A 247,168-nucleotide genomic window follows, 5' to 3' on the forward strand; every position below is an offset into this window, starting at 1 on the left:
CCACCCAGTACCCTTCCACCGACACCCTCCTTCGACTGACCGAACTGGTCCTCACCCTGAACAACTTTTCTTTCCAATCCTCCCACTTTCTCCAAACAAAAGGAGTAGCCATGGGCACCCGCATGGGCCCCAGCTATGCCTGCCTCTTCGTAGGGTATGTGGAACAATCCATCTTCCGCAACTACACTGGCCCCACCCCCCATCTTTTCCTTCGCTACATTGATGACTGTATCAGCGCTACCTCGTGCTCCCACGAGGAGGTTGAACAGTTCATCCACTACACTAACACCTTCCACCCCGACCTCAAATTCACCTGGACAGTCTCGGACTCCTCCCTCCCCTTCCTAGACCTTTCTGTTTCTATCTCAGGCGACCGAATCAACACGGACATCTACTACAAACCAACCGACTCCCACAGCTACCTGGACTACACCTCCTCCCATCCTGCCCCCTGTAAAAACGCCATCCCATTCTCCCAATTCCTTCGTCTCCGCCGCATCTGCTCCCAGGAGGACCAGTTCAAAATACGTACAACACAGATGGCCTCCTTCTTCAAGGACCGCAATTTCCCCCCCGACGTGGTCGACGGTGCCCTCCACCGCATCTCCTCCACTTCCCGCTCCTCCGCCCTTGAGCCCTGCCCCTCCAACCGCCACCAGGACAGAACCCCACTGGTCCTCACCCACCACCCCACCAATCTCCATGTACAGCGCATCATCCGCCGTCACTTCCGCCACCTCCAAACAGACCCCAGCACCAAGGATATATTTCCCTCCCCTCCCCTATCAGCTTTCCGTAGAGACCACTCCCTCCGCGATTCCCTTGTCAGATCCACACCCCCCACCGACCCAACCTCCACTCCCGGCACCTTCCCTTGCAATCGCAGGAGGTGCAACACTTGCGCCCACACCTCCCCCCTCACTTCTCTCCAAGGCCCCAAAGGAAACTTCCATATCCGCCACAGATTCACCTGCACCTCCACCCACATCATCTACTGCATCCGCTGCAGCCGGTGTGGCCTCCTCTATATTGGGGAGACAGGCCGCCTACTTGCGGAGCGATTCAGAGAGCACCTCTGGGCCACCCGGACGAACCAACCCAACCACCCTGTAGCACAGCATTTCAACTCCCCCTCCCACTCCACCGAGGATATGCAGGTCATTGGACTCATCCACCGCCAAACCACAACAACGCGACGGTCGGAGGAGGAGCGTCTTATCTTCCGACTGGGAACCCTCCAACCACAGGGGATGAACTTGGACTTCACCAGTTTCTTCATCCCCCCTCCCCCCACCTTGTCTCAGCCGAATCCCTCCAGCCCGGCACCGCCTTCCTGACCTGCAGTCTTCTTCTTGACCTCTCCGCCTCCATCCTACTCCGACCTATCACCCTCACCTTGACCTCTTTCCACCTATCACATTTCCAACGCCCCTCCTCCAAGTCCCTCCTCCCTACCTTTTATCTTCTCCTGCTGAACACTCTCTGCTCATTCCTGAAGAAGGGCCTGTGCCCGAAACGTCGAATCTCCTGTTCCCTGGATGCTGCCTGACCTGCTGTGCTGTTCCAGCAATAAAGTTTCAACTTTGATCTCCAGCATCTGCAGACCTCACTTTCTCCACTCAGGTTTACAACAGCCACAGGTTTGGGACAGCACGAGAGGCACGTGCACCCAAATTTAAGGAATATTAAAAGAAATAAAGATAAAAAAGATAGCTTGGAAAAGGTAGAAAAAGGTAGAAGAGGAGTCTGGTCCAACTCCGAAATAGAAATGTTAAAACTGTTAGAAAAGGAACTTATAGGCTGTAAAAATATTAATAAACTTATCACAGAAAAATGAAAAACTAAAACACCAAAGCAAATCTCTGATAAAAGAAGATTATTCATAAAACAAAACAGGACCAGCAATAAAGAAGTGGGCATTAGTCAAGAAGTAGTCCCCATTAATGATAATAGAAATGAGAAGATTAGTGACATTGATTTAGATACTCCAACGGAAGGTGTAGTAATAGAAGGGAATAGTCAGCAAGAAAATATTAATATTAATGGGAGTTCAGAATCGATAAATAGGCCACTAATAGAATTACTAGACATGATGGAGGACAAAATAAGTAAAAGCAACGTAAAACAATAAATGACTATGATAGCATTATGAACTTGGTCATTGGTAAGTTAGGAAGTAATAATGATAGCAATAAATTGGATAAAAAGAAATGTAAAAAGGATCTCACTCCTAAGCATAAGGATATTAGACAAAGATATAATACGAGATTTAAAAATGCTAAGAGAAGATATAATAAGAAAAAGGGAAAATTTAAAGAGATACAGGTTTTATATAAAAATGAAAGACGGTACCTAGCAAGATCTATGATGGGAGCTCCATCCAAGTTATGTGTCCACTCAGCAAGGAGGAGTTGGAAGAATATTTTAGAAACAGGTTGTCTACTCCTAATGATAAAAGTAATTTAAGAGGCTTTGCCAAATATAAAGGTCAAATTGAGGGGTCCCTATGTGACATGCTGACCGGCCCCATCGCGGTGGAAGATGTCAATCAGGCCTTAAAGGCGATGGATGTTAAAACCACGGCGGGACTGGATCAGATGACACTTAGAGACATAATTAGAATATTTAATAAAGATAATACAGTAATCCCTAGAGTTTATAGTATTTGGCTTAAGATAGGCAGTATCCCAGATGTGTTAAAGATAAGCAGAACAGTATTAATCTCTAAAGTCAATGATGAGGTCAGTTTAAAAGATATTAATAATTGGAGACCCATCTCAACAGGCGCAATTTTAAAGAGACTTTTCACAAAAATTATTGCAAATAGGTTAAGTAAGGTAATAAATCTAAATAAACGGCAAAAAGGTTTTTTGGCAGGAGTGGCTGGTTCTGAAGAGAACATCAAAATACTTGAGAACATTATTAATAGAGCTAAGAAAAAGAAAATTGACTTAGCTGTGGAATTTGTCGACCTGGCTAAAGCCTTTGATACCGTGGGGCACAAATTGATAATTAATGCCCTCAAAAGAATTCAACTTCTCCCAGTTTTTATTAAATTAATTATAAGTTTATACAACAATCATTTTACAAGGATTGAAGGTTTTAATTGTAAAACGAGTTTGATCAAAATTTTAAAAGGCTTTAAACAGGGTGACTCTTTGTCACCAATTCTTTTTAATATAGTTATGGACCCCCTCATAAACACAATTGAAGAGGGTAAAAAAGGAATACTTTTAGGTCAGGATAAGCACAGTCACCATGGTGCAACCCTAGCTTTTGTCGATGACATAGCATTGATCAGCCAATCCTATGAAGGAATGGCATACAATTTAAAACTCATAGAAAGATTTCGCAATAATACTGGTATGGAGGTTAACGTGAGAAAAACAAAAGGATTTTACTTTGCTAATAAAAATAAAACATTTATTTATAATAATAGGGCCAATTGGAAATTTAATGAGGGAGACATACAGTTTATAGATCCAGGAAGCACCGATAAATATCTAGGTGCAAAAATTGATCCATGGATTGGGGTAAGTCAATCGCATTGGGAGGACCAGCAAGGAAACTGGATAGATAATCTTTAAAAAATCTCTTTTAAAACCCGTACAAAAATTGGAACTCTTAAAAGTATATTTTATCCCTAAGCTTTATTATTATTTAGTTTTATCAGAGGCATCACAAAATTATCTAAATAGTCTTGATAATATAATTAAAAGTGTGGTCAAATAATTATTACATCTCCCACAATCTATCGCAGATGGGTTTTTATATACTAGGACTGGCGATGGTGGCCTTGCGCTGAATAAATTATCAACATTTATTCCAATTGCCATTTTAAGAAAATATGAAATGTTATACAGATCCGCGGATCAAATTTTACATGCTTCATTTTCATTCGAGGGTACTAGTATAACGACAAAAATGCAAAAATGTAGTAAATTGAATGCGTTAAAGAAAATCTGGAATCCAAATATAAACGGGCAATTGGAAGAAATGCTTAATACTGATGAGGAGAACAATGGTATTGAAGAATTTAGTAACAAAAATTATACCAACTGGAGGAATATAGAACTACAGAAATGGATGGCCTTGCCCTGTCAAGGAGCAGGCATTCATTACTTCAAGAACGATAGTATCTCCAATAATTGGTTGACAAAGATTCAACATATGAAGACGTCCAAAGTAATAAATTCGATTTTATTACAAACAAATTTATATTCAACAAGGGCGTCGCTAACCTATGGAAGGCCATTTAACATCAAAAATTGTCGGCGACGTAATGAGACTTCAGAAACGATCGTGCATATTTCGGGATGGTGTCCCTATGTAAAAAATATGAGGATCAAGAGACACAATAAAATAGCAGAAGAATTAACCAAGTTTATTAAGATAAAAGGACGGATAACCTACGTGGAACCACGCATTAAAGATAAAACCGGGAAATTATGGAACCCAGATCTAATCTTTAAAAAGGAAAATTGCATATTAGTGGTAGATGTGACAATCAGAATGGACACTCAAACCTAACTCACTTGATCAGGCTTGGGAGGAAAAGAAAGACAAATATAAACATCTAGAGAGCGAAATTATGGCTCTCACAAAAGCAACAATAGTATCCTTTTATGGATTCGTGATGGGATTCCGACGAAAATGCTTTGAGAAGAACAATGAGTTAATGAAAGACCTCGGGATCGAGAAATATAAGACCTTTGTCCAAAACATCACGAATCTTGCTTTATCTTTGACTCTTGAGCTTTTAAGGATTTTTATGGACTCTTAGGAATCTCTATTTGACATAATTTAATAACTTTTTAGAATTTTTAAATGTTTAATTTTAGATTAATTTTAACTAGGATTATATGTTAAATTTTACTTAGTATTTTAATATTTTAATGTTTTAGTAATAAAAGTAAATTATTTTAATTCACTAATTAAGGGTGGCGGGTAATATGGGTGTATTATAATTAAAGTGCACTAAATACACAACAAATGATGAGCGGGAATATAACCTAACGGTCGAAAAACCCAGCTCATTCCTTGCTTTATTGGTAATTCTGACTTACAATATTTTATCCCGTTCCCTTTAAGATCATCTGGCTGTGGTTAGCTAGATAGGAGTACACTTACGTCGACAAGCGACGATAAAACTTGAAAAGGACACGATCCATTCGTATGGTGAGTGCATGAAATATGTAAACTTTGGCTGTAACCTAGACACTTCAATTGTTTTCATAGCAGCTCGAATTTAAATAATCGGCTTAAATTATGCCCCAAGACATTAAAACCCAATAGAATTTGAATTTTACTGTTTTGACAAATTGAATCAATGAGATGATCTGACGTTTGAGGTATACTAAGCAGGCATTTTGGACAGTTAGCCAGAAAGTGCACCAGCTGCCATTGTCAGACAGGCTACCCTTTTCATATGAAAAATCTGTACAGCTAAAGACCAAAGATGACCCAGGGAGATCTAGAGGAAGGTCGGCATTGGAGACGATAGCCGCTGTCTGGTTTTGAAAATTGAGCTGCTGTAAATTTAACAGGGGCTTTATTGGATCAGTATATTGTTAAGTTTGGGAGGTAGATAACAAAGCTTCAAGAGAAAGGAGGCTTAATGTTGTAAACAGTTGTTGTTTAACATTTACTTTAGTGTTAAACAATAAAATTGATATTTTAGATTACTTACTTACAGTGTGGAAACAGGCCCTTCGGCCCAACGAGTCCACATCGACCCGCCGAAGTGTAACCCACCCAGATCTATTCTCCTACATTTATCCCTTTACCTAACACTATGGGGCAATTTAGCATGGCCAATTCACCTAACCTGCACATTTTTGGATTGTGTGAGGAAACCAGAGCACCCAGAGGAAACCCATGCAGACACGGGGAGAATGTGCAAACTCCACACAGAGAGTTGCCTGAGGTGGGACCTGGATCTCTGGTACTGTGAGGCAGCAGTGCTAATCACTGTGCCACTGTGCCGCCGTGCCGCCCATTATTCCTTGTTATTTCTTGTTAAATAGTGAAATTTGGGTAGTTCTCTGTCACTCATACTTTAACAGATTACGAGGCGAATTGAGCTTTTCTGTCTGTTTGGTTTAATTAGCAGAAGGGTTTACAGCTGTGTTGTAACAATGCAGGAAGAAGGTTCAATGACTTTCTCTACTCCATCTGCATCTTCGTGGGTGGGTTACTCTTCGGAGGGACCGAAGGGCCTGTTTCCACACTGTAAGTAATCTAATCTAATCTAATCTCTCTGATACCTCACACTAACCCTATTTTTGGCTATTGTACCCACCTCACACCAAGGCATATGCTTTACCACTCTCAATAGTGCCTGCAGCATGTTGCCTTGTTTGCTTTCACCAATCCAAATCCCCGACAGCAAAACGTAGCATGCCCTCTACACTGTTTATTCACTCACTGATACAGTCATAGAGTTTTTACAGCATGCTACTGGCCATTCAGCCCAGTGTCTGTGCCATTCACCAAGCATCTACCTATATTAATCTAATTTTCCAGCACTTGGCTGGAAGCCTTGTTTCAAATGCTGATCTAAATACTTTTCAAATATCTTGAGGGTGACTACTTCTACTAGCTCTTTAGGCAGTGAGTACTAGATCTCCACAACCGCTAGATGAAAGAAAATGCTTCCTCTTTAAACCTCCTGATCCTTTTCATAAAACTATGCATCTTCGCAATGATTGCTCTCCTAAGGTGAAATGTTTCTCCGTCGATACCTAGCTATGCCCTCATAACTTTATATACCTCAAACATGTGCCCTCTACTCTAAAGAAAACAACCCTAGCCTATCTAGTCTCTCTTCAGAACATAATTGCTCCTGCCCAGGCAACATCCTTGTGAGTCTCCTCTACACTCTAGTGCAATCCTTACGGCATGATTAACACCTTATAGAGCTCCATCATAACTTCCTTGCTCTTGTATTCAATGCCTTGACAACTAAAGACAAGAATCCCTCATGCCTTCTTAACCTACCATTCAACTCCCCTGCCTTGTTAGTCCTCCCAAAATGCATCAACACATATCTTTTCCAATAAAATTCCATTCATCACTGTTCAGTCCAACTGACCAACCATCTACGTCGTTCTGCTTGGAATACCTTCCCATTTGCATCAGCATTAACAACTATGTTACCCACTTTCATCTCCCTTAATACCTGCCTTACTCTCATTCCAAGAGAAAAACTACAATAAACAGAAATAGTCAAAACGGGTGATGGGTTGCCTGACATTTGGCTCATTGCCTCTTATAAAGAGAGGATCCAGACTTCTGACCACCCTAAATGGCTGACTGACCATATCCAACTCCCAGACTGGTATCAGAGGCTATCAGAGGCTCGTGCTGGGAACCCAGACCGAAAGCTACCTCCTTACATAAAATCCCTACACTGTGGAAGCAAGTCATTGAGCCCATCAATTCCACATTGACACCCCAAAGACCATCCCACCCAGATCCAGATATTTATTAAGTTCCAATTCCAATACCTACTGTGGCACGATCATTGCCTGGGTCTCTGGATTAACAATCTAGTGATAATACTACTAGGTAATTAACTTGCCTGTACATGTTGAATGCCTATACCTGTGGAAGTCAGGTGCGTGCAGCTGGTGGCCATAGGGCATGCCCTGAGGTGTTTGTGCCCGGTGTTGAGCATGAAGGTCCTTTCGAGAATGTGGCAAGGTGAAGCTGTCAGTTGTCTACTCTGATTTCCATATCGAGAATTCTTGGCATCTAGTTTGCTTGTGGCAGGTAGTAGGGTAGAAAGCTGCATATTAATGAGGTGAGATGAGCAGTTAATACAGTCAGTGCCTACTAATAATCCCCCTTAATAGGCAACTCCCTACTAAGAATCTCACCTCAATGTCTGGAACTTGGCAGAAGATGCAATAATTTAATCCCATCGTTGAGACAGGCTTCACTGGACTGACTCAATTCTGCTATACTTTTCAGAATGGTGCCCATCATTCAGGTTCCTATAAGATTCTGCTCGAAAACAGAAAATGCTGGGAATATCTAGCAGGACAAATATAATCTGGAGACAGGAATGTAAGTTTTTGTTTCAGGTGTACAACTTTTGTAAAGCCCACACCTTTTTAATTTTCTTAATTTTGGATATGGACCAAAATTGTAGGAAAATAGAAAAAAACAAGGACTGTGGAGAGAGTTATTGCACTTTTAAAGGCATATTGTGAATTGTGTTTCCACTGTTGCTTTGATCAAGCAATTGGGAAGATGTCTAACACACCATAGTTGACTATGTGTGGAGAGCAGGCTTGTCCAGAGACAGACTGCTGACAGGTTTGAGTAATCAGGACCAGTTGTGGAGGCTGAGAATTAATGACAGGATGACAATTGTTATGACACGGAGGTCAACCCCTCTGTTAATTAAACCAAACATCCAGAAAAGCTCACCTTCTCTTGTAATCAGTGAAAATATGAGTGACAGAGAACTCCCTAATTCCACTATTTAAAGAAAATAACATCAATTTATATTTTAACTTTAAAAGTAAACATTACACAACAATTATTCAGAATTCTCAGCCCCCCCCCCTTTCTCTTGTTAATAAGACACTTATTAACATTACATCAATTTAATTTCAAAACTGCAAAGCCACTGTCTTCTTCTTATCTTTCTTCTTCTGGCTGAGGAGCTCCCTGGGTCATCTTTTTTCTTTTTACTGACAGTATGTTTCATATGAAAATGTATCTTTGCTAGACAGTGTTTCCTAATTTCTTGAGAGCAAGATATTAGCTCTCCATGTGTTTCTGTCTCGATGGCAATTGCTCTCTCTGACCAATTTTTAAAATGTCCACACTCTATACACCTCCAACATTGGATAATCCCATTGGTTACATGTTGACAAAACAATAAATTCAAACTCAATTGGGTTTTAGTATCCTGGGGCATAATTTAAATTGATTGGTTAAATTCGAACTATTGTCAAAATAGCAACCCAAACTCAGGTATCCATTTCACAGCCAAATGTTACATATTTTCAATTTTCCAATAGATTCTGGGACTGCCATCTAGTCATATACAGAGGTGCTTGTAATTTCTCATCTCAGAACAGCATTCACTCTCTCTTAAAGGTATAGTACATGCCTGAAACTTGAAAACACAACTCTGTGATTATCTTCTAGGCAAGTGAACAGATGGAAAACATACAGATGCAGAAGCTTAGAGACTGCAACAGACAAAGGGCCAGTCTCTCTCTTCTTGCAATGAAATAATCAAAACCTAGAAGATAGCTAGTTATTCTGTCCCACCATTTTGCTATAAGCTGTTGCCTCTAATCAGACTGAAAGACTGAACAATTACTGTGCCAGTTGTGTCTTGTCTGTAGTAAAGCACTGAAAGATTTGGAAAGGAAAAGGGATGTCTCATTGAATGATGTGGACTGGTGGTATTGAACTGCATTTGCCCAGTACTTTTCCTCCACCTATTACATCCATGTTGGTTTATTTCCAATGTTTGCCTGCATGTGTGTGTAGGGGTTTAAGAAAGGAGTTAGAGATTTAACTAACAGGGCTTTATATTGATAAATTAAGTTTGTGTTTGCCTGCGGTTAAAATTGATTTGTTTGTAATAAATAAATGTGAAGTATTGCATTTTGGTACAGTATACAGGGCCTTGGGTAGTGTTGTAGAACAGACGGACCCAAGGATTCAGGTACATAATTCTTTGAAGTTTGCAATACAGGTAAACAGGGTAGTAAGGAGGTGGTTCACTCGCTTGTTTTCATTGCTGAGTTCTTTGAATATTGGAGTTGGGAAGTTATGTTGAGGTTGTACAGGACATTGGTGAGGTCTCCTTTGGAGTACTGTCCAGTTCTGGTCACCAGTTGTAAGGTGGATATTATTAAACTGGAGAGTGGTCAGAAGAGATTTACTAGGATGTTGGCAAGTATGGAAGGTTGGAGTTGGATAGACTAGGACCTTTTTCACTGGAGGGCACGACGTTGAGAGGTGACTTTATAGAGGTTTATATAATCGCGATGAGTTTATAGATAGGGCTAACAATAGGTGGGCATTTTAAGATTAGGGAGCATATTTTTAAGGTGAGAAAAGAGAGATTTAAAAAAAGGTATGAGGGACGTTATTTTACACAGTGGGTGTTTCGTGTAGGGAATGAGCTTCCAGAGGAAGTGGTGGATGTGGGCACAGGGAGTACTGGCACTCAGGTATCAACCCGTTTTCCCAAGTGGACAACAGATCGGGGCTCTTGTGGGATAATCTTTCAATGGAGGAAATGAATTTTTGACTGTGATATTATCAAATGGTAGAAGACTAAAGGAAATGCCAAGTTCCATACCACAAATAATAAAGGGTCCTGAAAACAGCAAAGGACTTCCTGCAGGCAGCAGAGTTGTTTCCAGTGAACTTAAAAGAAAGTAAGAGACCTTGGAGTGCAGGTTCACAGTTTCTTGAAAGTGGAGTCACAGGTAGACAGGGTGGAGAAGACCATGTTTGGTCAGTGTATTGAGTATAGGAGTTGGGAAGTCATGTAGCGGCGGTGCAGGACATTGAACATAGAACATAGAACGTTACAGCACAGTACAGACCCTTTGGCCCTCGATATTGCACCAACCTGTGAAATAAAGTGATTCCCATGTAACCTATTGCATTGCATTATTGTACATATGTATGTCCAATGCCCATTTAAATGCCCTTAACGTCGGCGAGTCTACTACTGTTGCAGACCTTGGTTAGGCCACTTTTGGAATACTGCATTCAATTCTGGTGTCCCTGTTACAGCAAAGATGTTGTGAAATTCAAAAGGGTTCAAAAAAGACTTACAAGGAAATTGACAGGGTTGAAGGGTTTAGCTATAGGGAGAGGCTGAAGAGGCTGAGGCCATTTTCCCTGGAGTGTCAGAGGCTGAGGAATGACCTTATAGAAACATCACAATGTTTTGGCAGTGCAAGGAGCGCAATGTTCCTCCTGCATGATGTCTGAAGTGAGGGACGCCATTAGTGTCCCATCCAAGTACATCTGCAGGGAGTGCACCCAACTCTCTCTCCTCCAAGACCGTGTTAGGGAACTGGAACGGGAGCTAGATGAACTTCGGATCATTCAGGAGGCAGAGGCTGTGATAGACAAGAGTTATAGGGAAGTAGTTACTCCGAGGCACGAAGAAAGCTGGGTGACTGTTCGAAGGGGAAAAACACAGTCAGTGGGATCACCTGTGGTCGTTCCCCTGAAAAATATGTATACTGTTTTGGATACTGTTGAGGGGGACGACTTACGAAGGGTATGCAATGGAGCCCAGGTCTCTGGCGCAGAGCCTGTCCCTGTTGCACAGAAGGGAAGGAGGGAAAGGAGGAGAGTGTTAGTCATTGGGGACTCAATAGTTAGAGGCTCAGATAGAAAGTTTGTTGGGATTGAATGAACTCGCAGTTGGTGTGTTGCTTCCCAGGTGTCAAAGTCCGTGCTGTTTCGGACCATATCTTTGGGGTCATGAAGGGGTCATGTAGCAACGACATAGGTAGAAAGAGGGATAGGGATGTAAGGCAGGATTTCAGGGAGCTAGGGTGGAAGCTGAGAGCTAGAACAAACAGAGTTGTTATCTCTGGTTTGTTACCCATTCCACGTGATAGCGAGGCAAGGAATAGGGAGAGATATTAGCTGAACACATGGCTGCAAGGATAGTGCAGGAGGGAGGGGTTCAGGTCCTCGGATAATTGGGGCTCATTTTGGGAAGGTGGGACTTGTACAAACAGGACAGTCTTCACTTGAACCAGAAGGTGGGAAATTTGCTGGTGCTATTCGGGTGGGTTTAAACTAGCTCAGCAGTGGGATGGGAACCAGAGGTGTAGTTGCAGTGCACAGGAAGATGAGAGTAGGAAGGACAGGGACAGGACTTCAGGGTCACAGGAACGTGCTGGCAGACAGCAAACTGGTTTGAAGTGTGTTGACTTCAATGCCAGAAGTATCCGAAATAAGGTAGGTGAGCTTGCAGCATGGATAGCTACCTGGGACTGCGATGTTGTGGCCATTTCAGAGACATGGATAGAGCAAGGTGAGGAATGGCTGTTGCAGGTTCCAGGGTTTAGATCTTGCATTAAGAACAGGCAAGGTGGTAAAAGAGGGGGAGGTGTGGCCTTGTTAGTCAAGGATAGTGTAACGGTGGCTGAAAGAACTTTTGATGAGGACTCGTCTACTGAGGTAGTGTGGGCTGAAGTTAGAAACAGGAGAGGAGAGGTCACACTGCTTGGAGTTTTTTATAGGCCTCCGCAGAGTTCCAGGGAGGTGGAAGAGAGGATTAGCAAAATTATTCTGGGTAGGAGTGAAAGGAACAGGGTGGTCATTATGAGGGACTTTAACTTCCCCAACATTGACTGGAAATGCTATAACTCTAGTACATCGGATGGATCAGTTTTTGTCCAATGTCTAAGGAGGGATTACTGACACAGTATGTCAAAGGGCCGACAAGTGGGGAATGCTTGGTAATGAACCAGGCTAGGTGTTTGACTTAGTGGTAGGTGAGCACTTTGGAGAGAGTGACCATAATTCAGTTACATTTAGTTTACCGATGGAAAGGGATAGGTCAAGATGCCACAGGTCAAGAGTTATAGATGGGGCAAGGGAAATTATAATGCGATTAGGCAAGAATTAGGATGCATAGAATGAGTAGCAAAATGCAGGGGATGCAGACAATGGAAATGTGGGGCTGGCATAAGGAACAGATATTACGTGTCCTTGATAGGTATGTCCCTGTCAGGCAGGGAGTAAGTGATAAAGTAAGGGAACCATGGATTACTACAGAAATTGCATCTCTTGTTAAGCAGAAGAAAGAGGCTTATGTGTTGATGAGGCAAGATGGTTCAGATGAGGCGATGGAGAGTTACAGATCAGCTCCGAAGGATTTAAAGAGAGAGTTAAGAAGAGAAAAGAGAGGATACGAGCAGTCTTTAGCAAATAGAATAAAGGAGATCCCTAAAGCTTTCTGTGGTATGTGAGGAATAAAAAGATGATTAGGGTAGAAATAGGGCCAGTCAAAGACAGAAGTGGGAAGTTTAGTGTGGACCCTGTGGAGATCGGAGAGGTGTTAAACGAACATTTCTCATCGGTTTTCACTCAGGAAAAGGAGAATATTGTAGAGGAGAAGAATGAGGTATGAGAAATTAGACTAGAAAGGATCGAGGTTAGTTATGAACAGGTGTTATCAATTCTAGAAGGAGTGAAAATAGACAAGTCCCCTGGGCCGGATGGGAAATTTCTCAAGGATTTGCTGGGAAGCTCGGGAGGAGATAGCAGAGCCTTTGACTTTGATATTTGAGTCATCATTGTCTACAGGTTTAGTACCAGAGGACTGGAGGATTGCAAATGTTGTGCCCTTGTTCAAGAAGGGCAGGAGAGATGACCCAGCTAATTATAGGCCACTGAGCCTTACTTCTGTTGTCGGAAAGGTTTTGGAAAGGATTATAAGAGATAAGATTTATAATCATCTAGCAAGCAACAATTTGACTTCAGATAGTCAACAAATTTTCGTCAAGGGCAGGTCGTGTCTCACAAACCTCATTGAGTTTTTTGAGAAGGTGATCAAGCATGTAGACGAGAGTAGGGCAGTTGATGTGGTATACGTGGACTTCAGTAAAGCCTTTGATAAGGTTCCACATGTTAGGCTGTTGAAGAAAATGCGAGAGGTATCGAATTGAGGGTGATTTAGCAGTTTGGATTAGAAACTGGCTTTCTGAAAGAAGGCAGCGAGTGGTAGTTGATGGAAAATATTTAGCCTGGAGTCCGGTTACTAGTGGTATGCCACAAGGATCTGTTTTGGGATCACTGCTGTTGTCAATTTTATAAATTACTTAGACACAGGCATAGGTGGATGGATTAGCAAATTTGCAGATGACACTAAAGTCGGTGGAGTAGTGGACAGTTTGGAAGAATGTTACAGGTTGCAGGGGGACTTGGATAAACTGCAGAATTGGGCTGAGAGGTGGCAAATGGAGTTCAATGCAGATAACTGTGAGGTGATTCACTTTGGGAAGAATAACAGGAAGGCAGAGTACTGGGTCAGTGGAAAGATTCTCGGTAGTGTGGATGTGCAGAGGGATCTTGGAGTCCATGTACATAGATCCCTGAAAGTTGCCACCAAGGTGGATAGTGCTGTTAAGAAGGCATACTGTGTGTTAGGTTTCATTCATAGAGGGATTGAGTTCCGGAGCCGCAATATCATGCTGCAACTATACAAAACGCTGAAGCGGCCACACTTGGAATATTGTGTACAGTTCTGGTCCCCATATTTCGGGAAGGATGTGGAAGCATTGGAAAAAGTACAGAGGAGATACACCAGAATATTGCCTGGTCTAGAGGGAAGGTCTTATAAGGAAAGGCTGAGAGACTTGGGTCTGTTCTCATTGGAAAGAAGAAGGCTAAGAGGGGATTTGATAGAGACATACAAATGATCAGAGAATTAGAGAGGGGAGACATGAAAGTCTTTTTCCTAGGATGATGACGTCAGCTTGTACGATGGATAATTTTGGGATAGTGCAGGGGACAAGCTGAGAATAGTTCACAGGTCGGCGCAAAATCGAGGGCTGAAGGGCCTGTTCTGCGCTGTATTGTTCTAGGTTCTATCTCAAGGGATATGGATAGAATGAATAATCAAGGATTTTCCCTCGGGGTAGAGGAGTCCAAAACTAGAGTTTAATGTGAGAAGGGAAAGACTTAAAAGGGACCTAATGGGCAACCTTTTCATGCAGAAGGTGGTGTGTGTATGGAATGAACTGCCAAAGGAAGAGGTGGAGGTTGGTACAATGACAACATTTAAAAGGCATGTGGATGGGTACGTGAATAGCAAGGATTTAGAGATGTTTGGGGCAAATGCTAGCAAATGGGATTAGATTAATTTAGGATATCTGGTAGGCATGGACAAGTTGTACCAAAGGGCCTGTTTCCATTCTGTACACCTCTAGGACTCTACCAAAAGCCAGGTACGTGAACTAACAAATAAGTCGTGAGTGGAATTTCCTGCTGAAATGAAGAAGGCAGACACAATCAGATGGCTAGCACAGAACTTGAAATTAGAAAATTCAGGAGAATTTATAAAGCCAGTGAGTGGCACGGTGGCACAGTGGTTAACACTGCTGCCTCACAGCGCCAGAGACCCGGGTTCATTTCCCGCCTCAGGCGACTGACTGTGTGGAGTTTGCACGTTCTCCCTGTGTCTGCGTGGGTTTCCTCCGCGTGCTCCGGTTTCCTCCCACAGTCCAAAGATGTGCAGGTCTGGTGAATTGGCCATGCTAAATTGTCCGTAGTGTTAGGTAAGGGGTAAATGTAGGGGTATAGGTGGGTTGCGCTTTGGCGGGGCAGTGTGGACTTGTTGGGCCGAAGGGCCTATTCCCACACTGTAAATAATCTAATCTAAGAGATATCAGGTACTCTTGGTAATGAAACATCAGATGCCACTTGAAGCAGCTTCAGCATTATGAAATATTAAAGGAACTTTTCACTCTGAAAACATTTTTCCTCAAATGTCTACTAAACCTCTGGCACCTTACCTGAAAGCTCTACCCGTAGTTACTGACCACTTTAAGAAGGAAACTGCTTCTTCCTTTCTACCCTATTCCTTCAAAACTTTAAACACCTCCCTCAGTGTTGTGTGCTCTCAAGACAATCCTGAAAAAGGGTCCTGAAGAAAGGTGACACCTGAAACGTCAACTTCTACACCTGATTCTGCCTGGCTTTCTGTGTTCTTCCAGCCTCCTGCCTGTCTACTTTGGATTCCAGCATCTGCAGTTATTTTTGTCTCAAAAGATAATAATTCCAGCCTATCTAGTCTCTCAGCAACCAAGTCTGTCTTCAGAGCTGAATCATTCCAGTCCAAACAACATCCTGTTCAATCCTTTCTTTTAGCAGTCTTTTTAGTTAAATCACATCGTCCCTGTCGTGTAACATCCCAGGATTTGATTTGGAGATGTCTGTATTGAACAGGGGTGTACAAAGTTAAAAATCACACAACACCAAGTTATAGTCCAACAGGTTTACTTGGAATCACTAGCTTTCGGAGCACTGCTCCTTCATCAGGTGGTTGTCGAGTATAAGATCTTAAGACAGAATTTATAGTAAACGTTTACAGTGTAATGCAAGTGAAATTATACATTGAAAAAGACCTGGATTGTTTGTTAAGTCTCTCATCTTTGAGAATGAACATGTTGGTTTCAGTTCTTTCATATGTAAGTCACAAGACTTTTTTAAAGTTACATTCTCAAGTGAACTTTAACAATAGGTGTCATGTTGGCCCATTGAAGGTGTGAGCTGCCCTGTGTGAGATTGTCTGTGCCCAAATGGTCAGACTGATTCTAATCTAAAAAACAGATTTACAGAATCTTACAAAGATTCATGCAGTTTTTGAGCAAAATAAAATGTAATTCTGCAAGTACAAGTTCATCCCACAAACTTCTATGTGTGTGTGTGTGTGTGTGGCCGGGGTGGGGGGAAGACGATTATGAGTGTCTGTGAGAGTGTGTGTGTGTGTGTGTGTAAAGGGATATAAGTCTGCGAGAGGGTGCGTGTATGTGTGAAAGTGTGGGAGCGTATGTGTGAGTAAATGAGAGAGACTTGTGTATGAGACGGGGTCTGTGTGAGTATATGGGTCTGTAGGAGTGTGTGTCTGTAGGAATGTGTGCGTGTATAGGAATGTCTGTGTGTATTTGTGTGTCTGTCTGTGAGTGTGCGTCTGTCTGTGAGTGTGTGTCTGTATCTGTGTGTAGTGCAGTGGGGTCACCTGTAGTGTGACATGAACCCAAGGTCCCAGTTGAGGGCATTCACATGGGTAATGAACTTGGCTATCAGTCTCTGCTCGGCCACTTTGCGTTGTTGCCTGTCCTGATGTCTGCCTCGGAGGACGGTCACCCGAAGGTCCAAGGTCAAATGTCCCGGACTGCTGAAGTGTTCTCCAACTGGGAGGGAACACCCCTGTCTGGCGATTGTTGTGTGGTGCCCATCCATCTGTTGCTGTAGCCTCTGCTCGGTCTCACCAATGTACCCTGCCTCAGGGTATCCTTACCTGCAGCTTATGAGATAGACAACGTTGGCTGAGTCACAAGAGTACCTGCCACGTACACAGTGGGAGGTGCCCACACTCATATTGGTGGTATCCATGTCCACACTCTGACACGTCTTGCAGTGTCTGCCGTGACAGGGTTGTATGGTGCTGTCCTGAAAGCCGGACAGTTTGCTATGAACAATGATCTGTTTGAGGTTTGGCGGTTGTTTAAAGATGAGAAGTGGAGGTGTGGGGAAGGTCTTGGCGAGGTTTTCATTCTCAATGATAATGCGTTGCAGGTCACGAAGAATATGGCGTAGTTTTCCAGCTCCTGGGAAGTACTGAACAATGAAGGGTATGCTGTTGGTTGCAGCACGTGTCTGTCTCCTGAGGAGGTCATTATGGTTTCTCGCTGTGGCACGTCAGAACTGGCGGTCGATGAGTTGTGCATCGTACCCCGTTTGGAAGTGTGCCCACACCTCCCCCCTTACTTCCCTCCCAAGGCCCCAAGGGATCCTTCCATATCCGCCACAAATTCACCTGCACCTCCACACACATCATTTATTGCATCCACTGCACTCGATGTGGCCTCCTCTATATTGGGGAGACAGGCCGCCTACTTGCGGAATGTTTCAGAGAACACCTCTGGGACACCCGGACCAACCAACCCAACCACCCCGTGGCTCAACACTCCACTCCCCCTCCCACTCCACCAAGGACATGCAGGTCCTTGGACTCCTCCATCGCCAGACCATAGCAACATGACGGTTGGAGGAAGAGCGCCTCATCTTCCGCCTAGGAACTCTCCAACCACAAGGGATGAACTCAGATTTCTCCAGTTTCCTCATTTCCCCTCCCCCCCCACCTTGTCTCAGTCAAATCCCTTGAACTCAGCACCGCCTTCCTAACCTGCAATCTTCTTCCTGACCTCTCCGCCCCCACCCCCACTCCAGCCTATCACCCTCACCTTGACCTCCTTCCACCTATCGCATTTCCAATGCCCCTCCCCCCAAGTCCCTCCTCCCCACCTTTTATCTTAGCCTGCTGGACACACTTTCCTCATTCCTGAAGAAGGGCTCATGCCCGAAACGTCAATTCTCCTGTTCCTTGGATGCTGCCTGACCTGCTGCGCTTTTCCAGCAACACATTTTCAGTTTGAGCATACATGTCAAGCTCAGGGCAGTGTGAGTGTAAAGGGGTATAAGTCTGTGGGAGGGCACATATGCACCGTCTCACAGATTTATACCCCTTTACACTCACACACATACACATACTCTCTCACAGACACTCATACACCCTGCCTCCCCCTGCAACACACATACTCCCACATGCACACACACGTAAGTTTGTGGGGTGAATTTGTACTTGCCGAATAACATTTTATTTTGCTCAAAAACTGCATGAAGTCATGTAAAATTCTGTAAATCCGTTTTTTTTAAGAGTAAAATCAGTCTGAACAGGGCACCTCACACGTTCAAAGCATTATTTCAGCCAACATGACACCAATTGCTAAAGTTCACTTGAGAATGCAACTTTAAAAATGTTTTGCAATTTACATATGAAAGGACTGAAACCAACATGTTCATTCTAAAAAAATGAAAGAGTTAACAATCTGGATCTTTTGCAATATATAATTTCAGTTACATCACACTGTAAATTTTTGCTATAAATTCTGTGTCTTATGATCTTATACTCGACGACGACCTGATGAAGGAGCAGTGCTCTGAAAGCTAGTGCTTCCAAAGAAACCTGTTGGACTATAACCTGGTGTTGTGAGATTTTAACTTCGTACATCCCAGGATTTGCTCTTCAAATCTTGGGCCCACTTGCCTCAGGGCTTTCCCAGCCTTGGAGTTTATCTCAAAATACAAATCAAAGGTCCACACCAGCAGAACCACCCTTTCTCAAAGGCTAGGCAAAAGTGAGGACTGCAGATGCTGGAAATCAGAGTCTAGATTAGAGTGGTGCTGGGAAAGCACAGCAGGTCAGGCAGCATCCGAGGAGCAGGAAAATCTGCCAGATCCAAAGGACTGATTTATGTAATACCACTCTTCTGAAAATACCCTTTGAATTACAGTGAGCAATGACATTAGAGATCCACTCGAGTTTTGTAAAAGAAGAATCTTTCATAGTGCCTCCAGGGAATGAAGAAAGGCAAATGTCCAGGATCTTAATGTTTCCAACCCAAAATCAGCAGGGTAACAGGCTGCACAATACATTTATTTAACTAATGGCATTTTGGGTTTGTTATCAAAATTGACTGGTGCGATGCAGAGTGACACCAGCAGCATTGGTTGCAATTCCTGCACTCTGAGGTTACCATGAGGATCTCATCTTCTCAACCTCTACCCTTCACCTGGGATGACTCTGGGGTTAAACCACTACCAGTCATGTCTCGCTAATGAGAGAATGGCCCTTGGTGACTTGGTGCTCAATCTTGCAGTGACTGATTTCTGTTGAACAGCACATCATTTCCGACTTGAACCTCTTTGGTCAAAAAGATTGAAAATTTTGTTACCATTTGCTAAACGGACAGAAGACCCATGGCAAATGCAAAAATGAGGTCATTAGAAAGTGTTCAAACCCGTGCAAAATGCAGACATGCTGCCAATGAGCGAAGAAACTTGTGCGTCAGGGAACCATCTTTCCACTGGGAATAGTTGAGGCAACCTTCCTCGTTTTGTAAATAAGAATGACAACTTTTGCATTCAATCAAGTTTTGTCTTCACTTAATTCCCACATAAAACCTAGGTTTACTGCATCTTTGCCCAAGGAAACATCTCAGGGCAGTTTACTCTTGTTCCATTCTGTCAGCTCAAGAACATTATGTTCAGTATCAAACGGTGAACCTTTGTTTCTATTCCTCACCTTCTTGTCCACTCCATTCCCTCATACAGCAGCCATCCACACGCTGCTTTCCCAGCTCCCCGTTCCCTCCCTCAGCAGTTTCCAGGCACCCCATTCCCGCTCTTACTCTTAAGTGCAGCTCGAGCACTTAACAGTTTCCGGGCGCCCCGCTCGCATTCAGGCTCCGTGTCGCTCGAGCCGTCAGCAGTTTCCAGGCGGCCCGTGGCCGCTAACACTCCGTGTAGCTCGAGCCCACAGCAGTTTCTAGGTGCTCCGCGTTGCCGAGGGGCCTCGCTCTTGAGCGCGAGCCGGTTTAAACGTGAACGTAACCGTCATTCCAGGAGGGCAGCGTGAGATTGTCAATTTCCATCTAATTACATGTAGATATTCAAGACAATTTTATAGGAGGAAACGTTAGAAGTCACACTTGTCAACTGTACAGAGAATAATTAGGAATAAAGATAATGTGTATTGACTGGGTTGTACAAAGTTAAAAATCACACAACACCCAGGTTATAGTCCAACAAGTTTATTTGGAAGCACTAGATTTCGGAGCGCTGCTCCTTCATCAGATTTATTTGCTGTAATCTTTTGCCCTAAGTTCTGTCTTGTGGTCCTGCACCATAGCTACCTAATGAAGGAGCAGCGCTCCAAAAGCTAGTGCTTCCAAATACACCTGCAGGGCTATAACCTGGCGTTGTGTGATTTTTAACTAGAAATAATGAAACTAACAAAGGAAGGAGTTGTTGCTGCCATTATCACTGGCCTGTTAATCCAGAGAAAGACAAGCACTAGGCTGGGAGAACACAACAAGTCAGGCAGCATCAGGAGGTGGAGAAGTCAACCTTTCTTCAGAATCCAAGTTTATGTTCTGGGGATATGGGTTCAAATCCCCTCAAGGTAGATAATGGAAATTGAATTCAATTTTTAAAAACGTGGAGTCTGATGATGATTGCGAATCCATTGTTGATTGGCAGGAAAAACCTATCTAGTTAACTGATGTTCTTTAAGGAAGGAAATTGCCATCCTTATCTGGTCTGGCCTGCTTGTGACTCCAAACCCACAGCAATGTGGTTGTGTCTGAACTGTCCTCTGGGCAATTAAGGGATGAGCCAACGACACTCTCATCCCATGAATGAATAATAAAAAAATCTATTTTGGAAACAATTGTGTAGGCCGTTCAGCTTGAGCCTGTACCACCATTCAATAAGATCATGGTTCATGTGTAGTTTAACTCCGTTGGGCTATAAAACATTTACTTAATTTTTTAAAAACTCATTTAAAATTAACACCTGATCCAGCATCCATTGCCATTTGTGGAAGAGAGTTCCAAACATCTACCATCCTTTCTGTGTAGAAGTGCTTCCTAACATCTCTCCTGAATGGTCTGGCTCTAAGTATCAGACCATACCTCCTAGTTCTAGAATCCCCAACCATTGGAAATAACTTATCTTTATCTACCCTGTCTTTTATTAAATAGAGTCATAGAGTAACACAGCACGGAAACAGGCCCTTTGGTCCAACTGTCCATGCCAACCAGACATCCCAATCTGACCTAGTCCCATTTCCCAGCATTTGGCTTGTATACCTCTAAACCCTTCCTGTTCATATACCCTTCCAGATGCCATTTAAACATAATAGTTATATCCACCTCCACCACTTTCTCTATCAGTCCATTCCATATGTGCAGCACCCTCTGTGTGAAAATGTTACCCTTCAGGTCCTTTTTAAATCTTTTCCTTCTCACCTTCAACCTATACCCTCTAAGTCAGAAGTCATGCGACACCAGATTATAATCCAACAGGTGTATTTGACAACTTGCTACGTATAACTAGTAAGTAATCCAAAACTGTACAAACTAATTAAGGTAGAGAGATAACAATTTATCAAGGTGATGGTGTCAAAACAGGACAGTAAGGAAGATTTTACAGATACAGAACAATGTGGCAGGGTCACATGTAGTATGACATGAACCCAAGGTCACGGTTGAGGTTGTCTTCATGAGTATGGAACTTGGCTATCAGTTTCTGCTCAGCAATTGTGCATTGTTGGTATCTCAAAGGCTGTCTTGGTGGATGCTTACCTGAAGTTCAGAAGCTGAATGTCCTTGACCGCAGAAGTGTTCCCCGACTGGAAGGGAACATTTCTGTCTGGTGATTGTTACACAATGTGAATTCAGTCATTGTAGTAGCTTCTGCATGGTCTCGACAATATACATGCTTCGTGCATCCTTGCCTGCAGCATATGACATAGACAACAAGATAAAAAGGGGATTTCTGAACAGTCCTTCTTGACAAATGACGTCATTGTCTGAAATTTCTTTGTGTGGCAAAAAAAGTCCTCTCCTCCAGGAACTTTGTCAGCACACATTTGATGGTAAACAGACTTTTTTTTGGGAATCTAATCTTCAGCCAACACCATGAGGCAGAACTCTTCTGTAAGGGAATATCCTTCTTGATTATATTCTGGAAAGGTTCTCCAGCAGAGGAAGGCTGTTGGTTTAACAACTTCTCTGGAAGTTGGAGGAAGGGAGTTACAAAGTTGCTGTTTCTTTAAATCTCAACTATTGTGTTTTGATCTGACCATAGCTATGCCCTGTGTACAAAAAGCAAGACAAATCCAACTTGGCCAATTACTACCTTACCAATCTCTTGATCATCAGAAAAATTAAAGAAGTTGTCATCAACTGTACTATCAAGCAGCATCTGCTCAGCAATAATGTTTTCACCAGTTTGGGTTCTGCAAGGACCATTCAGCTCCTGATCTTATAAGTCCTAATATGGACAAAAGAGCTGAATTCCTAATCCTTGATATCAAGGCCGCATTCGACTGAGTGTGCCATCAATAAGTAGGAGCAAACCTGGAGTCAATGGATATCGGGGGCAAACTCTCTGCTGGTTAGTCATGCCTGGCACATAGGAAGATGGTTGCAGTTGTTGCAGATCAATCATCTCAACTCCAGGACCTCTCTGCAGCAACTCCTCAGGGCTGTCTCCTGTGCCCAATCATCCTCAGCTGCTTCATCAAGACCTTCCTTCCAAAATAAGGTAAGAAGTGGGGATATTCACTGATGATTGTTCAATGTTCAGCACCATTCACAACTCCTCAGTTACTGAAGCAGTCCATGTTCAAGTGCAGCAAGACTTTAAAAATATCTAGGCTTCGCCTGACAAGTGGTAAATATCATTTGCATTATTCAAGTGTCAGGCAATAACCATCTACAAAATGACTACATTCCAGCCCTGAACACTGCAGAAATTCACTAATGCTCCTTAAACAACACCTTCAAACCTCAGATCACTATCATCTAGATGGACAAGGACAACAGATAATGGGAATACCACCACTTGCAAGTTCCTCTCCATGCCACTCACCATTTTGATTTGGAAGTATATCACCATTCCTTTATTGTTGCTGGGTCAAAATCCTGAAAAGAATAGCAATACATTTCCTCGTCAGGATGGTGTCCCACTTGGGGAGGAACATTCAGGTGGTGGTATTCCCATGCATCTGCTGCACTCATCTTTCTATCCAATAAAAGCCTTTGTTCACTGGTCAATAGACACGTTATGATTCTTACTTTCCCATTTGCCACAAAATCAAACTTAGAAGCAACATCATGAATAGGGCCATAACATCTGCCCACCACAATGCTGAAATGCAGCATATCAAAACTATCTTATGTAATAATTAATACCCTGATTAAATCATCACTTGTTATTTAGTGCAAAAACCCATGAAAAGGCGTAATCCCTACTCCCAATTCCTTAACCTCTGCCATATCTGCAACAAGGAGGAGCAATTCCAATCCAGGACATCCCAGATGACCTCCTATTTCAAGGACTGCAATTTCCCCTCCAACCTAATCAACAATGCCCTCCAGTGCATCTTCTCCACATTCCGCACCTCCGCCCTTGAATACCTCCCCTCCAACTGCACCAAGGATAGAGCCTCCTGGTCTTCACTTTCCACCCCACTAATCTCCCGATACAGTGCATTATCTTCCACCATTTCTGCCACCTACAATCAGAACTCACCACCAGAGATATATTTCCGTCCCCAATCCTATCTGCCTTCCACAGACACCATTCCCTCCATGACTCCCTCATTAGGTCCACGCCCCCACCAAACCACCCTCCACTCCCAGCACCTTCCCTTGCCACCACAAGACGTGTAAAACCTGCACCCACACCTCCCCCCTCACCTCCATCCAAGGCCCCAAAGAATCTTTTCACATCTGGTGGAGATTTTCCTGCACATCCAAATACTTCATCTATTGTATCCGTTGCTCTAGATGTGGTCTCCTCTACATTGTGGAGACAGGATGCCAACTCATGAAACATTTCAGGGAACATCTCTGGGACACATCCACCAAAAAACTTCACTGCCTGTGGCCGACCACTTCAACTCTCCCTCCCACTCTGCCAAAGACATGCAAATCCTGAGCCTCCTCCACCACCAAATCCAAGTCCCTGACAACTGGAGGAAGAATGCCTCATTCTCCACCTTGGGATCTTTCAGCCATGCGGCATCAAAGACAATTTACTAGTCTCCTTATCTCCCCTCTCTCCACCTCATCCCAGAGCCGTACCCTCCTCTCAGCACTGCCCTCCTGAAATGTCCTACCTATCCATCTTCCTTCCCACTTATCCGCTCTAACATCCCTTCGATCTATCACTATCAATCCCCACCTGCATCTGCCATTTATCACCTTCCCAGCTATCTTCACCCTACCACCTTTCCCACCTTCCTATTTATCTCTCAACCCAACCCCCACATTCCTGATGAAGGGCTTATGCCCCAAACGTCAGATCTCCTGCTCCTCGGATTCTGCCTGACCTGCTGTGCTTTTCCAGGACCACACTTTTAGACTCTATCTCCAGCAGCTGCAGTCCTCACTTTCTCCTCGTCACTTCCTCTGCAGGGGCTATTTAGCTGATGGAACAGAACATAACCGGGTATGGCGATGGTGGTATCTAGGACATTGATTGTAAAGTTCAATGGTATATTAGTATGATTGTCAGGCTGCTGCTTGACCAGTCTGTGAGACAATTCTCCCAATTTTCACATTGGCCCTCAGTGGATGGGACCAGTGCAACAGAAGCATTAGATTAGATTAGATTACTTACAGTGTGGAAACAGGCCCTTCGGCCCAACAAATCCACACCGCCCCGCCGAAGCGCAACCCACCCATACCCCTACATTTACCCCTTACCTAACACTACAGGCAATTTAGCATGGCCAATTCACCTGACCTGCACATCTTTGGACTGTGGGAGGAAACCGGAGCACCTGGAGGAAACCCACGCAGACACGGGGAGAACGTGCAAACTCCACACAGTCAGTCGCCTGAGGTGGGAATTGAATCCGGGCCTCTGGCACTGTGAGGCAGCAGTACTAACCACTGTGCCGCCCACTTACACAGTAAGTCATTCAGAATATCACATTTGTGTAAATTGTGTGGTTTGACAAACAGTTATGAAACAGAACAGTGATGATGCAATAACTTATGCAAGCCTGCTTTGTAACTCAGATCTTGATTTCTAGTACCATTGTCAGTTATTAAGCAATTTTTACCAAGTTACAAGGTATCAAATGAGCTAAGACTTCTAAAACAGAATAGATGGGTGGGACTTGCCATTCCTATGAGTTTTTACTGCACTCCAAGCAATAATGTATTAGAAAAATACTGTGGATGCTGGAAATCTGAAACCCAGACAGAAAGTGCTGGAGGACTGGCAAGAGTCTGACAATATCTGTGGAGAGAGAAACAGTTACTGTTTTGAGTCTAACATGACTCAACAATCATTGTATGGTCACCAGTGGGTGAGGTTTTAATTCAAGACTTATTAATTGAAGTTAAATGTCATCAATAGTCACAGTGGGATTTGAGACCATGTCTCTTGAGACCTGTGCTTTTGAACAACCTATGTATTGACACTACCAATATGCCACCATCTCCCATTATATGTGGAAGTGCATACTGCATGCCGATCATGACAGTGGTCAACTTCTAATACTGATTGGTACCAGAGTTTCTTTTTTTGACCCAGTACTTCTATTGCTGCCAATCTTTTCTGTGAGTCTCTATCTCAAGACAACACATTTCACTTGCAGATGGGATGCATTTAAACCATTGATTTGCTTTTGTCAGCATAGGTGACAAAAATAACTGTTTGCAAAGAGAAGAGCAAGAGGCTTTACCTATCTAGAGTGTTCTCTGCTACCTCCAGCCAGATCATCAGTATCTGGCACCTGTGTTTTGTCAGGGTAGTGGACAAAGAATTGTAGCTGAAAATGTGTTGCTGGAACAGCGCAGCAGGTCAGGCAGCATCCAGGGAACAGGAGAATCGACGTTTCGGGCATAAGCCGAATTGTATCACTCTCTCTAACTGAATAATTTATAATTATTCTTTTATGAGGTGTGCAAGGTCAGCACTTGTTGTTGAACTCTCTTTGCCCTTGAACTGAGTGATTTGAAGAGGAATTTGCAGAAGACAGTTGGAGGTAAAAACAATGACTGCAGATGCTGGAAACCAGATTCTGGATCCAGAAGACAGTTGGAGTCAACCACATTGCTGTGGGTCTGAACCCATAGGACGTTATTGGGACTTTGCTACAAGTAATTATGTTGTTATGGTCAACATTACTAAGACTAGTTTTGAATTCCAGAATTATTAATTGCCACTGTGCTAGTAACCCAGAAACCCAAGGTAATGTTCTGGGCCATGATTTCAAATCCTACATATGGCAGACGGTGAAATTTGAATTCAATAATGTCTGGAATTAAAAGCTAGTCTAAAGGTAACCCTGTAACTACTCAAATGCTATTAAAAATCCACGTAGTTTACTAATAGCCTTTAGGGAAGAAATCTACCATTGTAACTTGTCTGGCTTATATAGAACTCCAAACCCCAACAATAAGTTGATTTATAACTGCCCTTTGAGATGATCCAGCGAGCAGCTCAGTTGCAAGTCCGTTAAGGATGGGAATAATGCTGGGCACACCTGTAAAATCCACATTTAATTCACAAATGAAAAGAAAGGATTTAACTTTCACCATCCACCATGGTGGGATTTTAACCCATGTTCCTGGACCATTAGTCTGGGGTATGGATTACGAATAGAAAGTGAGGACTGCAGATGCTGGATATCAGAGTCAAAACATTTAACACTGGAAAAGCACAGCTGGTCAGGCAGCATCCGAGGAGCAGGAGGGTTGACGTTTTGCGCATAAGCCCTTCATCAGGAATGATGGATCACTCACAAGTAATATTAGCATTGGCCACCATCACAGCTGCAGCCATCAAGTATACCATGAGCCTCAATTTACACAGAATAACAGAAATATTCAGTACAGAAGGAGGCCATTTGACCCATCATGCTTTTACTGCCATCATTACGTTGTGTTAATCTGCTTTTTTCCCAGTACTCTTGCATACTATTTAAACAGCCATTCAATGCCTCAATTGAATCTGCCTCTACTGCACTTCCAGATAATGAATTCCATAATCTAACTACTTACTGCATGAAAATATATGTTTTGGCACACCCTTGCTTCCTGTGCAGATCACGGTGGCACGGTGGCACAGTGGTTAGCACTGCTGTCTCACAGCGCCAGAGACCCAGGTTCAATTCCCTCCTCAGGCAACTAACTGTGTGGAGTTTGCATGTTCTCCCCGTGTCTGCGTGGGTTTCCTCCGGGTGCTCCGGTTTCCTCCCACAGTCCAAAGATGTGCAGGTCAGGTGAATTGGCCATGCTAAATTGCCCGTAGTGTTAGGTAAGTAAGGGGTAAATGTAGGGGTATGGGTGGGTTGCGCTTCGGCGGGTCGGTGTGGACTTGTTGGGCTGAAGGGCCTGTCTCCACACTGTAATGTAATCTAATCTAAATCACTCTAAATCTATGTCCTCTTGTCAAGGTTGTACAAGACATTAATGAGACCTCTTTAGAATTAGAATCCCTACAGTGTAGAAACAGGGCCTTTGGCCCAACAAGTCCACACTGGCTCTCCAAAGAGTAACCCACAGACCCATTCCCCTACCATATATTTACCCTTGACTAATGCACCTAACACTATGGGCAATTTAACATGGCCAATTCACCTGACCTGCACATCTTTGGATTGTGAGACAAAGCCAGAGTACCCGGAGGAAACCCACGCAGACACGGGGAGAACATGCAACATCCACACAGACAGTCACCCGAAGAAGGAATTGAACCCGGGTCCCTGGCGCAGTGAGCCACCATGCTGTCCTGATAGTAATGAGTTGGAGAAATGAAGTGAATGTACTGTAGCCAGATTTACAGATGACACAAAAATAGATGGAAAGTCAGATGGTGAAAGGGATACAAACTAATTTACAGAGAGATATTTACAGATTAAGTAAATGGGCATCAAGTTGGCAAAAAGGAATATAAAGGGGGAAAATATGAAGTTGTTAATTTTGAAAGGATGAATAAAAGAACAGGGTATTATTTAAATGGAGAAAAACTGCATAAAGCTACAACACAAAGGCTGTCAGGAGGCTTGTGCACAAAACACAGAAAGCTAGCGCACAGGGGCAGCAGGTAAAAAGGAAGGCTAATGGAATGTTGGAGTAAAAAGGTTGGGAAATCTTACTGCAACTGTACCAGGTGCTGGTGAGACCACAGCAGGAGTACTGAGTATAGTTTTGGAAAGATATTATTTCAATAGTGGAAGTGCAGAGAAGGTTCACAAAGATAATCCCTGGTATGAAAGGATTATCATGTGAGCAAAGGTTAAACAGTTTGGGACTCTCTGCATAGGAGTTTGGAATGATGAGAAGTGGTCTCATTGAAATATAATGGATTCTTAAGGGTAAATGCTGAGAGAATGTTTCCCCTTCATGGGAGAATCTAGGACCACAGTGCGTAGTCTCAGAATAAATGGGTATCAATTTAAGACTGAGAGAAGGAAGAATTTGTATTCATAGAGATTTAGATTTAAATTGTATTTAGATTTAGATTTTATTGTCATGTGTACTCAAGTACAGAAGTACAGGAGTACAGTGAAAACTCCTTGCCACAGAGAGCTGTGGGCGCAGGGTCCACATGTATACTTAAGGCTGAGGTAAATAGATTCTTGAACCATTGAGGAATTGGGTTATGACGAAATGGCAGAAAAGTGGACGTGAAGACTGTTGGATCTGTAATGATCCTATTGAATGGTGGAGCAGCCTCGAGGGGCGAAATGGCCTACTCCAGTCCCTACTTCTTAATTGTATTATGATCTTAAAATGCATTTGTTTCACACTTGCCTGCACTGAATCCTGTCTGCCACCTTTTTACCACTCAATTAACTTGCCAATGTCCTGTTGGAGTTCTACATCAGCTTCACAGTTTACAATTCATTAAAGTTTTGTTTCCTCAGCATACTTGATTGATTTATTATCATGTGTACCTCAGTACAGTGAAATGCTTTGTTTGCGAGCAGTTCAGGCAGATCATAGTAAGCAAGGACATACAGATGATAGGATGAAAAAAGGCTTGGACAGAGTGAGGCATACAATTACTTAAACATGATTTCCCCTTTAGAAATCCAGGCTGATTTCATTCCAACAACCCTTCCAGGTCAGAACAATTGACATTGGCAATATTATATAGTTCACTATCTACAGATGTGTCCATGAAGTCACATATGCCTTGAAGAGGGGGGAGAGGATTTTACTGCCATCTCTCTACCTTTGCTAGGAAAGTGTAGAGTAAAATCTTAACTGTAAAATGGGTTAGAAGACAAGAGCAATGAGGTACTGCTGAGACTGTTTAAGCATCTGGTCAGACAGCATTTGGAATATTGAGAGCAGTTTTGGGCCCTGTGTCTAAGGAAGGTTGTGGTGGCCTTGGAGGGGGTCAGAAAAGGTTTACAAGAATGATCCTGGAATGAAGGACTTGCCAGATCAGGAGCGATTGAGGACTCTGGGTCTGTACTCAATGCAGTTTAAAAAGATGCAGGAGGATTTAATTGAAACTTACAGATTACAGGAATGTCTGGATACAGTAGACATGGAGAAGATATTTGCACTGGTAGAAAAGACTAGGAACCAAGAGCACAGCCTCTGAGCCCCTTTAGAACTGAGATGAGGAGGCATTTCTTCAGCCAGAAGGTGGTGACTCTGTGAAACTCATTGTCGCAGGAGGCTGTGAAGGCCAAATCCTTGCGTGTCTTCAAGACAGAAATAGATATATTCTTGATTAGTAAGGGGATCAAGGTTTATGTGGAGAAGGCAGGAGAATGAAGTTGTGAATCAGCCATTATCAAATGATGGAGTAGACTCAATAGTCCAAATGGTCTTATCGTCTAAGTTGGTGTCTAACTATCCCTTGACAGAGAGTTGATGAATGCCCTTTATCCTGGCAGCAGTCATGATACGTTCACCTTACGCCAATCCATAGTTCCAACAGCAAAGACTGATAACTCCTCTCCACAACCCAATCCACACATGTCCAGCAGCCATTCAATGAGAGCCATATTGCATCACATAGCAGATTATCAGCTTCCTGAAACAACAGTTTTGCTTGCTGGACTGGTCAGAGAGAATCCTCCTGTGACTAGGCAATACAGACCTCATCTCCTCAATCTCTCCTGGTCAGGCTCAATCCCTTTGTGATAAATTGCTTGCTAATTGCTTTCTGTATCTGCATATTAACTTTCAGTGATTCATGGACAAGGGCACCCTGGTCCCTTTGAACAATTGCACTTCCCAACTCTCACTTCGATAAGATATTCTGTCTTTTCTTTTTTGTCTATCAAAAGTAATTACTTCATACTTATTACGTTCTATTTCCTTGTTCTAACCCATTCACACAGCTTGTTCAAATCTACTTGAAGCTTCCTTGCACACTCATCACAACCTGTATTACCATGCAGTTTGATAGAATCATAGAATCTCCAAAGTGTGGAAGCAGGCTATTTGGCTCATCGAGTCCGCACTGACCCTCCGAAGAGCATCCCACCCAGACCTGTAACCCTTTGTTTCCTGTGGCTAATCCACCTAACCTGCACATCGTTGGACTGGGAGGAAACCAGAGCACCGGGACGATATCCACACAGACACAGGGAGAATATGCAAACTCCACAGTTGCCTGAGGCTGGAATCAAACCCAGGTCCCTAGCACCATGAGGAAGCAGTGCTAATCACTGAGCCACCGTGCCGCCCCAGTCTTGGAAATATTACAATAGGGGCCCACATGCAAATTAGTCATAAATTGTGAACAATTGTGAATCGAGCATTGATCTTTACTGTACCCCACTAGTATCAACCTGCCATCATGAGAAAATATACTATTTATTTCTACTCTCTGTACTCTATCCATAAATCAATTCTCAATGTACCCTGACAAATTCCACCCCATCCCATGCACCATTTACCACTGTCCTCTGAGAGACCTTTTCAAAAGCCTTCTGAAAACACAAATACATTACATCCACTGATACTCCTTCATGCTACAATTAACATCCACAGAAACTCCAACTTTGTCAATCATAATTTCCCTTCCGTAAATCCATGCATCCAATTTTACTATTCTTTTCTAAATGTTGTTAGAGACAATCTTTCAGGAATTGCTAAAATCAGAGAGGGTCCCAGAGGACTAGAAAATCACTAATGTAACTGCCCTGTCTAGAAAGGGAACAAGGCAAAAGATGGAAAATTACAAATCGATTAGCCTAACCTTGGTCGTGGGTAAGATCCTGGAATCCGTTGTGAAGGGTGAGATTTCTGAATACTTGGAAGTGTATGGCAAAGTCAGCATTATTTCATCAAGGGAAGGTCATGCCTGACAAATCTGCTTGAATTCTTTGAGGAAGTAATGAGCAGGTCAAAGAATGTTATCTACCCTGCACTTCAGGAAGGCCTTTGAAAAGGTGAAGCACAGGAAGCTACTGAGTAAGATAAGGGTCCATGGTGCCAGAGGCAAGGTACTAGCATGGATAAAAGCCTTGGCTGTCTGGCAGAAAGCAAAAAATGGGGATAAAAGGGTCCTTCTCAGGATGTCAGCCGGTGACAAGTGGTGTTCCACAAAGTCCAGTGTTGGGAACCACAATTTTTTACTTTATATACATTAACAATCTAGATGAAGGAACTGGGGGCATTCTGGCTAGGTTTGCAGATGATACAAAGATAGGTGGAGGGGCAGGTAGTATTGAGGAGAGGGGGAGGCTGCAGAAGGATTTGGACAGGTTAGGTCAGAGTGGTGCTGGAAAAGCATAGCAGGCCAGGCAGCATCTGAGGAGCAGGAAAATCGATGTTTTGGGCAAAAGCCCTTCATCAGGAACTGAAATTCCTGATGAAGGGCTTTTGCCCAAAAAATTGATTTTCCTGCTCCTTGGATGCTGCTTGACCTGCTGTGCTTTTCCAGCACCACTCTGATCTAAACTCTGGTTTCCAGCATCTGCAGTCCTCACTTTTGCCTTTGGACAGGTTAGTAGCGTGGACAAAGAAGTGGCAGATGGAGTACAATGTGGGGAAGTGTGAGGTCATGCATCTTAGTAGGAAGAATAGAGACATGGACTATTTTCTAAATGGAGAGAAAATTCAGAAACCTGAAGAGACTTGGGAGTTCTAGTCCAGGATTCTCTCAAGGTAAATGCAGGTTGAATCAGTAGTGAGGAAGGCAAATGCAATGATGGCATTTATTTTGAGAGGACTTGAATATAAAAGCAGGGATGTACTTCTGAGACTCCATAAGGCTCTGGTCAGACCACATTTGGAGTATTGTGCGCAGCTTTGGGCCCCATATCTCAGGAAGGATGTACTGGCCCTGGAGCATGTTCAGAGGAGGTTCATGAGAATGGTCCCAGGAATGGAAAGCTTAACATATCAGGAATGTTTGAGGAGTCTGGGTTTATACTTGATGGAGTTTGGAAGGATGAGGGGGGATCTGACTGAAACTTGCAGAATACTGATTGGCCTGGACAGAGTAGACATTGGGAAGATGTTTTCATTGGTAGGAGAGACAAGGATCCGAGGGCACAGCCTTAGAGTAAAGAATGGAGATAAGGAGAAAGTTCTTCAGCCAGAGAGTGGTGAATCCATGGAATTCTTTGCCACAGAAGGCTGTGGAGGCCAGGACATTGAGTCTATTTAAAATGGAGATAGATAGGTTCTTGAATATCAAGCGGATCAAGGGTTGTGGGGAGAAAGCAGGAGAAGGGGTTTGAGAAACTGATCAGCCATGATAGAATGGCAGTGTAGACTCGATGGGCCGAATGGCTTAATTTCTGCCATGTCTTATGTCTTCTTATCACATGCTTTTTAATAGATTGTAACATAACCATGACTACTGACATCAAACTAACATGTCTGTATTTGTCTTTTCTCCCTTTTCCTCCTTCCGAAATTGTAGGATTGCATTCACTATTTTCCAGCCTTCAGGAACCTTTCCAGAATCTGTAGAATTTTAAAAGACAATCACCAATGTATCCATTTCAGTTGTCTACAGCAGAGACCTCAAGGCACTGGAGCAGTATCACCAATGCTGCCTGCACAAGATCCTGCAAATTCACTGGGAAGACAGGTGCACCAACACTAGTATTCTCGACCAGGCCAACATCCTGAACATTGAGGCACTGACCACCCTTGAGCGGCTATAATGAACTGGGCATGTCGTCAACATAACCGAGATGAGACTCCCCAAGCAGGAAGTCTGCTCCCAGCATTGAAATGGCAGGTGAACCACAGGGTTAACAGATGAAACACTTCAGGGATACTCTCAAGGCCTCATTGGCAAAGTGCGACATTCCCAAAGACATCTGGGAATCACTGGCCCAAGACCATCCGAAGTGGAAGAGGAGCATTTGGGAAGGCATTGAGTATATTGAGACTTGCCTTTGGAAAAAAGTGGAAGCCAACAGCAAACAGAGAAAGGAGCATGCTGCTACACCAATGCCCCACCCACCCCTTCCCATGACCACCTTCTGCACCACATGTAACAGAGCCTGTGGTGGCTGCATTAGACTGTACAGCCACATATGGACTCACCCTGAGATTGAAAGAGAGTCATCCTTGTCTGCAATGGACCGCTGATGATGATGATGATGAATGTACTGCCAATAAGATCCTCTAATTGTTATGGCTCACTGGGGCAGCATGTGAACTATGAAATAAAGATGCTATTCCCTGAGTTGTCACAAGATTTAAAAATTTTAAAAATAGAATTTCTATCAGTCTTTCAGACCCAGGTTGATGGAAAGTACAGACCACATTTTTGGTTCTTGACAAGAATCACTATTTATTACAAATAAATAGACTCCCTACAAGTAAACAATTATGAAGCATCAGTACATAACTCCATTAGTTACAACTCTATTCCCCTTATAAACTCCCCCTTACACACACAAACACACAGACAGGGAAAGAAATAAAGGATTTTTGAGCAGAGAGAAAGCAACTCAGTGGTTTTCTGTTTGCAGGATCTGCTGAGATGTTTCTTGTGCTGATAAAAGCATTGTTTCATTGTCCTCCTTCTCCAGATGCTTCTACTGGTTTGCAGGAGACTCAGGGTGGCTGGTTCACTCATATCAATGGTCTCTGACTTATTTATTAAAAGGCATAACTTGCATGACTGTTGAAGGGAAAATAAACAGGTTTTCTTCTTATCCTGCGGAAAACAAGGGAGAGCTCCTGACCTGGTGGAGGTTTGAAGGGTTCTCCCGATCTAAATCAGAGGTTATTTCGATTAGATTACTTACAGTATGGAAACAGGCCCTTTGGCCCAACAAGTCCACACCGACCCTCCGAAGCGCAACCTACCTAGACCCATTCCCCTAACACTACGGGCACTTTAGTGTGGCCAATTCACCTAACCTGCACATTTTCCATCTGTGGGAGGAAACCAGAGCACCCGGAGGAAACCCACGCAGACACGGGGAGAATGTGCAAACTCCACACAGTCAGTCGCCTGAGGCGGGAATTGAACCTGAGTCTCTGGTGCTGAGAGACAGCAGTGCTAACCACTGTGCCACCGTGCCAGAGGTCCTTATCTACCCTGGTCATTGATTGCCAGAGGCCTTTGTCATGATAATTAGTAGTTACATGCTGCTGGCTGTATTTCCATATGTACCCACATTTTGTTCCAACTCCTTCGTATCTTTTCCTACTACTGCTTGAACCAGCTGTTGTGTAAACAATAATAAAAACAGAAGTTGCTGGAAAAGCTCAGCAGGTCTGGCAGCATCTATGAAGAGAAATCAGAGTTAATGTTTTGGGTCGAGTGACCATTCCTTAGCAATTTATGTTTTTGTTTCTATTTACAGCATCCATAATTCTTTTGGTTTTTATTATGCTTTATAAACGGTGTTTACAATGAATGACAGTTACTTGCTTTCAAAAGAAACAGTAATCCTTTTGTAACCCCTGTTTTTTAAGGGAGTTATTTTCCTATTTCAATACACAATTTAAAAACATTTAAAAGGTTAAAAAAAAAGTCAGTGGATAATTGGATGATCTCAGTGCACCACTGGAAACTCTGTGTCCAAGATGTACCTTCTGACCAGCATTACTAATAAATAGGTCATGTGATTATATCACTTGGCAATTCCTGGGATCTTACTGTGCACAAATTAACTGCCACATTTTATACATCACAAAAATACTTGGAAAAGAAATAATGAAAATGTATGAAATGTATTAACCCTGAGATGTCAGATCATGTTTCTTTCTTATGTTAAGATTATAGAACTAAAGGTACAAACCGTTTGAAGCAGTGCAGAATGGCTCACCATAACTTTGGGATGCACGGGCTATTTTATTGCATTCATTCCTGAGAGTCCTAGTACCTTGACTGGTGTAATGACTAGAGATGGACAGCTGAAATATCATTACCATTGTGAAACCAGTGTAATTCCAACAAAGAAAAATGTAAGGAAAAGCACAATGGACTAAACCCCCAGTCTTAAGAAGAATTAAATGACTGAAATGTGGAAATATTCCACAAAGCTATCAGCATCTGTGGAGAGAGGGACAGATTTAATGTTTCAACTCTATTATGACTCTACAGAAGAAAGAGCCAGTACCTAGGGAGTGCAGCACTGTCAGAGGGTCAGTACTGAGGGAGTGCCACACTGTCGGAGGGTCAGTACTGAGGGAGTGCCGCACTGTCAGAGGGTCAGTACTGAGGGAGTGCTGCACTGTCGGAGGGTCAGTACTGAGGGAGTGCAGCACTGTCAGAGAGTCAGTACTGAGGGAGAGCTGCACTGTCGAAGGGTCAGTACTGAGGGAGTGCCACACTGTCGGAGGGTCAGTACTGAGGGAGTGCCACACTGTCGGAGGGTCAGTACTGAGGGAGTGCCGCACTGTTGGAGGGTCAGTACTGAGGGAGAGCTGCACTGTCGAAGGGTCAGTACTGAGGGAGTGACGCACTGTTGGAAGGTCAGTACTGAGGGAGTGCTGCACTGTCAGGGGGTCAGTACTGAGGGAATGCTATATTGTCAGAGGGTCAATACTGAGGGAGTGCCACACTGTCAGGGGGTCAGTACTGAGAGAGTGCCATATTTTCAGAGGGTCAATACTGAGGGAATGCCGCACTGTCAGAGGGTCAATGCTGAGGGAGTGCTGCACTGTCGGAGAGTCAGTACTGAGGGAGAGCTGCACTGTCAGAGGGTCAGTACTGAGGGAGTGACGCACTGTTGGAAGGTCAGTACTGAGGGAGTGCTGCACTGTCAGGGGGTCTATACTGAGGGAGTGCCATATTTTCAGAGGGTCAATACTGAGGGAGTGCCGCACTGTCGGAGAGTCAGTACTGAGGGAGTGCTGTACTGTCGGAGAGTCAGTACTGAGGGAGTACTTCACTGTCGGAGGGTCAGTGCTGAGGAAGTGCTGCACTGTTGGATGTTAAGTACTGAGGGAGGGCTGCACTATTGGAAGGTCAGTACTCAGGGAATGCTGCACTGTCGGAGTGTCAGTGCTGAGGGAATGTGCACTGTCAGAGGGTAAGTGCTGAAAGAGTACCACATTGTCAGAGGATCAATCCTCATGGAGTGTTGGTGGTATGTCTGCCTCTCTTTATAAGTCTTGGTTTCTTAAGGTAGGTGATACCATTTCCTGTTCTTTCTTTTTCAAGGGAAGGTAGATAGTTTTGTATTATCTTTCAGGTATTCAGATCCTCTTGGCATGACTGTAAAAAGAGGAAAGCAGCATTGTAAAAGAGTGCATGGGTCTGGTAAGGTTTAACAATGGGGCATGCTATCACCCACTCTGATTGTGTGATTGGAATTGGTGGGAGAACAACTCAAGAGTTCAAAGGAGTGAGATTGTATGCTCAGGTCCTCCTTGTAACTCTCTGTAAAAATGTGTACTACCTGAGTGTAAAAATGTGTACTGCCTATTCTACATTTAGCTACGTCCTGTTTATTACAAGAGCCTCTTCATGTTAGGCTTCCAAGTGATTATCCCTTTAGCACAATAGATCCTGTTGGTTCCTATAAGGAAATACTGTACCTCAGAGGTAACAAATATACCTTTTGGTGAGCAATTGTGCAGATCATCTTGTACAACACAATGGTCAGCAGTGAGGACTGCTCATACAGCCAGCAGCACTGCTCAACATCCTGCTGCCTATTTATCCTTCAGCCAGTATCTACAGACAGACATTCTGGGTCATCCTGTTCTTGGAGAACCTGCTGCAGGAGCAGTCAGTCTACTTTGAAGCTCTCACTTGTGCTGTGGAGTGTTTTGGGTCTTCCTAAGGTTCTGACGGATGCAAAAGGAATCCAAGTTCTTCTTAAAAGAAGGCAAGGCAGAAAAGGCAGTACAGTTTCAGCAGGCAGTTGTTAGGATGGTGTTCACTGACTGGAAACAGCAGAATCCAAAGATAATTTATCAAAATAAATTGAACAAACATTTGAAAAAAACAATGTATAAATGCTATGTGGAAAACGAACCCCTGCACTATGATGAGTTTGTTTTATCAAACTTTTCATGAGTCCACTGACAGCCATTACAGACTGTGGGAATTGCAACTGAGAAAGGAGATCCAAATAAATGTGATCCAGATGCTCTGGTACTGTTCCAGAGTATTAACATATGCTCATTACAAATCCTCCCCTTCAGCTTTTAAAACAGAAAGTGCTCACCATCTACCAGTACCCCACTTATCGAAAAGGATCAGAATTTCACCCACTCCAGGCACTAACAGAAGACAGAACCCATTGAAGCTCTCAAGTTTCCAGCTACTGATTAAATTCATTTCTTGCTTCCAAATTGATCTTTTCTTGACAAATGTTTCTGATCCAATTGTCGCTGGCTAAACTCCAAATTATTCGATTTCTGCCACAGGATATCCTTCTCCCTGGGAGAGACACAGAGTCAATATTAATTACACATCCTGTCGCTCATCTCGTCATACTCACTACACACACTGTATACCCATTGTGTCACACTTACTACAAAACCCTGTCACAATCATTGCATACACTGTCACACTCATCGCACACCTTATCAGCTCACTATCCATACATTCTGTCTCACACTCTTCAGATCCTATTAAAGTCCATATCTGCACATAATCACCACATATCCTGTTACTCTCAATGGTCATCCTGTCACACTCACTACAACTTATGTCAAACTGATTACACACAATCACACTCACTGTACATCACGTCACTCACACTGCACACAATCACATTCACTGTACATGCCACACACACTGTCACCCTCCATGCACTACCACATTCCATACCTTATCACACTTAGTTGAAATAATAAATTTGCCTCTTCTGATGGTCCCTTTCAGCTTTCATTCAGTGAGGTTTTTTTGTGTTACTCAGTGCCTCACCTCAGCAGTTCCACTGTTCGGTCCTTCAGGGATCTGACTGTTTCCCTGAGAACCTGAATTTCACGGTGGGATTCCTCCTCCCTGCTTTTTGCATCTTCTTGTGTCTTTTTCAAAGTTGCCTTCAAATCTTCTTCAGCTCTCCTCATTCTCAAAATGAATTTGAAGAGTGAATTTCACTGATACAGAAATTAAATACTGTACAACTGTATATACCCTTTTAACTTCAAACAGATTTTTTGATGTGAAGCTCTCATAGATCATTCCAAATCAGCCCTTTCAATCAAACTGTGTGATTGACTCACAGGTCTATCAATGCCTGGATTTTACAATTCTCAGCCTTGTTTTCAATTCTTGCTACATCTTATGCCTTCCTATCTCCATTATCTCCTTCAGCCCAATAACATTCCAAGATCTCCGTGTTCATAGAGTCATAGAGTCCTACAGCATTGAGACAGGCCCTTTGGCCCAAACTGGTCCATGCTGACCAAAAGGTCCATCCACACTAACCCCATTTCCCTGCACTTGGCCCACTTAGTATTCCAAACCTTTTCCATCCATGTATTTGTCCAAATGTTGTTAAAGTATCCACTTCAACCACTTCCCCTGGCAGCTCATTCCAAGTGCTTACCACCCTCTGTGTAAAAATGTTGCCCCTCAGATTCCCTTTTATTCCTTCTCCTCTAACCTTAAACTGATGCCCACCAGTCCTAGATTCCCAAATCTTTGAAAAAGGACTGAGTGCATTCACCCTATCCATGCCTTTCATGATCTTCTACACTTCTATAAAAGTCCTCATTCAGTCTCCTCCGCTTTAAAAAAAAGGTCCTAGCTTGTCCAACCTCTCCCTATAACCCAGACCCTTGAGTTCTGGCAACATCCTTGTAAATTTCTTCTGCACTCTTTCCAGTTTAATAACATCCTTCCCATGGCAAGGTGACCAAAACTGAACACAATACTCCAAATGCAGCCTCACCAATGTCCTGTAGAACTCCAACATAACTTCCCAACTTCTATACTCAATGCCATGACTGAAGGCCAGTGTGCCAAAAGCCTTCTTCACTGCCCTGTCTACCTGGGACTCCACTTTCAGAGAACCATGCACCTTAACTCCAAGATCCCTCTTTTCCACTACACTCCTTAAGGCCTTATCATTTACAATGAAACTCCTACCTTGATTTGACATTCCAAATTATCTGTATTAAACTTCATTTGCCATTTCTTGGCCCACTTCCCCAGCTGATCAAGGTCCTGCTGCAATTTCTGACAACCTTCCTCACTGTCCATGATACTACCTATTTTAGTGTCATCAGCAAACTTACTAATCATGCCTTGGACATTCTCATCCAAATCATTAATGTAGATAATCAAGAGTAATGGGCCCAACACTGACCCCTGAGGCACTCTACTAGACACAGGTCTCCAGTTTGACAAGCATCCTTTCATTATTACCCTCTGCTTCCTATCATCAAGCCAATTGTGTATCCAATTAGTCAGCTCCCTCTGGATTCCACATGATCTAACCTTCCAGAGCAGCCTATCCTGTGGAACCTTATCAAAGGCCTTACTGAAATCCATATGTATTACAGCGGGTCAGGCAGCATCCCAACAGCAAGAGAGTCAACATTTTGGGCATAAGCCTGATGAAGGGCAGATGCCCGGTATGTCGACTCTCCTTCTCCTCAAATGTCGCCTGACCTGATGTGCTTTTCCAACACCACACATTTTGACTCTGATCTCCAGCATCTGCAGTCCTCATTTTCTCCATGTAGATTACCTCTACAACCCTGCCCTCGTCAACCTTCCTGGTCACTCCATCAAAGAACTCTAACAAATTTGTTCCTCCAATTCTATCCTCCCGATTTTAATTGTTCTGCCAACTGCAGATAAGACATCAGGTAAGGCCGTGAGCTCTGGAATTCTCTCCCTAGACTACCCCATCTGTCTTTAAAATCTATCTTTTTAACATTCAATTAGCCATTGTGCACTAGTGGCTTGGTGTCATCTTGGTGACGTACTTGTATTTTGGAGATGCTTCATAAATAAAAGTTGCTATTGTGAATCTGATCACATTCTTAATGTACAATAAACCAACAATGACTGTGTTGGCACAGGCTGGATTGTTGGTTGGTTCATGTTAATGGGAAAATCTGGACAGTCAGGATAATTAAGCGTCACATATGAACAGAATATCATAGATGTGTCTTGTATCATTCACTGTGTGTATGACTATTGTAACCTTGCATTACTCAGTGTGTATGACCCTTATAACCCAGCAGTAATCAGGAGAATGGATAACAGATTCTGATGAAGACAATATCATTTCTATGACACACTGCAATTCACTGATCTGAAGCAGAATGAAGCCTAATCTAGTGGCTAAAAAAACCTGGGAACCAACACCATGACTTACACCTACAGTATGTACTGTGTATAGGGAATGATTTGCTACTGTCTAATACTGGATGGAGTGTGTGCTTAGGTGTGTGTTTAATGGTGCCTGTGAGTCCATGTCTGTGAATGTATGTGTGTATGAATCTGTATGAATCTGTATCAAAAAATGTGACGTTGGAAAAGCACAACCAGTCAGGCAGTATCCAAGGAGCAGGAGAGTCGATGTTTCAAGCATAACCTCTTCATCAGGAATATAGAGGGTCCCAAGGGGGCTGAGAGTTAAATGGGAGGGGAGTGGAGCTAGGGGGAAGGTAGCTGGGAATGTGATAGGTAGATGAAGGTCAGGGGAAACAGTGATAGGTTGGAGTGAAGGGTGGAGCAGATAAGTGGGAAGGAAGCTAGATAGCTCTATTGCTCTTGATGTGGTCTCTTTTACACTGGGGAGAGAGAACACCAACTTGTGTCAGAGAACATCCCTGGGACACACGCACTAAACAACCCCACTGTCCTATGGCCGAAGACTTCAACTCCTCCTCCCACTCCACCAAGGACATGCAAGTCCTGGACCACCTCCCCTGTCAAATCCTATCCACCAGACACTTGGAGAAATATTGCCTCATCTTCCGCCTTGGGATCCTCCAACCACACGGGACCAATGTTGATTTCACCAGTTTCCTCATCTCCCCTCCCTTGACCTTACAATCCTCCAACTCGGCACTGCCCTCTTGATCAGTCCTACCTGTTACGAAGTTGAAGACGTGTACTGTACCTTTAAGAGAGAGTGAAGGCTGTTTTGGCAGTGAGAGTTTGCAGGCAACTGTCATGTGTCTGACTAGTAGTCTCAGAGTATACTGAAAAATTGAACATATGTAACATATGGCTGTAAAATAGATACATGTCGTTTTGACCACCATTTGAATTTAACCAATCAGGTTAAATTATGCCCCAGGATATAAAACCCAATTGAGTTTGAATTTTACTGTTTTGACGACATTGAATCAATAAGATGATCTGATGTTTAGGGTATGAGTAAGCTGGCATTTTGAGAGTTAGCCAGAGAGAGAGTGACAACCTGCCATCTAAAGGTAGAAACTGTCATCCAAAACACTCTCTATCAAAGGTACCTTTTTCACCTAAAACATCTCTGCAGCAAAAGAGTAAAGATGACCCAGGAAGACCTACAGCCAGAGGAAGACAGATGCCAATGACAACAGTCGCTGGGTGGTTTTGAAAATTAAGTTGATGTAATTTTAATAGGGACTTTTATTGGATCAGTATATTGTTATAGAGTTGGAGGTAGATAACAGACCTTTAAGAGAAAGGAGGCTTGGAGTTGTAAATAGTTGTTGTTTCATGTTCACTTTTAGAGTTAAAGAAAAAAAATTGATATTTTTCTTTAAATAGTGGAATTTGGGAGTTCTCTGTCACCCATACTTTAACAGATTATGATACGAGGTGAGTTTTTCTGGATGTTTGGTTTAATTAGCAGAGGGATCCACTGCCATGTCGTAACAGTTTGGGGGCTTGTCCAGGATTCAGAATAATACCGACTTGATTTAAAGTGCTGTATACCTAAGCTATCCATGACTTCCTTAAACAGCCTAGCTCTCTGGGTAGGCCATATCAGGTGAAGAAAGCTATTTATTCCTCTACCACGCTTTTACCTTGATACTTCATAACAGAATTACCTCCAGACATTTGGCAGACGCATCAATTATAGTTAAGAAGTACTGATTCCCACTTATAGTTTTCGGGAGGGGACCTACACAATCAATTATAACCCATGTGAAAGGTCCTTCGAATGCGGGAATTGGCAACAAGGGTGCTGGTTTTATTACTGTCTGTGGCTTACCTACCATTTGGCATGTATAACATATACAGCACAAGTTTACCACATCCTTGTGCATTCCAGGCCAATAAAAATGTTTTTGTACCTTAGCCTGAGTCTTCCACACACATAGGTGACCTCCTACAAGTAGTTCATGTGTTACCCATAACACTCACTGTCTGTATGCTACCGGCAACACAATCTGGTGCAATTCTGCCCATTTCTCCTCTGCACTAACCTGCTGTGGTCTCCATTTCCGTCTTAGGATTCTATCTTTAAGATAATAACCCTTAGGAATATTCTCTGACATCTTTTCTGAATATCCATCAACATATATATCTTTTATTGTCTCGTCTTTCGGTTGTAAATCCATTGGCCTTTCAGGACTAAACACTTCCCTCTGTTCAGGTTTTTCCTGCACCATTACATCAAACAAGTGTCTGCTAACCGAACCTCAACTCCTTCATCTTTCTCTTTAGGTTTTGCTTCGTGGTGTGATTTATGATAATGGGATCTTGTTTCTACACAGTCTTGGAAAATACCAGGTATTCTTCTTGTAACTACTCCATTCCCTGGGCTTCTCCACAACAAGGGTGTCACTCCCACCTTGGATCCTGCTAAATCATTCCCAAGAACAAACTGAATTCCTGGAACTGACACCTTGTCAATATTCCCCACTGTAACCTCCCCAGTCTTAAGTTAGCACTCCAACCTGATCTTATAAAGGGGAATGCTAAATTTCTATCCATTTATCCCACAAATTACCACACTTTCGGGTAACAGATCAGAAAGAGTGCATAGTCACTCATCTCTTACTATCAGCAACTGGTTAGATCCTGTATCTCTCAAAATTATAACTTCTTTCCCTTCTCCCCCTGTTCTTTAAGTAAATTTTACCCACAGAAACGAATTCCTTACAGAGACCAGGCACTAACTCCATACCTAGCCCCTGCCTAGGCTGCAGCTCCTCAGCTCTTTTTGGGGTCTCCTTAACTACCTTCACTAATGTCACTGCCTTAGTTTCTTTTATCACATCATTTCCCACAATGCCTTTCTTTAACAACCAGCACTGTGTCTTTATATGTCCCAGGTAAAAACAATGACTGCAGATGCTGGAAACCAGAGTCTAGATTAGAGTGGTGCTGGAAAAGCACAGCAGGTCAGGCAGCATCCGAGGAGCAGGAAAAAAATCAATGTTTTGGGCAAAAGCCATTTATATGTCCCACTTTACCACAGTGGAAACACCTGAGGCCTTTCACCTTGTTTCCACCCTATTGGGCTTCTTTTTTAACATGTGGTAAACTATTGCCAGTGTTCTCTACTCTTTTACCCACAAGTCCTCTGACCACTCCATTTACCTAGCCAATTTTTCAAATGAAATAAATAAGGCTTTGACATCTTTCTCATCAAAATGTGGCAGTGTTTTAACATATTTGTATATATCATTATCTTCTCTCTTCATTTCCATCTCCATCATGTTAACTTGACTTTCCTGACTCAGTTGCAACTTTTTTTTTTCTCTCTCCTTTACCTTCTAACTCCACTTTCCTCAATTGTAATTTAAGTTTTTCTAACTCGACTGCATTTGTCTCTTTCTCTGAACACTTAAGTGTTTGACTAACTCCCTTACAATTTCAGCTTTACATTTGTCCTTAGTTAAACCCAAATCTAACCTCTTTGCTAATTCTAAAAGTATGGCCATTTTATGTCCTTCTAAACTTTCTTGGCAAATTTGGGAATCATCTTCAAACTGCAGAATCTCTTCAGCAATCTTAAGAGCCATTTCTCTCACTTTTAATTTAACCAACCACAAGTGACTGAAATTAAACAAATTGTTTCACCTGTGTTTTATTTAAAGATCTCAGACACTAATTGGCAAATGTTAAAATCTGTTGGGATCTTTTGTATCCCAAATCTGTCCAAATCTCAGTCTGGATCTGTCTAAACCTGTCCCTGTCCATCTTCCTTCCCACCTATTAGCTCCACCCTCCTCTCTGACCTATCAACTTCACCCCCATCTGCATCCACCTATCGCATTCCCAGCTACCTTCTTCCTAGCCTCACCCCTCCCATTTATCTCACAGCCCCCTTGCCACACCCCCCTTTCCCCCCCCCCACACATTCCTGATGAAGGGCTTATGCTTGAAACATTAACTATCCTGCTCCTTGGATGCTGCTTGACTGGCTGTGCTTTTCGATGTCACACATTTTGACTTTGATTTCAGCATCTGCAGTTTTCACTTTCTCCATGTAAATATGTGTGCATGTCTGTGTGTACATGAGCTTGTATGTGCATGTCCTATATGTGCATGATTGTGTATGTAAGAGTCTGTATGTGAATATCAAAGTTTGTATGTGTTTATGTATGTAAGTGCATACTTGTATGTATGTATTCAAAGTTTGGGTGAAGGTTTGTAGCTCGGGTGCTCATTGTTGTGGTTCTGTTCGCCGAGCTGGAAATTTTTGTTGCCAACGTTTCATCCCCTGTCTAGGTGACATCTTCAGTGCTTGGGACCTCCTGTGAAGCGCTTCTGTGGTGTTTCCTCCGGCATTTATAGTGGCCTGTCCCTGCCGCTTCCGGTTGTCAGTTTCAGCTGTCCGCTGTAGTGGACGGTATATTGGGTCCAGGTCGATGTGTTTGTTGATGGAGTTTGTGGATGAGTGCCATGCTTCTAGGAATTCCCTGGCTGTTCTTTGTTTGGCTTGCCCTATAATGGTAGTGTTGTCCCAGTCGAATTCATGTTGGTTGTCGTCTGCGTGTGTGGCTACTAAGGATAGCTGGTCGTGGCGTTTCGTGGCTAGCTGATGTTCATGGATGCGGATCGTTAGCTGTCTTCCTGTTTGTCTTATATAGTGTTTTGTGCAGTCCTTGCATGGGATTTTGTACACTACATTAGTTTTGCTCATGCTGGGTATCGGGTCCTTCGTTCTGGTGAGTTGTTGTCTGAGGGTGGCTGTTGGTTTGTGTGCCGTTATGAGTCCTAGTGGTCACAGTAGTCTGGCTGTTATTTCAGAGATGTTCTTGATGTATGGTAGTGTGGCTAGTCCTTTGGGTTACGGCATGTCCTCGTTCCGTTTTATTTCTCTTAGGCATCTGTTGATGAAATTGCGCAGGTATCCGTTTTTGGCGAATATCTTGTATAGGTGTTCCTCTTCCTCTTTTTTTTGCAGTTCTGTGTGCTGCAGTGTGTTGTGGCCCTTTTGAATACTGTCTTGATGCAACTTCGTTTGTGTGTGTTGGGGTGGTTGTTTTCATAGTTCAGGACTTGGTCTGTGTGTGTGGCTTTCCTGTCTGTATGTATGTATGTATGTGTATGAATTTGTATGTATGTTTGTGTTTATTGTCTATATGTTTACTCCAGTCTGGGTCTGTACTGCCTCAGTGTCAGCTCTTGAATGTATTCTGCATGCAGTAAGTACATATTTTACAATGCTCCATTTTACATTCAATGATTTAGTGAGGTCTGTGTTCTCATTTAGTTTTGCAAGTTTTGATTTAAAGGTGTTTAGTATTGTTCTGAGGTGAGGTATTGGACCGATGGTCACAATTTTGGAATGGTGCCTGACTCCCCTGATCCTCAATCTCACTCTCCCCATAACGTCCTACTCCCAAACATCCCTGCTCACTGCTTCCCACTCCCTAATCTTTGGTATGATGTGGAGGAACTGAAGAGGACAAAGTTAAAATCACACAATCTTTGATATGGGCAGCTTGAGGCAGCTTCAACTTCAAGCTTGTCTTCCTGTCTCTGGTCACTCATCTGCAGAACCCTCGGTTCACAAGTGGCTTAAGAAAAATTAAACTAATTCACCTAGCCTGTTCATCATAGGCAATTTAGCATAGCTATTTCACCAAACCTGCTTATCTTTGACTGTGGGAGGACACCAGAGCACCTGGAGGAAACCCACAGACACAGGAGAATGTACAAACTCCATGCAGTCACTAAAAGCTGGCATTGAACCTGGCTTCCTGGCACTGTGAGACAGCTGCACTAACCACTGAGCTACTGTGCCACACCTGATAAATTCTGCCCTGCTCCATTTGAGACATCCTCTTCCTCCAGCACTGATAGATGGTCTTTAACTAAGAATGCCATTCTCCTCCCTTTCTTCTTTCCCTGCCTGTTATTCATGAGAAGTTAAAATGCTTTTAGACAAAATCCAGGCATGCACTTTCTAATTAGTATTTTACGTGAACTTCCATACAGCATAAAATCCACCAACCTGACTCTTCTTTCGATAGATTTGAATAAATACTTTTCTAACCAACTCATTCAGAGAGGTTGTTACAGATGGGAAAGCAGCAGCCTAGTGGTATTATCACTAGATTTATTAATCTAGAGACCAAGATAATGTTCTGGGGACCTGGATTCAAATCCCACCATGGTGGAATTCAAAATCAGTAAAAATCTGGAATTAAGAGTCTAATGGTGACTGTGAATTGATTGTTGGGGGAAAACCCCATCTGGTTCACTAATGTCCATCCTGGTCTATACGTGACTCCAGACCTACAGCAATGTGGTTGGCCCTTCACTCCCCTCTAGTGCTGGCACTAATCAGTCCTGTGAATGAATTAAAAAAAAAACACCTGTGGCTCAGGTGGGACTTGAATCCAGATAGCCTGGTTCAGAGTTAGAGGCACTACCACTATGTGACAAGAGCCCTTACCTGTGTAGATATTTAGCAATGTGTAGCAAAATGTTAATGTTGTGCATGAATCACAGAAGGTTGGTCTGCAGGTACAACAGGTAATTAGAAAGGCAAATGGAATTTTGTCCTCCATCGCTGAAGAGATTGAGTTTAAAAGCAGGGAGATTATGTTGCAGCTGTACAGGGTGCTGGTGAGGCCACACCTGGAGAACTGCGTGCAGTTTTGGTCTCCTTACTTGAGAAAGGATGTACTGAATTGGGAGTTGAGAGGGTCGGTTTATGAGGAGAGACTGAGTAGATTAGGGGCATTTTAATTGGAATTCAGAAGATTGAGGAGAAATCGTATAGAAACATATAAAATTATGAAGGGAATCAATAAGATAGAAGTAGAGAGGATGTTTTCATTGGTGGGTGAAACTAGGATAAGAGGGCATAGCCTCAAGATTAGGGGGAGCAGATTTCAGACTGAATTGAGAAGGAACTTCTTCACCCAGAGGGTTGTTAATCTATGGAATTCCTTGCCCAGGGAAATAGTTGATGCTATTTCAGTAAACATTTTAAAAACTAGGTGGCTACTTTTTTGAACAATAAATGAATTAAGAGATATGGTGAGAGGGTGAGCAAGTGGATCTGAGTCCATGAAAAGATCAACCATGATCTTCTTGGGTGGCGGAGCAGGTCGAAGGGCCCGATGGCCTACTCCTGCTCCTAGTTCTTATGTTATTTTTCTATGAGTAAGGTGCTACCAAAGCTACCTACACTGTTTCATGGGTTGAATTTTTAAAAACCAATTTGCTTAAAGTTATTTCACTTAGATAGTTGAATTGTTCTGGAATGCAAGTACAGTTTTAAGTGAGGACAGACTACATTCACTGTGCAGTAGCTTATACTTAACATCGGAAAGCCGTATGGGAGAGATGGTATCGCTCTCTGATCACAAGTAGGGCCATCAACGACTGACTTTAAACATAGTTAACTTTGCAGCTGTACTGCTGGCATATTATACATTTATACATTGCAGGGTAGAGCATTTAAAGTGTGTGTGTGTATGTGCATGCCTGTGTAAGTGTGTGTGTGTGTGCTGGCTACTTATTTTTGTCTTTTGCGAGAGCAGAGCTTGGTTAAGGGCAAACTGACGAGAACACTGCTTCCAATGACCAGAACCCCCTCTATCAGTCATTGGGATGGTTAGTCAGGTGCAGGAAGGGCTTTTTGGGAGTTAGGAGACAGGGTATCAGTGGATGTGCATCAGACACAAGATTTCATTTGGCAAGTCGCAGAATTCAGGGCCTGAGCTCATACTCCACCTCGATAGACTGAGTAGAGTGGGACCTGAATCTTCTGACTCAGAACGTATCCACCACTGGAGATCAATTAAATAGAAGTAAAATATCCAAGGTGGAAACAGACACTTACAAAGGTAAATAGACAATGCTTAGAAAGGTATTTGGATTGGAACCGAGGGAGTCTTACTCTGCAAGAGATTCAGCCAGTGATAGAAGCTCATCATCCTTGCACTTTAGTTTTTCCACTTTGCATTCGATGTCCTTTCTCACGGTCAGCAAATCTTCATTGAGAGTCTGAGGATAAGAGGAAAATAGAGGGATTCATCTCAAAGGCTAGCTCCCAACCCACTGTCGATTCATTTTAATACATAACAGGAACCCCTTCCTGTGAAGGTGCTGACCTTTGCTGCAATGTAGACTCCATGGGACCTGGTGATCCACCATGATGTCAATCAAATACTCATTCCTCATCGGTGAGGTGAGGCAGCAAGGATCATCCAGATATTCAACTGAAAAGGCACGAGTGTCTTTTCTCTGTTTATGGGATGTGGGTGTAACCAATAGGCTAACAATTGCTGTCTTTCCCTACTTGCCCCCGGAGAAGGCATTTTTGACCTGTTTCCCTCAACTGCATTTGTCCTTGGGTGTAAGGACATCCAAAATGCTGTTAGGAAGAAATTGCAGAATTTTGACTCGGGGAAAATGAAGTTCCATATCAGGATAATGAATGGATTGAAGAGGAGCACAAATGTGTGGTATTCCCTTGTACCTGTTGCTCTATCCTTCTAGATGGAAGTGGTCATGGCTTTGGTTGGTTTGATCAAAGGGGCCTTAGTGAGCTAGACCATAAGGCATAGCCACAGAAGTAGGCCATTCAGCTGATCAAATCTTCTGCACCACTAAATGTGATCATGGCTGATCTCATAATTCTCAAAATTAAACAAAGAACTGTGAATACTGGAGATGTGAACAAAAATCGAAACTGTTTCTCCAGCAATCATCTTCGATTCCATTTTCCTGCCTTTTCCCTGTAAGCATTACTTGTTGAAATTCTGTCTCTCTCAACCTTGAGGATACCTCACAACACAGCCTTGACAGTCCTCTGCAGTAAAGAATTCCATAGATTTACACAAAAACAGAAATTGCAGGTGGAATTCAGCAGATCTAGCAGCATGTAGGATAGCAAACCAACAGTCACCCAGTCTGAAACCCTGTAATTGTAAATATAAATATTGAACTTGTAGCACTTCACAAGTATCCAGTATCATAATTTATCTTGCTATAGTATGACTGCTACTAGCTAGAAAGTATGACTATAACAAAATCGAACTGAAATTACTACTGACTCCATATTCTCCTGGTGTTGCTAGCAAGGGCAATACCCGTTGCCAATCCCTAATTACCCGTAAAGGTTGGAGGGAGCTGTCTTCCTGAGTTCAGTTCATCTTGTGTAGATATGTTATATCTACAGCCATGTTTGAAAGGATGTTCCAGGATTTTGACTCAGTTACAGCAAAATAGTTCTGTGTCATGAGGTTAAGTGGCTTGAAAAGGAACTTAAAGGTAATGGTGTTCCCATGCACCTGCTGATAGTGTTGGATGGTATTGAGCTTTGAGTGCTGTTGGGAGCTGAACTCCTCTACATGAGTGGAATGTATACCATCACACAACCGACTTCTGCCTGGTGGACAGGCCTTGAGGAGTTGGGTGGTGGGTTATTTGCAGCCTCGGAACTGCTCTTGTAGTTTTTAATTTATGTGGCTGATCCAGTTAAGTCCCTCATCAACAATAATCCAAAGTTGTTGATACTAGGTGATGAAACACCAGAAATGCTATTAACACCTGAAAATGATTAGATTCTCTGGAGATGGTTATTGTGGTACTTGCAGTCTGAATTTGTTTGCTGCTTATCAGCTCACAGCCAAATGTTGTCCATATTGCACAACATATTAAAATGGATTGCTTTTGTCTGAGTTTTGAATGTTACTCAATGCTAACTGTCAATGAATATGCCACTTCTAAACTTATGATGGGTCAGGCAGGTTAGGACAGTGGGTAAAGAAGTGGCAGATAGAATACAGTGTGGGAAAGTGAGAGGTTATGCACTTTGGTAGGAATAATAGAGGCATAGACCCGTTTCTAAATTGGGAGAAAATTCATAAATCTAAAGTACGAAGGGACTTGGGAGTTCTCGTCCATGATTCTGTTAAGGTAAACTTGTAGATTGTGTTTGCCTTCCTAACTACTGATTCAATGTTAAGGAGAAACTTCTTCAGCCAGAGAGTGGTGAATCTATGGAATTCCTTGCCACAGAAGGCTGTAGAGGCCAGGTCATTGAGTATATTTAAAACAGATACGTAGGTTCTTGATTGTCAAGAGGATCGAAGTTTATGGGGAGAAAGTTGGAGAATGGGGTTGAAAAACTTATGAGCCTAATTTCTGCTCCTATGTCTTATGGTCTAAGAAAGCAGAGTCAATGTTTCAAGTCCAGTGACTCGTCACCAGAACTGGAATTTAAACCTGAACTCTCCTTTCTTCACACTGATGCTGCTGGAGTTTCTCCAGCGTCCACAGATTTTTTAACTATCCACAGATTCACCTTCCTCTGAGAGAAGAAATTCATCTTCATTTCTGTCATAAATGGATGACTCTCTACTCTGACACTGTGCCCTCTGATCCTAGAATCTCAAATAATGGGAAACAATCTCTCTGTACCAGTCAGACCACAATTGGAATACTGTGAACAGTTCAGTCTATGGTTAGGATTCGACGCTTTCACTGCAGCGGCCCGGGTTCAATTCCAGGTCAGCGAGCGGGTCCTTTCTTAACTGGGTGGCACGGTGGCTCAGTGGTTAGCACTGCTGCCTCACAGCACCAGGGACCCGGGTTCAATTCCTGCCTTGGGCAACTGTGTGTGTGGAGTTTGCACATTCTCCCCGAGTCTGCGTGGGTTTCCTCCGGGTGCTCCGGTTTCCTCCCACATTCCAAAGATGTGCAGGTTAGGTGAATTGACCATGCTTAAATTGCCCATAGTGTTAGGTGCATTAGTCAGAGGTAAATGTAGGGGAATGGGTCTGGTGGGTTGCTCTTCGGAGGGTCGGTGTGGACTTGTTGGGCCGAAGGGACTGTTTCCACACTATAGGGAATCTAATCAACTGTGTCAAAACCCCTAAGAAGCTTAATTAGTTCAATAAGGTCTCTCATTCTTCTAAACTCTAATGCATACACACCCTAACCTATTCAACCTCTTTTCATATGTGCTATTAGCCTAGCAAACTATCTCTAGACTACCTCCTGGCAATACATCTTTTCTTAGATAAGGTGCTCTGAACTGTTCACAGTACTCCAGTTGTGGTCTGACTAGCGTCTTGGACAGTTTTAGGAAGATCGCCTTATTTTTATACTCCATTCCCTATGAAATAAGGAATTCATTCCATTTCCCTCCCCTTTTACCCATTGAACCTGAATGCTAGCTATTTGTGATTCATGCCCGAGGACTCCCAAACCCCTCTGTGCTGCAGCTTTCTGCAGCCTTTCCCTGTTTAAATAATATTCATCTCTTTCCCATTCTTCACATAATCTGCCAGTCAGGTAACCTGTCAATATCCTTCTGCAGACTCTTTGAGTCATCCTCATCACTTGTCTACCCATCTATTCATGTGTCATCTGCAAACTTGTGATAGTACATTTACGTCTGCCATCCAAATCATTAATATATATTGTAAATAGTTGTGGTCCTGAGCATTGATCTCTGTGGCACTCGACTAGTTAAAGGTTGCCCCTTTTATCCCAACTCGCCGTCTTTTATTAGTCAGCCAATTCTCTATCAATGCTATTACTTCTAATACCATGGGCTCTTATCCTATTAAGAAGCCTACTATGCAGTCCCTTTGGAAATTCAAATACATCAATCACTGGTTCCCCTTTATCTATCCTACTTGTTATCACCTCAAAGAATTGTAATAAGTTTGTCGGGCATGATTTCCCCTTCATGAAGCCATGCTGACTCTGCTTGATCATGTTATAAAGTTAAAAATCACAACACCGGGTTATAGTCCAACAGGTTTATTTGGAAGCACTAGCTTTTGGAGCGCTGCTCCATTGGGTGGTTGTGCACAATCACCTGATGAAGGAGCAGCACTCCGAAAGCTAACCACTTGTCGTTTTCCAGTCCTCTAGGACTTGTCTACAATCTAAGGATTCTTGGAAGATTATTATCAATGCATCCACTAACTTGGTCGCTACTTTCTTTAATATCCTAGAATGCATCTCATCAGGACATTAGTCGCTTTAGTTTCCTGAACAGTAATGAGAGTTATTGTATTAATTTCCTCTCCTCCTCTTTCCCTTTGATTATTTTGTATTTGCAGATTGTTATTAGTGGTTTCTACTGTGAAGATGAATGCAAACTGTTTATTCAATTTCTTTGCCATTTCCTGACTTTCCAGTAATATTTTCCAAGCCCCATTCCTGAAGCAATTTTAAAATATACAATATATTTAAATATATTAAAAGAGTTTATCACAGTGCATTTTTTAGAGAGCACACATAATGCTGCCACTGTACATTGGTAATGAGGGAAGTGACTGCTGAAGGTGCCCATCAAGTAGGCTGCTTTGTCCTGAATGCTGTTAAACTTCTCAAGTGTTAATGGAGCTGCAACCATCCAGACAAGTGGAGCATGAGGAAGGGGAAGAGTTACCTGGATACTGTGTTTCAGGAGGAAGTCACATCTCTTTGAATTTGGTCAGTGAACAAAGACAGGAAGATCCTCAACCAAAGGATACCCCAGAATTGTGGTTGACAGGGCCCTCAGCTGGCTCTAACCCAGCTCCCACACTTCAGCCCTCAACCCCTCTCTCTCCTCCTACAACAATGAAAGGGTCCCTCTCATCCTCACCTACCATCCCCCAGCATCCATATCCAGAGGATCATTAGCTGCCATTTCCGCTACCACCAGACACATATTTCCTTCCCCTTCCTTGTCAGCCTTCCACAGGGACTGTTCACCCTGCAACAATGTGTCCACTCTTATTCACTCCTCCACACCCCCCCCCGACACCCTCCACCACCCACCCCCCCCACTGTACCCTGCACCCCTCTCCTCCCCAAGCGCCACGGCACCTTCCCTTGCGACCACAGAAGGTGTAACACCTGCCCGTTTCCCTCCTCCCTCCTCGGTATCCAAGGTTCTAAACACACCTTCCAGGTGAGACAGTGCTTTACTTGCACTTGATCTAGTCTACTGCATTCTCTGCTCACAATGTCGTCTCCTCTATACCGGGGAAACATGGACTGGGTGACCGCTTTACAGAACATCTACATTCTGTCTGCAAAAAGACCCTGAGCTTCCAGTTGCCAGCCACTTCAACACCCCACCCTGTTCCCTGGCCAACATCTCTGTCTCAGGCTTGCTGCAGTGTTCCTGTGAAGGACTGGTTGAACAAAATCTCATTTTTCACTTGAGACCCCTGCAGCGTTCTGGACTCAATATTGAGTTTAATATTTTTAGGGCTTGAGACACCTTCTCCCATGTCCTTACCCCAACCCTCACACACCAGGCCTTCTTATCACATGGTCTGCTATTACACACCACTCGTTGCAGCCATTCATTCTCCCAGGGTGACCATTATCCACTCCTTTGTCTGTCTAACTGCTCTTCTCTCTCTCTTTGGGCTCTATCTCCACCTACCATTTATTCCTTGCCCCATCCCCCGACCCTATCCTCTGCATAAAAAAACAACTTTTTTCCCCAGCTACCATCATTTCTGAAGAGGGGTCACTGGACCCAAAACGTTAACTGTGATTTCTCTCCACAGATCCTGCCAGACGTACTGAGCTTTTCCAGCGATTTCTGTTTTGCTTCTGATTTCCAGCCATTTTTTTTGCTTTTTTATGCAGATGAATTCAGGAGCCTCAGCCCTTTGGGGGGCATGTCTAACAGGTTTGAGATTCTTGCTCTCTGTGTGGATGAGAGTGTTGGGGGAATGAGAAATATAGTGGTAAACAGGGATAATATAGTCAGGGGAATAGATACTGTTCTCTGTGGCCAGGATTGAGAGTCTCGAAGGCTGCGTTGCCTGCCTGCTGCCCTGGTTCAGGATATCTCATCTGGGCTTCAGAGAACTTGGAGTGGGAGGAGAAAGATCCAATTATCATGGTTCATGTAGGTGACAATGATAGGTAGAAAGGGGAAAGAGTTTCTGTTGAGGGAATATGGGCAGCTAGGTGCTAAATTAAAATACAGAAGTAACAAATTAATAGTCTCTGGATTAATACCTGAACCATGAGCTAATTGACACAGAATCAACAAAATTGAAGACGTAAACACATGGTTCAAAGATTGGTGTGGGAGGAATTCATTAGGTATCGGTTCCAGTACCGGGTAAGGAAGAGCTGTTCTATCGAGATGGGCACCACATGAATCATACTGGGACCAGAGTGCTGGTGAATCATATAATTAGGTTTGTGGATAGGGCTTTAAACTAAACAGGGCGGAGTAGGTTCTGTTGCATAGAAAAATATAAAACCAAGGTAAAGGAGAAGATAAGATTGCAGTTAAGTGATTTGGCTGATTGTTACAAAAAAAAAGGAAGGAACAAAATGTGTATTGTACCAAGAAACCATAAATGTGTCATGAAATTTGGTAATAGAACAAATATGAAGGCTTTGTATCTTAATGTATGAAGCATTCAGAATAAAGTCAATGAATAGATGACGCAAATCGTGGTAAATGAAAATGATCTCATAGTCATTACGGAAACATGGTTACAATGAATCAAAACTGCAAACTTAACATGCAGAGATATTTGGAAAGACAGGAGGGACAGGGGTTTAGCATTGTTGATAAATGAAATGAAGACAGTTGAGAGAGATGATCCAGGCTCAGATGATGTGGCGTTCTTCTGGGAACAGGTTAAAAACAGCAAGGGAAAGCAGACAGTAGGGGTAGTATACAGACCTCCAAACAGTAGCCACTCAGTGGAAAAGGCTATAAATCAACAAATAATAGGAGCATTTAAAAAAAAAATAGAGCAATAATTATTGGTATTTTAATCTTCATGTTGATAAGGTGAAGCAAATTGGAAAGGGCAGCTATAAAAATGGATTCATAAAGTGTAATTGAGATAGTTTCCTAGAGCAATATGCCATAGAGCCAACCAGAGAACAGGATATCTTGGATGTGGTAATGGGCAATGAGGCAGGTTTAATAAACGACTACCGAGTAAAAGATCCTTTCGGAAACAATGATCATAACATGATAGAATTTAATGCACAAACCAGAAATTGCTGGAAAAACTCAGCAGGTCTGTCAGCATCTGTGGAAAGAAAGCATGGGGGTTAATGTTTCTGGTCCAGTGATCCTTCTTCAGTGAGGTTCTGAAGAAAATTTTCTGCTGATCCTTTCTAACAATTTCTGTTTGTGTTTCTGATTTACAGCATCTGCAGTTCTTGGTCTTATTGATAGAATTTAATATTCAGTTCAAAAGTGAGAAACTTGCGTCAGAACCAACTTAAATAAGGAGAATTAGAATAGCTTCAGAATAGAGTGAGACAAACTGAACAACGTAGATAGTTTATCAGGAAAGACAGTAAGCAAGCAGTGACAGAGTTTTAAGAAGATAATTCCTGACTCTTGTCAAAACACCCCAGTCAGGAGGAAAGATTCTAAGAATGGGAGAAGCTGAAAATGTGTTGCTGGAAAAGCGCAACAGGTCAGGCAGCATCCAAGAAGCAGGAGAATTGACGTTTCGGGCATGAGCCCTTCTTCAGGACCTTTACAGCACCTTTTAGTCTAACTCGTCCATGCTGACCAGATATCCAAAATAAATCTAGTCCCATTTTCCAGCATTTGGCCCATATCCTTTTAAACCCTTCCTATTCATATACCCATCAAAATGCCTTTTAAATGTTGTAATTGTACCAACCTCTACCTCTTCCTCTGGCAGCTCATTCCATACACGCACCAACCACTGCATGACTATTTCCATGGTCCTAACAGCCTCCCCTTCACTATGGACGTCAAATCCCTTTACACTTCAGTCACCCACTGGGAGCAACTCAGAACGTATCGATCCTTCGACACTTACAGCCCAGAAGGAGACCATTTGGCCCATCATGTCTGTGCTGGTCAGCAAAGATCTGCCTACTCTAATCTCATCTTCCAGGTCTTGGCCCATCGCCTTGGAGGCTATGGCAATGCAAAAAAAAAAGATAAATATGGTTGCAAGAGTTTCTGACTCAATCACTCTTTCAGGCAGTGATTTTCAAGCTCCCACTCCTCTTTAAGTAAAAAATATCTCTGCAACTCTCCTGTTACGAGCATGGAGTTGTGACAGGTAGGCAAAAGTGAGGACTGCAAATTAGATTAGATTCCCTACAGTCTGGAAACAGGCCCTTCAGCCCAGCAAGTCCACACTGACCCTCCGAAGAGAAACCCACCCCCCTATATTTACCCCTGACTAATCCACCTAACACCACAGGCAATTTAGCGTGGCCAATTCACCTGACCTACACATCTTTGGACTGTGGGAGGAAACCAACGCACTCAGAGGAAACCCACGCAGACACTGGGAGAATGTGCAAACTCCACACAGACAGTTACCCGAGGTGGGAATTGAACCCGGGTCTCTGGCACTGTGAGGCAGCAGTGCTTACCACTGAGCCACTGTACACCCCCAGAGTCTAGATTAGAGTTGTGCTGGAAAAACACAGCAGATCAGGCAGCATCCGAGGAGCACAAAAATTGACGTTTCGGGCAAAAGCTCTTCATCAGGAATCTCCTCCTCCTACCGCCACCTTGACCATGACCTCCCCACCCACCCCCCATCACCAAACCATGATCTTCCAGACCATATAGAACCTCATCACCTCAGGAGATCTCCCACTCACAGCTTCCAACCTCATAGTCCGGGAACCCCGCACTGCCCGGTTCTACCTCCTTCCCAAGATCCACAAGCCTGACCACTCTGGTCGACCCATTGTCTCAGCATGCTCCTGTCCCACCGAATTCATCTCCACCTACCTCGATACTGTCCAATCCCCCCTAATCCAGGAACCCCCACATACGTTCAAGACCCCACCCACACCCTCCACCTCCTCCAAGACTTCCTTTTCTCCGGCCCCCAATGCCTCACCTACATCATGGACATCCAGTCCCTCTACACCTCCATCCGCCATGACCAGGGCCTCCAAGCCCTCCATTTCTTCCTCTCCCGACGTCCCCAACAGTACTCTTCCACTGACACTTTCATTCGTTTGGCTGAACTGGTCCTCACCCTTAACAATTTCTCCTTCTAATCCTCCCACTTCCTCCAGACCAAAGGGGTAGCCATGGGCACCCGTATGGGCCCCAGCTATGCCTGTCTCTTTGTTGGCTATGTGGAACAGTCCATCTTCCGTAGTTACACCGGCACCACTCCCCACATCTTCCTCCGCTACATTGATGACTGCATCGGCGCCACCTCGTGCTCCCGCGAGGAGATTGAGCAGTTCATCAACTTCACCAACGCATTCCACCCCGACCTTAAATTCACCTGGACCATCTCTGACACCTCCCTCCTCTTCCTGGATCTCTCCATCTCCATTAATGATGACCGACTTGACACTGACATTTTTTATAAACCCACCAACTCCCACAGCCACTTGGATTACACCTCTTCCTATCCTATCTCCTGCAAAAATGCCATCCCGTATTCCCAATTCCTCCGCCTCCGCCGTATCTGCTCCCAGGTGGACCAGTTCCACCATAGAACACACCAGATGGCCTCCTTCTTTATAGAGATCGCAATTTCCCTTCCCACGTGGTTAAAGATGCCCTCCAACACATCTCGTCCACATCCCACACCTCCGCCCTCAAACTCCACCCCTCCAACCCTAACAAGGACAGAACCCCCCGGTCCTCACCCTCCACCCTACCCACCTTGGCATAAACCGCGCTTGTGACAGGTAGGTCATGCCTGACAAATCTCATTGAAGTTTTTGAAGGGGGTGATGAAAGTATTGAACAGAGGATTGTCTATGGATGTATTGATATGGAATTCCAGAAGGTATTTGATAAAGTCTTAAAAAAGAGATTGTTAACTAAAGTAGATTTCCATGGAATTGAAACAAATTACTGACTTGGCTGGGAAATTGGTTGAGTGGCAGGTTATGGAAATTAGGGATAACTGATAGGTGGTCAAATTGACAGGAAGTGACCAGTCATTGTCTTACATGGATCTGTATTAGGGCCTCAGTTATTCACATTACAGAGGAACCTTGATTATCTGAATGACACGGGCGGGGAGCGTTTATTCGGATAATTCAATGTCCGGATAATTAAACACTGGATAATATAGTTTAGTCAAGCATTGGGACCTTGTGATCTTGTTTGGATAATCTGAAATTCGGATAATCGACGTTCGGATAATTGAGGTTCCTCTTTATATATTCATTATTAATGACATAGAAAGCTGTATATTCGAATTTTCTGATGATAAAAAAGTTAGGCAACATTGTAGACAATGTAGATGTTATCACAAAATTATGGAGGGATATTGATAGGCGAAGCGAATGGGCAAAACTGTTGCAGATGGAGTTCAATATCAGCAAGTGTGAGATTATCCATTTTGGACTGTAAAAGGATAGGTCAGGGTACTTTCTAGATGGTATGAAATTAAATATAGTAGATGTCTAAAGGGTTGCAGGAGCTCAGGTGCATAGACCTTTAAAATGTTACAAACAGGTGCAACAAATGACCAAGAAAGCTAATGAAACGCCTGCCTTTACATCTAAAGGACTGGGATCCAAGGATGCAGAAATTATGCTGCAGTTGCACAAAACCCTCGTCAGACTCCACCTGGAGCACTGTGAGCAGATCTGGGCACCACATCTTAGGAAGAATAGGTGGTCCCAGAAGGAGGACAATGTAGATTTACAAGAACTATATCTAGACTTCAGGGGTTAAGTTATGAGGAGAGATCACACAAATTAGGTCTGTTTTCTCTGAAATTTAAAAGGTTAAGGTGAGATCTGATCAAAGTCATCAAGATATTAGCAGCGTAGATAAAGATAAACTCTTTCCACTGGTTTGGGATTCTAGAACTAGTGGCCCAGTCTAAGAATTATAGCTAGACCATTCAGGAGCGATGTTAGGAAGCACTTCTGCACACAAAGGGTGGGAAGGGTTTGGAACTCTCTTCCGCAAATGGCATTGGACATTAATTTTAAATCTGAGTTAGATAATTTTTTTGTGAAGCAAGGACATTAAGATAAATGCGATTTTTGAGAAGATTTGTAGCTCTGGTTGAGGTTCAGGTTGTAGGTTTGCTCGCTGAGCTGGTAAGTTTGTTTTCAGACATTTCATCGCCATATTAGTTAGGTAACATCATTAGTTAGCCTCTGGATAAAGCATTGGAGTTATGTCCCACTTTCTATTTGTGTGTCTTGGTTCTCTTAAGGTGAATGATATCATTTTTGGCTCTTTTTCTCAGAGGTCGGTAAATTTGTTGTGTGATTTTTAACTTTGTTCACCCCAATCCAACACCTGCACCTCTTCATCATGTTTTCTTTAGAGCAGAGAAGATTGAGGGGGTATATGATTGAGTTGTGTAAGACTGAGGGGTATGGACAGGGTGAATAGAGAGCAGCTGTTGCCTTTGGTTGGGGGGTCAATCACTAGACAGCATAGTTTTAGGTAAGGAGCTGCAGATTCAGAAAGGATTTGAGAAAAATCCTTTTCGCTCAGTGGGTAGCAGGAATCTGGAATGCACTGCTTGGGAAGATAGTGGAGGGCAGAAACCTTACAATCTTTAAAAAAACATTTCAAATATTATAACACTGAAGGATATGGGACAAGAGCAGGAAATTAGGATTGGCAGGCCTTTAGTTAAATTGGTGCAGACACAATGGGCTGAAAGGACAGTATGACTTTGACTCCATATGGGACTAATGGCAGGTGTATGGAGTTAAGCCACAGATCAACAACGATCTGACTGGTAGAACAGATGTGAGGGGCTGAATGGCCTACTCCTATTCCTACCTTAAATTTATGCCCCCTGCTTACTGCTCCTTCTACTATAAGAAGTGTCTTCCTCTCCACCCTATCTGTGCCACTCATCATCTTACACATTTCTCTCAGCTCCCCTTGACCTTCGCTGCTCCAATCAAAACAACTCCAGCCTTTCCAATTTTTCCTTGTAGCTCAGACCCTCCAGCCCAGGCAGCATCCTGCTAAATCCCCTCCGCATCTTCTCTCATACAATCACATCCACCCTATTATGTGGTGATCAGAAGAGTACACTTTACTCCTGTTCTGACTCAACCAGTGTTTTATACAATTCCAGCATAATCCCCCTGCTCTTTAAGATAATAAAGGCAAGTATCCCTTATGCCTTCTTAATCACCTTCTCTACTTACCCTGCTACCCTTCAGGGATTTGGGAAATGCGTATCAAGGTCCCTTTCATCTTTTCATGTTCCTGTCGTTCACAGTGTAACCCCTTGACTTGTCAGCCCTCTCCAAGTGCATTACATTAGGATTTTCCAGTTTGAATTCCCTTTGCCACTGCTCCTTTACCCCCTACCATCACCCTCTGCTTCCTGCCTCTCAGCTAATTTTAGATCCAGTGAGCCACTTTGTCTTAGATCCCATGGGCACTTACTTGCTTGAGCAGTCTTCATGAGGGAGCTTATCAAAAAACATTTTAAAGTCCACATAAACCACATCAAATACATTCCCTTCAGGCCGCATCTGAGGAGCACAATCCTGCTCCTCAGATGCTGCCTGACCTGCTGTACTTTTCCAGCACCACACTCTCGACTCTGATCTCCAATATATGCAGTCCTCACTTTCTCCTAACCCATTTAGTGTAGGTAGATCCACAATGCTGTTCAGGATTTGGACTGAAGGAGTGGTGATATATTTTTCAAGTCAGGATAGTCAGTGGCTTGGAGGGGAACTTGCAAGTCTCAAAAATTGCTGTCTCAAAATCCTGGAATTCCCTCCCTAAGGGCATTGTGGGACTACCTACTGCACATGGACTGCAGCGATTCAAGAAGGCAGCTCACCCCCACCTTCTCAAGGGGCAACTAGGGACGGGGTAATAAATGCTGGGCCCAGCCAGTGATGTCCATATCCCAAGAATTAATTTACAAAAAATTTGTAACCCACTTCTGCGCTCTAAGGTATTCACATCTTTCCTATAATCTGTCAACCACAACTGTACATTACACTCCAGCTGAGGTCTAACAAGTTTCTTGTACAAGTTCAGCTTCACCTCCTTGCTCTTGCACTCTGTCCCCTGATTAACAAAGCTCAGGACATTATACATTTTACTCAATTCTCTCTCTATCTATCCTGCCACCTTCAATGATCTGAATACATCTACAGCCAGGTCTCTCTGCTCCTGCACCACTCTCCCCTTTTGAATTTTACCCCCTAATTTATTTTGTCATTCAATGTTCTTCTGACCAAAGTCCATAAGTTCACACTTCTCTGCATTAGACTTCATTTGTCACATATCCCCCAACTCCACCAACTTGAAACTGGAATTCTACATTGGCCTACTCACACATTACAATTCTTCCAAGATTTGAGTCATCTTCAAACTTTGAAATTGCCCCCCTGCACACCAAATTGACAACAAAATTTGGCAAAGTAACAGGCAAAAGACTGTCACTGTTTGGCACCACTACTGAGAGACTGAGTTTGTACCTCTGTTTGCAAGTTACATTCCGCTGTTTTCTTGGCCATTTCCAGCTCAAACTCTGACCTCCCTTGTCGCATCGATTGCTGCAGTGAGCTCAGTTGTTCTCTCATCGTCTGTAATTCAGCTCGAAGTTCTTCATTTTCCTTTGCCAGGGATGCCAACTTTTCCTTGCTGTCCTGTGCACTCTCCAGCTGGTAGGCTCCACCCTCCTCCTGCTGCTTTGCCAACCTGACAGTCTTTCCCTCCAATTCAACCTTCTCAGCAGACAGTTGTACCAGCTGTGCATTGAACTGCTTCATCTTTCCTTGGTCTCTCTCCATCTTACCTTGAGATGGTTCATTACTCAGCTCAACTTTTGCATTATTGTCCTTCAGCTGCAGCAGGTCCTCCTCGAGAATGGAAACTGTCTTCCTCAGGCTCTCCTTCTGTTGCTCCAGTGCTTTCTTCTCAGCTTCAACGGCCTTGATTCTTCCCAGCATTTCTTGAATCTTGAGATTATGAGCGTTCTCCAGCTCTTCCATTTGCTTCTTAACCTTGGTGACTTCCTGACCAGACTGTTCAAGGGCAGAAAGTGCTGAGCTCAGCTCCCTCTGTGTAGATACTCTCCCCTTGCTGACCTCTTGCAAACTCTGTCTTAGTTCAGCACTTTCAGGTTGTATCATTTCTGTATATTTTCTTGCAGACATTGCCAACTTCTCCTTCATCTCCTCTTCGTGAGCCACGTGTTGGTCTTTCGACACTGTTTGGTTGTCTGTACTTGATTGTTCTGCCATTAATATATGGAGCTGGGCCACAGTTTCCTCCAGTTTCTGTGTGGCTTCTAACTTCTCAGCATTTGAAGCCTCTAATTTCTGAGTAATCTCCTTCAATTTGTCCTTCAAAACATTTAGTTCTTCCTTTCCCCTTGTGGCAACGTTCATGTTCTCCTCTTTCAGCACAGCCTGTTGGCCTTCCCAATTCAAGGCAGAAAGGACTTCCAAACTTGCAGTGTCTTCCTGTTTGAATTCATTCCTTTCCAGCTCTTGATTGACCAATTCATTTTGGTCTTGTCTCAGGTTTTCTCCAGGATTCCCATTGTCTGCTGCCAACATTAACTCCCTCCCATCAGGAGAGGGAAAAGCAGCACCACTCTGTTGAAGCACCTGTTTCTCAGGAGGTTGGAGTTTGCTGATCTCTGACCGAAGTGAGATGACAGACATTTTTAATTCTTTGACTTCCTGTTGGCTTGCCTTGTACTTCTCTTCAAGTGAATTGTTGAGAGACTCCAGGTCTTGTAGCTTGATCTGTAGCTCTTCCATCTCAATCAACTGACGCCCATTTTCCAAATTGATTTGACTCTGAGTTTGAACCAGAATTGTCTCTATATTTTTTAGTTCCTGCTTCACTGTTCTTCGCTTTTGGTCAGTATCTCCTTTCAATCCATCGTCTTCCTTTTGATGTTCGTCAAGTGTGAGCTTCAGCTTCTCCAACTCCTCCTCGTGGAACTGTTGGGCTGCTGCCATCTTTTCTACCTGCTCCTTTTTCAGTAACATATTCTCGTGATCTTTCTCGACCAGGGCTTGTTTCAGTTCATCAAGAATCTTATCCATTTCCTCAACCGTTTCATTCAGGAAGTTGTTACTGTCCTCCAACTGCTCCACCTTGTTTGATTGTTCCTCAATATTCTTCTGCAATTCCTTGAAGTTTGAGATCTCTTGCTGAAGTTTGGAGGACTCCTCCTCATGGCTCTTCTCTTTCTCTTTGAATAGAAAGTTCAGTTGCCTGATGACATGCTCTTTCTCGGTTAGATCTATGCTGAGTTTTTCTAAGAGAGATCGCTGTTCTGCTATAACTTTGAGTTCAGTCTCTCTCTTCTCATCTGTTGTTGAGGGGGATACAGCATCCTGAGACCTCTGAACATCAATTTGGCTGCTGCCTCTGCACAATTCTGATACAGCAAGCTCTTGCTTCAAGTTGCTCACCAGTCCTATGTTCTGTTCTTCACGATGAAGCACTTGCTCATCATGTTCAGATTGTAGTCGTTGACCTGGATCTGACCTGGAGTCATTAGTACACACTTCCAGAATTGGTTCTTGGTTTCCTTGGAGATCACCGAGACCCTTTGAGGCACTGTGTGTTGTTGATGCTCCTAGTGGTATTCCTGGTTCTTTAGATTTCATGAAACTCTGCGTCCTTCCATTGACCACTGGCTTCTCATGCTCAGGTTCCTCTTCTGACCAATAATTTAGCTTCTTGTACAGCCCCTGAATATGAAGCCAATTTCAACAATGTTGAACATCAGATCTTAAGCAGTAATCATGGAACATTCCTGTCCCCACCTCCATTAACATGGGAGGTGGAAAATGATCAACAAAATCAAGTGGATTCAACAGGAAGGTCACAGACAGCATTTTTATTTATAAAGCAAACATTTACCTGGAACTAAAACCATGCTGCGAGAGTCATAATGCAGTGTAGAGGGAGCTTTACTCTGTATCTAACCCTGTGCTGTCCCTGTCCCTGGGAGTGTTTGATGGGGACAGTGTAGAGGGAGCTTTACTCTGTATCTAACCCCGTGCTGTCCCTGTCCTGGGAGTGTTTGATGAGGACAGTGTAGAGGGAGCTTTACTCTGTATCTAATCTTGTGCTGTCTAGGTCCTGCTCTGGTGAAGTGTTATCCTAGACTCGAAATGTTAGCTTGCTTTCCCTTCATGGATCTTGGCTGACCCGCTGTAAACTTAATCATTTTCTGTTTATGTCCCTGTGCTGGGAATGTTTGATGGGGACAATGTAGAGGTAGCTTTACTCTGTATCTGACCTTGTACTGTTCCTGACCCAGGATTGTTTGATAGGGACAATGTAGAGGCAGGTTTACTTTATATCTAACCCTGTGCTGTCCCTGTCCTGGGAGTGATTGATGAGGACCATTTTTACCTCTGTGCTCTACCTGAAACTAAAGATCAGAAGTGGCAATGTTTGCTTTTCCCAGAATGTCAGAAACACAATAAAATTAATATATTGGACATTATTTTGAAGACACTCATTACCTTAAACAGGTTGTTGAATTGAACTCTTGTTGTCATTGTCTTCCTGGGAGTTTTATATTCACTGTAATCAGTGGAGAAGTGGGGGCATTGATTAATGATAATGATAATTGTGTATTAAATCTTACTTATACAAATAGCTACACATTTATTTGGCTGTTACTATAAAAATTAGCATTAATATTAAAAACATTAGTATCCACAAATGTTCATTCACTCTCCTCCACCTCCAACACTCAGTAGCAGCAGTGTGTTCTATCTACAAGATGCACTGCAGAAATTCACTAAGGTTCCTTAGACAGCACCTTCCAAACCCATGACCACTTCCATCTCAAAGGACAAGGGCAGCAGATACATGAGAACATCACAACCTGCAAGTTCCCCTCTGAGTCAGTCACCATTCCGACTTGGAAATATATCACCGTTCCTTCGGTGTCATTGGGTCAAAATCCTGGAGCTCCTGCTCTCACAGCATGAGGTTGTACCTACAGTGAGTGTGAGGTAGCAGAGAGAACAGTGTGGCATTTACTCTTGAATGGACCTTCTTGTGGCATTGCTGGCTGTTGCTCCATACCTTGAAGCAACACTGTCTGGGCTGGTAATCTCAACTGGGCTGCTAGGTGTGACGATGCCATGGCTTTACGTGGTGTTGTTTTCGTCCTGTTTTTGTTTATTCATTAGTGGGACTTGGGCGTCGCTGGCTGGCCAGCATTGATAGCCCATCCGTGTATATCCCTGAGAAGGTGGGGGTGAGCTGCCTTCTTGAACCGCTGCAGTCCATGTGCTGTGGGTAGACCCACAATGCCCTTAGGGAGGGAATTCCAGGATTCTGACCCAGCGACACTGAAGGGACAGCGATATATTTCCAAGTCAGGATGGTGAGGGGCTCGGAGGGGAACTTGCAGGGGGTGGTGTTCCCGTGTATCTGCTGCCCTTGTCCTTCTAGATGGAAGTGGGTTTGGAAGGTGCTGTCTGAGGATCTTTGGTGCCTAGTCTGTGAGACAGCTCTCCCAATTTTGGTAAGGAGGACTTCGCATGGTCGATAGGGCTGTTTGTGTTTTTCAGTTGTCTTTTCTGGTTCCAAGGTCATGCCAGGTGATCCGACTGGTTTCATTGCTTTGTTGTGACTTTCTAGCGATTGATACAACTGAGTGCCTTGCTGGGCCATTTCAGAGGGCAGCTGAGAGTCAACCCCATTAGTGTGGGTCTGGAGTCACATGTAGACCAGGCAAGATAAGGATGGCAATTTCCTTCCCTAAAGGACATTAGTGAACCAGATGTGTTTTTCCAACAATTGAAAATGGTTTCATGGTCATCAGTCAACTCTTAATTCCAGAATTTTAAAAATTGAATTCATATTCCACCATCTGTCATAGCAGGATTTGAACCCAGGTCCCTAGAACATTATAATGAGTTTCTGGATCAATAGTCAAGCAATAATACCACTAGACCATTGCCTGACCATGTGGGGGCCTTGGGATTTCTTTTTAAAAGTTGGAACAATAGAAGCAGCCTGGACGGGTGTGGCCAACTCTCACAGACCAGGATTTCTAATTTTTTTGAAGTTTTTATGGTTAGCGTTAAGCAGTTGCTATTGTGGTCTTGAAGGAGGAGCTATCTTTCCCTCTGTGGGTTACATCTAGAAGCTGGGGTTTCTCTCTGTAGCTGGGTTACCTGTGGAAAAAAATTTGTTTTTTTTTAATTTGCCTTTTTGCCAAAGGATGTGGTTATGGGATGGTACTATATTGGAACAGTTAATTAGTAATAGTTACTGTATCTATTATAAGTTTTCCAAAGAGTTGGTATCCTAAATTCTCCTTTCTTGCATTGTATTTTAAAAATAGTGTTTAAATAAATAAATACATTGTATTTTGCTTAACATCGAGTAGTTTGGCCAATTGAATTGCAGCAAGAAGAAAGCATGTTAAATTTAAAATAAGAAAATGTTAGGGTCTGGGCTATCTTCTTAAAATATTTTGAGTGGGTCTAGCCTAGTCTGTAACACAAGGTCTAGTGTCCTCTTCAGCTCACCCTTCTCATCTACCTGGACCTCAAGATCCTTGATGGAGAACGATTGCACATTTTCCCTTTCTGGAACATCTTTGAAACAACTGTCCATCAATGAACAGGACAGCCTCAGAATGTCAGTTCTTGTCTGAGTGCAGGGCAGTATTTTAAAGATGCTGCAGATATCAGCCCTTCAGCAGGTATTCAGTGAGTGGGGATTTCTGGGAATGGCAGGTGGTTAGATGGGGCGAGAACTGGGAAAGACCCAGGCAACGGGAGCAGGATAGGGTGTTAAGAAGCAATGTTTACGGGAGGCAATAGCATAGTGATAATGTTAGTGGAATAGTAAGTGAAAATGCCAGGCTAATGTTCTGAGTTTGTTGATTCAAATCTCAGATGATGACATTTGAATTTAATAAAATATGGATCATTAAAAACCCCATGGTGACTATGAAATCATAATTGATTATTGTAAAAAAAAAAAAAAAAAAAATCTGTTTCATGAATGTCCCTTAGGGAAGGAAACTGTCATCCTTACCTGATCTGGCCTACATGTGACTCCAGACCCACAGCAATGCGGTTGCCTCTAAAATGCTCTCTGGGCAATTAGAGATGGGCAACAAATATTGGCCTGGTCAGTGTCACCCACCCCTCAAAAAACAAGGCGTGGTCCAATGTGACAAGAGATCTTGTTCGGCCTTGCAGACAGAGAAATTCTCCTTGAAACTTATTGTTATTATGAGAGTGACACTGAGCCAGCGCATCGCTCAGGGTGACACTGAGCCAGCGCATCGCTCAGGGTGACACTGAGCCAGCGCATCGCTCAGGGTGACACTGAGCCAGCGCATCGCTCAGGGTGACACTGAGCCAGCGCATCGCTCAGGGTCTAACAGAAGTTGTGGTGCTTTCAGTTTTATCTATAGTGGATAACAGATACCTGGGAGTGAATTACAGACTGGAATCTAATCGAGAGGGTCGGGATGATTTTTAAGTATAGAATAACAGATATTTGGGAGTGAGTTGCTTCCAGACTTGAATCTGAGCAATGGGTGTGAGTGATTATACACAGAATAAAGGGAGTGAGTGAATTGCTTTGAAGGGTCTGCGGGATGAGAATATTCATAAAATAACCAACAGACAGACTGTTTTTTTGTGAACACTGTTGGTTTTGCTGCTCCTTTCACATGGCGGCAATTCCCCTTTTTGCTCATGACCGAATGAGGTCAGCACACTCTCCAAATGGTTTTGTTTCCATTTTACAAAACCACAGATTGTTTCCTTAAAACACAACCGAAAGGAGCCGAGCCCCAGTGAGAGTCAGTGTGTGTGGGACTGTACCCCAGTGAGAGTCAGTGTGTGTGGGTGTGTCTCCCAGTGAGAGTCAGTGTGTGTGGGAGGGTGCCCCAGTGAGAGTCAGTGTGTGTGTGGGTGTGTGTCCCAGTGAGGGTCAGTGTGTGTGTGGGAGTGTACCCCAGTGGGAGTCAGTGTGTGTGTGGGAGTGTACCCCAGTGAGGGTCAGAGTGTGTATGATTGTACCCCAGTGAGGGTCAGAGTGTGTATGATTGTACCCCAGTGAGGGTCAGAGTGTGTATGATTATATCCCGGTGTGTGTCAGTCGTGTGGAACTGTACCCCAGTGCGAGTCACTGTGTGCGGGACCAGTGCCTGTCTATGTGGGACTGTACCCCGGTTGCATGTCCATGGACAGGCATGTACTTGTAACTATTATGTCAGTTTGATCTGTCTCCTTACCGTTTGCCCAATGGCCAGGCTGAGTCCAAGTCAACACCCTCCAAATCCAGATCGAAGTTTATTCCATTCAAGGAGTATAACTTGTTCATGATGTCAGAGCGGAGCCTATCTGATAGGAATGGGCTCCGTGCGTAATACCATTCGCTGTAAAGGAGCAATCAATGCAGTGTGTGTCAATGGAATGACGTGATAGGTCAAGGAAGTTTGTGGAAGACAATGCAACCAGCCAGTCAGAGGGCTCCTCACATTTTTTGAAAATCATTCATCTGAGATAACCTGTCGACAGATAATCTTCACCTGACAGTTACAGTGCACAGTGCCCAGAGCATATCCAGTCCAATGAAATCCCAGCTCACACTATAAACTGCTACAGTGTTGAAGTCACCTCTCAACCTTCTTCTCTCTAACGAGAACAGCCTCAATGCCCTCAGCATTTCCTCCTAAGACATTCCTTCCATACCAGGCAACATCCCAGTAAATCTCCTCTGAACCCTTTCCAAAGCTTCCACATCCTTCTTATAGTGCGGTGACTGTTCACAATACGCCACGTGTGGCTGTACCAGAGCTTTGTACAGCTGCAGCATAGCCTCCTGGTTCCGGAACTCAATCCCTCTATTAATAAAGGCCAAAACACTGTATGCCTTCCTAACAACCCTGTCAACCTGGGTAGCAACTTTCAAGGATCTGTGAACCTGGACACCGAGATCTCTCTGCTCATCTGCACTCCCAAGAATCTTACCATTAGCCCAGTACTTTGCATTCTGATTACTCCGGCCAAAGTGAATCACCTCACACTTGTCCACATTAAACTCCATTTGCCACCTCTCAGCCCAGCTCTGCAGCTTATCTATGTCTCTCTGCAACCTGCTACATCCTTTGTCACTATCCACAACTCCACCGACCTTAGTGTCGTCCGGAAATTTACTAACCCACCCTTCTACGCCCTCATCCAGGTCATTTATCAAAATGACGAACAGAAGTGGACCCAATACTGACCCTTGCGGTACGCCGCTAGTAACTGGACACCAAGATGAACATGTTCCATCAACTACAACCCTCTGTTTTCTTTCAGCAAGTCAATTACTGATCCAAACTGCTATGTGTCCCACAATCCCATTCCTCCGCATTTTGTATAATAGCCTACTGTGGGGAACCTTATCGAACGCCTTGCTGAAATCCAGATACACCACATCAACTGGTTTACTCTCATCTACCAGTTTGGTCACTTTGTCAAAAAACTCAATAAGATTTGTTAGGCACGACCTACCCTTCACAAAACCGTGCTGACTGTCCCTGATCTGATTATTCTTTTCTAGATGATTATAAATCCTATCTCTTATAACCTTTTCCAACACTTTACCAACAAATGAAGTGAGACTCATTGGTCTGTAATTACCAGGGTTGTCTCTACTACCCTTTTTGAACAAGGGAACCACATTTGCTATCCTCCAGTCCTCAGGCACTATTCCCGTAAACAATGATTATTTAAAGATCAATGCCAAAGGCTCGGCAATCTCTTCCCTTGCTTCCCAGAGCATCATAGCATAGATCCCATCTGGCCCTGGGGTCTTGTCTATTTTCACACTCTGCAGTATTTCTAATACCTCTTCCTTGTGAACCTCAATCTCTTCTCGTCTAGATGCAAGTATCTCTGCATCTTCCTTGCCAACATTTTCATTTTCTTTAGTGAACACTGTCGAAAAATATTTATTTAGTACTTCCCCTATCTCCTCTGACTCCACACACAACTTCCCACTATTATCCTTGATTGGCCCTAATTTAACTCTCGTCATTCTTTTATTCCTGACATACCTATGGAAAGCCTTAGGGTTAACCCTGATCCTATCCGCCAACAACTTCTTATGTCCCCTTCTGGCTCTTCTGAGCTCTCTTTTTAGGTCTTTCTTGACTTCCTTGTAACCCTCAAGCGCCCTAACTGAGTTTTCACATTTTGTCTTAACATAAGCCTTCTTCTTCTTCCTTAGTAAACCACGGCTCACGTGTTCTATATCTCCCTCCCTGCCTGACAGGTACATACTTATCTCGGACATACAGGTACTTTTCCTTGAATAAGCTCCACATTTTTAATGTGCTCATCCCCTGCAATTTCCTTCCCCATTCTACGCTTCCTAAATCTTTCCTAATTGCATCGTAATTTCCCTTCCCCCAGCTGTAACTCTTGCTCGGTGGAGTACACCTATCCCTTTCCACCACTAAAGTAAACCTGACAAAATTGTGATCGCTGTAGTAAACCTGACAGAAGGGATATGGGCCGGGTGCTGGCAGGTAGGACTAGATTGGGTTGGGATATTTGGTCAGCATGGACGGGTTGACCGGAGGGTCTGTTTCCATGCTGTACATCTCTGACTCTATGACATGGTATAAAGGTGCTGCTGGCTGGCCACCATTCATTGTACATTCTTAATTTCTCTGGAGAAGATACTGATGAACTGTCTTCATGAACAAACCCTGGGTTCTTTTTAGATTAGATTCCCTACAGTGTGGAAACAGGCCCTCTGGCTCAACAAGTCCACACTGACAATCTGAAGAGCAACCCACCCAAACCTATTCCCCTACTCTGCATTTACCCCTGACTAATGCACCTAGCACTGCGGGCAATCTAGCCTGGCCAATTCACCCTGACCTGCATGTCTTTTGGATTGTGGGAGGAAACCGGATCATCCGGAGGAAACCCACACAGACACGGGGAGAATGTGCAAACTCCACACAGACAGTCGCCTGCGGCGGGAACCAAATGCAGGTCCCTGGCTCTGTGAGGCAGCAGTGCTAACCACTGAGCCATCGTCAGGATTCTGACGGTCAGGGAGTTTCAGGATCTGAACTCGGAGAGTGCAGGTATATTTCCAAGTCAGCATGATGAGTGGCTCGGAGGGGATCTTGCAGGAGGTGGTGTTCGCATGTACCTGGTGCACTTGACCATCTGGATGGAAGTGGTTTTGGGTTTGGAAGGTGCTGTTTAAGGACCTTGGGAGGTTACTGCAGTGCATCTTGTAGATGGTACACACTGCTGTGACTGTATCAGTACCTGCAGGAAGTGAAGGTCGAAGGTTTTGGGTCGGGTGTCAACAAGCTGACTGTTTTGTTCTAAATGGTGTCAAGCTTCTTGCACTTATTCAGGTAAGTGGAGACAATTCCATCATACTCTCAACTGGTGTCTTCCAGATCTTCGGCAAAAAGAGGACCGCAGATGCTGGAGATTAGAGTCGGGAGTGTGGTGCTGGAAAAGCACAACAGGTCAGGCAGCATCTGAGCAGCAGGAGAGTTGATGTTTTGGGCAAAAGCCCTCGTTCCAGATCCTGACCATTCACTAACATTATAGCTTCTTTTGCCAAGGCATTTCGGGAGAAAACTGAACACAGATCACGCAGTATCAGAGAGTCTTGATATCCAGGGTCACAGGTATCGCTGAGACACACAAAATTCCTTGGACAGCTGTTCTCACAGTCTCCTGAGATCCACACACAGATCCACATGCACTTTAACTGATCTCTGTGTCCATCAGCATCACCTGACACTGGCTCAAAACTGTCCTAGTCTCTTGTTCCATTTTACTCTTCATCTTACATGAAGCCTTCACAAGGAGCTTTTTCTCCTCCTTTCACATGTTAAGGAATAGAAGTTCCAACAACCATCAAGTACCACAGCTCCTCTGGACACTTCCTCCCCTCCCCTCCCCTTCCTTCCAACTCCAATCCTCCTCCTAAACTCATCACTTGTTGTGGATTCGCTGTCCCCTCTGACCTTCTGCCATTTGACTGCTCATTGAGACTCAAAGAAGGGGTAAGCCTTGAACACCTCTATATCATTCAGAAATAGGAATGTCCTCTTCGAATTACAAAAGACAAAACTAAAAGCTGAGACTGACCTGCAAGGTCGATGAACTTACTGATTCTGAATGGGTTTCAGTGGTGAGTCCTCTGTGTTGGTCTCGAGATTGGGGAAAATTAAATCACAAATTTCACGCTGTCCCATGAGATCACACAGCAAATCCCTGAACATTATGATGGTGTACAGGAATGGTTTCAGTTCCAAAGCTGAAAGGGCTCCAGAAAAATCTGTGTAGGTTTAACTCCATTGGTCAGAGCAATGGAGCTCTCAAAACAAAGCTTTTCACTGTGCCTCGGTACACGTGACAATAAACTCAATTCAATTCAAGATTCACCCACTGGCCACAAGTTGAAAATCTAGCAATATGGACCAGGAACACAGCAATATGGACCAGGAACACAGCAATATGGACCAGGAACACAGCAATATGGACCAGGAACACAGCAATATGGACCAGGATTCCTTTGGGAATCTAGAAATCTTTCAGAGAACGATATCCAACAGATTGGAAGACATTGACAGTATAAATGCTACCTGGAAGATGATTGTTAACATTGATTCATCAAAGAGGAACATGACCAAAAGGTCAGTGAGTTCCCGACAGTACACAGACTTAATACTTAATGTGAAATGAGACTTCATTAAACCAATGATTCTTGAATGCATCATTAAAGACACTGGAATCATAGCTGACCCAATAAAGAAATGCTTTAAGAGAATTTTCCACCACCCAGAAAGATCACAGAAATTCAAAGATTCCTTGGTACAGTGAATCAGTGAAAAGATTTTGACCAAGTTTGGCAGAAGTCAACAAGTTCTGAGACAAAATAAAAACTGGAAGCATTGTGGATGCTGTTAATCAGAAACAAAAACAGAAATTGCTGGGAAAGCTCAGCAGGTCTGGCAGCACCTGTGGAGAGAAATCAGAGCTAATGTTCTGAGTTCTGAGGAAGGGTCACTTGACCCAAAACGTTAGCTCTGATTTCTCTCCACAGATACTGCCAGACCTGCTGAGCTGTCCCAGCAATTTCTGTTTAAGATCTTGAGACAGGTTTGAGGGCAGGGTCAGCAATGTCGCGTGCCTTGCAGTCACGAAACGCTTTTGAAAAGCTGAAACAATTGCTATTCTCCCCATAAAGTGTAACACGTTACAATCCACACTTATCAAACAGCAGATGAACTGCCAATGAGACCAGGGGAAATCCTGTCTCAGCGGAGAAAGGCAGCAAGTGTAGACCATTCTAGTGTGTCGCTACATCACTTAACGCAGACAGAACAGTGCAACCCACGATAGAGAAAGAAGCTTTGGCAGTAATTTGGGCACAGATTCAGAGGATTTTACAGCACAGAAGGAGGCCAGTTGACCCATCATATCTGTACCAGCTTCCGAAAGAGCTACCCAGCTAGCGCTACCTCAAACCCAACCTCTAACTTTAATCACTTTCAAAGATATATCCAGCTTGCTTTTAAAACCTCCGATGGAATTAGCCTCCATCACTCATGCAGTACATTGCACATCCTAACAACTCTCTGAATAAAGGAGTTTATCTTTGTCTCTTTCCTAGCTCTCTTGCTGACAATTGTGAAAGTGCGACCTCCAGTTACTGACATACCAACTCATGGGAACAGGATATCCTCTTTACCTTGTCAATACTGTTCATCATTTTGCATCTCAATAAGGTCACCTCTTAATCTTCTCTGCTCCAAGGAGAATAAGGCCAATTTCTCTAATCTTTCTAATGCGAAAAATGCCCATATTATGTCATAGGATTATGTTTCAATATAGAAACTGACTGTAAACTATTGGCCATCCTCCTGAACACGAACAAAATTGCCAAGTTGCTGCTCAGAATCCAGTTCAGATTAAATTTAAAATTAAGGCTCACGAGGAATGATCCCATGAACAAATGATTACAGGGAATGTACCAAATGACTGCATACACACTGCCAAGGATGCCATCGAATAGAACTGAAAGGACAACTTAGACCTCATTGAGAATGGTGAGACACGCATCCTTAATCTCCCACCGACTGTCATAGCGTCACAAAGTCATAGAGTTGTACAGCACAGAAAGAGATCCTTCATTTCAACTTGTCCATACTGCCCAGATATCCTAAATTAATCTAGTCCCATTTTCCAGCATTTGGCCGAAATCCCTCTACTTGTTTCCAATTCATATACCCATCCTGATGCCTTTTAAGTGCTGTAATTGTACCAGCCTCCACCACTTTGACAGCTCATTCCATACAAGCACCACCCTGTGTGTGAAAAAGTTACCCCTTAGGTCCCTTTTAAATCTTTCCCCTTTCACCCTAAACCCTCTAGTTTTGGGCTCCCTTGCCCTGGGGAAAGACCTTGTCTATTCACCCAATTCATGCCCCTCATGATTTTATAAATCTCTATAAGGCCACCCTGTAGCTTCCAACACTCCAGGGAAAAATAGCCCCGGCTATTCTTAGGGCTAAATGGATCAAAGGGTATGGGGAGAAAGTAGCAGCAGGGGACTCAGTTGGATGATTATTCAAGGTCATGAATTGCTCTAAGGGTTGAATGGCCTACTCCTGCCCCTATTTTCTAAATTTTTTTTGCTGAACTTGCTGCCTGGTGTGCCTCTGTCAGTGATTGAGCAGAAATCCAAGACAGAGAGAGCTTTAAGGTTTAATTATGTCCTCAATGACAGAGTTAATAGAGAACAGGAGAAACAGTCTTATTCTTACAGTGCGTCAGATCTGATACAGAGGAATCAGTCACACTGAAGAACAGGGGAAGGGTGTACAGAGATCCTACCCAGTTACAGATAGTGTGATAAATGCACTTGACAAACAGGAGAGACAGTTTCATTCAGGGATTGAGACAGAAGCACAGAGCAAGAAGGATCCAGACTGTGAGGATAGAAAGATAGTGACAGGAATGACTGGGGGTCAGAGAGAGACAGCGGATAATTGACTGCTACATGGTGGAGTAAATTAAGATTTGATATCTGACTAACTTTAGGTGCGGTACATTCCATGAATAAAGGAAGGTAACTTTTATTTTCAATTGATGATATGTCTCTCAGACTCCTCAGTCTCATCATCGCCCATCCTGGGGTGTAAACTTCACCCTCATGTTACCTGACTAGTTGCTGATTGAGGAAGCACAGCTGCAAGGAGTCTGCCAGTTTCTGTTGGACCAGACAGTATCGGATGAAAGCTCGTCCCTTCCCCAGTGAGGTCAACTGCAGGTCACAAAAAGAGAGAGCACTTAGGGGTTTTATTGGCAGCTTGAGGGTGGTACAGGTGCTGCTACCAGCTACAAGATTTACTGTGCACGAACAGTTTCCTGACAAACAACACCCTGTAAATGTCTCCCTCTATGGTCTGTGCTGCAAAACTCATTCTGTTTGAATGATTGGAGACAATTGGAATTTATCAGTAGGTTGGTGAGGATAAGTTACCTGGGTCTCCCGCTTTACCACTGGGGATGGAAAGTAACTTTGCTGAAATTTTTACTGGCTGTTTCCTTTCTTTGCTACTATTCTGAGGAACAAAGTTAAAAATCACACAACACCAAGTTATAGTCCAACAGGTTTATTTGGAAGCACTAGCTTTTGGAGCGCTGCCCCTTCATCAGGTGGTTGTGGAGTATAATATCATAAGACATAGAATTTAGAGCAAAAGTTTTGCTATAGATTCTGTGTCTTACAATCTTATGCTCCACAACCACCTGATGAAGGAGTGGCGCTCCGAAAGCTAGTGCTTCCAAATAAACCTGTTGGACTGTAACTTGGTGTTGTGTGATTTTTAACTTTGTCCACCCCAGTCCAACACCAGCATCTCCAAATTATTTCTGAGGAACTGCAGGGTGAGAGTAAGGGGTGGATAGATGATAATATGCACAGGTTCTACTATGTTAGGATGGGGACTGGGTGATGAATGGTTTGGTGTGACAATGTCGTCACTTTATTTTGTCCTGTTTTTTTTTGAAGAGAGGTTATAAAGCAGAAATACTGAACTGGCTACTGAAGTTGACTTAAGTGAACACGTTCTGAGGCCTTGGGTTATTTTTAAACAATGGAAGCAGCCTGGGTGTGGCCAGCTCTCCCAGACCAGGTTTTCAAGATTCTTCAGCTTGAAGTAGCAGATGCCTTTGGGCACAAAACAGTTGGACACTTCAGTGACTGAATTCTAGCTGGTATTCTCTCTGAACTTTCTGTTGATGCTTTTTCCTCCTGGATTGGAGAAGCTGTGTCTGAATTTGCCTTTTTGGCAAGGGGTGTTTTTATGGGATGTTACAATATCGGAACAGTTAATTAGTAATTGGTAATGTATCTATTCGGTTAAGTGTTCCAACAGTTAAGTTATTCTAAATTCCTCTTTCTTTTGTTTGTGTTTTAACTATAGTGTTTAAGTAAATTGCTTTGCTTAACATCACATTGTGTCTGGAACATGCAATTCACATCTACCCTTCAAAATAAGAAAACGTTAGGGTCGAGGCTACCTTCTTAAAATATTTGAGGGGGTCTTGTCCATAACATTGGTCTCTTCTCCTTTTCTGTATATCTGTGTTAATGAATAAACTGGTATATTTACAGATAGGAAACATGAAACTCATTCCACACACCTGTGATGTGAGGTTAATAAATTTGACAGCATTTGTTCCACATTTGTGACTATTCAGACACAGATTGATATAATCCCAATAATCCTTCCGGCTCCCAAAAATCGTCTTCTTCTCTTTCTGATCGTACTGGTAACGAGGAGAAAAGACACAAAATGAACTCATCACAATTTGCTGGCCAGGCTGGCATTTGACATGTTAAGGTAGTAACAGCAATCTCAATGTTTCATTTATCAAATGTTATTTATTCAAAAAAGGAGGAAGGCTGAAAGCAGGAAACTACAGGCCAATCAGCTATCATAGGGAAAATATAATTGGACAGAGTCAATATGGTTTTTGTGAAAGAGAAATCATGTTGAAGCAATTTATTGGAGTAATATTTACCATGAGTAAAGGGAAACTTGTAGAAACCTTGCTTAGATTTCCAACTGGAGTATAAGTGAGTGACTCATCCAAAGTATATTGTATAAAATAAAGGCCCATGTGGGTAATATATTGGCATAGATAGTAGATTGGCTGACTTACAAGCAGAGAGTAGTCATAAATACATTATTTTCTGGTTAGTCACATGTAACAAGTATGCCACAGAAATCAGGCCTCAACTTTATTACAACTTGTACAAATGATGTGGTTAAAGGAAGGGGACTGGTTAGTCATATCCCTCACCTGTAACAGGTATTCAAGTCTAGTGCACAGGCTGTGGAGAATTGGGTTGGCATCGGTGATGGGAAGTTCATTCCTCTCCTGATCTTTGCAAAGCTCTTCAATAGAAGCTGTCAAAGTGAACAGGGTCCAATACAATTAACAAACCTCACACATATAGAGGTAAAGCGTGTTGGAGGATTTAACACGGACAGTGCAGGTGTAAAGCGTGTTGGAGGATTTAACACGGACAGTGCAGAGGTGGAGGTTGAGGAGATGATATGAATGAAATTGTTGTACCTTGAAAGTCTTTGATCACCCTGAGAAGCTGGAGGTCTGTATCTCCTGCCATTCTGGTGCAGTGATCTGCTCTGAAGTGATGTCTGTGACCGACAGTGAAGGATTGATTGTGACAATGGTTTCTCTTCCTGCTCATAATAGTGAGGGTTCACAGCCTTAGATGTGATAGTTTCAGTAGCCATTCAATAACTCACTGAATCCCACATGCAACAGATCAACCAAACTTGCCACGTCAATAAATTCTCCTGAATCTGGATTTGTTTTCTGAAATCTGTTCCTTTGAATACTGATGTTCCTGCCAGCGCAATCAGTTTCGCCTTATTCATGTGAACAAATTTCCTCAGAATTTTGAACACTCCCCAATCTTTCCAATTATCTGAAGAAGGGTAACTCAACCTGAAACGTTAACTCTGATTTCTCTTCATAGATGCTGCCAGACCTGCTGAGATTTTCCAGCAATTTCTGTTTCTGTTTCAGATTTCCAGCATCCGCAGTTGTTTTGACATTTTTTCTTTCCTACTGTCTGTCACCTGACGCCTAATCAAACAAAACTCACTTCACAACTCGAGTACCTTCCAACATCAGAGTTCAGAACGTTGCCAAGTGTACAATTCGCAGAACCTTTGAAGTGTTACAGCGCAAAAGAAGACAATGCCTCCCATTGTGTCTATGCAAGCTTGTTAACAGCATTGTGACTTAATGCCATTCTCCTGAACTTGATCAAATCAGGTAGGTAAGCCATGATTGTATGTACTGGGACCCTGCAACCGGCGACATTGTCATGGGATCACCCAGTCCCTTGCTTTCTCTGGAGCAGTTTGTCTCCAACAACAATCTCCCAAAAACAAGTTTAAATGTGGGGACAATTCTGCACAAAGCTCCCTTTAAGAGTCAGACAGCCTGAACCCCAAAGTAGACAGCACAGGAATTCACTAACCCTTTTCTGAGTCAGCATTCCAGTCTATCCTGCTGGAAAGATGGGAATTGATAACCTCGGGAAATGTTCTGTCTTTGGCCACACTCCCCCATGTCCACAGAAGGAGGTCCATCTCCTCCATAGGAGCTTTGGGGGCAGATTCCTTGATTCCATGCGGATACTGGGAACAGATGTATGCAGGGCTGCAGCCAATGGCATAGAGAATTTTAGCCAGTATACCCCAAATTGGGGAGCTCTTTCCTTTCAATTGTTTGACCCCAGCGCCATCCCCACTACGTACTCATTTCCACACTCCCCATTGTCATAGACCCTGATGCCATCGCTAGTCCTGCCACACTCTCAAACACTCCACACCCCCTCTCAGGGAAGAAAGTAGGAGAAAGTGAAGTCTGCAGATGCTGGAGATCAGAGTCAAAGAGTGTGGTGCTGGAAAAGCACAGCCGGTCAGGCAGTATCCCAAGGGCCATCCTGACGTTCCTGGTGAAGGGTTTATGCCTGAAACGTCAGCTCTCCTGCTCCTCAGATGCTGCTTGACTGGCTGTGCTTTTCCAGCACCACATTCTTAGTATCAGAGAGGAAACACTATTCTACCTCCCCTCTGACTCCATTGCTGACTTTTCCCACTATTATCACTTCACTACTTCTTTGGCTAAAGATGGAATTATAAAATCCCTAAAGTGTGGAACCAGGCCATTTGGCCCTCCAAAGAGCATCCCACCCAGACCTATCCTCCTACCCTATCCCTGTAACCCTTCATTTCCCATGGTTAATCCACTCTAACCTGTACATCTTTGGACTAGATTAGATTACTTACAGTGTGGAAACAGGCCCTTTGGCCCAACAAGTCCACACCACCCCGCCGAAGCGCAACCCACCCATACCCCTACATTTACCCCTTACCTAACACTACGGACAATTTAGCATGGCCAATTCACCTGACCTGCACATCTTTGGACTTTGGGAGGAAACCGGAGCACCCGGAGGAAACCCACGCAGACACGGGGAGAACGTGCAAACTCCACACAGTCAGTCGCCTGAGGCGGGAATTGAACCCGGGTCTCTAGCGCTGTGAGGCAGCAGTGCTAACCACTGTGCCACCATGCCGCCCACGGACTGTGGGAGGAAACCCACGCAGACACAGGGAGAATGTGCAAACTCTGCACAGACAGTTGTCCGAGGGTGGAATCGAACTGAGGTCCCTGGTGGTAACCACTGAGCCACCCCTCCTTCCCGTGGCCTTCCTCCTTCACAGAGCAGGATGGTGAGATGGTTGAGAGACCCAGGTTAACTCCCTGACATAATACAGTTGGTGAGATTTAAATTTAATTTAATTTAATGGAAAACTAATCTCAGTGATAGCGAGCATGAAAACTATCATCAAGTGTTGTAAAAAGTCACTGGATTCATTCATATCTCTAAGGGAAGGAAACTGCCATCCTTACCTGGTCTAGCCTACATGTGACTCGAGAGCCACAGTAACGTGGGTGACTGCTAACTGCTCTCAGTAGTGGTGCAACACATCATCGCTTTCTGGGAAAAGGAATTACACAGATTAGCAATTGCTTTAAGATTCTATTTTAGAATGTGACCTTTTATTCTTAAACAGCATCCCCTAGTTTTTGTCTGATGCACAAGAGAAACATCTCCAGTATCCACCCTCAGGATCACTATGTTTTTGAATTGAATCACCCCATTCTCCAGTAGGGTTGGATCCAACGTGTTCAACCACTCCTTAACAGGAATACGTTGAGCGAACCTTCTCTGAATAGTTTCTAATACAAATCTATCCTGTTCAAAGAGGACACCAAAACTATCAGTAGAACAACTGAAGAAAAACAGGAAGAGAGAGAAAAACAAACTTAATGTTTTGAGTCCAATATAATTTTTGCAGAGCTTCGTGTTCTGACAAAGAGTCATACTGGACTCAAAACATTAACTTTGTTTCTTTCTCTACAGACACTGACAGACTGCTGAGTTTCACCAGAATTCTCTGATTTATTTTAATTAGGAACAAAGAACAATACAGCACAGGAAGAGGCCCTTCAGCCCTCCAAGTGTGCGCTGGCACATTTTGCCCTTCCATACTAAAACTGTCTTCAATTACAGGATCCATATCTCTCTATTCCCCTCCTATTCTTGTATCCGTCCAGGTGTTTCTTGAATGCTGCTATTGTGTCTCCTTCCACCATCTCCTCTGCCAGTGCGTTTCAGGCACTCACCACACTTTGCGTTAAAAAAAAACTTGCGTCACACATCTCTTTTAATCTTCCACCTTGAACCTGTGTCCCTTAGTAACTGACCCCTCCACCCTGGGAAAACTTTCCACTCTATCCATGCCATTCACAATCTTGTAAACTTCTATCAGGATATAGATATCCTATAACTCCATCTTTGATCTAATTGCAGTACTCTAAAAGTAGTCTCACCAACATCCTGTATGGTTGCAGTAAAACTTTTCCATGTTTCTATTCCATTCCTCTTGCAACCGATGCCAATATTCCATTTGCTTCTTGATCACTTGCTGCGCCTGCATACTAACGCTGTGATTCATCTAGCAGGACACCAAAATCCTTCTGTAGGACAGAGTTCTGCATTGTCTGTTCATTTAAACAGTAGCCTGCTGTTCTATTCTTCCTGCCAAAGTGACAAGTACAATTCTGCCCACAATATACTCCACCTGACAAATTTTATCTGATTATTTAACGTATCTATATGCCTTTTCGCACTCTTTACCTCCTCATGACCACTGCATTTTCTACCAGATTTTGTGCCATGGGCAAATTTAGCAATGATATAATTAATCCTTTCATCCAAATTATTCATATAGATTGTAAGTAATTAAAGCCCGAGCACTGATCCCTGTGACAGGAAATGGCCCATTTATCTCTATGCTCTGTTTCCTGTCCACCATAAAGAAGGACTTATGCCCAAAACATCGATTCTCCTGCTCCTTGGATGCTGCCTGACCTGCTGCGCTTTTCCAGCAACACATTTTTCAGCTTCCTGTCCGCCACCCAGTTTTCCTCCATTTCAATATGCTGCCCCTTCTCCATGGGCTCTTTTGATTTACTGAGCTTTAAGTGTGTTTCTCATGGGGACAGGGAAATGGAGTCAATGATTATTTGGTGTACCTCACTACCAATGTGATATACACATCACTCTCCCTTCTCATGTCAATGCTGTGCTGCTAACCTCTGTCCCCAGTAATAGGGAGGGAACAGTTTGCTGTGCTGGGTATACAATGAGCCATCAGAAACATCTGAATCATTGATACAAACCTTGGCCATATCCCTATTGATCAGCCATCAGTGAGAGACTAATGGGGGAACCTTCATTTCTCTGGTGCCCTTCACAACCCTGGACGTCTCAAAGCCCTTTCTAGACAATCAAATACTTTTAAAACGTCATCATTGCTTTAATTTAGGAAACAGCCAATCTGGACTCAGCACCATCTCACACAGTGATATGATAATGGCCTGATCATCTGTATGACGTAGTCACTTTGGTGAGGAATAAACATGGTTGAGGTTGTCAGGGAAAGCTGCCTATTCTCTCAGTGGCCATGGGATTGTCCACTTCCAGTTGACAGGGCAAATTGGGCAATGGTTCAAGATCTCACTGATACTATAAACACGTCATAGCCACTGTGAGTTTGTACAGAGATAATTCTGAAGATTGTTTGCAGTTGACCCTGTCAGATTAACCATCTCAAGAAGAACTAATTGTCTTTGCGATATTGGCTCCAAGCTAAACTGACTAAAGCTCAGTGATGGGCAGATGAGTTCACTTCAATGGTTCCTACTGGGATCAGTATTTAGATAAAAACACAATGTACTTCAGAAAGGGGCAAAGTTCACTGGAATACGAGCAGCACGTGGACAAGCAATCAGTGTAAATGGAGATATATTTCACTGTGATGTTATTCCTGGAACACTTTGCACTTTTCTCACTCAGAGTACAGACTGACAGCTTATAAACAGGAAATTCCAGTTATGAGATTGATATTGTGACAGAGTTAAACTTCCAGATTTCTCTCAGTGAATGTCAGGTTAGAATGTTGTCTTTTAAAGGCAGATTAATTGTACATTTTCAATCCAGTCCTGCATCACTGTCAGAATGAACAGTGACTCTGAAATTGATCAACTGAAATGATGGCCCAAATTTCAGCACCCTTCACAACTCCTCAGATACTGAAACAGTCCATGTCCAAATGCAGGAAGACTTGGACAATATCCAGGTTCATGCTGACAAGTGGCAGGTAGCATTCGTAGCACACGACTGCAAGGCAATGATACTTCGAATATCCCATTAACACTAAAGAATATCAGGGCAAAATTGAGCACCATCACCATCACTAGAGAAGTAATATTTGACAAACTGTTGGGACTAAATGTAATTAGTTCCCTTGGCCCTGGTGGCCTGCATCTAGGGATTCTCAAAGATGTAGTTACAGAAATAGTGGGTACATTTGTTGTAATTTTCTGAAAATCATTGGATTCTGGAGAATTACCAGGGGATTGGAACACTGTTATTAAAAAAAAGGGAGGAAGGCAAAAAGTGGGTAACTTTAGGCCAAGTAGCCTAACATCTATTGTTGTAAAGGTTTTGGAATCAAGTATTAAGAAAGTATAAACTGCACATTTGGAAAACCATAAGATAATCAAGCAGAGTCAGCAAAGCGTGATGAAAGGGAAATTGTGTCTGACTAATTTATTAGAGTTTTATTGAGGTAGTCTCAACCAGTCAATGTGTTTTATTTGAACTTCTAGATGGTGTTCAACAAAATACCTCACAAAAGGTTCTGTCAGAAGATAAGGTCCCACAGTATGGGAGGTAGGGAATTGGCTTCTGGGCAGGAAACAGTGAGAGGGCATAAGGGAATCTTTCTCAGGTTGGTGATCCGTAACCAGTGGGGTTCCACAGGGGTCAGTGCTGAACTGTTTAAAATAAGTTAATGACTTGGAGAAAGAAAGTAAAATTACTGTAGCCAAATTTGCAAATGTCAAGAATATAGTGGAAAGGCAAGTTGTGAAGGGGATATAAACACTTTACAGGAAGATATTGATACATTAAGTTGGCGGGAAAATATGGGATTTGCAAAGTAGTTCATTTTGGAAGGGAGAACAAAGGAACAGAATGTTATTTAAATGGAGAAAAGTAGCAAAAAACACAAAGGAACTTGGGCTCACTTGTATGTGAAACACAGAAAACTAGCACACAGGTGCAGCAGGTAATCAGGAAAACTAATGAGATGTTGGTCCATTTTTAAAGGGGTTTGGGGGATAAGATTAAGGAAATCTTAATTGCAACTGTACAAGGTACTGATGAGACCACATCTGGAGTAATGTGAGCAGTTTTGGCCCACTTAAGGAAAGTTATCATTTCATGGAGGCAGTTCATTGGGATGATTCCTTGTATGGAGGGATTATTGTATGAGAAAAGGTTAAACAGGTTGGGACCTTACTCACTGGAGTTTAGAACAACGAGAGGTGATCTCATTGAAACATATTGGATTCTTAAGGGATTGGCAGTGTAAATGCTGAGAGGATATTTCCCCTCATGGGAGAGTTTTAGACCAGAGGGCACAGTCTCAGAATAAAGGGGCCCCAATTTAAGGCTGAGATGAGCAGGAATTTCTTCTCTCAGAGAGTTCTGAGTCTTTGAACCCCTTGCCACAGAGATCGGTGGGGGGTAGAGTCCTTCTGTACATTTAAGGCTGAGATCGAGAGATTCTTGATCAGTTGAGGAATCAAGGGTTATGGGGAAAGGGCAGAAAGGTTAACATGGGGAATGTCAGGTAAGCCATGATTTTATTGAAGGATGGAGTAGGCTTGAGGGTTGAATGGCCCACCCCTTTTCCAATTTCTTATGGTCTTCATCTTCAATATGTGAGAATCGAACCAACTCCTCTTCACATTCAATGGAATTACTATCACTGAACTCCCCATTATCAATATCAATACTAATTACATTAACTACAGGAGCAGGTCAGAGGCGAGGAATACTGCAGAGAATAAACCACCTTCTGACTCCCCAAAGCCTGTCCGCCATCTACAAGGCACAAGTCCAGAATGTGATGGAATATTCCTGATGAAGGGCTTTTGCCCGAAACGTCGATTTCGAAGCTCCTTGGATGCTGCCTGAACTGCTGTGCCCTTCCAGCACCACTCATCCAGAATCTGGTTTCCAGCATCTGCAGTCATTGTTTTTACTCCCCACTTGCCTGGATGCAGGCAGCTCCAACAACACTCAGGAAGCTTGACACCATCCAGGACAAAGCAGCCGCTTGATTGGCACCACATCCACAAACATCCACTCCCTCCCCCACCCACACTCAATAGCAGCAGTGTGTACCATCTACAGGGTGCACTGTCAAAATTCACCAAAACTTCTTAGATTCCAGCACTTTCCAAATCACTGACCACTTCCATCTGGAAGGACAAGGGCAACAGATACATGGGAACACCACCCCCTTCAAGTTCACCACCACCATTTAGCCACTCACCATCCTGACTTGGAAATATAATGCTGTCCCTTCACAGTCGCTGGTCAAAATCCTGGAAATCCATCCCTAACAGAACTGTGGGTGCACCAACTCCCCAAGGAAGGCATTGGTTCAAGAAGGGAGCTCACTTCTACCTTATCCAGCGCATTTAGGGACAGGCAGTAAATGCTGACCCAGCCAGCAATACCCAGACCTTATGAAAGAATTTTTAAAATGCAGTCATATCTGGATAAGGTAGAAGTTGATTTTGACCAGCGACAGTGAAGGAACAGCGCTATATTCCCAAGTCAGGAAGGTGAGTGGCTTAATGGTGTATAGATATTGATATAGATTTCAATATGAATCTTGTTGATTGTTATGATGCTAAATCAGAGAATATAGTTATCACAAAGGCAGAACTTGCACTCTTGCAACAAGTGAATTCCTATCACTATGAATCCAAAAGGAATATGCCCTGAATGTCCTGTTTTCATTACAGTGGGGCAGGTTGTTGTTACAGTTAAACACAGATTCACTGGAAAGATTTCAGAGACAGCACAGTAATAGAAAATTGTCCATTTAGTTTTACACACTCATAGGACGGGAGTGTCACTGGCTGGGCCCAGCATTTATTACCCCATCCCTCGTTGCCCCTTGAGAAGGTGGGGGTGAGCTGCCTTCTTGAACCACTGCAGTCCATGTGCTATGGATAAACCCATAATGTCCTTAGAGAGGGAATTCCATGATCTTGACATAGCCCTCTCCCTCATCGTTCTTCACCTCCCAATACACTCTCCATACACGAGGGACATGCCTAATCATGCTATCCTACTTCCCAGTCCCATGGCTCACTATAGTTCCTCCAACCATTCTCATTCCTCTAAGGGAACCTGTGCAGCATTAATCTTTTCATGATAACCCTTAGGCTTATGTCAACAGATAGACAGTGTGATATAGCAAGCACTGTCTTTTATAAATGGTAAACAGATTGTTAATGTAATTTAACAGAAGTATACTTAAATGGATCCACAGTTTGACAGCTCCTTTTAACAATTTCAAGGGGTCGATCCAACTTATACATCTTCGTACCTACGTTTACAACTCAAAGGGTACCTTACCTCTTCCCAAAGTGGTGCTTTCTGTTCCCAAATGGCACATCACCTCTCCTGAAGCTCCCTCAGGACTGTATCCAATTGGATACCTCTTCAAAGAAGCCTCATAATTTTAGCTCTTCTCCTGATTGGTCCAAAGTCCAGAAATAGAGGTTCAGGCACTCCACTCCCAAAACTTGCTCTGCCTGAAAGGCAGAACTTTTGTCCATGCAGTTACTTCCATGAGCGATGGTCATGCAAAATACAACCCATAAACCTTTACTCCCTTCCCCACATCTGCATAAATGATCAGGATCTGGTTCAGGACTGAGATTTCCTTATTTATGACCCTAGATCCATTTTGTTTAAGTAAGGCACCCTCTCCATCTGTGAGAATATCATAGAGTCAAAGAATCCCTACAATGCAGATAGAGACCATTCAGCCCATTGACGCTGCACCAACACTCCGAAGAGCATCCTACTCAAACCCCATGACTCCATATTTCCTGTGGCTAATCCACCTAGCCTACACATCTCTGGAAACTACAAGGCAACTTAGCATCCACCCTAACCTGCATATCTCTGAACTGTGGGAGGAAATTGGAGCACCCGGACACAGGGAGAATGTACAAACTCCACACAGACAGTCACTCAAGGCTGGAATTAAACCTGACTTCCTGTTCCTGTGAGACAGCAGTGCTAACAACTAACATAATTAATAATTATTGTTCTAGTATAAATAATATATTAACACATTTGCAAAAATTGACAACTGCAGCTCAATATAGATCTGTGTGAAGTGATAGGTTTTGGTTGGAAGAATTAGGAGGTTACAAATCCCTGGGAAATAAATGTGTGAATAGGATTGAGGGATTCTGATGACAGATACACAAATCACAAGAAGTACTGACGCAGGTTAATAAGGACGGAGAAAAATCAGAAACATTTCATTTCTGGAGGAATAGAGATCAAAAGTTATTTTAAATGTTAGTGGAACATGGTTTGACCAGACACTGAGTAACAGGTCCTCTCTTCAGATTGTAAAAACATTGAGAGGCACAAGAGGAGACACCAAAGATTTATAATTATTGAATCAACCTATATACTTGTCAGACTTAATACCTCTCAACAAAATCTGCACAGTCTAGAGCTCTTTCCTCAGGTAAGGAGAAAACTGAGAGGTGATCTGACAGATAAAAGGATAATAAAGTAAAATAAAGATTTGAGGATGCTGGAGATCTGAATCAAAAACAGAAATTGCTGGTGAAACTCAGCAGGTCTGGCAGCATTTGTGGGGAGAGAGAAAGTTAATGATAGGCCAGAGGCAGATAAAATGTGTCCATCTTAGTGGAGTCCAGAACTAGGATCTGCCAGGATAAGACAATCACCGCTGAGTCCAAACAGGAACTCAGGTGAACCATTTTTATCCAGAGTGTGATGAGAATGTGTACGTTAGTCCCAGGGGAGCATTGAGGAAGACACGGTAAATGCTTTAAAGAGAAACTAGATAGTAGAGGATGTGAAAAAGTGAACTGAGGGAAGCTCAGATATAACATAGCTGGTGACATTAATGAGTTGTGCTGTTTGTCTGGTTTCTGTTTGTACACACAGTGTAGTTTCAATAATGTTGTATTAAATCTGGCGTCTCTGACCCAACACCCTAATCTGAGCGGTTGCACTCTCAGCTCTGAGTCAGAGGGTCAGAGGTTCATTTCTCACCCCAGACACAATCTGAGATTTACAGCACCAGGGAGGAGCAACTTTCTCATGAGATGATTATCCAAGGCCCCATTAAGTGGGAACAAAAGGTTCCCCTAGGCCACCATCTCAAAGAAGTGCAAAGGTGGTCTTTACAGTCCTGGGTCAATGTTCATCCCTCAAACAACATCACTGAAACAGATTAGCCAGTCGTTATCAGAATACTGTCTGTGAGACCTTGCTGTGCACTAATTGGCAGCTGCATTTCCTACATTACAGCACTAACTGCTTTACAAGGTATTGCATTGTACAGCAGCTTCAGGCCTGTTTAGTATCACATCCCCACAAGCATCCACTCCCTCCACCACCGACACTCAGTAGCAGCAGTGTGTGCCATCTACAAGATGCACTGCAGAAATTCACCAAAGATCCTCAGACAGCACCTTCCAAACCCACAACCACTTCCATCTAGAAGGACAAGGGCAGCAGATACTTGGGAACACCACCCCCTGCAAGTTCCCCTCCAAGCCACTCACCATCCTGACTCGGAAATATGGAATGGCAGGACATGAGGAAACTCAGAGGAACAAAGGGGTCTTGTGGTGATTGTTTAGGGATCCTTGAGGATGGGACAGGATAAGAAAGTATATGGGATGTTTGCCTTCTTCAGTGAAGGCATTGATTATAAGAGCAGGGAGGTGATGTTGGAGTATAAAGAGCTTTAGTTAGGTCACAGCTGGAGTACTGTGTGTAGTTCTGGTGCCCACATTATAGGAAGGATGTGATTGTACTGGAGGGGGTGCAGGGGGAGATTCACCAGATGTTCCCTGAGATGGAGCACTTCAGCGATGGAGAGAGGCTGGATAAGATCGGAATGTTTTCTTTGGAGCAGAGAAGGTGATGGAGGACATTATAGAGGGTTACTAGATCATGAGGGGAGGGACAGGGGGATAGGAAGCTGTTTCTCTCTCTCTATTTGAAAAGTCAATAACAAGGGGCACAATTTGAAGATGAAAGGCAGGAGGTTTGGCGAGGATTTAAGGGTCTATTTTTTCACCTGGGAAGGGAATATTTCTGGGATGCACTGTCTGGGAGGGTCGTTGAGGTGGGAAATCTCATAACCTTTAAAAAGTACCTGATGAGCACCTGAAATGTTATAATATTCAAGGCTATGGGTCTATTGCAGGAAGTGGGACTGGTGTAGATTGGTGGGTGGCACGGTGGCACAGTGGTGAGCACTGCTGCCTCACAGCGCCAGAGACCCGGGTTCAATTCCCGCCTCAGGCGACTGACTGTGTGGAGTTTGCACGTTCTCCCCGTGTCTGCGTGGGTTTCCTCCGGGTGCTCCGGTTTCCTCCCACCATCCAAAAGATGTGCAGGGTCAGGTGAATTGGCCATGCTAAATTGCCCGTAGTGTTAGGTAAGGGGTAAATGTAGGGGTTTGGATGGGTTTCGCTTCGGCGGGTCGGTGTGGACTTGTTGGGCCGAAGGGCCTGTTTCCACACTGTAATCTAATCTAATCTAATAGTTTATGTTGGGCTCGATGGGCCGAATGACCTCTTGTATACTTTATGATGTTATGATTCTATGAATATATCACCATTCCTTCACTGTCACTGGGTCAAAATCCTGGAATTCCCACTGAATGGGCATTCTGTGTTTACACACGACACCTGGACTGCAGTGATTCAAGGAGACAGCTCAGTCCCACCTTCTCAAGGGGCAACTAGGGACGGGCAATAAATGCTGGCCAGTCAGCAACACGCATGTCCCATGATCAAATTTATAAAAAACTTTGAGAATTCATTTACTAACGCCATCCTGACTCTATTAGCAGCTGGTAAGGCCAGGAAAAAGTACTCAAAATCAAATACTGAGTCTGATTCTCTGTCTGGTTCTCTGCATCTGTCTGATAGCTGCTCTGTTTGTTGAGCTGACTTTGTGATTGTCTGTCTGAATCTCTGTTCGATTGTCCGGCTGTGTTTTGCTCTGTTTAATTATTCTTCTCTCTGTCTGGTAATCTCACTCTGATAGATTGTAGACTGCTATGGTGTCTGCCTGCCACTTTTCTCATTGGCTAGCTGCCTGATCGTGATTTAGTGTCCAGCTTCCTGTGTCTGTCTCTAGTGGAGTTTGCCTATTTTACTGTCTTCCTGTCCGTAGTCAATTGTCTGACTCTCTTTGTGTGTCTGTGTTTGATTTTCTGTCAGTCTCTCTTTCTGTCTGTGCTACAGTTTGACTTTTCCATGAATTCTCTCATGTGAGTGACCCTTTGCCATGTATACTTGCAGATAGTAGACATAAAATCTCCTCATCTTGTTGTGTCCCAATACAGACACAGCTTCCTACCTTCCCCCTGTGCTGGGGCAGCGATGTGGGTTTTGCTCAGAGCGACAGTTTTCTGCTCGGCATTCCTATCAAGTGTTGCTGACTGCTCTTGTGTGTCTGCAGAACTTGTTACACAGAGACAGGAAGTGTTCCAAGTTAACAGAGCACCGCCCAGAACCTATTAACCCTTGCCAGCCCACGTCGCCTGTCTGCATGTCAGGCCCCATCAAAAACCACTGAGATGCTCCTTCATGCTCCCACCAATAGGCCAGTGAGAAACCATGGGTATCAGCGAAATAACGCCTGACCTACTTTCACCCCAGTTTCCCTTCTACAGCAGAGAGAAAGTGAGGACTGCAGATGTTGGAGAGTCAGAGTTGAAAAGGGTGGGTGGTGCTGGAAAAGCACAGCAGGTCATGCAGCATCTGAGGAGCAGGAGAGTCAACATTTCGAGCATAAGCTGTTCATCAAGAATGTGGAGGGGGAAGGAGGATGAGAGATAAATTGGAGGTGGGGGAGAGGCTGGGGAAGGTAGGTGGGAAGGCGATAGGTGGAGGAGATGATCTGGGGATTGCAGTGGGAGAGAGACTCTCCGGGATCCTTGTGGATGGAAGAGAACTTCTTCAAGGAGGGCATCCTTGAAAGAGGCTTCGCAGTAAGATTATAGCGATTCTGGGAAAGTGAGGACTGCAGATGCTGGAGAGTCAGAGACCACTTCAACTCCATCTCCCATTATCTGTGGGCCTCCTCCACCATTAAATCTGGAGGAAGAACATGTCATCTTCCACCTTGGGACCTTCCAACCACACGGAATCATAATCAACTCCCCTCCCCACCTCATCCCAGATCCAACCCTCCAACTCAGCACCGCCCTCTTGAACTCCCCTATCTGTCCATCATCCTTCCCACCCATCTGCTCTACCCTCCTCTCTGACCTATTGCCATCACCCTCCCCACCTGCATCTACCTATTGCCTTCCCAGCTACATTCCCCCCAACCCCACCTCCTATTTATCTCTCATCCCCCTTCCCCTTCCACATTCCTGATGAAGGGCTTGAAGTGGGGCAGGGTGACACTAGACACACGAACACACAAGATGGTCACTGAACCATATGTTGGCTACTTGACACACAAGATGGCTGCCGGATCACAATATGGAGACAGACAGCAGAGTCTACCTGGGGCCACCAGAATGCCAGCACAATGCATTTCCAACCTAGTTGATTAGTTTAAGGCAGGTGGGGGAAAGAATAAACATGGGTAGCGTATACTGCCCGCCAAAATGTCTGTGTCCGGCCAATACCTTTGATAGAAATGCTAACACTTTGATATAGACTCAATACAGAGTGCTAATAGCCAGGGCTGCAGTAATCGTCCTTCTCAGATGGAGCGATTAGCATCCATTACTACAGCAATGGACTTCCACATGGACATCGAAACTGACAATGTCTGCGCTGAAACTGACAACAACCGTGTTGAAATTAACAAAGGCTCCGCTGGAACTGACAATGACTGCATCAGAACTATCAAGGATTCTGCAAAGTTGACAACAAAGAAACAATGTTACAGAGACAATAACCTCATCACTGTCCTATTATATCGCAAAATATATAAAAGTATCTTGACATGTGCTTCGGGTGGAGAGAAGAATCGTAGCTGATCACTGTGCTGTTGGGGTCTCTCTCTCCCCGGAGCTCCGGTATTTCCTTGTACAATAAACTCTGTCATTGAACCCCGACTCTGACTCCAAGGCTGGTGATTTTCCCCACAACAGACTTATACCTGAAACATCAACTCTCCTCCTCCTCAGATGCTGCCTGACCTGCTGTGCTTTTCCAGTCCCACACTTATAAACTTCCTTCAACAACAGGTTCTTCAACCAATGGTTATAGGGTCTTGTGGCTGCAGGAGTATATGCTCCAACAGCACATTCTTTATCTGTGAAAGCATCAGAGCACAGACCAAATAATCGCTTCAAACAATGGGACCAGACACTGGACCAAGAAATCAATGGTCAGGAGCAGGAACCCTGGCTGATTTCCCCTCTCACTCACTCTAACCCAGGGATCACTGGACAATGATCAGGAGTAGGAATCCAGGCTGATTGGCTCTATTGCTCTGTCACTCTCTCTCTAATGCAGGGATCACTCCATGTGTAGGAATGATACTGGGATAAGGGAGTCCTGACTGGCATTTATTGGATCCTATGCAACACATTATGGTCATGAAATGGGTCATTTCTCCCATCAATTAAACTCCAATCACAAATTTCTACCCCAGCAGTTAACTGTTGGCAGTGTTACATGGGTTACTGGGTGCTGTTTATCCTGCCAAGGGCTATATTGCGTTATTGAGGGTGGGTGGGGTGGAAGATCAGGAAGCAATACCACATGATAAGGGGTTTGGTGCACAAAGCTGCTTTAACAAGGAGAATCTGAATCCCTAATGTTTGTGATATTAACAGTGAAAGGTAGCCTCTGTAGAATTACTCTCTTTGACTTTTATTTGAGAGTTTGATCAGTCTGGGCAAGCAGGAGTTTGTCTGAACACAGACACTCGCAAAAAGCAGGTTTGGCAACAGTGCAGAGACAGTGGGTGTGGCACAGTCTTCCAGACTCTTCTATCAGGTTTTGAAATGCTGCAGAAACGATTCAGAATGTTTTAAGAAATGGAAAAGACTTGACACCACAGTGTACCAGAGTCCTTGTGGTAAACCAAGCCCCAACTATCACTCCAAGGAAGGGACAGCATGAGGTTAGATACAGAGTAAAGCTCTCTCTACACTGTCCCCATCCAACACTCCCAGGACAAGGGTGGCATGGGGGTAGATACAGAGTAAAACTCCCTCTACACTGTCCCCATCAAACACTCCCAGAAGAATGCAACAGAGTTAGACACAACTTTGATATACAGAGGGATTTTTGGGTACAAGTCCAGCGTTCCCTAAAAGTGGCAACACAAGTGAATAAGGAGGTAAAGAAGGCTTATAACATGTTTACCTACATCTGTCAGTGCTGGAGATAGTGATGACTGCAGATGCTGTAGAGTCGGAGTGGATAAAGAGTGGAGCTGGAAAAGCACAGCAGGTCAAGCAGCGTCAGAGGATCTATGAGGGAAGACTAGTGGATGTGATCTGTATGGACTTCACTAAGGCAGTTTTTAAAATTAATTTGTTGGACTTGGGCATCGCTGGCTGGCCAGCATTGATATTCCATGCCTTGTCAAACTTTCAACAAGGTTCCCCATGGGAGACTGGTTTGCAAGGTTAGATCACAAGGAATACAGGGAGAACTAGCCATTTGGATACAGAACTGGCTTGAAGGTAGAAGACAGAGGATGGTGGTAGAGTGTGCTTTTCAGACTGGAGACCTGTGACCATTGTGTGGCACAGGGATCGGTGCTGGGTCCACTGCTTTTTGTCATTTATATAAATGATTTGGATGTGAGCATAAGAGGTATAGTTCGTAAGTTTGCAGATGACACTAAAATTGGAGGTGTAGTGGACAGCGAAGAGGGTTATCTCAGCTTACAACAGGATCTTGATCAGATGAGTCACTGCGCTGAGGAGTGGCAGATGGAGTTTAATTTAGATAAATGCAAGGGGCTGCATTTTGGGAAAGCAAATCTTAGCAAGACTGGAGTGCAGGTTCATAGTTCCTTGTGAGTGGAATCGCAGGTAGATAGGATAGTGAAGAAGGTGTTTGGTATGCTTTCCTTTATTGGTCAGAGTATTGAGTATAGGAGTTGGAAGGTCATGTTGCAGCCGTACAGGACATTGGTTAGGCCAGTTTTGGAATATTGCGTCCAATTCTGGTCTTCCTATAGGAAGGATGTTGTGAAACTTGAAAGGGTTGAGAAAAGATTTACAAGGATGTTGCCAGAGTTGGAGGATTTGAGCTACAGGGAGAGGCTGAACAGGCTGGGGCTGTTTTCCCTGGAGCGTCGGAGGCTGAGGGGTGATCATACAGAAGTTTACAGAAGGCATGGATAGGGTAAATAGACAGGGTCTTTTCCCTGGGGTGGGGTAGTGCAGAACTAGAAGGCATTGGCTTAGGGTGAGAGGGGAAAAATTTAAAAAGGACCTAAGGGGCAACGTTTTCACACAGAGGCTGGTAGGTGTATGGACGATCCACCCTCTGTGTGAAAACGTTGCTTCTCAGGTCCCTTTTAAATCTTTCTCCTCTCAACTTAAAATTATGCCGTCTAGTTTTGAATTCACCCACCCTAGGGAAAAGACCATTGCTTATCCATGCCCCTCATGGTTTTATAAACCTCCATAAGGTCACCCCTCAACATCATAGGTCCCAGTGACAATAGTCCCAGCCTATCCAGCTTCTCCTTATAAGTCAAACTTTCCAGTCCCAATAACATCCTGGTAAATCTTTTTGGAATCTTCTCCAAATTAATAATATCCTTCCTGTAGCAAGGTAGCCAGAACTGTACCCAGTGCTCCAGAAGAGGCCTCACCAATGTCCTGTACAACTGCAACACAATGTCCCAACTCCTGTAAACAATGATTTGAGCAGTGAAAGCAAGTATGCCAAATGCTTCAGACAGTGATAAAACCAAGAACTTTAATGCCAGTTCCAGCATCTGGGAAATGTTTTCCAAGAGTCATAATTGATTGCATAAGATCCCCCTCTAAAACAAAAAGTGGGAATAATATTTGTTGATTGTAACAGTTGTGTCTGTGAAATTTCTGAAGGCCATTCAAATACACAATATCAAAGGATCATAGTAGTTACTCAATTCGTACTGAGCTACAACCAGGTCAATCATCAAATTTTACATCAAAATTATTCAAGGAAGCTATGGATAGCTTGGCAATAAAACAATTTAAATTAACTGTATACCATCCAGAATCAAAAGGAGCATTAAAACACTGGCATTAAACTTTAAAAACCATGTTGAGGGCTTATAGTCAAGACTATCCAGTGCACTGGGACAAAAGAATTCCATGTGTACATCTTGCAATTAAGGATGCACTTAATGAATCAACTAAATTCAGTCCATTTGAATTTATTTTCAGACATTGTTATGGACTAAGCCAGACCACTCAAAACATTCTTAAGCAGGCAGCCCAGACCATAACTTTGCAATTTGTTTCGGTAAATGTACAGTGAAAATTACCCGGATTAACTTAGCTAGGTTGACTATCAAATTTTAAAACAGACAAAAACGTATTCACAAAATTACACAATGAAACACAAAGAATAGAATAAAGAACCCCGACAGAACTCAGTCTGTCCAAACTGGACTTAATTATGTTTTTCTGAAAGTACACAATAATCCCAATAAGCAAACTCTCTTTAAAACCCAGTATGAATGAAACACAGACTGAAGTTGAAGAGCAGAAAGAGAGAGAGTTTCCACACAGCTCCCTGTTGAACTTCCAACCAGTTCAAGACTGAACTAAAACTGCTCAGCTCAGCGAGACAACTGACCACTCCCTTTTCGTTCTGCAGGTCACTTCTAAAACATGACCCCTTTGGCCTCTAGTCTCATCTGTATAAACCAAAGGCCTCTCAAAATCCTTTCCATCTCTGTCCCAAACCAGACTGATGGGAGCCTGGCCCGGTTTATTAACCCTCTGAAAAACATCAAGGACAGAGTCTCCTTGAGCCAAGGAACAGCGTTTAGAAAAAAAAGGGACTAGCTTTGTGACACCTCCCTCCTTAAAAAAAATGAACCATCAATCCCAAAAGTTGGCTTCATTTTTGACCCTTCAAAAACCCAGTGAGGAGTCTAAGCATGCACATACACTATACTAACTATAAACATGCAAATATGTATAACCACATATGAATTCAGGCCGTGGTACTCCACTACCGAACACCTCCGTATCTCATTTGAGTCTCGATAACGGATCAGCAATCACGTTTTCGCGACCTGCCACCTGCACAATCGGCAAATGGAACGGCTACAACAAGCTCCATCTAAACAGCCTGGTATTTTTGTCCTTAAATTTCTCCACAAATGGGTTATGATCAGTGTATACGGTTGTCTCAGATGCATTGCTGGGAATATAAACACTGAAATGTTGAAATGCCAACACCAAGCTGAAAGTCTCTTTCTCCACCGTTGAATATTTCTGTTGATGAACATTCAACTTTCTGGAAAAATACCTGATGGGTCTTTCTATTGCCTCTGGATCAGTGGTGCTGGAAGAGCACAGCAATTCAGGCAGCATCCGAAGACAGGCAAAATCGACGTTTCGGGCAAAAGCCCTTCATCAGGAATAAAGGCAGAGAGCCTGAAGCGTGGAGAGATAAGCTAGAGGAGGGTGGGGGTGGGGAGAGAGTGGCATAGAGTACAATAGGTCAGTGGGGAAGGAGATGAAGGTGATAGGTCAGGGAGGAGAGGGTGGAGTGGATAGGTGGAAAAGGAGCTGGGCAGGTCGGACAAGTCCGGACAGGTCAGGGGATCGAGTTGCTGGAGGTTAGAAGCTAGGATGAGGTGGGGGAAGGGGAAATGAGGAAACTGTTGAAATCCACATTGATGCCCTGGGGTTGAAGTGTTCCGAGGCGGAAGATGAGGCGTTCTTCCTCTAGGCGTCTGGTGGTGAGGGAGCGGCGGTGGAGGAGGCCCAGCACCTCCATATCCTCGGCAGAGTGGGAGGGGGAGTTGAAATGTTGAGCCACTGGGCGATTTGGTTGATTGGTGCGGGTGTCTCGGAGACACCCGCACCATTTCAACTCCCCCTCCCACTCTGCCGAGGATATGGAGGTGCTGGGCCTCCTCCACCGCCGCTCCCTCACCACCAGACGCCTAGAGGAAGAACGCCTCATCTTCCGCCTCGGAACACTTCAACCCCAGGGCATCAATGTGGATTTCAACAGTTTCCTCATTTCCCCTTCCCCCACCTCATCCTAGCTTCTAACCTCCAGCAACTCGATCCCCTGACCTGTCCGGACTTGTCCGACCTGCCCAGCTCCTTTTCCACCTATCCACTCCACCCTCTCCTCCCTGACCTATCACCTTCATCTCCTTCCCCACTGACCTATTGTACTCTATGCCACTCTCTCCCCACCCCCACCCTCCTCTAGCTTATCTCTCCACGCTTCAGGCTCTCTGCCTTTATTCCTGATGAAGGGCTTTTGCCCGAAACGTCGATTTTGCCTGTCTTCGGATGCTGCCTGAACTGCTGTGCTCTTCCAGCACCACTGATCCAGAATCTGGTTTCCAGCATCTGCAGTCATTGTTTTTACCTTTCTATTGCCTCGTCATCCTCTTGCTGGAGCACCGCACCGACACCAACATCACAGGCATCGATAGCCCCCTTGAAAGGCTTCGTGTAATCCTGTGTGGCTAATACTGGGGCAGTGGTTAACACAGTTTTTAGGCTGTCAAATGCCTTTTGACAGTCTGCTGTCCACTAAAACATCTTGCCCTTTTTTAACAATTCGGTGAGTGGAGCAGCCACACTGCTAAAGTTCGGCGCAAACCTTTGGTAAAATCCACTCAACCCCAGGATATGTACCACTGCTTCTTTTGTCGATGGTGTGGGAAATTCCCAATTATTTTCGTTCTTGCATCCCCTGGGGCCATTTGTCCACGTTCAATAACATGTCCCAGGAAGGTGACTTGGGCTTTGGCAAATTCACTTTTCGCTAGGTTTACCACCAAGCCTGCCTTCCGAAGTCAATCAAACAAGTCCAATAAATGCTGTAAATGCACAAAACACTATATAGAACAAACAGGAAGACAGCTAACGATCCGCATCCATGAACATCAACTAGCCATGAAACGCCACGACCAGCTATCCTTAGTAGCCACACACGCAGACGACAACCAACATGAATTCGACTGGGACAACACTACCATTATAGGGCAAGCCAAACAAAGAACAGCCAGGGAATTCCTAGAAGCATGGCACTCATCCACAAACTCCATCAACAAACACATAGACCTGGACCCAATATACCGGCCACTACAGCGGATAGCTGAAACTGACAACCGGTAGTGGCAGGGACAGGCCACTATAAATGCCAGAGGAAACACCACAGAAGCGCTTCACTGGAGGCTCCCAAGCACTGAGGATGTCACCTAGACAGGGACGAAACGTTTGCAACAAAAAATTTCCAGCTCGGCGAACAGAACCACAACAACGAGCACCCGAGCTACAAATCTTCACCCAAACTTTGAAATGTTCCTTCCATGTGGGCGGCACGGTGGCACAGTGGTTAGCACTGCTGCCTCACAGCGCCTGAGACCTGGGTTCAATTCCCACCTCAGGCGACCGACTGTGTGGAGTTTGCATGTTCTCCCCGTGTCTGCGTGGGTTTCCTCCGGGTGCTCCGGTTTCCTCCCACAGTCCAAAGATGTGCAGGGTCAGGTGAATTGGCCATGCTAAATTGCCCGTAGTGTTAGGTAAGGGGTAAATGTAGGGGTATGGGTGGGTTTCGCTTCGGCGGGTCGGTGTGGACTTGTTGGGCCGAAGGGCCTGTTTCCACACTGTAATGTAATCTAATCTAATCTAATGAATGAATAACCCGGCAATGACCTTATTAGTCAATCTCTGAAATGTGGCTGGAGCGTATTTCATAGCAAATGGCATGACTTTGAACTGATATAGTCGATTTGGCGATACGAAAGCTGAAATTGCCTTTGCTCTCTCTGACAGAGGTACTTGCCTGTAGCCTCTGAGCAAGTCCAACTTAGAATTGTAAGTTGCTTCTCCCAGTTTTCCGACACAGTCTTCCAACTGTGGAATTGAATATGCATCAGTCTTTGTGACAGCACTGACTTTGTGATAGTCCACATATGACCGTTGGGTACCATCTGGCTTTGGCACCATGACTATGGGTGAACTCCAGTCACTGTAACACACTTCGATTATGTCATCTTGGAGCATGCACTCTATCTCCTTCTGAACCTCTACCAATTTTAGAGGGTTATTCCGAGAAGGATGTTGCTTAATCAGAAAAAATCTCCTATTTCTACATATGTACAATTAGGTTAGTACTTCCCAATTTATTTCTGCATATCTCCCCATGTGATAGTAATATCTCTTTCAGGTCATTTTGATTTTCTTGTGGAAGATAACTCAATAATATATCCCAATTTTTGACAACGTCCTCATTGTCCAATTTGATTTGAGGAATGTCCAAGTCAGAACCCTCTGAACGTGGTCCTTCCCTCTGTGCTGTAATCATTAACACCTTCTCCTCTTGCTTTCCTTCCCCCTCAAAATACCTTTTGAGCATATTCACATGACACGCTCTGTGAGGTTTCTTCCTGTCTGGAGTCCTTATCAAGTAGTTCACCTCACTCAATTTCCTCTCTATTTAATAAGGTCCACTAAACCTTGTTTTTAAAGGCTCACCTGTTACTGGGAGTAACACCGATACCTTATCCCCAATTGTAAAATTGCGAATTTGTAATTTCTTATCTGCTGCCTGTTTCATTGTATGCTGGGATACATTTAAATGCTGTCTAGCCAACTCTCCAGTTCTATTTAATAATTCTCTAAAATTTGACACATAGTCCAAATGGGTGGTCTCTGGATTCTGACTTATTAATTTCTCCTTCATCAATTTTAACAGCCCTCTTACATCATGCCCAAAGATTAATTCAAATGAACTGAATTTGGTCAATTCATTTGGTGCATCTCTGATCTCGAAAAGTACAAACGGGACTCCCTTATCCCAATCATCTGGATAATCCTGACCATAAGCCCTCAACATGGTCTTTAGAGTTTGATGCCATCTCTCTCGCGCTCCCTGTGATTCCGGATGTACGCAGTAGAATTGAATTGCTTTATTCCCAAGTTATCCAGAACCTCCTTGAGTAGTTTGGATGTGAAGTGTCATCCTTGATCTGACTGGATCTCTACTGGCAGCCCGTATCTTGTAAAACAATTTAAGTAATTCTTCTCCAACCCTTTTAGCTGTGATGTTGCATATTAGGGTTGCCTCTGAAAATCTCGTCGACATGTCCATTATTGTTAATAAATACTTATTCCCACTTTTTGTTTGAGGTAGGGGACCGACACAATCAGGATTAGAGTGGTGCTGGAAAAGCACAGCAGGTCAGGCAGCATCCGAGGAGCAGGAAAATCGACGTTTCGGGCAAAAGCCCTTCATCAGGAATAGAAGCAGGGAGCCTGCAGAGTGGAGAGATAAATGAGAGGGGGGTTGGGGTGGGGACCAAGTAGCATAGAGTACAATGGGTGAGTGGGGAAGGGGATGAAGGTGATAGATCAGAGAGGAGGGCAGAGTGGATAGGTGGAAAGGAAGATAGGCAGGTAGGACAAGTCATGGGGACAGTGCTGAGCTGGAAGTTTGGAACTAGGGTGAGGTGGGGGAAGGGGAAATGAGGAAACTGTTGAAGTCCACATTGATGCCCTGGGGTTGAAGTGTTCCGAGGCGGAAGATGAGGCGTTCTTCCTCCAGGTGCCTGGTGGTGAGGGAGCGGCGGTGAAGGAGGCCCAGGACCTCCATGTCCTCGGCAGAGTGGGAGGGAGAATTGAAATGTTGGACCACAGGGCAGTGTGATTGATTGGTGTGGGTGTCCCAGAGATGTTCCCTAAAGCGCTCTGCTAGGAGGCGTCCAGTCTCCCCAATGTAGAGGAGACCGCATCGGGAGCAACAGATACAATAAATGATATTAGGTTCCTCAAATGCTGGAATAGGTTTTATTACTGCCTGTGATTTTCCTATTAGCTGACATGTATAACACATCTGGCAAAATTCAACTACATCCTTGTATAGTCTGGGCCAGTAAAAATGTCTTTGCATTTTCACCTGTATTTGCCTCACCCCTAAATGACCTCCAAGTGGTAGCTCATGTACCACTCACAGCACCTCCTTTCTATACCTTCCTGGCAAAATAATTTAATGAATCTCTGCCCATTTCTCATCTGCTTGAATGTATGATGGTCTCCATTTCCTCATGAAGACATCATTTGTTAAGTAATAACACACCGGAATACATTCACTTTCTTTCTCAGTAAATGCCTTTTGACATAACTGTTTTAAGATCTCATCTTTCTGATGTAATTCAATCAGTTTGTAGAGCTAAAGATGTTTGCATGTTTACCTATTTGCTCCTTCTCTGTTCCACATTTCTGATCGAAGCAAGTTTTGGATAACACTGTGTCAGCCTCCTGTGCCTTTTGATCTCTCCTGCTTCAACTTGTGCCTCTTCACAATCAGGGAAAATCAGGGAAAATTCTTGGATAAACATTCTCCAGGTCTTCAGTTGCCTGTGTCTCCACTGGCTTTTCAACTACAGTAGGCAGTACACCTACCGGTGAATCAGCGATATCATTTGAAAGAATAAATTGTAATCCTGGAGCTGAGAGTTTGTCCAGTACACCTACCACAGATTCTCTACTCTTCTCTGGACTTTCCAGCCTCACTTTACACAATTGAGTGTTTTTTGTCTCACCATGAATTCCTGTGACTAGTACCTTTTCTGGCAATAGTCCCTCAGGAGTACATATATCCTCATCCTTCAGCATTACACACTGAGAGGATCCTGTGTCCCTTAATATTGTAACCTCCTTACTTACTACTCCTGGCCTATGTGAATAATAATTACCCTTGCATGTATATTGTTTTAAGCAGATCTGGCACTTCCTCCTTAACCAACCTCTGATCATCTTGTACACTCTGAGGCAGTTGTCTAACTTCCCTTGTGCTTTTTGTTACTAGTCCAACTCCCAGGCTTGTCTGGTTTTCCTACATCTGGCTTTCTCCTAGCCCACCAACACTGTGATTTTGTGCGGCCCACGTTATTACAATGAAAACACCAGAGCTTTTTAACTTCCTTGTCCCCCTCATGGGTTTCTTTATTACCCTGTGGTACATTATCCTTATGATCTTTACTGAGATCTACCTTTCCCTCTCCACGTGAGGATTTCTCTTTGCCCCAGTTTCTATCCCTCATGGACTGTAATTGATTCTGGAAGCCAAACGATGTTTTATGGACCAGCTCATAATCATCAGCCACTTCAGCTGCTAACCTTGCTGTTTTAACTCTCTGTGCTTCCACATGAGTTCACACTACTTCCGCACTAAGGTTACCCTCAGCCTTTATCTCCAGCCCTTTAAGCTGACTTTCCTTTTTAAGTGTCAGTTTCTGAAGCTCAAAAGCTCTCCCTTTTTCTTTCTCAGTGCTCTCTTTTTCCCTCTCTCCTGCTGCTCTCTCTTTTTCCCTCTCTTCTGCTTCTAATCATAACTCAAACTATTTCATTTCTGCTGCCCTTTCCATATCTCTCGCTGCGAACTCAAGCTGCTTCATTTGCAATTGACTAGACTTAATTATGATCTTCTAACCCTAACCCTAACCCTAACCTAATCCGAACCCTAATCTTCTTAATTATGACTTAATTATTAAGTCCAGACTAGACATAATTATGTTTTTTCTGAACGTACAACAGTCCCAATAAGCAAACTCTCTTTAAAACCCAGTATGAATGAAACACTGGCTGAAGTTGAAGAGCAGAAAGAGAGAGAGTTTCCACACAGCTCCCTGTTGAACTTCCAAACAGTTCAAGACTGAACTAAAACTGCTCAGCTCAGTGAGAGAACTGACCACTCCCCTTTCTTTCTGCAGGTCACTTCTAAAACATGACCCCTTTGGCCTCTAGTCTCATCTGTATAAACCAAAGACCTCTCAAAATACTTTCCATCTCTGCACCAAACCAGACTGATGGGAGCCCAGCCCGGTTTATTACGCCTCTGAAAAAAATCAAAACAGAGTCTTCTTGAGCCAAGGAACAGCGTTTAGAAAAAACATGGACTAGCTTTGTGACAACATGAGGTAAGAAGACCACTAAAATTTAGTAAGGAAAACGGGCAAGTCACAGTTCAGAGACACCACATTTGGATTATATGTCAAACTTTACAGAAAACTTAAAGTAGCGCAGCACGTGATGAAACAGAAATCAGACAAGAATTCAAAATTTTGTCGTTTTGCTGGTGGAGATAAAGTGTCAATATTCCTACCAGTGGTTGGTGAATTGTTAAAAGTAGTTTAGTGGGATGTATCAAATTGAAAGGAGATTGAGTGAGGTGACTTAGAGTCATAGAGTCATAGAGATGTACAGCGCAGAAATAGACCCTTCGATCCAACTCATCCATACCAACCAGATACCCCAACCCAATCTAGTCCCACCTGCCAGCACCCAGCCCATATCCCTCCAAACCCTTCCTCTTCATATATCCATCCAAATGCCTCTTAAATGTTGTAATTGTACCAGCCTCCACCACTTCCTCTGGCAGCTCATTCCATACACATACCACCCCCTGTGTGAAAAGGTTGCCCCTTAGGTTGCTTTTATACCTTTCCCCTCTCACTCTAAACCTATGCCATCTAGATCTGGACTCCCCCACCCCAGGGAAGAGACTTTGTCTATTTATCCTATTCATGCCCTTCATGATTTTATAAACCTCTATTGGGTCATCCCTCAGCCTCTGAATTTGATAAGAATGCCAGACAGAAGGAAAACTCACAGAATGTGTGACATGAATATGCTCAAAAGGAAAGCAAAATGAACATGTGTTATTTGTTACAACACAGAGTGAAGAACCAAATCCAGATAAATTTGAATTTGAAATTCCTTAAAATAAATTGGATAATGGGTCAGTTCTCAAAAATTGAAATGAATTACTGAGTTACCTTCCAGAGGAAAATCCAAATGACCAGAAAGAGTTATTATTATCACATGGACAGATGGGTGGGAATAAGCTGGGAACTAATAAGGTGATTGCACATGATATATGAAATGCTGCTCCAATTAAGCAACATCCCTATAGCCTTAACCCTCTAAATTTGGCACAGGTTTTAAATAAGAATAAAAGCATGCTCAAAGACAATATAATTGAAGGCGATTGCAGCAAATGGAGCTCACCCATAGTAATGGTGCCAAATTCAGATGGTACCCAATGATTATGTGTGGACTATTGCAAAGTCAATGCAGTTACACAGTCTGATTCATAACCTGTTCCACGGTATTGAGGAAGCAAGACAAGCAACTTATCTTTCGAAGCTGGACTTCTTCAAAGGATTCTGGCAGGTATCCTTATCCAAGAGAGTGAATGAAATTTCAGCTTTCACAATGTCAAATATTTAATATGAAAAGTGCACCAGCCACATTTCAAAACCTTCCCAATAAAAGTCTTTTTGGGATTACCCAATTGTGTGGTGTATATTGATGATCTGGTGATTTTTAGTCACATACGGAAGGAACGTTTGGAGTATTATCTGAATTGTTTGATTGACTTTGGGAGGCAGCCTTGGTGATTAAATCTGGCTAAGAGTGAGTTTAGAAAAGCCCAAGTCACATTCCTTGGTAATATCATTGGATATGGACTGGTGGCTTTACGGGATATGGAAACAAAGCTTATTGGGGAGTTTCCCACACCATCAATGAAAAGAGAAGTATTATAATTCCTGGGGCTGAGTGGTTTTTATCAAAAATTTATTCCAAACTTTAGCAGCGTGGCTGCTCCACTGACTTGTTAATGCACTGCAAAAAATTTCTTTGGACATGGAATGTCAGAAAGTGTTTGGCAGCCTGAAAACTGTGTTAACCACCGCCTCAGTGTTAGCCACACCTAACATTGTCCAACACCTCAGTCATTTAAGGTGGCTATTGATGCGAGTGATGTGGGTGTTAGTACTGCATTCTTGCAAGAAGATGATAAGAAGATAGAAAGAACTATTGGGCATTTTTCCAGAAAGTTGAATACTCATCAACAGAAACATTTCCCAATTGAGAAGGAGACCTTGAGCTTAATATTGGCAATGCCAGTAATGCGGCTGAGACAATTGTATATACAGAACATAGCCCCTTAACATGCTTGGAAAAAATTAAAGATAAAATACAAGCCTGTTTAGAGGGAGTTTGTTATTATTTGAAAATTATACGCATGACAGGATGAGAGAACATAATTGCTGACACATTGTCACGATTTTGATGAAGGAAGGTAAAGATGTTCGCAGGTGGAAGAAATGGATTGAAATGGACTATAATATGGAATGTTTTCATCTTTAGAGTCACTGGAATGTATATATATATAGTAGTGAACTAACAGAGTAAAACTAAAGGTTTTGTAAAAATGAAGCCATCTTTGTAAATTGATGGTTCTTTTTTTAACAGGAAGGTGTGACAATGCTATGGCTTTAAGAAGTGTATCTTGTCCTTTGTTTTGAAGGAGGTTTTGAGGTAGGGGCACTGGGTTGTCTATTTGAGCCAATAAAGTAAACAACTCATAAGGCCTTTTATTTTAAGTTAATAGAAGCGGCATGAATAGGTAGGATCAGACTTCCACAGATCTAGGGTTTAGTTTAGTTTGCAGCAGGTGTTGGGGTTTTGAAGTTGCTTGTGAAAGCTGTTATACATCACTCTCAACTGCAGCAAAAACCTGGAGTTCTCTCTCTCTCTCTCTCTCTGCCAGAACTTTCTCTTGGTGTTCTTTTCTCCTGAACTGAAGAAACATTTATTTTACTGAATTTGCCTCTGCCAAGGATGTGTTCATGGTATGTTACTATATTGGAACAGCTGTTGTTTAGTAAATTAAATAATCTATCATTCTGTTAAGTTTTCCTACAGACCTAACTGATTCCAATCCTTTAAATAAGATAAAAGTTAGCATCTAGGCTATCTCCTTGATATATGTGATGGGGTTCTTTGTTCTGGTCAATAGCAATATAGTTAGTGAATACAGGGATATTTATTAAAAATGGAGATGCAAAGGAATTTCTCCTCTCAGATAGTGAATGTCTGTGATTTTCTACTCCTGAGAATTTTGGGGGTTTGATCACTGAAAATATTTAAAGAGGAGGAAGGTGGATTTTTGAAAAATCGAGGAAGTCAGGCCAATGTAAAGCTGACATGAAAGTGGAAGTTGAGACCTGGGCAAATCACTCATGATCTTTTATAATGGCAAAGCTGGCTTAAGGGGCTGGAATGTTCTTAAATATCCCATGTACAGAAAACTGGACAGGTTAATTTGAAAAAATAATTTCTGCACAGATGCTTCGAAGGATGATGACTACAAATAAAGAAACAGGCAGTGCCTTGATCACCTGCAGAGACCTATTATTGAGCCTGTTGACACTCTACTCACACCATTGTGTACGATGTTTGATCACTCTGTCTATAAACTCTGGGCCTGTGAGCTTCTCCCTCACTTCACCTGATGAAGGGGCAGCATCCCGAAAGCTTGTGATTTCAAATAAACCTGTCAGACTATAACCTGGTGTCATGTGACTTCTGCCCCTGTCCAACCCAGTCCAACACCAGCACCTCCACATTATCATTACAAATAATCTTAGAACTTAGAACATAGAACATAGAACAGCACAGCACAGAACAGGCCCTTCAGCCCACTATGTTGTGCTGACCACTGATCCTCATGTATGCACCCTCAAATTTCTGTGACCATATGTATGTCAAGGAATCTCATAAATGTCCCCAATGACCCTGCCTCCACAACTGCTGCTGGCAACGCATTCCATGCTCTCACAACTCTCTGTGTAAAGAACCCGCCTCTGACATCCCCTCTATACTTTCTTCCAACCAGCTTAAAACTATGACCCCCTCGTGTTAGTCATTTCTGCCCTGGGAAATAGTCTCTGGCTATCGACTCTATCTATGCCTCTCATTACCTTGTATACCTCAATTAGGTCCCCTCTCCTCCTCCTTTTCTCCAATGAAAAAAGTCCGAGCTCAGTCAACCTTTCCTTATAAGATAAGTCCTCCAGTCCAGGCAGCATCCTGGTAAACCTCCTCAGAACCCGCTCCAAAGCATCCACATCTTTCTTATAATAGGGCGACCAGAACTGGACGTAGTATTCCAAGTGCGGTCTAACCAAAGTTTTATAGAGCTGCAACAAGATCTCACGACTCTTAAACTCAATACCCCTGTTAATGAAAGCCAAAACACCATATGCTTTCTTAACAACCCTGTTGGACCAAAATGGGTTTGAACAGAAGAATCCAAGCATTACATGAAAATTGGCGGTGTCTTAAATAGATTCCCCTGAGTGGAAGGCTCAACAACCAGGGCACATAGATTTAAGTTAAAGGGCAAGAGGTTTCGAGGTGAATGAAGGATGACTGTTTTTCAAAAACTGAAAGAACCATGCATGCTGGGAAACTGAAATAAAAGCAGATATCAATGGAAAAGCTCAGCAGGTCTGGCAGCATCTCTGGAGAGAAAGCAAAGTTAACATTTCAAGTCCAATGACCCTTCTTCAGTTTGAATCGTCACTGTATTCACGAAGCATCCTGTTCCATGGTTCCACAATGAGACTACATCCTGTATTCATGGGGCAAAATGATGTTTGACCCAGAATCTTCCAAATAAATTTGAGTAATTTCACTAGTTTATGCCCATTCCCAATATTCTTAGAGTAGGATTACCACCAGTAATGTTACAATGCAATCATCATTGGTAATGATCAAACAAAATAATAACTAGCATTGTTAGAGTAGTGTTGGCCCTTTATATTAGTTCAGAGTCAGTTTGTTTGCATAAGAACATTACCTGGCAATTACAATTACAATAGTACCACATTAGGTTACAGCAGAATTGAAAATAGTAGTGGCAAAAACAGCAATTACTGGCAAAGCTCAGGAGGCCTGGCATCATCTGTGGAGAGAAATTGTCAACCCGAAACATCAACATTTCTCTCCACAGATGCTGCCAGATCTACTGAACTTTTCCAGTAGTGATGTTAGTCCATGGTAATATTTGAATGGAATCAAAAATCGCCAATTAGAAATAGATAAACATCTAAAATATTAAAATAGTGTTTTCACCAGTAATGATCATTAGGTACTGAGGAGGGAGGAGGTAAACAGACCAATGTTACACCTTCTGCGGTTACAGGGGAAGATGTTGTTAGGCCGTAAGTGGGCACTAGGAGCGAAGGAGGAGCGGATTAGGGTGTCCTGGAGGGAATGGTCCCTGCGGAATGCTGACAGGGAGGGGAATAGGGGTCTGGTGGTGGAAATGGCTGCTAATGATCCTCTGGATGTGGACACTGGGATTGGTAGGAGAGGACAAGGAGGACACTATCGCTGTTGTGTGAGGGGAGAGAGGGGGTGAGGGACAAAGTGCAGGAGATGGGCCAGACCCAGCTGAGGGTCCTATCAACAACAGTGTTCAGGAAGGAGGGGGACGTTTCGGAAGCCCCCTTGTTGAAGTTGGCTTCATAGGAACAGATGCATTAGAAACGGAGGAGCTGGGAGAATGGAATAGAGTCTTCACAGGAAGCAGGGTGTCAGGCTTTTTAATCAAGGTAACTGCAGGAGTCGGTGGGTTTGTCGTAGATATCGGTGGCCAGTCTACACCCAGAAATGGAAACAGATATTGAAGACGAGAAAGGAAGAGTCAGAGATGGACCAGGCGAAGGTAAGAACAAGGTGGGAATTGAAAGCAAAATTCAGAAACCTTTCCAGTTCCTGATGAGAGAGGGAAGCAGGACTGATGATGTCTTCAATCTACCAGAGAAAAAGGAATATTCCACATACCCCACAAAGAGATAGGCATCACTGGGGCCCATGTGGGTTCCCATAGCTACCGGTTGCTGCCACTTCAACTCACCAGAGTCGAGAGTGTGATGCTGGAAAAGCACAGCCGGTCAGGCAGTATCCGAGGAGCAGGCGAATCAATGTTTCAGTCAAAAGCCCTTCATCAGGAATGTGGCTTGTGGGCCAGGGGGCTGAGAGATAAATGGGATGGGGGCAGCTGACAATGCGATAGGTAGAAGGAGGTGGGGGAGAAGGTGATAGATGGGAAGGATGATGGACAGGTCAGGAGGGTGGTGCTGACCTTGAGGCTTGGGGCTAGGATAAGGTGAGGGGAGGAGAATGAGGAAACTGTTGAAATCCACATTCATCCCATGTGGTTACAGGGGCCCAGGGCAGAATATGAAGCGTTCTTCCTCCAGGCGTTGTGGTAAGGGTTTGGTGGTGGAGGAGGCCCAGGACCTGCATGTCCTTGGTGGAGTGGGAGGGAGAGTTGAAGTGTTCAGCCATGGGGCAGTTGGTTTGGTGGGTGCGGGCATCCCAGAGATGTTCCCTGAAACGATCCACAACTAGGCGTCCTGTCTCCCCGATGTAGAGGAGACCACATCAGGGCAATGGCTGCAGTAAATGACATTGGTGGAGGTACAGGTAAATCCCTGTCAGATGTGGAAGGCTTCTTCGGGGCTTTGGACGGAGGTGAAGGGGGAGGTGTGGGCGCAGGTTTTGCAATTTCTGCGATGACAGGGAAAGGTGCAGGGAGGGGAGGGTGGGAGCTGGTGGGGGGGGAGGGGTGCTTGGATGTGACAAGGGAGTTGCGGAGGGAATGGTCTCTCTGAAATGTAGATAGGGGTGGGGAGGGAAATATAGTCCTAATGGTGGGGTCTGCTTGTAGGTTGCGGACGGTGATGCGATGTATACAGAGATTGGTGAGGTGGAAGGTGAGGACCGGGCTTGTTGTGTTGGGAGGGGTGGGGTTTAAGGGCAGAGGTGTGGGAAGTGGTGGAGATGTGCTGGAGGGCATTGGCAACCATGTAATTGCGATTGTGGAAGGGGGAGGCTGTGGGATGCTTTATGGTGGAACTGGTCATCCTGGGAACTGATGCGGCGGAGACGGAGGAATTGGGAATAAGGGATGGTGATTTTACAGGAGGTAGGGCGGGAGGAGGTGTAGTCCAGATGGCTGTGGGAGTCGGTGGGTTTGTAGTACATGTCCGTGGTTGGTCGGTCACTGGAGATGGAGATGGAGAGGTCCAGGAAGGGGAGGGAGGTGTCTGGGATGGTGCGGGTGAACTTGAGGTCAGGGTGGAAGGTATTAGTGAATTTAATGAACTATTCGACCTCCTCATGGGAGCACGAGGTGGCACCGATACAGTCATCAATATAGCGGAGGAAAAGGTGGGGGTGATGCCAGTGTAGCTGTGGAAGATGGACTGCTCCACGTACCCGACCAAGACGCAGGCATAGCTGGGGCCCATGTGGGTGCCCATGGCTGCCCCTTTGGTTTGAAGGAAGTGAGTGGATTGGAAAGAGAAGTTGTTAAGGGTGAGGACCAGTTCAGTCAGGTGGATGAGGATGTCGGTGGAAGGGTACTGGTTGGGATGGTGTGAGAAGAAGAAACAGAGGGCTTGGAGGCCTTCGTTGTGGCGGATAGATGTGTATAGGGACTGGATGTCCACGGTGAAGATAAGGCGTTGGGGGCCGGGGCAACAAAAGTCTTGGAGGAGGTGAAAGGTATAGGTGTGTTCCGAATGTAGGTGGAGAGTTCCTGGACTAATGGGGTCAGGATGCTGTCAATGTATGAGGAGTCAGGATTTGGAGATGCCGGTGTTGGACTGGGGTGTACAAAGTTAAAAATCACACAACACCAGGTTATAGTCCAACAGGTTTAATTGGAAGCACTAGCTTTCGGAGAGCTGCTCCTTAATCAGGCAATTGTGGAGAATAAGATCGTAAGACACAGAATTTATAGCAAAAGTTTACAGTGTGATGTAACTGACTGGGAGGGAACACCCCTGTCTGGCGATTGTTGTGTGGTGCCCATTCATCTGTTGCTGTAGCCTCTGCTCGGTCTCACCAATGTACCCTGCCTCAGGGTATCCTTACCTGCAGCGTATGAGATAGACAACGTTGGCTGAGTCACATGAGTACACGGTGGGAGGTGCCCACACTCATATTGGTGGTATCCATGTCCACACTCTGACACGTCTTGCAGTGTCTGCCGTGACAGGGTTGTATGGTGCTGTCCTGAAAGCCGGACAGTTTGCTATGAACAATGATCTGTTTGAGGTTTGGCGGTTGTTTAAAGATGAGAAGTGGAGGTGTGGGGAAGGTCTTGGCGAGGTTTTCATTCTCATTGATAATGCGTTGCAGGTCACGAAGAACATGGCGTAGTTTTCCAGCTCCTGGGAAGTACTGAACAATGAAGGGTATGCTATCGGTTGCAGCACGTGTCTGTCTCCTGAGGAGGTCATTATGGTTTCTCGCTGTGGCACGTCGGAACTGGCGGTCGATGAGTTGTGCATCGTACCCCGTTCTTATGAGGGCATCACTGAGTACTTCCAGGTGCCCGTCATGTTCCTCCTCACCTGAACAGATCCTGTGTATGTAGAGGGCTTATCCATATGGTATGGCTGTTTTAATATGTATCAGGTGGAAGCTGCAGAAGAGTAACATCATGAAGTTATCCGTGGGTTTGCGGTAGTGAAGTACTGAGGTGCCCATCTTTGATGGAGATGCATGTGTCCAAGAATGAGATGGATAGGAGAGAGTAGTCCATGGTGAGTTTGATGGTGGGATGAAACTCGTTGATATCGCTGTGTAGTTTTTTCAGTGACTCCTCACCATGGGTCCAGAAGAAGAAAATGTCGTCAATGTACCTGATGTATAGTGTTGGTTAGATGTTCTGCACACAGAAGAAGTCTTGTTCAATGTGTACATGAAAATGTTGGCATACTGGAGTGCAAATTTGGTCCCCATGGCTGTTCTGTTAGTCTGGATGAAGAACTGGTTGTCAAAGGTGAAAATATTGTGGTCGAGGATAAAGCGGATGAGTTGTAGGACAGTGCTCGGAGATTGGTAGTTGTTGGTGTTGAGTACTGAGGCTGTTGCTGCGATGCCGTCATCATGGGGGATGCTGGTGTAGAGTGCTGAAATGTCCATTGTGACGAGGAATGTTCCCGGTTCAACTGATCTGTGGGTGCTGAGTTTCTGTAAGAAATCTGTAGTGTCACGACAGAAGCTGGGGGTCCCCTGTACAATCGGTTTCAAGATGCCTTCGATATAGCCAGAGAGGTTCTCATACATGGTCCCATTGCCTGATAAAATGGGACGTCCTGGCGTGTTGGGCTTTGTGTAGATTAGAGTGGTGCTGGAAAAGCATAGCAGGTCAGGCAGCATCCGAGGAGCAGGAAAATCGACGTTTCGGGCAAAAGCCCTTCATCAGGACTCAGGCTTTTGGCTGAAACATCAATTCTCCTGCTCCTCGGATGCTGCCTGACCTGCTGTGCTTTTCCAGCACTACTCTAATCTAGACTCTGATTTCCAGCATCTGCAGTCCTCACTTTTACCTTGTGGAGATAGATGTCAAGCAAGCTTACAGAGCAGCCTGAGACAGCCTGCTCTCACTGAAGGTTCCGCCCAGGGAACCTGTCAATGCTGCATATTTCCAACAAGCTTCATCAGATACTGTACCAAGGGAAATAGAATGGAAATGACAAGGTAACCCAACATCTGCCAACCAGGGGAAGGTCAGTTCATGAGCTTCAGCAGACTGAGGTGCCTGGCCAAGAGAAACAGACAGTAGCCATTAACCTTGTAGCACCTTTTACCATTAACTGAGGAACATCCAAAATGAGTGATGGACCACACTTATGTGCAAACTGAACTGATACAGGCTACATTAGAAGATTCTGTGAAACACTAAAATCTGTCTAGGACCCAGCATTTCAAACCCAAAATCCAAACGAGTCCTGAAGGTAAACCATGACACGCCGACAAGGGTCTCTCGCGAAGCTCTGGTCAGAACACAATGAAACACTCTCCAACTCCAATCACACAGTCCATGAGGCACCATCGCTGCACCCAATAACAGCCCTGTCAAAAAAACAACAATGTGAAACACCAACTCTGAGTAAAACAGTGGACATCAACAGGCAAAGAAAGGTCAGAAATCACACATCACCAGGTTATCATCCAACAGATTTATTTGAAATCACAAGCTTTAGGAGCACTGCTCCTTCATCAGGTGAAACAAAGAACCCAGAATCAAGGAGATTTGACCAAAGTATTGAAGTTCAGAGATACTGTCCTACAAACCAGGCTCCAAGGACTTTTAATAAGCTGCAGCAAGCACACAGGATTGCACACACCCGCAGCACAGTGGCTCAACATTAGCACAGGACATGGCTTTGATTTCACTTTTGTGCAACTGTCTGTGTGGAGTTTGTACATTCTCCCCGTGGTCTGAGTGGGTTTCCTCCGGGTGCTCCAGTTTCCTCCCACAATCCAAAGATGTGCAGGTTAGGTGGGTTAGAGTCATAGAGTCATAGAGATGTACAGCATGGAAGCAGACCCTTCGATCCAACCTGTCCATGCCGACCAGATATCCCAACCCAATCTAGTCCCACCTGCCAGCACCCGGCCCATATCCCTCCAAACCCCTCCCGCTCATATACCCATCCAAATGCCTCTTAAATGTTGCAATTGTACCAGCCTCCACCACATCCTCTGGCACCTCATTCCATACACGTACCACCCTCTGTGTGAAACAGTTGCCCCTTAGGTCTCTTTTATATCTTTCCCCTCTCACCCTAAACCTATGCCCCCTAATTCTGGACTCCCCGATCCCAGGGAAAAGACTTTGTCTATTTATCCTCTCCATGCTCCTCATAATTTTGTCAACCTCTATAAGGTCACCCCTCAGCCTCCAACGCTCCAGGGAAAACAGCCCCAGCCTGTCCAGCCTCTCTAGCAACCCTGGCAACATCCTTAAAAATCTTTTCTGAACCCTTTCAAGTTTCACAACATCTTTCCAATAGGAAGAAGACCAGATTTGCACGCAATATTCCAACAGTGGCCTTCATCACTATCCTATCTACCTGCGACTCCACTTTCAAGGAGCTATGAACCTGCACTCCAAGATCTCTTTGTTCAGCAACACTCCCGAGGACCTTACCATTAAGTGTATAAGTCCTGCTAAGATTTGCTTTCCCAAAATGCAGCACCTCGCATTTATCTGAATTAAACTCCATCTGCCACTTCTCAGCCCATTGGCCCATCTGGTCCAGATCCTGTTGTAATCTGAGGTAACCCTCTTCACTGTCCACTACACCTCCATGGGACGTACCATGGGAAATGCAGGGTTACAGGGAAGGCGGGAGTGGGTCTTGTTGGAATGCTATGCAGAGGGTTGGTGTGGTCTGAATGGCCTGATTCCACACTGCAGTGATTCTATGACCTCCGCGATGCCCCTAATATTCCCTCGTACAAAGATAGACGCTCCGTGGGGTCACCCACCTTCTCAGATCCTGGCTCAAATAAACTCAGAATACACTTGTCCTTCCCACTGAAGGGTGAGTGCAGATTCAGAACAAACACAAACCCTACAGGGAGGGCATTGGCACAGAGACAATACAAGGACAGTGCTGTGGGTAAAACAAAGGATTCACTGTTGGAATATTGCGTGCAATTCTGGTCTCCTTCCTATTGGAAAGATGTTATGAAACTTGAAAGGTTCAGAAAAGATTTACAAGGATGTTGTCAGGGTCGGAGGATTTGAGCTGTAGAGAGAGGCTGGGGCTGTTTTCCCTGGAGTGTCGGAGGCTGAGAGGTGGCAGGCCCGTAGACCCACGATGTTGTGCCGAGACTTAATCCTAATGTAAAATATAGTAACTTAACCTATGCACCCCTCAACTCACTGCTATCCATAGAGGTTTACAAAATTATGAGGGGCATGGATAGGATAAATAGGCAAAGTCTTTTCCCTGGGGTCAGGGAGCCCAGAACTAGAGGGCATAGGTTTAGGGTGAGAGGGGAAAGATATAAAAGAGACCTAAGGGGCAACGTTTTCATACAGAGGGTGGTACGTGTATGGAATGAGCTGCCAGAGGATGTGGTGGAGGCTGATATAATTGCAACATTTAAGAGGCATTTGGATGGGTAAATGAATAGGAAAGGTTTGGAGGGATATGGGCCGGATGCTGGCAAATGGGACCATATTGGGTTGGGATATCTGGTCGGCATGGACGGGTTGGACTGAAGTGTCTGTTTCCATGCTATCCATCTGTATGACTTTATGACTCTAAGTAGATAGGGTTGTTAAGAAAGCATTTGGTGTTTTGACTTTCCTTCAGAGGGGGATCAAGTTTAAGAGCCGTGAGGTTTTGCTACATCTCTACAAGTCCCTGGTGGACCACACTTGGAATATTATATCCAGTTCTGATTGCCCTACTATAGGAAAGATACAGAGGCTTTGGAGAGGGTGCAAAGAAGGTTTACCAGGATGCTGCCTGGACTGGAGGGCTTGCCTTATGAAGAAAGGTTGACTGAGCTCGGACTTTTCTCTCTGGAGAGGAGGAGGAAGAGAGGTTTTAACATATTAGGAGAAAGGTATAGAGGGAATGTCAGAGGAAGGTTCTTTACGCAGAGAGCTGTGAATGCATGGAATGCGTTGCCAGCGGTGGTGGTGGAAGCAGAGTCATTAGGGTCATTTAAGCGACTGCTGGACATACAGACACAGCTGTGAATTGAGGTGTGTGTAGGTTAAGTTAGTTTATTTTGCATTAGGATTAAAGCTCGGCACAACATCGTGGGCCTAACGGCCTGCTCTGTGCTGTACTTTTCTATGTTCTATTCTATTTCTCAATCACGTTCGCGAGTTTACCAAGCCAGTCAGTACAGAGAGCTGGAACAAACTTTTGAAATCAGGATTTCAAAAACTGATGCAAACCAGGTTCCTAATCACAGGATATAGTTTCATGAAAATTGAGAGAGAGACAGTCATATCACAACAACTGCCATGATGTCTGAATCTTGAATCCCTTCCAAATCCAGTTATAGTTCAATCTCCTCTCTCCTGTCTGATGCCCAAAATCCTCTGACAGTTCAACACAGAACCTCTGACAGTGCGGCACTCCCTCAGTACTGACCCTCCGAATGTGCGGCACTCCCTCAGTACTGACCCTCTGACAGTGCGGCACTCCCTCAAAACTGACCCTCCGAGAGTGTGGCACTCCCTCAGTACTGACCCTCTGACAGTGCGGCACTCCCTCAGTACTGACTCTCCGACAGTGCGAGTACTGACCCTCTGACAGTGCGGCACTCCCTCAGCACTGATCCTCAGACAGTGTGGCACTCCCTCAGTACTGACCCTCTGACAGTGCGGCACTCCCTCAGCACTGATCCTCAGACAGTGTGGCACTCCCTCAGTACTGACTCTCTGACAGTGTGGCACTCCCTCAGTACTGACCCTCTGACAGTGCGGCACTCCCTCAGCACTGATCCTCAGACAGTGTGGCACTCCCTCAGTACTGACTCTCTGACAGTGCGGCATTCCCTCAGTATTGACTCTCAGACAGTGTAACACTCCCTCAGTACTGACCCTCTGATAGTGTGGCACTCCCTCAGTACTGACTCTCTGACAGTGCTGCACTCCCTCAGTACTGACCTTCCGACAGTGTGGCACTCCCTCAGTGCTGACCCTCTGACAGTACGGCACTCCCTCAGTACTGACCCTCTGACAGTGCAGCACACCCTCAGTACTGACCCTCTGACAGTGCTGCACTCCCTCAGTACTGACCTTCCGACAGTGCGGCACTCCCTCAGTGCTGACCCTCTGACAGTGCGGCACTCCCTCTACACTGATCCTCTGACAGTGTGGCACTCCCTCAGTACTGACCCTCTGACAGTGCGGCACTCCCTCTGCACTGACCCTCTGACAGTGCGGCACTCCCTCTGCACTGACTCTCCGACAGTGCGAGTACTGACCCTCAGACAGTGCGGCACTCCCTCAGCACTGATCCTCAGACAGTGTGGCACTCCCTCAGTACTGACCCTCTGACAGTGCGGCACCTCCTCAGCACTGATCCTCAGACAATGTGGCACTCCCTCAGTACTGACTCCCTAACAGTGTGGCACTCCCTCAGTACTGACCCTCTGACAGTGCGGCACTCCCTCAGCACTGATCCTCAGACAGTGTGGCACTCCCTCAGTACTGACTCTCTGACAGTGCGGCATTCCCTCAGTATTGACTCTCAGACAGTGTAACACTCCCTCAGTACTGACCCTCTGATAGTGTGGCACTCCCTCAGTACTGACCCTCTGACAGTGCGGCACCTCCTCAGCACTGATCCTCAGACAATGTGGCACTCCCTCAGTACTGACTCCCTGACAGTGTGGCACTCCCTCAGTACTGACCCTCTGACAGTGCGGCACTCCCTCAGCACTGATCCTCAGACAGTGTGGCACTCCCTCAGTACTGACTCTCTGACAGTGCGGCATTCCCTCAGTATTGACTCTCAGACAGTGTAACACTCCCTCAGTACTGACCCTCTGATAGTGTGGCACTCCCTCAGTACTGACTCTCTGACAGTGCTGCACTCCCTCAGTACTGACCTTCCGACAGTGTGGCACTCCCTCAGTGCTGACCCTCTGACAGTACGGCACTCCCTCAGTACTGACCCTCTGACAGTGCAGCGTTCCCTCAGCACTGACCCTCCGACAGTGCAGCACACCCTCAGTACTGACCCTTTGACAGTGCTGCATTCCCTCAGTACTGACCTTCCGACAGTGCGGCACTCCCTCAGTGCTGACCCTCTGACAGTGCGGCACTCCCTCTACACTGATCCTCTGACAGTGCGGCACTCCCTCAGCACTGACCCTCTGACAGTGCGGCACTCCCTCAGCACTGATCCTCTGACAGTGCGGCACTCCCTCTGCACTGACCCTCTGACAGTGCGGCACTCCCTCTGCACTGACCCTCTGACAGTGCGGCACTCCCTCTGCACTGACCCTCTGACAGTGCGGCACTCCCTCTGCACTGACCCTCTGACAGTGCGGCACTCCCTCAGCACTGACCCTCTGACAGTGCGGCACTCCCTCTGCACTGACCCTGACAGTGCGGCACTCCCTCAGTACTAACCATCTAACGAACCGTCTGGTTTCTCTCCCCTCTGGCTCCTTGTGTTTGAATTTATTCTGTGAAGATTGTGAGCTGCCTGAAGCTGTCATTACTAGTGATGCCCAGTGTGTGGCACTGCTTACCCAGTGCTGAAAATCACACAACATCAGGTTATCGTCCAACAGGTTTATTTGGGAATATAGTGCAAGCCTTTGGAGAGCGTCTCCTTCGTCAGGTAGTTAGTGCGATGGGATCATCAAACACAGAATTTATACGAACCTGCCTTACTAGCTACCTGATGAAGAAGCAGCGTTTCAAAAGCTAGTGCTTCCAAATAAACCTGTTGGCCTATAACCTGGTGTTCTGTGATATTTAATTTTATCCACCCCATTCCAACACTGGCAACTCCACAATATAACCCTGAGCTGAGTTAGGAATGTGGAAATGCCTCTTTCTCTCCGTGCTTATCTCTATCTCTCTCTGTCTCTGTCTCTGTCTCTGTCTCTGTCTCTGTCTCTGCCTCTCTCTCTCTCTGTCCCTCTGTCTCTGTCTCTGTCTCTGTCTCTCTCTCTCTCTGTCTCTGTCTCTGTCTCTGTCTCTGCCTCTCTCTCTCTCTCTGTCCCTCTGTCTCTGTCTCTCTCTCTCTCTGTCTCTGTCTCTGTCTCTGTCTCTGTCTCTATCTCTCTCTCTCTCTGACCCTCTCTCTCTGTCTCTGCCTCTGTCTCTGTCTCTATCTCTCTCTGTCTCTGTCTCTGTCTCTCTCTCTGTCTCTGTCCCTCTATCTCTCTTTCTTTCTCCTTTTCTTAAACTGTCTCTCTCTGTCCCTGTCTCTATCCCTCTCTATCTCTATCTGTGTCCCTCACTCTGTCTCTGTCCTTCTGACCTTTATTGGTCAGAGTATTGAGTACAGGAGTTGGGAGGTCATGTTGCGGCTGTACAGGACATTGGTTAGGCCACTGTTGGAATATTGCATGCAATTCTGGTCTCCTTCCTATCGGAAAGATGTTGTGAAACTTGAAAGGATTCAGAAAAGATTTACCAGGATGTTGCCAGGGTTGGAGGATTTGAGCTACAGGGAGAGGCTGAACAGGCTGGGTCTGTTTTCTCTGGAGCGTCGGAGGCTGAGGGGTGACCTTATAGAGGTTTACAAAATTATGAGGGGCATGGAGAGGATAAATAGACAAAGTCTTTTCCCTGGGGTGGGGGAGTCCAGAACTAGAGGGCATAGGTTTAGGATGAGAGGGGAAAGATATAAAAGAGACCGAAGGGGCAACTTTTTCACACAGAGCGGGTACGTGTATGGAACGAGCTACCAGAGAAAGTGGTGGAGGCTGGTACAATTGCAACATTTAAGAGGCATTTGGATGGGTATATGAATAGGAAGGGTTTGGAGGGATATGGGCCGGGTGCTGGCAAGTGGGACTAGATTGGGTTGGGACATCTGGTCAGCATGGACGGGTTGGACTGAAGGGTCTGTTTCCATGCTGTACATCTCTATGATCTCTCTATGACTCTCTTTCTATCTGTGTCCCTTGCTTTGTCTCTGTTCTTCTCTCTCTCTCTCTCTCTCTCTGTGTCTGTCCCTCTCTCTTTCTGTGTTTCACTTCCTCCATCTTCATTCTGGCATTCTTTCCTCCTAAGCATTTCTTCTCTCCTCATGGCTGTCCCCATCTCCGTTGTTCACAATCTTTGACATAATATTTAACAATTTCCTGTTTATTATTGAGTTGTTTCATCTGGGCCCCTCCCCTCTGTGATATTTTATAAAATTCCAAGTTTGTCATTTGTGAACCGTCCTCGTGTCACACTCACCCCTGGGTTCTATTGGCCGGTATCCCATTGATTGATCACAACAGGGTTCCATTTGAGTTGATCACTACATCCTTCTTCACTTCCAGAGTTTTGTGGCAGCAACAGAATTCGTACCTTCATTGGGAGATTACAGAATATCCACTCGCTGTCACTCACAGGAGATAATCCATGTTCAACTAGGTTTCTCCTGCCTGGGTGAACTGCTGAGTGAAAGCCAGTGTCAATAATTAGTTCAATATCAGTGTGTGTGTCAGTGTCATTATGTATGTGAGTGTCAGTGTGTGTGTTAGTCTCACTATGTATGTGAGTGTCAGTGTGTGTGATAGTCTCACTGTGTATGTCAGTGTCAGTGTGTGTGTTAGTCTCACTGTGTATGTGAGTGTCAGTGTGTGTGTTAGTCTTACTGTGTATGTCAGTGTCAGTGTGTGTGTTAGTCTCACTGTGTATGTGAGTGTCAGTGTGTGTGTTCGTGTCACTGAGTATGTGAGTGTCAGTGTGTGTGTTAGTGTCACTGTGTATGTGAGTGTCAGTATGTGGGTTAGTCTCACTGTGTATGTCAGTGTCAGTGTGTGTGTTAGTGTCACTGTGTATGTGAGTGTCAGTATGTGTGTTAGTCTCACTGTGTGTGAGTGTCAGTGTGTGTGTTAGTGTCGCTGTGTATGTGAGCGTCAGTGTGTGTGATAGTGTCAGTGTGTGTGTTAGTGTCACTATGTATGTGAGTGTCAGTGTGTGTGTTAGTGTCGCTGTGTATGTGTGTGTCAGTGTGTGTGTTAGTGTCACTATCTATGTGAGTGTGTGTGTTCGTGTCACTATATATTTGAGTGTCAGTGTGGGTGTCAGTGCCACTATGTATGTGAGTGTCAGTGTGTGTGTTAGTCTCACTGTGTATGTGAGTGTCAGTGTGTGTGTGTTAGTGTCATTATGTATGTGAGTGTCAGTGTGTGTGTGTTAGTCTCACTGTGTATGTGTGTGTCAGTGTGTGTGTTAGTCTCACTGTGTATGTGAGTATCAGTGTGTGTGTTAGTCTCACTGTGTGTGTTAGTGTCACTATGTATATGAGTGTCAGTGTGTGTGTTAGTGTCGCCGTGTATGTGTGTGTCAGTGTGTGTGTTAGTGTCACTATCTATGTGAGTGTGTGTGTTAGTGTCACTGTGAGTGAGTGTCAGTGTGTGTGTTAGTGTCACTATGTATGTGTGTGTCAGTGTGTGTGTTACTGTGTGTGTTAGTCTCAATACGTATGTGAGTGTCAGTGTGTGTGTTAGTCTCACTGTGTTTGTGGTGTGTCAGTGTATGTTAGAGTCACTATGTATGTGAGTGTCAATGTGTCTGTTAGTGTCACTGTGTGTGTGTGTCAGTGCCACTATGTATGTGAGTGTCAGTGTGTGTATTACTGTCGCTGTGTATGTGAGTGTCAGTGTGTGTGTTAGTGTCACTCTGTATGTGTGAGTCATAGAACATAGAACATAGAACATAGAAGAATACAGCGCAGTACAGGCCCTTCGGCCCTCGATGTTGCGCCGATCCAAGCCCACCCAACCTATACTAACCCACTATCCTCCATATACCTATCCAATGCCCGCTTAAATGCCCATAAAGAGGGAGAGTCCACCACTGCTACTGGCAGGGCATTCCATGAACTTACGACTCGCTGAGTGAAGAACCTACCCCTAACTTCAGTCCTATATCTACCCCCCCTTAATTTAAAGCTATGCCCCCTTGTAATACCCGACTCCATACGCGGGAAAAGGTTCACACTGTCAACCCTATCTAACCCCCTAATCATCTTGTACACCTCAATCAAGTCACCCCTAAACCTTCTTTTCTCTAATGAAAACAGCCCCAAGTGTCTCAGTCTTTCCTCATACGATCTTCCTTCCATACCAGGCAACATCCTGGTAAACCTCCTCTGCACCCGTTCCAGTGCCTCCACATCCTTCCTATAGTATGGCGACCAAAACTGCACACAATATTCCAGATGCGGCCGCACCAGAGTCTTATACAACTGCATCATGACCTCAGGACTCCGGAACTCAATTCCTCTACCAATAAAAGCCAGTACGCCATATGCCTTCCTCACCGCACTATTTACCTGGGTGGCAACTTTCAGAGATCTGTGTACATGGACACCAAGATCCCTCTGCTCATCCACACTACCAAGTATCCGACCATTAGCCCAGTACCCCATCTTTTTGTTATTCTTCCCAAAGTGAATCACCTCACACTTAGCTACATTGAATTCCATTTGCCACCTTTCTGCCCAGCTCTGCAGCTTCTCTATATCCTGCTGTAACCTGCCACATCCTTCCTCACTGTCAACAACTCCTCCGACTTTCGTATCATCCGCAAACTTGCTCACCCAACCTTCTAACCCCTCTTCCAGGTCATTTATAAAAATGACAAACAGCAATGGTCCCAAAACAGATCCTTGCGGAACACCGCTAGTGACGGCACTCCATGAAGAAACTTTGCCATCAACTACTACCCTCTGTCTTCTTCCATCCAGCCAATTCCTAATCCAAACCTCCAACTCACCCTCAATGCCATATCTCCGTATTTCCTGCAGTAGCCTACCATGGGGAACCTTATCAAACGCCTTACTAAAATCCATATATACCACATCTACCGCTTTCCCCTCATCAACCTCCTTCGTCACCTTTTCAAAGAATTCAATAAGGTTTGTGAGGCACGACCTGCCCTTCACAAAACCATGCTGACTATCCTTGATCACATTATTCCTATCCAGATGTGCATAAATCCTATCCCTTACAATTCTCTCTAAGACTTTGCCCACAACAAAAGTGAGACTCACCGGCCTATAGTTACTAGGGTTATCCCTACTCCCCTTTTTGAACAAGGGAACCACATTTGCTATCCTCCAGTCTTCTGGCACTACTCCTGTAGACAAAGAGGACATAAAAATCAAGGCCAATGGCTCTGCAATCTCCTCCCTTGCTTCCCAGAGAATCCTAGGATAAATGCCATCAGGCCCAGGGGACTTATCTATTTTCACCTTTTCCAGGATTTCCAACACCTCTACATACCTCAAAGCCATCCATTCTACTTATTTGTGACTCAGTATTCACATCGACGACAATGCCCTGTTCCTGAGTAAATACTGAAGAAAAGTATTCATTCAGTGTCTCCCCAATCTCTTCCGCCTCCACACGCAACTTCCCACTACTATCCTTGACTGGACCTATTCCTACCCTAGTCATTCTTTTATTCCTAACATACCTATAGAAAGCCTTAGGGTTTTCCCTTATCCTACCGACTAAGGACCTTTCATGTCCCCTCCTTGCTGCTCTTAGCTCTCTCTTCAGCTCCTTCCTGGCTACCCTATAACTCTCAATCGCCCCAATTGAACCTTCACGTCTCATCTTGAGATAGGCCGCCCTCTTCCATTTAACAAGGGATTCCAATTCCTTATTAAACCACGGCTCCCTCGCACGACCCTTTCCTCCCTGCCTGACAGGTACATAATTATCAAGGACACTCAATAGTTGCTCCTTGAACAAGCTCCACATATCATTTACACTCTTGCCTTGGAGTCTACTTTTCCAAGCCACACATCCTAAGTCATGCCTCACCGCATCATAATTTCCCTGACCCCAGCTATAACTCTTGCCCTGTAGTACACACTTATCCCTCTCCATCACGAGAGTAAAAATCACCGAATTATGGTCACTATCCCCAAAGTGCTCACCTACTTCTAATTCTAACACCTGGCCTGGTTCGTTACCCAGAACCAAATCCAGTATGGCCTCACCTCTTGTTGGCCTGTCTACATATTGTGTCAGGAAACTCTCCTGCACACATTGAACAAACACTGACCCATCTAACGAACTTGAGCTATAGCTTTCCCAATCAATATCAGGAAAGTTAAAGTCCCCTATAACAACCACCCTATTACTGTCACTCATCTCCTGAGTCAGTGTTTGTGTTAGTCTCACTGTATATGTGAGTGTCACTGTGTGTGTGAATGTCATTGCGTGTGTTAGTGTCACTATGTATGTGATTGTGAGTGTGTGTTCATGTCACTGTGTATGTGTCAGTGTGTGTGTTAGTGTCACTGTGTATGTGAGTGTCAGTGTGTGTGTTAGTCACACTGAGTATGCGAGTGTCAGTTTGTGTTAGTGTCACTGTGGATGTGAGTGTCAGTGTGTGTGTTATTCACACTGTGTATGCGAGTGTCAGTTTGTGTTAGTGTCACTGTGTATGTGAGTGTCAGTGTGTGTGTTAGTGTCGCTGTGTCTGTGAGTGTCAGTGTGTGTGTTAGTGTCACTGTGTATGTGAGCGTCAGTGTGTGTGTGTTAGTCTCACTGCGTATGTGAGTGTCAGTGCGTGTGTTCATGTCACTGTGTGTGAGTGTCAGTGTGTGTGTTAGTCTCACTGTGTATGTGAGTGTCAGTGTGTGTGTTAGTGTCACTGTGTATGTGAGTGTCAGTGTGTGTGTTCGTGTCACTGTGTATGTGTGTGTCAGTGTGTGTTAGTCACTCTGTGTATATGAGTGTCAGTGTGTGTGTTAGTGTCACTGTGTGTGAGTGTCATTGTGTGTGTTAGTGTCACTGTGTATGTGAGTGTCAGTGTGTGTGTTCGTGTCACTGTGTATGTGATTGTGAGTGTGTGTTCATTTCACTGTGTATATGTCAGTGTGTGTTCGTGTCACTATATATTTGAGTGTCAGTGTGGGTGTTACTCTCACTATGTATGTGAGTGTCAGTGTGTGTGTTAGTGTCACTGTGTACGTGTGTGACAGTGTGTGTATTAGTGTCACTGTGTATGTGAGTGTCAGTGTGTGTTAGTGTCACTGTGTATGTGTGTTAGTGTGTGTGTTAGTCTCACTGTGTAAGTGAGTGTCAGTGTTTGTGTTAGTGTCACTGTGTATGTGTCAGTGTGTGTGTTAGTGTCACTGTGTGTGTGAATGTCACAGTGTGTTAGTGTCACTGTGTTTGTGTCAGTGTGTGTGTAAGTGTCACTGTGTATGTGAGTGTCAGTGTGTGTGTTAGTCTCACTGTGTGTGTGAGTGTCAGTGTGTGTGTTAGTGTCACTGTGTAGTGTGTGTCAGTGTGTGTGTTAGTCTCACTGTGTATGTGAGTGTCAGTGTGTGCGTTAGCCTCACTGTGTATGTGAGTGTCAGTGTGTGTGTTAGTGTCACTGTGCCTGTGTGTGTCTGTGTGTGTGTTAGTCTCACTGTGTATGTGAGTGTCAGTGTGTGTGTGCGTGTCACTGTGTATGTGTATGTCAGTGTGTGTATTAGTCTCACTGTGTATGTGTGTCAGTGTGTGTGTTAGCCTCACTGTGTATGTGAGTGTCAGTGTGTGTGTTAGTGTCACTGTGTGTGTGAGTGTCAGTGTGTGCGTTAGTGTCACTGTGCATGAGTGTCAGTGTGTGTGTTAGTCTCACTGTGTATGTGAGTGTCAGTGTGTGTGTTAGCCTCACTGTGTATGTGAGTGTCACTGTGTGTGTTAGTGTCACTGTGTACGTGTGTGTCAGTGTGTGTGTTAGTGTCATTGTGTATATGAGTATTAGCGTGTGTGCTAATGCCACTGTATGTGTGAGTGTGTGTGTGTGTTAGTGTCACTGTGTATGTGAGTGTCAGTGTGTGTTAGTGTCACTGTGTATGTGTGTTAGTGTGTGTTAGTCTCACTGTGTATGTCAGTGTCAGTGTGTGTGTTCGTGTCACTGTGTATGTGTCAGTGTGTGTGTTAGTGTCACTGTGTATGTGAGTGTCACTGTGTGATAATGTCACTGTGTATGTGTCAGTGTGTGTGTTAGTGTCACTGAGTATGTGGGCGTCAGTGTGTGTGTTAGTGTCGCTGTGTATGTGAGCGTCAGTGTGTGTGTTAGTCCCACTGTGTATGTGTGTGTCAGTGTGTGTGTTCGTTTCGCTGTGTATGTGAGTGTCAATGTGTGTGTTAGTGTCACTGTGTATGTGAGTGTCAGTGTGTGTGTTCGTGTCACTGTGTATGTGATTGTGAGTGTGTGTTCATGTCACTATTTATGTGTCAGTGTGTGTGAGTTAGTGTCACTGTGTATCTGAGTGTTAGTGTGTGTTTGTTTGTCTCACTGTGTCTGCGAGTGTCAGTGTGTGTTTGTGTCACCGTGTATGTGAGTGTCAATGTGTGTGTTAATCTCACTGTGTATGTGAGTGTCAGTGTGTGTGCTCGTGTCACTGTGTATGTGAGTGTCAGTGTGTGTTAGTCTCACTGTGTATGTGAGTGTCAGTGTGTGTGTGCGCATGTCACTGTGTATGTGTGTGTCAGTGTGTGTGTTAGCCTCACTGTGTATTTGAGTGTCAGTGTCTGTGTTAGTGTCACTGAGTATGTGGGCGTCAGTGTGTGTGTTAGTGTCGCTGCGTATGTGAGCGTCAGTGTGTGTGTTAGTCTCACTGTGTATGTGTGTGTCAGTGTGTATGTTAGTCTCACTGTGTATGTGAGTGTCAGTGTGTGTGTTAGTCTCAGAGTGTATGTGAGTGTCAGTGTATGTGTGTTAGTGTCACTGTGTATGTGAGTGCCAGTGTGTGTTAGTTTCACTGTGTTTGTGAGTGTTAGTTTGCGTGTCAGTGTCACTGTGTATGTGAGTGTCAGTGATTGTGTTAGTGTCGCTGTGTATGTGTGTGTCTATGTGTGTGTTAGTCTCACTGTGTACGTGAGTGTCAGTGTCTGTGTTAGTTTTGCTGGGTATGTGAGTGTCAATGTGTGTGTTAGTGTCACTGTGCATAAGTGTCAGTGTGTGTGTTAGTCTCACTGTGTATGTGAGTGTCAGGGTGTGTGTGCGTGTCACTGTGTATGTGTGTGTCAGTGTGTGTATTAGTCTCACTGTGTATGTGTGTCAGTGTGTGTGTTAGCCTCACTGTGTTTGTGAGTGTCAGTGTGTGTGTTAGTGTCACTGTGTGTGTGAGTGTCAGTGTGTGCGTTAGTGTCACTGTGCATAAGTGTCAGTGTGTGTGTTAGTCTTACTGTGTGTGAGTGTCAGTGTGTGTGTTCGTGTCACTGTGTATGTGAGTGTCAGTGTGTGTATTAGTCTCACGGTGTATGTGAGTGTCAGTGTGTGTTAGTGTCTGTGTATGTGAGTGTCAGGGTGTGTTAGTGTCACTGTGTATGTGAATGTCAGTGTTTGTTAGTGTCACTGTGTATGTGAGTGCCAGTGTGTGTTAGTTTCACTGTGTATGTGTGTGTCAGTGTGTGTGTCAGTGTCACTGTGTATGTGAGTGTCAGTGATTGTGTTAGTGTCGCTGTGTATGTGTGTGTCAGTGTGTGTGTTAGTCTCACTGTGTACGTGAGTGTCAGTGTGTGTGTTAGTTTCGCTGTGTATGTGAGTGTCAATGTGTGTGTTAGTGTCACTGTGTATGTGAGTGTCAGTGTGTGTGTTCGTGTCACTGTGTATGTGATTGTGAGTGTGTGTTCATGTCACTGTTTATGTGTCAGTGTGTGTGTGTTAGTGTCACTGTGTATCTGAGTGTCAGTGTGTGTTTGTTTGTCTCACTGTGTCTACGAGAGTCAGTGTGTGTTTGTGTCACCGTGTATGTGAGTGTCAGTGTGTGTGTTAATCTCACTGTGTATGTGAGTGTCAGTGTGTGTGCTCGTGTCACTGTGTATGTGAGTGTCAGTGTGTGTTAGTCTCACTGTGTATGTGAGTGTCAGTGTGTGTGTGCGCGTGTCACTGTGTATGTGTGTGTCAATGTGTGTGTTAGTCTCACTGTGTATTTGAGTGTCAGTGTCTGTGTTAGTGTCACTGAGTATGTGGGCGTCAGTGTGTGTGTTAGTGTCGCTGTGTATGTGAGCGTCAGTGTGTTTTAGTCTCACTGCGTATGTGTGTGTCAGTGTGTATGTTAGTCTCACTGTGTATGTGAGTGTCAGTGTGTGTGTTAGTCTCAGTGTGTATGTGAGTGTCAGTGTGTGTGTGTTAGTGTCACTGTGTATGTGAGTGCCAGTGTGTGTTAGTTTCACTGTGTTTGTGAGTGTTAGTTTGCGTGTCAGTGTCACTGTGTATGTGAGTGTCAGTGATTGTGTTAGTCTCACTGTGTACGTGAGTGTCAGTGTCTGTGTTAGTTTTGCTGGGTATGTGAGTGTCAATGTGTGTGTTAGTGTCACTATGTATGTGAGTGTCAGTGTGTGTGTTCGTGTCACTGTGTATGTGATTGTGAGTGTGTGTTCATGTCACTGTGTATGTGTCAGTGTGTGTGTTAGTGTCACTATATATTTGAGTGTCAGTGTGTGTGTTAGTGTCACTGTGTATGTGAGCGTTAGTGTGTGTGCTAATGCCACTGTATGTGTGAGTGTGTGTGTGTGTTAGTGTCACTGTGTATGTGAGTGTCAGTGTGTGTTAGTGTCACTGTGTATGTGTGTTAGTGTGTGTTAGTGTCACTGTGTATGTGAGTGTCACTGTGTGTTAATGTCACTGTGTATGTGTCAGTGTGTGTGTTACTGTAACTGTGTATGTGAGTGTCAGTGTGTGTGTTAGTATCACTGTGTATGTGAGTGTCAGTGTGTGTGTTAGTGTCACTGTGTATGTGTTAGCCTCACTGTGTATGTGAGTATCAGTGTGTGTTAGTGTCACTGTGTCTGTGTGTGTTAGTGTGTGTGTTAGTCTCACTGTGTATGTGAGTGTCAGTGTGTGTGTTCGTGTCACTGTGTATGTGATTGTGAGTGTGTGTTCATTTCACAGTGTATATGTCAGTGCGTGTTCGTGTCACTATATATTTGAGTGTCAGTGTGTGTGTTAGTGTCACTGTGTATGTGAGTGTCAGTGTGTGTGTTAGTGTCACTGTGTACGTGTGTGACAGTGTGTGTGTTAGTGTCACTGTGTATGTGAGTGTCAGTGTGTGTTAGTGTCACTGTGTATGTGTGTTAGTGTGTGTGTTAGTCTCACTGTGTAAGTTAGTGTCAGTGTGTGTGTTAGTGTCACTGTGTATGTGTCAGTGTGTGTGTTAGTGTCACTGTGTGTGTGAATGTCACAGTGTGTGTCACTGTGTTTGTGTCAGTGTGTGTGAGTGTCACTGTGTATGTGAGTGTCAGTGTGTGTGTTAGTCTCACTGTGTGTGTGAGTGTCAGTGTGTGTGTTAGTCTCACTGTGTATGTGAGTGTCAGTGTGTGTGTTAGCCTCACTATGTATGTGAGTGTCAGTGTGTGTGTTAGTGTCACTGTGTCTGTGTGTGTGTTAGTCTCACTGTGTATGTGAGTGACAGTGTGTGTGTGCGTGTCACTGTGTATTTGTGTGTCAGTGTGTGTATTAGTCTCACTGTGTATGTGTGTCAGTGTGTGTGTTAGCCTCACTGTGCATGTGAGTGTCAGTGTGTGTGTTAGTGTCACTGTGTGTGTGAGTGTCAGTGTGTGCGTTAGTGTCACTGTGCATGAGTGTCAGTGTGTGTGTTAGTCTCACTGTGTATGTGAGTGTCAGTGTGTGTGTTAGCCTCACTGTGTATGTGAGTGTCAGTGTGTGTGTTAGTGTCACTGTGTACGTGTGTGACAGTGTGTGTGTTAGTGTCACTGTGTATGTGAGTGTCAGTGTGTGTTAGTGTCACTGTGTATGTGTGTAAGTGTGTGTGTTAGTCTCACTGTGTAAGTGAGTGTCAGTGTGTGTGTTAGTGTCACTGTGTATGTGTCAGTGTTTGTGTTAGTGTCACTGTGTGTGTGAATGTTACTGTGTGTTAGTGTCACTGTGTTTGTGTCAGTGTGTGTGTGTCACTGTGTGTGTGAGTGTCAGTGTGTGTGTTAGTCTCACTGTGTGTGTGAGTGTCAGCGTGTGTGTTAGTCTCACTGTGTGTGTGAGTGTCAGTGTGTGTGTTAGTGTCACTGTGTAGTGTGTGTCAGAGTGTGTGTTAGTCTCACTGTGTATGTGAGTGTCAATGTGTGTGTTAGCCTCACTGTGTATGTGAGTGTCAGTGTGTGTGTTAGTGTCACTGTGTCTGTGTGTGTCTATGTGTGTTAGTCTCACTGTGTATGTGAGTGTCAGTGTATGTGTGCGTGTCACTGTGTATGTGTGTGTCAGTGTGTGTATTAGTCTCACTGTGTATGTGAGTGTCAGTGTGTGTGTTAGTGTCACTGTGTAGTGTGTGTCAGAGTGTGTGTTAGTCTCACTGTGTATGTGAGTGTCAATGTGTGTGTTAGCCTCACTGTGTATGTGAGTGTCAGTGTGTGTGTTAGTGTCACTGTGTCTGTGTGTGTCTGTGTGTGTTAGTCTCACTGTGTATGTGAGTGTCAGTGTATGTGTGCGTGTCACTGTGTATGTGTGTGTCAGTGTGTGTGTTAGCCTCACTGTGTATGTGAGTGTCAGTGTGTGTGTTAGCGTCACTGTGTGTGTGAGTGTCAGTGTGTGCGTTAGTGTTACTGTGCATGAGTGTCAGTGTGTGTGTTAGTGTCACTCTATATGTGTGAGTCAGTGTGTGTTAGCCTCACTGTGTATGTGATTGTCAGTGTGTGTGTTAGTCTCACTGTGGATGTGAGTGTCAGTGTGTGTGTGTTAGTGTCACTGTGTATGTGAGTGCCAGTGTGTGTTAGTTTCACTGTGTTTGTGAGTGTCAGTTTGCGTGTCAGTGTCACTGTGTATGTGAGTGTCAGTGATTGTGTTAGTGTCGCTGTGTATGTGTGTGTCAGTGTGTGTGTTTGTCTCACTGTGTACGTGAGTGTCAGTGTCTGTGTTAGTTTCGCTGGGTATCTGAGTGTCTATGTGTGTGTTAGTGTCACTATGTATGTGAGTGTCAGTGTGTGTGTTCGTGTCACTGTGTATGTGATTGTGAGTGTGTGTTCATGTCACTGTGTATGTGTGTGTCAGTGTGTATGTTAGTCTCACTGTGTATGTGAGTGTCAGTGTGTGTGTTAGTCTCAGTGTGTATGTGAGTGTCAGTGTGTGTGTGTTAGTGTCACTGTGTATGTGAGTGCCAGTGTGTGTTAGTTTCACTGTGTTTGTGAGTGTTAGTTTGCGTGTCAGTGTCACTGTGTATGTGAGTGTCAGTGATTGTGTTAGTGTCGCTGTGTATGTGTGTGTCCATGTGTGTGTTAGTCTCACTGTGTACGTGAGTGTCAGTGTCTGTGTTAGTTTTGCTGGGTATGTGAGTGTCAATGTGTGTGTTAGTGTCACTATGTATGTGAGTGTCAGTGTGTGTGTTCGTGTCACTGTGTATGTGATTGTGAGTGTGTGTTCATGTCACTGTGTATGTGTCAGTGTGTGTGTTAGTGTCACTATATATTTGAGTGTCAGTGTGTGTGTTAGTGTCACTGTGTATGTGAGCGTTAGTGTGTGTGCTAATGCCACTGTATGTGTGAGTGTGTGTGTGTGTTAGTGTCACTGTGTATGTGAGTGTCAGTGTGTGTTAGTGTCACTGTGTATGTGAGTGCCAGTGTGTTTTAGTTTCACTGTGTTTGTGAGTGTTAGTTTGCGTGTCAGTGTCACTGTGTATGTGAGTGTCAGTGATTGTGTTAGTGTCGCTGTGTATGTGTGTGTCTATGTGTGTGTTAGTGTGTGTGTTAGTCTCACTGTGTATGTGAGTGTCAGTGTGTGTGTTAGTGTCACTGTGTATGTGTTAGCCTCACTGTGTATGTGAGTGTCAGTGTGTGTTAGTGTCACTGTGTCTGTGTGTGTTAGTGTGTGTGTTAGTCTCACTGTGTATGTGAGTGTCAGTGTGTGTGTTCGTGTCACTGTGTATGTGATTGTGAGTGTGTGTTCATTTCACAGTGTATATGTCAGTGCGTGTTCGTGTCACTATATATTTGAGTGTCAGTGTGTGTGTTAGTGTCACTGTGTATGTGAGTGTCAGTGTGTGTGTTAGTGTCACTGTGTACGTGTGTGACAGTGTGTGTGTTAGTGTCACTGTGTATGTGAGTGTCAGTGTGTGTTAGTGTCACTGTGTATGTGTGTTAGTGTGTGTGTTAGTCTCACTGTGTAAGTGAGTGTCAGTGTGTGTGTTAGTGTCACTGTGTATGTGTCAGTGTGTGTTAGTGTCACTGTGTGTGTGTCAGTGTGTGTGAGTGTCACTGTGTATGTGAGTATCAGTGTGTGTGTTAGTCTCACTGTGTGTGTGAGTGTCAGTGTGTGTGTTAGTCTCACTGTGTATGTGAGTGTCAGTGTGTGTGTTAGCCTCACTATGTATGTGAGTGTCAGTGTGTGTGTTAGTGTCACTGTGTCTGTGTGTGTGTTAGTCTCACTGTGTATGTGAGTGACAGTGTGTGTGTGCGTGTCACTGTGTATTTGTGTGTCAGTGTGTGTATTAGTCTCACTGTGTATGTGTGTCAGTGTGTGTGTTAGCCTCACTGTGCATGTGAGTGTCAGTGTGTGTGTTAGTGTCACTGTGTGTGTGAGTGTCAGTGTGTGCGTTAGTGTCACTGTGCATGAGTGTCAGTGTGTGTGTTAGTCTCACTGTGTATGTGAGTGTCAGTGTGTGTGTTAGCCTCACTGTGTATGTGAGTGTCAGTGTGTGTGTTAGTGTCACTGTGTACGTGTGTGACAGTGTGTGTGTTAGTGTCACTGTGTATGTGAGTGTCAGTGTGTGTTAGTGTCACTGTGTATGTGTGTAAGTGTGTGTGTTAGTCTCACTGTGTAAGTGAGTGTCAGTGTGTGTGTTAGTGTCACTGTGTATGTGTCAGTGTTTGTGTTAGTGTCACTGTGTGTGTGAATGTTACTGTGTGTTAGTGTCACTGTGTTTGTGTCAGTGTGTGTGTGTCACTGTGTGTGTGAGTGTCAGTGTGTGTGTTAGTCTCACTGTGTGTGTGAGTGTCAGCGTGTGTGTTAGTCTCACTGTGTGTGTGAGTGTCAGTGTGTGTGTTAGTGTCACTGTGTAGTGTGTGTCAGAGTGTGTGTTAGTCTCACTGTGTATGTGAGTGTCAATGTGTGTGTTAGCCTCACTGTGTATGTGAGTGTCAGTGTGTGTGTTAGTGTCACTGTGTCTGTGTGTGTCTGTGTGTGTTAGTCTCACTGTGTATGTGAGTGTCAGTGTATGTGTGCGTGTCACTGTGTATGTGTGTGTCAGTGTGTGTATTAGTCTCACTGTGTATGTGTGTCAGTGTGTGTGTTAGCCTCACTGTGTATGTGAGTGTCAGTGTGTGTGTTAGCGTCACTGTGTGTGTGAGTGTCAGTGTGTGTGTGTTAGTGTCACTGTGTATGTGAGTGCCAGTGTGTGTTAGTTTCACTGTGTTTGTGAGTGTCAGTTTGCGTGTCAGTGTCACTGTGTATGTGAGTGTCAGTGATTGTGTTAGTGTCGCTGTGTATGTGTGTGTCAGTGTGTGTGTTTGTCTCACTGTGTACGTGAGTGTCAGTGTCTGTGTTAGTTTCGCTGGGTATCTGAGTGTCTATGTGTGTGTTAGTGTCACTGTGTATGTGAGTGCCAGTGTGTGTTAGTTTCACTGTGTTTGTGAGTGTTAGTTTGCGTGTCAGTGTCACTGTGTATGTGAGTGTCAGTGATTGTGTTAGTGTCGCTGTGTATGTGTGTGTCTATGTGTGTGTTAGTGTGTGTGTTAGTCTCACTGTGTATGTGAGTGTCAGTGTGTGTGTTAGTGTCACTGTGTGTGTGTTAGCCTCACTGTGTATGTGAGTGTCAGTGTGTGTTAGTGTCACTGTGTCTGTGTGTGTTAGTGTGTGTGTTAGTCTCACTGTGTATGTGAGTGTCAGTGTGTGTGTTCGTGTCACTGTGTATGTGATTGTGAGTGTGTGTTCATTTCACTGTGTATATGTCAGTGTGTGTTCGTGTCACTATATATTTGAGTGTCAGTGTGGGTGTTACTCTCACTGTGTATGTGAGTGTCAGTGTGTGTGTTAGTGTCACTGTGTACGTGTGTGACAGGGTGTGTGTTAGTGTCACTGTGTGTTAGTGTCACTGTGTGTGTGTGTTAGTGTGTGTGTTAGTCTCACTGTGTAAGTGAGTGTCAGTGTGTGTGTTAGTGTCACTGTGTATGTGTCAGTGTGTGTGTTAGTGTCACTGTGCGTGTGAATGTCACAGTGTGTTAGTGTCACTGTGTTTGTGTCAGTGTGTGTGTGAGTGTCACTGTGTATGTGAGTGTCAGTGTGTGTGTTAGTCTCACTGTGTATGTGAGTGTCAGTGTGTGTGTTAGCCTCACTGTGTATGTGAGTGTCAGTGTGTGTGTTAGTCTCACTGTGTATGTGAGTGTCAGTGTGTGTGTTAGCCTCACTATGTATGTGAGTGTCAGTGTGTGTGTTAGTGTCACTGTGTCTGTGTGTGTCTGTGTGTGTGTTAGTCTCACTGTGTATGTGAGTGACAGTGTGTGTGTGCGTGTCACTGTGTATGTGTGTGTCAGTGTGTGTATTAGTCTCACTGTGTATGTGTGTCAGTGTGTGTGTTAGCCTCACTGTGCATGTGAGTGTCAGTGTGTGTGTTAGTGTCACTGTGTGTGTGAGTGTCAGTGTGTGCGTTAGTGTCACTGTGCATGAGTGTCAGTGTGTGTGTTAGTCTCACTGTGTATGTGAGTGTCAGTGTGTGTGTTAGCCACACTGTGTATGTGAGTGTCAGTGTGTGTTAGTGTCACTGTGTATGTGTGTTAGTGTGTGTGTTAGTCTCACTGTGTAAGTGTGTGTCAGTGTGTGTGTTAGTGTCACTGTGTATGTGTCAGTGTTTGTGTTAGTGTCACTGTGTGTGTGAATGTCACTGTGTGTTAGTGTCACTGTGTTTGTGTCAGTGTGTGTGTGTCACTGTGTATGTGAGTGTCAGTGTGTGTGTTAGTCTCACTGTGTATGTGAGTGTCTGTGTGTTTGTTAGTGTCACTGTGTATGTGATTGTCACTGTGTGTTAATGTCACTGTGTATGTGTCAGTGTGTGTGTTAGTGTAACTGTGTATGTGAGTGTCAGTGTGTGTTAGTGTCACTGTGTATGTGTGATGTGTGTGTGTTAGTCTCACTGTGTAAGTGAGTGTCAGTGTGTGTGTTAGTGTCACTGTGTATGTGTCAGTGCTTGTGTTAGTGTCACTGTGTGTGTGCGTGTCACTGTGTATGTGTGTGTCAGTGTGTGTATTAGTTTCACTGTGTATGTGTGTCAGTGTGTGTGTTAGCCTCACTGTGTATGTGAGTGTCAGTGTGTGTGTGTTAGTGTCACTGTGTGTGTGAGTGTCAGTGTGTGCGTTAGTGTCACTGTGCATGAGTGTCAGTGTGTGTGTTAGTCTCACTGTGTCTGTGAGTGTCAGTGTGTGTGTTAGTCTCACTGTGTATGTGAGTGCCAGTGTGTGTTAGTTTCACTGTGTTTGTGAGTGTCAGTTTGCGTGTCAGTGTCACTGTGTATGTGAGTGTCAGTGATTGTGTTAGTGTCGCTGTGTGTGTGAGTGTCAGTGTGTGCGTTAGTGTCACTGTGCATGAGTGTCAGTGTGTGTGTTAGTCTCACTGTGTCTGTGAGTGTCAGTGTGTGTTAGCCTCACTGTGTATGTGAGTGTCAGTGTGTGTGTTAGTCTCACTGTGTCTGTGAGTGTCAGTGTGTGTTAGCCTCACTGTGTATGTGAGTGTCAGTGTGTGTGTGTGTTAGTGTCACTGTGTATGTGAGTGCCAGTGTGTGTTAGTTTCACTGTGTTTGTGAGTGTCAGTTTGCGTGTCAGTGTCACTGTGTATGTGAGTGTCAGTGATTGTGTTAGTGTCGCTGTGTATGTGTGTGTCAGTGTGTGTGTTTGTCTCACTGTGTATGTGAGTGTCTGTGTGTGTGTTAGTGTTGCTGGGTATGTGAGTGTCAATGTGTGTGTTAGTGTCACTGTGTATGTGAGTGTCAGTGTGTGTGTTCGTGTCACTGTGTATGTGATTGTGAGTGTGTGTTCATTTCACTGTGTATATGTCAGTGTGTGTTCGTGTCACTATATATTTGAGTGTCAGTGTGTGTGTTAGTCTCACTGTGTGTGTGAGTGTCAGTGTGTGTGTTAGTGTCACTGTGTACGTGTGTGACAGGGTGTGTGTTAGTGTCACTGTGTATGTGATTGTGAGTGTGTGTTCATTTCACTGTGTATATGTCAGTGTGTGTTCGTGTCACTATATATTTGAGTGTCAGTGTGTGTGTTAGTCTCACTGTGTGTGTGAGTGTCAGTGTGTGTGTTAGTGTCACTGTGTACGTGTGTGACAGGGTGTGTGTTAGTGTCACTGTGTATGTGAGTGTCAGTGTGTGTTAGTGTCACTGTGTATGTGTGTTAGTGTGTGTGTTAGTCTCACTGTGTAAGTGAGTGTCAGTGTGTGTGTTAGTGTCACTGTGTATGTGTCAGTGTGTGTGTTAGTGTCACTGTGTGTGTGAATGTCACAGTGTGTTAGTGTCACTGTGTTTGTGTCAGTGTGTGTGTGAGTGTCACTGTGTATGGGAGTGTCAGTGTGTGTGTTCGTGTCACTGTGTATGTGTCAGTGTGTGTGTTAGTGTCACTGTGTATGTGATTGTCACTGTGTGTTAATGTCACTGTGAATGTGTCAGTGTGTGTGTTAGTGTAACTGTGTATGTGAGTGTCAGTGTGTGTGTTAGTCTCACTGTGTATGTGAGTGTTAGTGTGTGTGCTAATGCCACTGTATGTGTGAGTGTGTGTGTGTGTTAGTGTCACTGTGTATGTGAGTGTCAGTGTGTGTGTTCGTGTCACTGTGTATGTGATTGTGAGTGTGTGTTCATTTCACTGTGTATATGTCAGTGTGTGTTCGTGTCACTATATATTTGAGTGTCAGTGTGTGTGTTAGTCTCACTGTGTGTGTGAGTGTCAGTGTGTGTGTTAGTGTCACAGTGTACGTGTGTGACAGGGTGTGTGTTAGTGTCACTCTGTATGTGAGTGTCAGTGTGTGTTAGTGTCACTGTGTATGTGTGTTAGTGTGTGTGTTAGTCTCACTGTGTAAGTGAGTGTCAGTGTGTGTGTTAGTGTCAATGTGTATGTGTCAGTGTGTGTGTTAGTGTAACTGTGTGTGTGAATGTCACAGTGTGTTAGTGTCACTGTGTTTGTGTCAGTGTGTGTGTGAGTGTCACTGTGTATGTGAGTGTCAGTGTGTGTGTTAGTCTCACTGTGTATGTGAGTGCCAGTGTGTGTGTTAGTGTCACTGTGTCTGTGTGTGTCTGTGTGTGTGTTAGTCTCACTGTGTATGTGAGTGACAGTGTGTGTGTGCGTGTCACTGTGTATGTGAGTGTCAGTGATTGTGTTAGTGTCGCTGTGTATGTGTGTGTCTATGTGTGTGTTAGTCTCACTGTGTACGTGAGTGTCAGTGTCTGTGTTAGTTTTGCTGGGTATGTGAGTGTCAATGTGTGTGTTAGTGTCACTATGTATGTGAGTGTCAGTGTGTGTGTTCGTGTCACTGTGTATGTGATTGTGAGTGTGTGTTCATGTCACTGTGTATGTGTCAGTGTGTGTGTTAGTGTCACTATATATTTGAGTGTCAGTGTGTGTGTTAGTGTCACTGTGTATGTGAGCGTTAGTGTGTGTGCTAATGCCACTGTATGTGTGAGTGTGTGTGTGTGTTAGTGTCACTGTGTATGTGAGTGTCAGTGTGTGTTAGTGTCACTGTGTAAGTGTGTTAGTGTGTGTTAGTGTCACTGTGTATGTGAGTGTCACTGTGTGTTAATGTCACTGTGTATGTGTCAGTGTGTGTGTTACTGTAACTGTGTATGTGAGTGTCAGTGTGTGTGTTAGTCTCACTGTGTATGTGAGTGTCAGTGTGTGTGTTAGTGTCACTGTGTGTGTGTTAGCCTCACTGTGTATGTGAGTGTCAGTGTGTGTTAGTGTCACTGTGTCTGTGTGTGTTAGTGTGTGTGTTAGTCTCACTGTGTATGTGAGTGTCAGTGTGTGTGTTCGTGTCACTGTGTATGTGATTGTGAGTGTGTGTTCATTTCACTGTGTATATGTCAGTGTGTGTTCGTGTCACTATATATTTGAGTGTCAGTGTGGGTGTTACTCTCACTGTGTATGTGAGTGTCAGTGTGTGTGTTAGTGTCACTGTGTACGTGTGTGACAGGGTGTGTGTTAGTGTCACTGTGTATGTGAGTGTCAGTGTGTGTTAGTGTCACTGTGTGTGTGTGTTTGTGTGTGTGCTAGTCTCACTGTGTAAGTGAGTGTCAGTGTGTGTGTTAGTGTCACTGTGTATGTGTCAGTGTGTGTGTTAGTGTCACTGTGCATGTGAATGTCACAGTGTGTTAGTGTCACTGTGTTTGTGTCAGTGTGTGTGTGAGTGTCACTGTGTATGTGAGTGTCAGTGTGTGTGTTAGTCTCACTGTGTATGTGAGTGTCAGTGTGTGTGTTAGCCTCACTGTGTATGTGAGTGTCAGTGTGTGTGTTAGTCTCACTGTGTATGTGAGTGTCAGTGTGTGTGTTAGCCTCACTATGTATGTGAGTGTCAGTGTGTGTGTTAGTGTCACTGTGTCTGTGTGTGTCTGTGTGTGTGTTAGTCTCACTGTGTATGTGAGTGACAGTGTGTGTGTGCGTGTCACTGTGTATGTGTGTGTCAGTGTGTGTATTAGTCTCACTGTGTATGTGTGTCAGTGTGTGTGTTAGCCTCACTGTGCATGTGAGTGTCAGTGTGTGTGTTAGTGTCACTGTGTGTGTGAGTGTCAGTGTGTGCGTTAGTGTCACTGTGCATGAGTGTCAGTGTGTGTGTTAGTCTCACTGTGTATGTGAGTGTCAGTGTGTGTGTTAGCCACACTGTGTATGTGAGTGTCAGTGTGTGTTAGTGTCACTGTGTATGTGTGTTAGTGTGTGTGTTAGTCTCACTGTGTAAGTGTGTGTCAGTGTGTGTGTTAGTGTCACTGTGTATGTGTCAGTGTTTGTGTTAGTGTCACTGTGTGTGTGAATGTCACTGTGTGTTAGTGTCACTGTGTTTGTGTCAGTGTGTGTGTCACTGTGTATGTGAGTGTCAGTGTGTGTGTTAGTCTCACTGTGTATGTGAGTGTCTGTGTGTTTGTTAGTGTCACTGTGTATGTGATTGTCACTGTGTGTTAATGTCACTGTGTATGTGTCAGTGTGTGTGTTAGTGTAACTGTGTATGTGAGTGTCAGTGTGTGTTAGTGTCACTGTGTATGTGTGATGTGTGTGTGTTAGTCTCACTGTGTAAGTGAGTGTCAGTGTGTGTGTTAGTGTCACTGTGTATGTGTCAGTGCTTGTGTTAGTGTCACTGTGTGTGTGCGTGTCACTGTGTATGTGTGTGTCAGTGTGTGTATTAGTTTCACTGTGTATGTGTGTCAGTGTGTGTGTTAGCCTCACTGTGTATGTGAGTGTCAGTGTGTGTGTGTTAGTGTCACTGTGTGTGTGAGTGTCAGTGTGTGCGTTAGTGTCACTGTGCATGAGTGTCAGTGTGTGTGTTAGTCTCACTGTGTCTGTGAGTGTCAGTGTGTGTTAGCCTCACTGTGTATGTGAGTGTCAGTGTGTGTGTTAGTCTCACTGTGTATGTGAGTGTCAGTGTGTGTGTGTGTTAGTGTCACTGTGTATGTGAGTGCCAGTGTGTGTTAGTTTCACTGTGTTTGTGAGTGTCAGTTTGCGTGTCAGTGTCACTGTGTATGTGAGTGTCAGTGATTGTGTTAGTGTCGCTGTGTATGTGTGTGTCAGTGTGTGTGTTTGTCTCACTGTGTATGTGAGTGTCTGTGTGTGTGTTAGTGTTGCTGGGTATGTGAGTGTCAATGTGTGTGTTAGTGTCACTGTGTATGTGAGTGTCAGTGTGTGTGTTCGTGTCACTGTGTATGTGATTGTGAGTGTGTGTTCATTTCACTGTGTATATGTCAGTGTGTGTTCGTGTCACTATATATTTGAGTGTCAGTGTGTGTGTTAGTCTCACTGTGTGTGTGAGTGTCAGTGTGTGTGTTAGTGTCACTGTGTACGTGTGTGACAGGGTGTGTGTTAGTGTCACTGTGTATGTGATTGTGAGTGTGTGTTCATTTCACTGTGTATATGTCAGTGTGTGTTCGTGTCACTATATATTTGAGTGTCAGTGTGTGTGTTAGTCTCACTGTGTGTGTGAGTGTCAGTGTGTGTGTTAGTGTCACTGTGTACGTGTGTGACAGGGTGTGTGTTAGTGTCACTGTGTATGTGAGTGTCAGTGTGTGTTAGTGTCACTGTGTATGTGTGTTAGTGTGTGTGTTAGTCTCACTGTGTAAGTGAGTGTCAGTGTGTGTGTTAGTGTCACTGTGTATGTGTCAGTGTGTGTGTTAGTGTCACTGTGTGTGTGAATGTCACAGTGTGTTAGTGTCACTGTGTTTGTGTCAGTGTGTGTGTGAGTGTCACTGTGTATGGGAGTGTCAGTGTGTGTGTTCGTGTCACTGTGTATGTGTCAGTGTGTGTGTTAGTGTCACTGTGTATGTGATTGTCACTGTGTGTTAATGTCACTGTGAATGTGTCAGTGTGTGTGTTAGTGTAACTGTGTATGTGAGTGTCAGTGTGTGTGTTAGTCTCACTGTGTATGTGAGTGTTAGTGTGTGTGCTAATGCCACTGTATGTGTGAGTGTGTGTGTGTGTTAGTGTCACTGTGTATGTGAGTGTCAGTGTGTGTGTTAGTCTCACTGTGTATGTGAGTGTTAGTGTGTGTGCTAATGCCACTGTATGTGTGAGTGTGTGTGTGTGTTAGTGTCACTGTGTATGTGAGTGTCAGTGTGTGTGTTCGTGTCACTGTGTATGTGATTGTGAGTGTGTGTTCATTTCACTGTGTATATGTCAGTGTGTGTTCGTGTCACTATATATTTGAGTGTCAGTGTGTGTGTTAGTCTCACTGTGTGTGTGAGTGTCAGTGTGTGTGTTAGTGTCACAGTGTACGTGTGTGACAGGGTGTGTGTTAGTGTCACTCTGTATGTGAGTGTCAGTGTGTGTTAGTGTCACTGTGTATGTGTGTTAGTGTGTGTGTTAGTCTCACTGTGTAAGTGAGTGTCAGTGTGTGTGTTAGTGTCACTGTGTATGTGTCAGTGTGTGTGTTAGTGTCACTGTGTGTGTGTCAGTGTGTGTGTTAGTGTAACTGTGTGTGTGAATGTCACAGTGTGTTAGTGTCACTGTGTTTGTGTCAGTGTGTGTGTGAGTGTCACTGTGTATGTGAGTGTCAGTGTGTGTGTTAGTCTCACTGTGTATGTGAGTGTCAGTGTGTGTGTTAGCCTCACTATGTATGTGAGTGCCAGTGTGTGTGTTAGTGTCACTGTGTCTGTGTGTGTCTGTGCTAGTCTCACTGTGTATGTGAGTGACAGTGTGTGTGTGCGTGTCACTGTGTATGTGTGTGTCAGTGTGTGTATTAGTCTCATTGTGTATGTGTGTCAGTGTGTGTGTTAGCCTCACTGTGTATGTGAGTGTCAGTGTGTCTGTGTGTGTGATTGTCAGTGTGTGTGTTAGTGTCACTGTGTATGTGTCAGTGTGTGTGTTAGTGTCACTGTGTGTGTGAATGTCACAGTGTGTTAGTGTCACTGTGTTTATGTCAGTGTGTGTGTGAGTGTCACTGTGTATGTGAGTGTCAGTGTGTGTTAGTCTCACTGTGTATGTGAGTGTCAGTGTGTGTGTTAGCCTCACTATGTATGTGAGTGTCAGTGTGTGTGTTAGTGTCACTGTGTCTGTGTGTGTCTGTGTGTGTGTTAGTCTCACTGTGTATGTGAGTGACAGTGTGTGTGTGCGTGTCACTGTGTATGTGATTGTCACTGTGTGTTAATGTCACTGTGAATGTGTCAGTGTGTGTGTTAGTGTAACTGTGTATGTGAGTGTCAGTGTGTGTGTTAGTCTCACTGTGTATGTGAGTGTTAGTGTGTGTGCTAATGCCACTGTATGTGTGAGTGTGTGTGTGTGTTAGTGTCACTGTGTATGTGAGTGTCAGTGTGTGTGTTAGTCTCACTGTGTATGTGAGTGTTAGTGTGTGTGCTAATGCCACTGTATGTGTGAGTGTGTGTGTGTGTTAGTGTCACTGTGTATGTGAGTGTCAGTGTGTGTGTTCGTGTCACTGTGTATGTGATTGTGAGTGTGTGTTCATTTCACTGTGTATATGTCAGTGTGTGTTCGTGTCACTATATATTTGAGTGTCAGTGTGTGTGTTAGTCTCACTGTGTGTGTGAGTGTCAGTGTGTGTGTTAGTGTCACAGTGTACGTGTGTGACAGGGTGTGTGTTAGTGTCACTCTGTATGTGAGTGTCAGTGTGTGTTAGTGTCACTGTGTATGTGTGTTAGTGTGTGTGTTAGTCTCACTGTGTAAGTGAGTGTCAGTGTGTGTGTTAGTGTCACTGTGTATGTGTCAGTGTGTGTGTTAGTGTCACTGTGTGTGTGTCAGTGTGTGTGTTAGTGTAACTGTGTGTGTGAATGTCACAGTGTGTTAGTGTCACTGTGTTTGTGTCAGTGTGTGTGTGAGTGTCACTGTGTATGTGAGTGTCAGTGTGTGTGTTAGTCTCACTGTGTATGTGAGTGTCAGTGTGTGTGTTAGCCTCACTATGTATGTGAGTGCCAGTGTGTGTGTTAGTGTCACTGTGTCTGTGTGTGTCTGTGTGTGTGTTAGTCTCACTGTGTATGTGAGTGACAGTGTGTGTGTGCGTGTCACTGTGTATGTGTGTGTCAGTGTGTGTATTAGTCTCATTGTGTATGTGTGTCAGTGTGTGTGTTAGCCTCACTGTGTATGTGAGTGTCAGTGTGTGTGTGTTAGTGTGTCTGTGTGTGTGATTGTCAGTGTGTGTGTTAGTGTCACTGTGTATGTGTCAGTGTGTGTGTTAGTGTCACTGTGTGTGTGAATGTCACAGTGTGTTAGTGTCACTGTGTTTATGTCAGTGTGTGTGTGAGTGTCACTGTGTATGTGAGTGTCAGTGTGTGTTAGTCTCACTGTGTATGTGAGTGTCAGTGTGTGTGTTAGCCTCACTATGTATGTGAGTGTCAGTGTGTGTGTTAGTGTCACTGTGTCTGTGTGTGTCTGTGTGTGTGTTAGTCTCACTGTGTATGTGAGTGACAGTGTGTGTGTGCGTGTCACTGTGTATGTGTGTATCAGTGTGTGTATTAGTCTCATTGTGTATGTGTGTCAGTGTGTGTGTTAGCCTCACTGTGCATGTGAGTGTCAGTGTGTGTGTTAGTGTCACTGTGTGTGTGAGTGTCAGTGTGTGCTTTAGTGTCACTGTGCATAAGTGTCAGTGTGTGCGTTAGTATCACTGTGTATGTGAGTGTCAGTGTGTGTGTTAGCCTCACTGTGTATGTGAGTGTCATTGTGTGTGTTAGTGTCAATGTGTACGTGTGTGACAGTGTGTGTGTTAGTTTCACTGTGTATGTGAGTGTCAGTGTGTGTTAGTGTCACTGTGTATGTGTGTTAGTGTGTGTGTTAGTCTCACTGTGTAAGTGAGTGTCAGTGTGTGTGTTAGTGTCACTGTGTATGTGTCAGTGTTTGTGTTAGTGTCACTGTGTGTGAATGTCACTGTGTGTTAGTGTCACTGTGTTTGTGTCAGTGTGTGTGTCTCACTGTGTGTGTGAGTGTCAGTGTGTGTGTTAGTCTCACTGTGTGTGTGAGTGTCAGTGTGTGTGTTAGTGTCACTGTGTAGTGTGTGTCAGAGTGTGTGTTAGTCTCACTGTGTATGTGAGTGTCAGTGTGTGTGTTAGTGTCACTGTGTCTGTGTGTGTCTGTGTGTGTGTTAGTCTCACTGTGTATGTGAGTGTCAGTGTGTGTTAGTGTCACTGTGTATGTGTGTTAGTGTGTGTGTTAGTCTCACTGTGTAAGTGTGTGTCAGTGTGTATGTGTCAGTGTTTGTGTTAGTGTCACTGTGTGTGTGAATGTCACTGTGTTAGTGTCACTGTGTTTGTGTCAGTGTGTGTGTGTTAGTGTAACTGTGTATGTGAGTGTCAGTGTGTGTGTTAGTCTCACTGTGTATGTGAGTGTCTGTGTGTGTGTTAGTGTCACTGTGTATGTGATTGTCACTGTGTGTTAATGTCACTGTGTATGTGTGTCAGTGTGTGTGTGTTAGTGTAACTGTGTATGTGAGTGTCAGTGTGTGTTAGTGTCACTGTATGTGTGATGTGTGTGTGTTAGTCTCACTGTGTAAGTGAGTGTCAGTGTGTGTTAGTGTCACTGTGTATGTGTCAGTGCTTGTGTTAGTGTCACTGTGTGTGTGCGTGTCACTGTGTATGTGTGTGTCAGTGTGTGTATTAGTTTCACTGTGTATGTGTGTCAGTGTGTGTGTTAGCCTCACTGTGTATGTGAGTGTCAGTGTGTGTGTGTTAGTGTCACTGTGTGTGTGAGTGTCAGTGTGTGTGTTAGTCTCACTGTGTATGTGAGTGTCAGTGTGTGTTAGCCTCACTGTGTATGTGAGTGTCAGTGTGTGTGTTAGTCTCACTGTGTATGTGAGTGTCAGTGTGTGTGTGTGTTAGTGTCACTGTGTATGTGAGTGCCAGTGTGTGTTAGTTTCACTGTGTTTGTGAGTGTCAGTTTGCGTGTCAGTGTCACTGTGTATGTGAGTGTCAGTGATTGTGTTAGTGTCGCTGTGTATGTGTGTGTCAGTGTGTGTGTTTGTCTCACTGTGTATGTGAGTGTCTGTGTGTGTGTTAGTGTTGCTGGGTATGTGAGTGTCAATGTGTGTGTTAGTGTCACTGTGTATGTGAGTGTCAGTGTGTGTGTTCGTGTCACTGTGTATGTGATTGTGAGTGTGTGTTCATTTCACTGTGTATATGTCAGTGTGTGTTCGTGTCCCTATATATTTGAGTGTCAGTGTGTGTGTTAGTCTCACTGTGTGTGTGAGTGTCAGTGTGTGTGTTAGTGTCACTGTGTACGTGTGTGACAGGGTGTGTGTTAGTGTCACTGTTTTTGTGATTGTGAGTGTGTGTTCATTTCACTGTGTATATGTCAGTGTGTGTTCGTGTCACTATATATTTGAGTGTCAGTGTGTGTGTTAGTCTCACTGTGTGTGTGAGTGTCAGTGTGTGTGTTAGTCTCACTGTGTGTGTGAGTGTCAGCGTGTGTGTTAGTCTCACTGTGTGTGTGAGTGTCAGTGTGTCTGTTAGTGTCACTGTGTAGTGTGTGTCAGAGTGTGTGTTAGTCTCACTGTGTATGTGAGTGTCAATGTGTGTGTTAGCCTCACTGTGTATGTGAGTGTCAGTGTGTGTGTTAGTGTCACTGTGTCTGTGTGTGTCTGTGTGTGTTAGTCTCACTGTGTATGTGAGTGTCAGTGTATGTGTGCGTGTCACTGTGTATGTGTGTGTCAGTGTGTGTATTAGTCTCACTGTGTATGTGTGTCAGTGTGAGTGTTAGCCTCACTGTGTATGTGAGTGTCAGTGTGTGTGTTAGCGTCACTGTGTGTGTGAGTGTCAGTGTGTGCGTTAGTGTTACTGTGCATGAGTGTCAGTGTATGTGTTAGTGTCACTGTGTATGTGTGTGTCAGTGTGTATGTTAGTCTCACTGTGTATGTGAGTGTCAGTGTGTGTGTTAGTCTCAGTGTGTATGTGAGTGTCAGTGTGTGTGTGTTAGTGTCACTGTGTATGTGAGTGCCAGTGTGTGTTAGTTTCACTGTGTTTGTGAGTGTTAGTTTGCGTGTCAGTGTCACTGTGTATGTGAGTGTCAGTGATTGTGTTAGTGTCGCTGTGTATGTGTGTGTCTATGTGTGTGTTAGTCTCACTGTGTACGTGAGTGTCAGTGTCTGTGTTAGTTTTGCTGGGTATGTGAGTGTCAATGTGTGTGTTAGTGTCACTATGTATGTGAGTGTCAGTGTGTGTGTTCGTGTCACTGTGTATGTGATTGTGAGTGTGTGTTCATTTCACTGTGTATATGTCAGTGTGTGTTCGTGTCACTATATATTTGAGTGTCAGTGTGTGTGTTAGTCTCACTGTGTGTGTGAGTGTCAGTGTGTGTGTTAGTGTCACTGTGTACGTGTGTGACAGGGTGTGTGTTAGTGTCACTGTGTATGTGATTGTGAGTGTGTGTTCATTTCACTGTGTATATGTCAGTGTGTGTTCGTGTCACTATATATTTGAGTGTCAGTGTGTGTGTTAGTCTCACTGTGTGTGTGAGTGTCAGTGTGTGTATTAGTGTCACTGTGTACGTGTGTGACAGGGTGTGTGTTAGTGTCACTGTGTATGTGAGTGTCAGTGTGTGTTAGTGTCACTGTGTATGTGTGTTAGTGTGTGTGTTAGTCTCACTGTGTAAGTGAGTGTCAGTGTGTGTGTTAGTGTCACTGTGTATGTGTCAGTGTGTGTGTTAGTGTCACTGTGTGTGTGAATGTCACAGTGTGTTAGTGTCACTGTGTTTGTGTCAGTGTGTGTGTGAGTGTCACTGTGTATGGGAGTGTCAGTGTGTGTGTTCGTGTCACTGTGTATGTGTCAGTGTGTGTGTTAGTGTCTCTGTGTATGTGATTGTCACTGTGTGTTAATGTCACTGGAATGTGTCAGTGTGTGTGTTAGTGTAACTGTGTATGTGAGTGTCAGTGTGTGTGTTAGTGTCAATGTGTACGTGTGTGACAGTGTGTGTGTTAGTGTCACTGTGTATGTGAGTGTCAGTGTGTGTTAGTGTCACTGTGTATGTGTGTTAGTGTGTGTGTTAGTCTCACTGTGTAAGTGAGTGTCAGTGTGTGTGTTAGTGTCACTGTGTATGTGTCAGTGTTTGTGTTAGTGTCACTGTGTGTGAATGTCACTGTGTGTTAGTGTCACTGTGTTTGTGTCAGTGTGTGTGTCTCACTGTGTGTGTGAGTGTCAGTGTGTGTGTTAGTCTCACTGTGTGTGTGAGTGTCAGTGTGTGTGTTAGTGTCACTGTGTAGTGTGTGTCAGAGTGTGTGTTAGTCTCACTGTGTATGTGAGTGTCACAGTGTGTGTTCGTGTCACTGTGTCTGTGTGTGTCTGTGTGTGTGTTAGTCTCACTGTGTGAGTGTCAGTGTATGTGTGCGTGTCACTGTGTATGTGTGTGTCAGTGTGTGTATTAGTCTCACTGTGTATGTGTGTCAGTGTGTGTGTTAGCCTCACTGTGCATGTGAGTGTCAGTGTGTGTGTTAGTGTCACTGTGTGTGTGAGTGTCAGTGTGTGCGTTAGTGTCACTGTGCATAAGTGTCAGTGTGTGCGTTAGTATCACTGTGTATGTGAGTGTCAGTGTGTGTGTTAGCCTCACTGTGTATGTGAGTGTCAGTGTGTGTGTTAGTGTCAATGTGTACGTGTGTGACAGTGTGTGTGTTAGTGTCACAGTGTATGTGAGTGTCAGTGTGTGTGTGTTAGTGTCACTGTGTGTGTGGGTGTCAGTGTGTGTGTTAGTGTCACTGTGTAGTGTGTGTCAGAGTGTGTGTTAGTCTCACTGTGTATGTGAGTGTCAGTGTGTGTGTTAGCCTCACTGTGTATGTGAGTGTCAGTGTGTGTGTTAGTGTCACTGTGTCTGTGTGTGTCTGTGTGTGTGTTAGTCTCACTGTGTATGTGAGTGTCAGTGTATGTGTGCGAGTCACTGTGTATGTGTGTGTCAGTGTGTGTATTAGTCTCACTGTGTATGTGTGTCCGTGTGTGTGTTAGCGTCACTGTGTATGTGAGTGTCAGTGTGTGTGTGTTAGTGTCACTGTGTGTGTGAGTGTCAGTGTGTGCGTTAGTGTCACTGTGCATGAGTGTCAGTGTGTGTGTTAGTCTCACTGTGTATGTGAGTGTCAGTGTGTGTGTTAGTCTCACTGTGTATGTGAGTGTCAGTGTGTGTTAGTTTCACTGTGTTTGTGAGTGTCAGTTTGCGTGTCAGTGTCACTGTGTATGTGAGTGTCAGTGATTGTGTTAGTGTCGCTGTGTATGTGTGTGTCAGTGTGTGTGTTTGTCTCACTGTGTACGTGAGTGTCAGTGTCTGTGTTAGTTTCGCTGGGTATGTGAGTGTCAATGTGTGTGTTAGTGTCACTGTGTATGTGAGTGTCAGTGTGTGTGTTCGTGTCACTGTGTATGTGATTGTGAGTGTGTGTTCATATCACTGTGTATGTGTCAGTGTGTGAGTTAGTGTCACTTTCTATTTGAGTGTCAGTGTGTGTGTTAGTGTCACTGTGTATGTGAGTGTTAGTGTGTGTGCTAATGCCACTGTATGTGTGAGTGTGTGTGTGTGTTAGTGTCACTGTGTATGTGAGTGTCAGTGTGTGTTAGTGTCACTGTGTATGTGTGTTAGTGTGTGTTAGTGTCACTGTGTATGTGAGTGTCTGTGTGTGTGTTCGTGTCACTGTGTATGTGTCAGTGTGTGTGTTAGTGTCACTGTGTATGTGATTGTCACTGTGTATTAATGTCACTGTGTATGTGTCAGTGTGTGTGTTAGTGTAACTGTGTATGTGAGTGTCAGTGTGTGTTAGTGTCACTGTGTATGTGTGTTAGTGTGTGTGTTAGTCTCACTGTGTAAGTGAGTGTCAGTGTGTGTGTTAGTGTCACTGTGTCTGTGTGTGTCTGTGTGTGTGTTAGTCTCACTGTGTATGTGAGTGTCAGTGTATGTGTGCGTGTCACTGTGTATGTGTGTGTCAGTGTGTGTATTAGTCTCACTGTGAATGTGTGTCAGTGTGTGTGTTAGCCTCACTGTGTATGTGAGTGTCAGTGTGTGTGTGTTAGTGTCACTGTGTGTGTGAGTGTCAGTGTGTGCGTTAGTGTCACTGTGCATGAGTGTCTGTGTGTGTGTTAGTCTCACTGTGTATGTGAGTGTCAGTGTGTGTTAGCCTCACTGTGTATGTGAGTGTCAGTGTGTGTGTTAGTCTCACTGTGTATGTGAGTGTCAGTGTGTGTGTGTTAGTGTCACTGTGTATGTGAGTGTCAGTGTGTGTTAGCCTCACTGTGTATGTGAGTGTCAGTGTGTGTGTTAGTCTCACTGTGTATGTGAGTGTCAGTGTGTGTGTGTTAGTGTCACTGTGTATGTGAGTGCCAGTGTGTGTTAGTTTCACTGTGTTTGTGAGTGTCAGTTTGCGTGTCAGTGTCACTGTGTATGTGAGTGTCAGTGATTGTGTTAGTGTCGCTGTGTATGTGTGTGTCAGTGTGTGTGTTTGTCTCACTGTGTACATGAGTGTCAGTGTCTGTGTTAGTTTCGCTGGGTATGTGAGTGTCAATGTGTGTGTTAGTGTCACTGTGTATGTGAGTGTCAGTGTGTGTGTTCGTGTCACTGTGTATGTGATTGTGAGTGTGTGTTCATATCACTGTGTATGTGTCAGTGTGTGTGTTAGTGTCACTCTATATTTGAGTGTCAGTGTGTGTGTTAGTGTCACTGTGTATGTGAGTGTTAGTGTGTGTGCTAATGCCACTGTATGTGTGAGTGTGTGTGTGTGTTAGTGTCACTGTGTATGTGAGTGTCAGTGTGTGTTAGTGTCACTGTGTATGTGTGTTAGAGTGTGTTAGTCTCACTGTGTATGGGAGTGTCAGTGTGTGTGTTCGTGTCACTGTGTATGTGTCAGTGTGTGTGTTAGTGTCACTGTGTATGTGATTGTCACTGTGTGTTAATGTCACTGTGTATGTGTCAGTGTGTGTGTTAGTGAAACTGTGTATGTGAGTGTCAGTGTGTGTGTTAGTGTCACTGTGTATGTGATTGTCACTGTGTGTTAATGTCACTGTGTATGTGTCAGTGTGTGTGTTAGTGAAACTGTGTATGTGAGTGTCAGTGTGTGTGTTAGTGTCACTGTGTAGTGTGTGTCAGTGTGTGTGTTAGTCTCACTGTGTATGTGAGTGTCAGTGTGTGTGTTAGCCTCACTGTGTATGTGAGTGTCAGTGTGTGTGTTAGTGTCACTGTGTCTGTGAGTGTCAGTGTGTGTTAGTCTCACTGTGTATTTGTGTGTCAGTGTGTGTATTAGTCTCACTGTGTATGTGTGTCAGTGTGTGTGTTAGCCTCACTGTGTTTGTGAGTATCAGTGTGTGTGTTAGTGTCACTGTGTGTGTGAGTGTCAGTGTGTGCGTTAGTGTCACTGTGCATAAGTGTCAGTGTGTGTGTTAGTCTCACTGTGTATGTGAGTGTTAGGGTGTGTGTGCGTGTCACTGTGTATGTGTGTGTCAGTGTGTGCATTAGTCTCACTGTGTATGTGCGTCAGTGTGTGTGTTAGCCTCACTGTGTTTGTGAGTGTCAGTATGTGTGTTAGTGCCACTGTGTGTGTGAGTGTCAGTGTGTGCGTTAGAATCACTGTGTGTGAGTGTCAGTGTGTGTGTTCGTGTCACTGTGTATGTGAGTGTAAGTGTGTGTATTAGTCTCACGGTTTATGTGAGTGTCAGTGTGTGTTAGTGTCTGTGTATGTGAGTGTCAGTGTGTGTTAGTGTCACTGTGTATGTGAATGTCAGTGTGTGTTAGTTTCACTGTGTATGTGTGTGTATTAGTCTCACTGTGTATGTGTGTCAGTGTGTGTGTTAGCCTCACTGTGTTTGTGAGTATCAGTGTGTGTGTTAGTGTCACTGTGTGTGTGAGTGTCAGTGTGTGCGTTAGTGTCACTGTGCATAAGTGTCAGTGTGTGCGTTAGTATCACTGTGCATAAGTGTCAGTGTGTGTGTTAGTCTCACTGTGTGTGAGTGTCAGTGTGTGTGTTCGTGTCACTGTGCATGAGTGTCAGTGTGTGTGTTAGTCTCACTGTGTATGTGAGTGTCAGTGTGTGTGTTAGCCTCACTGTGTATGTGAGTGTCAGTGTGTGTGTGTTAGTGTCACTGTGTACGTGTGTGACCGTGTGTGTGTTAGTGTCACTGTGTATGTGAGTGTCAGTGTATGTTAGTGTCACTGTGTATGTGTGTTCGTGTGTGTTAGTCTCACTGTGTAAGTGAGTGTCAGTGTGTGTGTTAGTGTCACTGTGTACGTGTCAGTGTGTGTGTTGGTGTCACTGTGTGTGTGAATGTCACTGTGTGTTAGTGTCACTGTGTTTGTGTCAGTGTGTGTGTTAGTGTCACTGTGTATGTGAGTGTCAGTGTGTGTGTTAGTCTCACTGTGTGTGTGAGTGTCAGTGTGTGTGTTAGTGTCACTGTGTACGTGTCAGTGTGTGTGTTGGTGTCACTGTGTGTGTGAATGTCACTGTGTGTTAGTGTCACTGTGTTTGTGTCAGTGTGTGTGTTAGTGTCACTGTGTATGTGAGTGTCTGTGTGTGTGTTATTGTCACTGTGTAGTGTGTGTCAGTGTGTGTGTTAGTCTCACTGTGTAGGTGAGTGTCAGTGTGTGTGTTAGCCTCACTGTGTATGTGAGTGTCAGTGTGTGTGTTATTGTCACTGTGTCTGTGTGCGTCTGTGTGTGTTTTAGTCTCACTGTGTATGTGAGTGTCAGTGTGTGTGTGCATGTCACTGTGTATGTGTGTGTCAGTGTGTGTATTAGTCTCACTGTGTATGTGTGTCAGCGTGTGTGTTAGCCTCACTGTGTATGTAAGTGTCAGTGTGTGTGTTAGTGTCACTGTGTGTGTGAGTGTCAGTGTGTGTGTTAGTGTCACTGTGCATGAGTGTCAGTGTGTGTTTTAGTCTCACTGTGTCTGTGAGTGTCAGTGTGTGTTAGCCTCACTGTGTATGTGAGTGTCAGTGTGTGTGTTAGTCTCACTGTGTATGTGAGTGTCAGTGTGTGTGTGTTAGTGTCACTGTGTATGTGAGTGCCAGTGTGTGTTAGTTTCACTGTGTTTGTGAGTGTCAGTTTGCGTGTCAGTGTCACTGTGTGTGTGAGTGTCAGTGTGTGTGTTAGTGTCACTGTGTAGTGTGTGTCAGTGTGTGTGTTAGTGTCACTGTGTCTGTGTGTGTCTGTGTGTGTGTTAGACTCACTGTGTATGTGAGTGTCAGTGTGTGTGTGCGTGTCACTGTGTATGTGTGTGTCAGTGTGTGTATTAGTCTCACTGTGTATGTGTGTCAGTGTGTGTGTTAGTCTCACTGTGTATGTGTGTGTCAGTGTGTGTATTAGTCTCACTGTGTATGTGTGTCAGCGTGTGTGTTAGCCTCACTGTGTATGTGAGTATCAGTGTGTGTGTTAGTGTCACTGTGTGTGTGAGTGTCAGTGTGTGCGTTAGTGTCACTGTGCATAAGTGTCAGTGTGTGTGTTAGTCTCACTGTGTGTGAGTGTCAGTGTGTGTGTTCGTGTCACTGTGTATGTGAGTGTAAGTGTGTGTATTAGTCTCACGGTGTATGTGAGTATCAGTGTGTGTTAGTGTCTGTGTATGTGAGTGTCAGTGTGTGTTAGTGTCACTGTGTATGTGAATGTCAGTGTGTGTTAGTGTCACTGTGTATGTGAGTGCCAGTGTGTGTTAGTTTCACTGTGTATGTGTGTGTCAGTGTGTGTGTCAGTGTCACTGTGTATGTGAGTGTTAGTGTCGCTGTGTTTGTGAGTGTCAGTTTGCGTGTCAGTGTAACTGTGTATGTGAGTGTCAGTGATTGTGTTAGTGTCGCTGTGTATGTGTGTGTCTGTGTGTGTGTTTGTCTCACTGTGTATGTGAGTGTCAGTGTGTGTGTGTTAGTGTCACTGTGTATGTGAGTGCCAGTGTGTGTTAGTTTCACTGTGTTTGTGAGTGTCAGTTTGCGTGTCAGTGTCACTGTGTATGTGAGTGTCAGTGATTGTGTTAGTGTCGCTGTGTATGTGTGTGTCAGTGTGTGAGTTTGTCTCACTGTGTACGTGTGTGTCAGTGTCTGTGTTAGTTTCGCTGGGTATGTGAGTGTCAATGTGTGTGTTAGTGTCACTGTGTATGTGAGTGTCAGTGTGTGTGTTCGTGTCACTGTGTATGTGATTGTGAGTTTGTGTTCATGTCACTGTGTATGTGTCAGTGTGTGTGTTAGTGTCACTATATATTTGAGTGTCAGTGTGTGCGTTAGTGTCACTGTGTATGTGAGTGTTAGTGTGTGTGCTAATGCCACTGTATGTGTGAGTGTGTGTGTGTGTTAGTGTCACTGTGTATGTGAGTGTCAGTGTGTGTTAGTGTCACTGTGTATGTGTGTTAGTGTGTGTTAGTGTCACTGTGTATGTGAGTGTCAGTGTGTGTGTTCGTGTCACTGTGTATGTGTCAGTGTGTGTGTTAGTGTCACTGTGTATGTGAGTGTCAGTGTGTGTGTTAGTCTCACTGTGTATGTGAGTGTCAGTGTGTGTGTTAGTGTCACTGTGTCTGTGTGTGTTAGTGTGTGTATTAGTCTCACTGTGTATGTGAGTGTCAGTGTGTGTTAGTCTCACTGTGTATTTGTGTGTCAGTGTGTGTATTAGTCTCACTGTGTATGTGTGTCAGTGTGTGTGTTAGCCTCACTGTGTTTGTGAGTATCAGTGTGTGTGTTAGTGTCACTGTGTGTGTGAGTGTCAGTGTGTGCGTTAGTGTCACTGTGCATAAGTGTCAGTGTGTGTGTTAGTCTCACTGTGTATGTGTGTGTCAGTGTGTGTATTAGTCTCATTGTGTATGTGTGTCAGTGTGTGTGTTAGCCTCACTGTGTTTGTGAGTATCAGTTTGTGTGTTAGTGTCACTGTGTGTGTGAGTGTCAGTGTGTGCGTTAGTGTCACTGTGCATAAGTGTCAGTGTGTGTGTTAGTCTCACTGTGTGTGAGTGTCAGTGTGTGTGTTCGTGTCACTGTGTATGTGAGTGTCAGTGTGTGTATTAGTCTCACGGTGTATGTGAGTGTCAGTGTGTGTTAGTGTCTGTGTATGTGAGTGTCAGTGTGTGTTAGTGTCACTGTGTTTGTGAATATCAGTGTGTGTTCGTGTCACTGTGTATGTGAGTGCCAGTGTGTGTTAGTTTCACTGTGTATGTGTGTGTCAGTGTGTGTGTCAGTGTCACTGTGTATGTGAGTGTCAGTGATTGTGTTAGTGTCGCTGTGTATGTGTGTGTCAGTGTGTGTGTTAGTCTCACTGTGTACGTGAGTGTCAGTGTCTGTGTTAGTGTCACTGTGTTTGTGAATGTCAGTGTGTGTTAGTGTCACTGTGTATGTGAGTGCCAGTGTGTGTTAGTTTCACTGTGTATGTGTGTGTCAGTGTGTGTGTCAGTGTCACTGTGTATGTGAGTGTCAGTGATTGTGTTAGTGTCGCTGTGTATGTGTGTGTCAGTGTGTGTGTTAGTCTCACTGTGTACGAGAGTTTCAGTGTGTGTGTTAGTTTCGCTGTGTATGTGAGTGTCAATGTGTGTGTTAGTGTCACTGTGTATGTGAGTGTCAGTGTGTGTGTTCGTGTCACTGTGTATGTGATTGTGAGTGTGTGTTCATGTCACTGTGTATGTGTCAGTGTCACTGTGTATCTGAGTGTCAGTGTGTGTTTGTTTGTCTCACTGTGTCTGCAAGTATCAGTGTGTGTTTGGGTCACCGTGTATGTGAGTGTCAGTGTGTGTGTTAATCTCACTGTGTATGTGAGTGTCAGTGTGTGTGCTCGTGTCACTGTGTATGTGAGTGTCAGTGTGTGTTAGTCTCACTGTGTCATTGAGTGTCAGTGTGTGTGCGCGTGTCACTGTGTATGTGTGTGTCAGTGTGTGTGTTAGTCTCACTGTGTATGTGTGTCAGTGTGTGTGTTAGCCTCACTGTGTTTGTGAGCATCAGTTTGTGTGTTAGTGTCACTGTGTGTGAGTGTCAGTGTGTGCGTTAGTGTCACTGTGCATAAGTGTCAGTGTGTGTGTTAGTCTCACTGTGTGTGAGTGTCAGTGTGTGTGTTCGTGTCACTGTGTATGTGAGTGTCAGTGTGTGTATTAGTCTCACGGTGTATGTGAGTGTCAGTGTGTGTTAGTGTCTGTGTATGTGAGTGTCAGTGTGTGTTAGTGTCACTGTGTATGTGAATGTCAGTGTGTGTTAGTGTCACTGTGCATGTTAGTGCCAGTGTGAGTTAGTTTCACTGTCTATGTGAATGTCAGTGTGTTTGTTAGTGTCACTATGTATGTGAGTGTCAGTGATTGTGTTAGTGTCGCTGTGTATGTGTGTGTCAGTGTGTGTTAGTCTCACTGTGTACGTGAGTGTCAGTGTGTGTGTTAGTTTCGCTGTGTATGTGAGTGTCAATGTGTGTGTTAATGTCACTGTGTATGTGAGTGTCAGTGTGTGTGTTCGTGTCACTGTGTATGTGATTGTGAGTGTGTGTTCTTGCCACTGTGTATGTGTCAGTGTGTGTGTGTTAGTGTCACTGTGTATCTGAGTGTCAGTGTGTGTTTGTTTGTCTCACTGTGTCTGCGAGTGTCAGTGTGTGTTTGTGTCACCGTGTATGTGAGTGTCAGTGTGTGTGTTAATCTCACTGTGTATGTGAGTGTCAGTGTGTGTGCTCGTGTCACTGTGTATGTGAGTGTCAGTGTGTGTTAGTCTCACTGTGTCTGTGAGTGTCAGTGTGTGTGTGTGCGCGTGTCACTGTGTATGTGTGTGTCAGTGTGTGTGTTAGTCTCACTGTGTATTTCAGTGTCAGTGTGTGTGTTAGTGTCACTGAGTATGTGGGCGTCAGTGTGTGTGTTAGTGTCGCTGTGTATGTGAGCGAGAGTGTGTGTGTTAGTCTCACTGTGTATGTGAGTGCCAGTGTGTGTTAGTTTCACTGTGTTTGTGAGTGTTAGTTTGCGTGTCAGTGTCACTGTGTATGTGAGTGTCAGTGATTGTGTTAGTGTCGCTGTGTATGTGTGTGTCAGTGTGTGTTAGTGTCGCTGTGTATGTGTGTGTCAGTGTGTGTGTTTGTCTCACTGTGTACGTGAGTGTCAGTGTCTGTGTTAGTTTCGCTGGGTATGTGAGTGTCAATGTGTGTGTTAGTGTCACTGTGTATGTGAGTGTCAGTGTGTGTGTTCGTGTCACTGTGTATGTGATTGTGAGTGTGTGTTCATGTCACTGTATATGTGTCAGTGTGTGTGTTAGTGTCTCTATATATTTGAGTGTCAGTGTGTGTGTTTGTGTCACTGTGTATGTGAGTGTCAGTGTGTGTGCTAATGCCACTGTATGTGTGAGTGTGTGTGTGTGTTAGTGTCACTGTGTATGTGTGTGTCAGTGTGTGTATTAGTCTCATTGTGTATGTGTGTCAGTGTGTGTGTTAGCCTCACTGTGTTTGTGAGTATCAGTTTGTGTGTTAGTGTCACTGTGTGTGTGAGTGTCAGTGTGTGCGTTAGTGTCACTGTGCATAAGTGTCAGTGTGTGTGTTAGCCTCACTGTGTGTGAGTGTCAGTGTGTGTGTTCGTGTCACTGTGTATGTGAGTGTCAGTGTGTGTATTAGTCTCACGGTGTATGTGAGTATCAGTGTGTGTTAGTGTCTGTGTATGTGAGTGTCAGTGTGTGTTAGTGTCACTGTGTTTGTGAATATCAGTGTGTGTTCGTGTCACTGTGTATGTGAGTGCCAGTGTGTGTTAGTTTCACTGTGTATGTGTGTGTCAGTGTGTGTGTCAGTGTCACTGTGTATGTGAGTGTCAGTGATTGTGTTAGTGTCGCTGTGTATGTGTGTGTCAGTGTGTGTGTTAGTCTCACTGTGTACGTGAGTGTCAGTGTCTGTGTTAGTGTCACTGTGTTTGTGAATGTCAGTGTGTGTTAGTGTCACTGTGTATGTGAGTGCCAGTGTGTGTTAGTTTCACTGTGTATGTGTGTGTCAGTGTGTGTGTCAGTGTCACTGTGTATGTGAGTGTCAGTGATTGTGTTAGTGTCGCTGTGTATGTGTGTGTCAGTGTGTGTGTTAGTCTCACTGTGTACGAGAGTTTCAGTGTGTGTGTTAGTTTCGCTGTGTATGTGAGTGTCAATGTGTGTGTTAGTGTCACTGTGTATGTGAGTGTCAGTGTGTGTGTTCGTGTCACTGTGTATGTGATTGTGAGTGTGTGTTCATGTCACTGTGTATGTGTCAGTGTGTGTGTGTGTTAGTGTCACTGTGTATCTGAGTGTCAGTGTGTGTTTGTTTGTCTCACTGTGTCTGCAAGTATCAGTGTGTGTTTGGGTCACCGTGTATGTGAGTGTCAGTGTGTGTGTTAATCTCACTGTGTATGTGGGTGTCAGTGTGTGTGCTCGTGTCACTGTGTATGTGAGTGTCAGTGTGTGTTAGTCTCACTGTGTCATTGAGTGTCAGTGTGTGTGCGCGTGTCACTGTGTATGTGTGTGTCAGTGTGTGTGTTAGTCTCACTGTGTATGTGTGTCAGTGTGTGTGTTAGCCTCACTGTGTTTGTGAGTATCAGTTTGTGTGTTAGTGTCACTGTGTGTGAGTGTCAGTGTGTGCGTTAGTGTCACTGTGCATAAGTGTCAGTGTGTGTGTTAGTCTCACTGTGTGTGAGTGTCAGTGTGTGTGTTCGTGTCACTGTGTATGTGAGTGTCAGTGTGTGTGTTCGTGTCACTGTGTATGTGAGTGTCAGTGTGTGTATTAGTCTCACGGTGTATGTGAGTGTCAGTGTGTGTTAGTGTCTGTGTATGTGAGTGTCAGTGTGTGTTAGTGTCACTGTGTATGTGAATGTCAGTGTGTGTTAGTGTCACTGTGCATGTGAGTGCCAGTGTGAGTTAGTTTCACTGTGTATGTGAATGTCAGTGTGTTTGTTAGTGTCACTATGTATGTGAGTGTCAGTGATTGTGTTAGTGTCGCTGTGTATGTGTGTGTCAGTGTGTGTGTTAGTCTCACTGTGTACGTGAGTGTCAGTGTCTGTGTTAGTTTCGCTGTGTATGTGAGTGTCAATGTGTGTGTTAATGTCACTGTGTATGTGAGTGTCAGTGTGTGTGTTCGTGTCACTGTGTATGTGATTGTGAGTGTGTGTTCTTGCCACTGTGTATGTGTCAGTGTGTGTGTGTTAGTGTCACTGTGTATCTGAGTGTCAGTGTGTGTTTGTTTGTCTCACTGTGTCTGCGAGTGTCAGTGTGTGTTTGTGTCACCGTGTATGTGAGTGTCAGTGTGTGTGTTAATCTCACTGTGTATGTGAGTGTCAGTGTGTGTGCTCGTGTCACTGTGTATGTGAGTGTCAGTGTGTGTTAGTCTCACTGTGTCTGTGAGTGTCAGTGTGTGTGTGCGCGTGTCACTGTGTATGTGTGTGTCAGTGTGTGTGTTAGTCTCACTGTGTATTTCAGTGTCAGTGTGTGTGTTAGTGTCACTGAGTATGTGGGCGTCAGTGTGTGTGTTAGTGTCGCTGTGTATGTGAGCGAGAGTGTGTGTGTTAGTCTCACTGTGTATGTGTGTGTCAGTGTGTATGTTAGTCTCACTGTGTATGTGAGTGTCAGTGTGTGTGTTTGTCTCACTGTGTATGTGAGTGTCAGTGTGTGTGTGTTAGTGTCACTGTGTATGTGAGTGCCAGTGTGTGTTAGTTTCACTGTGTTTGTGAGTGTCAGTTTGCGTGTCAGTGTCACTGTGTATGTGAGTGTCAGTGATTGTGTTAGTGTCGCTGTGTATGTGTGTGTCAGTGTGTGTGTTTGTCTCACTGTGTACGTGAGTGTCAGTGTCTGTGTTAGTTTCGCTGGGTATGTGAGTGTCAATGTGTGTGTTAGTGTCACTGTGTATGTGAGTGTCAGTGTGTGTGTTCGTGTCACTGTGTATGTGATTGTGAGTGTGTGTGCTAATGCCACTGTATGTGTGAGTGTGTGTGTGTGTTAGTGTCACTGTGTATGTGAGTGTCAGTGTGTGTTAGTGTCACTGTGTATGTGTGTTAGTGTGTGTTAGTCTCACTGTGTATGTGAGTGTCAGTGTGTGTGTTCGTGTCACTGTGTATGTGTCAGTGTGTGTGTTAGTGTCACTGTGTACGTGAGTGTCACTGTGTGTTAGTGTCACTGTGTATGTGTCAGTGTGTGTGTTAGTGTAACTGTGTATGTGTGAGTCAGTGTGTGTGTTAGTCTCACTGTGTATGTGAGTGTCAGTGTGTGTGTTAGTGCCACTGTATGTGAGTGTCAGAATGTGTATTAGTGCCACCTGTATGTGTGAGTCATTGTGTGTGTTAGTGTCACTATGTATGTGATTGTGAGTGTGTGTTCATATCACTGTGTATGTTTCAGTGTGTGTGTTAGTGTCGCTGTGTATGTGAGTGTCAGTGTGTGTGTTAGTCACACTGTTTATGTGTCAGTGTGTGTTCATGTCACTATATGCGAGTGTCAGTTTGTGGTAGTGCCATTGTGTGTGTTAGTGTCACTATGTATGTGATTGTGAGTGTGTGTTCATGTCACTGTGTATGTGTCAGTGTGTGTGTTAGTGTCACTATATATTTGAGTGTCAGTGTGTGTGTTAGTCACACTGTGTATGCGAGTGTCAGTTTGTGTTAGTGTCACTGTGTATGTGTGTGTGTCTGTGTGTATGTTCGTGTCACTGTGTATGCGAGTGTCAGTGTGTGTGTTAGTGTCACTGTGTATGTGAGTGTCAGTGTGTGTGTGTTAGTCTCACTGTGTATGTGAGTGTCAGTGCGTGTGTTCGTGTCACTGTGTGTGAGTGTCAGTGTGTGTTAGTCTCACTGTGTATGTGTGTCAGTGTGTGTGTTAGTCTCACTGTGTATGTGTCAGTGTGTGTGTTAGTGTCACTATCTATGTGAGTGTGTGTGTTAGTGTCACTGTGAGTGAGTGTCAGTGTGTGTGTTAGTGTCACTATGTATGTGTGTGTCAGTGTGTGTGTTACTGTGTGTGTTAGTCTCAATACGTATGTGAGTGTCATTGTGTGTGTTAGTCTCACTGTGTTTGTGGTGTGTCAGTGTATGTTAGAGTCACTATGTATGTGAGTATCAGTGTTTGTGTTAGTGTCACTGTGTGTGTGAGTATCACTGTGTGTGTGAGTGTCATTGTGTGTGTTAGTGTCACTATGTATGTGATTATGAGTGTGTGTTCATGTCACTGTGTATGTGTCAGTGTGTGTGTTCGTGTCACTATATATTTGAGTGTCAGTGTGTGTGTTAGTCACACTGTGTATGCGAGTATCAGTTTGTGTTAGTCTCACTGTGTATGAGTGTGTCAGTGTGTGTATTCGTGTCACTGTGTATGTGAGTGTCAGTGTGTGTGTTAGTGTCACTGTGTATGTGAGTGTCAGTGTGTGTGTTAGTCTCACTGTGTATGTGAGTGTCAGTGTGTGTTAGTGTCACTGTGTATGTGTGTTAGTGTGTGTTAGTGTCACTGTGTATGTGAGTGTCAGTGTGTGTGTTCGTGTCACTGTGTATGTGTCAGTGTGTGTGTTAGTGTCACTGTGTATGTGAGTGTCACTGTGTGTTAATGTCACTGTGTATGTGTCAGTGTGTGTGTTAGTGTAACTGTGTATGTGAGTGTCAGTGTGTGTTAGTCTCACTGTGTATGTGAGTGTCAGTGTGTGTGTTAGTGTCACTGTGTCTGTGTGTGTTAGTGTGTGTGTTAGTCTCACTGTGTATGTGAGTGTCAGTGTGTGTTAGTCTCACTGTGTATTTGTGTGTCAGTGTGTGTATTAGTCTCACTGTGTATGTGTGTCAGTGTGTGTGTTAGCCTCACTGTGTTTGTGAGTGTCAGTGTGTGCGTTAGTGTCACTGTGTCTGTGTGTGTCTGTGTGTGTGTTAGTCTCACTGTGTATGTGAGTGTCAGTGTGAGTGTGCGTGTCACTGTGTATGTGTGTGTCAGTGTGTGTATTAGTCTCACTGTGTATGTGAGCGTCAGTGTGTGTGTTAGCCTCACTGTTTTTGTGAGTATCACTGTGTGTGTTAGTGTCACTGTGTGTGTGAGTGTCAGTGTGTGCGTTAGTGTCACTGTGCATAAGTGTCAGTGTGTGTGTTAGTCTCACTGTGTATGTGAGTGTCAGTGTGTGTGTTCGTGTCACTGTGTATGTGAGTGTCAATGTGTGTATTAGTCTCACGGTGTATGTGAATGTCAGTGTGTGTTAGTGTCACTGTGTATGTGAATGTCAGTGTGCGTTAGTGTCACTATGTATGTGAGTGCCAGTGTGTGTTAGTTTCACTGCGTATGTGTGTGTCAGTGTGTGTGTCAGTGTCACTGTGTATGTGAGTGTCAGTGATTGTGTTAGTGTCGCTGTGTATGTGTGTGTCAGTGTGTGTGTTAGTCTCACTGTGTACGTGAGTGTCAGTGTGTGTGTGTTCGTGTCACTGTGTATGTGAGTGTCAGTGTGTGTATTAGTCTCACGGTGTATGTGAATGTCAGTGTGTGTTAGTGTCACTGTGTATGTGGATGTCAGTGTGCGGAAGTGTCACTATGTATGTGAGTGCCAGTGTGTGTTAGTTTCACTGCGTATGTGTGTGTCAATGTGTGTGTTAGTGTCACTGTGTATGTGAGTGTCAGTGTGTGTGTTTGTGCCACCGTGTATGTGATTGTGTGTGTGTGTTCATGTCACTGTGTATGGGTCAGTGTGTGTGTGTTAGTGTCACTGTGTATCTGAGTGTCAGTGTGTGTTTGTTTGTCTCACTGTGTCTGCGAGTGTCAGTGTGTGTTTGTGTCACTGTGTATGTGAGTGTCAGTGTGTGTGTTAATCTCACTGTGTATGTGAGTGTCAGTGTGTGTGCTCGTGTCACTATGTATGTGTGTGTCAGTGTGTGTGTTAGTGTGTGTGTTAGTCTCAATACGTATGTGAGTGACAGTGTGTGTGTTAGTCTCACTGTGTTTGTGTGTGTCAGTGTATGTTAGAGTCACTATGTATGTGAGTGTCAGTGTGTGTGTTAGTGTCACTGTGTGTGTGTGAGTCAGTGTGTGTGTTAGTGTCACTCTGTATGTGTGAGTCAGTGTGTGTGTTAGTCTCACTGTGTATGTGAGTGTCAGTGTGTGTGTTAGTGCCACTGTGTGTGAGTGTCAGTTTGTGTGTTAGTCTCACTGTGTATGTGAGTGTCAGTGTGTGTGTTAGTGTCACTGTGTCTGTGTGTGTCTGTGTGTGTGTTAGTCTCACTGTGTATGTGAGTGTCAGTGTGTGTGTGCGTGTCACTGTGTATGTATGTGTCAGTGTGTGTGTTAGCCTCACTGTGTATGTGAGTGTCAGTGTGTGTGTTAGTGTCACTGTGTGTGTGAGTGTCAGTGTGTGCGTTAGTGTCACTGTGCATGAGTGTCAGTGTGTGTGTTAGTCTCACTGTGTATGTGAGTGTCAGTGTGTGTTAGCCTCACTGTGTATGTGATTGTCAGTGTGTGTGTTAGTCTCACTGTGTATGTGAGTGTCAGTGTGTGTGTGATAGTGTCACTGTGTATGTGAGTGCCAGTGTGTGTTAGTTTCACTGTGTTTGTGAGTGTCAGTTTGCGTGTCAGTGTCACTGTGTATGTGAGTGTCAGTGATTGTGTTAGTGTCGCTGTGTATGTGTGTGTCAGTGTGTGTGTTTGTCTCACTGTGTACGTGAGTGTCAGTGTCTGTGTTAGTTTCGCTGGGTATGTGAGTGTCAATGTGTGTGTTAGTGTCACTGTGTATGTGAGTGTCAGTGTGTGTGTTCGTGTCACTGTGTATGTGATTGTTGAGTGTGTGTTCATGTCACTGTGTATGTGTCAGTGTGTGTGTTCGTGTCATTATATATTTGAGTGTCAGTGTGTGTGTTAGTGTCACTGTGTCTGTGTGTGTTAGTGTGTGTGTTAGTCTCACTGTGTCTGTGTGTGTTAGTGTGTGTGTTAGTCTCACTGTGTATGTGAGTATCAGTGTGTGTTAGTCTCACTGTGTATTTGTGTGTCAGTGTGTGTGTTAGCCTCACTGTGTTTGTGAGTATAAGTGTAAGTGTTAGTGTCACTGTGTGTGTGAGTGTCAGTGTGTGCGTTAGTGTCACTGTGCATAAGTGTCAGTGTGTGTGTTAGTCTCACTGTGTATGTGAGTGTCAGGGTGTGTGTGCGTGTCACTGTGTATGTGTGTGTCAGTGTGTGTATTAGTCTCACTGTGTATGTGTGTCAGTGTGTGTGTTAGCCTCACTGTGTATGTGAGTATCAGTGTGTGTGTTAGTGTCACTGTGTGTGTGAGTGTCAGTGTGTGCGTTAGTGTCACTGTGCATAAGTGTCAGTGTGTGTGTTAGTCTCACTGTGTGTGAGTGTCAGTGTGTGTGTTCGTGTCACTGTGTATGTGAGTGTCAGTGTGTGTATTAGTCTCACGGTGTATGTGAGTGTCAGTGTGTGTTAGTGTCTGTGTATGTGAGTGTCAGTGTGTGTTAGTGTCACTGTGTATGTGAATGTCAGTGTGTGTTAGTGTCACTGTGCATGTGAGTGCCAGTGTGAGTTAGTTTCACTGTGTATGTGAATGTCAGTGTGTTTGTTAGTGTCACTATGTATGTGAGTGTCAGTGATTGTGTTAGTGTCGCTGTGTATGTGTGTGTCAGTGTGTGTGTTAGTCTCACTGTGTACGTGAGTGTCAGTGTGTGTGTTAGTTTCGCTGTGTATGTGAGTGTCAATGTGTGTGTTAATGTCACTGTGTGTGTGAGTGTCAGTGTGTGTGTTCGTGTCACTGTGTATGTGATTGTGAGTGTGTGTTCTTGCCACTGTGTATGTGTCAGTGTGTGTGTGTTAGTGTCACTGTGTATCTGAGTGTCAGTGTGTGTTTGTTTGTCTCACTGTGTCTGCGAGTGTCAGTGTGTGTTTGTGTCACCGTGTATGTGAGTGTCAGTGTGTGTGTTAATCTCACTGTGTATGTGAGTGTCAGTGTGTGTGCTCGTGTCACTGTGTATGTGAGTGTCAGTGTGTGTTAGTCTCACTGTGTCTGTGAGTGTCAGTGTGTGTGTGCGCGTGTCACTGTGTATGTGTGTGTCAGTGTGTGTGTTAGTCTCACTGTGTATTTCAGTGTCAGTGTGTGTGTTAGTGTCACTGAGTATGTGGGCGTCAGTGTGTGTGTTAGTGTCGCTGTGTATGTGAGCGAGAGTGTGTGTGTTAGTCTCACTGTGTATGTGTGTGTCAGTGTGTATGTTAGTCTCACTGTGTATGTGAGTGTCAGTGTGTGTGTTTGTCTCACTGTGTATGTGAGTGTCAGTGTGTGTGTGTTAGTGTCACTGTGTATGTGAGTGCCAGTGTGTGTTAGTTTCACTGTGTTTGTGAGTGTTAGTTTGCGTGTCAGTGTCACTGTGTATGTGACTGTCAGTGATTGTGTTAGTGTCGCTGTGTATGTGTGTGTCAGTGTGTGTGTTTGTCTCACTGTGTACGTGAGTGTCAGTGTCTGTGTTAGTTTCGCTGGGTATGTGAGTGTCAATGTGTGTGTTAGTGTCACTGTGTATGTGAGTGTCAGTGTGTGTGTTCGTGTCACTGTGTATGTGATTGTGAGTGTGTGTTCATGTCACTGTATATGTGTCAGTGTGTGTGTTAGTGTCTCTATATATTTGAGTGTCAGTGTGTGTGTTTATGTCACTGTGTATGTGAGTGTCAGTGTGTGTGCTAATACCACTGTATGTGTGAGTGTGTGTGTGTGTTAGTGTCACTGTGTATGTGAGTGTCAGTGTGTGTTAGTGTCACTGTGTATGTGTGTTAGTGTGTGTTAGTCTCACTGTGTATGTGAGTGTCAGTGTGTGTGTTCGTGTCACTGTGTCTGTGTCAGTGTGTGTGTTAGTGTCACTGTGTACGTGAGTGTCACTGTGTGTTAGTGTCACTGTGTATGTGTCAGTGTGTGTGTTAGTGTAACTGTGTATGTGTGAGTCAGTGTGTGTGTTAGTCTCACTGTGTATGTGAGTGTCAGTGTGTGTGTTAGTGCCACTGTGTGTGAGTGTCAGTTTGTGTGTTAGTGTCACTCTGTATGTGTGAGTCAGTGCGTGTGTTAGTCTCACTGTGTATGTGAGTGTCAGTATGTGTATTAGTGCCACCTGTATGTGTGAGTCATTGTGTGTGTTGGTGTCACTATGTATGTGATTGTGAGTGTGTGTTCATGTCACTGTGTATGTGTCAGTGTGTGTGTTAGTGTCGCTGTGTATGTGAGTGACAGTGTGTGTGTTAGTCACACTGTTTATGTGTCAGTGTGTGTTCATGTCACTATATGCGAGTGTCAGTTTGTGGTAGTGCCATTGTGTGTGTTAGTGTCACTATGTATGTGATTGTGAGTGTGTGTTCATGTCACTGTGTATGTGTCAGTGTGTGTGTTAGTGTCACTATATATTTGAGTGTCAGTGTGTGTGTTAGTCACACTGTGTATGCGAGTGTCAGTTTGTGTTAGTGTCACTGTGTATGTGAGTGTCAGTGTGTGTGTGTTAGTCTCACTGTGTATGTGAGTGTCAGTGCGTGTGTTCGTGTCACTGTGTGTGAGTGTCAGTGTGTGTTAGTCTCACTGTGTATGTGAGTGTCAGTGTGTGTGTTAGTCTCACTGTGTATGTGTCAGTGTGTGTGTTAGTGTCACTATCTATGTGAGTGTGTGTGTTAGTGTCACTGTGAGTGAGTGTCAGTGTGTGTGTTAGTGTCACTATGTATGTGTGTGTCAGTGTGTGTGTTACTGTGTGTGTTAGTCTCAATACGTATGTGAGTGTCATTGTGTGTGTTAGTCTCACTGTGTTTGTGGTGTGTCAGTGTATGTTAGAGTCACTATGTATGTGAGTATCAGTGTGTGTGTTAGTGTCACTGTGTGTGTGAGTATCACTGTGTGTGTGAGTGTCATTGTGTGTGTTAGTGTCACTATGTATGTGATTATGAGTGTGTGTTCATGTCACTGTGTATGTGTCAGTGTGTGTGTTCGTGTCACTATATATTTGAGTGTCAGTGTGTGTGTTAGTCACACTGTGTATGCGAGTATCAGTTTGTGTTAGTCTCACTGTGTATGAGTGTGTCAGTGTGTGTATTCGTGTCACTGTGTATGTGAGTGTCAGTGTGTGTGTTAGTGTCACTGTGTATGTGAGTGTCAGTGTGTGTGTTAGTCTCACTGTGTATGTGAGTGTCAGTGTGTGTTAGTGTCACTGTGTATGTGTGTTAGTGTGTGTTAGTGTCACTGTGTATGTGAGTGTCAGTGTGTGTGTTCGTGTCACTGTGTATGTGTCAGTGTGTGTGTTAGTGTCACTGTGTATGTGAGTGTCACTGTGTGTTAATGTCACTGTGTATGTGTCAGTGTGTGTGTTAGTGTAACTGTGTATGTGAGTGTCAGTGTGTGTTAGTCTCACTGTGTTTGTGAGTGTCAGTGTGTGTGTTAGTGTCACTGTGTCTGTGTGTGTTAGTGTGTGTGTTAGTCTCACTGTGTATATGAGTGTCAGTGTGTGTTAGTTTCACTGTGTATTTGTGTGTCAGTGTGTGTATTAGTCTCACTGTGTATGTGTGTCAGTGTGTGTGTTAGCCTCACTGTGTTTGTGAGTGTCAGTGTGTGCGTTAGTGTCACTGTGTCTGTGTGTGTCTGTGTGTGTGTTAGTCTCACTGTGTATGTGAGTGTCAGTGTGAGTGTGCGTGTCACTGTGTATGTGTGTGTCAGTGTGTGTATTAGTCTCACTGTGTATGTGAGCGTCAGTGTGTGTGTTAGCCTCACTGTTTTTGTGAGTATCACTGTGTGTGTTAGTGTCTCTGTGTGTGTGAGTGTCAGTGTGTGCGTTAGTGTCACTGTGCATAAGTGTCAGTGTGTGTGTTAGTCTCACTGTGTATGTGAGTGTCAGTGTGTGTGTTCGTGTCACTGTGTATGTGAGTGTCAGTGTGTGTATTAGTCTCACGGTGTATGTGAGTGTCAGTGTGTGTATTAGTCTCACGGTGTATGTGAATGTCAGTGTGCGTTAGTGTCACTATGTATGTGAGTGCCAGTGTGTGTTAGTTTCACTGCGTATGTGTGTGTCAGTGTGTGTGTCAGTGTCACTGTGTATGTGAGTGTCAGTGATTGTGTTAGTGTCGCTGTGTATGTGTGTGTCAGTGTGTGTGTTAGTCTCACTGTGTACGTGAGTGTCAGTGTGTGTGTGTTCGTGTCACTGTGTATGTGAGTGTCAGTGTGTGTATTAGTCTCACGGTGTATGTGAATGTCAGTGTGTGTTAGTGTCACTGTGTATGTGAATGTCAGTGTGCGGAAGTGTCACTATGTATGTGAGTGCCAGTGTGTGTTAGTTTCACTGCGTATGTGTGTGTCAATGTGTGTGTTAGTGTCACTGTGTATGTGAGTGTCAGTGTGTGTGTTTGTGCCACCGTGTATGTGATTGTGTGTGTGTGTTCATGTCACTGTGTATGGGTCAGTGTGTGTGTGTTAGTGTCACTGTGTATCTGAGTGTCAGTGTGTGTTTGTTTGTCTCACTGTGTCTGCGAGTGTCAGTGTGTGTTTGTGTCACTGTGTATGTGAGTGTCAGTGTGTGTGTTAATCTCACTGTGTATGTGAGTGTCAGTGTGTGTGCTCGTGTCACTATGTATGTGTGTGTCAGTGTGTGTGTTAGTGTGTGTGTTAGTCTCAATACGTATGTGAGTGACAGTGTGTGTGTTAGTCTCACTGTGTTTGTGTGTGTCAGTGTATGTTAGAGTCACTATGTATGTGAGTGTCAGTGTGTGTGTTAGTGTCACTCTGTATGTGTGAGTCAGTGTGTGTGTTAGTCTCACTGTGTATGTGAGTGTCAGTGTGTGTGTTAGTGCCACTGTGTGTGAGTGTCAGTTTGTGTGTTAGTCTCACTGTGTATGTGAGTGTCAGTGTGTGTGTTAGTGCCACTGTGTCTGTGTGTGTCTGTGTGTGTGTTAGTCTCACTGTGTATGTGAGTGTCAGTGTGTGTGTGCGTGTCACTGTGTATGTATGTGTCAGTGTGTGTGTTAGCCTCACTGTGTATGTGAGTGTCAGTGTGTGTGTTAGTGTCGCTGTGTATGTGAGTGTCAGTGTGTGTTAGTGTCACTGTGTATGTGAATGTCAGTGTGCGTTAGTGTCACTATGTATGTGAGTGCCAGTGTGTGTTAGTTTCACTGCGTATGTGTGTGTCAGTGTGTGTGTCAGTGTCACTGTGTATGTGAGTGTCAGTGATTGTGTTAGTGTCGCTGTGTATGTGTGTGTCAGTGTGTGTGTTAGTCTCACTGTGTACGTGAGTGTCAGTGTGTGTGTGTTCGTGTCACTGTGTATGTGAGTGTCAGTGTGTGTATTAGTCTCACGGTGTATGTGAATGTCAGTGTGTGTTAGTGTCACTGTGTATGTGAATGTCAGTGTGCGGAAGTGTCACTATGTATGTGAGTGCCAGTGTGTGTTAGTTTCACTGCGTATGTGTGTGTCAATGTGTGTGTTAGTGTCACTGTGTATGTGAGTGTCAGTGTGTGTGTTTGTGCCACCGTGTATGTGATTGTGTGTGTGTGTTCATGTCACTGTGTATGGGTCAGTGTGTGTGTGTTAGTGTCACTGTGTATCTGAGTGTCAGTGTGTGTTTGTTTGTCTCACTGCGTCTGCGAGTGTCAGTGTGTGTTTGTGTCACTGTGTATGTGAGTGTCAGTGTGTGTGTTAATCTCACTGTGTATGTGAGTGTCAGTGTGTGTGCTCGTGTCACTATGTATGTGTGTGTCAGTGTGTGTGTTAGTGTGTGTGTTAGTCTCAATACGTATGTGAGTGACAGTGTGTGTGTTAGTCTCACTGTGTTTGTGTGTGTCAGTGTATGTTAGAGTCACTATGTATGTGAGTGTCAGTGTGTGTGTTAGTGTCACTCTGTATGTGTGAGTCAGTGTGTGTGTTAGTCTCACTGTGTATGTGAGTGTCAGTGTGTGTGTTAGTGCCACTGTGTGTGAGTGTCAGTTTGTGTGTTAGTCTCACTGTGTATGTGAGTGACAGTGTGTGTGTTAGTCTCACTGTGTTTGTGTGTGTCAGTGTATGTTAGAGTCACTATGTATGTGAGTGTCAGTGTGTGTGTTAGTGTCACTCTGTATGTGTGAGTCAGTGTGTGTGTTAGTCTCACTGTGTATGTGAGTGTCAGTGTGTGTGTGCGTGTCACTGTGTATGTATGTGTCAGTGTGTGTGTTAGCCTCACTGTGTATGTGAGTGTCAGTGTGTGTGTTAGTGTCGCTGTGTATGTGAGTGTCAGTGTGTGCGTTAGTGTCACTGTGCATGAGTGTCAGTGTGTGTGTTAGTCTCACTGTGTATGTGAGTGTCAGTGTGTGTTAGCCTCACTGTGTATGTGATTGTCAGTGTGTGTGTTAGTCTCACTGTGTATGTGAGTGTCAGTGTGTGTGTGATAGTGTCACTGTGTATGTGAGTGCCAGTGTGTGTTAGTTTCACTGTGTTTGTGAGTGTCAGTTTGCGTGTCAGTGTCACTGTGTATGTGAGTGTCAGTGATTGTGTTAGTGTCGCTGTGTATGTGTGTGTCAGTGTGTGTGTTTGTCTCACTGTGTACGTGAGTGTCAGTGTCTGTGTTAGTTTCGCTGGGTATGTGAGTTTCAATGTGTGTGTTAGTGTCACTGTGTATGTGAGTGTCAGTGTGTGTGTTCGTGTCACTGTGTATGTGAGTGTCAGTGTGTGTTAGTCTCACTGTGTATGTGTCAGTGTGTGTGTTAGTGTCACTATATATTTGAGTGTCAGTGTGTGTGTTAGTGTCACTGTGTATGTGAGTGTCAGTGTGTGTTAGCCTCACTGTGTATGTGAGTGTCAGTGTGTGTGTTAGTGTCACTGTGTATGTGTTAGCCTCACTGTGTATGTGAGTGTCAGTGTGTGTGTTAGTGTCACTGTGTCTGTGTGTGTTACTGTGTGTGTTAGTCTCACTGTGTATGTGAGTATCAGTGTGTGTTAGTCTCACTGTGTATTTGTGTGTCAGTGTGTGTGTTAGCCTCACTGTGTTTGTGAGTATAAGTGTAAGTGTTAGTGTCACTGTGTGTGTGAGTGTCAGTGTGTGCGTTAGTGTCACTGTGCATAAGTGTCAGTGTGTGTGTTAGTTTCACTGTGTATGTGAGTGTCAGGGTGTGTGTGCGTGTCACTGTGTATGTGTGTGTCAGTGTGTGTATTAGTCTCACTGTGTATGTGTGTCAGTGTGTGTGTTAGCCTCACTGTGTATGTGAGTATCAGTGTGTGTGTTAGTGTCACTGTGTGTGTGAGTGTCAGTGTGTGCGTTAGTGTCACTGTGCATAAGTGTCAGTGTGTGTGTTAGTCTCACTGTGTGTGAGTGTCAGTGTGTGTGTTCGTGTCACTGTGTATGTGAGTGTAAGTGTGTGTATTAGTCTCACGGTGTATGTGAGTATCAGTGTGTGTTAGTGTCTGTGTATGTGAGTGTCAGTGTGTGTTAGTGTCACTGTGTATGTGAATGTCAGTGTGTGTTAGTGTCACTGTGTATGTGAGTGCCAGTGTGTGTTAGTTTCACTGTGTATGTGTGTGTCAGTGTGTGTGTCAGTGTCACTGTGTATGTGAGTGTCAGTGATTGTGTTAGTGTCGCTGTGTTTGTGAGTGTCAGTTTGCGTGTCAGTGTAACTGTGTATGTGAGTGTCAGTGATTGTGTTAGTGTCGCTGTGTATGTGTGTGTCTGTGTGTGTGTTTGTCTCACTGTGTATGTGAGTGTCAGTGTGTGTGTTAGTGTCACTGTGTGTGTGAGTGTCAGTGTGTGCGTTAGTGTCACTGTGCATGAGTGTCAGTGTGTGTGTTAGTCTCACTGTGTATGTGAGTGTCAGTGTGTGTTAGCCTCACTGTGTATGTGATTGTCAGTGTGTGTGTTAGTCTCACTGTGTATGTGAGTGTCAGTGTGTGTGTGATAGTGTCACTGTGTATGTGAGTGCCAGTGTGTGTTAGTTTCACTGTGTTTGTGAGTGTCAGTTTGCGTGTCAGTGTCACTGTGTATGTGAGTGTCAGTGATTGTGTTAGTGTCGCTGTGTATGTGTGTGTCAGTGTGTGTGTTTGTCTCACTGTGTACGTGAGTGTCAGTGTCTGTGTTAGTTTCGCTGGGTATGTGAGTGTCAATGTGTGTGTTAGTGTCACTGTGTATGTGAGTGTCAGTGTGTGTGTTCGTGTCACTGTGTATGTGATTGTTGAGTGTGTGTTCATGTCACTGTGTATGTGTCAGTGTGTGTGTTAGTGTCACTATATATTTGAGTGTCAGTGTGTGTGTTAGTGTCACTGTGTATGTGAGTGTCAGTGTGTGTGTTAGTCTCACTGTGTATGTGAGTGTCAGTGTGTGTGTTAGTGTCACTGTGTATGTGTTAGCCTCACTGTGTATGTGAGTGTCAGTGTGTGTGTTAGTGTCACTGTGTCTGTGTGTGTTAGTGTGTGTGTTAGTCTCACTGTGTCTGTGTGTGTTAGTGTGTGTGTTAGTCTCACTGTGTATGTGAGTATCAGTGTGTGTTAGTCTCACTGTGTATTTGTGTGTCAGTGTGTGTGTTAGCCTCACTGTGTTTGTGAGTATAAGTGTAAGTGTTAGTGTCACTGTGTGTGTGAGTGTCAGTGTGTGCGTTAGTGTCACTGTGCATAAGTGTCAGTGTGTGTGTTAGTCTCACTGTGTATGTGAGTGTCAGGGTGTGTGTGCATGTCACTGTGTATGTGTGTGTCAGTGTGTGTATTAGTCTCACTGTGTATGTGTGTCAGTGTGTGTGTTAGCCTCACTGTGTATGTGAGTATCAGTGTGTGTGTTAGTGTCACTGTGTGTGTGAGTGTCAGTGTGTGCGTTAGTGTCACTGTGCATAAGTGTCAGTGTGTGTGTTAGTCTCACTGTGTGTGAGTGTCAGTGTGTGTGTTCGTGTCACTGTGTATGTGAGTGTCAGTGTGTGTATTAGTCTCACGGTGTATGTGAGTGTCAGTGTGTGTTAGTGTCTGTGTATGTGAGTGTCAGTGTGTGTTAGTGTCACTGTGTATGTGAATGTCAGTGTGTGTTAGTGTCACTGTGCATGTGAGTGCCAGTGTGAGTTAGTTTCACTGTGTATGTGAATGTCAGTGTGTTTGTTAGTGTCACTATGTATGTGAGTGTCAGTGATTGTGTTAGTGTCGCTGTGTATGTGTGTGTCAGTGTGTGTGTTAGTCTCACTGTGTACGTGAGTGTCAGTGTGTGTGTTAGTTTCGCTGTGTATGTGAGTGTCAATGTGTGTGTTAGTGTCAGTGTGTGTGTTCGTGTCACTGTGTATGTGATTGTGAGTGTGTGTTCTTGCCACTGTGTATGTGTCAGTGTGTGTGTGTTAGTGTCACTGTGTATCTGAGTGTCAGTGTGTGTTTGTTTGTCTCACTGTGTCTGCGAGTGTCAGTGTGTGTTTGTGTCACCGTGTATGTGAGTGTCAGTGTGTGTTAGTCTCACTGTGTCTGTGAGTGTCAGTGTGTGTGTGCGCGTGTCACTGTGTATGTGTGTGTCAGTGTGTGTGTTAGTCTCACTGTGTATTTCAGTGTCAGTGTGTGTGTTAGTGTCACTGAGTATGTGGGCGTCAGTGTGTGTGTTAGTGTCGCTGTGTATGTGAGCGAGAGTGTGTGTGTTAGTCTCACTGTGTATGTGTGTGTCAGTGTGTATGTTAGTCTCACTGTGTATGTGAGTGTCAGTGTGTGTGTTTGTCTCACTGTGTATGTGAGTGTCAGTGTGTGTGTGTTAGTGTCACTGTGTATGTGAGTGCCAGTGTGTGTTAGTTTCACTGTGTTTGTGAGTGTTAGTTTGCGTGTCAGTGTCACTGTGTATGTGAGTGTCAGTGATTGTGTTAGTGTCGCTGTGTATGTGTGTGTCAGTGTGTGTGTTTGTCTCACTGTGTACGTGAGTGTCAGTGTCTGTGTTAGTTTCGCTGTGTATGTGAGTGTCAATGTGTGTGTTAGTGTCACTGTGTATGTGAGTGTCAGTGTGTGTGCTCGTGTCACTGTGTATGTGATTGTGAGTGTGTGTTCATGTCACTGTATACGTGTCAGTGTGTGTGTTAGTGTCTCTATATATTTGAGTGTCAGTGTGTGTGTTTGTGTCACTGTGTATGTGAGTGTCAGTGTGTGTGCTAATACCACTGTATGTGTGAGTGTGTGTGTGTGTTAGTGTCACTGTGTATGTGAGTGTCAGTGTGTGTTAGTGTCACTGTGTATGTGTGTTAGTGTGTGTTAGTCTCACTGTGTATGTGAGTGTCAGTGTGTGTGTTCGTGTCACTGTGTCTGTGTCAGTGTGTGTGTTAGTGTCACTGTGTACGTGAGTGTCACTGTGTGTTAGTGTCACTGTGTATGTGTCAGTGTGTGTGTTAGTGTAACTGTGTATGTGTGAGTCAGTGTGTGTGTTAGTCTCACTGTGTATGTGAGTGTCAGTGTGTGTGTTAGTGCCACTGTGTGTGAGTGTCAGTTTGTGTGTTAGTGTCACTCTGTATGTGTGAGTCAGTGTGTGTGTTAGTCTCACTGTGTATGTGAGTGTCAGTATGTGTATTAGTGCCACCTGTATGTGTGAGTCATTGTGTGTGTTAGTGTCACTATGTATGTGATTGTGAGTGTGTGTTCATGTCACTGTGTATGTGTCAGTGTGTGTGTTAGTGTCGCTGTGTATGTGAGTGACAGTGTGTGTGTTAGTCACACTGTTTATGTGTCAGTGTGTGTTCATGTCACTATATGCGAGTGTCAGTTTGTGGTAGTGCCATTGTGTGTGTTAGTGTCACTATGTATGTGATTGTGAGTGTGTGTTCATGTCACTGTGTATGTGTCAGTGTGTGTGTTAGTGTCACTATATATTTGAGTGTCAGTGTGTGTGTTAGTCACACTGTGTATGCGAGTGTCAGTTTGTGTTAGTGTCACTGTGTATGTGAGTGTCAGTGTGTGTGTGTTAGTCTCACTGTGTATGTGAGTGTCAGTGCGTGTGTTCGTGTCACTGTGTGTGAGTGTCAGTGTGTGTTAGTCTCACTGTGTATGTGAGTGTCAGTGTGTGTGTTAGTCTCACTGTGTATGTGTCAGTGTGTGTGTTAGTGTCACTATCTATGTGAGTGTGTGTGTTAGTGTCACTGTGAGTGAGTGTCAGTGTGTGTGTTAGTGTCACTATGTATGTGTGTGTCAGTGTGTGTGTTACTGTGTGTGTTAGTCTCAATACGTATGTGAGTGTCATTGTGTGTGTTAGTCTCACTGTGTTTGTGGTGTGTCAGTGTATGTTAGAGTCACTATGTATGTGAGTATCAGTGTGTGTGTTAGTGTCACTGTGTGTGTGAGTATCACTGTGTGTGTGAGTGTCATTGTGTGTGTTAGTGTCACTATGTATGTGATTATGAGTGTGTGTTCATGTCACTGTGTATGTGTCAGTGTGTGTGTTCGTGTCACTATATATTTGAGTGTCAGTGTGTGTGTTAGTCACACTGTGTATGCGAGTATCAGTTTGTGTTAGTCTCACTGTGTATGAGTGTGTCAGTGTGTGTATTCGTGTCACTGTGTATGTGAGTGTCAGTGTGTGTGTTAGTGTCACTGTGTATGTGAGTGTCAGTGTGTGTGTTAGTCTCACTGTGTATGTGAGTGTCAGTGTGTGTTAGTGTCACTGTGTATGTGTGTTAGTGTGTGTTAGTGTCACTGTGTATGTGAGTGTCAGTGTGTGTGTTCGTGTCACTGTGTATGTGTCAGTGTGTGTGTTAGTGTCACTGTGTATGTGAGTGTCACTGTGTGTTAATGTCACTGTGTATGTGTCAGTGTGTGTGTTAGTGTAACTGTGTATGTGAGTGTCAGTGTGTGTTAGTCTCACTGTGTATGTGAGTGTCAGTGTGTGTGTTAGTGTCACTGTGTCTGTGTGTGTTAGTGTGTGTGTTAGTCTCACTGTGTATGTGAGTGTCAGTGTGTGTTAGTCTCACTGTGTATTTGTGTGTCAGTGTGTGTATTAGTCTCACTGTGTATGTGTGTCAGTGTGTGTGTTAGCCTCACTGTGTTTGTGAGTGTCAGTGTGTGCGTTAGTGTCACTGTGTCTGTGTGTGTCTGTGTGTGTGTTAGTCTCACTGTGTATGTGAGTGTCAGTGTGAGTGTGCGTGTCACTGTGTATGTGTGTGTCAGTGTGTGTATTAGTCTCACTGTGTATGTGAGCGTCAGTGTGTGTGTTAGCCTCACTGTTTTTGTGAGTATCACTGTGTGTGTTAGTGTCACTGTGTGTGTGAGTGTCAGTGTGTGCGTTAGTGTCACTGTGCATAAGTGTCAGTGTGTGTGTTAGTCTCACTGTGTATGTGAGTGTCAGTGTGTGTGTTCGTGTCACTGTGTATGTGAGTGTCAGTGTGTGTATTAGTCTCACGGTGTATGTGAATGTCAGTGTGTGTTAGTGTCACTGTGTATGTGAATGTCAGTGTGCGTTAGTGTCACTATGTATGTGAGTGCCAGTGTGTGTTAGTTTCACTGCGTATGTGTGTGTCAGTGTGTGTATCAGTGTCACTGTGTATGTGAGTGTCAGTGATTGTGTTAGTGTCGCTGTGTATGTGTGTGTCAGTGTGTGTGTTAGTCTCACTGTGTACGTGAGTGTCAGTGTGTGTGTGTTCGTGTCACTGTGTATGTGAGTGTCAGTGTGTGTATTAGTCTCACGGTGTATGTGAATGTCAGTGTGTGTTAGTGTCACTGTGTATGTGAATGTCAGTGTGCGGAAGTGTCACTATGTATGTGAGTGCCAGTGTGTGTTAGTTTCACTGCGTATGTGTGTGTCAATGTGTGTGTTAGTGTCACTGTGTATGTGAGTGTCAGTGTGTGTGTTTGTGCCACCGTGTATGTGATTGTGTGTGTGTGTTCATGTCACTGTGTATGGGTCAGTGTGTGTGTGTTAGTGTCACTGTGTATCTGAGTGTCAGTGTGTGTTTGTTTGTCTCACTGCGTCTGCGAGTGTCAGTGTGTGTTTGTGTCACTGTGTATGTGAGTGTCAGTGTGTGTGTTAATCTCACTGTGTATGTGAGTGTCAGTGTGTGTGCTCGTGTCACTATGTATGTGTGTGTCAGTGTGTGTGTTAGTGTGTGTGTTAGTCTCAATACGTATGTGAGTGACAGTGTGTGTGTTAGTCTCACTGTGTTTGTGTGTGTCAGTGTATGTTAGAGTCACTATGTATGTGAGTGTCAGTGTGTGTGTTAGTGTCACTCTGTATGTGTGAGTCAGTGTGTGTGTTAGTCTCACTGTGTATGTGAGTGTCAGTGTGTGTGTTAGTGCCACTGTGTGTGAGTGTCAGTTTGTGTGTTAGTGTCACTCTGTATGTGTGAGTCAGTGTGTGTGTTAGTCTCACTGTGTACGTGAGTGTCAGTGTGTGTGTTAGTTTCGCTGTGTATGTGAGTGTCAATGTGTGTGTTAGTGTCAGTGTGTGTGTTCGTGTCACTGTGTATGTGATTGTGAGTGTGTGTTCATGTCACTGTGTATGGGTCAGTGTGTGTGTGTTAGTGTCACTGTGTATCTGAGTGTCAGTGTGTGTTTGTTTGTCTCACTGCGTCTGCGAGTGTCAGTGTGTGTTTGTGTCACTGTGTATGTGAGTGTCAGTGTGTGTGTTAATCTCACTGTGTATGTGAGTGTCAGTGTGTGTGCTCGTGTCACTATGTATGTGTGTGTCAGTGTGTGTGTTAGTGTGTGTGTTAGTCTCAATACGTATGTGAGTGACAGTGTGTGTGTTAGTCTCACTGTGTTTGTGTGTGTCAGTGTATGTTAGAGTCACTATGTATGTGAGTGTCAGTGTGTGTGTTAGTGTCACTCTGTATGTGTGAGTCAGTGTGTGTGTTAGTCTCACTGTGTATGTGAGTGTCAGTGTGTGTGTTAGTGCCACTGTGTGTGAGTGTCAGTTTGTGTGTTAGTCTCACTCTGTATGTGTGAGTCAGTGTGTGTGTTAGTGTCGCTGTGTATGTGAGTGTCAGTGTGTGTTAGCCTCACTGTGTATGTGATTGTCAGTGTGTGTGTTAGTCTCACTGTGTATATGAGTGTCAGTGTGTGTGTTAGTGTCGCTGTGTATGTGAGTGTCAGTGTGTGTGTTAGTCTCACTGTGTATGTGAGTGTCAGTGTGTGTTAGCCTCACTGTGTATGTGATTGTCAGTGTGTGTGTTAGTCTCACTGTGTATGTGAGTGTCAGTGTGTGTGTGATAGTGTCACTGTGTATGTGAGTGCCAGTGTGTGTTAGTTTCACTGTGTTTGTGAGTGTCAGTTTGCGTGTCAGTGTCACTGTGTATGTGAGTGTCAGTGATTGTGTTAGTGTCGCTGTGTATGTGTGTGTCAGTGTGTGTGTTTGTCTCACTGTGTACGTGAGTGTCAGTGTCTGTGTTAGTTTCGCTGGGTATGTGAGTGTCAATGTGTGTGTTAGTGTCACTGTGTATGTGAGTGTCAGTGTGTGTGTTCGTGTCACTGTGTATGTGATTGTGAGTGTGTGTTCATGTCACTGTGTATGTGTCAGTGTCTGTGTTAGTGTCACTATATATTTGAGTGTCAGTGTGTGTGTTAGTGTCACTGTGTATGTGAGTGTCAGTGTGTGTGTTAGTCTCACTGTGTATGTGAGTGTCAGTGTGTGTGTTAGTGTCACTGTGTATGTGTTAGCCTCACTGTGTATGTGAGTGTCAGTGTGTGTGTTAGTGTCACTGTGTCTGTGTGTGTTACTGTGTGTGTTAGTCTCACTGTGTATGTGAGTATCAGTGTGTGTTAGTCTCACTGTGTATTTGTGTGTCAGTGTGTGTGTTAGCCTCACTGTGTTTGTGAGTATAAGTGTAAGTGTTAGTGTCACTGTGTGTGTGAGTGTCAGTGTGTGCGTTAGTGTCACTGTGCATAAGTGTCAGTGTGTGTGTTAGTCTCACTGTGTGTGAGTGTCAGTGTGTGTGTTCGTGTCACTGTGTATGTGAGTGTCAGTGTGTGTATTAGTCTCACGGTGTGTCAGTGAGTGTCAGTGTGTGTTAGTGTCTGTGTATGTGAGTGTCAGTGTGTGTTAGTGTCACTGTGTTTGTGAATGTCAGTGTGTGTTCGTGTCACTGTGTATGTGAGTGCCAGTGTGTGTTAGTTTCACTGTGTATGTGTGTGTCAGTGTGTGCGTCAGTGTCACTGTGTATGTGAGTGTCAGTGATTGTGTTAGTGTCGCTGTGTATGTGTGTGTCAGTGTGTGTGTTAGTCTCACTGTGTACGTGAGTGTCAGTGTCTGTGTTAGTGTCACTATGTTTGTGAATGTCAGTGTGTGTTAGTGTCACTGTGTATGTGTGTGTCAGTGTGTGTGTCAGTGTCACTGTGTATGTGAGTGTCAGTGATTGTGTTAGTGTCGCTGTGTATGTGTGTGTCAGTGTGTGTGTTAGTCTCACTGTGTACGAGAGTTTCAGTGTGTGTGTTAGTTTCGCTGTGTATGTGAGTGTCAATGTGTGTGTTAGTGTCACTGTGTATGTGAGTGTCAGTGTGTGTGTTCGTGTCACTGTGTATGTGATTGTGAGTGTGTGTTCATGTCACTGTGTATGTGTCAGTGTGTGTGTGTTAGTGTCACTGTGTATCTGAGTGTCAGTGTGTGTTTGTTTGTCTCACTGTGTCTGCGAGTGTCAGTGTGTGTTTGTGTCACTGTGTATGTGAGTGTCAGTGTGTGTGTTAATCTCACTGTGTATGTGAGTGTCAGTGTGTGTGCTCGTGTCACTGTGTATGTGAGTGTCAGTGTGTGTTAGTCTCACTGTGTCTGTGAGTGTCAGTGTGTGTGCGCGTGTCACTGTGTATGTGTGTGTCAGTGTGTGTGTTAGTCTCACTGTGTATGTGTGTCAGTGTGTGTGTTAGCCTCACTGTGTTTGTGAGTATCAGTTTGTGTGTTAGTGTCACTGTGTGTGAGTGTCAGTGTGTGCGTTAGTGTCACTGTGCATAAGTGTCAGTGTGTGTGTTAGTCTCACTGTGTGTGAGTGTCAGTGTGTGTGTTCGTGTCACTGTGTATGTGAGTGTCAGTGTGTGTATTAGTCTCACGGAGTATGTGAGTGTCAGTGTGTGTTAGTGTCTGTGTATGTGAGTGTCAGTGTGTGTTAGTGTCACTGTGTATGTGAATGTCAGTGTGTGTTAGTGTCACTGTGCATGTGAGTGCCAGTGTGTGTTAGTTTCTCTGTTAAGTGAATGTCAGTGTGTTTGTTAGTGTCACTATGTATGTGAGTGTCAGTGATTGTGTTAGTGTCGCTGTGTATGTGTGTGTCAGTGTGTGTGTTAGTCTCACTGTGTACGTGAGTGTCAGTGTGTGTGTTAGTTTCGCTGTGTATGTGAGTGTCAGTGTGTGTGTTCGTGTCACTGTGTATGTGATTGTGAGTGTGTGTTCTTGCCACTGTGTATGTGTCAGTGTGTGTGTGTTAGTGTCACTGTGTATCTGAGTGTCAGTGTGTGTTTGTTTGTCTCACTGTGTCTGCGAGTGTCAGTGTGTGTTTGTGTCACCGTGTATGTGAGTGTCAGTGTGTGTGTTAATCTCACTGTGTATGTGAGTGTCAGTGTGTGTGCTCGTGTCACTGTGTATGTGAGTGTCAGTGTGTGTTAGTCTCACTGTGTCTGTGAGTGTCAGTGTGTGTGTGCGCGTGTCACTGTGTATGTGTGTGTCAGTGTGTGAGTTAGTCTCACTGTGTATTTCAGTGTCAGTGTGTGTGTTAGTGTCACTGAGTATGTGGGCGTCAGTGTGTGTGTTAGTGTCGCTGTGTATGTGAGCGAGAGTGTGTGTGTTAGTCTCACTGTGTATGTGTGTGTCAGTGTGTATGTTAGTCTCACTGTGTATGTGAGTGTCAGTGTGTGTTTGTCTCACTGTGTATGTGAGTGTCAGTGTGTGTGTGTTAGTGTCACTGTGTATGTGAGTGCCAGTGTGTGTTAGTTTCACTGTGTTTGTGAGTGTTAGTTTGCGTGTCAGTGTCACTGTGTATGTGAGTGTCAGTGAGTGTGTTAGTATCGCTGTGTATGTGTGTGTCAGTGTGTGTGTTTGTCTCACTGTGTACGTGAGTGTCAGTGTCTGTGTTAGTTTCGCTGGGTATGTGAGTGTCAATGTGTGTGTTAGTGTCACTGTGTATGTGAGTGTCAGTGTGTGTGTTCGTGTCACTGTGTATGTGATTGTGAGTGTGTGTTCATGTCACTGTATATGTGTCAGTGTGTGTGTTAGTGTCACTATATATTTGAGTGTCAGTGTGTGTGTTTGTGTCACTGTGTATGTGAGTGTCAGTGTGTGTGCTAATGCCACTGTATGTGTGAGTGTGTGTGTGTGTTAGTGTCACTGTGTATGTGAGTGTCAGTGTGTGTTAGTGTCACTGTGTATGTGTGTTAGTGTGTGTTAGTCTCACTGTGTATGTGAGTGTCAGTGTGTGTGTTCGTGTCACTGTGTATGTGTCAGTGTGTGTGTTAGTGTCACTGTGTACGTGAGTGTCACTGTGTGTTAGTGTCACTGTGTATGTGTCAGTGTGTGTGTGAGTGTAACTGTGTATGTGAGTGACAGTGTGTGTGTTAGTCTCACTGTGTATGTGAGTGTCAGTGTGTGTGTTAGTGTCACTGTGTATGTGAGTGTCAGTGTGTGTGTTAGTCTCACTGTGTATGTGAGTGTCAGTGTGTGTGTTAGTGTCACTGTGTCTGTGTGTGTTAGTGTGTGTGTTAGTGTCACTGTGTATGTGAGTGTCAGTGTGTGTTAGTTTCACTGTGTATGTGTGTGTCAGTGTGTATTAGTCTCACTGTGTATGTGAGTGTCAGTGTGTGTTAGTCTCACTGTGTATGTGTGTGTCAGTGTATGTATTAGTCTCACTGTGTATGTGTGTCAGTGTGTGTGTTAGCCTCACTGTGTTTGTGAGTATCAGTGTGTGTGTTCGTGTCACTGTGTGTGTGAGTGTCAGTGTGTGCGTTAGTGTCACTGTGTCTGTGTGTGTCTGTGTGTGTGTTAGTCTCACTGTGTATGTGAGTGTCAGTGTGAGTGTGCGTGTCACTGTGTATGTGTGTGTCAGTGTGTGTATTAGTCTCACTGTGTATGTGAGCGTCAGTGTGTGTGTTAGCCTCACTGTTTTTGTGAGTATCACTGTGTGTGTTAGTGTCACTGTGTATGTGAGTGTCAGTGTGTGTGTTTGTGCCACCGTGTATGTGATTGTGTGTGTGTGTTCATGTCACTGTGTATGGGTCAGTGTGTGTGTGTTAGTGTCACTGTGTATCTGAGTGTCAGTGTGTGTTTGTTTGTCTCACTGTGTCTGCGAGTGTCAGTGTGTGTTTGTGTCACTGTGTATGTGAGTGTCAGTGTGTGTGTTAATCTCACTGTGTATGTGAGTGTCAGTGTGTGTGCTCGTGTCACTATGTATGTGTGTGTCAGTGTGTGTGTTAGTGTGTGTGTTAGTCTCAATACGTATGTGAGTGACAGTGTGTGTGTTAGTCTCACTGTGTTTGTGTGTGTCAGTGTATGTTAGAGTCACTATGTATGTGAGTGTCAGTGTGTGTGTTAGTGTCACTCTGTATGTGTGAGTCAGTGTGTGTGTTAGTCTCACTGTGTATGTGAGTGTCAGTGTGTGTGTTAGTGCCACTGTGTGTGAGTGTCAGTTTGTGTGTTAGTCTCACTCTGTATGTGTGAGTCAGTGTGTGTGTTAGTCTCACTGTGTATGTGAGTGTCAGTATGTGTATTAGTGCCATCTGTATGTGTGAGTCATTGTGTGTGTTAGTGTCACTATGTATGTGATTGTGAGTGTGTGTTCATGTCACTGTGTATGTGTCAGTGTGTGTGTTAGTGTCACTATATATTTGAGTGTCAGTGTGTGTGTTAGTCACACTGTGTATGCGAGTGTCAGTTTGTGTTAGTGTCACTGTGTATGTGAGTGTCAGTGTGTGTTAGTCTCACTGTGTATGTGAGTGTCAGTGTGTATGTTAGTGTCACTGTGTCTGTGTGTGTTAGTGTCACTGTGTATGTGAGTGTCAGTGTGTGTTAGTCTCACTGTGTATTTTTGTGTGTCAGTGTGTGTATTAGTCTCACTGTGTATGTGTGTCAGTGTGTGTGTTAGCCTCACTGTGTTTGTGAGTGTCAGTGTGTGCGTTAGTGTCACTGTGTCTGTGTGTGTCTGTGTGTGTGTTAGTCTCACTGTGTATGTGAGTGTCAGTGTGAGTGTGCGTGTCACTGTGTATGTGTGTGTCAGTGTGTGTATTAGTCTCACTGTGTATGTGAGCGTCAGTGTGTGTGTTAGCCTCACTGTTTTTGTGAGTATCACTGTGTGTGTTAGTGTCACTGTGTGTGTGAGTGTCAGTGTGTGCGTTAGTGTCACTGTGCATAAGTGTCAGTGTGTGTGTTAGTCTCACTGTGTATGTGAGTGTCAGTGTGTGTGTTCGTGTCACTGTGTATGTGAGTGTCAGTGTGTGTATTAGTCTCACGGTGTATGTGAATGTCAGTGTGTGTTAGTGTCACTGTGTATGTGAATGTCAGTGTGCGTTAGTGTCACTATGTATGTGAGTGCCAGTGTGTGTTAGTTTCACTGCGTATGTGTGTGTCAGTGTGTGTGTCAGTGTCACTGTGTATGTGAGTGTCAGTGATTGTGTTAGTGTCGCTGTGTATGTGTGTGTCAGTGTGTGTGTTAGTCTCACTGTGTACGTGAGTGTCAGTGTGTGTGTGTTCGTGTCACTGTGTATGTGAGTGTCAGTGTGTGTATTAATCTCACGGTGTATGTGAATGTCAGTGTGTGTTAGTGTCACTGTGTATGTGAATGTCAGTGTGCGATAGTGTCACTATGTATGTGAGTGCCAGTGTGTGTTAGTTTCACTGCGTATGTGTGTGTCAATGTGTGTGTTAGTGTCACTGTGTATGTGAGTGTCAGTGTGTGTGTTTGTGCCACCGTGTATGTGATTGTGTGTGTGTGTTCATGTCACTGTGTATGGGTCAGTGTGTGTGTGTTAGTGTCACTGTGTATCTGAGTGTCAGTGTGTGTTTGTTTGTCTCACTGTGTCTGCGAGTGTCAGTGTGTGTTTGTGTCACTGTGTATGTGAGTGTCAGTGTGTGTGTTAATCTCACTGTGTATGTGAGTGTCAGTGTGTGTGCTCGTGTCACTATGTGTGTGTGTGTCAGTGTGTGTGTTAGTGTGTGTGTTAGTCTCAATACGTATGTGAGTGACAGTGTGTGTGTTAGTCTCACTGTGTTTGTGTGTGTCAGTGTATGTTAGAGTCACTATGTATGTGAGTGTCAGTGTGTGTGTTAGTGTCACTCTGTATGTGTGAGTCAGTGTGTGTGTTAGTCTCACTGTGTATGTGAGTGTCAGTGTGTGTGTTAGTGCCACTGTGTGTGAGTGTCATTTTGTGTGTTAGTGTCACTCTGTATGTGTGAGTCAGTGTGTGTGTTAGTCTCACTGTGTATGTGAGTGTCAGTATGTGTATTAGTGCCATCTGTATGTGTGAGTCATTGTGTGTGTTAGTGTCACTATGTATGTGATTGTGAGTGTGTGTTCATGTCACTGTGTATGTGTCAGTGTGTGTGTTCGTGTCGCTGTGTATGTGAGTGTCAGTGTGTGTTAGTCACACTGTGTATGTGTCAGTGTGTGTTCATGTCACTATATGCGAGTGTCAGTTTGTGGTAGTGCCATTGTGTGTGTTAGTGTCACTATGTATGTGATTGTGAGTGTGTGTTCATGTCACTGTGTATGTGTCAGTGTGTGTGTTAGTGTCACTATATATTTGAGTGTCAGTGTGTGTGTTAGTCACACTGTGTATGCGAGTGTCAGTTTGTGTTAGTGTCACTGTGTGTGTGTGTGTCTGTGTGTATGTTCGTGTCACTGTGTATGCGAGTGTCAGTGTGTGTGTTAGTGTCACTGTGTATGTGAGTGGCAGTGTGTGTGTGTTAGTCTCACTGTGTATGTGAGTGTCAGTGCGTGTGTTCGTGTCACTGTGTGTGAGTGTCAGTGTGTGTTAGTCTCACTGTGTATGTGAGTGTCAGTGTGTGTGTTAGTCTCACTGTGTATGTGAGTGTCAGTGTGTGTGTTAGTCTCACTGTGTATGTGTCAGTGTGTGTGTTAGTGTCACTATCTATGTGAGTGTGTGTGTTAGTGTCACTGTGAGTGAGTGTCAGTGTGTGTGTTAGTGTCACTATGTATGTGTGTGTCAGTGTGTGTGTTACTGTGTGTGTTAGTCTCAATACGTATGTGAGTGTCATTGTGTGTGTTAGTCTCACTGTGTTTGTGGTGTGTCAGTGTATGTTAGAGTCACTATGTATGTGAGTATCAGTGTGTGTGTTAGTGTCACTGTGTGTGTGAGTATCACTGTGTGTGTCTGAGTGTCATTGTGTGTGTTAGTGTCACTATGTATGTGATTATGAGTGTGTGTTCATGTCACTTTGTATGTGTCAGTGTGTGTGTTCGTGTCACTATATATTTGAGTGTCAGTGTGTGTGTTAGTCACACTGTGTATGCGAGTGTCAGTTTGTGTTAGTGTCACTGTGTATGAGTGTGTCAGTGTGTGTATTCGTGTCACTGTGTATGTGAGTGTCAGTGTGTGTGTTAGTGTCACTGTGTATGTGAGTGTCAGTGTGTGTGTTAGTCACACTGTGTATGCGAGTGTCAGTTTGTGTCAGTGTCACTGTGTATGACTGTGTCAGTGTGTGTATTCATGTCACTGTGTATGTGAGTGTCAGTGTGTGTGTTAGTCTCATTGTGTATGTGAGTGTCAGTGTGTGTGTTAGTGTCACTGTGTCTGTGTGTGTTAGTGTGTGTGTTAGTGTCACTGTGTATGTGAGTGTCAGTGTGTGTTAGTTTCACTGTGTATGTGTGTGTCAGTGTGTATTAGTCTCACTGTGTATGTGAGTGTCAGTGTGTGTTAGTCTCACTGTGTATGTGTGTGTCAGTGTATGTATTAGTCTCACTGTGTATGTGTGTCAGTGTGTGTGTTAGCCTCACTGTTTTTGTGAGTATCACTGTGTGTGTTAGTGTCACTGTGTGTGTGAGTGTCAGTTTGTGCGTAAGTGTCACTGTGCATAAGTGTCAGTGTGTGTGTTAGTCACACTGTGTATGTGAGTGTCAGTGTGTGTGTTCGTGTCACTGTGTATGTGAGTGTCAGTGTGTGTATTAGTCTCACGGTGTATGTGAATGTCAGTGTGTGTTAGTGTCACTGTGTATGTGAATGTCAGCGTGCGTTAGTGTCACTATGTATGTGAGTGCCAGTGTGTGTTAGTTTCACTGCGTATGTGTGTGTCAGTGTGTGTGTCAGTGTCACTGTGTATGTGAGTGTCAGTGATTGTGTTAGTGTCGCTGTGTATGTGTGTGTCAGTGTGTGTGTTAGTCTCACTGTGTACGTGAGTGTCAGTGTGTGTGTTAGTCTCACTGTGTATGTGAGTGTCAATGTGTGTGTATTAGTCTCACAGTGTATGTGAATGTCAGTGTGTGTTAGTGTCACTGTGTATGTGAATGTCAGTGTGCGTTAGTGTCACTATGTATGTGAGTGCCAGTGTGTGTTAGTTTCACTGCGTATGTGTGTGTCAATGTGTGCGTTAGTGTCACTGTGTATGTGAGTGTCAGTGTGTGTGTTTGTGTCACCGTGTATGTGATTGTGTGTGTGTGTTCATGTCACTGTGTATGGGTCAGTGTGTGTGTGTTAGTGTCACTGTGTATCTGAGTGTCAGTGTGTGTTTGTTTGTCTCACTGTGTCTGCGAGTGTCAGTGTGTGTTTGTGTCACTGTGTATGTGTGTGTCAGTGTGTGTGTTAATCTCATTGTGTATGTGAGTGTCAGTGTGTGTGCTCGTGTCACTATGTATGTGTGTGTCAGTGTGTGTGTTAGTGTGTGTGTTAGTCTCAATACGTATGTGAGTGACAGTGTGTGTGTTAGTCTCACTGTGTTTGTGTGTGTCAGTGTATGTTAGAGTCACTATGTATGTGAGTGTCAGTGTGTGTGTTAGTGTCACTCTGTATGTGTGAGTCAGTGTGTGTGTTAGTCTCACTGTGTATGTGAGTGTCAGTGTGTGTGTTAGTGCCACTGTGTGTGAGTGTCAGTTTGTGTGTTAGTGTCACTCTGTATGTGTGAGTCAGTGTGTGTGTTAGTCTCACTGTGTATGTGAGTGTCAGTATGTGTATTAGTGCCATCTGTATGTGTGAGTCATTGTGTGTGTTAGTGTCACTATGTATGTGATTGTGAGTGTGTGTTCATGTCACTGTGTATGTGTCAGTGTGTGTGTTCGTGTCACTATATATTTGAGTGTCAGTGTGTGTGTTAGTCACACTGTGTATGCGAGTGTCAGTTTGTGTTAGTGTCACTGTGTATGAGTGTGTCAGTGTGTGTATTCGTGTCACTGTGTATGTGAGTGTCAGTGTGTGTGTTAGTGTCACTGTGTATGTGAGTGTCAGTGTGTGTGTTAGTCACACTGTGTATGCGAGTGTCAGTTTGTGTCAGTGTCACTGTGTATGACTGTGTCAGTGTGTGTATTCATGTCACTGTGTATGTGAGTGTCAGTGTGTGTGTTAGTCTCATTGTGTATGTGAGTGTCAGTGTGTGTGTTAGTGTCACTGTGTCTGTGTGTGTTAGTGTGTGTGTTAGTGTCACTGTGTATGTGAGTGTCAGTGTGTGTTAGTTTCACTGTGTATGTGTGTGTCAGTGTGTATTAGTCTCACTGTGTATGTGAGTGTCAGTGTGTGTTAGTCTCACTGTGTATGTGTGTGTCAGTGTATGTATTAGTCTCACTGTGTATGTGTGTCAGTGTGTGTGTTAGCCTCACTGTTTTTGTGAGTATCACTGTGTGTGTTAGTGTCACTGTGTGTGTGAGTGTCAGTTTGTGCGTAAGTGTCACTGTGCATAAGTGTCAGTGTGTGTGTTAGTCACACTGTGTATGTGAGTGTCAGTGTGTGTGTTCGTGTCACTGTGTATGTGAGTGTCAGTGTGTGTATTAGTCTCACGGTGTATGTGAATGTCAGTGTGTGTTAGTGTCACTGTGTATGTGAATGTCAGCGTGCGTTAGTGTCACTATGTATGTGAGTGCCAGTGTGTGTTAGTTTCACTGCGTATGTGTGTGTCAGTGTGTGTGTCAGTGTCACTGTGTATGTGAGTGTCAGTGATTGTGTTAGTGTCGCTGTGTATGTGTGTGTCAGTGTGTGTGTTAGTCTCACTGTGTACGTGAGTGTCAGTGTGTGTGTTAGTCTCACTGTGTATGTGAGTGTCAATGTGTGTGTATTAGTCTCACAGTGTATGTGAATGTCAGTGTGTGTTAGTGTCACTGTGTATGTGAATGTCAGTGTGCGTTAGTGTCACTATGTATGTGAGTGCCAGTGTGTGTTAGTTTCACTGCGTATGTGTGTGTCAATGTGTGCGTTAGTGTCACTGTGTATGTGAGTGTCAGTGTGTGTGTTTGTGTCACCGTGTATGTGATTGTGTGTGTGTGTTCATGTCACTGTGTATGGGTCAGTGTGTGTGTGTTAGTGTCACTGTGTATCTGAGTGTCAGTGTGTGTTTGTTTGTCTCACTGTGTCTGCGAGTGTCAGTGTGTGTTTGTGTCACTGTGTATGTGTGTGTCAGTGTGTGTGTTAATCTCATTGTGTATGTGAGTGTCAGTGTGTGTGCTCGTGTCACTATGTATGTGTGTGTCAGTGTGTGTGTTAGTGTGTGTGTTAGTCTCAATACGTATGTGAGTGACAGTGTGTGTGTTAGTCTCACTGTGTTTGTGTGTGTCAGTGTATGTTAGAGTCACTATGTATGTGAGTGTCAGTGTGTGTGTTAGTGTCACTCTGTATGTGTGAGTCAGTGTGTGTGTTAGTCTCACTGTGTATGTGAGTGTCAGTGTGTGTGTTAGTGCCACTGTGTGTGAGTGTCAGTTTGTGTGTTAGTGTCACTCTGTATGTGTGAGTCAGTGTGTGTGTTAGTCTCACTGTGTATGTGAGTGTCAGTATGTGTATTAGTGCCATCTGTATGTGTGAGTCATTGTGTGTGTTAGTGTCACTATGTATGTGATTGTGAGTGTGTGTTCATGTCACTGTGTATGTGTCAGTGTGTGTGTTAGTGTCGCTGTGTATGTGAGTGTCAGTGTGTGTGTTAGTCACACTGTTTATGTGTCAGTGTGTGTTCATGTCACTATATGCGAGTGTCAGTTTGTGGTAGTGCCATTGTGTGTGTTAGTGTCACTATGTATGTGATTGTGAGTGTGTGTTCATGTCACTGTGTATGTGTCAGTGTGTGTGTTAGTGTCACTATATATTTGAGTGTCAGTGTGTGTGTTAGTCACACTGTGTATGCGAGTGTCAGTTTGTGTTAGTGTCACTGTGTATGTGTGTATGTTCGTGTCACTGTGTATGCGAGTGTCAGTGTGTGTGTTAGTGTCACTGTGTATGTGAGTGTCAGTGTGTGTGTGTTAGTCTCACTGTGTATGTGAGTGTCAGTGCGTGTGTTCGTGTCACTGTGTGTGAGTGTCAGTGTGTGTTAGTCTCACTGTGTATGTGAGTGTCAGTGTGTGTGTTAGTCTCACTGTGTATGTGAGTGTCAGTGTGTGTGTTAGTCTCACTGTGTATGTGTCAGTGTGTGTGTTAGTGTCACTATCTATGTGAGTGTGTGTGTTAGTGTCACTGTGAGTGAGTGTCAGTGTGTGTGTTAGTGTCACTATGTATGTGTGTGTCAGTGTGTGTGTTACTGTGTGTGTTAGTCTCAATACGTATGTGAGTGTCATTGTGTGTGTTAGTCTCACTGTGTTTGTGGTGTGTCAGTGTATGTTAGAGTCACTATGTATGTGAGTGTCAGTGTGTGTTAGTGTCACTGTGTGTGTGAGTATCACTGTGTGTGTGAGTGTCATTGTGTGTGTTAGTGTCACTATGTATGTGATTATGAGTGTGTGTTCATGTCACTGTGTATGTGTCAGTGTGTGTGTTCGTGTCACTATATATTTGAGTGTCAGTGTGTGTGTTAGTCACACTGTGTATGCGAGTATCAGTTTGTGTTAGTCTCACTGTGTATGAGTGTGTCAGTGTGTGTATTCGTGTCACTGTGTATGTGAGTGTCAGTGTGTGTGTTAGTGTCACTGTGTATGTGAGTGTCAGTGTGTGTGTTAGTCTCACTGTGTATGTGAGTGTCAGTGTGTGTTAGTGTCACTGTGTATGTGTGTTAGTGTGTGTTAGTGTCACTGTGTATGTGAGTGTCAGTGTGTGTGTTCGTGTCACTGTGTATGTGTCAGTGTGTGTGTTAGTGTCACTGTGTATGTGAGTGTCACTGTGTGTTAATGTCACTGTGTATGTGTCAGTGTGTGTGTTAGTGTAACTGTGTATGTGAGTGTCAGTGTGTGTTAGTCTCACTGTGTATGTGAGTGTCAGTGTGTGTGTTAGTGTCACTGTGTCTGTGTGTGTTAGTGTGTGTATTAGTCTCACTGTGTATGTGAGTGTCAGTGTGTGTTAGTCTCACTGTGTATTTGTGTGTCAGTGTGTGTATTAGTCTCACTGTGTATGTGTGTCAGTGTGTGCGTTAGTGTCACTGTGTCTGTGTGTGTCTGTGTGTGTGTTAGTCTCACTGTGTATGTGAGTGTCAGTGTGAGTGTGCGTGTCACTGTGTATGTGTGTGTCAGTGTGTGTATTAGTCTCACTGTGTATGTGAGCGTCAGTGTGTGTGTTAGCCTCACTGTTTTTGTGAGTATCACTGTGTGTGTTAGTGTCACTGTGTGTGTGAGTGTCAGTGTGTGCGTTAGTGTCACTGTGCATAAGTGTCAGTGTGTGTGTTAGTCTCACTGTGTATGTGAGTGTCAGTGTGTGTGTTCGTGTCACTGTGTATGTGAGTGTCAGTGTGTGTGTTCGTGTCACTGTGTATGTGAGTGTCAGTGTGTGTATTAGTCTCACGGTGTATGTGAATGTCAGTGTGCGTTAGTGTCACTATGTATGTGAGTGCCAGTGTGTGTTAGTTTCACTGCGTATGTGTGTGTCAGTGTGTGTGTTAGTCTCACTGTGTATGTGAGTGTCAATGTGTGTGTATTAGTCTCACAGTGTATGTGAATGTCAGTGTGTGTTAGTGTCACTGTGTATGTGAATGTCAGTGTGCGTTAGTGTCACTATGTATGTGAGTGCCAGTGTGTGTTAGTTTCACTGCGTATGTGTGTGTCAGTGTGTGTGTCAGTGTCACTGTGTATGTGAGTGTCAGTGTGTGTGTTTGTGTCACCGTGTATGTGATTGTGTGTGTGTGTTCATGTCACTGTGTATGGGTCAGTGTGTGTGTGTTAGTGTCACTGTGTATCTGAGTGTCAGTGTGTGTTTGTTTGTCTCACTGTGTCTGCGAGTGTCAGTGTGTGTTTGTGTCACTGTGTATGTGTGTGTCAGTGTATGTGTTAATCTCACTGTGTATGTGAGTGTCAGTGTGTGTGCTCGTGTCACTATGTATGTGTGTGTCAGTGTGTGTGTTAGTGTGTGTGTTAGTCTCAATACGTATGTGAGTGACAGTGTGTGTGTTAGTCTCACTGTGTTTGTGTGTGTCAGTGTATGTTAGAGTCACTATGTATGTGAGTGTCAGTGTGTGTGTTAGTGTCACTCTGTATGTGTGAGTCAGTGTGTGTGTTAGTCTCACTGTGTATGTGAGTGTCAGTGTGTGTGTTAGTGCCACTGTGTGTGAGTGTCAGTTTGTGTGTTAGTGTCACTCTGTATGTGTGAGTCAGTGTGTGTGTTAGTCTCACTGTGTATGTGAGTGTCAGTATGTGTATTAGTGCCATCTGTATGTGTGAGTCATTGTGTGTGTTAGTGTCACTATGTATGTGATTGTGAGTGTGTGTTCATGTCACTGTGTATGTGTCAGTGTGTGTGTTAGTGTCGCTGTGTATGTGAGTGTCAGTGTGTGTGTTAGTCACACTGTTTATGTGTCAGTGTGTGTTCATGTCACTATATGCGAGTGTCAGTTTGTGGTAGTGCCATTGTGTGTGTTAGTGTCACTATGTATGTGATTGTGAGTGTGTGTTCATGTCACTGTGTATGTGTCAGTGTGTGTGTTAGTGTCACTATATATTTGAGTGTCAGTGTGTGTGTTAGTCACACTGTGTATGCGAGTGTCAGTTTGTGTTAGTGTCACTGTGTATGTGTGTATGTTCGTGTCACTGTGTATGCGAGTGTCAGTGTGTGTGTTAGTGTCACTGTGTATGTGAGTGTCAGTGTGTGTGTGTTAGTCTCACTGTGTATGTGAGTGTCAGTGCGTGTGTTCGTGTCACTGTGTGTGAGTGTCAGTGTGTGTTAGTCTCACTGTGTATGTGAGTGTCAGTGTGTGTGTTAGTCTCACTGTGTATGTGAGTGTCAGTGTGTGTGTTAGTCTCACTGTGTATGTGTCAGTGTGTGTGTTAGTGTCACTATCTATGTGAGTGTGTGTGTTAGTGTCACTGTGAGTGAGTGTCAGTGTGTGTGTTAGTGTCACTATGTATGTGTGTGTCAGTGTGTGTGTTACTGTGTGTGTTAGTCTCAATACGTATGTGAGTGTCATTGTGTGTGTTAGTCTCACTGTGTTTGTGGTGTGTCAGTGTATGTTAGAGTCACTATGTATGTGAGTGTCAGTGTGTGTTAGTGTCACTGTGTGTGTGAGTATCACTGTGTGTGTGAGTGTCATTGTGTGTGTTAGTGTCACTATGTATGTGATTATGAGTGTGTGTTCATGTCACTGTGTATGTGTCAGTGTGTGTGTTCGTGTCACTATATATTTGAGTGTCAGTGTGTGTGTTAGTCACACTGTGTATGCGAGTATCAGTTTGTGTTAGTCTCACTGTGTATGAGTGTGTCAGTGTGTGTATTCGTGTCACTGTGTATGTGAGTGTCAGTGTGTGTGTTAGTGTCACTGTGTATGTGAGTGTCAGTGTGTGTGTTAGTCTCACTGTGTATGTGAGTGTCAGTGTGTGTTAGTGTCACTGTGTATGTGTGTTAGTGTGTGTTAGTGTCACTGTGTATGTGTCAGTGTGTGTGTTAGTGTCACTGTGTATGTGAGTGTCACTGTGTGTTAATGTCACTGTGTATGTGTCAGTGTGTGTGTTAGTGTAACTGTGTATGTGAGTGTCAGTGTGTGTTAGTCTCACTGTGTATGTGAGTGTCAGTGTGTGTGTTAGTGTCACTGTGTCTGTGTGTGTTAGTGTGTGTATTAGTCTCACTGTGTATGTGAGTGTCAGTGTGTGTTAGTCTCACTGTGTATTTGTGTGTCAGTGTGTGTATTAGTCTCACTGTGTATGTGTGTCAGTGTGTGCGTTAGTGTCACTGTGTCTGTGTGTGTCTGTGTGTGTGTTAGTCTCACTGTGTATGTGAGTGTCAGTGTGAGTGTGCGTGTCACTGTGTATGTGTGTGTCAGTGTGTGTATTAGTCTCACTGTGTATGTGAGCGTCAGTGTGTGTGTTAGCCTCACTGTTTTTGTGAGTATCACTGTGTGTGTTAGTGTCACTGTGTGTGTGAGTGTCAGTGTGTGCGTTAGTGTCACTGTGCATAAGTGTCAGTGTGTGTGTTAGTCTCACTGTGTATGTGAGTGTCAGTGTGTGTGTTCGTGTCACTGTGTATGTGAGTGTCAGTGTGTGTGTTCGTGTCACTGTGTATGTGAGTGTCAGTGTGTGTATTAGTCTCACGGTGTATGTGAATGTCAGTGTGCGTTAGTGTCACTATGTATGTGAGTGCCAGTGTGTGTTAGTTTCACTGCGTATGTGTGTGTCAGTGTGTGTGTTAGTCTCACTGTGTATGTGAGTGTCAATGTGTGTGTATTAGTCTCACAGTGTATGTGAATGTCAGTGTGTGTTAGTGTCACTGTGTATGTGAATGTCAGTGTGCGTTAGTGTCACTATGTATGTGAGTGCCAGTGTGTGTTAGTTTCACTGCGTATGTGTGTGTCAATGTGTGCGTTAGTGTCACTGTGTATGTGAGTGTCAGTGTGTGTGTTTGTGTCACCGTGTATGTGATTGTGTGTGTGTGTTCATGTCACTGTGTATGGGTCAGTGTGTGTGTGTTAGTGTCACTGTGTATCTGAGTGTCAGTGTGTGTTTGTTTGTCTCACTGTGTCTGCGAGTGTCAGTGTGTGTTTGTGTCACTGTGTATGTGTGTGTCAGTGTGTGTGTTAATCTCACTGTGTATGTGAGTGTCAGTGTGTGTGCTCGTGTCACTATGTATGTGTGTGTCAGTGTGTGTGTTAGTGTGTGTGTTAGTCTCAATACGTATGTGAGTGACAGTGTGTGTGTTAGTCTCACTGTGTTTGTGTGTGTCAGTGTATGTTAGAGTCACTATGTATGTGAGTGTCAGTGTGTGTGTTAGTGTCACTCTGTATGTGTGAGTCAGTGTGTGTGTTAGTCTCACTGTGTATGTGAGTGTCAGTATGTGTATTAGTGCCATCTGTATGTGTGAGTCATTGTGTGTGTTAGTGTCACTATGTATGTGATTGTGAGTGTGTGTTCATGTCACTGTGTATGTGTCAGTGTGTGTGTTAGTGTCGCTGTGTATGTGAGTGTCAGTGTGTGTGTTAGTCACACTGTTTATGTGTCAGTGTGTGTTCATGTCACTATATGCGAGTGTCAGTTTGTGGTAGTGCCATTGTGTGTGTTAGTGTCACTATGTATGTGATTGTGAGTGTGTGTTCATGTCACTGTGTATGTGTCAGTGTGTGTGTTAGTGTCACTATATATTTGAGTGTCAGTGTGTGTGTTAGTCACACTGTGTATGCGAGTGTCAGTTTGTGTTAGTGTCACTGTGTATGTGTGTATGTTCGTGTCACTGTGTATGCGAGTGTCAGTGTGTGTGTTAGTGTCACTGTGTATGTGAGTGTCAGTGTGTGTGTGTTAGTCTCACTGTGTATGTGAGTGTCAGTGCGTGTGTTCGTGTCACTGTGTGTGAGTGTCAGTGTGTGTTAGTCTCACTGTGTATGTGAGTGTCAGTGTGTGTGTTAGTCTCACTGTGTATGTGAGTGTCAGTGTGTGTGTTAGTCTCACTGTGTATGTGTCAGTGTGTGTGTTAGTGTCACTATCTATGTGAGTGTGTGTGTTAGTGTCACTGTGAGTGAGTGTCAGTGTGTGTGTTAGTGTCACTATGTATGTGTGTGTCAGTGTGTGTGTTACTGTGTGTGTTAGTCTCAATACGTATGTGAGTGTCATTGTGTGTGTTAGTCTCACTGTGTTTGTGGTGTGTCAGTGTATGTTAGAGTCACTATGTATGTGAGTGTCAGTGTGTGTTAGTGTCACTGTGTGTGTGAGTATCACTGTGTGTGTGAGTGTCATTGTGTGTGTTAGTGTCACTATGTATGTGATTATGAGTGTGTGTTCATGTCACTGTGTATGTGTCAGTGTGTGTGTTCGTGTCACTATATATTTGAGTGTCAGTGTGTGTGTTAGTCACACTGTGTATGCGAGTATCAGTTTGTGTTAGTCTCACTGTGTATGAGTGTGTCAGTGTGTGTATTCGTGTCACTGTGTATGTGAGTGTCAGTGTGTGTGTTAGTGTCACTGTGTATGTGAGTGTCAGTGTGTGTGTTAGTCTCACTGTGTATGTGAGTGTCAGTGTGTGTTAGTGTCACTGTGTATGTGTGTTAGTGTGTGTTAGTGTCACTGTGTATGTGAGTGTCAGTGTGTGTGTTCGTGTCACTGTGTATGTGTCAGTGTGTGTGTTAGTGTCACTGTGTATGTGAGTGTCACTGTGTGTTAATGTCACTGTGTATGTGTCAGTGTGTGTGTTAGTGTAACTGTGTATGTGAGTGTCAGTGTGTGTTAGTCTCACTGTGTATGTGAGTGTCAGTGTGTGTGTTAGTGTCACTGTGTCTGTGTGTGTTAGTGTGTGTATTAGTCTCACTGTGTATGTGAGTGTCAGTGTGTGTTAGTCTCACTGTGTATTTGTGTGTCAGTGTGTGTATTAGTCTCACTGTGTATGTGTGTCAGTGTGTGCGTTAGTGTCACTGTGTCTGTGTGTGTCTGTGTGTGTGTTAGTCTCACTGTGTATGTGAGTGTCAGTGTGAGTGTGCGTGTCACTGTGTATGTGTGTGTCAGTGTGTGTATTAGTCTCACTGTGTATGTGAGCGTCAGTGTGTGTGTTAGCCTCACTGTTTTTGTGAGTATCACTGTGTGTGTTAGTGTCACTGTGTGTGTGAGTGTCAGTGTGTGCGTTAGTGTCACTGTGCATAAGTGTCAGTGTGTGTGTTAGTCTCACTGTGTATGTGAGTGTCAGTGTGTGTGTTCGTGTCACTGTGTATGTGAGTGTCAGTGTGTGTGTTCGTGTCACTGTGTATGTGAGTGTCAGTGTGTGTATTAGTCTCACGGTGTATGTGAATGTCAGTGTGCGTTAGTGTCACTATGTATGTGAGTGCCAGTGTGTGTTAGTTTCACTGCGTATGTGTGTGTCAGTGTGTGTGTCAGTGTCACTGTGTATGTGAGTGTCAGTGATTGTGTTAGTGTCGCTGTGTATGTGTGTGTCAGTGTGTGTGTTAGTCTCACTGTGTACGTGAGTGTCAGTGTGTGTGTGTTCGTGTCACTGTGTATGTGAGTGTCAGTGTGTGTATTAATCTCACGGTGTATGTGAATGTCAGTGTGTGTTAGTGTCACTGTGTATGTGAATGTCAGTGTGCGATAGTGTCACTATGTATGTGAGTGCCAGTGTGTGTTAGTTTCACTGCGTATGTGTGTGTCAATGTGTGTGTTAGTGTCACTGTGTATGTGAGTGTCAGTGTGTGTGTTTGTGCCACCGTGTATGTGATTGTGTGTGTGTGTTCATGTCACTGTGTATGGGTCAGTGTGTGTGTGTTAGTGTCACTGTGTATCTGAGTGTCAGTGTGTGTTTGTTTGTCTCACTGTGTCTGCGAGTGTCAGTGTGTGTTTGTGTCACTGTGTATGTGAGTGTCAGTGTGTGTGTTAATCTCACTGTTTATGTGAGTGTCAGTGTGTGTGCTCGTGTCACTATGTATGTGTGTGTCAGTGTGTGTGTTAGTGTGTGTGTTAGTCTCAATACGTATGTGAGTGACAGTGTGTGTGTTAGTCTCACTGTGTTTGTGTGTGTCAGTGTATGTTAGAGTCACTATGTATGTGAGTGTCAGTGTGTGTGTTAGTGTCACTCTGTATGTGTGAGTCAGTGTGTGTGTTAGTCTCACTGTGTATGTGAGTGTCAGTGTGTGTGTTAGTGCCACTGTGTGTGAGTGTCAGTTTGTGTGTTAGTGTCACTCTGTATGTGTGAGTCAGTGTGTGTGTTGGTCTCACTGTGTATGTGAGTGTCAGTATGTGTATTAGTGCCATCTGTATGTGTGAGTCATTGTGTGTGTTAGGGTCACTATGTATGTGATTGTGAGTGTGTGTTCATGTCACTGTGTATGTGTCAGTGTGTGTGTTAGTGTCACTATATATTTGAGTGTCAGTGTGTGTGTTAGTGTCGCTGTGTATGTGAGTGTCAGTGTGTGTGTTAGTCACACTGTGTATGTGTCAGTGTGTGTTCATGTCACGATATGCGAGTGTCAGTTTGTGGTAGTGCCATTGTGTGTGTTAGTGTCACTATGTATGTGATTGTGAGTGTGTGTTCATGTCACTGTGTATGTGTCAGTGTGTGTGTTAGTGTCACTATATATTTGAGTGTCAGTGTGTGTGTTAGTCACACTGTGTATGCGAGTGTCAGTTTGTGTTAGTGTCACTGTGTATGTGATTGTCAGTGTGTGTGTGTTAGTCTCACTGTGTATGTGAGTGTCAGTGCGTGTGTTCGTGTCACTGTGTGTGAGTGTCAGTGTGTGTTAGTCTCACTGTGTATGTGAGTGTCAGTGTGTGTGTTAGTCTCACTGTGTATGTGAGTGTCAGTGTGTGTGTTAGTCTCACTGTGTATGTGTCAGTGTGTGTGTTAGTGTCACTATCTATGTGAGTGTGTGTGTTAGTGTCACTGTGAGTGAGTGTCAGTGTGTGTGTTAGTGTCACTATGTATGTGTGTGTCAGTGTGTGTGTTACTGTGTGTGTTAGTCTCAATACGTATGTGAGTGTCATTGTGTGTGTTAGTCTCACTGTGTTTGTGGTGTGTCAGTGTATGTTAGAGTCACTATGTATGTGAGTATCAGTGTGTGTGTTCGTGTCACTGTGTGTGTGAGTATCACTGTGTGTGTGAGTGTCATTGTGTGTGTTAGTGTCACTATGTATGTGATTATGAGTGTGTGTTCATGTCACTGTGTATGTGTCAGTGTGTGTGTTCGTGTCACTATATATTTGAGTGTCAGTGTGTGTGTTAGTCACACTGTGTATGCGAGTGTCAGTTTGTGTTAGTGTCACTGTGTATGAGTGTGTCAGTGTGTGTATTCGTGTCACTGTGTATGTGAGTGTCAGTGTGTGTGTTAGTGTCACTGTGTATGTGAGTGTCAGAGTGTGTGTTAGTCTCACTGTGTATGTGAGTGTCAGTGTGTGTTAGTGTCACTGTGTATGTGTGTTAGTGTATGTTAGTGTCACTGTGTATGTGGGTGTCAGTGTGTGTGTTCGTGTCACTGTGTATGTGTCAGTGTGTGTGTTAGTGTCACTGTGTATGTGAGTGTCACTGTGTGTTAATGTCACTGTGTATGTGTCAGTGTGTGTGTTAGTGTAACTGTGTATGTGAGTGTCAGTGTGTGTGTTAGTCTCACTGTGTATGTGAGTGTCAGTGTGTGTGTTAGTGTCACTGTGTCTGTGTGTGTTAGTGTGTGTATTAGTCTCACTGTGTATGTGAGTGTCAGTGTGTGTTAGTCTCACTGTGTATTTGTGTGTCAGTGTGTGTATTAGTCTCACTGTGTATGTGTGTCAGTGTGTGTGTTAGCCTCACTGTGTTTGTGAGTATCAGTGTGTGTGTTAGTGTCACTGTGTGTGTGAGTGTCAGTGTGTGCATTAGTGTCACTGTGCATAAGTGTCAGTGTGTGTGTTAGTCTCACTGTGTATGTGAGTGTCAGGGTGTGTGTGCGTGTCACTGTGTATGTGTGTGTCAGTGTGTGTGTTAGTGTCACTGTGTGTGTGAATGTCAGTGTGTGCGTTAGTGTCACTGTGCATAAGTGTCAGTGTGTGTGTTAGTCTCACTGTGTGTGAGTGTCAGTGTGTGTGTTCGTGTCACTGTGTATGTGAGTGTCAGTGTGTGTATTAGTCTCACGGTGTATGTGAGTGTCAGTGTGTGTTAGTGTCTGTGTATGTGAGTGTCAGTGTGTGTTAGTGTCACTGTGTTTGTGAATGTCAGTGTGTGTTAGTGTCAGTGTGTATGTGAGTGCCAGTGTGTGTTAGTTTCACTGTGTATGTGTGTGTCAATGTGTGTGTCAGTGTCACTGTGTATGTGAGTGTCAGTGATTGTGTTAGTGTCGCTGTGTATGTGTGTGTCAGTGTGTGTGTTAGTCTCACTGTGTACGTGAGTGTCAGTGTGTGTGTTAGTGTCACTGTGTTTGTGAATGTCAGTGTGTGTTGGTGTCACTGTGTATGTGAGTGCCTGTGTGTTAGTTTCACTGTGTATGTGTGTGTCAGTGTGTGTGTCAGTGTCACTGTGTATGTGAGTGTCAGTGTGTGTGTTAGTTTCGCTGTGTATGTCAGTGTCAATGTGTGTGTTAGTGTCACTGTGTATGTGAGTGTCAGTGTGTGTGTTCGTGTCACTGTGTATGTGATTGTGAGTGTGTGTTCATGTCACTGTGTATGTGTCAGTGTGTGTGTGTTAGTGTCACTGTGTATCTGAGTGTCAGTGTGTGTTTGTTTGTCTCACTGTGTCTGCAAGTGTCAGTGTGTGTTTGTGTCACCGTGTATGTGAGTGTCAGTGTGTGTGTTAATCTCACTGTGTATGTGAGTGTCAGTGTGTGTGCTCGTGTCACTGTGTATGTGAGTGTCAGTGTGTGTTAGTCTCACTGTGTCTGTGAGTGTCAGTGTGTGTGCGCGTGTCACTGTGTATGTGTGTGTCAGTGTGTGTGTTAGTCTCACTGTGTATGTGTGTCAGTGTGTGTGTTAGCCTCACTGTGTTTGTGAGTATCAGTTTGTGTGTTAGTGTCACTGTGTGTGAGTGTCAGTGTGTGCGTTAGTGTCACTGTGCATAAGTGTCAGTGTGTGTGTTAGTCTCACTGTGTGTGAGTGTCAGTGTGTGTGTTCGTGTCACTGTGTATGTGAGTGTCAGTGTGTGTATTAGTCTCACGGTGTATGTGAGTGTCAGTGTGTGTTATTGTCTGTGTATGTGAGTGTCAGTGTGTGTTAGTGTCACTGTGTATGTGAATGTCAGTGTGTGTTAGTGTCACTGTGCATGTGAGTGCCAGTGTGTGTTAGTTTCACTGTGTATGTGAATGTCAGTGTGTTTGTTAGTGTCACTATGTATGTGAGTGTCAGTGATTGTGTTAGTGTCGCTGTGTATGTGTGTGTCAGTGTGTGTGTTAGTCTCACTGTGTACGTGAGTGTCAGTGTGTGTGTTAGTTTCGCTGTGTATGTGAGTGTCAATGTGTGTGTTAGTCTCACTGTGTAAGTGAGTGTCAGTGTGTGTGTTAGTGTCACTGTGTATGTGAGTGTCAGTGTGTGTGTTCGTGTCACTGTGTATGTGATTGCGAGTGTGTGTTCTTGCCACTGTGTATGTGTCAGTGTGTGTGTGTTAGTGTCACTGTGTATCTGAGTGTCAGTGTGTGTTTGTTTGTCTCACTGTGTCTGCGAGTGTCAGTGTGTGTTTGTGTCACCGTGTATGTGAGTGTCAGTGTGTGTGTTAATCTCACTGTGTATGTGAGTGTCAGTGTGTGTGCTCGTGTCACTGTGTATGTGAGTGTCAGTGTGTGTTAGTCTCACTGTGTCTGTGAGTGTCAGTGTGTGTGTGCGCGTGTCACTGTGTATGTGTGTGTCAGTGTGTGTGTTAGTCTCACTGTGTATTTCAGTGTCAGTGTGTGTGTTAGTGTCACTGAGTATGTGGGCGTCAGTGTGTGTGTTAGTGTCGCTGTGTATGTGAGCGAGAGTGTGTGTGTTAGTCTCACTGTGTATGTGTGTGTCAGTGTGTATGTTAGTCTCACTGTGTATGTGAGTGTCAGTGTGTGTGTTAGTGTCACTGTGTATGTGAGTGCCAGTGTGTGTTAGTTTCACTGTGTTTGTGAGTGTTAGTTTGCGTGTCAGTGTCACTGTGTATGTGAGTGTCAGTGATTGTGTTAGTGTCGCTGTGTATGTGTGTGTCAGTGTGTGTTAGTCTCACTGTGTACGTGAGTGTCAGTGTCTGTGTTAGTTTCGCTGGGTATGTGAGTGTCAATGTGTGTGTTAGTGTCACTGTGTATGTGAGTGTCAGTGTGTGTGTTCGTGTCACTGTGTATGTGATTGTGAGTGTGTGTTCATGTCACTGTATATGTGTCAGTGTGTGTGTTAGTGTCACTATATATTTGAGTGTCAGTGTGTGTGTTTGTGTCACTGTGTATGTGAGTGTCAGTGTGTGTGCTAATGCCACTGTATGTGTGAGTGTGTGTGTGTGTTAGTGTCACTGTGTATGTGAGTGTCAGTGTGTGTTAGTGTCACTGTGTATGTGTGTTAGTGTGTGTTAGTCTCACTGTGTATGTGAGTGTCAGTGTGTGTGTTAGTGCCACTGTGTGTGGGTGTCAGTTTGTGTGTTAGTGTCACTCTGTATGTGTGAGTCAGTGTGTGTGTTAGTCTCACTGTGTATATGAGTGTCAGTGTGTGTATTAGTGTCGCTGTGTATGTGAGTGTCAGTGTGTGTGTTAGTGTCGCTGTGTATGTAAGTGTCAGTGTGTGTGTTAGTCTCACTGTGTATGTGAGTGTCACTGTGTGTGGTAGTGCCATTGTGTGTGTTAGTGTCACTATGTATGTGATTGTGAGTGTGTGTTCATGTCACTGTGTATGTGTCAGTGTGTGTGTTAGTGTCACTATATATTTGAGTGTCAGTGTGTGTGTTAGTCACACTGTGTATGCGAGTGTCAGTTTGTGTTAGTGTCACTGTGTATGTGTGTGTCTGTGTGTATGTTCGTGTCACTGTGTATGCGAGTGTCAGTGTGTGTGTTAGTGTCACTGTGTATGTGAGTGTCAGTGTGTGTGTGTGTGTCATTTTGTGTGTTAGTGTCACTATGTATGTGATTATGAGTGTGTGTTCATGTCACTGTTTATGTGTCAGTGTGTGTGTTCGTGTCACTGTGTATGCGAGTGTCAGAGTGTGTGTTCGTGTCACTGTGTGTGTGTCAGTGTGTGTGTTAGTCTCACTGTGTATGTGAGTGTCAGTGTGCGTGTTAGTGTCACTGTGTGTGAGTGTCAGTGTGTGTGTGACTCTCACTGTGTATGTGAGTGTCAGTGTGTGTGTTCGTGTCACTTTGTATGTGATTGTGAGTGTGTGTTAGTCTCACTGTGTATGTGTCAGTGTGTGTGTTAGTGTCACTATATATTTGAGTGTCAGTGTGTGTGTGACTCTCACTGTGTATTTGAGTGTCAGTGTGTGTGTTAGTCTCACTGTGTATGTGTCAGTGTGTGTGTTAGTGTCACTATCTATGTGAGTGTGTGTGTTAGTGTCACTGTGAGTGAGTGTCAGTGTGTGTGTTAGTGTCACTATGTATGTGTGTGTCAGTGTGTGTGTTACTGTGGGAGTTAGTCTCAATACGTATGTGAGTGTCAGTGTGTGTGTTAGTCTCACTGTGTTTGTGGTGTGTCAGTGTATGTTAGAGTCACTATGTATGTGAGTGTCAGTGTGTGTGTTAGTGTCACTGTGTGTGTGAGTGTCACTGTGTGTGTGAGTGTCATTGTGTGTGTTAGTGTCACTATGTATGTGATTATGAGTGTGTGTTCATGTCACTGTGTATGTGTCAGTGTGTGTGTTCGTGTCACTATATATTTGAGTGTCAGCGTGTGTGTTAGTCACACTGTGTATGCGAGTGTCAGTTGTGTTAGTCTCACTGTGTATGAGTGTGTCAGTGTGTGTATTCGTGTCACTGTGTATGTGAGTGTCAGTGTGTGTGTTAGTGTCACTGTGTATGTGAGTGTCAGTGTGTGTGTTAGTCTCACTGTGTATGTGAGTGTCAGTGCGTGTGTTCGTGTCACTGTGTGTGAGTGTCAGTGTGTGTGTTAGTGTCACTGTGTATGAGTGTGTCAGTGTGTGTGTTCGTGTCACTGTGTATGTGAGTGTCAGTGTGTGTGTTAGTCTCACTGTGTATGTGAGTGTCAGTGCGTGTGTTCGTGTCACTGTGTGTGAGTGTCAGTGTGTGTGTTAGTGTCACTGTGTATGAGTGTGTCAGTGTGTGTATTCATGTCACTGTGTATGCGAGTGTCAGTGCGTGTGTTCGTGTCACTGTGTGTGAGTGTCAGTGTGTGTGTTAGTGTCACTGTGTGTGTGAGTGTCAGTGTGTGTGTTAGTCTCACTGTGTATGTGAGTGTCAGTGTGTGTGTTAGTCTCACTGTGTTTGTGTCAGTGTGTGTGTTAGTGTCACTATCTATGTGAGTGTGTGTGTTAGTGTCACTGTGAGTGAGTGTCAGTGTGTGTGTTAGTGTCACTATGTATGTGTGTGTCAGTGTGTGTGTTACTGTGTGTGTTAGTCTCAATACGTATGTGAGTGTCATTGTGTGTGTTAGTCTCACTGTGTTTGTGGTGTGTCAGTGTATGTTAGAGTCACTATGTATGTGAGTGTCAGTGTGTGTGTTAGTGTCACTGTGTGTGTGAGTGTCACTGTGTGTGTGAGTGTCATTGTGTGTGTTAGTGTCACTATGTATGTGATTATGAGTGTGTGTTCATGTCACTGTGTATGTGTCAGTATGTGTGTTCGTGTCACTATATATTTGAGTGTCAGTGTGTGTGTTAGTCACACTGTGTATACGAGTGTCAGTTTGTGTTAGTCTCACTGTGTATGAGTGTGTCAGTGTGTGTATTCGTGTCACTGTGTATGTGAGTGTCAGTGTGTGTGTTAGTGTCACTGTGTATGTGAGTGTCAGTGTGTGTGTTAGTCTCACTGTGTATGTGAGTGTCAGTGCGTGTGTTCGTGTCACTGTGTGTGAGTGTCAGTGTGTGTGTTAGTGTCACTGTGTATGACTGTGTCAGTGTGTGTGTTCGTGTCACTGTGTATGTGAGTGTCAGTGCCACTATGTATGTGAGTGTCAGTGTGTGTATTAGTGTCACTGTGTATATGAGTGTCATTGTGTGTGTTAGTGTCACTCTGTATTTGTGAGTCAGTGTGTGTGTTAGTCTCACTGTGTATGTGAGTGTCAGTGTGTGTGTTCGTGTCACTTTGTATGTGATTGTGAGTGTGTGTTCATTTCAGTGTGTGTTCGTGTCACTATATATTTGAGTGTCAGTGTGTGTGTGACTTTCACTGTGTCTGCGAGTGTCAGTGTGTGTGTTAGTCTCACTGTGTATGTGTCAGTGTGTGTGTTAGTGTCACTATCTATGTGAGTGTGTGTGTTAGTGTCACTGTGAGTGAGTGTCAGTGTGTGTGTTAGTGTCACTATGTATGTGTGTGTCAGTGTGTGTGTTACTGTGTGTGTTAGTCTCAATACGTCTGTGAGTGTCAGTGTGTGTGTTAGTCTCACTGTGTTTGTGGTGTGTCAGTGTATGTTAGAGTCACTATGTATGTGAGTGTCAGTGTGTGTGTTAGTGTCACTGTGTGTGTGAGTGTCACTGTGTGTATGAGTGTCATTGTGTGTGTTAGTGTCACTATGTATGTGATTATGAGTGTGTGTTCATGTCACTGTGTATGTGTCAGTGTGTGTGTTCGTGTCACTATATATTTGAGTGTCAGTGTGTGTGTTAGTCACACTGTGTATGCGAGTGTCAGTTTGTGTTAGTGTCACTGTGTATGAGTGTGTCAGTGTGTGTATTCGTGTCACTGTGTATGTGAGTGTCAGTGTGTGTGTTAGTGTCACTGTGTATGTGAGTGTCAGTGTGTGTGTTAGTCTCACTGTGTATGTGAGTGTCAGTGCGTGTGTTCGTGTCACTGTGTGTGAGTGTCAGTGTGTGTGTTAGTGTCACTGTGTATGAGTGTGTCAGCTTGTGTGTTCGTGTCACTGTGTATGTGAGTGTCAGTGCGTGTATTCGTGTCACTGTGTGTGAGTGTCAGTGTGTGTGTTAGTGTCACTGTGTATGAGTGTGTCAGTGTGTGTATTCATGTCACTGTGTATGCGAGTGTCAGTGTGTGTGTTAGTGTCACTGTGTATGTGAGTGTCAGTGTGAGTGTCAGTGCCACTATGTATGTGAGTGTCAGTGTGTGTATTAGTGTCGCTGTGTATGTGAGTGTCAGTGTGTGTGTTAGTGTCACTCTGTATGTGTGAGTCAGTGTGTGTGTTAGTCTCACTGTGTATGTGAGTGTCAGTGTGTGTGTTAGTGCCACTGTGTGTGAGTGTCAGTTTGTGTGTTAGTGTCACTCTGTATGTGTGAGTCAGTGTGTGTGTTAGTCTCACTGTGTATGTGAGTGTCAGTGTGTGTATTAGTGTCACTCTGTATGTGTGAGTCAGTGTGTGTGTTAGTCTCACTGTGTATGTGAGTGTCACTGTGTGTGTGTGTCATTGTGTGTGTTAGTGTCACTATGTATGTGATTGTGAGTGTGTGTTCATGTCACTGTGTATGTGTCAGTGTGTGTGTTAGTGTCGCTGTGTATGTGAGTGTCAGTGTGTGTGTTAGTCACACTGTGTATGTGTCAGTGTGTGTTCATGTCACTATATGCGAGTGTCAGTTTGTGGTAGTGCCATTGTGTGTGTTAGTGTCACTATGTATGTGATTGTGAGTGTGTGTTCATGTCACTGTGTATGTGTCAGTGTGTGTGTTAGTGTCACTATATATTTGAGTGTCAGTGTGTGTGTTAGTCACACTGTGTATGCGAGTGTCAGTTTGTGTTAGTGTCACTGTGTATGTGTGTGTGTCTGTGTGTATGTTCGTGTCACTGTGTATGCGAGTGTCAGTGTGTGTGTTAGTGTCACTGTGTATGTGAGTGTCAGTGTGTGTGTGTTAGTCTCACTGTGTATGTGAGTGTCAGTGCGTGTGTTCGTGTCACTGTGTGTGAGTGTCAGTGTGTGTTAGTCTCACTGTGTATGTGAGTGTCAGTGTGTGTGTTAGTCTCACTGTGTATGTGAGTGTCAGTGTGTGTTAGTCTCACTGTGTATGTGAGTGTCAGTGTGTGTGTTAGTCTCACTGTGTATGTGTCAGTGTGTGTGTTAGTGTCACTATTTATGTGAGTGTGTGTGTTAGTGTCACTGTGAGTGAGTGTCAGTGTGTGTGTTAGTGTCACAATGTATGTGTGTGTCAGTGTGTGTGTTACTGTGTGTGTTAGTCTCAATACGTATGTGAGTGTCATTGTGTGTGTTAGTCTCACTGTGTTTGTGGTGTGTCAGTGTATGTTAGAGTCACTATGTATGTGAGTGTCAGTGTGTGTGTTAGTGTCACTGTGTGTATGAGTGTCACTGTGTGTATGAGTGTCATTGTGTGTGTTAGTGTCACTATGTATGTGATTATGAGTGTGTGTTCATGTCACTGTGTATGTGTCAGTGTGTGTGTTCGTGTCACTATATATTTGAGTGTCAGTGTGTGTGTTAGTCACACTGTGTACGTGAGTGTCAGTGTGTGTGTTCGTGTCACTGTGTGTGAGTGTCAGTGTGTGTGTTAGTGTCACTGTGTGTGTGAGTGTCAATGTGTGTGTTAGTGTCACTGTGTGTGTGAGTGTCAGTGCGTGTGTTAGTGTCACTGTGTGTGTGAGTGTCAGTGCCACTATGTATGTGAGTGTCAGTGTGTGTATTAGTGTCACTGTGTATGTGAGTGTCAGTGTGTGTGTTAGTGTCACTGTGTCTGTGTGAGTCAGTGTGTGTGTTAGTCTCACTGTGTATGTGAGTGTCAGTGTGTGTGTTAGTGCCACTGTGTGTGAGTGTCAGTTTGTGTGTTAGTGTCACTCTGTATGTGTGAGTCAGTGTGTGTGTTAGTCTCACTGTGTATATGAGTGTCAGTGTGTGTGTTAGTGTCACTGTGTGTGTGAGTGTCAATGTGTGTTTTAGTGTCACTGTGTGTGTGAGTGTCAGTGCCACTATGTATGTGAGTGTCAGTGTGTGTATTAGTGTCACTGTGTATGTGAGTGTCAGTGTGTGTGTTAGTGTCACTGTGTCTGTGTGAGTCAGTGTGTGTGTTAGTCTCACTGTGTATGTGAGTGTCAGTGTGTGTGTTAGTGCCACTGTGTGTGAGTGTCAGTTTGTGTGTTAGTGTCACTCTGTATGTGTGAGTCAGTGTGTGTGTTAGTCTCACTGTGTATATGAGTGTCAGTGTGTGTATTAGTGTCGCTGTGTATGTGAGTGTCAGTGTGTGTGTTAGTGTCGCTGTGTATGTAAGTGTCAGTGTGTGTGTTAGTCTCACTGTGTATGTGAGTGTCACTGTGTGTGGTAGTGCCATTGTGTGTGTTAGTGTCACTATGTATGTGATTGTGAGTGTGTGTTCATGTCACTGTGTATGTGTCAGTGTGTGTGTTAGTGTCACTATATATTTGAGTGTCAGTGTGTGTGTTAGTCACACTGTTTATGCGAGTGTCAGTTTGTGTTAGTGTCACTGTGTATGTGTGTGTCTGTGTGTGTGTTCGTGTCACTGTGTATGTGATTGTGAGTGTGTGTTCATTTCACTATGTATATGTCAGTGTGTGTTCGTGTCACTATATATTTGAGTGTCAGTGTGTGTGTTAGTCTCACTGTGTATGTGTCAGTGTGTGTGTTCGCGTCACTGTGTATGTGTGTGTCAGTGTGTGTGTTACTCTCACTCTGTGTGAGTGTCAGTGTGTGTTAGTGTCACTGTGTATGTGATTGTGAGTGTGAGTTCATTTCACTCTGTATGTGTGTGACAGTGTGTGTGTTAGTGTCACTGTGTGTGAGTGTCAGTGTGTGTTAGTGTCACTGTGTATGTGTGTTAGTGTGTGTGTGTTAGTCTCACTGTGTAAGTGAGTGTCAGTGTGTGTGTTCGTGTCACTGTGTATGTGAATGTCAGTGTGTTTGTTAGTGTCACTATGTATGTGAGTGTCAGTGATTGTGTTAGTGTCGCTGTGTATGTGTGTGTCAGTGTGTGTGTTAGTCTCACTGTGTACGTGAGTGTCAGTGTGTGTGTTAGTTTCGCTGTGTATGTGAGTGTCAATGTGTGTGTTAGTGTCACTGTGTATGTGAGTGTCAGTGCGTGTGTTCGTGTCACTGTGTGTGAGTGTCAGTGTGTGTTAGTCTCACTGTGTATGTGAGTGTCAGTGTGTGTGTTAGTCTCACTGTGTATGTGAGTGTCAGTGTGTGTTAGTCTCACTGTGTATGTGAGTGTCAGTGTGTGTGTTAGTCTCACTGTGTATGTGTCAGTGTGTGTGTTAGTGTCACTATTTATGTGAGTGTGTGTGTTCGTGTCACTGTGAGTGAGTGTCAGTGTGTGTGTTAGTGTCACAATGTATGTGTGTGTCAGTGTGTGTGTTACTGTGTGTGTTAGTCTCAATACGTATGTGAGTGTCATTGTGTGTGTTAGTCTCACTGTGTTTGTGGTGTGTCAGTGTATGTTAGAGTCACTATGTATGTGAGTGTCAGTGTGTGTGTTAGTGTCACTGTGTGTATGAGTGTCACTGTGTGTATGAGTGTCATTGTGTGTGTTAGTGTCACTATGTATGTGATTATGAGTGTGTGTTCATGTCACTGTGTATGTGTCAGTGTGTGTGTTCGTGTCACTATATATTTGAGTGTCAGTGTGTGTGTTAGTCACACTGTGTATGCGAGTGTCAGTTTGTGTTAGTCTCACTGTGTATGAGTGTGTCAGTATGTGTATTCGTGTCACTGTGTATGTGAGTGTCAGTGTGTGTGTTAGTCTCACTGTGTATGTGAGTGTCAGTGCGTGTGTTCGTGTCACTGTGTGTGAGTGTCAGTGTGTGTGTTAGTGTCACTGTGTATGACTGTGTCAGTGTGTGTATTCATGTCACTGTGTATGCGAGTGTCAGTGTGTGTGTTAGTCTCACTGTGTACGTGAGTGTCAGTGTGTGTGTTAGTCTCACTGTGTATGTGAGTGTCAGTGCGTGTGTTCGTGTCACTGTGTGTGAGTGTCAGTGTGTGTGTTAGTGTCACTGTGTGTGTGAGTGTCAGTGTGTGTGTTAGTGTCACTGTGTGTGTGAGTGTCAGTGCCACTATGTATGTGAGTGTCAGTGTGTGTATTAGTGTCACTGTGTATGTGAGTGTCAGTGTGTGTGTTAGTGTCACTGTGTCTGTGTGAGTCAGTGTGTGTGTTAGTCTCACTGTGTATGTGAGTGTCAGTGTGTGTGTTAGTGCCACTGTGTGTGAGTGTCAGTTTGTGTGTTAGTGTCACTCTGTATGTGTGAGTCAGTGTGTGTGTTAGTCTCACTGTGTATGTAAGTGTCAGTGTGTGTGTTAGTCTCACTGTGTATGTGAGTGTCACTGTGTGTGGTAGTGCCATTGTGTGTGTTAGTGTCACTATGTATGTGATTGTGAGTGTGTGTTCATGTCACTGTGTATGTGTCAGTGTGTGTGTTAGTGTCACTATATATTTGAGTGTCAGTGTGTGTGTTAGTCACACTGTTTATGCGAGTGTCAGTTTGTGTTAGTGTCACTGTGTATGTGTGTGTCTGTGTGTGTGTTCGTGTCACTGTGTATGTGATTGTGAGTGTGTGTTCATTTCACTATGTATATGTCAGTGTGTGTTCGTGTCACTATATATTTGAGTGTCAGTGTGTGTGTTACTCTCACTGTGTATGTGAGTGTCAGTGTGTGTGTTAGTCTCACTGTGTATGTGTCAGTGTGTGTGTTCGCGTCACTGTGTATGTGTGTGACAGTGGGTGTGTTAGTGTCACTGTGTGTGAGTGTCAGTGTGTGTTAGTGTCACTGTGTATGTGATTGTGAGTGTGAGTTCATTTCACTGTGTATATGTCAGTGTGTGTTCGTGTCACTATATATTTGAGTGTCAGTGTGTGTGTTACTCTCACTGTGTATGTGAGTGTCAGTGTGTGTGTTAGTCTCACTGTGTATGTGTCAGTGTGTGTGTTCGCGTCACTGTGTATGTGTGTGACAGTGTGTGTGTTAGTGTCACTGTGTGTGAGTGTCAGTGTGTGTTAGTGTCACTGTGTATGTGTGTTAGTGTGTGTGTTAGTCTCACTGTGTAAGTGAGTGTCAGTGTGTGTGTTCGTCTCACTGTGTATGTGAATGTCAGTGTGTTTGTTAGTGTCACTATGTATGTGAGTGTCAGTGATTGTGTTAGTGTCGCTGTGTATGTGTGTGTCAGTGTGTGTGTTAGTCTCACTGTGTACGTGAGTTTCAGTGTGTGTGTTAGTTTCGCTGTGTATGTGAGTGTCAATGTGTGTGTTAGTGTCACTGTGTATGTGAGTGTCAGTGTGTGTGTTCGTGTCACTGTGTATGTGTCATTGTGTGTGTTAGTGTCACTATATATTTGAGTGTCAGTGTGTGTGTTAGTGTCACTATCTATGTGAGTGTGTGTGTTAGTGTCACTGTGAGTGAGTGTCAGTGTGTGTGTTAGTGTCACTATGTATGTGTGTGTCAGTGTGTGTGTTACTGTGTGTGTTAGTCTCAATACGTCTGTGAGTGTCAGTGTGTGTGTTAGTCTCACTGTGTTTGTGGTGTGTCAGTGTATGTTAGAGTCACTATGTATGTGAGTGTCAGTGTGTGTGTTAGTGTCACTGTGTGTGTGAGTGTCACTGTGTGTATGAGTGTCATTGTGTGTGTTAGTGTCACTATGTATGTGATTATGAGTGTGTGTTCATGTCACTGTGTATGTGTCAGTGTGTGTGTTCGTGTCACTATATATTTGAGTGTCAGTGTGTGTGTTAGTCACACTGTGTATGCGAGTGTCAGTTTGTGTTAGTCTCACTGTGTATGAGTGTGTCAGTGTGTGTATTCGTGTCACTGTGTATGTGAGTGTCAGTGTGTGTGTTAGTGTCACTGTGTATGTGAGTGTCAGTGTGTGTGTTAGTCTCACTGTGTATGTGAGTGTCAGTGCGTGTGTTCGTGTCACTGTGTGTGAGTGTCAGTGTGTGTGTTAGTGTCACTGTGTATGAGTGTGTCAGCTTGTGTGTTCGTGTCACTGTGTATGTGAGTGTCAGTGCGTGTATTCGTGTCACTGTGTGTGAGTGTCAGTGTGTGTGTTAGTGTCACTGTGTATGAGTGTGTCAGTGTGTGTATTCATGTCACTGTGTATGCGAGTGTCAGTGTGTGTGTTAGTGTCACTGTGTATGTGAGTGTCAGTGTGAGTGTCAGTGCCACTATGTATGTGAGTGTCAGTGTGTGTATTAGTGTCGCTGTGTATGTGAGTGTCAGTGTGTGTGTTAGTGCCACTGTGTGTGAGTGTCAGTTTGTGTGTTAGTGTCACTCTGTATGTGTGAGTCAGTGTGTGTGTTAGTCTCACTGTGTATGTGAGTGTCAGTGTGTGTATTAGTGTCACTCTGTATGTGTGAGTCAGTGTGTGTGTTAGTCTCACTGTGTATGTGAGTGTCACTGTGTGTGTGTGTCATTGTGTGTGTTAGTGTCACTATGTATGTGATTGTGAGTGTGTGTTCATGTCACTGTGTATGTGTCAGTGTGTGTGTTAGTGTCGCTGTGTATGTGAGTGTCAGTGTGTGTGTTAGTCACACTGTGTATGTGTCAGTGTGTGTTCATGTCACTATATGCGAGTGTCAGTTTGTGGTAGTGCCATTGTGTGTGTTAGTGTCACTATGTATGTGATTGTGAGTGTGTGTTCATGTCACTGTGTATGTGTCAGTGTGTGTGTTAGTGTCACTATATATTTGAGTGTCAGTGTGTGTGTTAGTCACACTGTGTATGCGAGTGTCAGTTTGTGTTAGTGTCACTGTGTATGTGTGTGTGTCTGTGTGTATGTTCGTGTCACTGTGTATGCGAGTGTCAGTGTGTGTGTTAGTGTCACTGTGTATGTGAGTGTCAGTGTGTGTGTGTTAGTGTCACTGTGTATCTGAGTGTCAGTGTGTGTTTGTTTGTCTCACTGTGTCTGCGAGTGTCAGTGTGTGTTTGTGTCACTGTGTATGTGAGTGTCAGTGTGTGTGTTAATCTCACTGTTTATGTGAGTGTCAGTGTGTGTGCTCGTGTCACTATGTATGTGTGTGTCAGTGTGTGTGTTAGTGTGTGTGTTAGTCTCAATACGTATGTGAGTGACAGTGTGTGTGTTAGTCTCACTGTGTTTGTGTGTGTCAGTGTATGTTAGAGTCACTATGTATGTGAGTGTCAGTGTGTGTGTTAGTGTCACTCTGTATGTGTGAGTCAGTGTGTGTGTTAGTCTCACTGTGTATGTGAGTGTCAGTGTGTGTGTTAGTGCCACTGTGTGTGAGTGTCAGTTTGTGTGTTAGTGTCACTCTGTATGTGTGAGTCAGTGTGTGTGTTAGTCTCACTGTGTATGTGAGTGTCAGTATGTGTATTAGTGCCATCTGTATGTGTGAGTCATTGTGTGTGTTAGTGTCACTATGTATGTGATTGTGAGTGTGTGTTCATGTCACTGTGTATGTGTCAGTGTGTGTGTTAGTGTCACTATATATTTGAGTGTCAGTGTGTGTGTTAGTGTCGCTGTGTATGTGAGTGTCAGTGTGTGTGTTAGTCACACTGTGTATGTGTCAGTGTGTGTTCATGTCACGATATGCGAGTGTCAGTTTGTGGTAGTGCCATTGTGTGTGTTAGTGTCACTATGTATGTGATTGTGAGTGTGTGTTCATGTCACTGTGTATGTGTCAGTGTGTGTGTTAGTGTCACTATATATTTGAGTGTCAGTGTGTGTGTTAGTCACACTGTGTATGCGAGTGTCAGTTTGTGTTAGTGTCACTGTGTATGTGAGTGTCAGTGTGTGTGTGTTAGTCTCACTGTGTATGTGAGTGTCAGTGCGTGTGTTCGTGTCACTGTGTGTGAGTGTCAGTGTGTGTTAGTCTCACTGTGTATGTGAGTGTCAGTGTGTGTGTTAGTCTCACTGTGTATGTGAGTGTCAGTGTGTGTGTTAGTCTCACTGTGTATGTGTCAGTGTGTGTGTTAGTGTCACTATCTATGTGAGTGTGTGTGTTAGTGTCACTGTGAGTGAGTGTCAGTGTGTGTGTTAGTGTCACTATGTATGTGTGTGTCAGTGTGTGTGTTACTGTGTGTGTTAGTCTCAATACGTATGTGAGTGTCATTGTGTGTGTTAGTCTCACTGTGTTTGTGGTGTGTCAGTGTATGTTAGAGTCACTATGTATGTGAGTATCAGTGTGTGTGTTCGTGTCACTGTGTGTGTGAGTATCACTGTGTGTGTGAGTGTCATTGTGTGTGTTAGTGTCACTATGTATGTGATTATGAGTGTGTGTTCATGTCACTGTGTATGTGTCAGTGTGTGTGTTCGTGTCACTATATATTTGAGTGTCAGTGTGTGTGTTAGTCACACTGTGTATGCGAGTGTCAGTTTGTGTTAGTGTCACTGTGTATGAGTGTGTCAGTGTGTGTATTCGTGTCACTGTGTATGTGAGTGTCAGTGTGTGTGTTAGTGTCACTGTGTATGTGAGTGTCAGTGTGTGTGTTAGTCACACTGTGTATGCGAGTGTCAGTTTGTGTTAGTGTCACTGTGTATGAGTGTGTCAGTGTGTGTATTCGTGTCACTGTGTATGTGAGTGTCAGTGTGTGTGTTAGTGTCACTGTGTATGTGAGTGTCAGAGTGTGTGTTAGTCTCACTGTGTATGTGAGTGTCAGTGTGTGTTAGTGTCACTGTGTATGTGTGTTAGTGTATGTTAGTGTCACTGTGTATGTGGGTGTCAGTGTGTGTGTTCGTGTCACTGTGTATGTGTCAGTGTGTGTGTTAGTGTCACTGTGAATGTGAGTGTCACTGTGTGTTAATGTCACTGTGTATGTGTCAGTGTGTGTGTTAGTGTAACTGTGTATGTGAGTGTCAGTGTGTGTGTTAGTCTCACTGTGTATGTGAGTGTCAGTGTGTGTGTTAGTGTCACTGTGTCTGTGTGTGTTAGTGTGTGTATTAGTCTCACTGTGTATGTGAGTGTCAGTGTGTGTCTTTGTCTCACTGTGTATTTGTGTGTCAGTGTGTGTATTAGTCTCACTGTGTATGTGTGTCAGTGTGTGTGTTAGCCTCACTGTGTTTGTGAGTATCAGTGTGTGTGTTAGTGTCACTGTGTGTGTGAGTGTCAGTGTGTGCATTAGTGTCACTGTGCATAAGTGTCAGTGTGTGTGTTAGTCTCACTGTGTATGTGAGTGTCAGGGTGTGTGTGCGTGTCACTGTGTATGTGTGTGTCAGTGTGTGTGTTAGTGTCACTGTGTGTGTGAATGTCAGTGTGTGCGTTAGTGTCACTGTGCATAAGTGTCAGTGTGTGTGTTAGTCTCACTGTGTGTGAGTGTCAGTGTGTGTGTTCGTGTCACTGTGTATGTGAGTGTCAGTGTGTGTATTAGTCTCACGGTGTATGTGAGTGTCAGTGTGTGTTAGTGTCTGTGTATGTGAGTGTCAGTGTGTGTTAGTGTCACTGTGTTTGTGAATGTCAGTGTGTGTTAGTGTCAGTGTGTATGTGAGTGCCAGTGTGTGTTAGTTTCACTGTGTATGTGTGTGTCAATGTGTGTGTCAGTGTCACTGTGTATGTGAGTGTCAGTGATTGTGTTAGTGTCGCTGTGTATGTGTGTGTCAGTGTGTGTGTTAGTCTCACTGTGTACGTGAGTGTCAGTGTCTGTGTTAGTGTCACTGTGTTTGTGAATGTCAGTGTGTGTTAGTGTCACTGTGTATGTGAGTGCCTGTGTGTTAGTTTCACTGTGTATGTGTGTGTCAGTGTGTGTGTCAGTGTCACTGTGTATGTGAGTGTCAGTGTGTGTGTTAGTTTCGCTGTGTATGTCAGTGTCAATGTGTGTGTTAGTGTCACTGTGTATGTGAGTGTCAGTGTGTGTGTTCGTGTCACTGTGTATGTGATTGTGAGTGTGTGTTCATGTCACTGTGTATGTGTCAGTGTGTGTGTGTTAGTGTCACTGTGTATCTGAGTGTCAGTGTGTGTTTGTTTGTCTCACTGTGTCTGCAAGTGTCAGTGTGTGTTTGTGTCACCGTGTATGTGAGTGTCAGTGTGTGTGTTAATCTCACTGTGTATGTGAGTGTCAGTGTGTGTGCTCGTGTCACTGTGTATGTGAGTGTCAGTGTGTGTTAGTCTCACTGTGTCTGTGAGTGTCAGTGTGTGTGCGCGTGTCACTGTGTATGTGTGTGTCAGTGTGTGTGTTAGTCCCACTGTGTATGTGTGTCAGTGTGTGTGTTAGCCTCACTGTGTTTGTGAGTATCAGTTTGTGTGTTAGTGTCACTGTGTGTGAGTGTCAGTGTGTGCGTTAGTGTCACTGTGCATAAGTGTCAGTGTGTGTGTTAGTCTCACTGTGTGTGAGTGTCAGTGTGTGTGTTCGTGTCACTGTGTATGTGAGTGTCAGTGTGTGTATTAGTCTCACGGTGTATGTGAGTGTCAGTGTGTGTTATTGTCTGTGTATGTGAGTGTCAGTGTGTGTGTTAGTGTCACTGTGTGTGTGAATGTCAGTGTGTGCGTTAGTGTCACTGTGCATAAGTGTCAGTGTGTGTGTTAGTCTCACTGTGTATGTGTGTCAGTGTGTGTGTTAGCCTCACTGTGTTTGTGAGTATCAGTTTGTGTGTTAGTGTCACTGTGTGTGAGTGTCAGTGTGTGCGTTAGTGTCACTGTGCATAAGTGTCAGTGTGTGTGTTAGTCTCACTGTGTGTGAGTGTCAGTGTGTGTGTTCGTGTCACTGTGTATGTGAGTGTCAGTGTGTGTATTAGTCTCACGGTGTATGTGAGTGTCAGTGTGTGTTAGTGTCTGTGTATGTGAGTGTCAGTGTGTGTTAGTGTCACTGTGTATGTGAATGTCAGTGTGTGTTAGTGTCACTGTGCATGTGAGTGCCAGTGCGTGTTAGTTTCACTGTGTATGTGAATGTCAGTGTGTTTGTTAGTGTCACTATGTATGTGAGTGTCAGTGATTGTGTTAGTGTCGCTGTGTATGTGTGTGTCAGTGTGTGTGTTAGTCTCACTGTGTACGTGAGTGTCAGTTTGTGTGTTAGTTTCGCTGTGTATGTGAGTGTCAATGTGTGTGTTAGTCTCACTGTGTAAGTGAGTGTCAGTGTGTGTGTTAGTGTCACTGTGTATGTGAGTGTCAGTGTGTGTGTTCGTGTCACTGTGTATGTGATTGTGAGTGTGTGTTCTTGCCACTGTGTATGTGTCAGTGTGTGTGTGTTAGTGTCACTGTGTATCTGAGTGTCAGTGTGTGTTTGTTTGTCTCACTGTGTCTGCGAGTGTCAGTGTGTGTTTGTGTCACCGTGTATGTGAGTGTCAGTGTGTGTGTTAATCTCACTGTGTATGTGAGTGTCAGTGTGTGTGCTCGTGTCACTGTGTATGTGAGTGTCAGTGTGTGTTAGTCTCACTGTGTCTGTGAGTGTCAGTGTGTGTGTGCGCGTGTCACTGTGTATGTGTGTGTCAGTGTGTGTGTTAGTCTCACTGTGTATTTCAGTGTCAGTGTGTGTGTTAGTGTCACTGAGTATGTGGGCGTCAGTGTGTGTGTTAGTGTCGCTGTGTATGTGAGCGAGAGTGTGTGTGTTAGTCTCACTGTGTATGTGTGTGTCAGTGTGTATGTTAGTCTCACTGTGTATGTGAGTGTCAGTGTGTGTGTTAGTGTCACTGTGTATGTGAGTGCCAGTGTGTGTTCGTTTCACTGTGTTTGTGAGTGTTAGTTTGCGTGTCAGTGTCACTGTGTATGTGAGTGTCAGTGATTGTGTTAGTGTCGCTGTGTATGTGTGTGTCAGTGTGTGTTAGTCTCACTGTGTACGTGAGTGTCAGTGTCTGTGTTAGTTTCGCTGGGTATGTGAGTGTCAATGTGTGTGTTAGTGTCACTGTGTATGTGAGTGTCAGTGTGTGTGTTCGTGTCACTGTGTATGTGATTGTGAGTGTGTGTTCATGTCACTGTATATGTGTCAGTGTGTGTGTTAGTGTCACTATATATTTGAGTGTCAGTGTGTGTGTTTGTGTCACTGTGTATGTGAGTGTCAGTGTGTGTGCTAATGCCACTGTATGTGTGAGTGTGTGTGTGTGTTCGTGTCACTGTGTATGTGAGTGTCAGTGTGTGTTAGTGTCACTGTGTATGTGTGTTAGTGTGTGTTAGTCTCACTGTGTATGTGAGTGTCAGTGTGTGTGTTAGTGCCACTGTGTGTGGGTGTCAGTTTGTGTGTTAGTGTCACTCTGTATGTGTGAGTCAGTGTGTGTGTTAGTCTCACTGTGTATATGAGTATTAGTGTCGCTGTGTATGTGAGTGTCAGTGTGTGTGTTAGTGTCGCTGTGTATGTAAGTGTCAGTGTGTGTGTTAGTCTCACTGTGTATGTGAGTGTCACTGTGTGTGGTAGTGCCATTGTGTGTGTTAGTGTCACTATGTATGTGATTGTGAGTGTGTGTTCATGTCACTGTGTATGTGTCAGTGTGTGTGTTAGTGTCACTATATATTTGAGTGTCAGTGTGTGTGTTAGTCACACTGTGTATGCGAGTGTCAGTTTGTGTTAGTGTCACTGTGTATGTGTGTGTCTGTGTGTATGTTCGTGTCACTGTGTATGCGAGTGTCAGTGTGTGTGTTAGTGTCACTGTGTATGTGAGTGTCAGTGTGTGTGTGTGTGTCATTTTGTGTGTTAGTGTCACTATGTATGTGATTATGAGTGTGTGTTCATGTCACTGTTTATGTGTCAGTGTGTGTGTTCGTGTCACTGTGTATGCGAGTGTCAGAGTGTGTGTTCGTGTCACTGTGTGTGTGTCAGTGTGTGTGTTAGTCTCACTGTGTATGTGAGTGTCAGTGTGCGTGTTAGTGTCACTGTGTGTGAGTGTCAGTGTGTGTGTGACTCTCACTGTGTATGTGAGTGTCAGTGTGTGTGTTCGTGTCACTTTGTATGTGATTGTGAGTGTGTGTTAGTCTCACTGTGTATGTGTCAGTGTGTGTGTTAGTGTCACTATATATTTGAGTGTCAGTGTGTGTGTGACTCTCACTGTGTATTTGAGTGTCAGTGTGTGTGTTAGTCTCACTGTGTATGTGTCAGTGTGTGTGTTAGTGTCACTATCTATGTGAGTGTGTGTGTTAGTGTCACTGTGAGTGAGTGTCAGTGTGTGTGTTAGTGTCACTATGTATGTGTGTGTCAGTGTGTGTGTTACTGTGTGAGTTAGTCTCAATACGTATGTGAGTGTCAGTGTGTGTGTTAGTCTCACTGTGTTTGTGGTGTGTCAGTGTATGTTAGAGTCACTATGTATGTGAGTGTCAGTGTGTGTGTTAGTGTCACTGTGTGTGTGAGTGTCACTGTGTGTGTGAGTGTCATTGTGTGTGTTAGTGTCACTATGTATGTGATTATGAGTGTGTGTTCATGTCACTGTGTATGTGTCAGTGTGTGTGTTCGTGTCACTATATATTTGAGTGTCAGCGTGTGTGTTAGTCACACTGTGTATGCGAGTGTCAGTTGTGTTAGTCTCACTGTGTATGAGTGTGTCAGTGTGTGTATTCGTGTCACTGTGTATGTGAGTGTCAGTGTGTGTGTTAGTGTCACTGTGTATGTGAGTGTCAGTGTGTGTGTTAGTCTCACTGTGTATGTGAGTGTCAGTGCGTGTGTTCGTGTCACTGTGTGTGAGTGTCAGTGTGTGTGTTAGTGTCACTGTGTATGAGTGTGTCAGTGTGTGTGTTCGTGTCACTGTGTATGTGAGTGTCAGTGTGTGTGTTAGTCTCACTGTGTATGTGAGTGTCAGTGCGTGTGTTCGTGTCACTGTGTGTGAGTGTCAGTGTGTGTGTTAGTGTCACTGTGTATGAGTGTGTCAGTGTGTGTATTCATGTCACTGTGTATGCGAGTGTCAGTGCGTGTGTTCGTGTCACTGTGTGTGAGTGTCAGTGTGTGTGTTAGTGTCACTGTGTGTGTGAGTGTCAGTGTGTGTGTTAGTCTCACTGTGTATGTGAGTGTCAGTGTGTGTGTTAGTCTCACTGTGTTTGTGTCAGTGTGTGTGTTAGTGTCACTATCTATGTGAGTGTGTGTGTTAGTGTCACTGTGAGTGAGTGTCAGTGTGTGTGTTAGTGTCACTATGTATGTGTGTGTCAGTGTGTGTGTTACTGTGTGTGTTAGTCTCAATACGTATGTGAGTGTCATTGTGTGTGTTAGTCTCACTGTGTTTGTGGTGTGTCAGTGTATGTTAGAGTCACTATGTATGTGAGTGTCAGTGTGTGTGTTAGTGTCACTGTGTGTGTGAGTGTCACTGTGTGTGTGAGTGTCATTGTGTGTGTTAGTGTCACTATGTATGTGATTATGAGTGTGTGTTCATGTCACTGTGTATGTGTCAGAATGTGTGTTCGTGTCACTATATATTTGAGTGTCAGTGTGTGTGTTAGTCACACTGTGTATACGAGTGTCAGTTTGTGTTAGTCTCACTGTGTATGAGTGTGTCAGTGTGTGTATTCGTGTCACTGTGTATGTGAGTGTCAGTGTGTGTGTTAGTGTCACTGTGTATGTGAGTGTCAGTGTGTGTGTTAGTCTCACTGTGTATGTGAGTGTCAGTGCGTGTGTTCGTGTCACTGTGTGTGAGTGTCAGTGTGTGTGTTAGTGTCACTGTGTATGACTGTGTCAGTGTGTGTGTTCGTGTCACTGTGTATGTGAGTGTCAGTGCCACTATGTATGTGAGTGTCAGTGTGTGTATTAGTGTCACTGTGTATATGAGTGTCATTGTGTGTGTTAGTGTCACTCTGTATTTGTGAGTCAGTGTGTGTGTTAGTCTCACTGTGTATGTGAGTGTCAGTGTGTGTATTAGTGCCACTCTGTATTTGTGAGTCAGTGTGTGTGTTAGTCTCACTGTGTATGTGAGTGTCAGTGTGTGTGTTCGTGTCACTTTGTATGTGATTGTGAGTGTGTGTTCATTTTAGTGTATATGTCAGTGTGTGTTCGTGTCACTATATATTTGAGTGTCAGTGTGTGTGTGACTCTCACTGTGTATGTGAGTGTCAGTGTGTGTGTTAGTCTCACTGTGTATGTGTCAGTGTGTGTGTTAGTGTCACTATCTATGTGAGTGTGTGTGTTAGTGTCACTGTGAGTGAGTGTCAGTGTGTGTGTTAGTGTCACTATGTATGTGTGTGTCAGTGTGTGTGTTACTGTGTGTGTTAGTCTCAATACGTCTGTGAGTGTCAGTGTGTGTGTTAGTCTCACTGTGTTTGTGGTGTGTCAGTGTATGTTAGAGTCACTATGTATGTGAGTGTCAGTGTGTGTGTTAGTGTCACTGTGTGTGTGAGTGTCACTGTGTGTATGAGTGTCATTGTGTGTGTTAGTGTCACTATGTATGTGATTATGAGTGTGTGTTCATGTCACTGTGTATGTGTCAGTGTGTGTGTTCGTGTCACTATATATTTGAGTGTCAGTGTGTGTGTTAGTCACACTGTGTATGCGAGTGTCAGTTTGTGTTAGTCTCACTGTGTATGAGTGTGTCAGTGTGTGTATTCGTGTCACTGTGTATGTGAGTGTCAGTGTGTGTGTTAGTGTCACTGTGTATGTGAGTGTCAGTGTGTGTGTTAGTCTCACTGTGTATGTGAGTGTCAGTGCGTGTGTTCGTGTCACTGTGTGTGAGTGTCAGTGTGTGTGTTAGTGTCACTGTGTATGAGTGTGTCAGCTTGTGTGTTCGTGTCACTGTGTATGTGAGTGTCAGTGCGTGTATTCGTGTCACTGTGTGTGAGTGTCAGTGTGTGTGTTAGTGTCACTGTGTATGAGTGTGTCAGTGTGTGTATTCATGTCACTGTGTATGCGAGTGTCAGTGTGTGTGTTAGTGTCACTGTGTATGTGAGTGTCAGTGCCACTATTTATGTGAGTGTCAGTGTGTGTATTAGTGTCGCTGTGTATGTGAGTGTCAGTGTGTGTGTTAGTGTCACTCTGTATGTGTGAGTCAGTGTGTGTGTTAGTCTCACTGTGTATGTGAGTGTCAGTGTGTGTGTTAGTGCCACTGTGTGTGAGTGTCAGTTTGTGTGTTAGTGTCACTCTGTATGTGTGAGTCAGTGTGTGTGTTAGTCTCACTGTGTATGTGAGTGTCACTGTGTGTGTGTGTCATTGTGTGTGTTAGTGTCACTATGTATGTGATTGTGAGTGTGTGTTCATGTCACTGTGTATGTGTCAGTGTGTGTGTTAGTGTCGCTGTGTATGTGAGTGTCAGTGTGTGTGTTAGTCACACTGTGTATGTGTCAGTGTGTGTTCATGTCACTATATGCGAGTGTCAGTTTGTGGTAGTGCCATTGTGTGTGTTAGTGTCACTATGTATGTGATTGTGAGTGTGTGTTCATGTCACTGTGTATGTGTCAGTGTGTGTGTTAGTGTCACTATATATTTGAGTGTCAGTGTGTGTGTTAGTCACACTGTGTATGCGAGTGTCAGTTTGTGTTAGTGTCACTGTGTGTGTGTGTGTCTGTGTGTATGTTCGTGTCACTGTGTATGCGAGTGTCAGTGTGTGTGTTAGTGTCACTGTGTATGTGAGTGTCAGTGTGTGTGTGTTAGTCTCACTGTGTATGTGAGTGTCAGTGCGTGTGTTCGTGTCACTGTGTGTGAGTGTCAGTGTGTGTTAGTCTCACTGTGTATGTGAGTGTCAGTGTGTGTGTTAGTCTCACTGTGTATGTGAGTGTCAGTGTGTGTTAGTCTCACTGTGTATGTGAGTGTCAGTGTGTGTGTTAGTCTCACTGTGTATGTGTCAGTGTGTGTGTTAGTGTCACTATTTATGTGAGTGTGTGTGTTAGTGTCACTGTGAGTGAGTGTCAGTGTGTGTGTTAGTGTCACAATGTATGTGTGTGTCAGTGTGTGTGTTACTGTGTGTGTTAGTCTCAATACGTATGTGAGTGTCATTGTGTGTGTTAGTCTCACTGTGTTTGTGGTGTGTCAGTGTATGTTAGAGTCACTATGTATGTGAGTGTCAGTGTGTGTGTTAGTGTCACTGTGTGTATGAGTGTCACTGTGTGTATGAGTGTCATTGTGTGTGTTAGTGTCACTATGTATGTGATTATGAGTGTGTGTTCATGTCACTGTGTATGTGTCAGTGTGTGTGTTCGTGTCACTATATATTTGAGTGTCAGTGTGTGTGTTAGTCACACTGTGTATGCAAGTGTCAGTTTGTGTTAGTCTCACTGTGTATGAGTGTGTCAGTATGTGTATTCGTGTCACTGTGTATGTGAGTGTCAGTGTGTGTGTTAGTCTCACTGTGTATGTGAGTGTCAGTGCGTGTGTTCGTGTCACTGTGTGTGAGTGTCAGTGTGTGTGTTAGTGTCACTGTGTATGACTGTGTCAGTGTGTGTATTCATGTCACTGTGTATGCGAGTGTCAGTGTGTGTGTTAGTCTCACTGTGTACGTGAGTGTCAGTGTGTGTGTTAGTCTCACTGTGTATGTGAGTGTCAGTGCGTGTGTTCGTGTCACTGTGTGTGAGTGTCAGTGTGTGTGTTAGTGTCACTGTGTGTGTGAGTGTCAGTGTGTGTGTTAGTGTCACTGTGTGTGTGAGTGTCAGTGCCACTATGTATGTGAGTGTCAGTGTGTGTATTAGTGTCACTGTGTATGTGAGTGTCAGTGTGTGTGTTAGTGTCACTGTGTCTGTGTGAGTCAGTGTGTGTGTTAGTCTCACTGTGTATGTGAGTGTCAGTGTGTGTGTTAGTGCCACTGTGTGTGAGTGTCAGTTTGTGTGTTAGTGTCACTCTGTATGTGTGAGTCAGTGTGTGTGTTAGTCTCACTGTGTATATGAGTGTCAGTGTGTGTATTAGTGTCGCTGTGTATGTGAGTGTCAGTGTGTGTGTTAGTGTCGCTGTGTATGTAAGTGTCAGTGTGTGTGTTAGTCTCACTGTGTATGTGAGTGTCACTGTGTGTGGTAGTGCCATTGTGTGTGTTAGTGTCACTATGTATGTGATTGTGAGTGTGTGTTCATGTCACTGTGTATGTGTCAGTGTGTGTGTTAGTGTCACTATATATTTGAGTGTCAGTGTGTGTGTTAGTCACACTGTTTATGCGAGTGTCAGTTTGTGTTAGTGTCACTGTGTATGTGTGTGTCTGTGTGTGTGTTCGTGTCACTGTGTATGTGATTGTGAGTGTGTGTTCATTTCACTATGTATATGTCAGTGTGTGTTCGTGTCACTATATATTTGAGTGTCAGTGTGTGTGTTACTCTCACTGTGTATGTGAGTGTCAGTGTGTGTGTTAGTCTCACTGTGTATGTGTCAGTGTGTGTGTTCGCGTCACTGTGTATGTGTGTGACAGTGGGTGTGTTAGTGTCACTGTGTGTGAGTGTCAGTGTGTGTTAGTGTCACTGTGTATGTGATTGTGAGTGTGAGTTCATTTCACTGTGTATATGTCAGTGTGTGTTCGTGTCACTATATATTTGAGTGTCAGTGTGTGTGTTACTCTCACTGTGTATGTGAGTGTCAGTGTGTGTGTTAGTCTCACTGTGTATGTGTCAGTGTGTGTGTTCGCGTCACTGTGTATGTGTGTGACAGTGTGTGTGTTAGTGTCACTGTGTGTGAGTGTCAGTGTGTGTTAGTGTCACTGTGTATGTGTGTTAGTGTGTGTGTGTTAGTCTCACTGTGTAAGTGAGTGTCAGTGTGTGTGTTCGTGTCACTGTGTATGTGAATGTCAGTGTGTTTGTTAGTGTCACTATGTATGTGAGTGTCAGTGATTGTGTTAGTGTCGCTGTGTATGTGTGTGTCAGTGTGTGTGTTAGTCTCACTGTGTACGTGAGTGTCAGTGTGTGTGTTAGTTTCGCTGTGTATGTGAGTGTCAATGTGTGTGTTAGTGTCACTGTGTATGTGAGTGTCAGTGCGTGTGTTCGTGTCACTGTGTGTGAGTGTCATTGTGTGTGTTAGTCTCACTGTGTATGTGAGTGTCAGTGTGTGTGTTAGTCTCACTGTGTATGTGAGTGTCAGTGTGTGTTAGTCTCACTGTGTATGTGAGTGTCAGTGTGTGTGTTAGTCTCACTGTGTATGTGTCAGTGTGTGTGTTAGTGTCACTATTTATGTGAGTGTGTGTGTTAGTGTCACTGTGAGTGAGTGTCAGTGTGTGTGTTAGTGTCACAATGTATGTGTGTGTCAGTGTGTGTGTTACTGTGTGTGTTAGTCTCAATACGTATGTGAGTGTCATTGTGTGTGTTAGTCTCACTGTGTTTGTGGTGTGTCAGTGTATGTTAGAGTCACTATGTATGTGAGTGTCAGTGTGTGTGTTAGTGTCACTGTGTGTATGAGTGTCACTGTGTGTATGAGTGTCATTGTGTGTGTTAGTGTCACTATGTATGTGATTATGAGTGTGTGTTCATGTCACTGTGTATGTGTCAGTGTGTGTGTTCATGTCCCTATATATTTGAGTGTCAGTGTGTGTGTTAGTCACACTGTGTATGCGAGTGTCAGTTTGTGTTAGTCTCACTGTGTATGAGTGTGTCAGTATGTGTATTCGTGTCACTGTGTATGTGAGTGTCAGTGTGTGTGTTAGTCTCACTGTGTATGTGAGTGTCAGTGCGTGTGTTCGTGTCACTGTGTGTGAGTGTCAGTGTGTGTGTTAGTGTCACTGTGTATGACTGTGTCAGTGTGTGTATTCATGTCACTGTGTATGCGAGTGTCAGTGTGTGTGTTAGTCTCACTGTGTACGTGAGTGTCAGTGTGTGTGTTAGTCTCACTGTGTATGTGAGTGTCAGTGCGTGTGTTCGTGTCACTGTGTGTGAGTGTCAGTGTGTGTGTTAGTGTCACTGTGTGTGTGAGTGTCAGTGTGTGTGTTAGTGTCACTGTGTGTGTGAGTGTCAGTGCCACTATGTATGTGAGTGTCAGTGTGTGTATTAGTGTCACTGTGTATGTGAGTGTCAGTGTGTGTGTTAGTGTCACTGTGTCTGTGTGAGTCAGTGTGTGTGTTAGTCTCACTGTGTATGTGAGTGTCAGTGTGTGTGTTAGTGCCACTGTGTGTGAGTGTCAGTTTGTGTGTTAGTGTCACTCTGTATGTGTGAGTCAGTGTGTGTGTTAGTCTCACTGTGTATATGAGTGTCAGTGTGTGTATTAGTGTCGCTGTGTATGTGAGTGTCAGTGTGTGTGTTAGTGTCGCTGTGTATGTAAGTGTCAGTGTGTGTGTTAGTCTCACTGTGTATGTGAGTGTCACTGTGTGTGGTAGTGCCATTGTGTGTGTTAGTGTCACTATGTATGTGATTGTGAGTGTGTGTTCATGTCACTGTGTATGTGTCAGTGTGTGTGTTAGTGTCACTATATATTTGAGTGTCAGTGTGTGTGTTAGTCACACTGTTTATGCGAGTGTCAGTTTGTGTTAGTGTCACTGTGTATGTGTGTGTCTGTGTGTGTGTTCGTGTCACTGTGTATGTGATTGTGAGTGTGTGTTCATTTCACTATGTATATGTCAGTGTGTGTTCGTGTCACTATATATTTGAGTGTCAGTGTGTGTGTTACTCTCACTGTGTATGTGAGTGTCAGTGTGTGTGTTAGTCTCACTGTGTATGTGTCAGTGTGTGTGTTCGCGTCACTGTGTATGTGTGTGACAGTGGGTGTGTTAGTGTCACTGTGTGTGAGTGTCAGTGTGTGTTAGTGTCACTGTGTATGTGATTGTGAGTGTGAGTTCATTTCACTGTGTATATGTCAGTGTGTGTTCGTGTCACTATATATTTGAGTGTCAGTGTGTGTGTTACTCTCACTGTGTATGTGAGTGTCAGTGTGTGTGTTAGTCTCACTGTGTATGTGTCAGTGTGTGTGTTCGCGTCACTGTGTATGTGTGTGACAGTGTGTGTGTTAGTGTCACTGTGTGTGAGTGTCAGTGTGTGTTAGTGTCACTGTGTATGTGTGTTAGTGTGTGTGTTAGTCTCACTGTGTAAGTGAGTGTCAGTGTGTGTGTTCGTCTCACTGTGTATGTGAATGTCAGTGTGTTTGTTAGTGTCACTATGTATGTGAGTGTCAGTGATTGTGTTAGTGTCGCTGTGTATGTGTGTGTCAGTGTGTGTGTTAGTCTCACTGTGTACGTGAGTTTCAGTGTGTGTGTTAGTTTCGCTGTGTATGTGAGTGTCAATGTGTGTGTTAGTGTCACTGTGTATGTGAGTGTCAGTGTGTGTGTTCGTGTCACTGTGTATGTGTCATTGTGTGTGTTAGTGTCACTATATATTTGAGTGTCAGTGTGTGTGTTAGTGTCACTATCTATGTGAGTGTGTGTGTTAGTGTCACTGTGAGTGAGTGTCAGTGTGTGTGTTAGTGTCACTATGTATGTGTGTGTCAGTGTGTGTGTTACTGTGTGTGTTAGTCTCAATACGTCTGTGAGTGTCAGTGTGTGTGTTAGTCTCACTGTGTTTGTGGTGTGTCAGTGTATGTTAGAGTCACTATGTATGTGAGTGTCAGTGTGTGTGTTAGTGTCACTGTGTGTGTGAGTGTCACTGTGTGTATGAGTGTCATTGTGTGTGTTAGTGTCACTATGTATGTGATTATGAGTGTGTGTTCATGTCACTGTGTATGTGTCAGTGTGTGTGTTCGTGTCACTATATATTTGAGTGTCAGTGTGTGTGTTAGTCACACTGTGTATGCGAGTGTCAGTTTGTGTTAGTCTCACTGTGTATGAGTGTGTCAGTATGTGTATTCGTGTCACTGTGTATGTGAGTGTCAGTGTGTGTGTTAGTGTCACTGTGTATGTGAGTGTCAGTGTGTGTGTTAGTCTCACTGTGTATGTGAGTGTCAGTGCGTGTGTTCGTGTCACTGTGTGTGAGTGTCAGTGTGTGTGTTAGTGTCACTGTGTATGAGTGTGTCAGCTTGTGTGTTCGTGTCACTGTGTATGTGAGTGTCAGTGCGTGTATTCGTGTCACTGTGTGTGAGTGTCAGTGTGTGTGTTAAGGTCACTGTGTATGAGTGTGTCAGTGTGTGTATTCATGTCACTGTGTATGCGAGTGTCAGTGTGTGTGTTAGTGCCACTGTGTGTGAGTGTCAGTTTGTGTGTTAGTGTCACTCTGTATGTGTGAGTCAGTGTGTGTGTTAGTCTCACTGTGTATGTGAGTGTCAGTGTGTGTATTAGTGTCACTCTGTATGTGTGAGTCAGTGTGTGTGTTAGTCTCACTGTGTATGTGAGTGTCACTGTGTGTGTGTGTCATTGTGTGTGTTAGTGTCACTATGTATGTGATTGTGAGTGTGTGTTCATGTCACTGTGTATGTGTCAGTGTGTGTGTTAGTGTCGCTGTGTATGTGAGTGTCAGTGTGTGTGTTAGTCACACTGTGTATGTGTCAGTGTGTGTTCATGTCACTATATGCGAGTGTCAGTTTGTGGTAGTGCCATTGTGTGTGTTAGTGTCACTATGTATGTGATTGTGAGTGTGTGTTCATGTCACTGTGTATGTGTCAGTGTGTGTGTTAGTGTCACTATATATTTGAGTGTCAGTGTGTGTGTTAGTCACACTGTGTATGCGAGTGTCAGTTTGTGTTAGTGTCACTGTGTATGTGTGTGTGTCTGTGTGTATGTTCGTGTCACTGTGTATGCGAGTGTCAGTGTGTGTGTTAGTGTCACTGTGTATGTGAGTGTCAGTGTGTGTGTGTTAGTCTCACTGTGTATGTGAGTGTCAGTGCGTGTGTTCGTGTCACTGTGTGTGAGTGTCAGTGTGTGTTAGTCTCACTGTGTATGTGAGTGTCAGTGTGTGTGTTAGTCTCACTGTGTATGTGAGTGTCAGTGTGTGTTGGTCTCACTGTGTATGTGAGTGTCAGTGTGTGTGTTAGTCTCACTGTGTATGTGTCAGTGTGTGTGTTAGTGTCACTATTTATGTGAGTGTGTGTGTTAGTGTCACTGTGAGTGAGTGTCAGTGTGTGTGTTAGTGTCACAATGTATGTGTGTGTCAGTGTGTGTGTTACTGTGTGTGTTAGTCTCAATACGTATGTGAGTGTCATTGTGTGTGTTAGTCTCACTGTGTTTGTGGTGTGTCAGTGTATGTTAGAGTCACTATGTATGTGAGTGTCAGTGTGTGTGTTAGTGTCACTGTGTGTATGAGTGTCACTGTGTGTATGAGTGTCATTGTGTGTGTTAGTGTCACTATGTATGTGATTATGAGTGTGTGTTCATGTCACTGTGTATGTGTCAGTGTGTGTGTTCGTGTCACTATATATTTGAGTGTCAGTGTGTGTGTTAGTCACACTGTGTATGCGAGTGTCAGTTTGTGTTAGTCTCACTGTGTATGAGTGTGTCAGTATGTGTATTCGTGTCACTGTGTATGTGAGTGTCAGTGTGTGTGTTAGTCTCACTGTGTATGTGAGTGTCAGTGCGTGTGTTCGTGTCACTGTGTGTGAGTGTCAGTGTGTGTGTTAGTGTCACTGTGTATGACTGTGTCAGTGTGTGTATTCATGTCACTGTGTATGCGAGTGTCAGTGTGTGTGTTAGTCTCACTGTGTACGTGAGTGTCAGTGTGTGTGTTAGTCTCACTGTGTATGTGAGTGTCAGTGCGTGTGTTCGTGTCACTGTGTGTGAGTGTCAGTGTGTGTGTTAGTGTCACTGTGTGTGTGAGTGTCAGTGTGTGTGTTAGTGTCACTGTGTGTGTGAGTGTCAGTGCCACTATGTATGTGAGTGTCAGTGTGTGTATTAGTGTCACTGTGTATGTGAGTGTCAGTGTGTGTGTTAGTGTCACTGTGTCTGTGTGAGTCAGTGTGTGTGTTAGTCTCACTGTGTATGTGAGTGTCAGTGTGTGTGTTAGTGCCACTGTGTGTGAGTGTCAGTTTGTGTGTTAGTGTCACTCTGTATGTGTGAGTCAGTGTGTGTGTTAGTCTCACTGTGTATATGAGTGTCAGTGTGTGTATTAGTGTCGCTGTGTATGTGAGTGTCAGTGTGTGTGTTAGTGTCGCTGTGTATGTAAGTGTCAGTGTGTGTGTTAGTCTCACTGTGTATGTGAGTGTCACTGTGTGTGGTAGTGCCATTGTGTGTGTTAGTGTCACTATGTATGTGATTGTGAGTGTGTGTTCATGTCACTGTGTATGTGTCAGTGTGTGTGTTAGTGTCACTATATATTTGAGTGTCAGTGTGTGTGTTAGTCTCACTGTGTACGTGAGTGTCAGTGTGTGTGTTAGTCTCACTGTGTATGTGAGTGTCAGTGCGTGTGTTCGTGTCACTGTGTGTGTGTCAGTGTGTGTGTTAGTGTCACTGTGTGTGTGAGTGTCAGTGTGTGTGTTAGTGTCACTGTGTGTGTGAGTGTCAGTGCCACTATGTATGTGAGTGTCAGTGTGTGTATTAGTGTCACTGTGTATGTGAGTGTCAGTGTGTGTGTTAGTGTCACTGTGTCTGTGTGAGTCAGTGTGTGTGTTAGTCTCACTGTGTATGTGAGTGTCAGTGTGTGTGTTAGTGCCACTGTGTGTGAGTGTCAGTTTGTGTGTTAGTGTCACTCTGTATGTGTGAGTCAGTGTGTGTGTTAGTCTCACTGTGTATATGAGTGTCAGTGTGTGTATTAGTGTCGCTGTGTATGTGAGTGTCAGTGTGTGTGTTAGTGTCGCTGTGTATGTAAGTGTCAGTGTGTGTGTTAGTCTCACTGTGTATGTGAGTGTCACTGTGTGTGGTAGTGCCATTGTGTGTGTTAGTGTCACTATGTATGTGATTGTGAGTGTGTGTTCATGTCACTGTGTATGTGTCAGTGTGTGTGTTAGTGTCACTATATATTTGAGTGTCAGTGTGTGTGTTAGTCACACTGTTTATGCGAGTGTCAGTTTGTGTTAGTGTCACTGTGTATGTGTGTGTCTGTGTGTGTGTTCGTGTCACTGTGTATGTGATTGTGAGTGTGTGTTCATTTCACTATGTATATGTCAGTGTGTGTTCGTGTCACTATATATTTGAGTGTCAGTGTGTGTGTTACTCTCACTGTGTATGTGAGTGTCAGTGTGTGTGTTAGTCTCACTGTGTATGTGTCAGTGTGTGTGTTCGCGTCACTGTGTATGTGTGTGACAGTGGGTGTGTTAGTGTCACTGTGTGTGAGTGTCAGTGTGTGTGTTAGTGTCACTATATATTTGAGTGTCAGTGTGTGTGTTAGTCACACTGTTTATGCGAGTGTCAGTTTGTGTTAGTGTCACTGTGTATGTGTGTGTCTGTGTGTGTGTTCGTGTCACTGTGTATGTGATTGTGAGTGTGTGTTCATTTCACTATGTATATGTCAGTGTGTGTTCGTGTCACTATATATTTGAGTGTCAGTGTGTGTGTTACTCTCACTGTGTATGTGAGTGTCAGTGTGTGTGTTAGTCTCACTGTGTATGTGTCAGTGTGTGTGTTCGCGTCACTGTGTATGTGTGTGACAGTGTGTGTGTTAGTGTCACTGTGTGTGAGTGTCAGTGTGTTTTAGTGTCACTGTGTATGTGTGTTAGTGTGTGTGTGTTAGTCTCACTGTGTAAGTGAGTGTCAGTGTGTGTGTTCGTGTCACTGTGTATGTGAATGTCAGTGTGTTTGTTAGTGTCACTATGTATGTGAGTGTCAGTGATTGTGTTAGTGTCGCTGTGTATGTGTGTGTCAGTGTGTGTGTTAGTCTCACTGTGTACGTGAGTGTCAGTGTGTGTGTTAGTTTCGCTGTGTATGTGAGTGTCAATGTGTGTGTTAGTGTCACTGTGTATGTGAGTGTCAGTGTGTGTGTTCGTGTCACTGTGTATGTGTCATTGTGTGTGTTAGTGTCACTATATATTTGAGTGTCAGTGTGTGTGTTAGTGTCACTGTGTATGTGAGTGTCAGTGTGTGTTTGTTTGTCTCACTGTGTATGCGAGTGTCAGTGTGTGTTTGTGTCAATGTGTGTGTGAGTGTCAGTGTGTGTGTTAATCTCACTGTGTATGTGAGTGTCAGTGTGTGTGTTAGTGTCACTGTGTATGAGTGTGTCAATGTGTGTGTTAGTCTCATTGTGTATTTGAGTGTCAGTGTGTGTGTTAGTGTCACTGTGTATGTGGGCATCAGTGTGTGTGTTAGTGTCACTGTGTATGTGTGTGTGTCAGTCTCACTGTGTATTTGAGTGTCAGTGTGTGTTAGTGTCACTGTGTATGTATGTGTCAGTGTGTGTGTTAGTCTCACTGTGTATGTGAGTGTCAGTTTGTGAGTTCGTGTCACTGTGTATGTGTCAGTGTGTGTGTTAGTGTCACTGTGTGTGTGAGTCTCAGTGTGTGTGTTAGTGTCACTATGTATGTGAATGTCAGTGTGTGTGTGTTCGTGTCACTGTGTATCTGTCAGTGTGTGTTAGTCTCACTGTGTATGTGAGTGTCACTGTGTGTTAGTCTCACTGTGTATGTGAGTGTCAGTGTGTGTGTTAGTCTCACTGTGTATGTGAGTGTCAGTGTGTGTGTTAGTGTCACTGTGTATGTGAGTGTCAGTGTGTGCGTTAGTCTCACTGTGTATGTGAGTGTCACTGTGTGTGTTAGTCTCACTGTGTATATGTGTGTCAGTGTGTGTGTTAGTCTCACTGTGTATCTGTGTGTCAGTGTGTGTGTTAGACTCACTGTGTATATGTGTGTCACTGTGTATGTTCGTCTCACTGTGTGTCTTAGTGTCATAGAATATAGAACATAGAAAAGTATAGCACAGATCAGGCCATTTGACCCACGATGTTGTGCCGAGGTTTAATCCTAATGTAAAACAAAATAACTTAACCTTTGCACCCCTGAACTCCCTGCTACCCATGAGCATGCCCAGCAGTCGCTTAAATATCCCTAATGACTCTGCTTCCAGCACCACAGCTGCCAATGCATTCCATACATTCACAACTCTCTGCATACAGTACCTTCCTCTGACGTCTCCTCTATACCTTCCTCCTAATATCTTAAAACTATGACCCCTCGTGCCAGTCAATCCTTCCCTGGGGAAAAGTCTCTGTCTATCAACCCTATCCATGCCTCTCATTACCTTGTATACCTCGATCAGGTCACCTCGCTTCCTCCTTCTCTCCAGAGAGAAAAACCTGAGCTTAGTCAACCTCTCTTCATACGACAAGCCCTCCAGTCCAGGCAGCATCCTGGTAAACCTTCTTTGCACCCTCTCCAAAGCCTCTGTATCTTTTCTATAGTAGGGCGACCAGAACTGGACACAATATACCAAGTGTGGTCTCACCAGGGACTTGTAGAGCTGCAGCAAAACCTCGTGGCTCTTAAACTTGATCCCCCTGTTAATGAAAGCCAAAACACCATATGCTTTTGAAACAACCCTATCCACTTGGGTGGCAACTTTGAGGGATCTCTGCACTTGAACACCAAGATCCCTCCCACACTGCCAAGAATCCTGTCTTTAATCCTATATTCAGCATTTGAGTTTGACCTTCCAAAATGCGTCACTTTGCATCTATCCAGGTTGAACTCCATCTGCCATTTCTCAGCCCAGCTCTGCATCCTGTCTATGTCTCGCTGCAGCCTGCAGTAGCCCTCGATACTATCGATGACCCCTCCAACCTTTGTGTCATCAACAAATTTACTTACCCAACCTCAACCTCCTCATCCAAGTCATTTATAAAAACTACAAAGAGCAGAGCCCCAAATGTACAGCCCTGTGGGACCCCACTCAACACTGACCTCCAGGCAGAATACTTTCCATCTACAACCACTCTCTGCCTTCTGTCAGCCAGCCAATTCTGAATCCAGACAGCCAAATCTCCCTGTATCCCATACTCCCTGGCTTTATGAATGAGCCTACCATGGGAAACCTTATCATATGCCTTGCTGAAGTCCTTGTGTCAGTGTGTGTCTGTGCAAATGTCAGTGTGTCAGTGTGAGTGTCAGTGTAAATGTCAGTTTGAGCATCAGTGTGAGTGTGACTGTTAGTGTCCGTGCTGGTTTTTCAGTGAATGTCAGTGAGTGTGTCAGTGTTCGCATCACTGTGAGTGTGCCTGGGTGAATGTTAGTGTGTGTGTGTCAGGGTGAGTGTATTAACGTTAGTGTGCGTCAGTGTGAGTGCCAGTTTGAGATTCATTGTAAGTGCGTGTATCAGTGTATGTGTGCATCAGCATGTGTGTGTGTGTGTGTGTCAGTGTCTGTATCAGTGTGTGTGTGTGTCAGTGTCTGTATCAGTGTGTGTGTGTTAGTGCCAGTGTGTCAGTGCACAAATTAGTGTCACTGGCATTCTGCTCCAACTGAGCATAGAAAGTTTCGGTCCAACACGTCGTTGCTGACCAGATATCCTAACCTAATCTAGTCCCATTTGCCAGCACTTGGCCCATATCCCTCCAAACCCTTCCTATTCATACACCCATCCAGATGCCTGTTAAATGTTGTAATTGTACCAGCCTCCACCACTTCCTCTGGCAGCTCATTCCATACACATACCACCCTCTGTGTGAAAATGTGGCCCCTTAGGACTCTTTTAAATATTTCCCCTCTCACCTTAAACCTATGCCCTCTAGTTCTGGTGTGTTAGCATGAGTGTGTGTGTCAGTGTGTGTTACTGTTAGTATATTAGTGCGTGTTAGTGTGAGTGTGAGTGTGAGTATGTGTTTGAGAAACCTTGGGTTGCTCTCTCTCTGGCAGTGACCACTGGAGGGAGCTGTTTCACCACAGCAGCTGGTGAGCAATGGTGGCCCTTCCACTGATGGGCACATCCAGCAGTTAAGATCATCCATAACCTGTTCCAACACACAGTTACTTCAGATCAGCAAGAAATGTAGCATTTTAAACATCAGCTCCATCCCAAACCTCAATGTCACTCATCAACTCTCCCTCCATCCCAAGCTTTTGATTTGATTTATTGCAGTCAGATGTACACAAACACAGTGAAAGGTTTTGGTGTGTGACCAGTCCAGGCAGATCATAACAAACAAGGATACACAGATCATAGGGCGTTTAGACGGAGTGAGGCATGCAAGGCTATGGTTGCACAGGAGGTGCACAAAAGCATGATCAACATTAGAATTGAAATGAGAAAGATCCATTCTGGTGTAAATAACAGCAGGGTAGAAGCTGTTCTTGAACCTATTGGTGTGTGTGTGTGTGTTCATGTTTCTGTATCTGATGGAAGGGAGAATGACTGGGGAGGGAGGGGTCTTTGACAACAGCAGCCTTTCTGTGGCAGTGAGACGTCTAGCTGGAGTCCCTGGATGGGAGGTTGGTGTCCGTGGTGGTCTGGGCTGTGCACACAACTTTCTGTTGTTCCTTGGGCAGAGCAGTTGCCGTACCAGGATGTTTTGCACCCAGATAGAATGCTCTGTACGGAGCATCTGTACATGTCGTTGAAAGTTCTCATGCACATGTCGAATTTCCAAAGAACCCCGAGGAAGGAGAGGCGTTGTGACTTCTTGACTGTTGTATCAATGTGGATGGTGCAGGACAGATTGTCGGTTATTGTCGCTCCTAGGAACTTTACGGTCTCCACCCGCTTCACACACCCCTGATAGAGACACGGCTATGGACTCCTCCTTTCTTCCTGAAGTCAATGATCAGTTCTTTTGCTGACAGTGAGGAGGAGTTTATTATCTTTGCACCACAAAAGCAAGCACTCTATCTCCTTCCTGTACTCTGATCCATCATTGCTTGATATCCATTCCACCATGGTGGTGTCATCAGTGAACCTATAGATGGTGTTCATGTGGAATGTGGCCACACAGTTGTGGGTGCACAGCGAGTACAGTAGGGGGCTGAGGATGCATCCTTGGGGGACTCCAGTGTTGCGGGTTATTGTGGAGGTGGTGTTGTCGATCTTCACTGATTGCGGTCTGTGGGTCAGGAAGCTGAGGATCCAGGTGCAGAGGGTGGAGCCAAGACCAAGGTCACAGAGTTTTGAGGTCAGTCTAGGGGGAATAATGGTGTTAAAGGTGGAGCTGTAGTCAATGAGCAGGAGTCTGATGTAGGTGTCCTTATTGTCCAGATGTTCCAGGGATGAGTGCAGGGCTAGGAAAATGGCGTCTGCTGTGGACTCATTACATCGGGGGGATAAATGTGGGGATCGAGGCAAGCTGGGAGACTGGAGTTGATGTGGGGCTCTTGAAGCACTTCATGATTATGGAGGTTAGAGCCACTGGGCAGTGGTCGTTGAAGCACGTTGCATGTGTTTTCTTTGGTACTGGGATGATGGTGGTCTTCTTGAAGCAGGTGGGGACTTCAGATTGCAGCAAGGACATGTTGAGGATCCAGCCGGTCCACAGAGGATCTGAGTGCACGGCCTGGGGACTCCGTCTGGGCCTGCCTGTTTCCTCGGGTTGATTCTCAGAGACTGAGCTGACATCAGCAGGTGGTGACAGAGGGAACAGGTGTGTCTGGGGCAAGTGTCACCGCGCCAGTGGCATTCTGTTCAAACTGACCATCGGAAGCATCGAGTGCATCAGAGAGGGAGGTGTCTGTGTCTGATATCTTGCTCTGCTTCATTTTGTATCCTGTAATGTTGGGTAGGCCTTGTCCAGGTGGTTAGTTTGGGCCTCAACTTGGTTCGGTCCTGCCTTTTGGCATCTCCAACAGCTTCACAGAGTCATATCTGGATTTCCTGTATGGGCCCGGGTCGTCCAACTGAAATGCCTCACGCCTGGTCTTCAGTAAGCAGTGGATTTCCAGGTTCATCCAAGGTTTCCGTTTGGGGAACGCACTGACTGACGTCTTTAGCACACAGTTCTCTAACCCCTTGCTAGTGAAATCCGTGACAGTGGTCTAGGATGTCCGCTGAATTCCTGTGAATGGCCCAGTCCACCGATCCTGAGTAGCCCCAGAGAAGGTCTACTGATGAAGGGCTTTTGCCCGAAACGTCGATTTTGCTGAAGCTCCTTGATGCTGCCTGAATTGCTGTGCTCTTCCAGCACCACTGATCCAGACCAGAACTGTACTACTTTCAGTGAAGGATCCTTTCATTTCAAATTCCCACCCTCCCTCCACTTCCTTCAATTCCAAAATACCCAGACTCTCTCCAAATCACCTCTTGTGTCATCCACAAACTGCCATCTACCTTCTCCTGCAAATCCTTTCTATATTTTACAAACAGGAGTCCCAGCACTGATCCCTGCACAACACCACTGGTCACGGATCTCCAGTTACAAAAACACCCTCCCCGCTGCTCTCTGTCTTCTATGACCAAGCCAGTTCCGTATCCACCTTACCAGCTCACTGTGGATCCCATGTGTCCTCACCTTCTGTCTCAGCCTGCTATGAGGGATCTTGTCAAAGTCCATATCGATAGCAACCACCGCCCTGCCCTCATCAATCACCTTCGTCACTTTGTCAAAAAGACTCTTTGTGACACAACCTGCCCATCACTAAGCCATGTTGTGCATATTGCTGAGAAGTCCATTTTTTTTCCAAATGTGATTAAATTTTGTTTCTGAGAAGCTTTTCCAATAATTTCCCTACCACTGATGTCAAGCTCACTGGCCGGTAACTTCCCAGATTATCCCTGTTAAATGTAGTATTCAAGGACTTCCAGAAAGTATTCGATAAAGTGCCTCATATTTGTCAGCCAAGTTAAAAGCCCTGGGATAAAGTGTTAGTGGTAACATGGATATGAATATAGCAGATAGACAGAAAGTCTTCTTCAGTGATGGCCTCTGGGTATTCTAGTGGCTTGGCATGGTGATCCCGTCCAATCCCAGTGTGGAGTTCACATCCTGGTGTGCAGCATGGGGATCTTGCCCCAGCGTGGAGCAGTGGTCCCCCATTGGAGTGGCCTTATCTCAGAGGGGTGCTCTCAGCTCACTGCAGTGGTCTCCAATTTGGAAGTCTTACCCCAACACAGCGGTCTCATTGATGTGGAGATCTTCCTCGGCAGTGGATTCCAGATATCCCAGCATGCACGGTGGCTCAGTGGTTAGCACTGCTGCCTCACAGCACCAGGGACCCGGGTTCAATTCCTAATTTGGGCAACTGTCTGTGTGGAGTTTGCACATTCTCCCCGTGTCTGCGTGGGTTTCCTCCAGGTGCTCTGGTTTCTTCCCACAGTCCAAAGATGTGTAGGTCAGGTGAATTGGCCATGCTAAATTGTCCGTAGTGTTAGGTGCATTAGTCAGGGGTAAACGTAGGGGAATGGGTCTGGGTGGGCTGTTCTTCGAAGGGTCAGTGTGGACTTGTTGGGCCGAAGGGCCACACTGAAGGGAATCTAATCTAAAAAAAGAATCTAATCATTTGTTGTCCTAATAGACTTTTCCTTAACTGAAATTGAACCGAGATAAACTCTGTTTTAATTTTTACTTTTTTCTTCTTATTTCTAACTTCTGCTATTAATGCAGGTGCCGTAGAAAGGCCACTTAAAAAATTTATTAAAATGCATATAAAAATCAAAGACAGTAGTGGGAAGTTGTGTGTGGAATCTGAGGACATGGGGAAGTGCTTAATGAATACTTTTTGTCAGTATTCACATTAGCAAGAATACAGAGAAACACGCTATGAGATTAGATGGGATTGAGGTTGACAAAGAGGGGGTTTTAACAATTTTGGAAGATCTGAAAATAGATAAGTCCCCTGGGCCAGATGGGATGTATCCTAGGATTCTCTGGGAAGCCAGGGAGGAGATTGCAGAGCCTTTGACTTTGATCTTTATGTCATCATTGTCCACAGGAATAGTGCCAGAAGCCTGAAGGATAGCAAATGTTGTTCCCTTGTCCAAGAAGGAGAGTAGAGACAACCCTGGTCATTACAGACCAGTGAGCCTTACTTCAGCTGTGTATAAGGTGTTGGAAAAGGTTATAAAGATAGGATTTATAATCATCTGTAAAGGAATAATTTGATTAGGGATAACCAACATAGTTTTGTGAAGGGTAGGTTGTGCCTCACAAACCTTATTGAGTTCTTCGAGAAGGTGACCAAGCAGGTGGATGAAGGTAAATTGATTGATGTGGTGTATATGGACTTCAGTAAGGCATTTGATAGGGGAGGCTATTCACAAAACATGGAGTTTCGGGATTGAGGGTTATTTAGCGGTTTGGATCAGAAATTGGCTTGCTGAAAGAAGACAGAGGGTGGTGGTTGATGGGAAATGTTCATCCTAGAGTTCAGTTACCAATGGTGTGCCACAAGGATCTGTTTTAGGGCCACTGCTGTTTATCATTTTTATAAATGATCTGGATGTAGGCATAGAAGGATGGGTTAGTCAATTTGAGGATGACACTAAGGTAGGCAGAGTTGTGGATAGTGCCCAAGGATGTTGTAGGTTACAGAGGGACATAGATATGATGCAGAGCTGGGCTGAGAAGTGGCAAATGGAGTTTAATGCGGAAAAGTGTGAGGTAGTTCACTTTGGAAGAAGTAACAGGAATGCAGAGTACTGGGCTAATGGTAAACTTCTTGGCAGTGTAGATGAACAGAGGGATCTCAGTGTCCAGGTGCATAGATCCCTGAAAGTCACCACCCAGGTTGACAGGGTTGTCAAGAAGGCAAATGGTGTGTTGGTGTTTATTGTAGGAGGATTGAGTTTCGGAGCCATGGGGTTATGCTACAGCTGTACAAGACAATGGTGTGGCTGCACCTGGAGTATTGCGTACAGTTCTGGTCACCGCATTATAGGAAGGATGTGGAAGCTTTGGAAAGGATTCAAAGGAAATTTGCTAGGATGTTGCCTGTTAGTTTCTTTACTCAGGCTAGTAGGGGTGTGGAACAGCTTGCCTGGAACAGTAGTAGACTCACCAATGCTAAGGGCATTTAAATGGGCATTGGACAGGCATATGGACTAGAATGGAATAGTGTAGGTTAGAGTGGCATCAGATTAATTTCACAGGTCGGCGCAACATAGAGGGCCGAAGGGCCTGTGCTGCGCTGTAATTTTCTGTGTTCTATGTCCTACAGTGTCCACAGTTAGGCTTAGAACCCTAACCTTTCTCGACCTTTATGTACTTGGGTGGATGGAGCACAATTTCACAAGTTGTGGTTGGTATTGAACTTGTGAACTGTGATAGGGCCAAGAAGGAAAGCTGCTGCTCTGACCCAGCCTGGCCTTCTTATGACACCAGACCCACGGCAATTCTTCTTAACTGCCCTCTGAAATGGCCACAGCGAATTGCTTGGATTGAGAGACCATTAGGAACGGACATTAAATATTGGTTCAGCCAAAGGCCAATGAATGAAACAAAACAATGAATGGGATCCTGGGTTGTTTTTATCAACGTAAGGAACAGGGTGCGGAAACAAAACAGGCTAAAATGAGCCTTTACCAGACATTGGCTTGGCTTCAACTGGATAACTGTATCCAGTTCTGGGGTGTGTACTTTAACGATCAGAAGGCTTCAGAAAGACAACAGTAAAGAGAATGGTTCAAGAGATGAGGAGTTTCCTGAACCTGGAAATTTGGAGAATCTGAGACTATTCTCCTTAGAGAAGGGGAGATTATTCTAAGATTGTTCTAAGATCTAAGAATAATCTAAGATTGTTTACTGTATCACATCCCCATGACACTGGATTCCTTTGGCTATAAATTCTGTGAGCATGATCTTTACCTCCACAACCACCTGATGAAGGAGCGGTGCTCCGAAAGCTAGTGCTTCCAATTAAACCTGTCGGACTATAACCTGGGTGTTGTGTGATTTTTAACAGAGAAGGGGAGGATGAGAGGAGATTTCATTGAGAACTTCAAAACCAAAATGGAGGAGAGGCGGAGAAACTTCCTTCTCCCTAACAGATGGAGAACGAGAGTGTATTCCAGCTTTCAAACGTAAATTGGATAAGTGTCTGAAGACAATGAAGATGGCAATGAAGAGGGTCCTTGTGGCGCAGCAGTAGTCTCCCTAGCTCTGACCAGGAAGTCGGGCTTCAAGCCCCAGCTGCTCCAGGAGTGTGTAATAATATCTCTGAACAGATTAGTTCAAAAATGCCTTCAGGAAAAGGGTGGGGAATGGGACCAGATGAGTTCTTCCTGCAGAGAGCTAGTACAGAGATGATGGATTGAATGGCCACATTCTGTACTGTCACTATTCTATGACTGAGTTTAATATAACCCTGTCCGTTTGGGATTTTCCACACGTCAATGATGACTCTCCAAAACTCACTTTGATTCTTTTTCCAGGAAGAGAAAGGAAGTTTTTTTCCCTCCTGGGACAGCGACCTTTCACTCTGACCTATCTCGTACTGAACAATACTCGCCCATTGTCTCTCCAAAGCCCAGCTTTAGTTAACATCCTGTTTAAGTGCAGAGTGCTTGTTGAACTAATGGCCGGGGGGGGACAGAAGGAATCAGTTCTTTGATCTGAACTGAAGAGAACAGGAGATGTGAAACAGGAGTTGTAGATGACAATCTACAACTCGAATAAAGGTGTGAGCTCCTCAGACACACCGACTCACCATCCTGAACGAATCAGTGACATGAGGAGGGTTCCAGACTTGGCGACATGAATCTGCTGGCCCAGGACCACTTTGTTCACAGACTGGATTTGCGCTTATTCTTTCTGATATCGCCCTGAAGGCTTCCAAACTGCCACATTTCTTATTTTTTTCCCTGCATTCAGAATTCTCACACTATTCCCAGTGAACTGTTCAAGAGACCGGAGCACAGGAACAGCAGGAGGCCATTCAGCCCCCACCTCGAGCCAGTCACACAGGAACAGCAGGAGGCCATTCAGCCCCCTCCTCGAGCCAGTCACACAGGAACAGCAGGAGGCCATTCAGCCCCCTCCTCGAGCCAGTCACACAGGAACAGCAGGAGGCCATTCAGCCCCCACCTCGAGCCAGTCACACAGGAACAGCAGGAGGCCATTCAGCCCCCTCATCGAGCCAGTCACACAGGAACAGCAGGAGGCCATTCAGCCCCCTCATCGAGCCAGTCACACAGGAACAGAAGGAGGCCATTCAGCCCCCTTCTCGAGCCAGTCACACAGGAACAGCAGGAGGCCATTCAGCCCCCTCCTCGAGCCAGTCACACAGGAACAGCAGGAGGCCATTCAGCCCCCTCCTCGAGCCAGTCACACAGGAACAGCAGGAGGCCATTCAGCCCCCTCCTCGAGCCAGTCACACAGGAACAGCAGGAAGCCATTCAGCCCCCTCCTTAAGCCAGTCACACAGGAACAGCAGGAGGCCATTCAGCCCCCACCTCGAGCCAGTCACACAGGAACAACAGGAGGCCATTCAGCTCCCCTCCTCGAGCCAGTCACACAGGAACAGCAGGAAGCCATTCAGCCCCCTCCTTAAGCCAGTCACACAGGAACAGCAGGAGGCTATTCAGCCCCCACCTCAATCCAGTCACACAGGAACAGCAGGAGGCCATTCAATCAGATTATGATTGGTTGGTCCTACAAACCCATATCTACACATTAGCCCCATATCCCTGGATACTATCAAGCAACAGAAATCTCTGTTTTGCAAAATTCATGGAATCCATGAATTTTCGACAGAGAGTTCCCAGTTTCCCAGTCCCCAGCCTGTCTCTATCTTTCCTCACCTGAGGAACCACATTCTGGTGGTTTACTCCATGGAATCACTGAAGATGAAATCCTCAGCTTCTCATCCAAACTCTCTCATGGGTCCCTGAAGGACAGTTGGCACTATATGAACGGCAGATCAATGCAGTGGCACAACAGCACCCACCCACAGAGAATCTCTGCGGGTGGATCCCAGTGGGTTTCCTGTGATCGTTCCTGAGAGCAAAGAGAGTGTCAGTCTCAAATCAAACACAAAATGTGCCATCAACTGGGATTGGGATACAGTGGGATAGGGATACAACTGGGAATAGGGACAGAGGTGAAAGTGTGAGTGTGGGTGAATCTGTGTGTGTTGGTAAGTGTGAGTGTATGTTTGCGTGTGTGTGCATGTGTTAGTAAGTATGAGTGTCGGTGAGTGTGTTGGTGAGAGTGTGTGTGAGAGAGAGAGAGAGAGAGAGAGTTTGCTTGTGTGCACGGTGTATCCGGGAATCTCAGTGAAGAGCATGTATACAGCTCCGAGTGTGCTTTGTACAGCCTCATTCAATGATTCTCTGACAATCCATACTTCCAAAAGGTTCACAGAATGATTTACCTGGATCCTGGCCAATTCCTTCTTACATTTACTTTTCCGTGGTCAGGAGCAGCAACTGTGAATAGGGTCTTGGTGAGACCACCCCTGGAGTATTGTGTGCAGTGTTAGGCTCCGTACCTGAGGAAGGATGTTCTGGTGATGGTGGGAGTTCAGCAAAGCTTTCCCAGACTGAATGGCAGGACTGAACAATGTGGAGAGACTGGATCAGTTAGGACTTTACTCACTGGAGTTGAAAAGAATGAGGGTGATCTCATAGAAACCTATAAAATTCAAACATGGGTCACAGACTATGGACATGTGCTCACAGACACATACTCTCTCAAAAACATACACACACACACATGCTCAAACACACACATGCTCACACATACTCGCAAACACACACATCTACTGACACACACTAACACACACACACTCACTCACACACACACTAACACACGCACACGCCCATTCACACACACACATGTTCACACACTTGCATTCAAAGACACACTAACACTCATACACACACTCCCACTCACACACACACATGCTCGCACACTCGCATTCACACACGCACTCACACACACTAACACTAACACTTATACACACGCTCACACTCATGCACACTCCCATTCTCACACACACATACACTCACATTCATACACACACATTTACACACATTCTCACATTCACACACAGTCACATACACACACTCTCACATTCACACACAGTCACACATACACATTCACACTTACACACTCTCACATTCACACACACACAAAACACACATTCACACACACAGATTCGCACACACACATTCATTCACACATAGACCATCTGCACTGTTCCACTGTACTTTCAAAGATTGTATCTGTCTCCCAACATATCGTAGCATGAGCCAATCTGTCAGAAGTGAGGTAAAGGATTAAGTGCAGGAATGCAGTCTGTGGTGAATGTAAAACTCTAAGAGTTTGTGTCACATGTCAATAGCTGCCAGAAAAGGAATCCTGTCAGAGTGCCGAGTGCCAAGGTGTCAGATTTCAGGCAGGATCTTTGTATCTGCAGGGCTCACCACAGCCTCAACTCAAGGAATTAAAATCTTTGCAATTAAGGAAATGAGGGCACGCCCTGTTTCCATGTGGAACTGCCGCCAGGATGAAGGCTGTGTGTGAGGGAATGTTTGTGTGTAATCTTGGCAGCAGGGTGTGGAGTTAGCTGCTGCCAAAGTGGCCTGATGCTGAGCGATTGTGTGAGGTACACGCTGCTGTCTCAGGCTGGAGATTCAATCCTGTGCCAGTGGCTGTGAGCTCCACTGACAGGGCAATTTGATTACCAGACAGTGCCCTGGCGATTGGTCCAAACACGCTCCCGCACACACACACTTCACGGAACCATTTAGTGCCCTGAGGCCATTCAGCAGGTGAGCTTCCCCTGCTTTCCTTGGCCTGTCTGTTCCATCACAACTCACACAGGGCTCAGTCTTAATACCACAGACAGCTACACACACTGACAGTACCGACCCCCTGGGCGGTTATAACACTACACACACACACCCACCGACCCCCTGGGCGGTTATAATACTACACACACACACACACACACAGACACACACAGCGACCCCCTGGGCGGTTATAATACTACACACACACACACACACACAGACACACACAGCGACCCCCTGGGCGGTTATAATACTACACACACACACACACCGACACCCTGTGCGGTTATAACACTACACACACACACACACACACACACACACACACACACTGACAGCGACCCTCTGGGCGGTTATAATACTACACACACACATATACACACACACACCGACCCTCTGGGCGGTTATTATACTACACACACACACACACACGCACACACTGACAGCGACCCCCTGGGCAGTTATAATACTACACACACACACACTGACAGCGACCCTCTGTGCGGTTATAACACTACACACACACACACACACTGACAGCGACCCCCTGGGCAGTTATAACACTACACACACACACACACACACTGACAGCGACCCTCTGTGCGGTTATAACACTACACACACACACACACACACACACCGACCCCCTGTGCGGTTATAACACTACACACACACACACACACACACACACACACACACACACTGACAGCGACCCTCTGGGCGGTTATAACACTACACACACACACACACACACACACACATATACACACACACACACACACCGACCCTCTGGGCGGTTATTATACTACACACGCACACACACACACACACACACACACACTGACAGCGACCCCCTGGGCAGTTATAATACTACACACACACACACACACACTGACAGCGACCCTCTGTGCGGTTATAACACTACACACACACACACACACACACACTGACAGCGACCCTCTGGGCGGTTATAACACTACACACACACATATACACACACACACCGACCCTCTGGGCGGTTATAATACTACACACACACATATACACACACACACACACACACCGACCTTCTGGGCGGTTATAATACTACACACACACACACACCGACCCTCTGGGCGGTTATAATACTACACACACACACACTGACAGCGACCCTCTGGGCGGTTATTATACTACACACACACACACACACACACACACTGACAGCGACCCCCTGGGCAGTTATAATACTACACACACACACACACACACACACTGAAAGCGACCCTCTGTGCGGTTATAACACTACACACACACACACACACACACACACACACACTGACAGCGACCCCCTGGGCAGTTATAACACTACACACACACACACACACTGACAGCGACCCCCTGGGCAGTTATAACACTACACACACACACACACACACACACCGACCCCCTGTGCGGTTATAACACTACACACACACACACACACACTGACAGTGACCCTCTGGGCGGTTATAATACTACACACACACACCGACCCTCTGGGCGGTTATTATACTACACACACACACACACTGACCCCCTGTGCGGTTATAACACTACACACACACACACACACACACACACACACACACACACACACACACACACACTGACAGCGACCCCCTGTGCGGTTATAACACTACACACACACACACACACACTGACAGCGACCCCCTGGGCAGTTATAATACTACACACACACACACACACTGACAGCAGCAACACCCTGTGCGGTTATAACACTACACACACACACACACACACACACACACTGACAGCAGCAACCCCCTGTGCGGTTATAACACTACACACACACACACACACACTGACAGCGACCCCCTGGGCAGTTATAATACTACACACACACACACACACACACACTGACAGCAGCAACCCCCTGTGCGGTTATAACACTACACACACACACACACACTGACAGCAGCAACCCCTGTGCGGTTATAACACTACACACACACACACACACACACTGACAGCGACCCCCTGGGCAGTTATAATACTACACACACACACACACACACTGACAGCGACCCTCTGGGCGGTTATAATACTACACACACACACACACACACACACTGACAGCAGCAACCCCCTGTGCGGTTATAACACTACACACACACACACTGACAGCGACCCCCTGGGCAGTTATAATACTACACACACACACACACACACACTGACAGCAGCAACCTCCTGGGCAGTTATAACACTACACACACACACACACACACACTGACAGCAGCAACCCCCTGTGCGGTTATAACACTACACACACACACACACACTGACAGCAGCAACCCCCTGTGCGGTTATAATACTACACACAGACACACACACACACACACACACACTGACAGCAGCAACCCCCTGTGCGGTTATAACACTACACACACACACACACACACTGACAGCGACCCCCTGGGCAGTTATAATACTACACACACACACACACACACACACACTGACAGCGACCCCCTGGGCAGTTATAATACTACACACACACACACACACACTGACAGCAGCAACACCCTGTGCGGTTATAACACTACACACACACACACACACACACACACACACACACACTGACAGCGACCCTCTGTGCGGTTATAACACTACACACACACACACACACACACACCGACCCCCTGTGCGGTTATAACACTACACACACACACACACACACACACACACACACACACACACACACTGACAGTGACCCTCTGGGCGGTTATAATACTACACACACACATATACACACACACACCGACCCTCTGGGCGGTTATTATACTACACACACACACACACTGACCCCCTGTGCGGTTATAACACTACACACACACACACACACACACACACACACACACACACACACACACTGACAGCGACCCTCTGGGCGGTTATAATACTACACACACACATATACACACACACACCGACCCTCTGGGCGGTTATTATACTACACACACACACACACTGACCCCCTGTGCGGTTATAACACTACACACACACACACACACACACACACACACACACACACACACACACTGACAGCGACCCTCTGGGCGGTTATAATACTACACACACACATATACACACACACACCGACCCTCTGGGCGGTTATTATACTACACACACACACACACTGACCCCCTGTGCGGTTATAACACTACACACACACACACACACACACTGACAGTGACCCTCTGGGCGGTTATAATACTACACACACACACACACACACACACACACACACACACACATATACACACACACACCGACCCTCTGGGCGGTTATTATACTACACACACACACACACTGACCCCCTGTGCGGTTATAACACTACACACACACACACACACACACACACACACACACACACACACACACTGACAGCGACCCTCTGGGCGGTTATAATACTACACACACACATATACACACACACACCGACCCTCTGGGCGGTTATTATACTACACACACACACACACTGACCCCCTGTGCGGTTATAACACTACACACACACACACACACACACACACACACACACACACACACACACACTGACAGCGACCCCCTGTGCGGTTATAACACTACACACACACACACACACACTGACAGCGACCCCCTGGGCAGTTATAATACTACACACACACACACACACTGACAGCAGCAACACCCTGTGCGGTTATAACACTACACACACACACACACACACACACACACACACACTGACAGCAGCAACCCCCTGTGCGGTTATAACACTACACACACACACACACACACACACACACTGACAGCGACCCTCTGGGCGGTTATAATACTACACACACACATATACACACACACACCGACCCTCTGGGCGGTTATTATACTACACACACACACACACACTGACAGCGACCCCCTGTGCGGTTATAACACTACACACACACACACACACACTGACAGCGACCCCCTGGGCAGTTATAATACTACACACACACACACACACTGACAGCAGCAACACCCTGTGCGGTTATAACACTACACACACACACACACACACACACTGACAGCAGCAACCCCCTGTGCGGTTATAACACTACACACACACACACACACACTGACAGCGACCCCCTGGGCAGTTATAATACTAGACACACACACTGACAGCAGCAACCCCTGTGCGGTTATAACACTACACACACACACACACACACACACACACTGACAGCGACCCCCTGGGCAGTTATAATACTACACACACACACACACACTGACAGCGACCCTCTGGGCGGTTATAATACTACACACACACACACACACACACACACTGACAGCAGCAACCCCCTGTGCGGTTATAACACTACACACACACACACACACACACACTGACAGCGACCCCCTGGGCAGTTATAATACTACACACACACACTGACAGCAGCAACCCCCTGGGCAGTTATAACACTACACACACACACACACACACACTGACAGCAGCAACCCCCTGTGCGGTTATAACACTACACACACACACACACACACTGACAGCAGCAACCCCCTGTGCGGTTATAATACTACACACACACACACACACACACACTGACAGCAGCAACCCCCTGTGCGGTTATAACACTACACACACACACACACACACTGACAGCGACCCCCTGGGCAGTTATAATACTACACACACACACACACACACACACACACTGACAGCGACCCCCTGGGCAGTTATAATACTACACACACACACACACACACTGACAGCAGCAACACCCTGTGCGGTTATAACACTACACACACACACACACACACACACACTGACAGCAGCAACCCCCTGTGCGGTTATAACACTACACACACACACACACACACTGACAGCGACCCCCTGGGCAGTTATAATACTACACACACACACACACACACACTGACAGCAGCGACCCCCTGTGCGGTTATAACACTACACACACACACACACACACTGACAGCAGCAACCCCCTGTGCGGTTATAACACTACACACACACACACACACACTGACAGCGACCCCCTGGGCAGTTATAACACTACACACACACACACACACTGACAGCGACCCTCTGGGCGGTTATAATACTACACACACACACACTGACAGCAGCAACCCCCTGTGCGGTTATAACACTACACACACACACACACACACACACTGACAGCGACCCCCTGGGCAGTTATAATACTACACACACACACACACACACACTGACAGCAGCAACCCCCTGGGCAGTTATAACACTACACACACACACACACACTGACAGCGACCCTCTGGGCGGTTATAATACTACACACACACACACACACACACACTGACAGCAG

General features: G+C 44.5%; 1 protein-coding gene and 1 long non-coding RNA gene across 8 annotated transcripts; both read right to left on the minus strand.

Moving 5' to 3' along the window:
* Positions 1-36,370: 36,370 nt before the first annotated feature.
* On the minus strand, positions 36,371-91,350 carry LOC122551857 (uncharacterized). 6 transcript variants are annotated; one of them, XM_043694392.2, is made up of 12 exons: positions 91,238-91,350; positions 81,058-81,145; positions 78,679-78,806; positions 78,403-78,509; positions 77,740-77,865; positions 76,251-76,354; positions 69,288-69,431; positions 65,533-65,593; positions 62,512-64,749; positions 49,004-49,110; positions 38,662-38,808; positions 36,371-38,172 (listed from the first exon to the last, which is right to left on the minus strand). In XM_043694392.2, exons 3-12 carry the CDS (start codon positions 78,728-78,730, stop codon positions 38,067-38,069), a joined length of 3,192 nt encoding a protein of 1,063 aa, XP_043550327.2. In that variant the 5' UTR covers positions 78,731-78,806; positions 81,058-81,145; positions 91,238-91,350; the 3' UTR covers positions 36,371-38,066. The 6 variants fall into 6 exon arrangements, with proteins under 6 accessions (XP_043550327.2, XP_087845550.1, XP_043550328.2 ...); XM_087989424.1 differs by lacking the exon at positions 38,662-38,808 and having other exon boundaries at positions 36,371-36,999; XM_043694393.2 differs by lacking the exon at positions 81,058-81,145 and having other exon boundaries at positions 91,238-91,300.
* A 21,863-nt stretch (positions 91,351-113,213) lies between these two features.
* On the minus strand, positions 113,214-240,728 carry LOC148149683 (uncharacterized). Of its 2 annotated transcripts, none has more exons than XR_015757562.1 (3): positions 240,371-240,728; positions 120,631-120,830; positions 113,214-113,795 (listed from the first exon to the last, which is right to left on the minus strand). It is a non-coding gene; the product is annotated as an uncharacterized LOC148149683 (long non-coding RNA). The 2 variants fall into 2 exon arrangements; XR_015757563.1 differs by having other exon boundaries at positions 120,631-120,833.
* Between the last annotated feature and the right edge of the window lie 6,440 nt (positions 240,729-247,168).

This window comes from Chiloscyllium plagiosum, unplaced genomic scaffold (genome assembly GCF_037043375.1).
Source record: "Chiloscyllium plagiosum isolate Xiang-an unplaced genomic scaffold, Cpla_swu_hap1 HiC_scaffold_7, whole genome shotgun sequence".
NCBI classification, from domain to species: domain Eukaryota; kingdom Metazoa; phylum Chordata; class Chondrichthyes; order Orectolobiformes; family Hemiscylliidae; genus Chiloscyllium; species Chiloscyllium plagiosum.

Coding starts and splice junctions, on each gene's coding strand:
- LOC122551857 (XM_087989422.1), bottom strand. CDS start 78,814: ATGAGCAGGAAGAGAAACCATTGTCACAATCAATCCTTCACTGTCGGT. Junction 69,432..76,250: donor CTCAATCAGCAACTAGTCAG/GTAACATGAGGG, acceptor GCTCCTTTACAG/CGAATGGTATTACGCACGGA. Junction 64,750..65,532: donor AATTCAACAACCTGTTTAAG/GTAATGAGTGTC, acceptor CTTCATATTCAG/GGGCTGTACAAGAAGCTAAA.